General features: G+C 40.3%; 6 protein-coding genes across 13 annotated transcripts; 4 read left to right on the forward strand and 2 right to left on the reverse strand.

The window, feature by feature from the left end:
• Positions 1-114,008: 114,008 nt before the first annotated feature.
• Positions 114,009-134,504, forward strand: BOLL (boule homolog, RNA binding protein). 2 transcript variants are annotated; one of them, XM_032190402.1, is made up of 11 exons: positions 114,009-114,026; positions 116,085-116,225; positions 119,929-120,020; positions 121,505-121,559; positions 124,109-124,184; positions 126,153-126,280; positions 127,054-127,125; positions 128,155-128,202; positions 128,869-128,997; positions 130,249-130,347; positions 134,481-134,504. In XM_032190402.1, the coding sequence occupies exons 1-11, from the start codon at positions 114,009-114,011 to the stop codon at positions 134,502-134,504; spliced, it is 882 nt and encodes a 293-aa protein (XP_032046293.1). The 2 variants fall into 2 exon arrangements, with proteins under 2 accessions (XP_032046293.1, XP_032046294.1); XM_032190403.1 differs by lacking the exons at positions 114,009-114,026; positions 116,085-116,225; positions 121,505-121,559; positions 124,109-124,184 and having other exon boundaries at positions 119,996-120,020.
• Positions 134,505-144,958: 10,454 nt separating this feature from the next.
• RFTN2 (raftlin family member 2) lies at positions 144,959-177,667 on the forward strand. Of its 3 annotated transcripts, XM_032190541.1 has the most exons (11): positions 144,959-145,023; positions 145,465-145,660; positions 150,502-150,685; positions 152,598-152,709; positions 154,661-154,973; positions 157,727-157,927; positions 161,827-161,948; positions 162,893-162,996; positions 169,324-169,402; positions 173,503-173,776; positions 175,571-177,667. In XM_032190541.1, the coding sequence occupies exons 2-10, from the start codon at positions 145,522-145,524 to the stop codon at positions 173,770-173,772; spliced, it is 1,524 nt and encodes a 507-aa protein (XP_032046432.1). In that variant the 5' UTR covers positions 144,959-145,023; positions 145,465-145,521; the 3' UTR covers positions 173,773-173,776; positions 175,571-177,667. The 3 variants fall into 3 exon arrangements, with proteins under 3 accessions (XP_032046432.1, XP_032046433.1, XP_032046431.1); XM_032190542.1 differs by lacking the exon at positions 175,571-177,667 and having other exon boundaries at positions 173,506-174,155; XM_032190540.1 differs by lacking the exon at positions 175,571-177,667 and having other exon boundaries at positions 144,960-145,023; positions 173,503-174,155.
• Positions 177,668-179,332: 1,665 nt separating this feature from the next.
• LOC116490916 (MOB-like protein phocein) lies at positions 179,333-195,810 on the reverse strand. Of its 3 annotated transcripts, XM_032190545.1 has the most exons (9): positions 195,709-195,810; positions 193,965-194,129; positions 186,747-186,809; positions 186,129-186,229; positions 184,808-184,850; positions 184,480-184,566; positions 183,492-183,571; positions 182,538-182,649; positions 179,333-181,582 (listed from the first exon to the last, which is right to left on the reverse strand). In XM_032190545.1, the coding sequence occupies exons 1-9, from the start codon at positions 195,709-195,711 to the stop codon at positions 181,451-181,453; spliced, it is 786 nt and encodes a 261-aa protein (XP_032046436.1). In that variant the 5' UTR covers positions 195,712-195,810; the 3' UTR covers positions 179,333-181,450. The 3 variants fall into 3 exon arrangements, with proteins under 3 accessions (XP_032046436.1, XP_032046434.1, XP_032046435.1); XM_032190543.1 differs by lacking the exons at positions 193,965-194,129; positions 195,709-195,810 and adding an exon at positions 188,244-188,334; XM_032190544.1 differs by lacking the exons at positions 179,333-181,582; positions 182,538-182,649; positions 183,492-183,571; ... (2 more) ...; positions 186,129-186,229; positions 186,747-186,809 and adding exons at positions 191,826-192,188; positions 192,738-192,827.
• A 395-nt stretch (positions 195,811-196,205) lies between these two features.
• On the forward strand, positions 196,206-206,174 carry HSPD1 (heat shock protein family D (Hsp60) member 1). The gene is made up of 12 exons (XM_032189698.1): positions 196,206-196,230; positions 196,707-196,882; positions 200,029-200,281; positions 200,641-200,723; positions 201,514-201,609; positions 201,927-202,020; positions 202,421-202,589; positions 202,912-203,011; positions 203,934-204,179; positions 204,520-204,694; positions 205,314-205,492; positions 205,577-206,174. Exons 2-12 carry the CDS (start codon positions 196,709-196,711, stop codon positions 205,727-205,729), a joined length of 1,722 nt encoding a protein of 573 aa, XP_032045589.1. The 5' UTR covers positions 196,206-196,230; positions 196,707-196,708; the 3' UTR covers positions 205,730-206,174.
• Positions 205,908-218,107, reverse strand: COQ10B (coenzyme Q10B). Its single transcript, XM_032189699.1, has 5 exons — positions 218,076-218,107; positions 215,123-215,269; positions 213,696-213,888; positions 211,384-211,485; positions 205,908-208,435 (listed from the first exon to the last, which is right to left on the reverse strand). The coding sequence occupies exons 2-5, from the start codon at positions 215,242-215,244 to the stop codon at positions 208,268-208,270; spliced, it is 585 nt and encodes a 194-aa protein (XP_032045590.1). The 5' UTR covers positions 215,245-215,269; positions 218,076-218,107; the 3' UTR covers positions 205,908-208,267.
• Positions 218,108-221,076: 2,969 nt separating this feature from the next.
• SF3B1 (splicing factor 3b subunit 1) lies at positions 221,077-243,505 on the forward strand. 3 transcript variants are annotated; one of them, XM_032189762.1, is made up of 25 exons: positions 221,077-221,151; positions 226,016-226,182; positions 227,407-227,508; positions 228,161-228,275; positions 230,090-230,169; positions 231,654-231,821; positions 232,006-232,240; positions 233,008-233,220; positions 233,612-233,733; positions 234,421-234,618; positions 234,710-234,811; positions 235,561-235,740; positions 236,168-236,254; positions 236,401-236,671; positions 236,951-237,096; positions 237,184-237,330; positions 237,494-237,619; positions 238,195-238,416; positions 238,650-238,832; positions 238,925-239,036; positions 239,128-239,248; positions 239,735-239,866; positions 240,790-241,062; positions 241,548-241,764; positions 243,028-243,505. In XM_032189762.1, the coding sequence occupies exons 1-25, from the start codon at positions 221,124-221,126 to the stop codon at positions 243,184-243,186; spliced, it is 3,906 nt and encodes a 1,301-aa protein (XP_032045653.1). In that variant the 5' UTR covers positions 221,077-221,123; the 3' UTR covers positions 243,187-243,505. The 3 variants fall into 3 exon arrangements, with proteins under 3 accessions (XP_032045653.1, XP_032045655.1, XP_032045654.1); XM_032189763.1 differs by lacking the exons at positions 221,077-221,151; positions 226,016-226,182; positions 227,407-227,508; positions 228,161-228,275 and adding an exon at positions 228,289-229,773; XM_032189764.1 differs by lacking the exons at positions 230,090-230,169; positions 231,654-231,821; positions 232,006-232,240; ... (16 more) ...; positions 241,548-241,764; positions 243,028-243,505 and adding an exon at positions 228,466-229,772.
• Positions 243,506-243,793: the final 288 nt, after the last annotated feature.

Below are 243,793 nucleotides of genomic sequence, written 5' to 3' on the forward strand. Positions count from 1 at the left end.
TGGTAAATGGTTGCCGATTCAGCAGGTTGCTAAATCTACTGCCATGAATCCTTTATCTAATCCTTCTTAGCAAAGCATAAGCCAAGGCTTTTGCTTAGGAAAAAAAAAAAAAAAAAAGCCTATAATTGCAACAAGCTTGTCATCTCATTTCCTATTAGCGAAGTATAGAAACCAAGTAGGGACGTTTAGGATAAATTAAAGACTTTATTTATTCATGAACTCAATTACTTAATCTGCAGTTCAGTGTAAGTAATATTATTTTTTCTAAAGTAGCTTCAGAACTCATGAAGATGTACAGCAAGAACGGACAGTGTAAATGCATTTTTTTCTTTTTTTCCTACTACCACCACATGATGCTGTGCATAAAACTTTCTTTTGACATGTACGTACTTTTCCTTTGAGGTAACACGGCATGACTTCACATTATTGCTGCCAATAACCAATATTTTCCGTTTTTATTATCTCTGTATCCTTCAGAGACTTCCTTCTGCTTTATAATTCCATCGCCCATCCATTCTCAGCTCTCTCCAGCATTTGCAACGTGTTGTCAACCACAATTTTATTTACTTTGCTAGCAATGCCATTTCTTGCGCCCTTCAACCTTGTGCTTGAACATAAACTATATTGACAGCACAGGAGACTTGACTGGCAGCTCCCCATGTCTCCCTGCCGAGTTCAGCCTGTAAGTGTTGGGTGCAGTCTCATGAAGGCACAGGCAAGGAACTGGCATCACTGAGACACCTCCGTGGCAGGCAGCCTCACTGAGACCCTGCACATGATCCCACACACTCAGCTGCTCCCCGAGGCAACGTGAGTATTATTTGGTGAATGGTCCCCATATGAAGCATCGGAGAACAGGCAACAAACGTAAATAGCAGCAACAAGACATATCATGCAGATGCAGTGGGGGAAAATCATCCCAGCTGCCAAAGGAGGCCAAGCACTCAGACACCATGCCTGGGGACCGAAGCAGAGGCTGGGCCTTGCTGCTGCATGGCAGGATGCCCTGGGGCTGGCCAAGAAGGGATTTCTGGGGCAGTAAGGGTTCCTCTCCATCAGGAATGCCTCTGCAATAGGATCAGTGGCGATATCACTGGTGATGATATTTGAATGCACTGAAAGATCGTGATTTTCCAAAACAGAAACCCACACTTAGACAAGGAATTGTGTGGGGTTTTTTGTTTGTTTGTTTGTTTGTTTGTTGTTTTGTTTTTTGTTTTAATCTGGCCAGATTTTCAAGGTCAGTTCCCATTAGCCTTATTGACCCGAAGCTGAATGCTGCCAAGTCCTTGTTGCGCCGGCTGTCACCTACACGCTCAGATACTTCAGCAGCTCCCCGGCCGCAGCACACCTACACAGGTGTCTGCACAACGCCTGCCTGCATCATCTGCCCAACCCGGCCTTTATTGAGACCCGTGGGGTAAAAAATCTCATTCTGCATTAACAAATCATTACTTAAACTATTCTACAGGTGGTATCAGAAATTGACTTCAACTAATTCTTGGTTGTAATTCAATTTAAATTAAACTGGAAATGTAAGAACACAATACCTTTTCCCACCTATTCACCCTCTCTTCCATATCACAAGTATTAAAAAAAAAAAAAGTAGATCTCCATTCTAACCCAGACTTGCATCAATATATATTGCTAATACCTCTGTATCTGTAATATCCTTCATCCAGGTGTTCCAACAACATAAATTTTGCAGCCCACAGATATATCATGCAGGTATTACCTAGAACTGGGAAATGGAGAGTTTTAAAAGTATTTTCAGTTCTCCATTTAAACTTAGCATGTGGAAAATGATTTTTGTTTGTGCAATTAGCTACAACCTTAAGCATACTTTCCTACTGTATTCACCAGGCAACAGAGAGGGTTCAGTCAATACAGAATCAGAAACAAAGCAAGTTGAAACAAACCCATTTATGTCTAGTTCTGTTCCTTCGTCTTTTGTGAGCAGAAGGACCATATATGACAGACAGCTACCAGCCTCTTGAAATCAAATCAGTTCCTTTCAAAGAACATTTGTATTTTGTAAACCAATTAAACCACATGAATAGTACAAGCATGAATAGGCTTTTGTTTTATTCAAATTAAGATATTTGGGGTTTGTTAAGATGCAAATAGATACGACAAAAAAGGTAACAAGGGCACAATGGAAAATTATGGAGCAGGGAAAAATTTAATTACGTGCCTGTTTGATTGAAAGTTCAGGGTCCTTTTTTATTGCTTCAAATTTAAAAATTCACAGATTTCTATCCTCCGTATCCCAAATATGTTCGGGAAAATAAGCTGGTTGAACTGGTCCTTGCATGGCTTTTTATTTCAGTTGCACCCTCTTTGGATCCTTTTATTTTTAAGGAAATGTAAGAACTGTTCCAAGTAACCAGTCATGAACTAACACACTTCTTTTTAATAAAGATTAGATCCAAACCTGCACTATTTCCGTAACAGAAAAATCCTGCAGAGTTTAACAGTGCGTGATAACCCTTCTAAAAACCATTTAAAGAAATTCTAAGCCACCCAGCAGAGCTCTACCACATTGTGCTCAGTGGCTGAAAGAGTAATATTCAGCATGAGTTTCTGGAAGTTTTTTAAGCAGGTTTTTAGAACTCTGTGTCCCATCAGCCAAATCCATCCACTGGCTTTAAAACAAAACTATGATTCCGTGACTCTAAAACCTCCTGCCAACACAAGTAATGGCCTCTGCTCATCGCCCCACTGCAGCCTGGCCCCAGGGAGCTGACCACCTTCATCCCTAGCACTGCCTCGGGGCAATGCCCCTGCCTCTTTCAGCACCATCCACTACCTGCCCTTTTCAGTTCACTGGTAGATTTCATGAAATAAAAATAAAAATAAAAATAAAAATAAAAATAAAATAAAAAAGCACCTGAAGTGCCTGAGAGGCCGACATGGCAATAGCCTTCCTCATTTCAGAGATCACATTCAGGATGAGGAAAGCAGTCAGTCCAGATATGTAGAGTTCAGCTGTACAAGACTCGAGCAGACTTCAGTCTTCTCAGGCTGGTCACATTCCCATGAAAATCAACAGGAGTTTGTCAGTTTTACTGGGAGCTGCCCCATGGGCATGCTGCTGCTGTGGGACAAGACACCCATGGAAAAGAGGGCATTCTTCAGCTTCTGGGAGAGAACTCACCACAGTGAGAAGTACGTGGCCAGAGCTGAGCCTGACAGGGCAAAAGAGAATAAATTCTAGGAACGTGACTCTAAGTAATAATCTAGTGTGACAAAACACATAAAACTGTCCCTTTCTCTCAGCAAATAAAAACAGACCTTAGATTTTAGGATTACCTATTTTCATTCTGCAACCCTTTTGAATGCAATCCATTGGCCTTTATGGTTCCAGCTGCACAATCACCTAAAGGGATCCTCAGGAATGGCAGCTCTATCCCTGCAGTTAAGCAGGTAATGCTGTAAAAGGCACAAAAATAAAGGTCCCACCCAGCCCCTGATGGTTGCCCTATCTCCAGCCAGTTTCGGGACACGAGGAAAAGAAGCTAATGGCAGGAACTGCCAAGCATCTCCTCTAAAGTAACTCCCAGTGTTGTCAGTCCTAAAAAGGGGCATGGCAACACCTACTCCTGCTACTCAAAGGATACTCCCATAGGTATTGAGACATTTCCCCTCCTCACGTGAGGGAATTAAACTGTTTGGACAGACAATGACTTAATGCAAATAAAGACAGTGAGCCAATTGCAAGAACTATGCTGTACACAGCACAAAGCCCTAAGGACTGGCTCCAAGGCCCCATCTGGTTGTGCTCCAGCCGGCAGCACAGGGCCAAGCAGCCAGGACAAGAGGAGAGCCTCTCCTCCAAGCACGTTGCCCTCTGCACCAGGGTCAAGTGCTCACCAGAGCCAAACGCTGCCCTCTGACACCCTGCGTGTACAGGGCAGCACGACTCAGCCGATTCCTGTTACTGCTGAAACCAGCCAAGTCAGATGAAAATCATTAAAAAAAAAGGGGGGGGGGGGGGGGCGTAGAAAGGGAAAAAATGGTCTGATTTAGACCTCTGCAGCCTATTTGCACCGTGCTGGAATCCAGCTGGCAGCGAGGACACAGCCCTGGTGCGCTACCTCTGCATTTCTACAGGGACACTTTCCAGAGAGGTACTGCACTCGAAATAAACTAACCCAAAGGAAAAGTGAGAGCACTGGGAAACTATCTAGCTGGTTGGCCCGCATAATTCAGTAGGTTTATAGTAGCCCTTGCAGGGTAATAAACGCGCAGCAATTAATACCAGTGAAACTGGGAGTCTATTAAAGCACATTTGGAGGGAATTAAAGCCAGCAAGGTCCTTACACCGTAACGGTTCTGGTTTTAGACAACCACCCTTAAAGGTGACACAACAGCTAAGGTTTTGGTCCAGCAAACGTAAATAAAACTCAGCTGAATCCATCATCTTGGTCTTCAAAACAGATGTTTGTGGGATGGAACAATTGCAGCTTCTATTTTTCCTTTTGAATTTCCACTGGATAAAAAAGATCTAGCTCTTACAATGGGAAAAATTCAAGGCTGTCATGAGGTGTTGTGCCAGAAAAGCTGCAGCTGGCTGAGGAAACTATTCGGAAACTACTCAGCACACAGCTCTCTGTTACATGGCCCATGGACAGGAGCTGACTCGGCATGCAACCTCTTGTTCTGAGCACTGAAGCCAGAGACACCAAGGGTCCTTGGACAAGCTCCTTTGATTCCCCCAATCCTTCTGAGCTTGGCTTGCATTATCCCAGCCTTCCCTGACAGAAAATGTTTGCAAGGCAATGTGCAAGGCAGGAGGCAACCAGCAGTGCTCCTTGGGCAGCGTCCAGAGTCAAAGCCTCAGCCTAGACACGTTACACCAGGCCAAATAAAAATTATCGTTAAAAAAAATAAAAACAAATAAAAATTAAAGCATACCCTGCATAACAAACAGGAACCATTAAAAATGCAAGTTTCTCTATATGGTTTGATAGTTGTTTTTAAAGAAAAACACACCAACACACCTTAGGAAGATAGGTCACTGCGTAATGTGCTTGTCACCAGCCCAGCTCCTCTTCTACAGCCAGGCTACATAAGGCTGTTGGTCATCTTTCACCATGATGTTTTCCTATCCAAATAATAAATATTTGGAGAGGCACAAAAATCATTCTTTCACACTGCAGCTACTTGATTACTTGCCAACTCTGCAAAATCATGGATACATTAAGTAACATACATGTCAAATTTCAGGGATTACTTGGTTTCCTGCTTGCAGAAATGAAGGCCAACCTGAATTTAGCAATCGCATGGGAGTTATTTAAAATTCTATCTCGAAAGGGGGCAATGCTAACATAATTTGCCATTTCCTTATTCAGCCTTTGTGGTGGTAGGCTTGAACCACAACATGCCCAGCAACCCGTTTCAGCGGCATGCTCAGCACACGAGGCAGCAGCTGTGCAAACTTAGTGTCCTTTTCCAGGCATGCTCTGAAGACATGATGCACTCGCTACTTCTCATCAGTCTGCAAGAAGCTCCTGTGGAAAAGGAAGGTGCTGTAGGAAGCTTATACCAGCACCATGCACATCTGCCTCTCCACTGGAGAGCTGCTACAGGGCTGCAAGCTGAAAAGGAGTGAGAACCTGTTTGGTCTTTTACCAAGTCTGCATGACATGCAGCTCACCCAGAGCTAAAGCAGCTTGGTATTGTCCAGTACAGAGTTATTTGCACTATCTGGCACAAGGTAGGTCTTGCAGCATAAGACAGGAAATTCCAGCAGAAAACCCTCCACTACAGTTACATCTATTGGTAATGTCTTTTCTGCACAGAGAAAACATAGGAATTACAATCTTCCATGCACTGCAACTCCCTATTTGAAAGCACTGCTCCTTCCTTTCTTCCTTCCTCCGCTTCTCCACAGAACTTTCTAAGAGCTGCTCCAGCATCCTCAGGGGGAAACCTTGCCTTGGTAGCAATGTCAGTGGGAAACCTGCCATGACTCCGGTGGGATCGCTATTTCATTCTGTTTTGGGAGGGAACTTTGCCTGAGCGAGTGCTGCAGGCCGTGGTCCAAGACGAGCTCGCCATCTCAGCAGCAGCAGAACTCTTCTCCTTGCCTAATTTCCATAACAACTCGGAGACAGCACGGCTTTTTTCTAGTAATTCTAACCATGATAGATGTTCTGGGGAAGTGGAATATTGCCTCAGCAAAGGTGTCTCTGGAGTAATTGCTGAGTTTAATGGCCTTACATTCCCCAAACAGAGGAATGCACAGAGGCAGTGCTGCCTGCCCCATATTTGACAATATTTCTTTCGAGTCACTAGTATTACATTTCTGTGGCCAAAAATTCCGATTCTCTTCACTCTTCCCAGTGAAAACCTCTTCTTTGGATAAAGGAGCAGATAACCAAAAAGGGCAGCTCTAGTCAGTTTTATTAATAATGACAGCTCTAATAACACAGTCACCTCCATAATATTTCCATGTATAACTTCACATGCACCCAAACTTTCTTATAAAAGAAATCAAGAGGATTATCTCCTCTACTTCGTTTTGCATTTCATAAACTATGAAGCACCTATGAAATTAAGTGACTTGCCTCCAACAAGTAGAGTCTAGAACTCAAATATTCAAAAACTTCAGACACCAGTATTCTGACCTTTCAAAATTTTCTTCCTCCGATTGTTTCATTCTTCTCTTCCTTTTCTTCCTTTTTTTTTTTTCTTTGTGTGTGTGTGTGTGTGTGTGTGTGTGTGAGTGATCTCAGGCCCATTACAATGAGTTGTCACATAGGTAGCTGCTTTCCTTGTTAAAACCATTTTTTGATTTAGTTAAAAAAACAAACTTATCCAGGTAAAATATATTTCATGAACATCTACATTAAGGATTACCATAAGCACTGACAACAATTGTAAGAGATTTTACAATGCAATCACAGACTGGTATTTGCAACACTGTAAGGGATTCAGTCCTTCAAATGGTTTACTGGCTCACAGTTTGCCTGCTAAATTTATTAGGAAAATGTTAATCACTTTTGGTTGTTCAATTCAAACAATTTATGTCAGGTCTTCTACAGCTGTCCAGCTGACAGCCAAAACTTGCCATTTGCACAGAAGGATGGAAAATTATTACAACAAAGACCTTTCCAAGCTGAACATGACCTAAGTCATGCCGATACCTCTAGCATTTTAGAGCCATTCCCATTTTTAACAGATAAAACAAATGGACCTTCCAAAGCTTACTTAGAAGCTTTGCCTGCCCATTACTGTTTGCGAGATTAACGATAAGCAGAGATCAGTGCTTCTCTGCAATTAATGGGTAGGCTTTGCAGAAGGTGTTGCAGAAGCCCCATGTATTGTATGTGAACAAATCCATACATAACACCTCCCACCAGCCAAAGCTGAAGCCTCTTTGAGAAAGCTCCTGCTCATAACTATCTCACTCGCCCTTAGCTTAGCTGACCTGCACAAGCTGCTGCACCAAGAGCTGCTGTATATTTGCCATCGGTGCTTCAGGAGGTGGTACAGAACGGGGATGGGTCCTGTCAAGGCTCTGCAAGGCTGTCTCAAACCACAAAGTCCAGCATCCTGTTAGGAAAGAAGTTTTTCTGCCTTGTATTTAACCAAAAGCACATCAGGTCTGGTCCTTTATCTCCCATTAAATAAAAAATAATTAAAAAAAAAAAAAAAAAACATTTCTTGGTATCTTGATTGATATAAGATTTGCATTCAAGAGAGTAAATTCAAATGCTTCTTCAATGAACAGGCAAAATTATCTAACTTACCTCACTTCAGTCATGACGCAGTTTACATTACCAACACATAAACACATACAACCCTTTCCCTCTTCTGTTGCTCCCCTATAGACCAAACTGAAAATCAGAAATACACCTGGGCAGCAGCTGTCAGCACTAACCCACGCGCTCTGCGTGGACACACAAGCCTTCAGCTCTGAATCACAGAACCACAGAATTGAAGGGGTTGGAAGGGACCTCAAAAGATCATCGGGTCCAGCCCCCTGCCAAAGCAGGTTCCTTAGAGCAGGCTGCCCAGGTAGGCGTCCAGGCGGGCCTTGAATATCTCCAGAGAAGGAGACTCCACAACCTCCCTGGGCAGCCTCTCCCAGTGCTCCATCACCCTCACCATGAAGAAATTCTTTCCCATGTTGGTGTGGAACTGCCTGGGCTCTATCTTGTGGCCATTGCCCCTTGTCCTGTCCTTGCAAACCACTGAAAAGAGGTTGGCCAAATCCCTCTGTCTCCCACACCTCAGGTATTTATACACATTGATGAGATCCCCGCTCAGTCTTCTTTTCTCCAGCCCGAACAGCCCCAGGTCTCTCAGCCTTTCCTCATAGGGAAGATGCTCCAGGCCCCGGATCATCTTTGTGGCCCTCCGCTGGACTCTTTCCAGGAGATCCCCGTCTTTTTTGTACCAGGGAGCCCAGAACTGGACACAGGACTCCAGGTGAGGCCTGACCAGGGCAGAGTAGAGGGGGAGGATCACCTCCCTTGACCTGCTGGCCACGCTCCTTTTAATGCATGCCAGGATCCCACTGGCCCTCTTGGCCACCAGAGCACATTGCTGGCTCATGGTCAAAGCTGGAATTAATCAGAATTAATCAGAAAGTCTAAGGCTTCAAGTGCTTTGCGAAGATAATAAACTGTGATGATTTTTCTGCATTTCCAGCCAGCACCTGTATATCCCTTAACAATGAAGGTACCAAAAGGTTTGGCTCAAAGCCAGAGGAAAAACTGCCATCATCTTGTGAGTTTTCAGGTTCAGCCCACAGATATTGTGTATAAAATAAGGGCCAAGGGGGCTATGGAGACAAAGCCTCTCCTTTCCTGTGCTGTCTTATGGTGTAAGACAGGAATGCTGAAAAGGCCATTTGAAGTGTTTACATAATAAAGCAAGCCAAGGTCTTCAAAATTATGTTGCGTGGCAAGAAGAAAGCTGTCCTTCTAGCAGCCTCAAGGTGAGATGCGTGTTGTCCCCCCCTGCGGAGAAGTGACATGGGATGCACAGGCACGTGCACAGGCAGGCCACATTATGGCTTTGTTCAGATGCAGTTTCTAACCATCTGTGGTTTAGGAACACCACTTACTGAGCAATCCAAGGAAGAGTGCCTATTCCAGCAGAGCTCAACCCTGCAGCACAGACTTCCCAAAACAGGAAGAAGACTGCAGCTCCCAGCTCAAATCGATAAGGAATTTTTGAACCACTTGCAAAAACCTTACATATTTCTAGTACTTCAGTTCATGAGCTGCAAATCAACACAATTTTTTATTTTTATTTTTAAGGAAAACTGGAAAAGGGGACTATGTGGCACCAAAGGAGACTCTCTGAAGGACATAACAGGGCAAATCCAAGCTTTCTCCTCTGCTTTCTCCTCTGCTGAAACCCTCCAATGCAACAGGGATATTATCTTCTGGTTTGTAGATATAAGACAGTCGTGGCCTTCAAGCTAGATGTTGTTCACATGCTACCCACTGGAAATAAAACACCACATACTAACAAATATTGTAATTCCATAAAGCATAAGAAATTGTTCAATAACGCTATAAAAATCTGCTATACTAAAAAAACAAGGTAAGTAATACTTTCAGTACTAACCTAAAAGCACTCCATAGTATTGCACTTGTACAGATTCATGAAAGCTTCAAGATTTTTTAATGCTTTCATAAAAGCAAAACTAACAGATACTGCTGAAACAATAGTATTATTCAATCTTTATAATAATAACTAAAAAGCCTTATGAAGCACAGGAGCAAGCAGCAATGAGGCTGGGAACTAGAAAGCATTAGGCTTCCTATTATACAATTAAATTGTTAATCATGTCATGTACTCAGTATTTAATCTCTTTAAACCAACACTGTAGTATGATAAGTAATAAATTTGTTTTTATGAGAAAGCTTCTGATGTATCCTTGGTTGCCACGAACGAAAACTGTGTTTATGGAAAAAGTAATTTACAGCAACAGTTTATATGAAGCATAGAGCTTTAGGGATATCCAGCCATATGAACAGCAATCCCGAGCAAACAGCGAGAAACATAAATATCCTAAACTATAGAACATCAATACCTTTGCAAAATTATATGCAAGTCATTTGTCTTTGGCATCACCAGCATTTCTGTGACCAATCTGATTCCTGCAGGGTCCACAATTATATTGAACTGCTTATCCCTCTGATACTCCACAAGCCTTCACCATCCCTGACACAACTCTAAAATTTGTCTAGAATAAGAAAATTAATGCAAGCCGTTCATACATAAATGCAACATTCCTGGCTGCCAGTTTACAACTCTCTCACCCAAAACCATACCAAAAATAATCTGACATTGAATACAAGTGATTATTACCCAAAAACAAAGTCCCAGCCCACACCACAGCTCTGGGACACAGTCACTTTTACGACTACTTGTCCTTTTTTAACAAACCCTAACACTAACAAGGATGCTAATGTAATAAATGCCCAGATCACGAATTACAGCTAGCTCAACTAAAAAAGTTGAACACCACTCTTCTTCGCAGCCCAACCTGTATCCCAAACCTGAGGGCCATGAAAGATTTAGCAAGCAACACAAAGTGTCTCTTCCACTTTCAAAACTTAAGCATACTCAGCCGTAACTCCAGCCTTACGGCCCTTGATCAGCAGCAGGTGCACAAAACTAAGCTGGCACCTTCCCCCCTAGCATCAGCTCTCTCCCCAGAGTGCTTCCTCACCCATACAGAGGGATGGGGTCTGTGTCCTCTCCTCCCTTGCACCACCTCACTGCCAACACCTACTAAATAGCCTGTAGTCCCTCCTACCAAACTCAGCTCTCATCTCACCCTGATGGCCCCTGAATTCTTCCTAAGTTGACTGCCTTCTTGCCATGGGGCAGAGAAGGTGGCAGCTGTGGCACGCAGCATGGGCAACAAACAGGAGGAGCTGGAAGCCATCGTGCAGCAGGCAGGCTATGACTTGATTGCCATCACGGAAACATGGTGGGACCACTCTCATGACTGGAGTGCTGCAATGTCTGGCTATAGGCTCTTCAGAAGGGACAGGCAGCACAGCAGGGGTGGTGGTGTGGCTCTCAAGGGGTGGTGGTGTTTTGATATTGTGGAACTCGAGGTTGAGGTAGGGAATGATAAGGTTGAGTCCCTATGGGTTAGGATCAGCAGTGAGGGTAGGATAGCTGGTGAGGGGCCTGGAGAACAAGTCCTACGAGGAGCGGCTGAGGGAGCTGGGCTTGTTCAGTCTGGAGAAGAGGAGGCTCAGGGGCGACCTTATCGCTCTCTATGGGTACCTCAAGGGAGGCTGTAGTGAGGTGGGGGTTGGTCTGTTCTCCCACGTGCCTGGTGACAGGACGAGGGGGAATGGGCTACAGTTGTGCCAGGGGAGCTATAGGTTGGATAATCAGCTGCCCAGGGAAGTGGTGGAGTCACCATCCCTGGAGGTCTTTAAAAGACATTTAGATGTAGAGCTTAGGGATATGGTTTAGTGGAGGACTGGTTAGTGTTAAGTCAGAGGTTGGACTCGATGATCTTGGAGGTCTCTTCCAACCTAGAAATTCTGTGATTCTGTCATCACTTCAGACCTAAAGCATGGGGCAACTGTCAGAGCCTGCCGTGTTGACTGTTTGGAAGCTATGGTAATTCTCCGTGCATTTCCACACGCTCCCAGGCCTCAGGTAGTATGATTAATAGCCCTTTCTCACAGCTCTGTATGAATGGGCGGACAGCGACAGTGACAGATCGTTGTGGTTGGGGTTCTCTTCATAGCTACCAGGCTTTGAAAAGTTATAAATCCTGTGATTTCTTTAATGCTCAGGTAAGACGCGTCAGCATCTCTGCCTCTAATAAGAACCCACAGTGACAACTTCATGCAAGTAACTCATCTGAGCAAAGAGCCTTTAACAGCCTGGTCAAATACTGCGCAGGGTGAGAGCTAAAATAAGGGCAGTCTCCAGCTAAGTCATAAACATTTCGTTCTTTTAAAGGAATTTTTAAACCTAAGAGCATGTAGGCCAGAGCTGCCCATTCAGAAAGAACTTTGAGCCTGTCACATCCCCTTCTGATCCTAAAAAGCTCTGAACTCTACTAAATCTGAATTCCTAGAGGCCTCCTGATAGCTAATAAAGACAAGTCATTCATGCTATACTGTAGAAAATCAAGGTTTGCTTTCAGATATCTTCTCTCCTCTGAAATCCTTGGAAATTCAATTTCCATGTCTGATTAGCATCTCTGCCCTCATGCTGCACTGTTTACAGAAGCAGTCTTCATTACACAGTTATACCTCTGTGTTTTTTCTGCTTCCAAGTATACATTGTGCGTTTTGATTCCTCAGTCTCTCTTTTGCTGGTTTGGGTGAGAGGTGCATGAGCACTCTGAATAGTCAGCCTACCACCTTTGTATCCATTTTGCTCAACTATATTTATGACCCAACTCTTAAAATTCCTTTCCACAAAACATTTCCAAAATACCTGAAATCCACTAAATCTTCACTGGTGCAAGTGTGAGCAACCTCTGGTTCTTAGAAGTAGAAATGACCCTGAAAGATCATACAGGCTTGAAAGCATGTCGGTGGATATATTAATTGGCTACTTGTGTCGGTAATGGATCAGCAGAAGCTGTCTGGGAAACAAGTTTTAGTACAATCCCCATAGAACTCGGACGCTTTGCAGTGCTACTGATGAAACTGCACTAGAAAAGCTGGCACAGCAAAGTCATCTGAACAAGACTGGAAACTCAGAAGTAACCTATCCCTTTTATACTTTAAGCTTAATACCTAACAAGTTGATTTACCTTTTCTTCCTTTAATTACTCTTCGCATCTTCCCCAAACAACAGACTTGCACTTGGGCACATCTCAGTGCCCGGTCAGCATTGCCAGGGAACCTGCTGGGGAACTGAGAAACACACTTGTAAAGAAGCTCTTGGATGTTTTCCTCAAAGCAGGACTTGTTACTCAACATGTGTGCCTCCATGGGGGGTCAGAGGGCTGACTGTACTTCCTAGGCCTCAGGCTGCCTAGTTTTGTGATGAAACGCCATCTTCGGGCATTTCCAGACTGGGAGCAAGGCCAGGCCCAGAAGAGAGCTTCCTGCCTCACCAAGGCCTCTCTCTGACAGATACTCTACTTCATAGGTGCACCCTGGCTTGAAAACCCAGCATAACCAGACACATTTGTTGCTGTTATGTGTAAATAGTGAACTGGAGCTGCCTCCACTAATAGCCCATTATTTATTTTTACATGAATTGCATTTTAAAGTTTCTTGTTTGATGATTTGTTTTGATGGACTTGATCATTTTGATAGGCTTCAGCCCCTGATAGGAACTGACAGCATTCAAAATTGGCCATGGCAGGTTCTGTCTCTCATAGCACAGTTCCTGGGTGATAAAACCTTGGGAAAAAAAGTCTCGGTAAATTGTATTTAAAAAAAAAAAAAAAAAAGAATCCTCCATATTCCAGTAAGCTGCAAAATATTATCTATGCAGCAGAGTTCAAGGGATGCGTGTTGCTACTGCAAGGTTGAGCTCCATCAAAAGTGACCCAGCTTCTACATTTCTTGTGACCAAGCCAAAAAAGTCATGGATTTGGTTCAGTAAACAGTACATTACAACCAAAGCATGCACTGAATGCTACTTAAACACCCCAAGAGTGATGTTCCATGGACAACAGCAGTTTTGGGGGCAATTCTCTCATATAGGAAGGCCACGAGCTCTAATGGGGTTGCTCTGACCACGCAATACAGCACAAGGACAAAGCAATGGATCGGACCCAGCTTGCATCCAGCCCAGATAATGGATGGCGAGTAGCACCCAACTAGTTTTTTGTCATTGTTGTTTGTTGTTTAAAAAATAAGGAAAAAGAAAAAAGAAAAGAAACCCCAGGGGTTACAGACTCCCATGGAGACGGGAAAAAAATGCATCTTTGCAGAGACTTAAAGGTTTTGTATGCATGGCACTATTATTTATGCTCTCACTCCTCCAGTAGTCAACAAATTATGTTCCTCACAAGTAGCAGCACTTTATAGACAAATGAAAGGCATGACCCCTGCCCCAAGCAGTTTACAGTGGAATGAGAACACATTGTGAAAGGCAGAGAAGTAGAACAAGAGAATTGACACAGCACAGTGTCAGGAGGGCTGCTGCTTTCATGGCCCAAGCATCCCGCTATTTCCATCTTTTAAAACACTGGCACAAGCCTTCAGTACCACGCCTGCCCTATTGTCACTACCGTGTGGGTATGCCAATCCCAGCTCTTTCATGAATGATTTTCTCCTTTAAATCCCTCTTTTCCTTTACTTGCAACGCTATTGTTTCAGTAAGACCTCATTACATATTAATAACTGTTGACCCATGCATTCTGACTCCAGATAGGAAATACCAGCTACATTGGGGCTGACAAAATGAGATTTTATTCACAAGTTTTAACATTTCATTCGTATTTCCACTTTTGCCATATTTTTTGAAGCAAGTAGAAAAGAAAAAAACTGGCGCTCAGCCATGCTAGCAATCTAGGACTACAACCTAATTTTGTGCCTGCTTAGATTAACCAGGAGTTTGACTCTTCAATTGTCTCCTCATCACCCTGCCAACCACATTTTTCAGCCAGCTTTCCTTTCAGTTCTTTTTGTTTCCTCCCGTTTCAAGCAGGAGAGCTATTCACAACCAGTGCAGTGGGCTTAATCACGATGCAGCCTTCTGTGATTAACAGTCATGAAGCTCAAACAAGGATACAGATGATAAGCATATTAACTACCACGTGAGAATTTTAATTATTTCACAGTCTTCTGCTCTGGAGCTCTGCTTGGCATCTCTCACTAAAACAGAATGGACACATATACTGTAGCTGTACAGCCCTGTTCACTTCTACCACCTACAGCAAAGACAAAACATTTGTGGCTGCAACTCTACACAGCATCTTGTTCTTTCCACTTCTCCCTGTTACCACTCTGCATCATGACCCTGCTAGTCACTCAGGGAAAATGAGCAATATTTGGAGCTCAGACTTTTTTTTGCCTGAACCTTTTATTACCATCCCTTCCTTTCCAATTGTTCTCCATCCATCAATGTGCTGCAGGGTTTTTACTAGTTCTCTGTTAAGATGACCACAAAAGCCACCTTCATTTTCCCAGCTGCTGGACCCACAAAAGTCTTCCTTTCCAAAACCGAGCTGTTCACTCAGCTCCTGCATACTCCATCTTCCATACTGCTCGCTCCCCAGCTCTTAAAGGGTTGAACAACTTCTTTGACTTGATTCCACGGATTCTCATCCACTTACAAGCTTACAATTCCATTCTGTTTGGGAGTCACCAAACATTTAAAAACTTTCCCTTCTGGGTACAAAGCCCTTAAATAGCTTCCTGCTCACAACATACTACTGGTTTGTTGATTTTTCAGGAAGTCTTTTCATTTTTCCCCCTTCTCTCCGTGCCAAATCAGACTGCTTTTCTGCACCAAGAAGGCAAAAATCTCTCTGCTGTTGGTTCCAGTTTCCTCTGGGTATACCTGCATCTTTAAGTAAAAAAACACAATAGGATATTGCAGACACTACACAGAAAGCAAATTGTCTACATGCTCATACATGCAGAGAACAACTTGACAATAACCAGACACCTCTCTAGAGTATAATGATATTTGCAGTTCTAAAAAAATAAATCATATTTTCTATATTTAGACACCACTAAATCACACTCTTTTCATGGTTCAGTTCATGAAGATGCCCGTAAAGACAAGAACGTAATGTCTTCCTCAAGTTACTGACACATGATTCCAATTACAAAACCTTTCATTGTCAAGCATCAGTTTGCAATTAAACTATAAATATATCTCACACTGAAAAATACATAAACTGGACTACAAAGACAGGACACGTATTCACAAACTAGTTTCCCTTGAATGGAAACATTCCTTAAACATAAAAAGAAAAAAGGTAAAAAGAAAAAATACCTTTCTCAATTACCTGTGCCTGGGAAGCTTCCCTTACTAAGCTTGCATTCCTCCCCACTCCCCATGTCCCCCAAATTTAAACCTCCCTCCACAAAACAAAACAAAACAAACAACAACAACAAAAAGTGAATAATCTCAGTATGTAAAAGACAAGCGATTTCCAAATGTTAATGAATGCTGGGATTTTTCCAGAGACTGCTGGTATCTCTGGTACCTCCAGTACTGCTTGTTACGTTGCCAATAAAGCAGAATTGGGATGTCTACAGTTCAGATCCTGAGGTAATTCACTGACTATGAATTTCAAGAACATTGACCAGCCATTTATATGTACAAGCTGGGAGTCCCTCTCCACCATTTCATGTGCAAACACACTGTTTTCAGCTAACTTTTTAGCCAAGTTATCTTTACGTTAACAAGCATCTAATCAGCGACTGCATTTGTAACACAGCTGTACGTGGAGGTGAAGACACGTCCCTCCACCCAAACAACGGATGAGCAGTTGCCTTCAACGGAAAAGAAAAAGAAGTAAAAAATCAATGTGTAATAGCCTACGTCGATACATGAAATGAGTTCTTTAACCTCTTTCTGACCACTCCATTCTTCGTGACATTTAGCAGGCAGCCCCAGCTTACAGCAGAGAATGGGAAGAGAACAGCTTTTGGCGGGCACTGACGGCCACGGCTCTGGTATGCTCACTTCTACCACTTGCTCCCAGGCCAGGCAGGCAGGTCTAACATTGCCTTCACATTGTCTGTTCAAACACTTCTGCACTGAGAAAGAAATAGGTCGGGGCAATCAGTATCTGGCTATTCTCAACAACAGCTTCAAGATTTCTTTTTAAATATTATTTTCTACTCAGACGGCATATGCTATCCCCCCCTCCCCAGTATGTTATGCTTCTCAGAAAATCAAGGTCACCATTTACAAGCTTCTACTAAAAAAAAAAAATCCATTTTAAGACTAAAATCCACTTTATCTACTAAAAAAAAAATCCAGCTTTAGCAGTGTGTACCCAGTCTTCTGTATAGACGTGACCACTTAAAAAAACTGAAGCTATTTAATACTTAGATCCACTGGGACTTGTATACAAATAAATCCGTCAGAGAGCATCATCTTTATTCTCTTTCTTCCTTATGCTTGGCCATCTGTGCAACCCATTGCATAGCTAGAGAGAAAAACAGAATGGAGAGGGACTAATGTCAAAGGAAAACAGCTATTTGAGAGAAGAGCAGTTGCATTTTGCTGGCAGTAGCACCTTCAGCTAACACTTCTGAAATGAAGGAGAAAGCAATGCTTTATTTCAAAGGGGGTTTGCCTCTGTCTGCATGATGGAACAGCATACAGCTCTATCTCCAAAACATTTCCACTACAGATCTCAACCACACTGATTTTTAAACAACTGCCTTCTATAGAGAGGTTACTCCGTGGTTTTGCATGTCCATATGGATAGAAGAAGGTGGGAAATTCTTGGACTCAGTGTCAGCTTTTTTCCTCCTCATTACAATATTATCGAGTGGAAAAAAATAGGCTGATTTTAAGCCCTCCATTTTTATGTCATACTCTTAGCAGTAAAACTCAGGCACTTGCTGCTCACCTTAAAACACGATCAAAAACAAACAAACAAAACAACAACAACAAATTCCTATTCCAAATTCCAGTTTTGGAATCTGAACCATAGCCATGCATGGAGCGCCTTCTCGAACAATGGCCAGGTTGTGCAGCAGCAGCAGGTGTCCCCACAGTCCTCATGTGCCCATGGGCAGCAAGACCAACCTGAAAATGCCAGCAACGAGAGAGCAATCCAGCCTCAGCACTAGTTAAGATTTTGAAAGATTCACTGGGAATAGTCACAGCCTAAAACATTAGGGTTTTACTCACCAGGGTCAATTCAACTGTAACGTTAGTCTCATCTCTACTGAGACTGATGAGCATATTTGAACTGCTAATTTATTATTCTTTCTTCTCCTGTATGCTTCCCATTTCTCTTGTTTGAAAGATGCATCAACCTACCAAAAAGGCAGTATGCTTAAGAAAAATTTTCCACAAATCTTAGAGAAGTATGAAGTTAGGAAGCTTAATTGGACATTTACAAGTGTTTAAACCATATTTCTTACATTGTAATGCGTTTTGTTTTTTTTTTTCCCCTCAACTAGAACACCATTTGGTGCAGTTCAAGGGTTTTTATTTTCCCCACAAAATCAACTTCTTCATTTGAAACAGTTCATTTTTCACATATTTATACAGCATCTCAAGGACCACATCACAGCAGGGACAAAGACAGCAAGCTGTCTCCATCAACAAGTGCTCTCTCAAAGAAGCACTAGTCACACAGAGGGTTATCTTTTACAGAGCACAAGGTTTCTCTGCAGAATTCGCCCTTGGAAATCTGTTCCCCATTCCTCCTCAGCACAAATAAAATACAACAAACTGCAGAGACCATCTTTTCCCTCTCCTTTAAAACTATATCCAGCTGTCAAGAGACAGCACAGAGCATTAGGCTTTAAAATCGTGAGTCACTTTGGGTCCATCTTCCTCGAGTAAATTCTTTCTGGATAATTTTATTTTAGATGGAAACTAACATCCTCTAAAAGGCATGGAAGGAGCCCAAACTTCCCCCAAACTTGCCTGTTCTCCAGGGAGGGAATGGGCGCAGGACGATCAAGACCCATTCTCCCCATACCTCCTGCCTTGCCTGACAAAAGTGCTCCCCTCGAGGGGTCCTGAATCCCCAGAGACCACAGTGGTGCAGAACACAATCTTCAGCATTGCACAGATTAACCTCAAAATGTGCTATAAATCATTAAGATAAGAAATCAAGAGTCCCATGAGGAGCTTGCTACCCCCACAAAATGCAACTCCCAACACAGGTATCAATTCAGGAAGCTTTTAAAACACACACCTATTTGGTAGCTTCCTAAGGAAATAACAACATGTGGGGTGGGACAGAGAGGGCTTGTGGGCTTGTCTGGGGGGAGGGGAGAGAGGATTTGTTTTATTTTCACTTTAGGATGACAAGCCTGTAACAAAGTGATAAACGCAGCCTCAACAAAAGAAGTCATTAGGTTCCAAATTCTTAATGAAGTGCTTGTTAAATCTATATTGCGTCTAGATCACTACATGTGGTATTATAAATAAGTTAAATATAAGAGCAACACAGAGAAGATGGTCTGGCAATTAAGCCCCTGCTTCCGTTTGCAAGCTAAACTGTGAATCTTCATCCAGACAGTTATCTTGCTGGAATATAAATTGCCATTGCAGAAACAGCGAATATCTTTTCCATATAAAACAAACCAACCTTGTTACATACATGAAATATTCCAAGTTTCCACACTGTCTCACACTTGTGAAGGCTTCCAACAGATTGTCATTTCGGTATTTGAAGCCACAAAACAGGAATTTATCTAACAGTAATAAAAAAAATAGAAAAGATTGTTTCTTTACTCTGTAATTAAAGAGTAGTTTTCCACAATTGTTGTGGTATTAAGTTGCAGGTTTCACTGGGGTTAGCGTCAGCCTTATTAGCCCTATTTCAACTGCTTTAGGAACAATAAATACAGATATAATTTCCCCACAGCCCAGTCTAACAGATCCTAGATCTTGCCCTGCTGATACGAGATAATGGATGAACAAGCAAAAGCACATAGGAGAGGGGACATGAGGTAACAGGAAGACTGCTTGTCAATCTTTAAAATGGTTTCATTACCACTTTTTTTTTTTTTTTCCAAAGGAGACTCCTACAATAGAAGATGTGCTGACCTACGATCTAAAAACTGCCACAAGTTCTCCACACTCTGCTGTGGAAACAACCTTAGAAAAGTCAAATGTGTGTGCGGCCAACAGGGAAGTCACCTGCATCCATCCGCAGGCTGTGCTTGCTGACTCCTCAACCTTTGTTTGCCACAGTGCTTTGTTTTCACTCTCACGGTTTGCCAGCTCTGAAAGGCATTTCGAGTTCCACATCACATGCAGATTATGAGCAATTATTATGGCACCTGTAATCCAGACACATTTGATATGGCTTGCACTACCTACAGTAAGATGAATGCCTAAGGGATCACACAAGGTGACCTGACTGCAGCCCTCCTACTAACGTGATAAATGATGCCTGTAAATGAGGTCAGAATGGGAAAAGTTTGGGCTTGTAGGAAGCTCGGGCACTGTTGTATTCTTCCTATCTGCTACACTTACCTTTATTATTCAAAGATAAAAAAAAAATAAGAAAACAATTGTTAAGGGTTATGTGCCATATGTGTTGCAACAGAAATGTGTGAGATGGTTTCACATTTCAGCCCTAAATCCTGTCCCGGGCCTCAGGTGGCCGATGGCTTCTCCCAGGCTGCTGCCCCCAGCCACAGCTAAGTGCCCTCTCTGGTAGTAAAAGAACTCCTTGGGCTCACATGTGCTGCCTGTGCTCGTGGCTAGATGCAGATAGAAGTCTGCTGTCCCATGCATCTACTATTGAGTAAAGAATTCCCCAGAATCTGGAAAAGATGCTTTTTTGTTGACCCCTTGTTTGGCAGAGTTGCTCAGGTTTTCATGAATAAGGTTGTCCAGGCCTTGATGGCCAAACACCGAACATTCTTGCTCCTGGGTTACTGGAAACATGAAGCCTTCAACTTGTATCTCTTCTAAATAAAGCTGGGGAGGAGGGGTGTCCTGTATTTTGTCACAGACGAAAGCTATACTCAGGAACATACACTTAGGCAAAAGTTGTTTTTTTTCTAAAAATATTCACCCAAAGACCACCAACCATCTTCCCCCCTAAGCCCTGGGAATTTTGCAGCTCCTTGACTTTGTGGTGACAGTGATTTACCGTGTCAAAACCAGTAACTTGAAAGTTTTGTAAAATAATTTTTTTTACAGTATCATTGTGTCCTCTGCCTAACTGATGTTCTCATTTACTGTGCTCTATGACCCCAAATTCTTTCTGTAAATAGCCACTTGCCAAACCTACCAGCACTTCACTGGGAAGACATCAACGTTCGCTGACTACCCTATAATTATTCTCTCAAGCTGAATGTGTTTCTTGATAACGGTTCACCAGCCGTGATCAGCCTCCACAGAAACAGCCTGTTTCCAGTGTCTGGCTCACACTTCTCAGTACCAATCATGAAAAACAAATAAAATAAAATTGCAATGTATAAACATGCAACTTTTTGCACTTTTACTTCTAAATATAAATTAATTAAGGCATTCTGAAAACAAGGCATCTCCTCTGTAAAGTAGGAAGGAAAAAGGAAGGACTTTTTCCTCATTCTTTGGCCTGTATTATTTTCACACTGCTTTCCAAAACAAGCCAACCATATGTATGTAATCTATAAAAGCCTGAGTCATCTTGTCATACGCTATTCATCATGACCTAGCATTCCAAATGAAAATTGCTTTCAAACTAACATGAATTAGCTCTTTTGTTCCTAAAAGTGAGAGACAAGAAATTATTCACTCTTAAAATGACATTACCCAAACATCCTCTAGAAGCTAGCTATTCCCAAATCTCATCACTACCTAGTAATGCAAACCAATTAGGAAGTCATTTTAATTCAGATCTAAATGCTGCAGAAAGTAAAGAAAATCTATCTGAATAAAACACATAGATTGTGCAATAATTTCAGCAGTCACAGACTAAACACAGAACGAACACCTGTGTTTTCCTGGAGTCTGCCAAGCCAGGAAGACCAAAAGGCTCAAATAAGGCTACAGAATAATGTCAGCCTTGGAATGTGAATTCATATTGAATTCAGAGCAGATTCAGTGGGAAGCAGACTCAGGCCTGATTTCCAGGAATGCCATTCTTCACTTTAATTGGTGCTACGTTCAATTCCCTGCATCACCTGCGTCCTCGAGAGTGGCCACATTCCCATAAAGCAAGTGCCTACAAATCCCTCCCATTTGCTCCCTCTACAAACACCCAATTCAAAATGCCAGTACTTTAAAACATGAGCAGCTTATCAGACAGTGGCATCGGTGGGCTTAATATGCACCTGAAAGGTTTATGACCATAACCAGCTTCTGCAACCCTTCCACAGAATTTTGTTGTGTGCCTTTAGGATAGAAATATTGCATTACTCTGTCTGAACACTTATCCTCACTTAATTCTATTAGCGATGAAAAGGAAGAGGTCCATGCCAAGGAACAGTTAGTATGGGTTTCAAACACCAAAAAAGTCTCCTTTTCTGATCAAAGTAAACAACTCTGCGTGCCCTCATGTCAGCTGTACAACTGGCTAAAATATCTCAGTCCCAAGGTATCCAGAATGTAAAAATACAGTGTGAAAATGGTCTCCCTCTACATTAATACTAACAGTTGAATGAGGTCCAACAAACAGAAATATGGCACAGTTATAGCACAGCCTTTATCAGGAGATATCTGCGGCTCTGCAGTATTTTTGTACACTAGGAGCAAAATAATTATGATATGCCAGACTTTGCCATGAACTCTCTGCTGACATGGTAAACATGGCCTTTTCAAACAGTCTGAGGTTGTTCGGTCCATTTTACTACTAGTGCTGGATTGCTCTTGACAGGTTTTTTTTCCAGTACTTCATCCAATTTAGTTTCAGATGCCTCTAGATAGAAAGTGATTATTTTGCTTGGAAGATAATCCCCAAACTAAAGGCCTCTCAGTGTCCAAGAGGCAATTAAGCCCCACGAACCCTAAAAAAATTCAACCTGGCTTTCTGCTTTTCTAATTTCACCTGATCTGTCTTAATCAGAGTTCCTTTTTAAGTGTGAACTGATTGTAATCCGTGCTTTCACAATAAAGCTTGTAATCCATTAGGAAGTCATCTGTGACCATGCAACTCAGTTTATGTATGACCTTTCAAGCCATCCGATCAAAATTATTCCGAGTCATTTTGGTTAATGTCAGGTCTGACCTGCAGACTAAGGAAGCTCATTAAGTGACATACTTAACTAAATGCTGACATTTCTCTCTGAAGTGGGAGTATGTTCTCAGAGGGTCCTCTTCCATTCCCACATGAATCACACGTTGCACCGTATGTTTTATCGGCAGCTGTCATCTGCTTTCAAACCACAGCATCAGAAGAGACAGTCAAGGATACAGCCACGGGTGTGTTATAACATTCCCCTAAGCCAACCTGAGGGAAGATCCATCTCCCTCATGACAACTAGCACCTCGAGGCTTACTGTGAAAAGCAAAAATATAACGTGAGGGCAGGGTATTGCAAACTGTGTGTGGCATTAGGTACACAGACAGAATTCACTGGACCAGTTTATCATCTTCACTGTAAAATGATATGCTGCTTTACTTAAGCTCTCTATTTACGGAACTTTACATAAAATACATCAGACAGACAATTATCTAATAGAGTTTCCAAATTAGTCTCTTTGAAAGACCTAGCTGATTTTCTAAGAGCTGCAGCACGCAGTGTATTTATTTGTAGAGTACAAAGCAAGCTGCCTGCATTCAACCCACTTACATAACTGCCCAAAATGTCATTAGCAAGTTAAGTGTTTATGCAGGCCACAGGAATCATAATGCTAAATCAATCAGCTCTGAGAGTGGGTCACCCTATAGCCTAGAAGGAAAGAGTTACTGTCATTCTGCTTTGTTTGCTCAGAAGGACTCTTCTGCTTGGCTAAACCCTAAATGGGCTCAGTTTAACAGCCTGCGCAGTTTCTTATCTCATCCAGCCATGTCCAAAGGACTTCAGCCTCCCATAGCAAAAAAAAGGGCAGCCAATTAGCTATCGTGAAGGACACTGGAATATCATCCCAATCAAAGTAAGGATTACTAAATTCCCACGGGGAGGTTTTGCATCTGAAGAAACCCCTCAGTTGGGCTGGAAGCACAGAAGGGAGCCAGGACTCCCTGGAGCCTGGTTGTTCTCAGCAAGCCCAGATAAAAATAGAGAACACACAAGCCTCCACCAGGAAGCCCTGAACATGCTGTGATGAGAGAGGAACCTGTGGAGCTAACCCAAATAGACAGGCAGAGAGCAATTACTGTGCATAGTTTTTAATTTCTGTTTATCCTGCTCTTGTAACACTGTTACCCCCTTTAAACTTCATAAACAAGCATCTGCATTTCCTTCTAACTACTTTGATTTACAGCCGATTTCCACTTAATACCAAAGCCCAATGGACTCCCACGCTCTTCTCTAAAGCACTGCACCCCCAAACAGCTAAGCTGCAGTTGACAGCATGGGAAACACCAGCCCCTGGTCCGTATTGAAAAGGTCTTGGGTGCACCGTGGCATCTGGGTGAGCTCCTTGTTAATGGCACAGAAGCCAGCAGAGTGCTTGCATCCCAAGAAGCTGTGCAGTTTCTAACAGGTAAACTAAAGCAGGAAACTAACTGGCCTTGTAGATGGGGAATTTTCAACCTGTAAAGAAGGAGTGCAGGAGGAAAAGCTTGGGTTAAACACCACACAGTGCTTATAAGGAGACCTTGCCACAGCTTGAATGAAATACTGCAGTCACACGTAGCTGCTGATAAAGCCCACTTGACAGCTAAGAACACTGCAAAGTAATAACAAAACACAAAGCCAGCTGGCTAGAGTGGAATTTGCACGCTCCTGTTAAACACAAAAGGAGTTTGCACTGTCTTTACAGTTTTCAAGGAAGCGTGAGTGTTAATACACAAAGGAGCACTTATTGTAGCTTGCTGCTTAACAAAAGCATCTTAAATGTAAGCTATTCATATATTCCTGAGATAGGAATACAGCAGGGTTAAAGCTTGCCCCAGCATGTTGGGTGCCAATCTGGATAAAGCAGAGGAGGATGTTCTTGAGGCTCCGTCACGTTTGTGGCATCCCTTTCCAGCAGCCCTGCCAAAAGAGTCTTCCTGCCCTTTATAACTATCACTGCCTATCTACCGGGCCACTCAAAACACTGCCCTCAAAGCGAGATATCACCATGCCCTTCCCCTTCCCAGGCTCGCTCATCCTCAGCTCCTTCATCTCCAGGGATGACATTCCCATGGCTATCCTCAGGCCCATTGCCCTCCCTGAGCCCAGCAGAGCCAGCAGTGCATGGCAGCTCATCCTGCAGCTTTTCCTCCCTGTCTGCGTCCCACGCTGCTCCGTGCAGGGACCTCCTACCCACTCCGGCCATGCCAGAAGACAGCCTGGCTCAGAAGCCAAAGCCAGCCCTGGAGCATGCAGCTGAACCACCCCAAAACACAGCCTCTGCAACCCAAGCTGCAGCAAAGGGCACTTACTCATCTGTGCCCCCGGGGCTGCTGAGGCCACATCTCCATTTCTGGGAAAGGAAAGCCAGGAAGAAATCACTATTTCCAAGGGAGTATTGCTACACAGAGGTGCAGGTTAACAGTACCCAACTAACACCTAACAGAGCCCTCTAAAGTAGTAAGAGGAAGAGAGGAGAATGAGGACACGTAAAGGTCAGAAAGAGACAGGAAGAAGCTGGGAGGACAGAGAATAAGAGGTACGTTTGCTTAGCTGGGGAAACAAAAAAGAAGGGCAATAGGAAGTTTAATATCAGCCTTCTGAAACAGAAGGATGCTTCTCCAACCTGCCTGGTAAGCACTTCCCCTCTCCCTGCAGCATTTAAAGTACTCGTTTCTTTTCTCTAATTACCACCAACAGGCATCTGCTGCTGTTTGCGTCCTCTCTCTAATGAGCAAAAGCAGCAGCCAGATCTGGCCGGAGCTGGGGAGGAAGAACATAAGCAAGGAGATTTCCTGGAGCTTGGTCACCAGAAGCACATGCTCCTCAAGGAGACCAGAACTGTCCCACAGCCAGGGAAACACAACGGAGGGCAAAGAGATTACAGCAACAAGAGTTTTCAGAGAAGGCAGTGAGTACGGATGGGTACATCCAGAGCTAAATCCTAACCTCCACCACGCAGCTCGGAGGGAGCTGCTTTAGTAGGAAGCTGCTGGAGAAGCAAAAGCAACTGCTGCCTTTTTGACTGCCTAACGTAGGCAGGGGTAAATGCACACACCACTCAGTCTGAAGCTGGCATATCCAATAGGCATACCCTATTCCCAGGTGCAAACATGGGACTCTTAGAAGTGTCTCTAGTCTGTAATGTAAGTTTAAAATGACATTTCTGGTTTGCCAGCTTTAAGACAGACTCACAAGGCACAAGATGCCCAGCGAATTATCCATCTTGGCAGAGAAACAGAGAAAAGATTGTTAGAGTCACTCATTCAAAAAATTAGTTTTTAAGCTTCTTTGCAAAGACAGAACCAGAAAAGATATGTAAACCAGTCTTTGAAAAATGTAACAACTATCCCATAATATTCTTCAAAATGTACATTAGCATTAACGTCACACACCTGGCAGGGAAAACAGAGCCCTCTAACAAATAAACAATTAGGAAAAGCTATTACTGACCCTGACAAAAAAACACAGATGGCGAATTCAGTTCCAGCAAGTCTGATAAAATGCTGCAGAGTCCATACACGGAATTACTCTTTTTTCCATTTCACGTCATTTAGACCATCAGCCCTACACAACAGATGTAAAATATTTGCCTCAGAAGACAATCTCTTGTAATACATGCTAGTAGGAAAACACAGACTGAGGTTTTAGGATAAATGAGATGTTCAGGATTTCCTTTTACTTTATTAGATGCCTAAACCTGAATAACCTGAGATATTTCCTCCACTGTTTGAGAAGCTCCTGCCTTGCCCTAGCGGGAGTTTAATTCAAATCCTGCAGTCACCTGGGGTAGGATTATTCCTGTGCTTAGGAGAATTGTTAGTCTCCTCCTCATTGTTACTAACATTTACTGGGAAGTACCTACCAAGTCCATCATCGTTGAACTCTTTGCCCACAGAACTACAGAAGACCACATTACCTAACTGAAATGCTCTGCCTGCATTTGTCCCCTGCCAGTCACAGCAACCCCGTGGCACTCGGGCCTACTACCTGAGCCCAGGCACGGGTCCTGTTAGCAGCAGATAGATGCCAGAGACCTGAACCCTTGCGGGTATCAAACAGGAGGAGCTGCAGGTCATACTGGTATCAGGCTTCTGTCCTATCTCAAGTCACTTTTACCCAAATAGAAAGACTTCTGGTTATCGTCATTTCAAAAATATCCAGCTTGGTGTGTTGTATCTTGAATGTTTGCATAACGTTCCTCTAAGATGATCGCAAACTGCACGCACACTCAGGACAGTTCCATCTTGTTCCGACAGCTTTTACAAGTGACACTGAAAAAGTGCACGGAGATCATCTTGCTTGGGTTGAACCACTTTATTTCCAAAAGTAGACCAAGGTCAAGAGACAGATTCTTTTGTGTGGGAAAGCAACAAGAAAGAAACAAAATGCAATTATCTACCTCCCTCTTTTCCCGAATGAGCAATGTCTAGCAAGAGACACCTCTGTGACATTTTATACAGAACACCCCCATTTGCTCGTTTAAGGCCTCCACAACCCCAGCAGAAAGATGCTGTTGGATGTAAATATTTGGCTTTGGGTGGCTGAACAGAAGTCTTCATCACCACTAACTTCAAACCTGAAGTTAGTCACATAAGTATTTCGATCACATAAGTATTTGGGGAATGAAATCCATCACACTGTGAATCCTCCCCTTCTTCCCCCCAGAACATCAGAGTTGTCAGTGAAATAGAGGTATTTGTTGTTCTGCAATGACACAACATGCTCAGAAACTGACACGAGGGAGTGCTATAGCAGAACACTTGTCTGCACAGAGGAGAGTCAGTGCCAGACTCTGGCTCCTGCTCCAGGTGCCTGACACTTGGAAGCGCATACCCATGGGTTGATTAGCACCAGGCAGTAAAATTACTTACCTGGAGAGGTGATCATTAGAGGGCTTGGCTCACTGAAATAATCCTCTCCTGCACAGTGAATGCATTCTCTGCTTCTCAATGGCAACAGTTGTGATTGCTGAATATAAGAAACATTCACAATTACAGCTGGATTGCAGCCATGCCCTCTGGATATGTTCTCTATGAAGGACAAGGCTGCTAATTTGAATTGCTACAGCTCTAAAATAACAGTAGTCTTTCGAGCAGAAGCTTCTGATGTGTTTCACTACTTCATGCTTTTGTTTTAATGCCAGTTTCACACGAACCACACAGCATACCATTGGGATTCAAAACAGTTAGTATCTGCTGTTTGGTTTATTTAGCATAGCTGAGCACCTTTCCTCAAGGACAGACACGTGCTGCAGACCCAATGTTTCTCCAAAACAGATAAGATCTATTATAAAAAAAAATAAATATTTAGAAAAAACATATTATTCATTTTTACAAAATTTGTAATCCGTATCTGAACTGTAAAGACCTTACCCTCAAAGTTACTGGGTCATTCCAGCTTGTTGAAGTTTGACTGGCATGAACCAACCACAGTAGCAAAGTGTTACCTTAAGACCTGTACACTTCTAATTACCCCAATTAGCCCAGTGTTAGGGCTTCAGCTGACTCTTCTCTTCCTGAAGTTCTGATTCCACAGCCTAGAGGGCACCCTCGCTTTAAAAAAAAATAAATTAATTAACAGACGCAGTGGAGATGTTTCTACCAACACCCCTATGCATCAAAAACCTTTTTGAAAAATACAAAATCATGTGAGATTTCTGCTATGTTCATGAATTCTTCATAATTATTCTTGATTATGAAATGAATGTAAAATCAAGGACCATCTCAAAAATTTGTACTTTTAAATAACATAAAACAAAGATGGATTTGCTTTCCAAAACTGTCAAGCATTGCTTGATAATTCTCAGTTATCCCCGGTATTTAAATGCAACATATTAAAGTGCAAGAGGACTATCACCAGGGTGAATGCTTTACGTCAGAGATATGGTTAGACACGTCCAAGGTTTTGCTTCAGCAATATTTTCACTGTTTCTAATCCAAAGTTTTCCCTGCTTCAGTTTCATATCACTGCTGTTAGCTACTGTTGACAAACTCCTGCTCAAAGGAAGAGACGGCATGGGTAGGAGGTGAACCCAATTTTAAAGATAGTTCCTTGCTAACCTTCAGAAAAGTATCTGGATCACAGCAGGATTTGTAAGTACTCTGCCAGAAACGCTGGTTTGTCTTTCCTGTTGCACACCAAATTTCCTTCTCCTGAGCAGCTCTAGGTCCTTCTCAGCACTCCTGCTTTCCAAGCATCTTCCCCTTTCATGGAATATCTGTGTTTTGAATCATTTCCCACCAAATGAGTCGGCTTGTATTCTTCCACCCTGAATCTCATTTTATTTCTTGAGCATGTTTTTAAGCTCTCTAGAAACACAGTTTCTACTTCACATTATTCCTTTGGCTTGCCATGCAGCACGAGCATGTTAGTGCTGCTGCTGAACGAAACCAGCTCTGCTGTTCACCTCCTCTTTCCTACAGTGACAGCGTTGAACAGCACAGGGCATGTGGTGAAGCTGGTCCTGGGCAGGATGTGGCTCATGACACAGGCTGCTCAGCCTGGGAAGGAGGACTCGCAGTCTACATGGACATAATTGGGTATTTTTCCACATCCTACACATTGCTCTTCCCCACTCCTTCCCCTGAGCTGCCGTTTGGCCCCACTCACACCCCTGGAGGAGCCAAACTGAAGGCTACAGCCCAATGCTGCAGGCCTATCTCTTCATTGCAATGTTGTTCCACCTTGTCCTAGAGCCAGCACTTCATCCCCTACTCATGTAATTTGATCTGAAGTTTTGATCCAATGTGCCTGGCAGAATCTGTCCTTTCTAAACCAATGCTGTTTATTGCTGCTTGATCTTCTCCAGACTTCCTTTCTCCCAGCTCTGAGCCAAGAAACTGCCTCACCGCTGCAGAGGTGTAAGCATTTCATGACTGCTGGTTTTGTTCCAAGCCCCTTCTCTCTCAGCACCTTCTCTTTCTTTTCACCCAATTCTCCCCTGGCTCCGTGCAGTAATTATTTATGGTTTAACATTAAGCATTTCCGAGAAGCAGCCGCACAGGGTAATTTGCTTTGCAGGTTTAGGACAGGCGGGATGCTCCAGGCCGTTAACATCCTTGGGCTACGGGGCAGTCAGAGGCCTGGTACCAGCAGGAGCACAGGTTGAACTAGCTCTTCCCACTTGCGCCACCTCCACAGACTCATCGCAGAGCCACAGGAGGACCCTGAGCCTGGGGAACCTTCCCTGAGGGGAGGCCAAGCCCAGGAGGAGGCCTTGCCACCGCTCTGCTTGCCCAGCACATCCCCAGCCCAACAGACAGCTGCCACCGGGCGCCCTCGGGACTCGCTACGGCTGCTAGAGGTACGTCTCCGTGGGATGGCCAAATCCTCATAGAGCCCCTGCTGAAAAAACCCAGAGCCTCCTTCCCCAGTAAATCTGATTGTTTGGAAACTGGGGCAGATGATGTGGGCAAAAGCCAGTCTTTTTTCCACGAGGGGCTTTTCAGATACCCATAAAGTTTTTCCTGGACTTTTTCTCTGAGATCACTTCATGGTAATAACTACATCTGGAAACAGTAATGACAGCTTTTACTACTTCTCATTGCACTGAAGTGTTTGTTTTGTTTTGTTTTTTCAGTTGGTTAAAATTGAGGTTGGGCAGGTAAAGGGGGGGGGGGACTAAAATGTAAACTTTTAAACCATACAGTCTGTTCTCACTGTGCACATAAATGCTCCTGATGACAATCAGGGTTATTGTTCATATGTTTAAAGGGAAAATGACCTTGCTTAGAGGAATAAAAGTGCTCTTGAAAAAAATAAGAAGTTAACAGCCACTAGAAATACTGCAACCAGTGCAAAGAATGATTCCAGGAGTGATGGCACAACAAATTCACACAGCTTCGGCAAAAATGAAGTGTCTCATTCTGAGTCTCAGGTTAGTATGATATTTGACACATTTTTATTCTTCCTGATTAACAGGGTAATGAAAGACTGCTGAAGGCCAGTGCCAGTCTGTGTTAACCACGGGGAGCACCCCTCAGTTCTCTGCTGGCCATGGCTCTGCTGAACACAAGAACCATTTGCATGCATCTGAGCTCAGCCCAGAACGCCTCCTCTTGCCAAGACTCATTTATCAGTTAGAGTAAACAATAATGTAATTTCAAACAAAATAGTCTTTTGACCTAGTAGCTGAAGTATTTCACCTAATAGCTGGACTATTTTCCACGATTATCTGGCAGCACCTTTTAAGACCAAGTTTAGTAGAGAACACGCATTTTCTTCACAAAATAGTCATCTTTAGGCAGTTCTATTTTGTTTCTAAGAAGAGTGTTGGCCAAGTATTCAAGTGCAGACAACTGGCACATCCCCAGTAAAAATCAATGGAGCTCTGCAGCTTTACTCCAACTAAAATCCCCACAGATGTAATTTACAGCCAGATTATACATTGTATTGGTTAGTGTGCATTGCTTTGCATTAACCACAGCAAAACAGGATGAAGAATTGCATTATCACTGCTGAGAATAACTGCATCCTATACATCTCCCCAGTCCTCTTGCTCTCACGTATCTTAAACATACAGCTTTCCCAAAGTTAACTCACATCTGCTATGTTCATTTTCTTCTAAAAATACGTGGTAACCACATTTGTTGGCCTATGCTATAGAATAAAGTGGATTGCATAAAATGTTGCCATTTCCATGTAAATACAACTGTTCCATCTCCCCTGAAATATTAACTTCTAATCCACGTTTATCCGAATCACAAGACTCAGTCCAATAATTTATGCCAGCTCATAGCAGTTACTTGGAAGGGAATTATTCCAGCAAAGCCAGTATAATTACTAATGATCTTATGACTAGTTACTCTCTTCAGATGCTCAGTAAGCCATCCATAAATTCATCCCACCTACTATCTGTTAATTTTGCCAGGCAGATTACTGACAGGGAGTACAAATGGCTTGAAAAGGAAGGAACCAAACCAAAACACACATGCCTTTGCCCCTGAAGGATAAATGCAACTTTTGAGGAAGCCCTGAAAACTCTTTGAATCCAATGGTAGTTGTAAATGCCCGTGCCATGAAATACCGCTCCAAGCAAGCGTGCAGCCACATGCAACATCAAGAAGCAAAGTAACTTAACTCAGTGTTTCGGCTCTGGTTTTGTTTTCCTGCATGCATACCTCCTTCCTCACTCTTCTGCCCCGAGCCACTCCTTGCCCTGTGCGACCTCCTTTTCCTGTTCCTTGCCCCAGAAGAGCTGGCAGCAGGGCGGCTCCTCCAGCACGGGGAACCTGAAGCCAGCTGCAATTAAGAGCTGCAAGCGCAGATGCTCCCCAGCTCCAACCAGACAGAGCAGAGTGGGTGAAGCCCATTAAGGACAATGTGCTCTCTCCTGATCCATTTCACCATTTGGCACGCTTCTTCAGGCTTTCCCACACCTCTGCTAGAGGACAAACCCAATTTGACAAATTCAGGCCTGAGGCACCGTTTGTCTGTCCACAAAGCAAGCTTAAAAACTGCAAAACCCATTCTTCTCCAGCCATCACTTGCTTATATCTTCTGTCCTTCTCTTCTGTCCCAGAATCACTCTGTGCCACTGCTTTCCCGGGCTCTCATCTTCCTGACGTAGCCGCACTCTGGTGAGGAGCAGAGGCTCTTGAACAAGTTCAGTGCTTTGTCTGCAGGTGAGCTGGTTGAAGATGAGGACGATACAATCTCTCCCGCATATAATACCACTCCCATGGCAATCACTTTTGTTTTTAGGAAATAGGAGATTTAATTGTATATACTCTTCTCAGTGGAGCTACGACCACCACTTTTCCAACTACTCCATCCTCCTGCAGGTTGCGTGAGTTCTGCAGCTATCAAAGCACCTGGATCTTTTAGTTGTTTAGATTCTAGATTACTCTGTTTATTTTTTAATAATTCAAAGCCAAGTTCTGTGGTGTGCTTTTTGTTTGTTTTTGCTTTTTTTGTTTGTTTGTTTGTTTCTTGTTTTGTTTCTTAAATGACCAGTGCTCTTTCTCCAAGAGTTAGTCACAATGGACTGCTCTTTTTCTGGCATGCCTTCCAAGTATTTTACAGCACATTCTCAATGGCATTATGCAACCATTTCATTAGTCTCAACTGTTTCACTTGGCAGTGAGATGCAGCATTAAATGATGTCATCGACTGGAAAAACATAAAAGCTGGAGGAGATGACTGACAGTTTCTGGGGTACACAACCCCCAAAATCTCAACCACTTGGAACTCAGAAGCCTCCATGCAGTACCTGTTACCTCTGTTTTTCAGCAGTATGCCACATCATCACAGCAGTTATCAAACACATACATCACTGCTCCCTACCACTCTTTTCCCCCAGGAGAACATTTTGGACCCATTTCTGGAAGAGCTTTCGGACCACCAGCAGTGAGCTCACAGCCAGATCAGCACACACGGCAAAGCAGTGACATGCAGCATGCCCCTCCGTGCTGCTCACTGCTGCAGGATGCTGTGACACGCGTTGCGTGAGCCGCCACAAGATGACAAAGCAGAGCTTGGCGTCACCTGGCTACCTGACAGCTCTACAGAGTCTTCTTTACTCTAGAAACGAGAAGTTACTTAGATGATTAGCTTCCACACACCAGAATGCAGGTAGTCTTTTGCACAAGGCACACGCAGAGCTCTTCCCTTAAGTCACTCAGTGGCTCCTTGAAAGCCAAATGTTTCCACAGCAAACACAATTTATTATGGAAACCGTGCTGACAGGAAGAGAGCTGCTTCTTGAGCAGGGGGTCTCCTCCTCCTCTATCTCACACCACACTGCATGCCAGATGGGATCCTCTCTTCAGGAGCTTGAGAAAAGTGGCAAACCTTTTTAATTACAACATTTGCAGTTCTGATTTCCCAGGCTGCCTTCATTTTCCTGGCAAGCCTGCTTTCTGAGAGGTCACTTAGCCAAAATAGCTAGTACACTGAACAGCAGCTTATAAAGAAACTTAATTTTTCCCTCTGGTTTCAGTACGGCCTCAAACAAGTCAGTTGTCTTTATTTCACTCAACTTCCTCTCTATAAAAAAGAAAGCAACATCCCCAACTGTAAAATGCTTTAAAGAAAGAACGGAGATAGTATTTCTTAATAAAGGTAGCAGGATATAAACCGAACTACCTAGCCAAGTGGTAACTAACCAGTCAATATATTGACAAAAGGAAAATCAAACCAAATTCTACCAGTAAGTGATAAGAGCAGAAAATGGTTATGTGTAACCTTCCTTTTCCAATTTTCTCAACTAATAGGGTCACTTGAAATTTACCCTCCAATAAGATGCTACACAAACCAGGAGCGGGAAATTTCAGATGATGCAAGCAATCTCAATGAACATGGCCCCCTCATTTTCAACTAATTCTTGGGTCCTTTTTAATTGATTTCTGAACCCCTAATCACAGTTGTCACCTACAAATGAACACCACATCCCCTTACGGCCTGACATCCCCTTACTTCAGACGCTGTTGTTTCAGGTGTCCAAATGCAGGCTCCATACGTTCATGTGAGGAACTAGAGAAAAGCTTCCATCACATACAGCCCTTGAAACCATCCGATACTACCACTGCAGTTGCAAAACAGGCTGCTCTGAGCAGCTGGATCTGCTCCCAACTCCAAGCAGCTGGCACCGCAGCCTGGGAATCACACTGCCCCTGTCAGCGTCAGAGCTCATCATCAGCACACCAAACCCCAGAAAGGCAAGACAAGAGAGCATGTATTTTTTATAAGCAAAGAGCAATTAGGAACAGAATGACACCCAATACTCCCTGGAACAAAGAATTGCTGACAAAAGCTATTTCACCTATACATGCCAATATTTTCAGACAAATATCTACATATACCTCTGCAAATCCATCTGTCAGAATGAAATATGCCATACACAAGAACTCACGTTTTTAAAGAATGTCACTGAAGTAAAATAACATGCATCATGTTGATAAATAACTATTCAGGGAGTCTACAAGTAAAATTTGCAGGGTAAAGGCAAAGAAAACAGAAATTAATGGTTCACTTTTGTAGCTGGAAGAAACTTTTGTTCTTTTTCAATAGCTGCATTCCATTTGTGTAAGTCTGAAAGTCTTTAAAAGTAAAATTGAACTGCTATTTGTACTTTTCCTCTAAGCTCTGCGAGCACTAACAAGTATTTAATTGCAGTTGCACATATAAATCAAAGTCAGCAGGAGCACGCAGAGAAGAGACCCACAGATAAGGACCATGAATCAGAAAGTAACAAAACATACAGAGGCTCAGTTCCAAATGCACCTTTAAGTACTGTCAATATGAACACAAAATTCAAAGACAGATTATGTGAAAAGCCAGGAAAGACACAGAAGTTATTCACAGCACTCCAACATCATTTTTCCTTTTTTCCTCCTGTTAAATACAAGTGAAGATGCACAGGATGCAGAATCTGCACTCGGTGCCTACTGTACCACAACAGTCACTGCCAGAACCTGTGCAGCAAGTGCGTTGGAGGCCTGAGTACCTACCTGGATTTCCTGCTCCACAATCTTTCCTCACCGTTCTGCCTTTAGAGCATTTACATTCAAACCTTGTTCATAAAGCTACTAATCAGGTAAGCATCCTTTCCCTGTGTTTTATATAATTAATGCTCAGAGAAGAGTAAAGTGAGCTCTTGAGCAGGTATAGCTAAGCAGTTACTTTAACATGCTTGGAGACCCACATCAAAAACCATGCCCTTGGGCTGATGGGAAGAATGCCAGTGATGCCTGTTGCATTAACCCATACTTGGCTGCTCTAGAGGCACTCACAGAGCAAGTCTACAGGGGACAGAGCTGCAATGCCAAAACAAAGCCAGGAAGTCCACACGGCGTGTTGCTAAATTGATGTCACCACTTTAGGCAGGTTATCACGGTACCCAGTGCCTCTCAGAAAGGCCATGAACAGCGAGGATGCTGTCAGAGCCCTCTCCTTGGAGGAAGCACAGACTACTGGCAGAAGTGGGAAGGGGAAGATAATCTGGGTTAGGACAGAAATAAGAGATGGCAATGACTCTAGAATATTTCTGAGACCTGTTGCTCTAGGGCTTCCTGTTCTAGGATTCATCTAGATGGAGCCAGCAGACACTTCCCTGCGCCCACAACTTTGATAAGCTCTTACAGTCTGGTAGCTTCAATAAAGCAGAGAAACAAAGAACGAGCTGTGCCTTTATTATAGCACTATGCAGCATGCCATAAATAACTACTTGGGAAGCATAACTAGATAAACACTTCAAACAGCATTTGTCAAATAAACTCAGTAGAGTACATCTTGTGATCGCATCAGCTTGGCTGTTATATGCATTAATTTGCTTTTTAATCCAGCAAGCAACGGCATGAACAGCAGACCTCAGTCGCTAATGAAGCCTAATTGTGCTTTTCATTCCCTGTCTCCCCAGAGGGGCCACTGCAAAGAAGGGGGCATTACCAGGAGCTTGTGGTCCAAGCCTGGCATGGCGAGGATGTGGTGCTGCCCACGGGCGCTGGGCGAGCTCCTCTGCAGCCGCAGGGAGGCAGCCTGGGACGTGCCACTGCCCCACAGCCTCCTCGGCCCCATGACCACAACCACAGAAGCAGGGGAATCCGTTCACAGCTTACAACACAGCCAGATCCACCTGCAACAAGCCTTTATGGTTTTCCACAAGCGTAACTACTTGGATGTAGCTGTACAGATGTTTGAGGTTATCTGAAGACACATGGAAATGCACTGTCCAATAATCAGATTGTGTGGCTGGGCATTTATGAGGAAAGACTCTAAGAGTAAGACAGTTATAAATACATCTAAAGCTTGAATGAGCTGTTTGCACTACAGGCAGCCTCAACGTATCTCTGCGTTTTACTACGACCTCACTCAGTGTACAACTGCTTTGAATATTCTCGGCTTTCTGAAAATCGTGCTTACAGTGTGAGTAATTCTAGAACAAGCTCAGTAAAGCTAAACACAAGTACCCCCACCTTCTTGCAGAAACTCTCATGTACCTACTATCCCTCCTTTGCTGGGCTGCCCTGTTTTGGAAAAAATAACATTTTCCTAAAATCTGATCCAGAAACCTCCATTTTGAAGAGGAAGCATACCCTTGGAAATGTGAAGGACAGCTACTAATAAGATAACATCCCACCTTTTGCCCAAACATCCTTAAAAATTTCTCCTTTCACAAGGAAAGAGTTACACTACTTCACCTATTAACCTGTTTGCCTGAAGACTCACCTCTGATGGACTTCAGTACATCTCTCTTCTTTCGGCAGATGTCTGCTTCTCTCTCATTTGCATCTTCAAATGAAACCAGCATCACAGATTGCTGGTTGCCACCCTGTGACATTATTTCTCATTAATACTCCCTGTTCACAAGTCACTTGAAAAGCAGCAGTCAGCTCCTCCCAGCATCTTCCAGTAAGGTAATACTACTGGGGTGGTGCAGATCCCTAAACACAAAAAGGTCTAAAAGTAATCAGACAAGTTCATGACAAAGGACCTATCAAAGGCTACTGACCGTGATGGGAAGATACAATTTTCAGCTTACAGAACTGCAGAGCTACAAGAGGCCAGAAATCTGGTCAATAGAACCGTGCCAGCAGCAAAATGCATCGTCAAGTACCATTTGTAAGCTACGTGACAAATGTGCTGCATCTATCTAGGATTTGCTACAATAGACTCAAGAGCAGTATTAAACAAGAGGGTGAAAGGAGGCTTCTTCTTTGACACCACTTTTTATGTTAAAGTAAACACAGATTTGAGTGAATGATTTAAATGTGGAAGTTGCAACCTCATTTAAAGCCTCGTTGTTAATTATTTCTATTGGCATACCCTAACACTTTGAAATGTGCCAGAGCAAATTGCAATGGAAATTGTCAAACACTTTTTCAAACCTATACAGTTAAGAAAAAATAGTTTGCTTACACTCAGTGATGCTAATCTTGGGGGGTGAAAACTGGCTAGCACATTATCTTTTAGGCTGAGACCAATTCAGATCCTCAGTCAGCTTTACCTCAGCTAGATTTTCCCTACCTAAGATGATACTTTAGAAGACCTGTTCTCTTACAGCTTTAATACTTTACAAATTTCTGTAGATCCTTCAATCTTCTTAGCTGAGTATTTTAACAACACTACCACATTTACTTGCCTCACCACTGTTCTTTTTTCCATGTCTCCTCCAAAAAGTCTATTGGCAATTTTTGAGCAACAGCTTCAGCATTTTGCTTTCAGCTTTCAAGTTCTCACTGCTTTTCCAGGGCTTTTTTGCTCTGGACATTGCTGGTAATCTTATCCACAGACATCTCCACAATACATTTAAGGAGCTTCCTATAAAGCTGATATTTTCTTTATTTTTCAGCCTTCCATTTCTCATATATCCAGAGCTTACTCTCCCTCACACAAAGCAGCTGACATTTTCAAACTCTGCTCTTTCTGGGGGCCTGATTTAAGCCATTTTCATACTTTATGTAAAAAGATCCACATGCCTTACCATTTCGGTTATTTGTTCTTTCTTTCCTTCCTTGGTGGTTTTTCCCATTTTTCATCTTGTTTTTCCTTATAGCCTAATTGTTCATTGCAATAGGAAGAGTACATTCCCATGCTCCTGCGCACTCATATTTCATTCTGAAGTAATTTTACATTTCATAGCCATCTTACAGAAGGAGCTATCTGACCATCTTCTCAGCTCCAATGCTGGAAACAGCTTTACTACCCACTGCATGGCCTTTCCCACACCTAGGACAAGTGTGCTTCTGTAAACCATCCCAGAAACTTCAATTTTAGTCACTAAAATCTTTTTTTACAGGCTCAACATTGGTAATGAGCATCTTACATTTTCCAGCAGTAAGCTCCTAAAACAATGGCTTGCAGTTAACTAATTATGTGTTCACCTAGGAAGTAATTCTTTTAATAACGCATCACTATTAATTTCCCAGCAGACAGATAATATCTTGAATATTACACTAAAAAATAATACGCATCTGTAATAAAAGAACTGTCTGCATATAGCACTCTGGTGACCTCTCTCTTTTGAAGTGACTCAAAGGAAGCCATGAGTACCCCTGTAAATTCCTATAAGAACTAGAAAATGTTATTCTTTGAGAAAGAGGGGAAAAAAAATCAGCGGAAAAAAAAAAATCACTCATGAAGTTGAAAGCCATCATTTTTACTTGACATTTTTAAGACAACAGCTAACAAATGAGGTATCTGTACCTCCTTCAGGCCACTGAGCTCTGACTTGATACTACTACTTAAAACAAATCTACATCGTAAGAAATATCTCAGCAACAAGGAGCTGTAGTGTAACTATTCAAATCCAAAAAGTGAATAAATTTCCTTTAATGAAGTATAATAATAAGTGCTAAGAAATTATCTTTCCCAACTTACCACTGCAAACAAGAGAACTGCTGTGATTTTTAATACTAATAGCCTCAGCTAGACGATGGGGAGGGCTACCACAGAGCAACCCTGGGCACTGCTCTGCTCGCCTCCAGCAGCTCCAGAGCACTTAGTGGCGTTGACCCACAGTGAGCAGCCTGGACAGCACGCCATGTACGTGTGTGTACGTGGATCTAGCAAACGCCATGGTAAACTTGCTCCTATTAGAGACTTTTCCTCAGACCTCAGGGGGTTTCATACCCTCTTATGAAAGGATTTGGACTGTGGTTCCCCCTGCGTTAGTTCCATATACAGGGCAGTGGGTGGGCTGAGCTCCACCTGGCCCCATTCAAAACCCGATGTGTTTGCACAAGTCCCCCATCCAGCAGGTTCCCCCAGCATACATATAAGTTTAAGACACTCCACGAGTGTTTTTAAACTATCCACATGCTTGGTTTATTGAATCAAGGCGTGAGTATCTATGCCTATGTCTCTACACAGATGGAATATTTTCAGTGGGACTTGCTTTGGGCAAAATTCCTAACCTTGAACATTGAAGCTTTTTACCTGCACTACCCAGTACCAGTAAAAGCAACTGTAAAAGAGAGCACAAACCATTTCTTCCTCCTTCCCCTGAGTCACCTTGCACATCCAAAAAAGGCCTGAATGCAGTCTGTTCCATAAGGCACACTTTTTTTTTCATTGCAAATATTTGTTTAGGCAGCCAATCCAGCTTTGGTATAATTCTGATGTGATACAATCCTGTTCACTTTTGGTCTCTGCCAGCGTTATCTTCTTTTGCTATTTTGCTTCCACAGGAGAAAGTATTTAGATAAAAAGCATGCTAATCTTCTTAGGCTCTGGAATACACAAATCTGTTATAAATACCTAACCTTTCTGGAACAGTGCTCTTCTCCAAACACACATCACACACTCCAGCATCCCTAGATTTTCGCTTGGCGATATGCAGCAAACTAAATTGAACAAAGCTGATTCTAACATGGGAAGTTATAGTAAACAAAAATGTTCAAGATCTTGAGCTTATTTTCAGCAGTTTCATCAGCTTGAACTCTTTACACCCACTAAACAAGTCAGATCTTGCCAAATAGCAACACACATTTGGAAGTTTCTGCAGAGTCTGTCAGGGTGAGAGAACATCCCGAGGTCATGTAACTGCTCCATTTTTGAGGAATGTGAAGAAAACACGAACAAACAGCAGGAGTACCTCCTGTACAGCATGCACATGCTACTTCTCTTAAAACAAAAACAGTGGGGGAAAGAAGGAAAAGCCAATGGTAATCAACAAGACGAACTCTTTTAACCTAAAACACCAATGTTCCAATGTCATGTCATTTATCAACATGAATGAAATGCAGTTCTGAAAGTTGCTGAATCTCTGCATACACAGTTCAGATGACAGAAAAGTGAAGAAATGTCAGCTTTAGAGGCAGGCAAAAGCAGCTTCTCTCAGAAAAGCAAGCTGAGTACTTCTCTATTGCAGAAAGGACAAGTAACCGTCCAGTGAACTCTGGACTACTGGATCCACATAGTGTTTCAGCCATGAGTTACGCTGGTTTATAAGCCATGAGGACTAATCCAACCTGATTTAGAACTGCTGGCTCTCCCATCAATCACTAGGTGTTGACAATGAATACCACACTTGTGCTTGAGGTGCTGTGTCCCCATGTCCTCAGGTCGTCCCCTTCCTTTTTCCCCTGCCACTCACTGTTCTCATCAGAAACATGCAAAGGAATCCCACGAGCTACCAGGTTTCCCACCAAGCACAGCCTGGACCCTCACAATGCACAAGCTTCTCTAAAGGCTGACAGCATTTTAGAGCACAGTGTCCTCAGGGCAGCCCCATTTTCACGACGTGACCAGGAGGCACTTTAGGTTGTGATATTCACCGGGAAGCCTTTCCAGGAGGGTGAGCGTTAAGGGAACATCAGGTTTAAAGATGCTGTTCACACTCAGGCCAGACTAAACCTGACAAAGCTGTTACTCTAGACATATTTTTAGCAGTAATGTTGCTTCAGTTTGTGTAGGTTAGGTTCCCACGTGGCTAGAACAGCCAGCATCTCTCTCACAGCCTCAGCAAAAGGACGGATGATGGATCAGAGTCAGCAGCTTGGCTCCTTCCTTGCACCCAGTCACATACGAGGAAGGCCAGGTAGCAGTGGATGAATCATAGAATCATAGAATCAATTCTATGATTCTATGATTCTATGAAACGTTTCTTGTTTTTCTTCTGTTTAGCTTCGTTCTTTATTGATGCCAACAGAGCAGGGCCGGCAGCAGATGCTGTTTGTTGCAGGTTGCTCTAAAAGTGGGCAAGCTTTGACTTATCTTCTCTCATGTGGCAGCTCAGCCTGGGGTCAGTGCCTTTGGTAGGACAAAAGCCACTTCCACCCAACCTGGTTCTAGCCTTAGGGCACAGCTCTCCTAAAATAGGTTTTTCATCCCACGAGCTGCTCTGCTCGTTGCCTCAACTTTGGCTGCAGGTGACAAGCCAGCTCTCCACGGTTAGAATATCCTTCCTGGGAACAGTGTACGGACCACAGAGTCTCCAGGTGAGGCAGCATTACTCCAGCCCTGTACCGGACCAAAAATTATTGAACTGGTTTTGTTTCCCCTTACAACCAGCTAACAAACAAGAACAGGGCAGTGCCAACTGCACATGCAGTAGAACAGCACAGGTTAGCTGATGATGGCAGAGGGGATCTTGCTTTCTCTTCTTCCTGCTGAAGCAGTGGAGCTGGGAGTGCCAGGAGCGACCAACCCCAGCACCACGTGGCTGTGGCCCAAACACAGCACAGAGTCCCTGCCTTGAACCCACAGAGGTATTCACATGATCCACACTCAGCTCTGGGGCTGGTAGAAAAGCATGTTAGCTCCAGAGTGGGAGTTTTTCTTTCTTTGTTTTGGTAGGAAGGCATGTTTAAACCTCACCAGTGGCGGGCGTTATGCAGAACAGGAAGCTTTGTGCACTGCCTCAAGACCCAGAGCATCAACAGCAGAACAGAGCTTTAACATCAAGATTACTTACCCTGTTAATTTCAGATCCAGATTCACTGCACAGTACGAGTTTTTAAAAGGAGATTTAAATCACTGTGCTATTTTATCAAGATTGCTGCTTTCCTTAATCACTTTCCTAAGGAAAAGCCCATTCACACTACAGGAACGCAGCTCGTTTGGTAAGAAATTGCAGTGCTGTGCATTCAGTCTAGCTCTGTCCACTTTCCAGCTTGTAAAAAACAAACAAAATCAAAACCCAAGTAATACTACACCCACCCCCTCCCCCCCCTCTACCCCCCCAGGATTCTTCTCAGTATTTGGTATTTTATCAGGCTTGCTCTAGCTTAATTCTAAACTATTTTTAAGCTCAGGAATTATTCCTATCTCACTCTCTAGCACCTGGTCTTCCCCTTAACTTTGCATCTTGGTAGCCTTTATGGTGGTCTGTGCTCTCACGAGGAGGAAACCCCACACCTGCAGCCTGGTTTGTTTAAGCAGAGCCCAGCAGATGCAGGCCCACGCAGACCCTCATGCCCAAAGTCCAGCAGAATCTCCTCACACAAATCCATCTGCAATGCTGTCCTCCCTGCCTTGCTGTTACTCCCTAAGGGGTACAGATTTATATCTTCCCAGAGCCCACACTTTGCCAAACTTAATGGGTACTTGTCTCTTTCATCAGAGCTCCCCTCCAGCATTTTAATTATTTATTGCTCTCTTATCTAAACTCCTTCCAGTTTGTCTATGTCATTCTGACACTGAAAAAGCACAGAAATAAATAAAAGTGTTTAGATGCAGGCACCACAGCTTTACAAAGCAGGTCTATAACCTATAGGCAGACTAATTTAATTTTCACCTACATCACCTCTGCCGTCGCTGCTTGCCATGTGTCTTGTCCCAGTTAAACATCTACTTTGGTTTACTTCTACCCAGTACGTCTGCTTACGTATGAGGTCAAACTTCATTAATCCTCATTCACGTTCCTCATGTTTCAAGGTGCCTTGTGTTGCTATTTTGCCATCTTTAAATGCATCTGCAGTTGCTGTCAGCATACCATGCAGGTAGTCGCTTCTGAGGCACTCAGAATGCTTCTCAGCTTCACGCACTGCTCTCCCGGGCCCCACCTCCGCTCCAGGATGAAGGACTTTTGCAGAAATCCTGTACAGTAATAATGCCACAGCAATGTCTCTGATATAACCTGATCAACAGCAGTATTGAAACCAATTATACTCCTCTGTATTACTCACTGTATTACTACGGCAAGCTCTGCCCAAGCAGATGAATTCTCCACAACCCTATTACCCAGAAAACATGAGATTCCCCCTAGTCTTTCGGCTGTGCTTTTCTAGGCCTCCTCATCTACCGCTGTTTAACATCCTGGCCCACGCCAGCAGCACCCACCACTCGCTGTGGCTCCACCTGGAGCAGTGCCCATCTCTGCTCCCCACCTCTGCAGGATGCAGCAGCCTCCACAGCCTCTCTTCAGCACCTCTGACCCAATGTCACCGCTGCTGTTCTTTGTGTGTTTTAGCAGAGACAGAAAAACCAGGCAGACTGTCCTGCTGTGAGCCAGCACACCTCCCCACCGGCCACAGACGGGTACAGAAATGGGGGAGCCTGGTTCAGCCCAGGACCACACGCACCTGAGAATTCAGCTGAAGCAGGGTGCTGTCAGCAGCCCTTCTGTATCACATCCATCAGTGCTTGGAAATCCATGCACCACACAAGAAAGAGTGTATTACTTCTCCCTCCTCTTTCATACAGTCACTCCTCACTACAACAGCTGCAGATCTGCTTGTAAAAATCAATACTAGGAGTCCCCGATGCATTTGCAGAAGCCTCTGATACTGCTTTTGGGGGGAATAATTACCCACCAAGGCAAGATACAAAGCATTTATGTTTTAATAATCGCAGTTTGTCATATCTTGGCTACATTTTGTGTATTCATTTTTTGCCTTTTATCTCCACAAGGTGTTTTCTTAATAAACTTAATGGCAATGCTACAATTTTAATTTCAGTTGGAATATATCCAAGCTACTCTGGAGACCTACAGATTTATGCACCTCTTTTATTAAGTTCTTGCTGTTGGTTTTATTAAAGCATCTCTGGGTGCTACTGCAGTGGAGCTATTTGCAAATGAACAATGAGGTAGATGTCCCAAGAAAAAAAAAAAAAGTAATCTAGAGGGCTGGGGAAGATGCACACAAAAAAAGAAAAGCTTCACATACATCACTGCATATGGTTTGGTGAAATGCCAAATTGCTACATACGGTGTTTAATCTAGACTCAAACAGCTCTTAAGAAGTGTGGTATTTTGATTGCTTCCACAGACAGATCTGGACAAACCTGTATCAGATGCATTATTCAGAAGATATACAGCAGAATTAGAATATGGTAATATTTTAAGTCCTTAAGATATTTTAAAAGGTTAATACAGCTTGTGAAGTGAAGTCAGTAATATCAGGAAAGGAGACAGACCTCCAAAACCCAAAAGTTTGTATACTAATAAGAGAGTTTCCTCAGGTAGTGAGTTTATGTAAAGAATCAAACAGGTGCTGGCTACGCTCTATTTACAGCTTCTCTAACAACAGCTCTGAGGAGACTATTCAACTGACCTCTCAAAATTAGCTCCTTCCCATCCTAGCATCCTCTTCAAACCATAAGGAGAAAATAGAGGAAATAAATTAAGGAAAAAAAAATAAGAAAAAACAGGCCATGGACTGATTATGCCTATTGTGTACTGCAGGGCTTTTGTGTTTGCTTTCTTTTTGTCATGATTAATTAGCCTGCAGACACAGAGTTGCATATTATGGTACAATGGGGATTTTAGAACGGAAGACAAACTGTTGTCATAACCAAGTAAAACCAGAATAGGATCACTCTAGTTTATTTTATTGTCTATCTGTAAAATCTATGCAACCAAAGACCAAATAGGCAAAAAGACGAAGAAGTTAGACAAAGAAGCAGGGGCAAGCTGTACTATTGACTAACCGCCTGAATTAATTTTTATCCTTCTCTCAAAAGGATATGCTTCCCTCAAAAATAAAAAAGACAGAGAGAAAAACTGCCAGTCACCTATAGATGCCTTTGACTGTCCTGTTACTATTCAGAAAAGGTAGTGAAGGAAATTCAGTATCCCCCCTGGACTCAATAAGACTATTTAGGGACAAGAAAGGCTATTGTGAAAATCTAAGGCAGGATCCCGGACAAGCCACCCGTTTCAGAGGAACACTGCACACCTCAGAGCTCCCAGCCAGGTGTTTTCCACCTGCCAGTGCGACGAGCTGCGCCAGGATGTGTCGAGGGGCCCAGGGCAGAGCTGTGAATGTAGCCACGGTCTGATGTCAGTTTATCTGGTGCAAATGAAGGTAGTTTGTAAGAAGTTATGGGAAGGCGTGGGGGGAGGAAGGTGGAAAGAGCAAGAGCATCATTAGAAACAGAAGCGCTGAGTCAGATGGATCTTTCCTTCTAGTGAAGCAAACCCTGATTGCATCCTGGCACGTGCCACACTCAGCCCCTTGGCAAGAGGAACAGATTTATTCAGACAAGTAGCAGGGAGCATGCAGAAATGGCATATCCACAGACACATGCCTAATTTGAAGCATAAAAGGGAACTGGAGGCTGATAAGAAAGAACCAGGCAAGACAGCTTTGTATAAATAGCAGTTTTCAAACTTTTTTCAACTTCTAGACTCCTACTCATTCTCCAGTGACAGTGTGAACAGCATTAAGTGCACTGTAGTGTATTTTAGTCCTCTGAGTAGAAAACTTGCTTTACCATTCACAGATGCCTGTCCAAGCACCCAGGTTTCTGGTCCACAGGTGTTGTGGTTCTGCTTGAGTGGGCAGCCGAGCTCCACCACAGCCGCTCTCTCACTCCCCCTCCTCAAAGAGGAATGGGGAGAAAATATGTGAAAAGGGCTCAAGGGTTGAGATAAGGACGAGAAAATCACGCAATAATTATTGTAACGGGCAAAACAGACTCAGCATAAGGAGATAGTAAGATTTATTGCTCATTACTAACAAGCTAGAGAAATGAGAAACAAAGGAAAGAAACCAAAAGCACCTTCCCCCCCCCCATCCACCTTCTTCCACCTCCTCCCCTGAGCAGCGCAGGGGAATGGGAGAATGGGGGTTATGGTCAGTCTACAGCGCTTCTTCTCTGCCGCTCCTTCTTGGTCACTCTCGTCCCCTGTGCTGTGGGGTCCCACCCACGGGATGCAGTCCTTGATGAAGTGATCCGGCGTGGGCTTCCCACAGGCAGCAGCTCTTCCAGAACTGCTCCAGATATGGGTCCGTACCACGGGGTCCATCCCTCAGGAGAAAACTGCTCCAACCTGGCTCCCCTACGGGCAGCAGCTCCTGCCAGATCACCTGCTCCTGCGTGGTCTCCTCTCCACGGGCTACAGGTCCGGCCCGGAATCTGCTCCGGCAGGGGTCTTCCACAGGCGGCAGCCTCCGTCGGTGCAGGGCCACCTGCTCCACCGTGGTACTCCATGGGCTGCAGGGGGACATCCTGCTTCACCATGCTCCTCACCACAGGCCGCAGGGGACTTCTGCTCCGGCGCCTGGAGCACCTCTCCCCCTCCCTCTACACTGACCTTGGCGCCTGCAAGGCTGTTCTCTCACTCCCTTCACTCTCCCAGCTGCTGTGTGGCACAGCGTTATTTTTCCCTGTCTTAAACATGCTCTCACAGAGGCACAAAACAACATCACTTATTGGCCCAGCTCTGGTCAGCAGTGGGGCCCTTACCAAACATGGGGCAGCTTCTAGATCCTTCTCACAGAAACCACCCCTATGGCCCCCTGCTACCAAAACCTTGCCACGTAAACCCACTACAACAGGCTACCCTGGTTGCAATCTGGCCTTCAGTCAAAGCAGAGGTCCCCCATTCACCCAGAGCAGCAAAGAGGAAAAGGAAGCACCAAGAGAAGGGTCCTTCCTTGCCCCTCAGTTTGCTTCAGTCTCCTGGGAAGGCAAAAGGTGTCTCCTGCCTGCCTCTCTCCTGCTGCCTGCCCCAGCTCTGCTCTTCCCACTGCCTGTCCCTCAGGTCCCGTAAGTAAGTTTACAGTTTTTGAAGAGCCACAAGCCCAACAAGCACTCACCAGCCTCAGCAGTTTCAGCCCGTTTGCTCCTGATTTCCACCAGCCCCTGCTCTAGCCCTTGCCACAGCAGGCAGGACAACCATTGCTTAGAGAAAAACAAGCTACCACAGCCCAATGACTCAAAAGAGAAGTTCCAAAAGGTCAGTTTCCATCTCTGTATAATCCGTATGTACTGTACTCACCCCGGGGCAGCATTCAGAAGCCTGTTTGATACAGTTCCCATGAGCTGCATGACGCTGGGAGTCCTGCATCACAGCCTAAACCCATCTGGACCCCTCCAAGTTCACACTGCCTCACCACGTGCACATGCTGACCGTAGTAACCCATTTTCTTATTTACATGAATAACGTCAGTGGATGCAGAGCATTACAGAAAAGACTTTCAATTTCATTATGGCTCTCATAGAAAGCCTTTGTACAACTGTTGCCTGTTAATCTCTCTAATCTTTGATTTCCATTTAATAGAAGACTGACTGCTTCGTGGTTACTGGCAGGGGCAGAAGGAGGAGGAACAGGAAAGCAGAGTAACACAGAATCAAACTGGAGAAGGGATGGACAACCAAATTTTACTTTTTCCTACCAGCATTGCAATAGTATTTAAACCACAACAGAGCTTCCCTTACAGAGATGGCAAATAATTTTATAAACTTACATGAAAATAAGGTGAAAATAGGTAACAAGATTGCTCACTTAAGAAAGACTTCAGGGAAGAAAATGGTTTTTATCTCCCTCCAACCTCACTGCTATGAGATAAAGCCAGATGAAGCCAAGGGAAGCCTTCCTTGAATGCAAATAAAATATTGTTCCCTTCTTGCAGGCAGAGATACTCCAACTCTATATATTCATTTAGTGCTAGAGCTGGTCCTTATCATGCACAGGGAGCAAGAGACTGAGCAGCTCTGCAGAAGTATGATCTCTGCACAGGACTCCTTGTCGATCTATCTTACCATCAGCAGCATTTCTTAGAACTCAAACTTCTGGCTGGTTGCTATCACCAAAACCAAGCGGCACCTCCTCAGAACACTTGCTGGGTCCCAGGTCTGTAACTGTTGCAGATGCATATATATGGGATGGTGTTTAGTATTAACATTTAATATCCCCAGTATTAAAATTAACATCCTCTCGCTGCAAGAAGGACACTGAGGTGCTCGAGAGAGTCCAGAGAAGGGTGACGAAGCTGGTGAGGGGCCTGGAGAACAAGTCCTACGAGGAGCGGCTGAGGGAGCTGGGCTTGTTCAGTCTGGAGAAGAGGAGGCTCAGGGGCGACCTTATCGCTCTCTACAGGTACCTCAAGGGAGGCTGTAGTGAGGTGGGGGTTGGTCTGTTCTCCCACGTGCCTGGTGACAGGATGAGGGGGAATGGGCTACAGTTGTGCCAGGGGAGCTATAGGTTGGATAATCAGCTGCCCAGGGAAGTGGTGGAGTCACCATCCCTGGAGGTCTTTAAAAGACATTTAGATGTAGAGCTTAGGGATATGGTTTAGTGGAGGACTGGTTAGTGTTAGGTCAGAGGTTGGACTCGGTGATCTTGGAGGTCTCTTCCAACCTAGATGATTCTGTGATTTATTTCAAATCCCAGATTAAGCTAAATTTACATTTGAACAATCACAAAATAACAAAAGTGTATTACAGAGAACAAAAGTTATCTGCAAACATTTAGAATATCACATAATCCAAGCACAGGCCATGCTGTGTTCAGTGATAATAGTTAAAATGCAAAAGGTTCATCAGACAGGCCATCTGAAGTCTGTGCAGTATCACATAACCCCCAAACACCAGTTTCTATCTGAAGAAAAAGTTTGGCAATAACATGTTAAATGTTTCCAACTCTTCAGCACACAATATTGGTTACATGAAGTCCCTAGAAAGCAAAGATGCATTAACAGTATAGCCAGACAGAAACAGCTTCTTCTTTACTGCAAACTCAGGTCAGAACACTCTTGGAAACAAACTTTCAAGTTTTTGGTTTGTTTGCTTCCTCCCTGCTCTCAAATAGAGCAAGTTCTGACAGCAACAACATACAACGTTCAGGGGACTGAATCTTTCTTTTTACTAAGTCATTCAGCTCCAGGCACTGAGTTGAATTTGGGCACGCACTTTTTGAAAGTGAAATGATTCATTTCTAAACAAGAAGATGAATGTAACCTGGCTATACAAGACACGCCAAAGATGTAAAGCAGAGCGAGACATGGATTTCTCTTTCCTCTCTCAGACTGGATGGATACTAGATTCCAGGCCCACATTTGTAAGTAAATTCATACCCCTCCCAAGGTCCTGAGAAAGACTCAAGATGCACAGGACCTCACAGCCTGTACGTAAAGCAGTAAAAGAGAAAACGACCCTTATACTTTGATTTATGGCCAAGAAGAGTCAGATCTTTCTTACTTCATCTGACTTTTATATATCAAGCTCCAAGCAGCAACTACGCTAATCAACAACTTTATTACTATTATTTAAATGAAGTACAAAAGCTACATTTATTTTGAAGTGCTTCACTAAGTGCCAATTTGTTTTCGTTACATTATCCTGACTTTAAGCCGACTGCCAAGTCTAGAACACAGATACAGAGGCAATGTTCCAGCCGGGTACTCCTGAAAACCAGACCCCATTTCCTCTATTGCTCCTAAGACAAGAGCCCCAAAAGGCTCTCACACCCCATGGGAAGCCTGGCCTGACAAGCAGGGGTCGGTATAACCATCGTGCAGTGCCTGAGGTTATAAACACACTGTGCTACTGCTACTCACACAGCTTCAGACGCACAGGACACTGACCATTATCAGTGTGCTTTATTTTCCCCATATACCATCTGTAAAGCGAGATAAAACAGTACCAGGCAAAAAGAGGTGTGATGACTTCAAGGTCAGGTTAAATCAAACTGTGCCATGAAAACATAGTTTTCACAAATGTGTTTTTAGTATAAGCCCAAGGATGTAATTTTATCTTGCTCCCACACAGTGCTTTCTTATCAAGTCCTACAGTCTGTGTTATAATGCAGGGCGAACAGCCCCAACTGCTGCATTCTGCTGTCTCAAAGAAAAGCCACGGCTCCTTACTGGCTTTTAAGCATTGCACACAAAACGAACCGCATTCCTTGCGAGAAAAGAATTGCTGAAAACATTCATAGACTATTTCATTTTTACTGCAAATAGGAGAGAAATCAGTTTAAAGAATTAAAATTGAAGGTAGGAGGACCAAGTCTATGTGTGGCTCTAAGTGATGTGATAAAACTAAGACTTTTTTTTTTTAGTTAAGTCATAAAAATGATGTTGTAGCCCTTAAGGTGGAAAATTTGAAAATGTGGTCTATGCATAATCCCCATAGCAGCATTTGCCCGGGTCCACAGCCAGGCCAAAGCAGTTCCCAGTGGAGTCAAGGGCACTGCATTTGTGTCTGTCTTTACTTCGACTCAGCAGGCCGGGTGACAGTGGGTGAGGCTCACAAAGCATGACGCCTCCTGATGGTTTTACTGGGTTGGGTGGCAGCTCCATTTCCTTATCTGCAACAGGCAGATTTCTACAAAACACACTTAGTGTTTGGATTGAAACAATTATACTTCACTTCAGCGGTCTGGTTTCTAGAACTGTTTACAGAAGTGGGTCTGCATGCTAAACTGTTTGTCTAAACCCTTATACTTTGCAAACATTTAAGAATGATGCCGCAAGCACGGCTTATGGCAGCCCATGAAACACATTGCTGTAACTGGGAGCATCAGTAACGACCCACCTTTTAACCACCCTTAAGGACCTGAGTATTTTGATAGCCCTCCTCTCACTATTGGAAATCGATTGCCATAGACACAATGAATATACCTCGTAACATTTTACAAATTAGGTACTGTAATTAAGGTTGGAACGTTTGAGATGGAACAGGATGACCACAGTGTACTACTCACTGCTACAAGTAGCAGCTAAAGGGCCACAATTCTCAGGGGGGGGGAGAAGGGGGGGGAAAGAGAGAGGAAAAAAACCACCTCATCTTATTCCTGAGTAAACTCTTAATTCCAGAACAACCCCCTGGTATCATGACACTTTTACTGTTAGTTACTGGTGATCCCCCTTAAAACATTAAATATATGGGCAATGAATAACTGCATGCATGGGAATAAAACTGACTGGTGCATCTGGAGATCAAAGAAGAAGGCAACAGCAATGCAACTGTGAAGCATTTTCTAACTGCTCCAGCTTTTTCAAGGACATTTCCTTTCTTTTCTAAGCCCTGATTAAATATGTGTCAAATCACCCAGCAGGAACTCCCCCAAACATGGAAAAATCATTTGATGCAGGTCTTGGTATACACAAGTGAGTGTGCAGACACTTCTGAGAAACTTTTTGGTTTTATCTTCTCCCAGAAGCCAGCAGGCCAGTCCCAAATGAGACAAACTTGCAGATCAAAATGCAGCGTTTCTGTTCTGAAACCTTCCTCCAGATGTGGTTTAAACTAGGCTCCAAGTATGGGGCCAGCTTCAGTATGGCTTAGAGGTGGCTGCCATGGCTGCAGAAGAAGCGTGCTGCCCTGCAAAGGAGGTTCGACTGCCTCCATCTTCACTTACTTCCTTTTAAACGGGTAAAGGCAGATCTCAGAAACAATACCTTCCTATTGAGATTTTTTTCTAAGAAATACTCACATATGGGATGCTGATAAGTTATCATCCCTAAAGTTATCATCCTAAATAAAACAGAAGTACTGGTAATCTACTGGTATTGAGAAATGCAAAAATATTAACAGATCAAAAGCATCTAGGCGCTTACTGATCTTGCTAAGATCTTTCTCCTTCTCCACAGCAGAGCTAGCTTCCACCTTCAGTGCTCAAACCTTGACAAAGTCCAATGTATTATTTCTTTCCTTCATTTTCTCCAGAACGTGGCAGGCTTGTGCAGCTGTATACACCCCACGTTCACTCTATAAGCCTATACACACGAGGACAAATGCCAATCCCTTTGCTGAGTCTGGTTTTTCACTGCCAACCCAAGCATGGTCCCAGAGGAACCAGCCCTTCCTAGAGCCAGCCACCAGCTCCTGCAGCCCAGGCTGTGCAGGGGGAAGCCCCTTCAGCTCCTCAGCGTGGCAATGTGTTAAGCAACAAGCAAATATTTATTTCATCTCTGGGAAGAGCCAACAAACCTTCCACTGCTAAACCAGCGGTGGGTGAACTCCGTTTATTGCAACACTGCCATTTTTCAGCCCACAATAAGAGGCCTCTCGATCTGCGGAAATCCCTGCTTTCTTGGCTCTGAGTGAGTGTTCAAGCCCATTTTCTCACCTATATCTCAGAAAAGCAGAATAACACTTCCTATTATCATCTGGAATTTCAATTTTTAAAGTTTCATCTACAGACAACTGTAATACTGTGTATTTTTTTTATTATATTCTTCATTTTTAAGGAAGTTCTACTTCTAATATTGTATGTGTTTTGTGTGTGTGTTTTTTTTAATCGGGTCTGATAGAATTCGCAATGATGTGAATTCAATATATATATAGCATCACATTCTTAATGTGAAACGCAAACACGTGCTTTATTGACTATAAAACCTAAAGAATCGAATGAATCCATCCACTACAATTTACACTGATTAGTGAAGTGGCACAAGGTATTATTTGACTAGTACCCCAGCATTATTGTAACTAGATTTCATTTCTAAGGAGCTAAATTTGCAACTGAAAGGGAAAAATAAGGAGACCTAACCTTATATTCACAAACACACTGCCAAAATGTTGACAGCTCTCTTTCACAAACACCTAGAGATTAAAACCCAGCAGATGGTGAATCAGCCAGAGGAATAACAAGGCCCTGACTTGATGAGTGGATAAGGTCTGAATGCTGTAGTCTTCTCTACTACTTGATACTGCTGAAAGTTTTATCTAGCCATAATTGGAAGAAAAATAAGCATTTATTTTAATTGCCTCTCCTTGTTATTTTAATTAGTAAGCAGAAGCTTAATTTTAAACAATCACTTTCTGCCACCTCTCAGTATACTCCTTCCCTCCACAAAGATTGATATAAAACTAGTGGAAATAAAGCATGAATGTGATCACCACTCACACAGACACACACAGACACACCGTATATCAGAAAAACATAAAAGCATCATCCATTGACACAGCGCTTATCTAATTTCTCTGAAGGGGGAGACCCTTAAAATGAGGCATAATATTCAGACTTCACTTGAAAGTAATCCAGAGGCTAGAAAGTAGAGTTGTACAAGTAGGAAGGCAAAAACCACTCTCAGCTATAGTATAAGATACTGTGCTGTTACTTTGTCAAGACAAAGACTGGGTGAATATGATTACAGTTCGAGCCTGCTGTTCTCCAGCTGCAAGACACTGACTGGACTGATACCAGGACACACTGCTACAGCACTGCAGAACAAAATACTGCCCCAGCCTCATTTTCAAGGCAATGCATCTGAATTAGAAAGAGAAACCAACTGTGCAGTGCCCCGGCTATCCTCAGCTCTCTCTTGGATACCCAGGAACCCTGCTGGAAATCTAAGCTTTAGCAGTATGGGAGCATTAACTATCCAGTATACCATATGCTAAAAACAGCCTTACAAATTGGGTTGAATTTGAACTTTCAACCTAGAGATAAAAGGCCCACTTCTGAGCCACACTGTCCCACGGGTTTTCCACTTGTAAATAATTCAGTCATGCTTATCCTAGGCAGATCATGAAAAAGACTAAGTATGAATGCCACTTAACAGAGAATTTAAACCGTAAGAACACACAGTTATGGCTATTTTTATACCTTTCTGAGTAAACCCAAACAATTACCTACCTGTTGCCACCTGTGCGTGACCCAGCAAAATGGAAGAAAGCTATCAGCTACATTAGCTGCTTTCAGAAAATCTGTGAGGGATATGAGAATGGTGTTTCACTCCAATTCACACTATCACATTAACATTTGAATAGCAATGCTACGAAAAGAATGAGTAGTTGACAACTCTTATTTTTCAAGGGCATATGATCAAACTTATCAGTACAGTTTATCCACATTTACCTCTAAGTAGCTTCTACCTCAACGTTCAGATGATGCTCTGGCAGAAAAGTTATCTAAAATGAGGTATCTGAATCCAGACTTCAGTGGAGATAGGAGAGGGAGCAAAGAGAAAACAACCCAATACCCTAACAGTTAAAGCCCAAGCTATGTATGGCTGGGACTTCTGGTCCTGCAGTAACTGTTGCTCTGCAGTGTTTTCAAAGATCATTAGCACCAGCATGAAGGATAGGCATAGGGCTTGCCTTTCATTGCAATTCCACAGTAAATTCCCTATCATCACATTCCTTACCTTGCTAGAGGAACAGTCCCCAGTGCTCTGAAAAAAACAAACAAACAAAGAAAAAATATTCCCAGCTGTAATACTTCAGCAACCAAAAGGAGTTATAAATTCAGAAGCTAAAATGGGACTCTATTTGTAGAATACCCCTCCAGGCATTCCCAACCTACTAGAAATGTCCTGGGATAGCTAGGATACCTAGAAGGATCTTTCACATGGAGCCACCTGCAGCTGTTACCTCTCTTGTATATTCTCACAAGATCAAGTTATTTTAGTTGGGACTTTCCAAAAAATTAAAAATAATCTTTTGTTAAAGATCTTGGGACTCAGGTATGAGCCCAGCAAGAAAAAAAAAATGGAGGATCAGAGGGGTTAAAGTCTAGAAAAACTCCATACAAATTAAGCATAACCTGAAAGTAGCAAATTTTCAGGCAAAATTACCTGCTGGTAGAGCCAGCTTTGTCTGCCCTGTACAGTGCACAGATTGCTCACATGAAAACAATTATTTTCAACCACTGTATCTATAACAACAGGAGCAACTGCTCCCTGCACTAGTAGTACATTAGATGATAAGGCAGCAAGGGCAGTTTTCAGTATCTGTGTGCAGTTGAAATGACCCTGGTTCATCAGCCAGCTGTGTCTTGATCCATTTTGATAAACTGGCCCCTCTCTGAAACAACCATGCTCTCTGAAACCTCATTTAAAGAGCTGTTAGAACACCAAAAAGCTTTCAAAATGTGAGCGAAAAGGTTACTGCTGCAGAGAACTGGGCTCCTGCCCCACATCACTCTGTGTCCTCCTCTGTCCCACCAGAGTACAGAGCTCCAGGGACTGCATTACCTCCTGCTGATCCGAAGCTCCTCGCTGTGAGAGCACAGCTCAGCTGCAGGGATGCACACAGCAAATGCCTCTGCCTTCCTCTCCACTGCCAATACACCTGCTTACCTCAGGCACCTGCTCTGGCTTTTCTCTTTGGCTTCAAGCTCCCTGCACTAAAGACAACTCTCTACTATATATAGATACCTAGTTCCAAGTGGTGTGGAGGCTTCTGGGCTACGATTAAAATGTCAAATTAAAATCCTTACCAAGGAATGCTGCAGGACCTTTGGGGGGCATTTTGTTTGTTTGGGTTGGTTTGGTTTTTGTTGGGGAGGGAGAGGTGCTTTTCTGTTTAAAAAAAAAATAATAATAATCTATATGCCTTAAAATGGACGCATAGCTTTCAAGCAGACAAGTAAAAAACAGCTCAAGCAGTCTTAAACTCTACTAATCTAAAACCTGGTTAAAAACCCTACATAAGCATAAGTCTGTTTTTTGTTAGAGACCTCTCATCTGTACAAGTTTCCTGCCAAGAAGATCTGCCTATGATATTGCATATCAACAACTTGATCTTTCTCTCTTCCTGCTGTCAAAAAAAATTAATTCATTTTATTATTTTACAAAGATTAGAATCATCTCCATGACAACAAACCTATGACCTGCAGAATGCCATAAAATAACATGGCAAGTAAAAGCAACAAAAGGAAGCAGAACAATTCTGGAAGCCTTCTTCCTCTCTTGTAATATTCCTTTTTCAGGAAACTCAGTTCAGGAAACCCTTAGACTCCCTAACAAGGGGACAAGACGAATTGCTGACTGCATTAGAATTTACAGAGATTCTAAATGCAAACCAAAATTTCATCCTAAACCAGGTCTGAGAACTTCTCAACAGGACAAACAAAACCCCTTAAGGAGAACCTCTGATTCAGCTGGAATACTGAAATCTTTTCAGGGTGCAAGCTGCGCACACAGATATGTCAGCAAGTAGAGTCCTCATACAAACAGACGGCCTCAGTAAATACAGTACATCCAAGGGATCTGCCCAACGTAGCTTGTCTTGAAAAGAGAATCAAAGAAAGGAAAATCTAATTCATCGATAGGGGAGGCATGCGATGAGACTAGCAGTAAGAGGGCAGCTGAAGCTCCTAATAAAAGAGCAACAGCAGGAAAAAGAGAAAACAACATCTTGTTTGCCTTTCAGTTCCCACCTATTCTTCTGTCAGGGTGGGCAATGCAGCAAGGCACTTGCCAATTTCTGTATGGGAACTGTAAGGCTAGCACCATCCTCACCCTCCACCCACGACCAGCAGAAGGCTCCTCGGCACATCAGCCGCAGAGGACCCAGGGAAGTGCCATGAGGGCTCAGCATCGCCCTCTCTGCCTGCTCTCAGAGTGGAGATGTTGCCATAAGGGAAAGGCTTAACCAGGCCAGTAGATGAATGGAGCTTCTCCAGACATCCATCCTTTCTAGCAGGAAAGGATGTGCAACCTACATTTACTTGTGATGAAGTTTCTTTGTTTTGCTGCTCAGAACAAGGGAATGATCAGGGAGAACAGAACAGATGTGTCTCCCTCCTTTAAAACAGGCAGAACATTACTTACATCTATCCCCTGTAAGCTTATGAGGATCAGGATTTCTGGAATACTCTGAGTATTGGAAATATAATAAGATTGTTAAACGCTATTATTCTGTCTTTGATGTTGTTCCTTGTTTTTATCTTTTCCCATGGCATAAGATGTTTATGCTTGCACAGCTCACTTACTGGGACTACTTTGCACACAAGAACGATTATAGACACAAAAGTAACTCAGCTTAAGGTTGCTTAAATACTCTCAAGTCTTCTTTCAGCAGCCCAGTAGTGCTAGCAACCATCCAATGCACCCTCCAGTAGGCAGTAAAATAGAATCACTTATTATGTAGCCTACCCTGCAACAGGAACAACACAAATAACCACCAGCTTTGACTCTGTACTGCAGCATCCAGAATAATGCAAAAGCAACAGGCTAGAAAATAACTTGCAAAAATAACTTGCTCTTAAAGCAGGCAACGAATGGAAAGATCACCTCTGAGTCACTCCAGTCCCCCAGTTAAGACATTTTGTGTGTGTGCTACAGAAAACAAAGCCTGTACTTGGCACACAGATATTTACTAAATTGGGGCAACAATGCCTTCAGATATTTCACAAATTTACACAGAATTGAGGTTGCATTCTCTTTCGTTTCGATCAGGCTTTGAATTCGTTTATTTAAGTGTAGAGAAGATTTAGACTCTATTGTATACACTCTAAATCTGAATTAAACTCCTGTTCAACCCTCTCACTCTTTACAATTTAAAACCTTTTCGTATCTCCCCCTAACAATCTTTATTAAAAAAAAAAAAAAAAAGTGACAGATACTTCCCAAGTACTCCCCAAGGCCTTCTGGATGTAATCAAGCTTATTTTTTATCATCCTGAGCTACTCCACTTATTAAACGCTAAGCCCATGTCAAATTAGCATCTATGAAAGAAGTGAATTTCCATGAGTATTTTACAGCCAACATCATAAATGTCATGCCCAGACCACATTTCTAACTCTCCAGTTCCAGCTACCGTGTGTGACTGTTGATCAGCTCACTACTGTTAGCGTTCAGTGAGAACTGTGCCATGTTTCCTACAACCATAAAAATGCAATGTAGATTAGAAGTATTTTATACAATTGGAAAGTTTTATGCTAACAAATGGTCTTACTATTTGTAGCTCATGTAACCACTGAATTAATTTCTAAAACATGTAGCAGGTAGTGAATACAGCTAGCATTTACCTGTGAGATGAGAACTAGACTTGATATCTTTCAGCTTTTGTTTTAGACAATTCATTTTGTCAAGATCAGTACTTCACGGTAACCAAAGCAATAGGTATATTCAGGTGAATTTTGACAAACATTTCAGTTACCACAAGACAGAAGATATTTTCCAACTGTTGGACTTACTCGGTTCAGGTTCAGCAAAACATTGGGATGAAAAAAAAAAAAAAAAAAACACCTCTTAACAGTTTCTTCCAGCAGTTCCAGAACAAGCTATACCAACACCTCTACAAGACAAAATTTCAACCTCTGATAGAGAACACCCGCCCACCCTGAAATTCATGTCAGATTTGCAAACCACTGCTCCCAACAACCCAGGCAGCCCCAGGCCACAGAGAAACAGCGCTGTTCCACGCACGCTGCTGTTGTCTCCCATGGATGAAATCCTGAGGATCCCACTTCCTCACTCTGAACCAGCTGAAGGATCGAACAGATTCTGGTCTCTCATTTAACAGGCTCTTAACTTAATATTGCAGATCTGCAGCCACCTGAAGAATTTAAAGCCACCAGTTTCCATCTGCCAGCACTGGGACATGCCCTCCACCAGCTACGTATTGACAGGATGAGTTTTTAGATGCTACCAGAAGCAAGGTAAGTCACAATAGCATGTGACTTGCCTTGTGCCAGAATCTGTCTGCAAGGCCCACGTCCAGCTCAGCAGTGCCTGCTGGGAGGCAGGTTGTTTGGGCCCTAAGGGCTGGTTTGCAGCCCCTCCACCAGGAACAAAATCTTTGCACAGCACCCTCATATGCAAGCCAGTCCAGCCCTTGTGCAAAGGGGAACGCGGCTCCTGGCCCTGTGTAGAGAACTTGACTTTTCCGAGGGAAACCAACACATTTTACAAATGCCAACACAATTAGCCTCAGAAGCATTAAAATAAACTATTCTGACATACCAGAAACACTGCATTTGGCACAGAAAGAATAAATCAGTTTTCCTTCATTTCAGTGAGAAAACATCTCTAAATATTATTCAGGTCAGCCCAACCTGTTGTTTTTGTTGTGTTTTTTTTCCTTCTTCTTCCCACATCTCCACAGTTTGGTCAACTGGAAGTACCAGGTGTTCACACAAAACAGATGCTTTCTGATGCAAAACAAACAGAAAAGCCCAATGAGAGAAGGACTAGTAGTTAAAAAAGTAATAAAGAAAAAATGCTAGCCTGCTTCACAATGTTCTGAAAGAAAAAAAAAAGAAAAATATCCTCTTTATCATTTGTGTTAAGATAATACTTTGATGACCGATCTCCAGATCTCCAACGAGCTTTCCATTGTGCTCAGCAACAGATACCACCCCAACTAAACCAACAATAAGGACAAAGAGCAGGAGAGGAAACAAAAGCATGAAGAAATTAAGCAGGTTACCCAAGGTCACCTGAGACAAATAAACCTGACAGGCTGTTGCTGCCCATGCACCAGCTCATGCTAAGCCTACACACCTCCTAGGAAGCTGTTCCTGAGGAAATATGTGAGATGAGAAGACTACACCTAAGAAATTTCAGAGAAAAATGCCAACTGTCCCCTTCCACAGGCCCTGCTACAATGCAACATCCGGCTTCCAGCAACAGGGAGCGATGCAGAGGACAACTGCCTGGCTGCCTTACACAGCTGAGGAGAATAATTACAATAATTACCATCAACTAAGGGCATTCTCTGTACCTACGGAAGCATACTGGGCAGTCTCAAACACAGCACTCACATCCTAGGTCCTTACATCTTGCTTAAGCTGTTAAACCTAAATAACAAAAAGGTGGTCTATCTGTCAGAGTGGCTGTAATACAAACCCCATCCTTCTAAGCTAGGCAGGCTTGTATGGAGCCACTGCTTCTGTCTGGGATAGTGAGTGTGTATTGAAGAGCTAAAGAATGACACAAACACAGTATGTCATCACCATGACACCTCCTTCTCTTGCAGAGTAGCATTTCCTAGGTGTTTTCATTTAAACAAAGCCTCTGGATCCCTTGGACAGCAATCCAGTTTTGATTATTGAAATGACAGCTTTGGAAAATTAATTCAAAACATGTATAAATCCCTTTCATTTTGTGTAACACTATCAAGGAGTAATGTTTATGTGAATAAAATAAAGAATCAAACCGCAGCTCTGCTGCTTTCAAAGCTACAAGAAAGAAACCAATATTTTTTGCAGCATTTTGAATAACAAGTACAGGAAATTATGTGCAATCCTATGGGCAGAGAAAGCACAGATGACAGTGTTTGACTTTCTTCACTACAGATCAACACAGCACTTGGGAGTGTTTGACTTAAAATCAACTTTCCTTCTTACACATCTTCTTAATGCTCTCTTTCATGGAGATGAGAAAACATTAGCACAAAACTAAGTTCACTTGTAGATATTGGGAGAGACAACAATGCAAAAAAATCAGGTTCTCTTTCAGCTCAGTATATCCAGTCCGTTTTTGTGGAATGTATTTAGAGCAATTTCTCAAAGTTATGTTGATTTTACAAGTAAACAATGCTGCCTACTTACAATTATATCTCTGACTAAAGCAGCATTAACTTGATACTTACCAGGAAGCAACCAATTTTCTCCTGAGCCAGTAAATTGTTCTACAGCCATTAACTTCTTTTATAAATATACATTGATGTTGCTATTAATCATTAAATACAGCTACTAACACAATCAAACATTAATCACTAATGACATTAATTGCTTGTTGGTCACAGCCTTAGTAGTCTCTTAAGTGAGCAAAAGCCTTATTTATTCCTGGATGAAAAACACATCATTTTCTGATTACACTAGTAAGAGAATTACCAAGGCCTTCGCTGACAGCCGTCTTCTCTGAAGACTGTACACCAAATGCATCTTGCATTTTTCCTCTTAAAAAAAAAAATACTTGTTTAGATAGTGTGATGTGCATTCATTCATGCTCTTCCTCATAACAATTGGCCGCTGGGTTTCCATCTCACAAGACTTGCAGAACTTCAGAGGGGCATGAGGTACAAGTTAGTGAATCATTACGTTTTTTGTGTTTTGTGTGTGCATGGTTTTTTTTGGTGGTGCTTCTCTTCTTCCCTTACTTATCAAATCTCCAAGAGTCCTCTCTCCTGCAGGTCTACTTCCCTTGGCAGTTCCATCTCTGCAGACTATCCTTCCTTCCACACATCTTCTCTTACATCCCTTCATTGTCTGAGTCTCTTCTTTTCTAGCTGCAGCTAGAATTATTCTCCAGGATATTTGCCTTTCCCCCTTATTACCGCTTCCTCTCCAAAGCTCATCCATCACATTGGCTCCATACCACAAGCAGCTTTCTCCTTCCAGCACCCAGCTGGGTACCTCCTTATTTCAGATGGCAGGACGCCTACAGTGAGGCACTAAGATCTCCACCCTCCCTTTCCAAAGGCTGTGTGCCACTTTGATTGTCTGCATCAAAGAAAACACTTGGTTAGTCTGCCTCTATTTCCCTGCTTCTCCAATGCCCTTTTACCCTTTTCCCCTCTTTTTCCTGACCCTTCTTCTGAATAATAAAGAAAAGATGAAAAAAAAAGAAACATACAGGTGCTTAAAGCCTATGAGGACAGTTTTTGTCCACCCACACAGTATGCCCGGGTGACAGAAGGGGAGCAAAACACCGTATCCTCACTGCTCTCCCAGACTGGAAAAACTAAACACAGCACAGGACTCTCAGAAACTCCAGGGTTCTGCACCGTGATGTACAATCTTTTGTCACGCAGGTATTTGATTCTAAAATAAGAAAGGAAGCAGTGCAAAAATAGGCAGTAAAGTCATTACAGCCAGCTACTTACATTAATCAACACACAGGCAACTGCACTGCAATCACTAACCTGCATGGAGCATCTTCAAACCTCAGCAGCAACAACTGGTAACAAACAGCGTGGGCACACGCTATTGGTTCACTTGAGTACACAACATTGTAAGAAACTTTGAGGCATGTTATTTCTTAACAACAGCAAATACTGAACAGAACAGTCTGCATATCTATACTGCATAAGCAGTGACTCAGGAAGAGAAATTTATCAAAAATGCTTTTCAAAAAACAGGAGAGATGGAAGGACCAGAGAGCATTTGTACAAGACCAGTTGTTAACCCTCCTAATTGACTCGCCGTTATCTGGGAGCCAGTTAGTACAACAGGACAACATCTGACCCATTTACCCATGGATGGGACTTCAAGAACGACAACAACAACAACAATTCTGCTGTTCAAACTGAAAGCACAACGGGAATCAAGGGTCTCCACTCAGTTCCCAAGGGACACTACACAAAATCAGAAATCCAGTGCCAAGAGCGAGCTAGTGACTTGAGTGCTACCAGAGCATGGGGGTGGAGAGGAGGCTGGAGACACAGCATCTGCACAGAAGGGCCCAGGAGCCCAGTGGGGTCGGGGCCAGGGCATGCGAGGGGCAGCAGAGGGGCCAAGCACCCAGTGCCCTATGCCCAAGTCTGCCCAGTGGGCCCCTTGCATGCCTGGGCATTTTGGGGGAAATTTTCAGGAAAAAGTCTAAGCATGTTCATTGGCATGCGTTCTGTTTTACTGTATTGACCTCTGCCTGTCCTGTACCTCCAAGTACTTCTATCATCATAAGCAACACTACGTTAAAACTGGGAGATGGAGAAAAGAGCCTTCTTGTTAAAGGTTACTTTTTCCTCCTTATAGAAAAAAATACAGCTCTATCAGAGGAGTTCTAAAGAAGTACTTCTTCCCCATACGGTCATCCAATCAGGTTTACATTTAAAAAGCATCCATATTCAGAAAAGAAAAGAACATGCTAAAGTTCAAACAGGGGATTAAGTCCCATTCTCATGCGGTTTAACACTAAGCAAATGTCAAAAGGCCTGTCTTGAATAACAATATCCTTAGGACCAATATTTAAATCCTTTCCTCAGCCGGGGCAATGAAGGAACTAGAACCCTGAGGACTCGGGGAAGAAGAAGGGGGGTTAACGAAAAACAACTGTAAATTACTTTTAAGATCAGAGTATTAGTGTATTTCATTCTGTTTGGATACTTATATTTGCAATCTACGTATCTTTTGTTATTAGCACCAGGAGCTGTATTTGATTTGTTCAAGCAAACAAGTGGCTTCACTCAGTGAGAAGTTTTAATTCTTCCTGCTAGAGACACACTGTGCAGTGAGCAACCTGAGCAGCACCAAGAAGAAAGGCATCAAGGTGGTCCTCCCAAATGCTTCGCAGCAAGATGCCCATCACCACTCTTACAAAGTAAGTTCCATAAAACTGCAGTGATTCAGTGAGGGGTCTCCCAGGGCAGAAGAGTGCCTCACCTTCTCAGACAGCTCCTCTCATTTCACCTCTCCCATGAGCATCCTTAGAAAGGCTGGGGAAATGCAAGCCCCTGGCTTAGTGGCAGCTTTCCAGCTTGCAGGTCACCAGGAGACAGAAGCAAACAGACTTAGGGCAGAAGCAATTCAACAGACCTGGTGATTTCTCCCATTTTCCTCAAAAAATAGGTCTCAGTGCTCAAGAACCGCTTTTGCAACCACCTTCAGCTGACCTGCTTCTTTCATAAACGGAGCTGCACAGAACTTAAATGGAATTTTGTAGTGATGGTTCATCAATACTAAACACAGAGCAGCACCCGAATCTTATGCAGACATCCTTCTAATAAGGATTTCTGGAAAGGGAAGGGAAGGGAAGGGAAGGGAAGGGAAGGGAAGGGAAGGGAAGGGAAGGGAAGGGAAGGGAAGGGAAGGGAAGGGAAGGGAAGGGAAGGGAAGGGAAGGGAAGGGAAGGGAAGGGAAGGGAAGGGAAGGGAAGGGAAGGGAAGGGAAGGGAAGGGAAGGGAAGGGAAGGGAAGGGAAGGGAAGGGAAGGGAAACTTAAGTCCCACTGGCACTGCACAGCTGACTCATTCATGATCTCATAAAATCCCTGGACTGTTAACCAACATACCTGCCAGGCCAGAGAGTATCTATTTTGTATTCACAAATTTTATTTTTCTTTCCTTGGGCTTCCTTGTCAAAGTCAGAGTGCCTTTTGCAACTCTAAATAAAAATGTTACTTAGCACAAAATGCTTTGAGGGAACAAAAGACAAAGTCATACTTCAACATATTCATATCTCAACTTGTTACAGCTGGGAATTTTGGAAATAAATTCTTGTGTTAACAAAATAGCATGCAATTGCAGCAAATAGCACATTTTGCTAGCTTAAAAAACTCCAGGCAGTTCACGTCTTCCCTGCTTTTTGCCACATAAAATAGGGATTGTGTCTGAATTAAATTAATTTTCCTCTAAACACCAATTTTAGTAATCCCAAAAAACATGCAGAAAAAAGAAAAAAAAAAAAAGCCTGGGGCACGCACACATCAGTGACTGAACCAAATACTGAAAAGATAATTATAGGTAAACAGAATCCTCCTTGTGTGCTGGATAAATCAAGAGTCTTAAAAAAAACATTGTATGTGACCAAACATGACCAGTAAACCATAACATGACTACCTGGGCAATCTTCAGACTGCTGTTTCCTCAGCTTCTGAGAGCTGATTTCACCACTTTAATGATGGTCCTCTAATACAGGGAGAGCTGCACATTTATGGGAGATGAAGAAAAAGAAAAGCCCGGTGCTGTGTCCCCCCAGCCAGGCCAAGGGGCAGAGCTGCCCTTGGGGTGATGAAGCAGCATCTCTGCTCTCCTGGCTCTTGCAAAGCAGAGAAAAATTAAATGGAAACAGCAAGGTGAGAAATACCCATCATGTTCTTCCAACTCACAAGGGAGGAAGAAGAGCCAGAGAGAGTGCACTGTGTGGACACCTGCAAAGAAAGACGCAAAACAGCTCTGGCACCGGCTTCCAGTGCTGCCAGACAGCACTCCCCGCACAGCTCCAGGGAAGCAGAGAAGTGCCTCAATGCTAAGAAAGGACACGGGGGCACAGCACTAGACAGTTCCACTACACAGCTCAACCTCTGCTTGTCTGCAATTAGTACAACAGGACTGATGGAATATAATCAACAATCCAAACCTGTTCTGCAGGACTTAACGGCACACAATGCAGAATAGTAATTTTTTAGTGGATTAACCCCTCACCTCTAAAGAGGGGGTTAGACAAAGCTTAGGCAATAAATGGAATTAATTTGAGCATCTGGTAATCCTGATCAGGAAAAAGCACGCCCTAAGCAGCAACATTAACTTTACTTTCAGCTTCCCTGAATCATTGCTTTTAATCCTTCTTTTTAAAAGGTTCATAGAAAGTTATTTTAAATGAGTAAATGCAAAGAAAATGATCCTTGTTTACCTGTTCTTTCCTGAGGATCAAAATTACTTAATCACAGCTTTTTATAGCTTATATTCATTAGTGGTTACAATACCTGAGTGTCTGTTTTCACCTCAACCATTAACAAAAAAAAAAAATCACTATACAAACATGTATGAAACACATGAGGAAAAGCGATCCATACCTTGTAATAGAAGTTGAAGGTAAAGCACGCTGGAAGAAGGAATTCATTCAAAATCTGGCCCAAATTAATTACAATAGGATTTTCCCAATTGACTCCAATGGACTATGGATCAAGTATTCATTAGCTGTGCTCTCAACGACCAGTGGTGAAAACTCAATAACAAATGTGTTTTGATTTATAACGCCCTCATTTTCAGTGTACCACTCAGCTCCACTGCACTGCTCCCTCACTGGTACTTCCAACCAATTTTACACTTGCACTCGCCAGCAATCAGTGGTTTCCCTGGAGGATTTCATACCCAAGTCTTTAAATTAAGTATTTTAAATTCCAGGGAGGGTGGGAGTAGAAGTCGTCAGGAAGCACGTCACATTCCAAAACAGGCCCTCCAATTTCAAGAAGCAAGCAAAGGCACAACAAAAGGATTCTCAGTTTCCCATTCATCTCACCACCCAAAACAGTCTCTCATCTCTGTTGACTTCCTCCACAGCAATTTACAAGCAAGAGAGACCTGACTGCTGTCCTTTCAGCACACAGGATGCAGGGAGACCACAAAGGTGGCAATACAACGCCATTTCTCTCTTATCAGTATCATTCAATAAAACCAGTATGTTAAAGGTTGGGCTAAATGATCTTAGAGAGCTTTTCCAACCCGAACAATACTCTGATTCTATTCCATTTTCCCAAGATGGGAAGGGAGCAAAAAGCTTTATTTCTCCTTCACTGTTCATGTTAAATTGGAAAAACTGGATGTGATAAGGTGTACAGTGATTACTTCGTGTGCGACAGCTACAGATGCTTCTAAAGAAGACGACATTTTATCTTAAGAGCTCCTTTAAAAGATGTTCTTAGTACACAACTTGACTATAGCCATAAGGGTTTTTACAGTAGCCATATCAATACCACACTGTGGGATCTTCATTTGGCAGCACTTCTTCCATCAGCCCAGATAGGCAATTTCCATCCAAAAGTTAATCTTTGTGCTAGAGCCAGTAATTAGCCTTGGGCACACAGTCAGGGAGACAAAACACAAATGAAGCTGGGATTTCATGACTATCTAGCTTCCCATGCTCTAGCGGCTTGATGCTACTGCCACGAATATCAACTGTTGGGTCAACATGCATTTGCTGCCAAATATGCTATGAAGAGAGCCTGAGAGAAGGACTGCTCATCACTCACCTTGTGCTATGCTTGTTGCCCTCATGGAACAAACAAAACTACACCTGAAAGGGAATAGAACAGATTTAAGAGAGTTGAAAATGCTTCCTATGGATTTTTGACTGGGTTTGGACACACTCTTACCTCAAATATCCTAAACACAGCCATAAAAAAATACATGTAGTATGGAGAGTTATTGCACTAGGGTTTGGAGCCAGTCCTAAACCACCATGTTTTAGTGTATGTGCTCTCTCTGCCAGGCTGCAAAAAAAAAGCCAACATTTGAGCCTCCACAGCAGAGAAGAATCCAAAAAAATCAAACCACAGCAGGTGTGCTGCTCTGCCCTGAGGCTCCTACAAGGTCCAGGAACCAGGCTGAGCTGGCACCCTGTAAAGAAGCACATTTTTATGGAGCTCTCGTGGCCTGCCCACAACTCTGCACAGCTGTGAGGAGGAAGCAAAGACGCCTCCCTTTGGCATGAAGAATTCCCTTTCCACCCTGGAAAGAGAAAACAGAAAGAAAAAGTCAGATAGCTAAGTCAGATAGGAAGAGTTGGACTCTGCTGTTCAGAGGGGAGAACAGCCCCACATCCCCACTAAATTCTCCCAGGCCTTGCTGCATGCTGTAACATCCAGCGTCGGGGCTGGGGAGTTTGGACACAAACACAGCACTGGTAGGAGGCAATGCTGTTTCTGCTTTAAAACTCCTGCCCCTTTCTGGAAAGCTCTCATTGCTGTTATCACAAGTTTTCTTCCAATGTGACCAAAGAACAATTAACCACGTAGAAGTCTTAAATTTTGTTTGTTTACAATGTAAACAGTTTGATCATAGCAAGAACTACTCCCCTAATGAGTATCCATCAATTTTCTTTGCTGTATATGGATTTTTCCCCACAGATAGCAGGAATAAAAAAAAAAAAAAAAAAATTTAAAATGAGATAATGTGACTGCAAGAAAACCCACAAAAATCAGAGTGACTTGAGCATTTTACCACTTTTTTTTGCACCTAGAATAAGAAAAGAAACCCCCTACAATACATTGTTTTTCACCTTTTTTTTTTCCTATCCCTGAACTTTTAAAGGATAACAAACTAGCAAGAAAGGCCAAGACTAATAAAAGCAAGTAAGTTTCTTGAATGCTTTTTTCTTCCCATCATAGACGTTCAGAAAGAACTTGACCAAAATAGCTCTCTTGCCCTGTGCATACAATACAAATAACTCAAGACAAGTGAATGTCACCAAACCCCAGGCTTTATGCCACATTAGCACTTAATCCACCATAATAAATTTCTATTTAAATTCCACCGTGGCTGCAATGCATTTCAGAACAAATTAAATCCTGTAATAGATCACCTGATATCTGCACCAAAGCACCTAGCTACCTTTCCTCCACACAAGGAAATCAAGTTTTCTGCATTGACATTTTTGGGATAGCTTTGCTCACTCCACCACCATGCAGCTCTCTCTCCTCCTTAGTGTCTGCACTCAAAGTGTGTGCAGGAATTCAAAGCTTCCTGTCACTGAAAACACGTTCTTTAGACAAGCGTACGGGTGTATAAGTATGTGTAAAAATAGTTGATCTAACCTCACCTTGTTGCTTAAATTCAGACCTTGGTGACTGCCCAAGATCCAGATAACAAGGCCCAGACCAGGGAACACCCACCTCTGATTATCCTTGTCCTGCTGGCCTGAAGCAAGACCTAAAGCTCCTGGTATTTCGGCGTTGCTTCTTTGAGACACCGCAGCACAACTGCCATACCCTGCAAAGCACTGAAGTCCCCAAGGTATCCTTAAGTTTGTATGCATGGCTTATCTAAGATCTCCTCAAGCAATTTTACACTCCAGGACAGTTTTGTCTTCTACATTAGCAGTCTACTAACAATTTAATTAGCTGCATTAAGACAAAGAGAGCAAGCAAGTCTATTAATAAACATAGTTTTAAAAACAGAATTTAGCATAAGTCAGGCTCCTTAAAAAAAAAAAAAAAAAAAAAAAAAAAACTTCTACATAAAATAGGAAGGAACAGCTACATCACACTCAAATGAGTAATTATGAAACATGAGCTGTTCAGCAGCCCTCTGGCAAAATTACCTCAGATTTTTGTTAACAGTAATAAGCAAGACTTACTTTTTTTTTTTAATACTGGTGATTATTACAAAGTGCACATACTGAAAAATAAAAATAGCTTCTTGCACATCGTTTTGCATACATCAAAGCACCATCACAAACATCATTTGGAGACTTTGCTTTATGTCTTTTACTGTACTAGCCTTAGCTCTGCCCATCTTGAAAACCCCTTCTGACACTAACACAAGCTGTACATGCATCAATAAAGCAGCGTGGGCTGGCAGTTAGGGGCTGGTAGATAGAAGCAGCTAGTGCCAAGCCCCTGCCCATTGCATGGCACCACACGGGCATGGGGGCACCCCCTTGCTGGCACCCTGACTTCCCCAGCCCCCCAGGCGCCCTCCCCAGGCCACCCTGCAGCTGAGGTGAGTAGCAGGGGGGCAGCCAGGAGGTGCAGCCCAGAAGCACGCCTGCTCCTGCTCTCCGCTGAATCACTGCGAGATGCACCCAGAGGAAGCTGCACGTTGCTTGCTCCAAGGGCAGACTAAGTGCAGTATTCATCTCCATGAAGAAATATTGACTTTTAAATGTTTTCTCTCTTTTTTTTTTTTTTAAAAAAAAGGGCTTTAAGAAGTGATAATGAAAGCATTTTTCCTTATTTTTTAATCTGATTGCTCAAAATCTGTTTAAAAAGCATCAGTGCAGCATAAGCCGCATTGTCCCTATGTTCAAAGTTATCTTTATTCCAGATTCCAAGAATTCTCTAAGAATTTTACAATAACCCTATTTTAACCTAAGTGATATGTGCTTCTGAAAACACACTAGCCTTCAGGTACGCTGAGTGGGTACAGTATAGAAGTCTTATTTTTGCTCCCGAACCATTCAAAAGAAACCACGCTAGCCTTAGAAGACAGCTCCTTTTACAGGTTGCAGTTCTCTGCTGAACAGAAAACTAAGCTGTGCCTGTGCAACATCTTGAGTCCCTCTACACCACCAGCAGAGCCACCCAATTTATGTCAGTGACGAGCTTTGAGGGCCCATGGTCATTAGACATGGTAAACCAATGTTTGTGGGCAACAGAGATGAGGTTCCCAGACAAAGCCTGCAAGCAAATGACTTCACAAACTCAGCAGCATATTTTCTTTGTGTTCATCACACTGAAAAGTTTTCCCCAGTTTACTGCCTATAAAACAGGAAGCAAATAGGCAAGTCATGTGTGCATATGAGCAAAGTTAGTACCTTGCTTATCCCTAAAACTTCAGCAGAAGACAGAATTCTTCAGAGACAATAGCACTGAGGGGAGCCACAAATGTTCTCCTAATGCTGAGATGATGGAGGGGCCCTTTGCAGTTGATTTAGATGCCTCTTATTCCATACTTTTTTTTAGTATGTAAAAGCTTTATAATCTCATAGCAAATACATTGCTCATGAAAGCAAGAATACAAGGGTATCAGCCTGACCTGCACAGCCTGGGAGTGAACTGAAACAGAAAACAAACGGATGCTTGAGACCATCATTGAGATCTTTTCAGCAGATTAGTCTGCTGTTAGGTAAATGCTGACTAAATATAGAGTGCTGAAGGAATGTTTTTAGCTCTTTGAACTGTATGTTCAGAAGGCCAAGCTGATAAAACCATCTATTGCTAATTTTACTCATTAGCAAGAGCTTGCCTTTTTTTTTTTTTTTTTTCAGTTGCTATACACTTGCCAAATTTCAACTCTTTTAGCTGAAATTTTCCATATCAGGTGCCTGCACTTAAAGAATTAAAAAAAAATTAAGACGTATCAGAATAATTCAGCAGTTTGAAGAGCAGAGCTGGGAAAAAGTAAGTTGCTTTGCTAACATGTAAGCGTTCTCCTGACCTCTCTTCAAAAAACATAATTGCACGTGAGGGCCTACACTTTGAGTGCCTGACTTGGCAGGCCTTGACCTTACCCAAGCACATTTGAGTGTCCAGCATTTTCATATGGGAAGAGATGTATCACTCAAGCTCACCTCAACTCAGTTTAAATGTGAGCAGTGTGCGCTGTTCTTGCGAGTTGCCTTTTCTCAGAGTAGACGGGGAGCAGCCAGTTGCAGAAAGCTTCTAAGAACCAGGCCCCAGAACACCTGTCTTTTCTCTCCCAAAATTATTTCTATTGAACAAAAAGTATTACACATATAGTCATGAGACAAATTCCCTACTGATGTTAAACAGCTGCCCATGACCAGAAAGCCCAAAGGAGAGAATCTCTGGTACCCTTCCTTCCCTGCAGACTTCTAAGTCCAGAGACATGTAACAATATTCTTGCCAAAGATGAACAGTAACACAAGGGACTAGGAAGAGAAAGATCAGCTCTCCTAATCTTTGTGCTGTAGCAAGCCCAGCAGAAGCTGAGTGTGTCAAGAAACAGAGTGAGTAAGCAGTAAGTGGGTGGTTCAATATGTTCATTTTCCTCCACTATTTCCATTTCAAGTGTCAGCTTCCCAAAATGTATTTAATTTGTACTATCAATTTTGATTCCAAAAGTCTTGCCATGCTGTTCAACAAAACAGTCTGCACATACACATGTAAGAGGAAATATTGCACAAAACCCTAATGACAGCAAGGGCCTTTGTATGAAATCTGTTGCAGCTCCATTTGCTTCCAGATCTGAAATCAAGTGGTAAAGTTTTTGGCTGGGTGGATCTAATGGCAAGTGAGAAGCAATCTCCCTACCCAGTCTGTACCAACCTTCATCCAGCAACAGCAGCAGATCGCTTACAATGTTGACAAAGAATTTTCTGTGGGCTCTTAATCACTGATGGAGCCTTTATCATAATAATATCCTTCTGAGTCCTCAGTGCAGCCCAGTGCAGTTATGTTACTCCAACATACCACTGTGTTTATTTTACCATTTGCATATCCAGATACAACTGGGTTGATGGAAATATGGAAATGCATTTCTGGAAATTGCCTTCAGCGTAACTTGCAACACTCAAGGAAGGGCTCCTTGTTGCGAGTCTTATGACAGCCATCCCCCGTGTCCCCAAAAGAACTGAGACCACCTGTAAAAGCTCTCTCCCTGCTACTAGGGCAGCATCTCACCAGCCCCAGCTATCTCGGCAATGGCCATGAATGACCGAGGGAAAAGAATTTAAGTGAGGGAAAGGGTCTGCACCCTGCGGAGCAAAAGAAAAGCCCAGAGGAGAGCAGAAGGAAGCATACCACACCCAGTAAAGGAACTCAGTTGGAGATGCTGCTAAATGGTACCCCACACACGTCATGTCCAACTCAGTACACCTTCCTCGAAGCCAGACAGCAATGCAGACATTTCCCTTTGCAGCCCAGGGCGCCTGCTACAGGCTGGTCCTACATCTGCAAGCCACAGATATCTACTTATGGAAGCAGACGGGCCCAAGTGGGATCTCTGCAGAAGTCCCAGTGTGTTAGGCCTTTTCTTCAACCAAAGCTTCAAGAGGTTCAGGTTGGCACACCAGGCACCAAACTCTTCCCTTCATCTAGCAGGAGATAAAGCTACCACTGCCAACCAGTTCCCAACGAAGCACTGTGAAGACTTCCCACTGCTGTACAACAACCCCCTTTCCAGTAGGGATTTTGTAACACTACAGGAAGAGGCCATGACTTCTGTAATTCACGCCATTGAAAAAGAAAAATAAGAACTAAGAATTGTAACCAAGAGTAAAGCAACATTTAGCAGAAGGCAGGAAACTTACTGGTCCAGGCTCAGAACGCATGCCTACTGTGATAGTAAAGAAAATAAATCCCTAATGATATATTATGCACCCATCAAAACCCATTACTCACTCAAGCCGAGTAGGAGAGCATAATCTTGCCAGCTTGTCACTGCGCAGAATTTACTGTACCAGTTCTAATTTTGTCACTTTATTCTGGGAATGTGATAAAAATCACAATAAATATTAAATAATGAATTGTAGACTTAAACGTGCAATAGTTGCAAAAACTGTTAAATGCATTGTCTTCCTTTGAGCCCACCCAAATATTGCTGCAGAATTGAATTACTTGCAAATGTGCACAGAGCAGGCAGGTAAAGTCAGGCCTGGAATTATTATTTATTATCAGTACTACGCTCAGCCCTTCAGGTCTTATTCCAGATCAAGTACGTACAGTGCCAGAATGGCTGAATGCAGAACAGCCCCCTGCATTAGGGAGCTGCACACTCACCTCCTGAAAACACAGGTCCTGCAAAGAGATGGGCTGAGGGAAGAAGTGGCACAGAAACAGAAGGCAGTGCAGACCAAGACCTCTCTGACTCAGACACGGCTCTTGGATCTGAAGATCTGCTCAACCAACCCTTTTCTTCTGGAGCATTACGAAGCAAGGTGGTGAATGACAAAGTAAAGCCACCAATTTTCTCACCAGGACACAGGACAGTATGTTCTCCTCCCAGACCAGCAGGGGACAGGGAGGATCTGCTTCCCTGCCAGTGATGCTGGAATGCTGCCCAAGGAGCAGAGCGCTGTTAGGATTAACTGCTGTCCCATAATAAAGGTTTCATTAGCATCCCCCTTTACCTTTATAACACACAACCTCAAGCTGTTCCTAAGGACACTGAAGGTTTCTAAAAGATCTTCGCTGCTAGCACTGCACTAAGTTTTCTACTGAACCTTGAGTCTTTTATATCAACCAGTTTCTGTTTTACAGTGCCCACAAATGGAGAAATCTACAGGGTCTGCATGGTGGCAGCTGCTGTTTAACTGTAGTCAGCAATTATCCCATTACTATACCTTAATCATTAATGTTGGTAAAAGTTTTTTCTCCCAGCGTTTAAAAGATCCTTATCAGCAAGGCATCTGTTAAGGTGGTTTACAGTACAGGTTTTGACATCTCTGCTAGTCAGAGACCTCAGCTCTTTGCAGGCCAGCTGTCTGCTGAAGTATACGCTCAGATACAACTTCCTTACATGATGAACCCCTGGCCTGAGGCTGAAAAAGTTCATCTTGGTGAAAATACTACCAGCTGCTCAGAACTCCATTTTCTGATAAGCTGCAAAACAGCTCCTCTTGACCCTTTTTATCCTGTTTGCATGAAAATTGGACAAAGACATATAATGGCAATCGGTACAGAGATGAGCCAAATAATTCAGTCCTCAAAGAGATTTTGCTATAATTCAGATCATTTCCTATTGCTCATTTCCAAAATATATGCCACTTCACAAAATCAAGTTATTGTCTACAGGGCCACAAGTGTCACATTCCTTAACCACGACTGACCCTGAATTTTTCAAATGCACTAAATTGTGAGTTTAGAAGCCGTCTGCAGACCCCGGGTGTGCACTGAAACAAAGCAGGAAATTTGTTCCTCTTAGAAATAAGAGCAAAGTAACTTTTAGGAAGCCTGAATTTCCTGTTCCGTGCCTAAAACCCTCATACTCATTGAAAAATAGCTTAGGTTGGTACAAGCATTCTAGTTGTTGTATTTTCAGTTAAGTCCCTTGCCTACTGCAAAGGCTCACAAAAAGCTTAGGGATACCCCGCTCTTGTGGTGATGCTACACTAAACTATACCAAATGCCTTCTGCATCTCTTCTTTCCGTTTAGGAGCGGGAGGGCTGGGTACGCCTTGGAAGCTGGGCCAAAGTGCCTCATGCAGTCCATGTATGCAAATTGTCATTATTTGCGTGGTGTCTGCACTCTTCACATTCATTCATGCACAGGCTCCTCCGAAACCACCCGGCTTTGGACGTGCAAAGAATCGTGAACAGAACCTGCTGCACGTGGGCTCGCAAGGCTCCAAGCCAAGCCCTGACCCAAGTGATGCAAACCACGCTTTCGGATTGTGCAACATTTCACATTTCTATTTTCTGTTCAATCACTTGTTTCTGTTAATATCAGAGAAGGGCTAGGCAAATGCAGCTGCTTGTTTTTAAATCTAAATGCATTCATTTTTAAATGAATGTTTGTGTACAGATCAATTTTGCACCCTTTCTTCATTTACTGCACATCTCAAGTCATCGTACACAGAAAACAGCTTCCCTGGCTACATATAGCACACATTCAGCAAATTCACACAGTGTTTTGTTTGTTTTTCCCCCCTGCAAGTATTAACTCACTCAAATCAATTCAGTTTTCACTAGAGCATATAATATACTTCTTACCCTCAGAATAACCGACTTCTTGCAAATACATGCAAGATCAAGACTATGAAATTGCATATATATATATTCACATATATATTTATAATCTTAATGACATAAAATTTGTATATCTTCTGTTGTGTCTGTTTACATCCTTAAGGTCACTTTTCTGGCCAATCAAGAAAAATACCAACCCAAAAATGAGTTTCACAAAGACAAATCTAAATGATATATTGGGATTACAATGCAACTACTCACGCTCCTTTTATAAAATTACCTTTCCCCCTATGACAAATACGAAGTGAGTTATCCCATCTCTGTTACTTGCCCTTTCTGGAAGGGACTGCATACAATGGGGGGTTCTTTGTATTTGAAATGTATATACACAAACTCTTTAAGTCACAGGGAGCACTCCTATGGGTCAGCAACAACACAGCTTTACTGAACACAAGGAGTTTTTGCTGCTGATGGCATACATCAGAGCTGTCTTTACTATTTCCAGCAAAAGTAAATTATACATCACCTTTTAAAATCTTTTAACATGCAATTTTTGCTCATATTAACAGAAGATGCAGCACAAAAGGCTAAGATCTGCATTCAGTGTTAAGAGTGTAGAAACACAGTTTTTATGTTCTTGAAACATTCACCAGGGAGCAGAGAAGTCTTTGCTTGTAACATGACGCATCATGACATTAGAGCCACATACGTAGCGAAACACTCCAACACGATAGTTGCACAGAATTTGGCTCAGTACATATCTAAAACAAATTTAGATTTAGCAACCCAATGATGATGCATCCATTTGGACAAGCGATGTTTTGCTCCCTGTAATTGAAAAAGCTGCCTTCATTAACATTTTCAAAGCCTCATCCACAAGTTTGCAGCAAATACAGGAAGACATTATCTGGTGCAGTTAATTTTATTTTGCTGTGATTTACAACACAAATTCAATGGGAGGTCAGCTGGCTGACAGTGAGTGCAAAGAACGGCACCACGTGTACAAGTGATGCTTTAAAAGTCCATTTCCGTGATTATAACGAATAATCCAAGGGAAAAGCTTCTCATTTCTCAAAGCAATCTAGTCTATGTCGTGTACTCTGTACTAGAATATACTAAGCTTCTGTCTACATTATATGAATTGCTTGGATATTTATAAAAGCACTGAAGTTATTTTTGTATTTACAGATTAGCTCCTTTATGTGTCAAAGAGCGTTTTCTTCTTTGCATATCCCTGACGCACAGCTGCAACAAGCTTTGGATCTGTATGGTACCAGCATATCAAAAGAGAAGTGTTATTTGGGAGATCTGTACTGCTTCCATCTTATAACACAGCCACCTCTCAGAAAAGTTTACCTACTCCAGATTTATCCACTAAATCAACTGTTTATAGAAACTTAAGTAGTAGCAATGGAAGTTAATATTCCAGGTGTAGCTTTCTTCCAAGGCCCACACAGCAAATTCTCCTTGCTCAGCACTACTAAAACCTCTGCTGTCACAGAGGAGCCAGGCACCCAAAACAGGGGCATGGAGAGACCTAGCATCAGTCCCAAAAACATGGCACAGTGGGAAGCCCTAAGGAAGCCATGTCCAAAGTCTCTGAACTCATTATTCCTTAAAAATAAAGCACATTATTGAGAGTGATGAGGAGACAACATCACTTCAGTGAGTGGATCCAGCAGTTTCTTCCACAGTTAGTTACCCTGAGGTTGCTTCAGCACAGTATCAGTTATCCTTCACTGATGCCAGAAAAAAAATAATCCCTTAAATCCAATGTCTAATTCATCTTGATCAAAATACATGATGTTAAAGCACTCTAACAAAGCCCATCTAATCATTTAAACACCTTCCTTGGATTAACAGTCCCAAAGGCAAACTTTTGCTAAATAAAAGTATTTTAACACTGACAACATCCATAAAAAGCCCGAAGGAGTTCATTTATAAAACAAGCCTGCAATTATCTCTACTTCCCATTTGCACAGGAAAATTGACAAAATGAAGACAGGAAGAAGAAATAGTAATCAATCCACCAGCTTTGAGACCTTTCTAAACTTCAGAAGAATCGTTGAGATGGCATTTAGGGGAAGGTCCTACCCTGCACATGGCCTGGTCAATCCCTCTAAAAAACAGAACTAAAGAAAAGGGAGCAATGGGTTTCCACTGGTATTGACAGGAAAAACTGAGAGAAAAAAAAGGAAGTTCCTTGTGTTTTCAATTAATTGGCTTTTTCATAATATTTTAACATGGTTTGATTAGCTAAAACACATCTTAACCTAATTGCAACTGTGTAAGACAACTACTGCCTGCATCTAAACTTACTGTACCCAAATCATTTCCATCTGGTAGGGAAAGAATTATCAGTAAACTAACCCAAGGGAGAGAGCTTGCTCTAAACCATCACATTCTGTTAAATTAACGGTCATGCTAGTCAGGAAAGCATTACAATGAAAAGCAATATTTAAAGTATTTACAATACTGCTTTATAAATAAACACTGTTTTACAGTAGGAAGTAAATTTTGCCTCCAAAATGTTGTAGATTACAGGGAAAAAAAGAAAGCTTCCTTAATTTGGAACCAGAAGACTGTCACAAAACATTCTGCAGTAATATGTTGCCTAACAAAGATGTAATAAAAATATTTACAGATGCAGCTAATAATACAAGGCTAGGATCATCAGAGAACAGATATGCTAAAACAAAGCAGCTGGAGGGGCAGTGAACGAAAGGACACTTCATCACAAACTCTGCAGAGAGGCCCAACATCGTAACCCTGCAGGGAGAAGAACATGAGGGCAATTGGGATGGTCACTGTAAGACAGCAAAAAATAAATTAACATTAGGAAGATAAGAAATGACACTTCTGCATAAACATCCTCTGAAAATTAGAGGTGGAAGTCACATAAGTAACTCTGTTCAAGGCTTTGAGGAATGAACACATTGTCCCCTACCATTACCTGCAGCTCCACAAAACACCCCCAACCTCCCTGTCCTTCTTAGCTTACAGCCACAAGCCCCCACCCCTGAGATGCAGGAGCTGCTCCTCAAATACCCTCTACTCCCCACCAGGTCCCCTCACACCCAGCCACAGCACAAGGCCACCAGCAGGACCTGAGCACCAGCCACAGACACCCAGCTCTTCCCCCACCTCCCCACCCAAACGTGGAGCTGCCGGGGCTCCTTGAAGAGTTACCAGCGCTGTACCAGCAATCCCTGTGTGAGCCAACAAGTTTGAAAGGATGGGGACTGTCACAAAGAGCATTCCTAAGTGGGCCTTGCTTCTTCACACACCCTGGTAAAAAAAAAAAAAAAAAAGAAAAAAAAAAGCACAGAACATTATGTAATAATGCGACGAAGCTGGTGAGGGGCCTGGAGAACAAGTCCTACGAGGAGCGGCTGAGGGAGCTGGGCTTGTTCAGCCTGGAGAAGAGGAGGCTCAGGGGTGACCTTATCGCTCTTTTTAGGTACCTCAAGGGAGGCTGTAGCGAGGTGGGGGTTGATCTGTTCTCCCACGTGCCTGGTGACAGGACGAGGGGGAATGGGTTTAAGTTGAGCCAGGGGAGTTTTAGGTTAGGTGTTAGGAAGAACTTCTTTACTGAAAGGGTTGTGAGGCATTGGAACAGGCTGCCCAGGGAAGTGGTGGAGTCACCATCCCTGGAAGTCTTCAAAAGACGTTTAGATGTAGAGCTTAGGGATATGGTTTAGTGGAGGGCTGTTAGCGTTAGGTTGGAGGTTGGACTCGATGACCTTGAGGTCTCTTCCAACCTAGAAAATTCTGTGATTCTGTGATTCTGTGATTCTGTAATATGCATCCTGCAGAGCTTCTTACATCACCCAAGTATGGTAATTTGGTACTTACAGGTGAGAAAACTGTTTCCAAAAATTAAACACAACTCAGTTTACTCCAAAAATTTGCAACTAGAAATTGCAGATTGGATTTCATAATTTCTTTTTGGCCTTAAATAATGTGCTGTTCTATTGAAAAAAAAAAAATCAGTAATAGGAAGTTACTTATGCATAAATGGACAAAAACAAAATGAGAGCTTGTACATGCAAAAACACTCAGAAATGAGTTACAGGAAGAAATTAAATCAGGCTGAATTGCAGAATTTTCAGTTCTCACTGCTATGTTAAACTGCAACCTCCAGAGCTCAGTTTTGATTTTCTTAAAAGAGATGTTGCAAGTGTGCAAGTGTGTGTGGGCTCACATGTCTCTGCATGCTGACCTACTGTGAACATATAAACCTCATCTGTGACTCTTCACTCCCCCTTTCATACATCCCAGTGGCTCCAGGCAGTGTAGCCAGACAGTACACTTCCTAGCCCTGTCCTAGGGCTTTTCACATACCCTTACAACTTTTAATGAGATGATTTTTCAATGAGATGTTGCTTAGACGGGACAACCCGCTAAAATAAAGGTTTTTGAGGAGACCAGATTCTCTTATAAACTAAAGAATCCTTGAAGAATAAAATGTGTTACAATTCATACAGTCAAATCCAGCAACAAACAGGTTTCTGTCCAGGTAGCCAATAAATAACATGCAGGAATAACACCTGTTTGGTGGCTGACACCAAGCACTTCTCTTGGTGGTCCCCTCCTGTGGGAGGCGGAGGTTTGGCTGTTCTGAAAGTCTCCTGAGTTTCACAGGATGGGAAAGGAATCCACCTTTTCTCTAGAAACACACACGTAAAAGTATTTTGCAGAAGCAGCAGGAATAGCTGTTCCACAGACAGCAGACTTGCTTTCCCATGAATGTAACATTATAATAACATATATACTATTTGAAACATTAAAGAGCTACAAAGATTGTGAGTAGAATAATAACTTGCTGAATTTTGGTAACAATAGCCTCAAAGAAGTAATATTTTTGTTTGGCTGCAGAAATGATCATTCCAAAATCCCTTTCAATTTGTATCCAAAGTACACTTATGAAAGTTTATTTCCCCCCATAAAAACTGCAGGTTGAGGTTTTTCATCACTTGTCAAACATTCAAATAACTCATTACATTGTTCAATCAGTCCAGGTCTTGCCATTGTTTTACAGAAAACAGGTTAACATAAAACTACTTCCATCTTTCAGTTACTTTCCTCATCTACTTAAGTATGGATAACTGAAATCTCATCTGCAGGCCTTGTATTTTTCTTTACAGTCAGAAATTATTATTTATAGGTCCTATAAAATACAACATTATTTGGAGTATTTTTTTCCCAAAATAAATGAAGTTCAAAAGGAATGTGGAAAGACAACTAAAATCATCCTTCATACAACTCTGCAGGGACAGAGGGAAAAAAAAATGAACTGATGGGCAACACTGATTCCCTACACTGCAGCAGGAGGTCTTGATTTCAGGAACCAGTAATCAAGAAAATGTCTGTGAAATGTCTTCTCTCTCTCATTTCCATCCTTCACTCAGGCAGTTTTCCACATACCTGCAGAAGCTCTCTTCCTCACAGAGGGAAGGATTTTACACTGGCATCGAAGTTTGTTTAAAAAAAGAGGGGGAAAGAAAGGCTTTCTTTAAAAGCAAACTGAGTAATCAAAATTTGAGAAATAGAATTGAAACCAAAGGACAGCAAAACAATTGGTTCTCCAAGTTAAGGATTTTCGAAAGGCCAAGAAATTAAGTTTCCAGCAAGGCCTTTGCCAACAGTTTCTTAGGGCCTGTCTGGATCGTCACACTGCCACACTATACACTGCAGGTCCAGAAGAGGGGGAAGCCCAGAGGGAAGGTATCCAGCGTGGGGAGAACATACAAATTCCAGCAGAGCTGACCAAATCCCGAAGTGAAATTGTTTCAGCCTTGCCAGAAAACAAAATAAATTATATATATATAGAGAGAGATATAAAAGTTATTTCCAGTAACTCACTCCAGTGAAGTTGTAGAAAACAATGAAACTAGGGGAAAAAAAATCATTATTCCCCTGAAAAGGGAAAAATTTAGGGAACAAATGATTCCACCAGTCTGGAAAAATAAGAAACTTAAATAGCTTTAGGACACAGTCCAGCAAAATGTGAAAAACTGAATACATACCAGGATCAGCATCCAAGGCTTTGCAGCTTTTCATGTTAGTTGAGAAAGTAATGAATACACTCTTCATCCTTACATGCAAATAGGATGGATCATTTGCAGAAAGATAACAGGACATACATTCTAAGATTTTAAACCAGCTGTTGCTATAAGAGTAGCCAGCAATTCGACGCACAAGCAATATTTATCGTATTTATGAGGAGGTGTTAGCATTTACATCAACATAATTGAAGTTACTGTGAAGGGAGCGAAGCTTCCCCCCAGTCACGCAGGGTGGACAGCCAGGGCCAGCAGAGACACATCCTAGCCAGGCTGGGGCTGTGCCCACAAAGCCTGGCACGACAGACACAGCGTGCTCTCTTACCTCACTGTTAACAGGCACAACAGAGAAATCTGACATCCTCAAAGTTGGATGGAGTCAAAAAATTCATTTAGTCTCTAACACAGTGGTTTAAAAGTCTCATCCTTCCAGAGAGGGATACTCCATCTCAAATACTCCCTTCTCGTTCAAGGAAATAATCTTTGCTGTCTTCTTCTGTGTTATCTCGTTTCCTTCTCCAACCTTCATTTTTAAAATCAGTGCTGCAGCTATTCTGCTTCTTGGGAAGCAGATCTCTGTCACACACACACACACCCCACAACTTTTACTGCATGATGTTCCTGTAGATGTTATGATTAGAGAGTCTCTCTGTCTTCCTATCTGATCATCAAAGTTAAATGCCCACAAACTATTTTATCTTCTTTATCCAGTGCCTTGGTTTTTTCATCCCCAAAAACACGAAGCATAAGGAGAAAAAAAAAAAAAAAAAAACTCTGAAATTGTTACACAAGCCAAAAACTCACCACAAAGTTATTGTGGCAACAAAAAAAAAAAAAAAAAACACAGCTTTAAACACTATGAAGGTAAACAAAGTAAATCAACTTCTTCATGATCCCAAGTTAGTTTTCATGCAGAAACAGTCACTCCACGTTTTGAAGTCTTGGGACACCAGTAGAGTCTACTAAGGAAACAGAAATCATAGCTCTGTACTTCGTCAAATACAACACAAGCTTAAAGAAATATGAAAATACGATTTAAAAGATGAACATTAATGCTAAAGCCTGTTGACAACAGGCTATTGTCATTCTTACCAGCTCAGTGATGACAAAGTAGAGAAGCCTGCAACAGTCTTTAAGCCAAAGTGAACCACCCCTGTATGCTTTGACAAGCCCTGATCCCCTAACTATGGCACAAGGTGGTCTCAGGCAGAACCCCAAAAGCACCAGAGTACCTGAATTAACACCGAGCTTTGAACTATGCCAGGATAGTGCAGAAATAAGACTTATTAACTAAATGCATTAAACCAAAACGTGTTACCAAGAGCTGAACCATCACCAGCAAGGAGTCAAAATGACCGTGGACTAAAATCACTATTTTTTCCTGAAAGTTTTCAAAAGGGATTTAATCTGGACTTTTACGTGTTGTTTTTACATCTTTAGCTAATTGTCCTCCCATTTGCCAAGAATCCCCCACCGAAGGCAAAGCCAAAAATCAAAAGCAACGGGCAGATTCTGAGTTGACAGTAACAAGGCTGTGGTGAGTATCGAATCAGGGGGACCAGTGTTGATCCACACAGGGATCAAACACAGTGTTGATCAAACAGATATCAGTTGATCAACGCCGCAGTGCCTTGACCAGCGCAGTCATTTGGAGAGCAGTCAGCGTACTTGCTGTGGTCTCAAAGTATCATAGATGGCATTCCAGCATACAAGGTAAAAAAACATTACCACACAGACAAAAGTTTGCTGATGTATGATTTTGTTTGACAACATAATTAATGATCTTCATCATTTACTGATGACCATTTTCCTTCCAATAAAATGAAGTGTCCTATTTTTAGGCAGTAAGATAAGACTAAAAATAGAAAAGAGCAGCAGTATTTGCTGTAAAAATGAGATAAAGCACACATTTAAAAACAGCTGACAAATTCCAGAAAACGTCCGAAATATTTAGCCAAGGCCTTATTAAATCACGCTGTCAGCTTTCTCCCACTGCGCCTGGGTTGTCCGCACCCAGCCTGTTTCCCCAACCCAGCAGATACATCCAGTGATGCCAACCCCCTCTGTTCTGACTTCACACAACAGAAAGCATGACAAACACAAACTTACACACAGATGATCCTTTCTTATGGCGGGGGGGGGTAAGGGGGAGAACCTGCAGGAGAAATACTAATCAAGAAATTGAACAGGATTTGTGACATACTTCCCCCTTCCCTATGCCCCCGTCCAACAGCAGTATTTTATAGGGCCATCACAACCTTTGTAATCTGTATTAACAGATACTTTTCTATCAAACGGGCCTCCACCTGCCTCAGAACTGCTAGCAGGCACCTACTGCTCTACCCCCCTCATTTGCCCGTCCTTCAAGGGAAAACACACTTCTCCAGAAGATGACATTACTGTTCTGCACCTCTGTGTGTTTCACCAACACAGTGTTGAAAACCTCCTCTCCTTTAGCTCCAAGCAGACACTATAGAAATAAGCACAAGCTGCATCTTCTCCAGCAGAACATTTACATGGGACTGCGGCAAAGGTCCTTGCAGTTAACAACTCTCTGCAGGCTCTGATTTCTGGCCAAATAGTCCCTCCCCTAGAAGCCCACTATCGCACTGTGCACAATCTAAAGAGCAGATCAGAATGATGCCCCAGGCTGTTCTCCTCCAACTCCTTGAATGCTTCCAGATAGGACTAGAGGCAGGCCAATTTCTCTTCTTGCTTTTCACACCTCCCAGAACAAAGTACAGCAGTGTCTTCAGGAAGAAGGCACTCAGACACGTCTGCAAAACCAGCTATGAATCCATCATCATAATGAATCATTTTAGTAGCAGCTAGGCATGGCTGGAAGGGACCTGCTGGGAGAGACAGCAGTAAACTTTTCATATAGTCCACAAACCCTACAGAGGAAGAAAACAGGAGTACGGAGCAGTCAACAGCAAAGGAAGCATTAATCATTGTTATCACTGGAAACACCAAGAAGCTTATCTTTAGAGTTAAACAACCATTTGAGACGAGTAGCAATACACTCTACTGTATTGCCTGGATTCTTTTACCGCTATTGATCACTAAATCATCACAGAAAGCGAGAAAAGCTTGGCATCTGTTGGTTGTTAGGGACTCATCTGACATCATTAGAAGCTCATTTAAAAGCTCTGTAATATGTGCAGCCATCTCAGGTCCTTCCAGAAGGATGTTTAATGCATCCCTGATGTGTGGAGTCTTAAATGCTGCTGAAGCTAGCTTCTCCAGCCTTTTCTAGAAGAGATTTAAAATCATAATAGCAGTGGAACTGCCACTATCAATACAGCAATGTGACAAACACCCTGAATACTTTGTCAACGTAGAAAATTCTTTTATACAGCAACCAATATACAGTGGCAAAGCCCTGAAAACAAAACAAAACAAAAAAAGCATTTTCATAAACTTGGAAGAGGGAGGAAATCAGTTGCCTACTATCTGGAAGCAGGGTAAAATCTGTTGTAAAGATAAATGAGTAGCCGAGATTCCTAATTGAGAAGTAACTGGTGATATCAAGCTATACAAACACACAGCAAATGTACACCTTTTCTACAATATTTTTCTCTTTCCTACCATTTATCCCCATATTTACATTCATCCATTAATTACTGCATAGGAGCATAATAAGCCGAAAGGGCTATGTAACGTTATACCCAAACATAGCCCACAGATTCAGCTATGAACCTGTAACTGGAAATAAAGCTAGTTCCTGAAGAGAAAATGCGCTATTAACAACCACTAAAAATACAGAAAGGAATCACGATCAACTCCTAAAAATATGAGTTCATGTACTGTTGTATTAATTCAACAGTGTACTTAACACTCTTTACACACAGTCAAGAAGATTCAAGAGTAATTTCCACTGTCCAAACCACAAATTAGTGTTATTTCCTATAGGGTCATTCATTGTTCCTATCCTAAAAGATGGCATTCCTTTACAACCGCCAATATTCAGCACTTGTGCAGATCAGCATTTGCTTCTGATGCCAGCAGTTTTGCCAAAAACTTCTGAAGTAGTCTTTTGTATCTAAATGCACTACAGATGAAATCCTCCTCTGATGCAACAGGCCTAAGGAAAAATAAATAAAGTCTCAGGACTACAACACCTCCAGGCAAGCAATTCTGCTGGCATGAGAGTGCTCAGGATTGCAGTTTGTCACAGCAGCACGATACAGCCAGCATCGCTTCCTACTCAGAGCAATGTGCACAGCAGCTTTCTGCAGAAAGTGCCAGCTCAGACTGGAAGTAAGCACAGCAGTTTTCAAGCAAACCCACTGTGCTATGGGAGCGACATCTGTGCTTTTGCATTCTCTGGCTCTTCTGGCGCTCATTTCAGAGGCACTTCTCCACCTTGCAAGAAAAGGTCCCTTGGTATTTGTCCACACAAGCTTACTTTCAATAAGGACTAAAGCAAATGGCTGTGTAGATAACCTGGTACCACCTTGAATTTTAGCTAACTCCTGATGAATATCTCATTTTAAAATTGAGAGTGGTTCATACACTTTCTTTTTTTTTTTTCCAAAATCCTTCTTGAATAAACCATTGTAACTTGTATTTACAGGAGGCCAAAAAGTAGCAGATAACTCCTAACAAGCACTTGCAATATGGGAAAGTTATTTGGCAGTGAAAATCACATTTTGCACTCTTACAAATACACCTCTGCTGCAATATTCAAATTATGCTCTTTTTTTTTTTTTCTCCTTTGAAGAGAACATGCATTTCACAATAACTACAAAGTTTAGCTCCTGGGTTCACTAGAGCAAGCAACATAACCATCTCCCACTGCTATGCCTGTGTAACACTGCAAGATCTAGCCTAAAAATTCAACATAACAATCTGTGAATTACTGTAGGCATGCAAAGTATGCACAATACATAGGTAGATGGACAGAAAGATAATAAACTGAGCAAGTGGAGCTATGTTCTTTTGAATATTCAGCCTATCTAGACCTGTAAATACTTCATTGTTTTCCTTGAATGATATTTGGAGAACTGTGTAATATATGCTCCTGGCTGCCATACACCACAATCCAAGTTAAAGGCATTCTGCAGTCCCTGAGTAGGTGTACAGATAGCTAAACAGGGCAAATGACATTGCAAATGAAATAAAGAGTTTGGGGTTACACCGCTGCTAAACCACATAAATGGTCTGTCTTTGCAGGGTCATGTCTTTTGTCTTACAATGACTCAAACAAGAAAGGAAATGCTGCAACCTTTTACGTGAGAAAGCTCATCTTTCCTCTCCTCTCCCTGTGAATGGAACACTGTGCCCACACTGTTCCTTTCAAATCCTCAAATTTCTGAAAGTGATGCCAAATGCACTTGCAGTGGGATAGAGCTCAGTTTATTCAAGCTGAGAGCCGAGTATCTTTGGGGAAGTTAAAAGCTGGTCTGAAGGAAATGTGCAGTTCTCTTTCTACAGAGAAGGGATACTTGGAAGACAGCAGCTACATGTCAAATTTCTAAAGCTAAGAAAATGTATGGTCCTTTCCTATTTGGATGCATTACCAGCTACTGGTACTGGATCAGAATGTAGTCCTAAAGCCGTGCATGTTACCTCACAGACCTCACATCCTGTGATCTGAAAAGCTGCAGCAAAATCTCTCCCTTCTTTAGACATCTTCAGCACTGTGCACATCCCTGCCAACAAGGTGCAGCTTTCTGGCACCTCCTTTACTTTGCCTTGCTCTGCCATTTCACTGCCTTTTGTGCTCCTCTTCATTCCTCCCTGAGCTCATCTCTTTCTGAGAAATGTGGCCATCTTCCCAACACCAGTTCCCATCTAAATGGAAGTCAAGGCATTCGCCCTCAAAACAGCAAACTCTTTAGACAAAGGGACAGTCCCCTCAATGCCACTCCAACAGTCACAGAGCTCTGCATTTCACATCGCATGAGACATAGCTATGGTGAAAGATGCTGCATCTGCTGGAAGCCAACAATTTTTGGACTGGACTATGCTCAGGAGCAGAATATAACATAGTGTAAGTAATATATAATGGCTTGGGAAAGAAAGAAAAAAAAAAAAAAAAAAGCAAGTCTTCAAAGTCAGGAGGCATTGCTGCCAAGAACACTCCTACTTCTGGTGACCAAGGACACTGGGAAAACATTCAGCAGTCAGTTAACAGGCTTTAATTTGATCTCAGTGAGATCTGGCTCAGTCCCTTGAAATGAACTACTTGCCCATAAAGATGTTGAAAAAAAAAGTACGGAATGCAAATAGATTTGTTACCAGGCATTCTACGTGCATACCCCACAACAACACTGCCAAGAAAGTAACTTCAGGCAAGTGCATTTGTTTACTAAGTCGCTTCTACCTTTTTTCCCTCTACTCTAAATTATTTATTGTGTTTCTAATAGAAGCAACCATTATCTGGAAACAATCCCCTAAAATCCATTCTTCATCAGTTTAAACTGACGCAGTTTTGCCAGAAAACTTAGGCCAGCTCCAAGTAGGATCACCATAACAAAAAGTAACTACATTTTAAGTTTTTATGAACTAGAGGAAGAACATTCAAAGCCAAGTAACTGGGTACAGTGATTGGATAGTAATATTGCAAAAGCTCAGCCAATCCATTCTAGATCTATGACAGTGTGAAAACTGCCTCCGATTTCATAGACTGCAAAATCACGTGTGTACTCAAAATCTGCATCGCTTTAGGGAGCAAATGCCACAGCAAATCATAACACTGGGAAGGAAATCACAAGCTATATATATGGTATGACTTGCATTTTCAGATTATACACAAGCACAACCCATTTCACACGAGATTAGAAGGCTACATCCACATTTCCCAGAGCCCCTTTGCATTTAGCACAGCATCAAGGTTTGGACGTTACACGCAGAGTGAGGCCAACCCCAGCACAGCTCCCGCTGAAGGCTGCACAGCTTCCAGGCAGGCTCTGGGACAGGGCTCTGTCGACTGCAAAACACAACACGTACAAAAAGTGGTGTTCGTCTGTTTAATTAATTCCAGTGTCTATGTTTTAGCCAGTGCTCACAGGATTTTTTGTTATTTATATCAAGTAGCCTGGAGGTGTGTCATACTCCAATGGAATATAATCCTTTTATTAAGCTAGTACATTTATTAAATTAATTTCATAAAGCTCCTAAATAACCTCATTGAGAAAAAGATGAGAGATCTTACAGTAATTCATTCATAGTACTGTCCCCTGATAGCTCTGACTTCCAGAGATCAGCAGTCACTCCAGCCAAACAAAATGCAACTTCTAATCAGATATTTATGAAAATTGTTATAAAATTAAATTATATGAACAAAGCAGATAAAATCATACAGCTCTTCCAAATAAAAGTACAGCTTGTAAAAAAATGTAATGCAAGTACCCAGAAATCATCCACAGTTGAGTTGCCTATACTGCATTTTACAAGCTTCTTACAAGAAAACAACATTAAGTAAAACACAATGCTTTTTATATTTCTGTTCAAATAGCAACAGTAGGATAAGACTGTCAGAATCCAAGAAGAATATTCTCTTCTCACACTTCATTGAATCAACTCCCTTTTTTGGTTGTTTTTTTTTTGTTTGTTTTGTTTTGTTTTTTGTTTTGTGTTTGTTTGTTTGTTTTGTTTTTTTTCCCAATGCTATCTGAAAGAGCCAAAGAAGATATACCTTTTTTTAATTTATAGTTAAAACAGATCCACAATTCATCAGAACTGCCTAATGAATTAAAAACATGCTACGCCTGCAGCTAAAATACACTATTGTTATAAATGGCTAATTACATCTTCCACTGCAGGATCACTGCTCAACATGACTTGACACTTTGGGTCCAAAAACTCATAAACCATGAGCACTGCACTTCGTCTGATCCTCGACTTACCTGAAAGGTATGTAACTGAGAAGGCAGATCCATGCTGAATAGATATCAGACATTCACAAGTTGTATCCAATCTACCAAAACAAACTTTCAGTGAACAAAAAGGATTTGGGAAACCTAATTGTCTAACATCCTAATTATCTACCATCTGTAGTTGTTCACAGGTATGCAAATCAATACACGACAACTATGCAGTACTCAAACTAATTTCCCCTCTCTATGAATCCTCAAACAAGGTACTGGGCAGAAAAAACTTGCTCCCTCCACCCCTTGAAGAAGTACCAAAGCAGCATGATATAGGTCAATCAGGAGAGATAAGACCTAACAAGACCTAAAGAGAACCTCCTAGGAATAATCAGTATGAATGCAATTAATGCTTGCTCTGAGTTATATAAGCTCAGGATCCTCTCTTTTCCTATCTCCTTAGAGCTGTTTTTGCCAGGATTATCAAAGATGCAACATGAATGTTACTACTCCCTGAAGCATGCAACTCAGAAAGAGAATCACACCTTCACAGTATATGTTCACAGCTAGAATTTATTCACGTATTTATTTAAGCCTTCTCAGTGCACTAGCAAGGTAGTGATACATGTACTTTGATGTCAGTTAGCTTCCAGACTTTGATCTACCTTCAGACAGGCATGTCACAATAAAATCATCTGACACATACTGCCCCAAATAATCCCCAAACTAATTTTCTTGGTTTAAGTGGCTCTGGAACAGGAATAGTGTATCTCACTGTACCTCCAGTAAGTTATTTAAATAAGCCTGTACATACCCTTAATGGTCAGAGATTTCCAGCTTAATAAAAACCTGAGTTAACAATGTGCTGAGACTTAAGGAAGACACTACTGTAATCTCAATTTAAATGTGTTTCGGGGACTCAGTAACTATTACAACAAATTTCTTAAATGAAAATTCCCCCAGAGACAGTATTGTGCATAAGCAGGCTTCAAAACCGAAAGTGTTTACGATACAGAAAGAACTAAAAGCAATGCTTCAATGGTACATACTCTCATACACCAACATGTTATACACCAACATGTCTCATACAAATACATGTTTTCAGAACATTTTAATATCCAATTAACATATTTAGCCTTTTGCAGAAGTTAAAATTCATCACACACACACAAAAAAAAAAGAAGTTTCTTAACTTTAATGCATGACAAAACCTCCAGGTCATATTGGCTAAAGGGAAAAAAGTAAAATACAAGTGTATAAATATTTCTATTAATCATCATTCTCCATTCTTTAATAAAATCATCAAGGTATACCAAAAAAACTACACCTACCAGCTGCTTCCTGGAAAGAAAAACAGACTAATTAGGTTTGCAAGCATGATCAGTTCGATGTTTCACCACAGAGGATGCATTATTGGTTCTACAATAATTACTTGCATTTTCACATTTTCTCTCTCCTTCCCTGCAGCAAATGGACTACTATTAACTCAAATAAAACATTTTCTTACAGGTGTAGTTGATCTCATTGGAACTACAAAAAAAAAAAAATCAATAAAAGAGTATTATAAGGATTATAGGATTTGCATCTCAGCATATATATGACAACGTGGTTCTGTTAACTAAGCTGCTGAACATATTTGCAAAACCGTAGAAAACATTCCTCTGCTGCTGCCCTACCACCAGTGCCATCACTCTAAGAGAACATTATTCCTAAACAATTACAAAATTCTACATAATAGTCTTTGTGCACACAACATACTTCAAAGGCAAACCAAACCTTATCACCATCCTCATCTCTCCTTCCTGACAATAACAGCTGCTATCTCTTCCCCAGGAAATCTAGCAAATAACTTCCCCAAAAGACCTGCCAGAACTTGCGACTTGCGTGTGCAGCTCACCGGGCCAGCTGAGTTGTAGTTGCTGGCATCCTTCTGAAAGGACATTGTCCCACCAATCTGACAAATGTCACCTTTAGAGACTTTTAGTGGAAAGCATTTAAATAATCTTGACTATTATGATACTGTATGGAAAGGCACAACAAACACTGTGCTACTATTCATTTCTCTCCATGTTTAATGAGACTGTGCATTACATTAGGTACCACATCAAACTAACTGACAAGCAAATCACTGGACAGTTTACAGTCAACTTCAGAGAAATTCACTACAAGTTTTCATACAAGCAGTTTGCCCTGGATGCTTGTGTTGTTTGTTTATTTTAAAAGCACTAACTAAAGTCCACTCGTGGATAACTAAAGGCTCTCATGGATTTTTAAGGGACTTTTAGCCAGGCCTCAGGCTCTCCTCCAGTGGAAATTGATCTAAAGAGCAATTTACTTGTGTGTAGAGATGGCTGAAAATCACATTTATTGTATTCCAAAAAAAATAAAAACAAAAAACTGTCAAAGTCTAAATGAAACATGGAAGACTGCACGAAATAGAAAGCAAAGAAACCTTCACCTACTAATCATAGACTGACTGGGGTACAAGGTTCTTACGAAAATGCTCAGCAGCAAGTATAAGCAACTCTGGGCATGCACAACAGAAATCACACAGAATCACAGAATCACAGAATTTCTTGGTTGGAAGAGACCTCAAATATATCTGTACGAAACTTTTCTGATAAAACGTAAATCCTGAAAAGCCAGCGGCGCATAAGAAGGTAGCAGAGCCCCCAAGACAGCTTCATGGGGCTCCTGCACCTAAAATCCTGCCTGAATCCCATTTTATACACTTAAATCTTTGTTAAATTCTTTGTATACATTGTTACAGAAAGTCATTATTGCTAATTTGACTCTAAGAACTCCACAGGACCTAAATCCTGCTCACTACAACGTTGTTATCTTAGTCACAGTGATACTTGACCTACCAAGATTGTCTGGCTTTGAAGGAAGGGGCAGGGGTCAAGCCCAGTCTGAAATGCCCATGGGCCTCCACCAGAAGGCGTCACAGCAAGAAATGCAACAGTCCCATGGCATCGCTAGAGATGGAGTAGCTTTTTCTAACTTCTAGATGTAATTCATTTGGCAAAAGCAGGTCTACAACCAGTATAGTTTCTGATTTAAGTGTATGTTTATGAAAAAGCAGCGGTGCATGGAATCCAGGTGCAGTGTTACGAAAATATTACAAGGATTACAGCCAGCTATATCTTTGCAATCCAAAAAATTCTAAACTATTAATTAACAAAAGATTCTTTTTAATAAATTATTCCGCTAGCAATAGCAGAAAACATTCTTTTGTGTGTCTTAGCAGTGCATCTAAATTTCTCCTTACCAGGTTAGGTAAAGGTCAATCCCTACGGGTATCCCAGCTACAGGAGAATATGCACGCATAGGCACACAAGAAACGAAGTACAAAGCAATCAATCCTCTGCTGCAGCTTCCCAAAGCTCAACAGCTTGTAGTTTAGGGACTTTGTAAGCCAGATGCTTTTGGTGCTTTGTGAAGCTCTCCTTCATCAATTTATCATTTTGAATCTGCTTGAACCCGTTTACATTTCTGACTGCCACAGCTTTCTGTGGCTGTTAAGTGCACGATTTAATTACATGCTGTGTCAGAAAATACTTTCTTTTACTTCAAACCTACTGCTATGTAGCTATTGCTAGCTTTTCCCTACTTCATTTTCTGTGAAGAAGGAATAACAGCTCCATGTTACTCTTTCCACAATGTTTGGGAATTTGCACAGATCTTAAATACCACCCACCAGGTGCCTGTTTCCAGACTGATTTAACGTGTCTCTTGTTCGGTAGCAGTCTTTCCACAAATAGGCTAGGCATATCATTCTTCCATCTAGTTGCAAGCTTACACAGCAAAACACTACCTAAGCTACTGCAGAATCATCACAGACCTGAACAACTCCACTGTCTTCCAAAAAAACAACGTTATATAGCCATGGTGCACAGACAGATGTATCATGTATTTTAAACATTTAAATTTTGTCAGCATGCTTTCAAGCACAAGCTGGAAGAAATTAAGCCTTGCATTCTTTTTGATAAGAATGATATGATAAGTTTTTTTAAAGCTAAAAAATGTCATTAGGATAAATAAAACTTCTTCAAAGAAGAGAGCTAGTTATCTTGACACTCTTCCACTGATCAATTTAATTGCAAAATCCCAGTCCTTGCAGCTCTTAGACTAGCAGCATATGACGCACAAGGGTAACTCAAACGGCCTTTAAAAAAAAAGTACCTGCACATGAAAAAGAAGCACATAGCCTTTGGAAGAAATTAATTAAAAGTACGAGGTCTCATAGGTCTGCTGTGACTACAATTCAAGTCTGATTCCACAGACTTGACTCCTACTTGTAGTTCACCTTATGGACACAGTCTAGCATTACTGACAAAGCACAGAGCTATGTTATCTGCTATATTGTCTTCATATAGAGATCCAGGAAGAAAAAACACATGGTCACAGAAGTACGTATTGCATGCATACAAAGCAGAGAGAGAAGTCTGATAAGCACTGATCAGAAATATCTTGGTGAAAGTTATAAAATATTTCAGTAGGCATTACATAATGAATTACACAGCCTTCCTAACTGCTTATTAAAATGCCTGTACATGGCGATGTCCAAAGGAACATGCTAGAGGGAAAACATCATTCAACACTGTTTAGAAGTTGAAGCAGAAAAGGTTGCAAAACATTCCGTGTAAAGAAAGAATCATAGAATCATAGAATCATAGAATATCCTGAGTTGGAAGGGACCCTTAAGGATCATCAAGTCCAACTCTTGACACCGCACAGGTCTACCCAAAAGTTCAGACCCTGTGACTAAGTGCACAGTCCAATCTCTTCTTAAATTCAGACAGGCTCGGTGCAGTGACCACTTCCCTGGGGAGCCTGTTCCAGTGTGCAACCACCCTCTCTGTGAAGAACCCCCTCTAAAAGGAGTATTTTGACCTCTGTTTTCCATTCTCCTGCCCTCAAAGTGGTCATAATTAACATTTTATTTGCAAACAATTGGCCCTGGATTATTCACAAGAAAAAAATACAGAAATACTTGGAAAGTAGCTTAGCCAATGCATGTGCTCCATGTTTAGGCTTATTTGAAAACATGCAAGTCCTAAGCTGTATTGCCTGTCCTCTATTTCTGTCTTCCTAGCATTATACACTGCTTATTTCAAGCTCCTCATGAAAAAAAAAAAAATCTTTTCTTGCTCCAGTTCTGTGGTAAGACTACTTACCTCTTCCTTGCATTTAAGACAAAAATAATAATAATAATGCACGTGTATTACGAATATTTCCGAAGTACATGAACAGCTACAATAATTTCTGATAGACGTTGTTTCAAATTTACCTCAATCTGGAAAGCTGTGAACATTAGCAAAACAAAATGGGAACAAAAATATTCTAGCTACGTTTTGTTCTTTTTGTATAAATGAGTTCTCTTGTTTCTGAGGCCAAATATAGAGCACTTGAATGCACTGAAGATTACCTAGAAGGGCTCATATTTTACTCGCTTTAAAAAACTTCCCTGCAGCAAATTATGTTTGGCATATACTGTAGGTCTCTGTTCAGTCCTTTACACTTAATTATCCTGTGGACACCAAAGCCCTTCAATGTAAGCAACTCTGGTTTCCACTGAAACTGTGGCCTCCGACACTAACCTTGAAACTTGCAGAGTTCTAGAAGACTGCTGGAAAAAAAGGGTGTTAGAAGTACATTTTGATCACCTTCATCTACAGAATTTAGGCTTTATGTTTACTTCAGTGAGACTGCTAGTGCTTAAAGTATACTTTTAAAGAACTGGGAAATAAATTGGAGAATAGGGCAAGTGTTCAACTCCTGCGGAATTAAAACTCACCGTTACCGTACAGCTTGCACTGCTTTCTTAAACTCTCTTTTCCACCTGACAAGATGAGTATAAAGAAAGTGATGGAATGCTACTTTGCCTATGGACTTACCTGAACATAAAGAAATTTTAGATTAAGATGAATACACTGTAAGATTCCTTCCACTACAAAATGTGCAATGCTTAACCAGAACTCCTGCTATCAAAGTCCTTCAGCTGAAAACTGAAAAAATGAAATATGCTTTACTTTCTAAACCTTAATTCCATTTGCACTCTGCACCTGATGAATATTTTCTAGGGCACCTGAAATCCCCCAAAGATGCAGACAAATCATTCGATTCTTCTGAAATAAGAGTATTTTCCAAGTTAATTACTGGTATAATGACAAAGGAAAACTATGCTTCAAAACATATACCACTGACACATCCTTGTGGAAAACCAAACCATGCTTTATGTGGAGTCCCAACAGCATAATGCCTTAGAGACATACAGCCTGCAAATGCTCAGGTTCAGATGCCTGCTTTCAAACTCAACCACGCCATCTTATTTAATTCATCACCTTAACAATTACTGTTTAGATGAAATATGCTCATTTTTGTTCTTAGTATTTCTAATATGAGACCACTCAGTGATGGTCTCGTGACCATTCAGATCATACAGCGATGGTCTGCAATAGTTTTCTAGTTTCCAGACCAGGTTTACATACAGGCATCTTTTGTTCTAACGCTTCCTATAAACTGCATTGTCGCCCTGTAACATAACACTCAAGATCAGCCGCATCCCCCTTTGCTATTATTTCACCAGGCTAAGCAAGCCATGCTCACACAGCATTCAACCCATTGACCTTAGAAACCCATGCTAGTTATCCCTCTTACCACCTGTTTCAGTCTGAATGCATCATTTCTAAACACATGAAACCGATTTTACCCAGTATTTCACATGCAGCCTTACCAGTTCCTTACTTAACATTAATACTTTCTCATCTGTCAGAAATATCTCTGTCAATTAACACCATCCCAGGATGCATCTCAAGAAATTTTCTCCAGCTGGAAGATACATCTCTATCCTCAATAATATTTCTAAATGTCAACCTATAGTGAAAATGCCACACATTTAACAACCATTAAAGTGTATCTGCCATTCCTGACAGTTCGTAGAGCCAGTGTAGTCTGCAGAAGCAACGCGTGCTTGCATTTGCATCCAAGACTGTGCATTTCCAACAACTCCCAAAACCTTCACACAGTTCCAGGAGGGAACTGGGTTTCTGCCCCAGAACACTTCCAGAACTTTGGTCCTGATTTAGCAAAGCATCTGTGTGTTTGGGTAACTTCAGACTGGAAGCGTTCCCATCGTGTTCACTGGATGCTTCTAGAGACCAAAAGCCACTCTTCGACGCTTTGTTGGGCTCGATGCTCAACACCCCGAGGTGGAACTTCCCGAGGACCCTCACACTTAACTAGCCGGGTCTCCTCTAACTGTCAAAGCGTTAAAATGAAGAAGAAAAAAAAAAAAAAAAAAAGCAGGCGTTTTGTTTATCCACCCCCTGGCACGGCTGTTCCCAGTTCGCAGCGCTCAGCCCGCGGTCTTTGCCTCAGGCACGGAGCCGGGGCTGAGCCCGGGGCTCTGCCACCCTCACCCCGCCGCCGGCTGCGGGCAGCCCCCTCGCCCCGCTGGCGAAGCAGCCCCGCAGCGAGGCGGCCCCGCCCGGCAAAGGGAGCCCCGCACGGCCCCGGCAGCGCTCGGCCGGGGGCCGCCGCCGCCTCCCCACGGCCCGTCAGCAAGACAAAGGCGCCCGGGCCCCCTCCCGCCTGCGCTGAGGCGGCCGCGGCCGGGCCGGGCACCCGCGGGGCCGCCGTCGGGGCCCGCGTCCCGCCCTTACCTTGATGATGCTGCTGCGCCGCGGGGCGGCCCGGGCCGCCTCCAGGAGGCCGGCGTCGGGCTCCGGGGCTGCCGCCGGCCCCGGGCTGCCGCCGGGGAAGCGCTCGGCGGCCCCGACGGCCGGCACGCCGCTGCGGCGCTCCCGCCTCCTGCCCGCCGCCGCCTCGTGAGGGGCCGCCTCGGGCTCCTCGTCGGCGCGGGGAGCGGCGTCGGGGGGCGCCGGCTGCTCCCGGCCGCCCGCGGCTGCTGCCATCGCTCCGCCGGGCGGCGGCGCCTCGCCGGGGGCGCCCGGGGCACGGGACGCGACGGGACGGGACGGGACGGGGCTGGACGGGGCCGGGCTCGGGGACTCGGGCTGAGCGGCCGGCGGCGCTGCCCTCAGCGAGCGGCTCCTGCCCGCCGCGGGGCCATCCCCGAGGGCGGCCCCGGGGCCGGCGGCGGGAGCGGGGCTGCAGGAAGCGCGGCGGCGGCGGCGGCCCCGCGCCGCTCTGACAGGAGCCCGGGCGTGTTGTGACAGGCGGCGCTGACGGACGGCGCGCCCGGCCACTCAGCGCCGCGGAAACCGCCCCGAGGGCGCCGCCGCGGCCAATGGGCGTGGCGAGGGGGCGTGCCCAAGGGCCGGGCGGGCGGGCGGCGCGCGGGGGAGAGCGGCCGCGGGGCAGGTGAGCGCTGCGCCGGCCGAGCCCGCGGGGCGGCTGCGGGGCGCTCGCTGCAGCCGGCGGCGCGGGAAGGCGGCGCGGGCAGCGCGCGCTGAGGGGCCGGGCGGGAGGGGCCGGGAGGGGGGAGCCCCCTCGGCAGCGGCCGAGCCTCCGCCGCGTCCCGCCCGCCTCACGCCGAGCCCGCAGCGGCCCCTGGCGGCCGGCCGGGCCCCGAGCGCCGCCGTGAGGGCGCTGGGGAGGCTCCACCTGCCGCGGGGCTGCCCGGTTGCCCGCTTCCCCGGGTGGGCGCCTGCCGGCAGCCCGTGGTCAGGCGGGGGGGGCGTGAGGCAGCTCCTGTGGGTCATATCGGTAACCCCGCGGTGAAAAAGAGCAGGGTTTCTGTCAAGGCTGCTGCAGCATTTACCACACTCAACGCAAGGAAATGCCAAGTGAGGGGCAGGTGAAAACCCCACCAGACTTTTTTTTTCTCATGCCCTTCAGCTTTGTTTTGTTTTCCATCGGGAAAGGCCACAAAATGCGTAAGCCTGGAAGAAAATAAAAAAATACACCGAAGAAATGTTGATCATTAAATACAGGAGAGAACAAAGTAGTACGGGAGTGGAAGACTCGGTTGCAGTGCGGTCAATTTATTACCCAAGCGCCTTATGGGGGGGGGAAAAAAGCATTAACAAAAGCTTATGGTTGTATAGCTCCGTACTGTCACACAAACAAACCTAAGGAAACTAATTTAAAGATGATGGAAAAGGTAATTACAATGCAGTATGCTATCAGGAAGAGTTATTATTGGAAACAACACAGCTTTTTCATGCATTTTGTGCAAGCATTTGAAGTTTAATCACCAGATTAATTATTTGGAAACAGCAAAGTGCTGTCATAGCTGCAGCCAACTTCATCCTTTCGAGGGTATTTCTTAACATTTCAAATTAGAGATTTATCTGTCTTCTCCAGATACGTCTGCGGAAAGAATGAAAAAATGCACTTGTCTTCTGAGATCAGAAGTTCAAAGTCATGTTATTGTCACCTTAAATGATAACCTTTGATATCTGACATCTTTAATGGAAAAGGGTCTGCAAGCATCCTGAAGTTTGTAAGTTTCATAAACATCAAACCTATGGGGAACACATGACAAATTGTATCTGTTTTGTCCCCAGGATGCAGAGGTTGTGTAGTACAGCTAACAGAGGGTTCAGTAAAACTTCTCTCCAGAAGATAATGAAACATTAATTATTTTTAGTGCTATATTTCTGACTGCACAGCTCTGGATGCCTTTAACATGTCTGTATCTATTGCTGTTCCCAAATACGAAGAACCAGGAATTTGAGAGGAAAGAGCAACTGGTTTTGATACTTTTCAGTATCTTGTTTAAAAAATAAAAATAAAATAAAAAGTTAATAAAAGGAAGCTTTACCCTAAAAGCCTGTGTATAGGAAGTAAGTAACAATGAAGAGATTGCTTGGTGCTGAGTGTATTTATCAGATATCTGTAGTAGGCTGGTCTGATGCAGTCCAGTGTTCAGCAATTGCTTGTTTGTGATTTGCCATTTGTATATGCTTTGCAAACAACAACAGTGGCTGAAATCATGCTTAATTTTTAGAGTAGAAACCAGTAAATTGTAACAGATTGACTTCATCCACACTCTTTTATATTAAAAGGCAGTAAGCATGCCGTTGGCTTGTATGTGTCAGCGTGCTGCAGGGGCTGGGGTCTGCACTGGAGCAGGCAGGGCAGGGACTCACAGCACCCCTGCCAGGGAGCACAAGACATCAGGCATCTCCATGGGGACGGGCTGAGGACAGACCACGACATCAGTCCGCAAGTGGGATTAGAATCAGGCCTGGCAAGGTGAGCCAGGGCCAGACACAGCCCTGGACAGCCCAGCAGGGCCGTGCCCTCACAGCAGTATGGTGTGGAGGTTCAGACTTTACCCAAAAGGAAAGATCGAGAACATAATTGCAAGAATGCTTTATGCAACTTTGAAGTGATTAAATTCTTGTTTATTATATTATAGTTCACAATTTCTGTATTGAATCTTACAGGACATGGGGCAACATATTCAGGACAACACTCAAAAGGATCATTTTTTTTGCGGAACAATGGAAATGACAAGACAGAGGCATTCTCTCTTTGGCATTATGTTGGACATCCTGGAATGCTTTCTTATGCAGGTATGTGGTTTAGATGGTGTAGGCAGAGAAGATCTTCTGTACGTTCTTACATAGTGTTTCCTGTAGTCTGTGTGTAACTGCTGCTCAGACTTTCTGCTTCATATTGAAGCAACTCATCTAAAACAACTCTCTGTATCTCAATACTGCATGAAATCTGCAGCACAGATATATCCTAAAATGGGTAGAAAGGAAGAGGTAGGGGCAGTTTTTCAAAAACAGTCAAGGAATTCACTCAGACTAAGCAAGGCAAGATGATAGATAAAAAAATCCATTTGTGTTCATCTGAGCGCGTGAGTCAGCAAGTGTCTGCAGTGTCTCTTTTAATGTTTTTTGGTATACTCAACTTACTCTGTCCTCGAAGCATGCAATTATTCCTCAGTGGGTGTATTTTGTACCATGAGAGAGCTGAAAATACAGTCTCTTCAGAGCTGTGCTGGAATACAGCTTACATAAGCCACTAGTGCCCTTAGATAGTGCATTTTGGGAAGCTCTTAAAATTAAGTGTTCTGCTGGGAGCATAAAAGTGGTGCTCCTGCAGCAATTGACCATGACTGATGAAGTGTGAAAACTGACACCTTTTCCTATGTCAGGAACATTTCATTTGCAAGACTGGAAAAGAGCAATAGAGAACAAGCTGTAATTTCTTCAAGTATGCATCCTCAATGATAGTAAGTCATAATTCATTTTGGAATTGATGAGACTCACGCAAATCTATTGATGAGAAAATGTACTGCTAGATAATTCTTAAAGTAGTGATTTCTTTAGTCTTAGTGGTTGTTGTGCGTGTTTTGCTATGTTGTTATATCCTGAATACGCAATTATAGAACAAAAAAGCACAGTAATATTCTAATTCATTTATACAAAGATGTACTTGTTGCTAAGCTTCACTCAGGTTTTTGCAAAACACCTCCAACTCCTATTTTGCCTATATAACTACTACTGTATAGTTGAAGCAACTATTAACTATAACTATTACTACGTTTCTAAGCTAGATTAAAAAAAAAAAGCAAATTTGCAAATTTGAGTCAGTATTCGGCAAATACAGTCAAGAGGTCATAATCTTTAAATTAAAACATACTATGTATGTTTTCAAAAAAAATTTTTTTAAACATATTTGTATTACTTCATTCAGTGCCACCCTTTGGATGGCTCTTAATTTGCCTCCTATTTTGTGTAAAAAAAAAAAAGTCTCACTGTGCTTATATATATTTTTACTTTATTTTCTAGGTAGTATAAATGTTGTGTCTTCTCTGAGTTAGCAAGAAGTAGCTTTTTGATGTGTCTCTATCTTAATGATTTTCTTGTTCCAGCTGAAGTCACTGGTGAATTATTTTCACTGTCTGGCGGCACTGTCAGGCTCATCCAATGTTTTTAATAATTAGAATACTCCAGTTTTGGAAGAGGCCACTAATTCTTAACTCATGATCAAATACTCAGGTCCTGATCTTACCCTAGTTTACAACCACTGTTTACTATATAGACAAAGGGTCAAGCTTGTAGTGGAATTTATTGATTTCTGTGTGGAGGTACATATGAGTGCATATGAGAAGACCATGAGCACTGCAAAGAGCCACCCAAAAGTTACCCAACAGCAGAATTAAGGTTAATTTCATGCAGTGTAATATCCTTTGATGTGCACACTGCAATCACTTACAATGCTATAGGACTCTGGCTCCTCTGGATATTGGATAATCCCTGGGAATGAGACTGTTCTCTCTGCTTTCCTCACCATGAGATCTGGCCCAGTTCTCACCTTTGTCCAGGTGCCACATTTCACTGTCACCCAGCTCTTTCTCCAATGAGCTTTAACAAGGCATTCTAGTACTCATTACCTCTTGTTCTTCCTTTCCCTTACCTGGATCCTCCTAGTAACTGCTACCATCTTTTGCTTACCACCTGCCATGGACCACTCAGCCCAGGGACAACAACTGGACGCCCGTGACAGAACAGTTGTGGCATGTTTTTTACCACCACTGGGGGTACTTCTTTTGTTTCTCATGCTATAGGCTCGCCTTACCCATTTGCTCCCTCCTGCAGACTCAGCTCTTGCCACTGTACATTCAACCTCCAGCCCCAGCCTGGGCATAGTGATGGGTCATTGTGGGCAGACAGAGAACATCGCTGCTGGTTGGCTTTGGGTGTGATATGGCACAATTGCTCCACAGCTGCAGAGAAGAATGATTGGAGCCTGGTTTAGGTAATGTCTGGTGTGAACAGGGGAATAAGATCTGTGATACAGAGATTCCTTAAACAAATTTTTCAGAGGCATAGCAGGCAGCAACATTTGAACTCTTTTTTGTACTGACAGGAAAGAGAACATCCCTGCTTCCTCTACCAAATCTGACATCAGCGATGTTTGAACTCTTCAAAGGTAGGATGGAAAAATGTCATATGCTGGTTTGGTGTTGTAAACAATTTATGAACATTTTTTCCTATTCCGATTTTCAAAGATAGATGTTTCACAAGAGTTCCTTTCCCTTTACGTAAACGACAAATCACGACATGAGGCATACACCCATCTTCAAATTTTGTCAGAAGTGATTGAAGCTCAGGTAGTTAACAAGTAATTGACATCAAGGTCTTCAAAAGGACAACATCAGATAATCCCATAAGCAGTGCTACAACTTTGGCAAAACCTTTCTATATGCATTGATAGACTTTATTCTTTGGTGTAACTTGTGAAGCTTTGTCAATTTTCCTATGTTTAGTTGCTAGTTGCTTAAGTTTGTGCAAGGAAAGAAAAGGCAGGTTGTATATGTTATAACAGAAATTGTCTGACGGCTTTGGAGGAGTTGCAAACATCAATTCATTTTCAAGTCTAATGATACTTAATAATAATGGCTCTTCTTTAAAGTAGGTGGTAATTCCATTTAATGAGAACAGTTACCAATGACTGTCTTTTTCACTGAGCTCCTGAGATCAGTGCTTTTATTATGTCTTTGGCTGTGACGCATGCATAGAAACCTAACTGTAGTTGTTGCTACCTTTCAGGCTATGTGAACTTGGTTGTTAACTGCTATGAACGATATCCCTTATCATTCCCTTTCTTTGGTAATTCACCTACCAACAGATCCAATTTCATGCCAACGTACTATGTCGCAGCCCTTGGCACTCTTGCCAACTCAATGGATATATTCAGTGTTAGGAATATATGTGGTACCGTGATTCCCGTGCACTTATGCCATTTTCTGGGAACATTTGGATTATCATGAACTGTGCAGCTGCCAGGGAAGCAGCATTAGTATTATTTAGCATTAGTGATATTTTTAGTCAGGAATTTTTACTGAGGATAAAATGCTTTCTGATAATCCCAATTAAAAAGCTACTATCAGCATCCATAATTTTGCCACCTCAGAGGAAAATTGCTAGCAATGTCAACAGTAGCCACATTGATAGTTGTTTTGCAGTTAAAGAGTTTGGAGGCAAGTTGTGAGTATTGCAGGCATGGAATCTAGGCTGTTCTTCTGCCTGCTAATCAGACACACAACTTTCTTCTTCATGTGATTTCTCTGAAAGATTTTGTATTACTTAACTAGGTATGGTCGTAAGCAAGTTAAGTTTGGTCGTGAACAAGGGGGTATGCAGTAGCCCAGACCTCAGAAGAAAAGACCACTCATCATTAGGGATTCTGTTGGGGGGCTCCTGACAATGATCTCATGAAAAGTATCAAATAATATAACAGGACTGGATGGTCTGACATCCATACCACAGGCATTTTGGGTCAGGGTTACCTGGGAAAATCCCTAATGCAGTCCCATGAATAGAATAGCTGTACAGGAGTGTGTGGTAGCTGAGCTCTTGGGGCCCAAATTCTACTTTAGTTTCAACGAGAATAAGGTGGTTTGCACACTCAGAAACTGCTCTGTGATGTGAACCAAGCAGGTAAGTTAGGATGATCAGGAGACTTGCTTCAAAATTGCACCTTTCATCCAAACAAAAACACTAAACCAGATGCAGCCAAAGCATGTCAGTGCTGGAAGAACATTGCTACTTTTAGATCTCCCATGCATGACTGGCTACCCAGGGAAGAGTGTAAAGAACCATACCTCATCTGCCTCATTTCAAAAAAAAGCTGATTTCTTAACATTTGAAAAACGTCAAGACAGTTTCTCCCAGTGTTTCTAACAGTTCCTACACTGGCTTAAGATGGCAGTATATGTGATGGGAAAAAGAGGTAGGAACCTTGTAAAGTCCGCATTCTTATGCTGGAGCTGAAGTTAGGCAATCTTTGGCCCAGTCCTTGATACCACGTCCAAATACAAGCTTCCATGTATCTGGATAGATGGATCTAAAGACTTGCTAAAAGTATGCATGTCTTGTTTCTCATGCATGCAAATTTGGCCTCACTTAATTCATTAGAGAAAGTCATCCCCAAGAAAATATAAAAGATTTGTTGATGAAAATGTAATCACCAAATAACTTACATTCCCTGATGTTAACTGAACAGGATTTTAAGAAGATTAAAAATACATTCCATCAGGGATGAAGTATACTTAATCTTTTATTGCAAAATCTCTTGTTGCTAAATGGCAGGTTAGAAGCTATTCTAGGGACATGGAATAGAAAGGGTAATGACTAATCTATGTAAGCTTATTTTCCTGAAATTTGCCACTGTGGGAGTGCTAATGTGCTTAAGTTGAAAGTGTTGTTAACCACTGTTTATCTTTTCTGAGTCGGGTTAAATAAGCTGGTAGTTAAAATCTGTACAGTCTATACTAACTCCCACAGTTGCTTATAGCAGCATTAGCAAAAGTGAAGCATTTTGCACATAAAAGGCTATAGAGTTTTACTCCCAAATGCAGCAATTTACATTCAAATCCCCAGGAAAAGTGAAAATGATACCTGTGCTGAGCAAATTTAGAAGACACCTATTCAGGCTGTGGCTCGGAAGAATCCTTTAACTATCCCATTCTAGTCTAATTTTACTTTCTCTTCATCTTATCTCAGGTGTGCTGTCAGACTCAGTGGCAAGATTTAGGGAGAATAAAAACTAAAGTGTATTAACTTTTCAGGCTATGCTGCTGCCAGAAGACGGCAGGACTTGGCCTGTAAATGCCCTGCAAGTGAGATGTCCAAGGATTCCGATAAATGTGCTTATCTGTAGGTATTATACATGGTGAGGCTCAGTTAGCTATACCTGAACAGACCATTTCTCAAGGGTTTGTGATTTGGGGCAAGATAGGGAAAAGGAATGAAAGAGTCATAGAATCATTAAGATTGGAAAAGATCTCCAAGATTATCTGGTCCATCTGAATGGTAGCACTTGTTTTGTAAATCCCTACGTCCATAACATAGGCCCAAATTTACACTGAATTATTTCCCATGAGCCACTACCAATAAATCAAATCGAATTTAAATTACATATCAGGCCAGATACTTTGAAAGCCTTAATTTGAGTGAAAGTCAAAAGGTAAAACTGTTACAAAGCTCACACATCAGAGAAAGTAACTGCATTCTGCAAAATGCAGAATTACAAATTTAGCAAAATTAAAAATAAAGAAAAAAATCCCCTAGTCACTCACACAGACAACGAAAGTGATATGGAAAAATTCCTTCACATTACTTAAAAATAACTCAAGTTCAGTGTTGAGTAGGGGAAGATAAGGAATCCATTTTAAAAATCAATGCTTTGAGTTCTTGTTCTTCCTATTTAACTAAAAATAAGTAAAGCCATAGTAGAAAATTTCAGAGGAAGGGACCTTTTTCATAGTTATTTGAGATCTCCAGGTAAAATACTTTGTCACTACACAAATAGATTATGATTAAGTGATGCCCATTAAAGTTTGCTAAGCTTATTTGTCTAAAATTGAATAATAAATGTCAGAAACCAAGTATTTAAAAGAGGTCATCAGTCTTGCATTGTAAAATGTATTGCTTTCATCTCTGCAATTGCTACTTTACAGTTGCAATTCTGCTTTTCAGCATTAAATTCCCTACTTGTTTCAGTCAATTGCCATGGAAAGTAATTTAAACCATAATGTACAGAATGAAACCAAGCACAAGCTTTTCTTCCTGTACTCAGCAGCCTTCATCCCATTGCAATTCTCTTTTGACTCCTTCTACATACTTAACTCACGTAAAGATGGAAGGAAAACACTGGAAAAGACATTACTTCTTGATATGTTTCATATCTTTACCACTATGTTGAATTGAAGCTGTTCAGGGCTGCAGCTACAGAAATTCTTCATTCACAAGAGAAAAGTGTATGGTAGGTTGACAAGTGCTCCATTATATGGAGTGTGTACCATATACACTCGATTCACAGCTCTATCTAGTACTTTTTTGTGGGAAAGACAAGACAAAATCAAGGGTGACTACTTTACTTCTATGTTCAGCTATTCAGAATAGTGATTCTAAGTAATAGCAATTATGTTCTGTTATACTTTTCTTCCACTTTTTCATGCATAAGTTTTGAGAAGTAGAATAAAACCAACAGAAACGTGCAGGAATATATGCAAATTTTCCCCCCTAAATGTGGTACCTGCTAAAACAGAAGCAGCTGTTTTATCTGAATCTGAAAAACTGCATGTAAGAGGTAAATTACCACATGCACAAAACATAAAATAAAATAAAATAAAATAAAATAAAATAAAATAAAATAAAATAAAATAAAATAAAATAAAATAAAATAAAATAAAATAAAATAAAATAAAATAAAATAAAAGTATGTAATGGACAACAATAACATAGCTTGGCCCTTATTTATGTAATTTATGTACAGCATCTTAAATCACTAAGTCAGTAGAGAGAAAAGCTCCTGGCTTTTCTGGTAGTTGGAGTACTGGTTCCAAAACAAGATAAAGAACATTAAGACTCTTTAAAATTTTGTGTATGAAACACATTAGCAACATCCTGTTTTTACAGTGAAATTCTTCTTTCTTTTTTTTTTTTTTTAATTTGGCATCACATAAGTTCCTAGAAATGTAATGAAAGTCAAAGAATCAAGTTGTAAAAGGTGGGATTAGAACATAGAGTCATTTGCCTGATGGTGATCAAATGAACACATTTACCTTATAAGAAAACCTCTTTAGCATTATGATGATGTATAGGTGCTATTAGATTACATTTACATTCATGAAGCTTTACACTCCCAGAGCAAGCAAAGCCTGATACTTTCTCTTGCAAGTATTTTTCCCATTTGTTTAATAATATACATCAATTGTTTATAATCTTTTCTACTCAGGTATTTTTGTCTGCAGAATTTTACATTTAGTTCAGTGAAACATGTAAAATATTATGACAATGGTAAAAAAATAGTCAAAAACCTGAAATTTATCAAAGTCAGGATGAACATTAAATTTTTATTTGACTAATGGAAGCACAGTAGGGAAAAAATGAGAGGAAAAGCCAATCAAGGCTGTCAGGCTAAGTTAAAGTAAATGAGGAGGAGTTTGATAATTTTCTCTTCACCCACCTAGTTGGAGATCTATTAATATTCCATGTAACATATATTCATGTGACATTTCCGTATGACACAGCAAATCAGATCTGAGCAGCTCAGCTGGAGAGAGTCATAGGAAACAGGGTGGGAACCCCACTCAGCCACCCCTGTGTCCTGCCCTTGGATCTCCCAGTGTCCAGCAGAGCCCCCAGGTACCATGCAGCATTCTCGAAAGCCCCCCTCCAAACTACTCAATACCTCTCCTGTAATCTCAGTGTCCCCAGAGCTACCAAAAGCCCTCCCAGTGCCCCTCAGTACTTCTCAGAGCCCCTCCAGTATTATCCTGGAGTCCTGCAGTATTCCCAGAGCCCCCAGTACCCACCCTATGATGACTGCAGGGGCTAAAGATGTAGAACATACCAGTTCAGCTATTATAAGAAACGGGGACAGAGGCGAGAGGGAGTGAGCTAAAATACAGTTAGAGCAATCAGAAACAAAGTAGGAGGTAGAGACACAGGGCAGAGAGAAGGGTAGAAGTTGAGATGGGCTGAGGAATCATGGCTCGTCCACAAGAGAAATGTGTACAACTAACCTAAGCAAGGGGAACAGTGGGGGAAAAGAGCCTGTGATGGAAACGTAGCAGAGAAATACACATACACATTTGAATAAATGGAAAAGTTCCCAGAAACAAGTCATTTCCTTCTGCATTTTTCACATGGCACTCCGTAGGTGACCACCATAATACGCTGATAAGCACTGTAACTCCTGCAGAAGTCTTCCTCACATTCCTTGAATACGTAAGAGCTCTTGGTTTTTTGATTGCTCTGGTTCAGGTTCAAGGTGTGATGAATCCATTCACAAGCTCGTAAGAGAAATCACCATGTACATCTTCATAAATTACTTTTATTTTAAATACAAATGCATTCTATGCAATAGAGACAGAAGTCAGTCTTCTAGTTCCATCCTGTGTGACATTTTTATGAAATTGAGAGCAGGAAGTAAGTAATCTTTTATCAGGTCAAGTTAACAACTGCAATATATTAATGCTTGGATTTCCACTGAAGGATCTTAAGGTAGGTAATCTGCCATTATTATCTGCAGATAAGTAATACTAGCAAAAGAGGTACTGTGTCTTTTGAAGGTCATGCAATCAATCGTTCAAAGAGTAGTCCGTTGCCAGGCCCAGGTATTACTCATAAAATTACACTTGCCTTTTTGAGCCTGGAAAATCATTTTCCTCCTTTATCCTCCCAAATCATTTTTTCTCCCTCTTTTTCTCTCTCTCTTTTTTCATTTTATCTTTTCTTACTTAACCTCTGTGTCGTGGTTTAACCCGGCTGGCAGCTAAACACCACGCAGCCGTTCGCTCACCCTCCCCCCTCCCTCTCTGGGACGGGGGAGAGAAATGGAAAGTGAAGCCCGTGAGTTGAGATAAAGACAGTTTAATAAGACAGGAAAATAATAATAACAATAATAATAATAATGATGATACAATGGTGATAATACGAAAGTAATAATAGTATGTACAAACAAGTGATGCACAATGCAATTGCTCACCACCCGCTGACCGATGCCCAGCCTAACCCCGAGCAGTCCGGCCCCCTCCCCCCGGCTAGCCACCCCTATATATTGTTTAGCATGACGTCAGATGGTATGGAATACCCCTTTGGCTAGTTTGGGTCACCTGTCCTGGGTCTGTCCCCTCCCAGCTCTTACTGCACCCCCCAGCCTGCCCGTTGGCAGGACAGAGCAAAAGGCTGAGATGTCCTTGGCTTAGTATAAGCACTGCTCTGCAACAATTAAAGCATCGGGGTGTTATCAGCACTCTTCTCATTCTAAGCCAAAACACAGCATTCCACCAGCTACTAGGAAGAAAATTAATTCTGTGCTAACTGAAACCAGGACATCTATCCACCCCTTATTCCATACCATTTATGTCATGCTCAGGTTACACTCTTTTCCATACATTCTAATTAGTCACCTATAGTAATCATGGTAGTGATAATATACAGTATAATATACTATTTAACATGGTGCAATTCAGTTCATGGGCTATTCTCACCCAGTATTAAATCTCCTTGAGGTACACACCGGACCTCTCCGTTCTTTTGCATTACCCACCAAGTATATCCAGGTCCCTGAGCGAAAACAATTCCACGAATAGGTTTGCCTTTTCCTGAGGCAGGAGTAGCCCAGACTGTTTTACCCAGCATATTTTTTACATGCACTACAGGAACTTTATCCCCATCTACAGTACGTAACAGGTTTGATTGGGCAGGTCCAGCTCGGTTGGTAGATCCCCTAGTATTGACTAACCAGGTGGCCTTTGCCAAATGCGTATCCCAGTTTTTGAACGTCCCAGCGCCCATTGCTTTCAAGGTAGTCTTTAACAGGCCATTGTATCGTTCAACTTTCCCGGAGGCTGGTGCATGATAGGGGATGTGATACACCCATTCAATACCATGTTCTTTGGCCCAAGTGTCTATAAGGTTGTTTCGGAAGTGAGTCCCATTGTCTGATTCTATTCTTTCTGGGGTGCCATGTCGCCATAGGACTTGCTTTTCAAGGCCCAGGATGGTGTTCCGGGCGGTAGCATGAGGCACAGGATATGTTTCCAGCCATCCGGTGGTTGCTTCCACCATTGTAAGTACGTGGCGCTTGCCATTGCGAGTTTGAGGGAGTGTGATGTAATCAATCTGCCAGGCCTCTCCATATTTATATTTCAGCCATCGTCCTCCATACCAAAGAGGCTTTGACCGTTTGGCTTGCTTGATTGCAGCACATGTTTCACAGTCATGAATAACCTGTGCTATAGCGTCCATGGTCAAGTCCACCCCTCGATCACGAGCCCATCTGTATGTTGCATCTCTACCTTGATGGCCTGAGGTGTCATGGGCCCATCGGGCTATAAATAATTCACCTTTATGCTGCCAATCCAGGTCCACCTGAGCTACTTCAATCTTAGCAGCCTGATCCACCTGCTGGTTGTTTTGATGTTCTTCAGTAGCCCGATTCTTGGGCACATGAGCATCTACGTGGCGTACTTTCACAGCCAGGTTCTCTACCCGAGCAGCAATATCTTGCCACAATGCAGCAGCCCAGATAGGTTTGCCCCTACGCTGCCAGTTGTTTTGCTTCCATTGCTGTAACCATCCCCACAGGGCATTTGCTACCATCCATGAATCGGTGTAGAGATAGAGAACTGGCCATTTTTCTCGTTCAGCAATGTCTAAAGCCAGCTGAATGGCTTTCACTTCTGCAAACTGACTTGATTCACCTTCTCCCTCAGCAGCTTCTGCAACTCGTCGCGTAGGACTCCATACAGCAGCCTTCCATCTCCGATGCTTCCCCACAATACGACAGGACCCATCAGTGAACAGGGCATATTTCTTTTCATTCTCTGGCAACTGGTTGTACAGTGGGGCTTCTTCAGCACGACCCACCTCCTCCTCTGATGATATCCCAAAGTATTTGCCTTCTGGCCAGTCCATGATCACTTCCAATATTCCTGGGCGACTGGGGTTTCCTATTCGAGCCCGCTGAGTAATCAGTGCAACCCACTTGCTCCATGTAGCATCAGTTGCATGATGCGTAGAGGGGACCCTTCCCTTGAACATCCAGCCTAGTACCGGTAATCGGGGTGCTAGGAGGAGCTGCGCTTCAGTACCGACCACCTCCGAAGCAGATCGAACTCCTTCATATGCTGCCAATATCTCCTTTTCAGTTGGAGTATAGCGGGCCTCAGATCCTCTGTATCCCCGACTCCAAAACCCCAGAGGCCGACCTCGAGTTTCCCCAGGTTCTTTCTGCCAGAGGCTCCAGGTGGGGCCGTTCTCCCCGGCTGCAGTGTAGAGCACATTCTTTACATCTGGTCCTGTTCGAACTGGCCCAAGGGCTACTGCATGGACTATTTCCTGCTTGATTTGTTCAAAGGCTTGTCGTTGTTCAGGGCCCCATTCAAACTCATTCTTCTTACGAGTTACTTGGTAGAGTGGGTTTACGATCAGACTGTAATTTGGGATGTGCATTCTCCAAAACCCCACAACACCTAGGAAAGTCTGTGTTTCTTTTTTGTTAGTTGGTGGAGACATAGCTGTTATTTTGTTGATCACATCCATTGGGATTTGACGACGTCCATCTTGCCATTTTATTCCTAAAAACTGGATCTCCCGTGCAGGTCCTTTGACTTTATTTTGTTTTATGGCAAAACCGGCTTTCAGAAGGATTTGGACTATTTTCTTCCCTTTCTCGAAAACTTCCTCTGCTGTGTCACCCCACACAATAATGTCATCGATGTACTGCAGGTGTTCAGGAGCTTCCCCCTGCTCTAGTGCAGACTGGATCAGCCCATGGCAAATGGTAGGGCTGTGTTTCCACCCCTGGGGCAGCCTATTCCAGGTATATTGGACTCCCCTCCAAGTGAAGGCAAATTGTGGCCTGCACTCTGCTGCTAGAGGGATGGAGAAAAATGCATTAGCGATATCAATTGTGGCGTACCACTTGGCTGCCTTCGATTCAAGTTCATACTGAAGTTCCAGCATGTCCGGCACTGCAGCACTCAGTGGTGGCGTGACTTCGTTCAGGCCGCGATAGTCCACTGTTAGTCTCCACTCGCCATTAGACTTTCGCACTGGCCATATGGGACTATTGAAAGGTGAATGAGTCTTGCTGATCACTCCTTGGCTCTCCAATTGACGAATTAGCTTATGGATGGGAATCAGGGAGTCTCGGTTGGTGCGATATTGCCGCCGGTGCACAGTTGTGGTAGCAATTGGCACTTGCTGTTCTTCGACCCTCAGCAACCCCACAACAGAAGGGTCCTCTGAGAGACCAGGCAAGGTAGATAATTGTTTAATGCCCTCTGTCTCTAAGGCAGCAATACCAAAAGCCCACCGGAACCCTTTTGGGTCCTTGCAGTATCCTCTTCTAAGATAGTCTATGCCAAGGATACATGGAGCATCCGGACCAGTCACAATGCGGTGCTTTTCCCACTCATTCCCAGTCAGACTCACTTCTCTGATCCTGTAAAAAGGAGAAAAGGCAAGAGTCGACAGGAACCAGCACAGTCAGACTTGTCTTTGTCCAGCACTGCCTTTTAATTTGTGGGAGAGAACCATAGGAGAGGTCACTTCATGCTGTGTATATTGCTGACATGCAGAGATGGGAAAAACAGACATACTCCTGATTTCCTGTGAGAATGACTTGCTAGAGCAAGATGCTATTCCATTAATGAAGCAGCCACACGATTCTAGGGCAGCCCAGCAACTTTTGGTGTAATATTTAAATCCTGCGTGCATGGCAACGTTTTTTGTCAGCTCTGCTAGTAATCTTATTAAATTTATAGATGTGTTGGATCTTCAGGTTTTCAGTTTTTAAGTTACCAAAATAAAAAATAGATCAATCGTTCTCACTTATTTGTGAACGTCCTATTTTTGTCACAATTGCCTTATTTTAAATGTAAATGTCCTAGATTTTGTTTTCTAACCTGAGAAAGAGGTGTAACACAGAATATCCAACAATTAAAACTGTGCAAAATACACTTTAATGTTTCTGTACTCCTTCAGCTGTTGCAACTTTGAATTCCCCAAATCAACATATGAAGCACATGAAAGGTTTGGTCTATTCTGCTTTACAGATCATTAAAATGCACTGCTGTTCCTAGGATAAGCTGTATTGCTGCTTGATAAATATTCATAAAAGTATGTGAATAAATGCAGTTCAACAGGGTTCTGTCATGAAATACCAACTATTTCTAAAAATCTCATCAGCTCTGCTAAAATTGCCTTTATGTTTATGGTTTACTCAAAGAGCTTAAAAAAATCACTACTAACGGTTAAGCATTAGACACAGAATTCATAGAAGGTCTTATTTATTATTATATTTTAATTCCCTGTTGGAACAATAATGTTGCAGAAACTGGTAAATGCTGAAGCAAGAACAGAAAGGTCAAAAGCAGCATAGGGTATCCACAAGGAGTGCGGATCTGTGCCCTGCCTATGCTCATTGAGAAGTAAATGATGCAATACTTGGAAAGCACTGTTGGTTTTAGATTGGGTTCATATTGTTTGCATAAAACAAATTTAAGCAAGATGGAAGGATTAAAATATAATTTCTTATATTCTAAGGACTAAAATATAATTTGTTGTAGATAAGATAATCTTCATTGAAGATTTTATTTCAAAGCACCCAAAACAAGTACAGCAGGAGAGTAGGCAATGATAAATTGACCCTGCAGTAATCCTGACATTGTATTTCGGTATTGAGCTGCTTTGATTTAGCCTGTGAATGTTGGTTGTTTAATCAGTTTGAAAAGCAGTTTTGTACTGGGATGGTTCTCCCAGAATACATTTGTAGGGATTTTAGCTCTTGCTGTCATCAAACCAGGCATTTCTGCAAGGCTGTACCTGGCAACTCCGCTGGTTATGATCTAGATGCTTGAATCTTTTTTTTTTTTTTTTTTTTTTTTTTCCCCAGACCTGTTTAAGCAGCACAGCTACTTTCAGGGCAATTTGCGTCTGCAGCCAGCATGAAATGATGAAAGTGCAAACAGGTTGCGGTTCTGTTCATTAAACACCACATACACCTAACAGAAGGGTTGCTATCAACCCGTCTCCTCTGGTTCTGTAAGAGCTGAAAAAAGCTGCAACTTTTTGAGAATTGGTCATGAAAATGATTGGTGTTTTCCAGTCCTCTCTGCTAGAGGCCCCTAAATTTCATCTCTAAGGTTATCCCTGGCCTTGTGTTGCACAGTGGTCAGGGCAGCCTGCCTCTGAGTCTCTCTGGGAACAGTAGCGGTCTCAGAGTTGTGCTAAGCACTTCGGCTTCTCCAGTTATAAAATCTGATGAGTAGAAAGCCTGAACTATGTTTCTGCCTCCCTCAGACACGGCCCGGAGAGCCACCCGTAGGGAACAACTTCGCTTTGGTGGAGGGGAGTGGGTTCTTCCTGCCGTTGGGGCCGGAGAACAGGCGAGGCGCACGACACAGGACAGGACTGGACAGGACGGGACAGGACGGGACAGGACGGGACAGGACGGGACAGGACAGGAGGGCAGCGGCCGCCTTTCGCCTGCCCAGGGCGGAGGGGACGGCCGGGCTGCGCTCCCCTGGCCGCAGCTCCCGGGGTGCGGGTGCCCGCCCGGGGTCCCCTTCCCGCAGCCCTCCCCGCCCAGCGCCGGCCGGTCCCTGAGGGGCGGGCGGGGAGTGACGGCGCCAGCGGGCGGGAAGCGACGAGGGAGCCGCGGGGCTCTCGAACGGGAGCACCGGGAAGGAGGGCGGCGGGGCCCGGGGCGCTGGGGTGAGGAAGGGCTGTGGTGTGCCTGCCCTGCACCCCCAGCCTTGCCCCCGCTTCTCTTCTCCCCGGAGCTCGTCGGCGGGGCCGAGGACGCGACGCGTGCCGGGAACGTGCCGGAGCTGAGGCGGCGGCGGCTGACAGATGGAGCCCGACGGCGCGGTGAGGAGCGAGGCGGGCTCGGGCGGCCGCCCAGGCTGGGGGAGCCGCTCCGCCGAGGAGCAGGCAGCGGGGCCGGGAGCCGAGGGCCCGGCTCTGCGCCCCGGGGCCTCGCCCGCAGGGATGGGGCTGCTCCCGCCCGGCTGCCGGCAGCCCCTTCCCGCCACAGCGCCGGTTGCGGCCTGCCGCCATTTTGCGCGCTGAGGTGGCTGCGGGCTGGTGGGGCAGCGCCCTGCCATCGCGTCTACACATAAACACTTGGAAAACCCGGCCCGCCCTGGATACTTCACCTTCTGTAGAGTTCTCTTTTACGCCACAGGACGTGGCGGTCTAGGCAGTTCAGCCCTTCGGCTTTTCTCCTCAGCAGAAGGGTCAGAGCTGCCGGTCATCCCACTCGTTTTCTCTGTTGAACAAATCCCCGGCGTTGCATTAAAACTCAGCCCCCTCGGGTGTCCCAATGCAGTTAAGGATGACCGTGTTTTGAAGGCCTGTAGAGCCTTGATGTCCAATTTCTGATGTTACAGGATAGGAGTGGTGAAAAGAGGCGGGTCGGAGTTGGAAGGTGGGATTAATCACCAGGCCCATGTAGTATTTGGTTTTCTGACCATGGAGGTAGTCAACATAAAAGTGAAAAACTTGATACTGGCAAAGGAGCAATTGTCAAACACTGAAGACATAAAAGTACTGACAAATTTACACATGTACACTGTTCTAAACAAATCACATGATAAAAGTAGTTTAGAAACACAAATAATCACATTAAGTTAGCACGCAAATCCTTTTTGATCCTGTTTTCTTACTGCTACAATGGCATTCAAGTGAGGAGAAATCGTTTGAGATGACTATCGGAACAAAGATTTTAAGATTTTCAAAGGTTAGGATTTTCTTTACCCTCTTGGGAGTTCACAATTGGTGTGTTTTAATGCCTCATTTCTTCCATTTGGGTTCTTTGTATGTTTTTTTTTTCTTTGTATAAGACTTAAAACTTGAAATTTGTGTCGGAAAGTAAAATTTAGGAAGAAAAGGTAGGACTTCTGGATTTGGAGTCAAATGTTACGTATTATTTTGTATTTAAATAGTTAAATTCTGATATTTTGGTTCTGCACCTAACTATGAAACAGAATGTTGTATTTCATGTAAGAGGTGAAAAAATAAACCTGTTCATACTTCAGAAGTTGTTCTTGACAGAAAATCTTCTTCCATCTAAAAGCCTTTGGGTGTACGGGAATTATAATTGTTTCTGACATGTGAGTATTATGACCAGTACAGCTAAAACAAAATACAGAAAGAGTTTAGGGGAGCTTGCTCTGAGTCGTTGTACTAAAAACAGTTTGTGAAGAGAGAGAGTTGTTGACAGGCAGAAAGTGGTGTTATCCATGCTACTATTGTTTACCAGAGACAGATGAGCTTAGTATGTAATTGATGACTAATTTTCAGTACATTATTAATTTTGTTTTAATGTCCCATCAGGGAAGACTAGTCTCAAATCATACCGTGTGAGGCAGACTGTGCTCCATAACAAAGGGCTAAGGGTATTAAAGGGGATGTTTGTGTCCATGCAGTACAGGTGGTGATCCAGAGACTCTGAGGAAGAGTCATGTGCGTGTCAGAGAAAGAGTGCAGTTTGAAGCTGTTGACTTAAAAGGTTGTTGCTATAAAAGGCATAAATTAAGGGGCTTCTAATTAATATAAATTCATCTCCAAAATAGAATAAATAACTTGGGATTCATACAGCAGAGTGCTCTGCACGTGCACACACACACAAACAAAAGGATTTGTAGATTAGATCCTAAATGCCAATTTCTGTAAGGTATTTAAGTGTAAGTGAAATGTCAGATTGTAGTTTATTTAGGATGCTATGGAATTGCTTACAACTAAGCTTATATTTAAATACTTCATAGGGTTGGATTCAGAATAAAAATAAATATGCTTAATGTTCAGCTGTTCAGCATTTGCTGTGCCTACCAAAAATTCTGTATTTTCTGTTTAGAATTTATTCTCTTAGTAGCTTGTACTATGTAAGCTGTTGTAAATTTTTGATTTTTTTTTTTCAATCAACAGGCTGCAAATCAGACACAAACAGAATCTTCACCTTCAACTCCCAACACTGTGTCACCAGTGCCATTAAATAATTCAACCGGTGCTCCAAGGTTTGGAACAGTTACTCCAAATCGCATCTTTGTAGGTGGAATTGATTTTAAGGTATATTTTTTTCCTAATTTTGCTACTAAATGATATTTTATAGCCTATAAAAAGCAATAAGAGAAGTATGTGTGTTTATTCAGGGGGTAAATGCCTTTCGCTATAAAGTTCAAATGAACAGCAGAGAATAAAGTTTTAAACCTTGATGTACCTACCTGTGCTACAAAGTTGCATAAACTTCTGTACCCAGCTGCTAGAAGCTTTTGCCATGCTGGTTCTTCAGATATTTTTTTTCAAAGGTAGCTTTTGTAATAAGCAGATACTATATAGTATGTAAATTTTAAATTAGTGTAATTAGTGTAACATTTAGTGTAATTTATTAAACTGTAAGCTCAGTGTTATAGCTTGCACACAGCAGTCGTCAGTATCTTTAGTTCCTCTAGCACTTTGAGATCATACAAAAGAAGGAGCTATGGCAACAGTATTCTTCATCTATTGCAGTCATTTTCTTAAAAGCAAGTATTTGTTTTAAAATATACGTTAAAGCGTCCCTGGGCAATTTCCAGTATTGCTTTGAAGCCTTAAAATGCTTGTGCCTGTGCATATGCCATAAAAAAACTTCAAATATCAGAGAGTATCAGGCCATTCTTACATTTTTCAGCCATTTTGAACATTCACAGCAAGATATGCACCACACCTTTACAGCTACTGTCTTATTTCTTTCTTACCACTTTAGACAATGAGTTTGTCATTGACTTATGGGAAGCAGTTTTGGTCTACTTAGATGTTGTTTCCACCAACTTAAATGTTGTTTCCACCAACACTATCTTCTATGCCTCGCTCCTCTTAGGCTGAGGACCTTTTAAGCATTGACTCAGATGAAGAGGAGGAAGAATGACAATGTATTCAGACTATCTTGGATAATAATACAAGAACTTCCAGGATCTCCTGACTCATTTGTCCAAGACAATTCGGGTAGAGGTGCTCATAGTTCAAGAGAAGCTGTACAAGGCCTTCGGTGTATTTGGGCTTTAGCAAAAAGGCACAGTAACTATTTAGAGGCATTAATAGTAAGCAAATTACTAGGGCTGTAAAAAGATCTCAGTCTGTTCTGTCTTCACTGCAATTTAAAAGGTTAAAATATTTTTCCATATAACTTATCCGTATTCTTGTCAGTTGTCATTTATTGTACATTTTGAAAGGTTACGTGACTTTGGTTCAGTAACTGATTGGTCTGTTATGAATATTATTTAGCCTCAGTGGCAGAGGAATACAATGTGTTTGTATCTGGAAAGCAGAAGAAGATAGATTTTGTTTGGAAAGGAACGGGAGAGAATGAAACCTCTGTAGACTTTTCAGCTACCTTTCCATTCATTGTGACTCAGATACTAAGTAGAGTCTTAAATTTATTTTGAAATCATAGGATATTTATGTGTTAGTCTCAGATTGCTCTTTGCTATGATTTCAGTAAAAACAAGGTTTGTTTTTTCAAGTTTGCTGGAAAAAAATATAAAGCTCTTTATTTAGCTATTTTTGTAAAAAAATGGATGCTTGCACACACAGATAATTTGCTTTCCAGCAAGCTCTTTTATCATTTTATTGGACACTTCATTTGGTCTGTTGCCATAGCAGTGATTCCTATTTGTAAGAGGAAACATCTGGCTTCTTAAACTTGGACAAACAGTTGAATAATTGAAGTTACAGCTGTGTATCTTTTTGTCCAGTCTGAAGGGGTCTCTCTTCAATGGTGTCATCTTTGACATCCTGTAGGCTTACATTACCCTTTCGTCAGAATCTGTCAAGTGCCTTGGTCCTGTGAGGAGCATGGAAACATGAGTCCTGAAGGTGTCTCTAGCAAACTTACAGATACCGTGTTTATCCAGGTACTTGTAAACGGTACCGTGAATCTTAGAACAGGGTTTCTTTTTTGTTCTTTTTCAGTACACTACTCCACAGATAAATCTTTTATGTTAAATCTTTTATCTTTCATTAATCTTTTAGCTTTTGAAGCTTGCAGTGTTGTGTATACATCATTCACATCTTTTAGGTATTCAGTATAACTTTCTGCGCTGATCACAGTCTTAGGACTCTTAAACTGTTTTAATGTATTTTAGCCTTCAGCTACTTTATCATAGGTTCTTTTTCTTAATTTTGTGAAGCAGCTGAGCTGCACATAACGTGGAACTTAAAAGAAACAGTCTGCTAGAAATTGAAATGTTCTCCTAGAAATGTGAAGCTTTATCTGTACAGCTTCAGTTTCTAAGCAGCTAAGTTCTGGTGTTCATTGGAGAAAGTTTTAAGGGAAAGGCACATCTTAAAATCAGTCTTTTTTTTTTTTTTTCTCTTTGGGTTTTTCATCATTTAAGAATGTGAGAACACTTCAGCTTATATAAAATGGTTCTACAGCATATGCTATCAGTTGTTTGAATGGGTTTATTTTCTGACATGAACAGACTTTCATATTTCTACCTAAGTGCAAAACATGATCATCTATTCAAGAGAATGGCTCTGGATGCCACTCAGTAATTTATTAACCTTTCAGTGCTGCATAGTTGCTCAGGAACTGATGTGTTAATGGCAGAATGCTTGGAATAGTGAGGGAGGTAAGTCTTGTACCATCAATGCTCTCTGGTCTTAAAGGTTGCTGCAAACTACACTATTTCTTTTTGTAAAATACATCTTCAGGGTAGAGTTATTCAAAAAGTGTGAGCTTCATATTCTTGCTAGTTATGAAAGTTATTAAATTACAGCTTTTGTTTCTTTGTTTTAAAATCTTTTTCCTTCTCAAACTCAGTTAAGCCTCTGATACATAGGAGGAGATTTTTGCTAAATTGCATGCGTACTCTTAAAAGCAACAGAAGTTATTTACTTAGAGGTAAAATAGCACTTCTTGTGTACATCCTTAAAAATAATCATAACTATAGATGAATACAGAAATTACCTGAAGTGGATAAAAATCCATGTATATAAGCATGCTTCTTGACAGCATTAGGTATTGTATTAACAAAGGACTGTGCAGAATAAAACTTTCAATTCTGAAATGTGGTGTTTAGGACACCATATTTATTTATGTTAACACTGTTAAGAAAAACTAATTCATAGAAGGGAGACAAGTGTTCATATAGCTTAAGCGTGTGCATTTGCTAGGAATTTGTTTCCTCCATGTGTACTTGGATTAGAAGGGAACAGTACTTAGAGCATTTTTTATCAAAAGTTTCTTGCTTAGTTCATGCTGGGGAGTACCCACAGTGTATCTGTATATGTGTGTGTATGTATGTGTGTACATATACACACATATATCCATATATATGTTATGAAAGCCAACACAGTCTGCTGTTGATGTTGAGAGAGTGATTTGTTTCATATTGTAAACAGTACTCTAATGCATAATGTGTGTGTGTGTGTGTGTGTATAATCCCATATTGTTAACTGTCTTCAGTGACCATACCTGTAAAGGGATTGTTCTGTAAATCCAATAAAACTTTTCAATATTTTAGTGGTTTTCTAGTGTTATTGCTGAATATGAAAAGGCAGTTATTAAATAGGGATGCTGTTCTCTTGCTTTGAGCCACATGTGCCTGCTTATTCTTTTGTCATTTAATCCAGCGTTATAATTAGTTGGTGGCAAACTTTGTTCAAAGTATATCCTTTAAAAGTCTTATGGAAATATTCCTTAAATGACTACACAAATCAGCTCTTCTTTCTTTCTTTCTCTCTTTCTTTCTTTCTTCTTTTTTTTCTTCCTCTTAATTTATTTTACTAGACTAATGAAAATGACCTGAGGAAGTTTTTTGCTCAGTATGGCTGTGTGAGAGAGGTGAAGATAGTAAATGACAGAGCTGGAATATCAAAGGGGTTGGTATAGTAGAGTAAGCATGCTCTGTGAATTGAAAATATAACAGAAAGTTGCCTGACTACAGTGGATTTTATTAAAATTTTCATAGCTCAGAACCTTATTAATACATGTAATTGGTGGCCCCAAATGTTCCATGTGTCCACAAATCTGCTTGTGTTCTCTAATATCAGCATATAAATGGCTTTGTGACTTGCATAACTCTAAAACCATGTGGTCATTTTATTATAAGATGAAGCTGTGTATAACAAGACAGAAAAATCATGATCCTTTCTGTTGTTTTTTAGTAATAATTTAATTAAAGTACCCTTTTTTGGATTATCTGTTAAAAATACATAATTTCTATTGCTGAGTGCCAGTGTGGAAAGGAACCTGAGGATAGAGGAAGAGGTGAGATGTACCTCATTATGCTGGAGTACAGCACAAGAACCACGATTATTTTGTGAAGATTTTTCAAACAAGAACACGGGACAAATCTGAGAATGAATCATGACTGCAGAAAAGGGAACTAAGACTAGAAGTCAGTAAAGAGAAAAATGCTGAAGAATAAATACAGAGAAAGATTCAGATTGGGCAGTAAAGTACTTGTTTAAACATTTTGGTCTTTGGTTTTAAAAATGTTTCCAAATTTGGTTAGAGAAAGCAATCTAGCAAAAGCTCATTGGTTTTACAGTATGGCTGGTCAGAACCTCTATACTCACATAAGCATAGAAATGCTCAGAAAGTTTGGTATTTTTTATTGGAAGTTCTAATATGCTGGCTGGAATAACAGAGGCCTTCTCAGTATTTTCTGAAGTCTGAACTTGGGAAATGTTAGTAGGAGTTCTTTATAGAAAGCCTGTTTCATTTGTTGCAGCAGTTAAGAGATGTGGTGAAAGAGATATTATGTCGTGAAATGTGAGAATACTTCATCCTCAAGTGCACCACAAAACTGTTGTTTAATGTTAGTCATGTCAAGACTGACAGAATAATTCACAGGTAAACACCATCTGTGCATTGCTGATTTATCTGAGAACTCTATTTAATGTACTGGGCAGTGACTATGGAAGTGTGGAGCATTCACAGTTGTCACTGACATTGATGGGAACTATGCTATGAAATACTGTATAAAAATAAAAAAAAAAATCCAAAATGTCTCATCTTGGGTACTCATAACAAGTGAGAGCTTCAAATCAAAATCTCGTTGTTAGAAAAAGAAGGAACTAAAGACATGCACTGTTTTAGGTTTTGCCTAGCTGTTTAGGTGAGCTCATTCACTGCATGTAAACAATAACATATGACCATCTACTTAAACATATTAGAAAGACTAGAACAAGGATTATTATATTAACAAATGAAGATTATGGTTGGTACTACAGTCTCATTTCTACATGGCTGATTTTTTTCTAGTAATTTACTTCCTAATGGTATTTCTACTGGATGTAAATTATTGATGTGGAATGTATGAAAATACGAACTTCAGAGACATAGCTCTCTTTTTGTTTAGGTATGGCTTCATTACTTTTGAAACTCAGGAAGATGCACAGAAGATACTACAAGAGGTAAGTAATACTTCCCATTATGATTCTCTCTTAAATAATTAGTTTCACATTAGTCTTTTCAGTTGGCTACTGTGGATTTGTAGATCTGTTAAGATTGGTCACTATGTCTTTATACCAATATCTTGTGGAACCAGGGAAAGGAGCTGCCACTTCCTAGTAGAATGTTTTACTTTGACATAGTGTTTACTTATTCTACATTTGCTCCGTAAGGACTGTTTTTCAAACGCATTCTGATTACTCTTTCTCCTTCACAATTGCTTTATCTTGCTTTACTGGAAAATCCGTTGCTGTCAAAATCTTGTGGAGAGTTAGGAAAGACAACTGCTTTCTTTTATTCTGGCATATTTGATTTTCAGAGCTGATGTAACTCTTTTCAGAAATAATTAAATTCACTTGAAGTCTGGTAGGTTTATTTTATGTCACATAATGGTTGCTTCTCTATTTAGCTGCATTACTATTTTGATATTCCCTCTAGAACCTCCCTTGAGACTGGGTTAACTGTTCAGCTGGATATTAGCTCTTCACTTCTTACTTCTTAAACATGTGTTCCATTTTTTGGATGGAATATATTGGGTAGGTCAGTTGGTTGGTATCCATACCTGTGAACGTACTGAGAGATACGAAGCCTTGGATACTATTTTCTTTTCTTCCTCTCCCTGCATAATGTCCTCTACCAAATGCAAAAATTAAAATATTAAAATACTTGGGCTTTGTTGAAAATTAATGTGCTCAAATTCAAAATAAAAGTTGGGACATTTTAAAAGAAATCTTTTGGGGTATTTTCAAAAAACACGGTCATGTGAAGACAAAAGAGTACACAGAGAGGAGCACCTTTTTTTTTCCCCAGTTTTTATTGTTTTCTTTCTCTGAACTAGAACTCCAAGGGTACTTACTACCATCGTGAAAACGGTTTAGGATTTTTGCCTGTAACCGAAAAGCTATTCCAGTGAAGTCTTAGTGGTGTTTCACTGAATGAGACTAATAGCTTTTTGTCTGCAGGAAAAACTTTAATGTAGATATCCTAAAATATCCTACAATAACATCACCAACATCACCTTTTTCACTTCTGCATCCCACTGTTATTAATCTTAAGATCAATTAGGATACCTCTTTTTTTTTTTTTTTTTTTGACATCTTTAGTGGAGTTTCCAAACTTTAAAAATATATTACGATTTAAATGAACGATCTTTTATTTTATACTATTGGATTTCTTTGCATTTATATGGTGCTCTGATAGTCGTTTGCATTTATTTTTGCATCCTACTTCAGAAATTTCTTTTTCTGTTTTGCAGTCTTTGAGTGTATTAAATTGAATTAGTCTGAAAAACAGACCGTGAGGAGTTTCACTGGAATCCTTTTTCCAGTCATATTTTATGGCATCTAATACTACCTCTTCCCATCTTTCTGTATTCATTTTTTCGTCATCACATCTTTTCCTGTTAATTTAATTTTCTTTAGCATTGCATGTAACTTTTCATGTATTAAACACTCTGAAGATATTTGCACAGATTAGGTATTTCTCTTAACTGAGGAAGTCATACATAAAAAACCAGCCTAAATTGTGACAGATCACATCGATGGGATTGCATTGGGAAGGTTCATCTTCTGTTGTGTGTGGTAGATTGCAGTTTGACTGAAACTTGCATCAATTTTCAAGGAGTTGCTCAATGGTTAATAGGCTAGGTAGGTATGTTTGCAATAGGTAATACTTTTTTATGAACACCAAAATTAAGAAAAAAAAAGTTTTGCCTTTTCCTAACTTTTAAGCCTTTATGTGGGACTTTGTATTATGCATAGGTGTTCAGTTATTTCACTAAGTAGGGCTCAAATTAAGAAAATATATTCATTAATTAACTGTTGTCCATCTGTTGGATGTAATTTCTATTTCTGCCTATAATCTTTAAGAAGTAAACTATTACCTCTTTACTGGAAAAATTACAGCTTTGACACTGAAAAATTTGCGCTGTCATGTGGTGGTTTAGGAATTGTATAGCTATTGGGAAAAAAACAGCTTTATTTGTCTGTACCTAGCACTTTTTTTTAGTTCTTCTGCTATACTTTAGCCTTACTAGGGTATCAGTTTTGATGTGCTTTTATGTTCTGTTGCCCAGGATATAAGGAAGTTTTAAGACAGCCTCATATAAAATAAAAGCATGTTTTATGTTCTGGGCTTATTACCTAGAATTAATTACTGCTGTGATCTTTTGTAAAATACATCATGATCACGAAAAAAATGAAATTGAATATCTGTATTTGCATATATATATGCATATATATTGTATGAGGAGAGGGTATCTGTTACTCGAGAGGCTCCATGAGGAGTAAGTAATATTAGAAATTACTGATAATTGCTTTTGTGTATGTGAAGTATAATGATAAGATAAAAAAGGATCTAGTGTAGTTCTTGTTTTATAGAGAGGCACTGTAAATAAAAAGCAGTGGAGGGTGAAACCCTAAGTAGCTTGCCTGCCTCTTATTTTTGATTCTTGGGTCCTTAGATTTATGTAGAAAATAAAAATACTGAATGCCTTTTTTTTTTTTAATTCTAGGCTAAAAAGCTTAGTTATAAGGATAAGAAGTTGAATATTGGTCCAGCAATAAGAAAACAACAAATACGGATTCCTCGTATGTATTTTCACTTGCCTTTCTCTGTTATGTGTGTGTCACTAGTCGTTTTAGTTTCTAACCAAGATGTGCCTGGTCATGCATTGCATTAATGCTGTGGACAGAACAGACTCAGAGTAGTTAGCACTGGAAGTAAATAGATGCTAGTGGAAATGTCCAGATTTGGAGCGTCTAGGATTGATAATCTTGAATTATTTTATCTCTTAATGTATTACTGGCTTGGAAAAGATTATCTATGTAGGGACAAGCTGAATGGAAATTTTTATCTCAATTCCCAGACACAACCTCAGGTCTAAACACTTAAAAGAAGGAATCTGTCCTCACAGATTCTACAGCACAAAGCAGGTTTTGCTGGCTCACTGATTGGGTTGTCACTAATCATTTATTTATATTAGCAAAATCCATCAGAACCATTGCACTTTGCTTTCTTCAGCAGACACCATATAGAGTGGGTGGTTTCAGTCTCCACTCAGTTATGACATTTCTCTGCTGTGAAATAAAGACATAGATGCTAGAGTTTCCTACTCTGACAAAGAACTATCTAGGCCAAACACTTGCATAAGAGGACTGTTGATGAGCCACCTTTGTCAGATAACTAGTCTTTATCTTGGGCAAGCATGCTGTTAAGATGTTCTTCTGTACCTTTCCATTGTACTGACTTCCTTCTAGAGAAGATGCCCTCCCCTTCTGCCAAGGACAGTTTTATTTCCATAATACATTGAAAAAGATTAAATCATACCATTTAAGATGAGATCTGATTTTTTTTTCGTATAGCCAGACATGCTATTTTGTTATTCCTCAGTAAAGGCTGTGTATCAGAGATGTAAAATACTTTACTTTAGGAATGCAGCAGCAAATTAAGTATACTTTTCTTCCATTTGAGGACAATAGTCAGAAGAATTTCAGTTGAATTCTAAAGTTTTCTTTATTTTTTATTGTCATTTTATTGATGAGAAACAGTTCATATGTGCATTAGCACTGTTGTTGCATGCATACTTTCACTCAAGACAGGAAATTTCTTCTCCCTCCATATGCATAGGTATGCCCTTCTCCCTTTTAAATTTGTAGGGTAGCATTTGCCCAGGGGAAATGGAATTCTTTATTCCAACTGCATAGTTTCTTTGCTTCAGAAATTATTCTGCATGGTCTTTGCTCAGCCATTGTTGAGGGTTTACATTTGTTTATATTTTTTTATTGTTGGTGGAGGGGTTTTTGTTTGTTTTTGTTGTGCTTTGTTTTCCTTTTCATCTTTGACTTGGACTTCATCAGTTGCACTGCCAGACTTCTGTTGCTTCCTTCTCCTGACTCTTGTGCTCAATGTATCTAGATTCAAAGTGTGGTACAAGATCATATTGTCATCTGGATATATATCCTGGTATTCTATTTCAGTTTTTCTGCTCTCATGTTCAGCCCACTAACCTTAGTCGTTAGGATAGTTTGCTCATTTGGAGGCTTGTGCAAGTCTAAACTTCCAGTCACTGAAGGGCTGCAGCTGTATTGTATTCAGCAGAATTGAAGACATCATTCCTTTGGTAGTCTCATTTATCATTTTCTTTTCCAGCCCAACTAATCCAGTGTTAGGGATCTCTTAAACTACAATTTAAGGCAGTAGGAATAAAAGAAAAGCAATCTTCTTTCTTATGTATATATCTTAGGTATATATATATTTACTGTCTCTTCCAGAAGTGGGTAAAAATCAGGGTTCAAAATTCAAGTACTGCTGTACATCACATTCTAGTTGTGTTGAGTAACTGATACGCATGTATCTGTATTCTGCAGCCCTTCCAAATTACCTCTGGCATCATCCTGTGATTCTCTTAGAGGGAGCAGAGGTGACACTAGGCACACACTGTCCCATGTTCGTTCTTTTGGGTGTTTTGATTCTTTGAAGATCAGAAATGATCTTCCTTCCTTTTTTATGACCTTCACACTAAACAAAAAAAAAAATTACTGTTAACTCACTTTCAGGTTCTACTGTAATACCAGAATCTGGTACGATGTACTTGACTACTTCAAGTGGATATCCTTATATTTACCATAATGGAGTGGCTTATTTTCACACTCCTGAAGTTGCTTCTGTTCCACAGCCATGGCCAGTAAGTAACAGATTTTTGTATACATGCTTTTCTATGGACAAGGATGAGTGCAGCATTTCTAATTCCCTCCTGCTTCTGGTTTCTCCAGCTATGCCTTATGTTTGATATTTAAATGTTTTTTGTTTGTTTGTTTGTTTGTTTGTTTACTAATACTGAGGAGCTCTTGGTGCTTACGACCCTTGATTGGCTTCATTTATTATTCTGCTGTGGGTGAGGTGCTTATGGCTGCAATAGCTGCTATGTTGAGGGTGAAAGGAGAACTTATTGATAGATGAACAAAGTAATTATATTGTCAGTACTATGGTAGGAGTACTGCTTCTTACAGGAGGAAGAATGTGGTAGATTGATTGTTTGACTTTAGTGGGTTTGGTGCGGTTGGCCCCCTTTATTTTGCTGGTGTTTCCCTGATCCTCGACTGGTTCCCCACAATAAACAGATTTCCAGCTGGTTTAGTTCCTTGAACTGTCTCACTGCCAAATCATACAAGTGCTGGGGCTGGCGCAAGGAAGGGAATTGGAAAAGGGAAGGTAACGTCTGGGGCTGTGGAGAGGATAGGAATACATCAGTGAGAACTTAGATTGGCTGTATTGCTTCATTTATTGTGTAGACCCTCAGGAAGCAGCGGTCTTGAAGAACCTAAATGCAAGTTAAAACCTGGTAAATGCATTTTCAAAAGGGAGGGGAGGTGGTTCAGCATATAGTATTTAAGATAAATTAAAGGAGGGACAATTTATGAAATTGCTGCATTGACTTGTAACTTTTTTGTCTTTAAGTCACGCTCTGTTTCCAGCTCACCTATGATGGTAGCTCAACCAGTTTATCAGCCTCCTACTTATCATTATCAGGTATCTGTTTGAAAATTACTTTCAGAGCGTTGGTACTCCCTCCAGACATGCAATTTTTGTTTGCAATGCTGTCCCAGTTGTGTTTATTCTTAAAAAATAGAAAGACTGTTCAAAATAGCTGTTTAAAACGGATTTTAACTTCATTGAAGATTTTTCACTAGTGATTTTTTCATAGTGATTTTTCACTAGGATACGATTTCTACCTACCTGTCTAATTATATGGAAATGGAATAAATTCTTTTTTTTTTTTGTTGCTAGACAGCTGTCTTAGTACCATTCTTTTTTTTTTTTTTTTTTTTTTTTAATCATTCTAAGCCAAACTTCTGCTCAGGGCAGTGTTGGTTAGGTCAGGTGTCTCAGGAACTTGTCCAGCTGAATTTTTAAAATCTCCAGTGGAGATTCTACAACCTCTCTGGACAGATTCTTCCAATACTTGATCCTTCTCCTAGTAAAAGATTTTTTTTTTTTGATTTTGTTTTTATTTATTTTCCTCCTTGTGTCTGAGTAGAATGTTCAAGTTCAGCGTTTGTCCGTTAACTCTTGTGCTCTGAACACCTCTGATGAGTCTGGCTTGGTCATATTAATGCCCTCCCACTAGGTAGTTGCAGCCCGTGATAGCTATACCCTCCCACCTTCATCCTTCTTGAAGCTGAAGAAACCCACTTCTGTCAGTATCCTGGTATGTCTGTTCTCCAGTTCCCTAACTGTCTTGGAGGCCCACTGCTGAACTTCTGCAGCATGCTTCATGTGTATTGGAAAGTTAACTGCATTTTGTACATTTTCTTACTTAGCCACATTTTAGAGATGCTTTGTTATTTTAGAAGCAATGAAATGCCCAGCTCAGAGGCTGAATGGAAGTAGACAAAATTATGTTCTTGAATTATTTGGGGGTTTATGAAAATAATTAGTTCTTAATTAAGATTTGAATGAGGATTTGGGATGGTTTTGAATCTAGTATGTTGGGAAGGTGTATCTCTGTGCGTATGTTCTTGATTATATAAGTAATATCTTCTGCCTGTTTGAGTTTAGGCACCAACACAGTGTCTTCCAGGTCAGTGGCAGTGGTCTGTTCCACAGGTAAATACAGTTCACAGTTGAAGCATTTTACCATTAGCTTGCATCTAGTTTAAAGAAAGGATGTGGTCGTCCTTTTTTTTCAGTAGTTTTTTTCTTCAAATCAAATGCTAAAATGAAATTTCCCACTATTTACAATGTTGGTGAAATAAATAGCTATATTTTATTAATGCATCTGCAACGTTTCTGGTACAATAGAAGGCATAAAATAGCATTTACTGAAACATGAAGAAAAAACTTCTTGTAAAGAGATCATGTTCTGCTTCCCCTCTTCTTCCGAAGAGGTTTGTGTTAAATTATCAACAAGGTTTTTTTGTATAACATTTTTGCAAATTATAACTGTACAATGTGTGATTTTGGGAGTGTCAGTTTTAGAAAGTTCTGGAATTCTCTAACAATGATCTCTAAAATGTCAATGAAATTTGAAAAATCTTTTAAAGGGATTTAAGGACGTCTTTGTTTTATCCTGCTATCTGACTTGCCTAACGGCTTCCCCCGTCAGATTGTTTCTTTAGGTTTCTTAGATTCTTTCTTAGTGAAGATGAATTTGGCACTTTGATTCAAAGCTTTAACTTTGTTTATATGTAGCAAAGATGACTGTAAAATAAGCTTTGCTATTTATAGCATATAAATCATGTCGATTTATGGAAGTAATATGCTTTATTTCAGTCTCCTGCTTCTTCACCTTCGTTCTTTTATGTGCACCCTTCTGAAGTCATTTATCAGCCAGTAGGGATTGCCCAGGAAGGTGGTTGCGTACCTCCTCCTTTCCTTCTAGTGGAAGCTGCAGTTCCAGAGGTATTTTCATAATCACTTTTATTCTCAATCGAAGCATTCATCTGCAATTGAAAAACACATTTAGTTTAAGCACAGGTAGTTCCGTGCACTTACGTCAACAGTTTGATGTACTTTCCCCCAAATCCATGCTGTTGCAGAGTTAATTCATTTTTAGTTGTCTTCAGATTAGAATATCTCTTCCAATTTTCTAGGAGGATACTGAGATTCAGAAATATTTTAGAGGATCACAGGTGTCTGACAGCAGTATAAAGGCTCATCAAAGTGTTTTATTTGAAGATAATATTTAAATAAAATAGGAGTCAAGATCTTCAGAATGCTGAATTAATCTATCCAAACTATGAGTTTCTCTAAGTAGTTCTTTTTCTGTGTAAGTAGAAGCTAGTTTCTGGATGTTCAGAAGAGCAGAATGAATTGAGAGTAGTTTCTGCTATGCTTCGCATACAATTTTTTTTTTTGCTTCTGTATCAGTAGCAATTCTAATTTTTGAGAGATTTTTAATGTACAATAAGGCTATTTCTTTATGATTGGGTATGAAAAATGACAGTAATAGACTAAAAAAAAACTATTAAAATTTGAAAAAGTGTTATGATTAATTGGTACTCTTCCTCTTTGTTAATTCATCTTAACAGAGATGTCAGAATAAATGGTAAATTAGCTCAGTAATAATTAGCTCAGTAATATTTTTACAAAAGTTGGAGATAATTGTATTGCTACAAGAGATGATTACCAAAACTGATACTCCAAACATCTTTAGTGAGAAATCCTGACACACGTAAATAATACCACTACAGCCTTCTTCTTGAATAATACAAAACATGTGTTGCTGTTTTCTTTCTCCTTTTATAAAACACATAAATCTCAGTATTTATTGTATAATATTTAAACACTGTTCCAGTTAGAGCTGAGTGAAGCTTTGTACTACAAAAGTGTGCTACTTCAGTAAAAGAAAGTGCTTTCTGGCACTAATCTAAATAAGGTAGATTAAAGATATGATAGTGATCTAAACAAACTAAATTAGCCAAACTTTGATATACTAGGAATAACATATTTAAATAGTGATATTTCTGTTTGTAAAAAGTTTAGTAGATGTTTTTATATATAAATAGTATATATTACTCAACAGTTTGAAGTTACAAGGAATTTAAAATCACGTGAAAGGTTTGTTAGCAATAATAATAATAATAATGAAAAAATGAAATAAGCTTTTCTGCTCACTTTTTTTTTTTTTTAATTTTTATTTTTTTATATTAGCCATATTCTGATCATGGAGTTCAAGCGCCCCATCACCAGCCTTACGCCCAGAGTGCCATAGCCATGCCTGCACCTGTGAGTCAAACTAAGCCAGTTAAAGTAAGCACAGTAGTCTTACTGTCCCCTCTTCTGAAGGGGGACAGGAAGAGAAGAGGGGCAAAGGTGAACGTCTTTTAATAATGAATTAATAAATAAGGGAAACAGAGATGTTGCAGACAAAGTGAGGTTTTTCTCCACTTTAGGTTTGGTTACAGAGAGGGCATAGAGATTACTGATTTTAAAACTATTTTTGGAAAAAAAAATACATAACTTGTTATTATGAAATTGAGAATCAGAGAAGTGCAAATTAACAATGTGTTTTGAGAGAAAATGATGGTACAAATCCTTGTCTTTGTCTTTGGATCTTGAGAAGTTGAATTCATTGCTTGCAGCCTCAAATAAGCACCCTATGTTGTGTCAAGGTGGAGTTCTGGAACACTGTATGAAAAACCATCTGGGTCAGTTGCTTGCAGGTGTTTTTCTGCACAGTTCTGGTATTGAATGGCCATTCTAAAAACTGTGGTTCTTCCATATCACCTGATACAAGGTTTTTCTTGAGTCTCAGTTTAAGAACCCTTCGCTTAAATTTCTAAGGATGTTAACACAACTTTTGAAATTAGGTTTTGCTTAGACTTTGCTTGATAACAAAAGACTGAAGGTGTCGGTAGGTTTACTTGATACTACAGCACTTCTTCTGTAAAGATGATTGCTAAACTACAAATAACAGTAAGTAAGAATGACTCAAAGATTTGTTACAGGCTCTCATATATTTCCTTAATTTATTTTAGATTTATTTTGAGAAGAATCTTTTCCAGAGTATTGTGTAACAGTATCTCCTAAAATATCCAGCAGAGGGGGCTGTAACATTAAGTGTTGTCTGGAAATAAAATGCAATTACTCCAATAAAAAAAAGAAAATAGAAACTGAATATGAGTTTAAGAATAGTAGTCCTGGGAGATTCATCTCTTAAAAGAGAGCTGGTATGACAGAGTGATCATATTATCCAGTTTACATTCCATTTTCTCACACACATAAGCAAAAAAATACACAATAGTCTTGGAATCAAAAGCAAATGCATTCTGTATCAAATACAGAAGCAAGCTTTTTACTTTGAAACTTTTATTATCTATCCTAGGACCAAAGAGAGCAAGATAGTGTGCAGTAACTTACAAGGTAGATCTAAAGCATGTTAGCTTTTCCTCTTCCACCTTAATGACCACAGTATCATGCATTTTCTTAGAGCAAAGTAGTTTACCATGTGGTAAGTGATAATGTATTAATTTGGTGTAGAATGTGTATGCATGGTAAAGCCATGTTTGAAAAGTTATGCGGCATAGGAAATGAGCTGCACATTCATACTCATTTACCTCATGATACAATATTTAGTATGTAAGCTTTATACCAGCTTAATCTGGTATAACCCAGGAGCTCATTCCTTTTCCATACCAACCATTTCCTGTGCTCATACAGGTTTTTGTGTGGCAATATGGTAAAACAGGTCAGGGGACTGATGTAGGTAAAGGGGAATCCCCGCTCCCAGTACACATAAAGCACTAAAACTTGCATCAGTTCCTCAAACCACTTTGTCAAGCAATAGCGCAAACTCTTAAATTAGAAGTTTGGTATATAACGGAGGAGCTAAGACTCGTGTTAGCAGTGCTCATTTAAGCATAGAACTGCTAATCCTATGTATTCCTTCACTGTATTTTTTTCTTTCTTACCTATTTTCTCAGAAGTCTTCTTTGAGTCTATAACTAAAACTAAGCTCTGTTCAGGTCTCAAATAGATTCCCAAATACATTTAGACTCTTACAAAGACTAGAGGAATTCTGATAATTGTATTCATTATAAATTAATGCCAAGTAATTTCTGACAGTTAATTTTATTTATTTGTAGTTTTGTTTAGCAGTTAATAGTTCTGGAACATAATTCTCCATTCATCTTACCTTTTTATGTACCCTCTTACAGTTTTGAGTATGTTATAATGCCTTTGATCAGCATATATTGTCTGTCACTATGGTTGGGCACTAGAGAGTGACTGGAAATAAAAGAGCAAATGTTGAGAACAGGCTTGTATTTATTAAGCAACTGTTTGTCTCATTACCACCTGCTCCCCAGCTGCAGGAAAATATTACCTGCTGGCTGCTTTCTTGTTAAAATATCCCAAAAAACATGTATCTGCTGCTTGAAAATTATGAGTAATGGCCATGTAAGAGGGAACAGATTTAAAAATGAAGACGTTGTATTGATGGTCATTTGTTGTCCCCAGTGCACTAGGAGTTGCAACAAATGCTTTAATATTATTACTACTAGGAGCTGTTAGTCACGTGATGAGAGCAGGATGGATGACAGCCAGTATCCAGATATAATACAGATATGCACAAATATAGTAGAAAGTTACAGACTATAGTGTATAAGTTAAGATTTGAATTCATGTTGTCTGGTTTCAGACCTGGAAGTATTACTTCAGAGTTAAATTTTTGTTTTGATAGATGGCTGTCTTGAATTAGGAAGTACTGGCATGGTCAGTGTTTACTGGATATTGTCTGGGAGGCCTGGGGAGTTGTGCGTTCTGCAGTCTAAAAAACTGAGCAAAGGTATAAAAGGTTGTGCCAAGTGGAGGTGGGCAGGTGAGGGTGATTTGTTGTTTTGTTTTATGCTTTTTGTTTTTCTTCTTGGTCATCTTTTCCGACTGGGGTGTACCCAAGAGGGGTGTACCCAAGAGGGGTAACTTTGCTGTTCCCATGATCTGAATCCAATGGAATGGTTTGGCCAGTGTGAGAAGTATGAGATGATAACACTGTCTTTTCCTGCACAAGACTTCTTAGGAGGCATTCTTTTTTATTTGAGCTTGGACATTTAGTCTAAGGGGAAGGAAATCAATCTACTCTACTTAGATTCTTTATGCCTGTCCTCACAGTAGAGTAGTTTTAGCTGACAGTCCGATGATCCTCATAATCCAGTTCTTGAAAACTAAAAGTGCTATATACGAGATTGGATTTATTTTAAGCTTAACCTGTAGAAAATGTTCTAGAAAGTCACAGAAGAGTACAAAGGTAGTAAGGTTGTTTTTTTTGGTTTTGTGTGTATGTCTTTGTTGTATTTGTTTTGTTTGGTTTGGTTTTTGTTTTGTTGTTTGTTTGTTTGCTTATTTGTTTTTTGTTTGTTTTTCCTGAAAACCTCACTGGCTGGGCTCTAAAGCAACAACCAATCAATGATAGAAATATAACTCGGCTTTCAGATTTGTTTGCTTGTTTTTTGCCACCACTTTGTTCTCTGTTCTCCACAATCTTTTCAATAGCTTTAAAATGGAATTTTGTACTTCCCATAAGAAAAGGCTTTCAGAGAGGTCAAAGATTCTTCACTTAAATACTTCCAGTCTACAGTCCGTTGGCAGTAACTGCATTGCCTCCAACTGAAAATGCAAAGGAAGATCTGCCCATGTCAAAAGAGAATTTAGAGTATTCATTTGAAATGTAGCATTACTAGTACTCATGTATGCTTACATTCTGGTTATAATGGCATATGGTGATAACACCTTGGTCTTTTTGTAGTGGCCATTCTGTAAATTTAACTGAACTTAAAGTGATCCATTTTTCTCTGCAAATAGGAGCAATAAGGTAAAATTTGTGGTTTATGTGCATTTATAATATGCATAAATACACCTATGTTTATGTCTGTAGATATGTATATACATACAAATGTATGTATGTCTAAATTGTGCTTTTTAAAGGAAAGTCTTGGTGTAAGTGTTTTTGGAAAAGCATAGTAATTTTATACTAGAACTATGTACTTACAACATGGTATGTGGAACAAAAAGAATCAAGTTTAATTTTCAGTATAGGTAAGTATTTTTTTCTTCATTTATACATGTAATGAAATAAGGAAGAATAAAACTTCTGTTTTAAATTACCTAAAATCTTGTCCTCATTTATGATTAACAGGAAGCTTGTCACAAGCTGTAGCATGGTCTATTGCTCTTTACAGGGTATTTTAAACTCCACCAAAACCATACTCGTTAATTCTATGTTAACATAGAAAGGAGCAGAATGGCATGCTTTGTCTGGCATTGATTCCTTCTGTGTTCTCTTTACAAGCTCCTCTTTTTCTGTCCTGATAGTACGTTCTCATTCCAGTTTGGTGGTTTCTTTTGCTTTCTCTGATCGGTATGTTTTCCCTCTCTTTACTTTACAGACACTATGGAGCATTCACTATTAAGCCATTTGGGCAGCTTTAGCCTACCTGTTCTGATTTTCTTGTCCAGTCCTTCCCATGTGGCTGAGATCCATCATCAACATACCAGCTAGCAGCTGCCTGTTGTGAAACTTAGGGTCAGTTTTTTTGTTGCAATGCTTGATAGTTATGAACTGGTAAATAATAAAACGCTAATATGGAATTTAGTATAATCTGCAAAATTACTTAGTTGCTTCATGCATGTTTGTAAATTTCCTGTTATTTATAGACAACAAAGTTTATGTAGCTCTTATAATCCATTCCCAAGACAGTTGTGTATATATTCATTCCATCATTATTTTTCTTTCATATTGAAGTTTCCAAGTTCTGTGCATGTTGGGATTATTTTTCCTTCAACAACAAGGGAAAATTTTAGCTTTTCAATGTATGATTTTTGTTTCTGTTATTAGCAACTAGCTTCCTCCCCTTTTCACCTGATTTTTGGTGATTTACAGTGATTTGTGTTCATGGAATTAAACTCTATGGCAAGTGCTTAACAGTTCTTTTTATTGTGAAAAAGGTGCTGCTTTTAGTTGCTTATTTTTCTTTTAAAATTTAGTATTTTAGTGAGATGAAGTTAGGGAAGAATATCCTTTGCACATGCTATTATTTGTGTCCATTTATTATTTCTTAGCCTTTTAACAGCCCAGCAATTTGTAGCAGGGGCTTGCTGGTTGGTTAGGGTGTGACTTCTTATCTGTGTACGCATCTGTACAATAAATCTCTGGATGTGGCTTTAAAAAAATATGCTAGTGTGAAGCTTTAGTTCTTCATTGTCCTGCTGGGACCAGGCATTACAAAGGAGGAAATGTGTTGTGTCTTCCATATCCAAGTGCAAGTCAAAGCTAAAGAAGGAGTTAGAGAAAGAGATTGGAACTCCAAGGCTGATGTAACAGTGGCTAGAGTAGGTACTGGATGAAGGCTGGTACTAGATCGCCCACGAGCCTAGAAGTTTGGGAAGGAAGTGTACAAGATTTGGAGCAAGTAGATGATGAAAAGAAACTGAAATCTTAATTAAGATTTCATTGAGTTGGGTTGAATATTCTGATAGGAATGCAAGAACTACAGCTGGTAGTACTATGAAACTGGCAGAGCTAGAAGGGAGGGGAAAAGACAAATAAGTTTAATAACAGAAGAAAGAGTAGCAGAGAGCTAAGGTTAGAAAACAAATACGGTTTTGAGTCTATCCTTCAGAATGGTTAAGTAAAGAAAACAAAATATCTGGGAGTTCCACAAGTGGAATACAGAGCAGCTGAGATGCAAAGAGAGATTGTAGGAGAAGAACCTGATCTTAGGAGGACCAAACAGAATAATACAAGCTTTCCAGAAACAGTTCTTGCTAGCACCTAAAACAGTAGTCCTGTTTTCTGGATCTTGTCATCTTTTTGTCAGCAGCAAGTGTCATACACTGACAAGTTAATCAGTCAGTTGCGTATTTGTTAGTTTACAAACAGGACAGCTGTCAGTTGTTCAACTCACATTTTATATATCTGTGAGCTTTGGCTACTGAAAATTATATAAGCATGATTACAATTTCAAATAGTTATTTCAAAACTATTATTAAAAATACTGGAAACTACATACAAATCAAAAGAAATTTAAGGCTGACCCATCAGTTTGAGTCAGAGTTAAGGCTGTTTATACAGTATGGAGCTATATATGGTTTTAAAGCTATCTAGAATATTTTCCCAGCTAAGTTGAAATGCTCAGGTATCGGGTTATATACTTAGGAAACTTGTGAAATAAACTAAAACAGTTACTATGAACATCTAGTGCTAAGCTGAGTTTGAGGTTTTTTAATCTATTGTTCTAATCTGTTGCAGAGAATGCAAAAGGTGTTGTTGTTGTTTGTTTTTTTTAATATAAAAAAAAAGTATATGTTGGTTAAATAGTTTCACACAGTATATTATAAAAATGACTGTTCCCTGATCATTTTGAAAGAGGATAGCTATTACTTTACTGACTTGATACACTTATGTAAAGCTATATGGTAAGTGAACAAGACCTGTTCTTGCTAAATTAAACTTGAACTCATTTGAAAGCTCCATTCTTGCAAAGAAAGTTATTTCTTGCCACTGTCAACTTCACCTATAGTATGTAATAGATACTGACTTTCTTTTTAAATCAAGTCCGTTGAGCAGATGGAATATTAGAATAGATTCTATCTTTTCATTGAAGCATAATTAATGTAATAAATCAGACACACTTGGAGGAAACAACATAGCATTTTTCCCTCTCTTTAGGAATCAAGATTGCATTCTGTGAGAAGAAATTTTTTACATCATCCGTCTGTGAGTCTCAAACCTCAATATACATGAAGTCCCCATTTTCGTCCTAGAAAACAGGACAGAATGGAAGATGAAATATACTGTCTTCTTCTACAGATTCTCTAAAGTGTCTTTTTAGGTATTCAGTTTGCTAACGCACCTCTGACGTGGAGGATACATAGTTCCTAACTTCTACCATTTGCCTGAGCGTGCCTAAATTTAAATGCCATAGTGTTTTGTAAATAAATAAAATCAAATTTTGTAGTTTTGACAGGTAAATACATGAAAATGTGATTTTATCCTGCATTTCCTTTTCTTAATAAAAACACTTTCACGGGACAAAACTGTAACTTCTGGTATACAGCCTAATGTATAAACATCGGTTACTAACATAGATTGAAAAATGGCATACAAGTTATTAAACAGAAAATTTCACATTTAATTTCTGTACTATATAAATTTAAAAGGTCCTTTAATTACAGTGGAAAAGCCATTTTCCCACATATACACTAGCAGCATCTGTGTGTTACAGATTTTTTTTTTAATCTATGTGCATTTTGTTTCAATTCCAAGAACTTTTGTGCGTTTCTGGTGTTTTTTGTTTTGTTTTGTTTTGTTTTTCAATCGGAATTCCCTGTTTTTAATAAGTTGTCTTTACATGTGTGTCATTTTAGTGCTTGGGTAGAGTAACTTCTTAAAATTTGGACCACTAGTTGAATAATTGCTTATTATTGCTGATGGTGACATTTTTCTTATATGGTAAGCAGTATATTTGGCTTTATGAAAACTTGAAAACATTTGAGAATTTCACTTGTCTGCTTTGAATTTTTCTGTTGTCTGAGCAAGACTTAGGAACTCCTTTACAATGTAATGAGATTGAATACTTATTTCTCCTCAATTGCAAGAAAATATTTTTCTTCTTTTTATCCTTGCTTCTCCTTTCATCCCGCTAGGATACCTTATATATTTTGTTTAACTTGGGTTCCTAAAAGGTTAAAATATAACCTTTGTATTTAATAGGAAAACAAGCTATGTGTTATTGCTTATAGTAGCATTGACATCTTTATATATGTAAAATATGCTGGTTTATTTTTGTTTGGTTGTGTTTTTGTTTTTTTTTTTTTGTTTTGATTCTTAATCACTTAGGGATCTTACACAGTGGGCATTATTGTCAGTCAATGTAAGTGTAATATGTAAATATCTTAAAAGATGATTCTAGCAGTCAATAGTAGTAGTATTGTGCAGGAAAAGAGGTGGAAACTGGTGCTGTTCTTACAGTTGTTTGAAATTGTTCTGGAAGGAGATGCCATGGACTTAGTTGCATGTTTACTCAAGTTACTTTATACCTTTACTAGGTAGAAAAAAAAATCTACATGATTTAAACATGATTTGTTTTTAAAAAAATGTGTTGCTGTGGAAGCTGTTGAGATCGTTTTGCCCAACGAGTATCAGATATTTGCAAGTTACTGTGTCCACAGGGATATCAGCATATTTCTGAGGGGCTAAATAGCTGCTGCTCTAGTTTGTCATGTCTTTGAGCCAGTCTGTACCACAAAAAATATCTGTCCAGTTATTCTTCTGTTTTATTTAGATTTTAGAATTCATCGTTATAAATACTACAGAAATTTTGGCACAGCCTCACAATAACTTATTTCCATGAGAGAATTTTTATGTAGTAAATCTTTCTGTAAATGCTATGCTGTCTCTGAAGCTGCCAAAAGAAAGTTGTGTGTTCTGTTAGAGGCTTTTTTCTTGGATCATGAAGCAAATACACATTTGACCCACAATGTGGAAGAGTTAGTCCTAAATCTTTATTTTGGGGATTAGCAGTTTCAGTTTACTAAATATAACTTCCCTGTTCCTAGAGTGGTTTAGGGATAGAAGAGGTAAATTTCCTAACAAGTTCTATATTGAAAATGTGCTCACGGGGAAGACTTTTAAACTAATAGCTTGAAAATGTGTAAATATTGTGCAGTCATTTACACATCTATCAGCTTAAGTTGCATCTAATGCAAATACAAAATGTCCTTTATTTCTGTTTATTGGAACAGATGTTAGATTGTTGCTAATGAGTTGATTCCATGACCTTTGCTTCAAAGAATATTTACTTCGTTTTTACTTCCATATGAACTTGATCATTTGGAAGGATATTCAGCATTAAAAACAGAAGTCTACCCACAGTGTTCTGCTGCAAGGTCTATAACTTCAGTCTGGAGGTATCAGTTGTTAGGATTATATCACCAGGTCTTAACAATGCTTCATTTTGTTCTGACACCTAGAAAACACCAAGATGAATCACTGGTAGGTGGTTTTCCTTCAGGAACCACAGATTGCTGTTGAAACATTGATGGTTCTCCATTCATATTGTAGTTTACCTTTCTTTAAGATGTCTGCCAACAATGAAGGCATAACATGAATTACTAGTAGCTAAACCTTTAAGCTCTCAGTAGTTGAAATCCTATCTTAGTAATTCAGGTACCTCAATTGTGTCTGACTTCTGTAATTTATTACAGGAATACACTAATTTACACTAAGAAGACTACACGATTTTCTCACAGGTGGTGTCTAAAATTGCATTATTTTGATACTGTAGCTTCCAAGATTTTTAAAATCTCATAGGCTACACAGTATTACCTTCCTACTGCTTAAAATTTTCATAAAAATTTTCATTAAAATTTTTCAAAATTTTCATAATTCATATACTTCTATACAGAATTAATCTAGTTAAGTGCAGATATTTAGATTCCTCCCTGTGATTTTGGGTTTGGAGAAGGGTTAACATCTCCTTTGGACCTCTGTAGTTTCCCTTTGGTAGCTGTAGGAGGGTTCAGATTAGGAATAGGGTCCTTGGACACTCGGTAGCTGATGGCAAATAATCATCTTTGTCTTTGTGCACTGCTTGTCACATAGTAGCAAACCAAATTAATTTTCTGATTTCCACTTCCTGAGAATTTAGTGACCCTTGCTAGTATTGTTTATTTTCTACTGAACTAGCTGTTACAGTGTTTTTAGCAACTGTTGTTTGTTTAGTGATATATTTACATGGTCAAGTGCTAATTCTAACATTCTGTTAAGTAATGCTGGCTAACAACCTGTAGATTTACAGAATTTATCTCTCCCTTGTGTTTTTATGTATTTGATCAAGGATTGGTTCTTGCATTAAGTAGAATTTTCTGGTTCCCTAATGTTTCGAGTTCCTGCTACTTCTAATCTTAAGCACCAGAAGTCCATTCATCATCCCTGTAAAACAGTTTACATATTTCATATTAAAGTGATTATTTGTATTCTGAAATGTGTTTTTCAAATAGTTCAGTCAATGAGGAAACTACATTCTGCAAAACCTCGCAGAATACATGGCAGAATACATAGTTTTTAACAGTTTGTAAATGTAAGAAGTTATAAGGGTGTGAAATAGTGGGTGTTCAGTTGTTTTTTACTGTAAAAATTACAGTAAAATAGATTTCTAGCTTTGTAATGTTGAGCTGTTACAGTAGTTTAAATTCACCTGGTATAAAATTTCCTTCGGTTCTGTTTCCTATTTAAAAGATACACATAGTAAATCAATACATTAAAGGTCTAAAATATAATGTTAGTGTCTCAATACGCATATACAATCCTGTACATGGTAGGCAAATCCTTAAAGCTTTTATTCAGAAAATCTAAATAGAAATACAGAAAGCAAAACAGTAATATGTGGCTCTAATTTTAACAATGTTTAGTAATGAAGCTAATATGTAATGGAGAAGTACGTGTCTTGTTAGACACATACTTGTCACTGTAGACTTCTTGAGCCACAAATAATTAGAAAATATTGAAATTAAGTTTGAGGGCTTCCTATGGTCATTTTACATCTCTGTCCATCGGTGGAGCTCTAGTCTACGTAAGTGTGTATATTAAATGTAAGCAAAATGCTGTTCATAAAATTTCTAATTGTTTTTTAATCAGATTAGTAAACGAGGACATCCAGTTTGATTTGAAAATGCATGACTTTATTTAACTGCATAGTTTCATTCAATACTGTATTGCAGGTTCAGAGGATCTAGTCAATTGTAGCCTTGTTAAATGAGATACAGTGGATGTATATAGATAAATGTGTAATAAATTTGTAGGTCTTATGTTAGAGAACTGTTCATGGCTTCGTAAATCCAAAGCTCCTTCTGTTGAAGCTGTTTGTGATGCAGCAGTAAGCAAGAAACAAACAAAGTTTCTGTGGTTTGTAACTTCTAGTAAAGTTCTGCTTTAGTAGCTGAAAGTTTAATGCAAATACATTGGTCCCTGTATACTGTTTGAATTGTAATTTGTTTATTTAATTGTAGCATACATTAATAGTTGAAACAGTTCTAGAAAAATGTGAAAAATTGAATTGATGAGCTTTTATCATTAAACTAAGCTTCTGCAGTCATCAAAACAAACTATTGTCATCTAATTCTACTTTTTAGAATATTTAAGTTAAATATTAATACAGAAAACCTGGCATTTCTGCTCGAAGCTAACATGTTTAACAAGACTGTTGTTCCTGTTGCATTCACAAAATTGTTCCTTTTAGGGGAAGAAAAAAAAAAAGATAAAAAGACCTGTGTGAGACAAGATAAAAGGGGTGGGTCAAAGTGGTTGTAGTGAAATGATTCTACAGAAAATTAACTAAATGACAGTGCTTTGTTTTAGTTTCTCTTAAAAATAATAGTTTTAATAGTTCTTGAAGGTAGAGATGTGAAAATTATTTGGCTATTGAATTGCAGTATTTTTCATATTTTTCTAATGGAAATTTTTCTTTTTTTTTTTTAAAGTGTTTTTTTCTCATTGTCCTTTGCCAAGCAAAACCTTTACTTTTTCCTGGAGTCATAAAAATTAAAAAAAAAAAAAACATAAAAAGAAATACAGAGAGGGACTATGAAGTGCAAAATTGTTGCAATTTGTGAATAATATTACTTAGTTAATGCACTGTCTCTGATTCCTGTAGTTGCTCAGTTAGCCTCAGGTTTTGGAGCTATTTGACTAATTTAGCTCTGGTTTCTAATTCATCCTCTTGAGTCTTAGTATTTCTGTCCTCTGCTAAAAACATTGTGTCAGGGATGACTACACTGTAGCAGATGATCATGCTTATTTTTCTCAGTATTGCTCAAATACACCTTTGTAAGCTGCAATCACAGCTGCTAAGAAAAGCTGCTACTGGGAAATTTTCTTGGTCCAAATGTTATTTTACATCTTGGCTTTGGCAGGGGAGCTAAGAGTAAACTGTTTTGTTTCTTGCTAGTTGAGTCACTTTGGGGCCTAGTGAAATCTTTATAAACAGAAGTGCCTTATTCTGTAGGTAACTGGTACATTTTTAAGGTATTTGTATTTCCGATGATTGCAACTCTTTAACCTACACAATAGAAATGGTTCTATTTTTCTATAGAAAAGGCTGTGCAGCTTGTAATACCTGAATTTATTCCAGGTAAGCTCATCGGCTCAAGTGTTAGAGTGAGTAATCTCACAGAAGTGCTCTTGGTGATGGAGACTCCAGCTGGTTCTAAATCACTTGGCTGAGGAGGAGTTAGTTCCCACGACTGTGATACCACTTACAGATTTCATAGGCCTTCTTAGGAGTCATAGAATCATAGAATCATAGAATATCCTGAGTTGGAAGGGACCCTTAAGGATCATCAAGTCCAACTCTTGACACCGCACAGGTCTACCCAAAAGTTCAGACCATGTGCCTAAGTTCACAGTCCAATCTCTTCTTAAATTCAGACAGGCTCGGTGCAGTGACCACTTCCCTGGGGAGCCTGCTCCAGTGTGCAACCACCCTCTCTGTGAAGAACCCCCTCCCGACGTCCAGCCTAAATTTCCCCTGCCTCAGCTTAACCCCGTTCCCGCGGGTCCTGTCACTAGTGTTAATGGAGAAAGCTGGAGTCCAGCTTCAGTTTCCCATTTCATCAGAATGAAAACTGTTACGGGATCCTGGAAGCTTTTCACAGAGGCAGAGTCACTTTGGGTTAATTGCCCCATGGTTTGGTCAGGCCGTGGCCTATCTCTGCCTTTTCAGAAGTCTAAAACTGATGCTGAGCTTGGATGAGTGAGTCTCATGTGCTCTTCCCGTGGGAGCTGCTGTGAGTGACACACCTCAGTGAATCCCAGCGTAGGGTGGGGACTTCTTCCTTCCCTGGTACCACTTCCCAGAACCTTTGCATTTTGAGTCACCGCAGCGGGCAGTTTTGCTGCAGAACCTTGTTGCAAAATGGATCTAAAAACAAAACCCTTCTTGAAGCACCTCTTGAAGCCAGAAATGTTATAAACTTGTTTCTCTCCAAACAGGTCCAGGTGTCTTGGTGCAGATTTGAACTCCTGTGAGGAATACTGCTCATTTTGGTTTGGTTTTGTTTCCTTTGTTCTGCTGTGTGCTCAGTCATTGCATTGGTTCAGTCCAGTGACTTCTGAGTCAAGTCTTTAATAGTAGCTATTGACAGATTTCCAGTTTGGAAGCTTGTAACTACTTGACTAATCTGGGGTTACCTAAAATAAGGATCATCATTTTTATCCGTAAGTGTTTCTGCATTGGTGTCAAAAAGGGCTTGTTTATACTATGAAAAATCCTGTCTTGGAGAGAGGGTTGGAATCTGATTTAAGCCTTGCTACAAAGAGTTCAAATTACAGCATTCTGGCCTCATTTAAAAACAAAGCTATCTTCAGTTAAATTAAAAAAAAAAAAAAAAAAAAGCAAACAGCTGGCAACTAGACTAGTGTTGCAAAAAGGTTTCTTCACTTGCTGCTATTTCCACTTCTGTCATGACTTTATACAAGATCTTAAGACCCTTGTGGAATCAGACAGCAGGATTCTCCAAGTTGACCGGACCATTACGTGGATGTTTGGGATAGCAGCAGTTCATGGATGACCTTTTGTGGAGAAAAAAAAAAAAAAAAAAAAAAAAGTATTTGGAAACAATTTTTGTGTAAGCAGATATTCAGGAAGCTGGAGAACTTAATTGTTTAATTGATATGTTCTCCTTTGTTTTAATCAAGAAGACAACACAGGAATTTCCTCTTTGTTTCAGTACCTGGGATTTATTTTTTTTTAAGACTGTAAGATTGAATTGGTGATGTTGCATAGGCTCTGCACTCAGTGATTATTCAATTATTCCAAAATTAAGTAACTTTAAACTATAATGTGGATTTCAAAGGTAAATCATTCCTGGTAAGCTACTTAAAGTTACATCACTTTGCTTATAGGAGAACAGGAAGAAAACCCCAAGTGGTTAATGTCTAAATCACATTGACTGATTATAGAAAATGTGGGCAATTCTGATAAGACTAATAGCATACAGTGAATAAAAATATATAAAGCTTTTAAAATCCAAATACATGGATTATCCAAAATGGATTAATTTGAATCTCTGGTTTCCTCTGGATGATTCTGAATTTTTCTAGATGCAGTCTAAAAGCAAAAAACTTGTATTATCAAACTGCCCATCCCTGCAGTAACAGTACCTCAAAAAATCACTCACTGTTCCTTTTTTCCACGTGTGTTGTTGTGGTCTGCATCAGGGCTCATACAGTTGCAAGTTATTTGCAGTAGTTAATGTGAGAGTACTGAGTGCTTATGTTAGGTAGTGGTAAGCTTTCTTTATTATTATTTTTAATGAATTAAAGGAACATATACCGGGCCCTTAAAATTACACTAAATTTTCAGGACTTGAAGAAAAAGATACATAGGGAGCAGAGCGGAACATCTGCTGTTGCAGCTGAGGTCAGCCTGATGGAGGAGAGGACTTGTTCCATACCCGTGAAAAAGGGGGCAGAAGGTCTTGTAACTATGTTCATATTAGCTTGAAAAGGACTTTGTGATTTGAACGTCAGTGTTAGTTGTTAGTGTTGATCAAAACCAATTACATAAGCTGATTTTAGTGATGTAGATGCATATTGTAATCACATGATTTTCTTGAGAAGAAGCTCCTTTACTACATGGTTTTACATTATTACAGTATATTACATTATGTTCATGTTTTTCTTTGGAAGAAAGTTCCTGCGGAAAGGAAATGGGAACTAAACTTTGAAATCTAAAATAAGGACTAAACTGCTTTTCATTTACTTTTCTGCCCTTTGAGATGCCAGAAGTAATTTCCTCTTGAAGCTGACTTCCTTTCTGGAAATGATTTTCGTCTCCAACCATGTTGAGGCTCTTTTCTCATTCTTTCATACTGACTAACTTGCTTTTTTTTCCTCTGACTTGCTGCTGCATTTGAGTAGTACTTCTGGAGGTAAGTAATTACTTACAAACAGGTTTCTCTATAACTTTCTTTTTCAGTTCTTGTCTTCCCCCCACCCACCCACCCACCGCCCCTCCTTCCTGCCCAGTCAGTCTAGAAGGACAAACAAAGCACTATTGGTGTCCTCTGCAAGGGAGCACTGATAGGGGGCTGGCTGTAAATTGACGTGGCATGGAAAATCTCTGCTAGTTTCTAGCAGCTCTAACATCGCTGCAAAATCAAGCCTACTCATACTAAGTTTGTAGCTTGAAAACATTACAGGCTTACTGTTTATATATACATACAAGAAAATGAATGGAAAGTACCCTCATCTTTTGATTTGGGAAGCAGACTTTTTCTGTATTTGGATTTACAGCTAATAGAAAACAAAATCAAAGGGAATTGATTACTTTTTTTTTTTTTTTTTTTTTTTTTTTTTTTTTTTGTGAGCAGCAGATCTTGTTGCTTCCCCCTCCTTTTCCTGCGATTTAATCATTTGCAGATCTTGCCATGGGGTGCGGACTGAGAAAGCTGGAAGACCCAGATGATAGCAGCCCTGGAAAAATTTTTTCTACGTTGAAGAGACCACAAGTTGAAACAAAGACAGAATCTGCTTATGAATATGTATTGCTGGATTTTACATTAGAAGGTAATTTCTGTTATATCTGTTGTTATTCTGAAAACGTAAGGAATAGGATTTAACTTTGTTCTGTTTTGTCTGAGTTGTAGTAAAACTTACATACTTTTATCCAAGCTAGCCCAAATGTAAGACTTTTATTTTGAAACACAAATCATGACGAAGGTCTTCACTTAGATAAAATTACAATGGAAACTGCTGAAGTATTTTTAACAACAAAACCGTCCAAATTACACAACTGTCCTTGTTAAGGAAGCTGGCTAAAAACTGTTAGAGATTTTCCTAGTTTCCTATGAGTCAGATACTGCTATCCTTACTCACTTCGAATAGCAATTGTCTGAATTTAGTGTGACTGTTCAGAAAATACACTGTGCCTGAGCAAGGGTAACAGAATGCTGAATAACTGAATAACAGTTTCTTAAAATGCGTTCAACTTCGGAAAACAGGCTGTCATTGTCCTCGTGACTTTGTGCAGAAGCAAGTCTATTTCTTAGCTGTGTAAGTAATAGTCTTCTCTCTTATGCCCACCCCAGCCTTTTGGTGGATGTTTTAGTAAGAGTATTATAGTTGTTTTTTTTTTTTTTTTTTTTTTTTTTTTTTTTTTTTTTGCAAACGCTCTATTTATAGTTGCTGAATAGGCTTTTGAAATTGTGACCGAAGTGAGACAAAATTTGTATGCGTAGCTGGAGGCAGACAGTGCTCTGTGGGATACTTCCTTCCCGAGGGTGTCCCGTCTCTAACAGAGCTACTCCCTGTTCCAGAAAGTTGAAAACATAAACAAGCCCAGATGGCTGCCCTCGGAGAACAGACAGCTCAGTTTTGCAGTCACTTCGTGGTAACTTGGCATTTTACAAGAACTGAATCTACTGGAAATTCTTGATAGCGAGGATTTAAAGTGCATGTGATAGCTAGAGGCTATAAAATAAAGGGAGAAAGTGTAAATGCATGTCTTGTTATGTGTTCAGGAACTTCTTTACAAACAAAACCTGGCCTCTGTTTAGTTTTCTTTTCAAATTAAAGGAATGCAGTTATATTTTTATTTAAATGTATTTGGCTGTTCACTGAAGAACTATAAGAACTAACAGAAACAGCATTTTACAGAGTTACACTACTTGACAGCAAATATGGCTCTTTATTTACACATAGTGACATGAGTTTCTCATTGGTTTATTCTTTTTGGAGAGACAAAACTTTGGGCAGGTAGTAGTGGTAACGTACGGGAAATAAAGCTGGACCCCCTAATGTATATGTGAATTACCTATTAATCTACTAATAATAGAAAAAATAATAAAACTTACCTTTTGTGACTAAAGTGTGTTTGGTGTTCTTAAATAGTCTGTGTTCTAGAGAGTTTTGCTCTATTTTGAAGTAACGAGCTTCTGGAAATACTTCGTAAAGGGTCTGTTTTAAAGAAGGTTGTGGCTTTAAGAAAAATCATATTAAACAGTGTCAATAAAGGTCTATTTTTGCATTATGTTAATAACCTATTGTTACAGCAGTAAAGATTCATTTCATAAGTGCTTAGCTTCAGTGACGTACTGTGGAGTTATGAATGCTAAATAACATTGGCAGAGAGAAATTTTGAATGATTGCCTGACTGCTTTTAGGCACTAACTGTAAGCAGTTAGATTTAGTACATATCATTCTGTTGGATGGTTTTAGCTGCATGCGCATAATTAACTTTTTTTTTCATTTGAGGTCTCTGAAGAGGTAAGATCATGAATGAATACAGGCAAAAATGCTGTACACTGTCTTTCTTGGAGGCATTTCTGAATGTTGTTTGCTTGTGAAACATGGGGATTGGCTGAGATACTGTAGAAAATCTGTTGAACTACTTTTTTTTTTTTTCTAACCCATTCAACTCATTCACATAGTTGCTTCTATTCAAGTATTCTTGGGCTAAATGAAGCTTAAGGAAGAGCCTATTATCATGTCAGACCAGTTAGTTTTCAGTATGCTGTGAAGTTTTATGTTATATCTTCATGGCACTCTGTTGACTTCCAGAGCAAGATCTTCCCCAGCATCTGAGATTGTTGTTCTGTTGAGTGACATATTGAATCTGGAACCAAGTAAAACAGAAAATCTTATCTGAATATATTTAAGATCCTAGAGTAAGCTATAGCCTGCATTCAGATAAAAGTACAGCAAGCATAAATGCATTATATTTCAGTTTAATATTCTGTATTCTCTGCTTCATCAGATTTATGATATATGGAGTTGAAATGGTCCTGCTAGGGAGACTTTCAGGAGTTCCTGATCTTTTTTCAAGTTGTGGTGCAGATAAGGTCAACCATGCTCTTGTCTAAATCTGCTTGTTGGAGTCCACGAGCATCTTAACTAGTTATTAACAGTATGTTTTACCTTGATTTGTCTCTTCTTGTTTACCCAAATATTCCCATCCCTACTGCGTAAATGAGTTCTGAGTTCCATGGAGGTACTTGTGCGAAAGAAGAATCACGGCCAAGAAGAATACAGCCAGGCTTGCATTTGCAGGGGTTCAGTGGACTCTGAAATGTAATTTTAAATGCTTGTCAAAGATAGGAAATACAATGGTTTCAGTCACGAGGCATATCTCACTTACAAAAACTTATTTTTGGAGATGAGTTTAAACATAAAGTAGGGATAGCATAAATATTCCTACTTAAGGAAAAAGCTTACAGCTTTTCCAGAACTCTCCTACTAGGGAGAGAAGGAATATTGATGCAAGCGTATTGCATTTCAGCCCACTAAAATGACACGCTGCAAAGTTTTTGTCACTCTGAATAACAGTATGAATATGTATGGAGTAGCTGTTTTGTCATCATCTCCAAAGCTTACTATACAATTAGCCAGCTAGCTGTAGTGGGAATTTTCAGTTAAGGCAATTGGAAAATCACTGAAGTGATGATCGTGTTGCATCCATACCTGATTTTTTGGCTTGTGTGTGCTGTAGAGCAGTTATTTCTTCAATAAATATTTAATGTCTCTGGGATTTATTCTGGGTAGAATTATGGGATAGAGGTGTTGTAGGGCAAAATATCATCCGTCTGTTGAAGAGAGGTCTGTAATGCAGTGTGCTTAAAAAAACAAGTGTAAATATTCCTATTGTAGTGAAGTTCCAACCGTGAGTTGTAAGGTAGCTCCAGAAAGTGAAACAACCCAGTGCTATGACTGAGAGTGGTAGAGTTTATGTTAATAGGTTGTTGGATAGCTATCAGCAATAAACTATCAATATATATGCTGATGTTGCTTTTTGATGGTGTGCAGTTCACTCTGTACACGATATTTTGGTTCTTGATAGCTTTTTTTGAGCTGGTAAAGGCTTTACAGTAAGAGTCAAAGTAGCAGTTTTATTTTTTTCCATTCCTTTTTCACTTTAATAAAAGCTTTTATGCAAAAGCATACATTTGAATACTATAAATGTTTTGTTGTTTTTTTTTTGATGTTTTTGTTTTTTTTTGTTGATGTTTTGTGTGTTTTTTTTTAATGTCGATTTTTTTTTTTTAAAGAATGCGAGGTTCTCTGTAATGAGTATATATATCAGTATTATCCCCACTTTATACTTGGAAAACAGTACAGTGATTTAAGCTTCACAGAAAACATATCACTCAACCAGCAAAAATCTAATTCTGTTTATTAGAATAAAAGTGTTGGCAAAATAAATATTCATATATAGTAGGTTTATGATACTTTAAACCAGTAGGGTAAGAAGATTTTGTGACTTGCTGTGTCTTTGGTAAACTCCTTAAATTTCTTGCTATTGTGCATGTATAGGATTGGCATGTAGATAAAGGAGGAGATAAGAACATTAAGGAATACATTTACGAAGTGGTGAGTTTTGCAGAGAGAGGGACCTGTCAGAATATGAAAAGGGTGTGCATCACTTGCAGCAGAGGTAACTGACAGAGACCATCAAATTCCAGATCAAGCTGCCTTGTTGTGAGAGGCCACATCTGTGAAGGATGAAATTGTTGATGTTGGCAAATACATGTGTATGCTAGCAAAATTACTCTTAAGTTACTGTCTGTAACTTAATATTATTATTAATGTAAATTAATATTAACTAGTTGCTTAGTGGAGGCTCTGAGAGCATCTATAATTACAGTTGGAGTTGAGAGGAACAGGAAATGCTGATAGTCAGGCTCACTGTGGCAAAGCATGTAAACTACTACCAGTGCACAGTCTTCCCTTTTCTCTGTGCAAAAACTGTGGACCAGACCACAGACCACCCCCTGGTTTTTGCCAACTACTGTGTGGTACCTGGCTGTTACCTGTTGGTCAGAAATGCTTGCATACACCCAGAGGTATTCAGCTTAGAATTTAGTGATACCATTTAGCTTACTGTGATATGGATTTAAGTCTACTTGGGGACATAATTGTGTATATTTTAAAATTTCAACCTACAATCCACAGATGACTTCTAAGGGATCCAAAAAATGTGTTTGAGGAAAACAAACCTGTTCTTCTAGAATTAAATTAATTTTGTGTAAGTTTACCTCTCAGGTAGGGTTAAAGTATACTGCTGCAGTATGCTTAAGTCTTTGACTAGACAAAATAGTTGCTTAATATCCAGACCAATTGCGTGTTTAGATGTTGATGCAGTTCTTAAATTAGCTTGACAAAGCTAGGTCCAACGAAGTATTGCCAAATAGATTACAAATAGATCATATTGTCTCCTAAAAAATACGTGTTTCACCTAGTTGTATACTTCATAATCACAGTGAGTCTCTTTTTTCTTGTGCAAAGAGGACTTTACCTTGTTAATAAATGCCTTGGCATAGGTTTTGTGTGGTTTACATCAAAGGAACTCACTTCAAAGTGTCTGTACATACACAGTATAATGTGCTTCTCTTCTGTTTTTTCAATGCTTTTAGCTTCCTCAAGTCCTGAAGTTATCAAAATCAGTTCTGTGTTGGATATAACATCTAAGGTGGAAGAATATTACAACAAAGGATATGTCGTAGGAGCTATTCATCCTATTCTACTGCCAATTGGACATAGAAGGAATTTCCCTGCAAGTCATATGTATCGGGTGGTACTTTCAAGATTAAAATTAAGGTAACAGTGAAATAATTTAATTATATGGGCCCATTACTTAAGTTATTTTTAAGAGGGTTGTTCATCATGCGTAGTTTATTAACTTACGATAAATACCTCCAAGAATCAAGTAACTGTTCCTTATCTAGAAAGGTGACCAACTTAATAATGTTCTTTTAATTAACCCCAAGTACAAGATGAAACAAAACACTAGGAGACTAATAAGCTGCATTTAATTCCCTCACATCTATCTTGTCTTGTTTTCAACATTTTTCTTTTCACTTTTTCCATAAGAGCACTACTCAGTAAAAGGTACCTGTAAAGTGTAAAATGCTCACAGTTCCTCAGAGAGAATCATTTAACCTTGTTATGAAGGAAGTACTCTGTGACTGGGGAGGCTGTACAAAAGCTTGTTTTTTTTCAGTGAGGAGAGAGTCAAGAGTTTGTTTTCATTCCAACTTCCATAATCTTGCTTGTTACTTCTGGTTTTGCTGCATTGTAATCACCATGTGATCATAAGGAAAACGTACAAAGAAATATTACAGTTAGCTCCTTTAACTGCAACGAAAACAACCTTTTTGTTCTTGAGTAACTAGAAAAGTGGATTTCATGTTGCACTGAGAGGTGTGATGGTTCCCCTTCCATCTCAAGTCCTGGTGTGATGCACAGAGGTTTGTTCAGCTTCTCTGGGAAATCTCCAAGGATGTACCTCTGAAGGTGCTCCCTGCCACTCCTGCAGTTCTATAAAATGTAGTTCATTTGAGGGAGATTCTCCATCAAATGTTTTGACTAAACAAGCATTGCCCATGGTATGGCATTTGCTTCTCATACATCTTACTTTCATAAATTCACGTGAAGGCAAGGTGAATGTTGTCCATATGGACAGATGCTTAAAGAAAAAGGCAGAATACTTGCTTTCTGGAGCTGAGCTTTCTGAGAGCTGACACTGCCAGTGCTCAGCTCCCTCGACACACCTAATCTCTGTAGACGTGGGATCCTTATGAAGTTGTCAGTTTAACTGGTAGGCCCTTGAACAGGTGAAGGACAAGAACCAGCAGCCTCCTTCTGAAACTGCTGGCTGTAAGTACCTGACTGCATTTGCAGATGCCATATGTACATACCTCTGTTGGGTTTCCTGCAGGTGGATGCACCTTCTCCAGCAACTATCTTGAAAGTAACCTTTTTATATTCGAACATACTTAATTGATGTTTCACTCCAAAGCTTGAGTGAAAGAAACAGCAAAGAAATCCATACTACATTGATGATGTACAACAAATGTTATACGATCAACAACAGAACTTACTTTCAATAAAAAATGATGAATGTTATTCTTTAAAATAGAAATTAAAGCTTGTAGGATTCTGAAATATAGGAGTGAAATAAACACTGTGTAACCCAAAGGGATTTGTAGTGCACTGTGTTTCTGGCATGTGCCTGCACTGTTTTTACATACAGTAGCTGTAACTCCGCTTTAATTGCTAAAAATAAGCAGCGGTATATTAACAGTGTAAAAGTACCATTTCGTTTCGTAGCATAGTGCTTTTCTTGCAAAACTGATACTTTGTTTTGTGCTTGCTGCATTTAAAGCTCTTATCTGTACTTTTTGCATTTGGAAGTACGTTTTGGACACATTTGCTAGGAAGACTGTTGTTTTTTCAGTAAAGCTGAGTTTCAGAAGATGTTTGTAAACCATCTTGAAATGACATTTCTGTTAAATACTAACATTCTTATCCTGACATTTTAATACACAGCACACTCTACTTTATATAAAACATAATGAAGCACCAAAAAATGTTGAGTTTTAAATGGGGAAAAGCATTGCCAGGATTTAATTCATAACCTTTACACTAAAAGAAAAGAACTATATATGCCAGCATTTGCCCAAGTTAGCAGCAAACTACTGACAAAGACTGCTTTCTTTCTGTGTTCTAGCCAGAAGCATGCAGCACCCAGAGGACAAAGGCACCCCAGGCTGGTGATTGAGGAATGTCCTTTAACGCATGAAACACTGACAAATGAGGTAGTGAAAGAACTTTTAGAAAAGGTAATGGAATTTTGTGGTTGTTTGTTGTTGTTTGTTTGTTTTGATTTGGTTTCTTTTTAAACATCTCTTCAGATATTTCTTTCTCCCATACATGTAGGTAGTTGTCAATGATTGGAGGCTTATGGTTCTGTTTAGGTTTTTAACTTGGCTTTTGTTTTATAGAAGCTACCAAGTGCTTTCTGTGTGCAAAAAGAGTTCATTTTCTTCACTAATTGCTTTTTGGAATTTAGAATTTATTACTGAACCATGGAAGGTTTCGGGAGACTGATCACTTACAGCACTGGAAACAGAAGCAGGCCCAAATTTTCACTCAGTCTTCATAAAATGCTTGCTTGATAGCTTCTTCTGGAATTAGTGTTACAAAAAAAAAATTATGATGTTCTGTGTTACGTTCAGTAAGAATAACATACATTAACATATTGATTTTCTAAGTACATTTTTTTTCTTCTTCAAATTTAGTATATACAGTAATCGGTAATGGTATTAAAATATTTCCTTGGCACAACTTCTGAAAATATTGTAAAGTTAAAGAAAAGTAAACTTCCACTGAAATACAAGCCCTAGTTCCAGTTTTTTTGTTTCACTTCCTCTACAAAATTGAAGACTTGCTGAAACAGGAAATTATTGTTATTGTAAGAGTTTGAGTGTTATCTTTTACATGAGTTGCAAAAGAAAAAAGCAGACGAAAAAGCATACTGGCAATTCTTAATGATCACTGAAATTACCAGAGTTGTTTAAAGTTTCTAAAGATTTTTTTGAATTTTTCAGGTGTTCAAAATTTAAAATTGTGTTCCATTTATACCATGTGTGTATTGCCATGTTTGTTGTATACGAAACACTTAAAAGTATAAAACAAAGCAACAGCAAAAAAAAAAAAAAAAAAAAAAACCAACACAAATTAAGCAATTAAGCAGTGATTCTGTCTTGCGAGAAAATCTGGAAAAGCTACATGAAATGGATCTGATTTTAAAATATTCCTATTAAAATGTAAATTTACATTTTTATTAAGAAAATACATGTATATTTTCTTGAACCCTTAAGAATTTGTGGCACTGGGGGGTTGTCAGTTATAGGACGTCTTTTTGCAGCTTCATATAATCATAATGATGGCTGAATTTTGATACATGGTAAAGTTACTGTTGTGCATGTGTAATGGTGATAAACAGTATCACTTCAGTCAGATGTGATGCTAAAAAAGCATTGTAGCACCATCAGTTATTTGAGTTAATCACTCTAAATAGTTTACATGGGTTAACTAGGTAGATAGAGATCCTGCCTTCTCTGCCCTTGCTAACTGAGTATTTCCCGGGTGATTTCTGTGCTCTGGGCTGGGCTTTTTGTGTGTTCCTGGGAAGACTTTGTTGCAGTGGGATCACCTTCAAAGGTGGAAGTGCTTCTTATCCCAAGCAAAAATTTCCTTCCAAGAACATTCCACCGATTGCATATTCTCTGCAGTTGTATTTTAAGATTCCAGAAGAGGGGAAAAAGAAACACCACTGGCTAAATGTAAGAGTTAGTAATCATAGTGGAACTGGAATCACACTTTTAGAGGAATGGTATTCCTCTAACCATCCTCTAACCAATCTACCGTGAAATTTCTGGAAACATTCCTCCACCAGTATACTGTCTGTCACTGTGATGTAGTAAGTGAAATACTTTGGGTTTGTCCTAGTTGAAGGAATTTATGTACACTGAAGTCATTAACAGTGTTGGCCACCCTTCTTGGCCTGAGCCCAAAGACATGCTGGAAGGCTTCTGTTTACTTTAAAAACACAGCCATACAGCCAACATATATAGACAAGCTACGCTTCCATAGTACTGTGTCCTTGGATGTCCTTGAAAATCAGCAAATTAGTAAACAGAACATGCATTTTAGACGTTTTGGGGAAAAAAAAAAAGTTGCACACTATCTTAAAACCACTTTACAGATCAATTTGTGTTTTACATGCAGGTTAATGAAGCAGCTAAACGAGGAAAGAAGTTTGTGGGCTTTGTAACACAACATTTTCCTCAACCTAAAGCCTGTAATGGAACAAGCACAGATGGAAATGCAGAGCTGGAATCAACACTGGGCAGAAGACACAGGGAACCCAGAAGAAGAATTTCTGATGAAGACTACAAAAACTGGAATGAAAGGTCACTGTGTGGTCACTCATCTGAGAGTGGGAATGAAGAGGAAATGCAAGCAGAGAGTGGACTGTTACAGGATGCAGATTTCCAGTTTGGAAAAGAAGTCAGTTCTGTTAAGCCACAAGAAGGAGACGGTAATGAATTCTGTTTGTTTATTGCAGAAATAAGATATGTTCTTGAGTTGTTTTAAGAAGCAGTAGGAAAAAAATAACAGAACAGCATATTCTGTCATCAAGTACCGGTTTTGGAAGATGCATCTTCCTTAAGTGCATGTGTACTTCCAAAAAAGTCACCATTGAGGAACCAGAAGAATTATGTACCTTCTGCTTTATATATCTGAACTATGATGATGATGATGATGATGATGATGATGATGATGATGATGATGATGATAATAATAATAAAGGTGTTCTTCTGGTTTTAAATGTGGTGCAAACAGGTAACTTTTTGCTTGATATGTGTTGTAAGCATATAGCAAGAAAAATGTGATGCAGTTATTCTAAAATGTTTCCCAAAGACATTGGTTTTTACCTACTCCTAATATTGAACCATAAATTTGTAAGGGATATCCAAGCATATGCTGTAATGAAACCAGTTGTCCTGTGTGTTTTAAATCTGACAACAAAGGGATCCCCTTCTGTTTAGAAACATAATTTTGTGTGCTTCTAGCCAACTCACATCACATACAGCAAACAAATCCATTAATAATGGATTCTTTCTGGTTAACATGCCTTCAAGAAATATTCTGAAAGAGATCACTAAACTAATGCATTGACCATGTAATCAAAGAGGATAATTGTTCCAAAATGAATTTACACTAGAGAAAATGAAGCATTGGAAAGTTGCTTACTTAGGAAGGGAAAGTGTAATTGAAAGATGTTGGTGCTGTGGTAGAAGACTTAATTGTACAGGAATCTGTAAGATAAATCGTGTGGTCTTCACAAGTTACTGCCTGAAACAATGATTCCTGATACTGAGGCACTAAGCCCTTCACATTTACTAGGAAGAAAAGGTGAAAAGGAAGAAGTAACCTAATGCATGAGAACTAATGCATTATAGGAACTAAAGCATTACAGTATAGAAAGCAAGGCAGCATGAAATTTTCCTTTAAGATTGAATTTTGATACAATAGGGTCTTCTGTGATGTTCCAGACATGTTTTAATTGCTTTCAAAAGCAACCTCTTCACTTTCTTGTTAAAGAGTTAAGCACCTCTCTAGTTGGTAGACTGTCAGGATAATGACTCTATGCACTGAGATAATCAATGTCCCTCTTATTTTTAACACTTGAATTAAAGCAGTTCTTTTACAACATGCTGGGCTGTTAGAGCACGATCTGTTAAACCTTAACTCTTTCCTTGCAGCTTGAGACAGTGGGCTTGCTATACATAGTAGAACATAGATCCTGTAAGGAAAAAGGAGAAAACTCACAGTTGAGTTTTGGTTCGTGCATGCAAGTGTAACCAGGTGGATTACCAACCACTGCAGCCCCTAGATGCAGAGTTCTCAGGAAATTCTAAACTTCTAAAAGTTTGGCAGGAATATACCTATCCTCTCTACTACTAGTCAGTAAAGTTATTGGAAGTTTTAAGACAAATTTTCTGAAAATGTAAACACCTTTCCTTGTAAATGTTGTGGTTAACCATCCTTTTAAAAAATACTGATAGGAATTTTCAAAAATTTTTCTTAATAGGAAAATCAAGCTTTACCAAGATAAACACATTAATGGTAGCACCTCCACCTGTAGAGGTGACAAAATACAACTGTATAGGAAGAAAAGTCATCTCATAGTGATGGAGTTCAGTAATTTGTCCTGAATTTACTCTCTTATTTCAGATGCCTTATGTGTTATTACCCACTCCAAAAGGTTTCTCGTAGAAATTGATTAAAACTACTTAAAGTCCAAATAATGCTTTGAAAATCTTTCTCTATTTCTGGAGCTTAGAGAGACTAGTGTCTTAACTGGGATCATCTAAACCAGGTTCGTCTGGTTTGGCAATGTGAATACTTCTGCTTTCTAGAGGTTTGTGTTGATTTAGGCTGCTCAGAAGTTGTAGTAGTAGACATAATCACAGGGAATTTTTTTGCAATTGCTTTGTTTTTTCCCTGCAACAGTGACCCAGACATGACTGTACTTGTGTCATGTTCTTCCTTTTTAAAATACATTTATTTAGCTAAGACTTCCTAACTCATCACCAGTGAATACCTAAAATACTATGGATTTCTGAATTTACTTTTTTTGAATATTTGACTTTTTGTAACATCACTGTATTAATGGCTGGATGTGAGAAGCATCTGTGAATACGCAGATCTTGTTTGTTTTGCATACACTCATACTCTCATCAGTTACTGTGTGGTAAACCCCAGTATGGAGCTGATTATACTGGTACTTAAATCATCTGCAAAAAAGAATGAGTAAAAAGGCTATACAAGGCATTCATCATATTTAAAAATTTAGAAAAATGTTTTTAATTTCAGTTAGTCATTTTGAATATTTGTAGTCAAAAGTTTCATGAGTGACAGAAATATAGCCTATTTTCACTGGGTTTTCTCTTGAATCTACTATATTTTCCCCTATGCAAAACCCACCTACCTAGAAGGTGGTCCAGCAACAACCCAACTACAGTATGTTCAAAGCTCTGTTGTGTACTATAGCTTACCCTCCTCACAGCTCATCCTGTTGTTTGTTTTTTTTGTTTGTTTTGTTTTGTTTTGTTTTTTCTGGTGTTGAGGGCTCTAGGTGAATAAAGTTGCATAAGGAAGCAATTTGTAAAACTGATACTTAAAAATACAAAAGCAGGCTGAAATAAGAAGATAATATTTTTGAGAGCTCTGTCTTCCAGAGGCTCATTTTTCTTCTTTTTTTTTTCTTTTCTTTTCTTTTCTCAGACAAGCTGTATACAGTCTTCAATGTTTTTGATGATGACTCTACCTGCTGGACCTATCATGAGGGCATCTTGTCCATGAAAGTAACAAGAAAGGGACCAGTTATTAGTACACTGGAAGCAGACTGGCTAGAACTAACTACATTTTATTATAAACAAGGATTATCCTTAACAGATTCTTTTGTACACTGGGAAACTTCTAAAGGTGAGCACTATCCCGCAATATCTGGAAGCTTTTACTTATTCATGTGGATCTATTTATTTTGCAAAAAGTAGATGCATGTTGGTGTGAAGGGCAATTTGTAAATGTGTTCAGATAGTCTTTGTAAATTTGTAGAATTTCCTTCCCTGAAAAGGAAATACTGTTGTTTTTTGTGCAGTTGCAGCTCTGAATAATTGCAATTTCTGCTTTTTTAATCAAATTTGGGATTTTCAAAGCATGAAAGGAGTGTAGCATTATAATGAAATAAACCTGTTGTGCTAGTTCTGTTTTCTTTTTCTCTTTTTAAAGGGAAAAGATAATAGAAAAATTATTAGATGCATTTCAGTTGTGTTCTGCTGCTTCTCACTCTAGACACTGTGCTGTGCTTGGAATATTTCTAATGAGACAAAAAAGCGCCTTCTGTTCTTCTTGTGCTTACTGTACCATTAAGATTTAAGCAAAGTAAGACTTTCCACACTTCCTCCTTTCTTCAGTTCTGTGCTAGGCTTAAAATTCTTACCAAAACCCTGAGTTGAATTAATTTGATTGTTTATCCTGAAGCTTCAGATCCATCATCTTTCTATAGGTGGTTCTGGTTGGATTTGGACACATGCACTAAGTAGAGAAATCTGCTTTTGCTCTTACCCTTAACTGTAGGCAGATTCTCCAGCATTTTTTCATGAAGGTGGGAGAGGGAAGTGTTCCCTGGTCCCTCCTGCTTCTTGCTCTCTTCTGCAGGAGCCTACAAGCTCAGTTAGCACGCTAAAATTGTTAGAACCATAGAGCTTCAGGCTACAGGATTTCTCCTCAGATTCCTAAATTGTCTTGTTCCTTCTGCCAGTTTCAATTTGATCACAGTTTTTCCCTGAAGGGAACCTCCTAGCTCTTTCAGAACTCCTATGTGATCAAGAGATTCATGCTTCCTTTTTCTGATGTTCTGATTAAAAATAATAATGCAATCAGCATTCACTTTGCAAGGCTTGGGTTAGTGAAGGGCTGAATTTAAAAAAAAAAAAAAAAAAAAGTTTAACTTCTAAAGATTTTATGTTTAAATATGTGTTCTTCAAAAATCGAACCCTGACAAAATAAGAGCTTGATTTTATATATATGTGTGTGTGTGTGTGTGTGTATTTTTTTTTTCTTCTTGGTAACTTAGCCTTGAATGTTAATTATATTTCTATAGCTCAGCAACAAAGTAAATTTAGTAATTTGCCAGAATCTGTGAAGGAACACAAGTGCATCGACATCATTATATTTCTATCAAGTTGAATTTGTCAGCTATTCTCTCTCAAATTGCATATTTTTTTGCATATAAACCGTTGAATGGCACAGTTTGTATTGGCCATCCATTTTTCTTGAACTATAATTCCTATCTATTGAAGTCAGTGGAAGAACAAAGATTCCTTTGGGGGAGGAGAGGTGAGAAATCTGACTGCTGGTTTTCAATAGTTTTTTTTAGAGCTGGAAAATAACTCTTTGGAGATACATTACAATTCACCAAGGGTTTTTTCAGCAGCTGTTGAAATGAATCTTTGCAGCTGTTGTCCAAAAACAGTTTTTGCAATCTTTCCGTTCCCCTGTTGCTGTCTGCTTTTTTTCTGTGTGCATAACTGTCCCAGCTTTAATACCCAGGTTATGACTGACTTAGGGATTTCATGCGGCCTCTTTGCAGCAGTTGCTGCTTGCTTCTTCAGCCCCACGTGGCTGGGATGTATTTCAGTGACACACATGGGTGTGACGCTGCTGAATTCTGCTGGAAGTATTCAAAGGCACAACCCTCTACATGGTTGGCATTCTGTAGCTGATCAAGTGTCTGTAACCGCAGTATAAGATTACTTTAGCTGCTGAGTTCATAAGCTAAAGTATTTTTTCATGAGATGAACATTGAAGAGTTTTATAACCAGATAAAAACTGGGCTTTTTAGGGGAAAAAAAGTGTTTAAACTTTTGCACTCATCACCAGAATTGCACTTCTTGTATGTTTGCATGTGCATTCAATTGTCATCTTTATCTTAGTTTTTAAGTTTGCTTTTAGTTTGCAAGGTATCTACAGCAGCAGTTGTCCTTCTATATTGATGTAGTGAAATGAGCAAGTTTTAGATAATGTTTTAATATAACTGAAAACAATGGATGCAGGTAAAGCAGCTGCAGAAATTTTCATTTTGCTTGGATGTTGTATGGAGTAAACAGAATTCTGTTGCTAACATGATCAAAATGCAATTCCCAATTCAAGGCAGGTACAAATTCGAAAGAATTAAGTCATTTTAAATTCTCAATGACAACCAAAACAGAAGGGAGTCATACAAGTAATCCAGGTAAGTTCTTTTTTAGCTCCATTTGGGTCAAGGTAGTGTTGCTTCTGTTTGTTGCTACCTTGCAGGTTCTCATAATCATAGAAGTACTTAAGATTGATAGGAGTGCTGTGATGACACTTTCGCTTTTTCTGTTTAGCTTTATCTGCCAGGCAGTGTCTTTTTTTTTTTTTTTTTAATAATATTAGCAAGGATAAACCAGATGTTATTTTGACATAAGTTTCGACTTAACCATTTGTCTCAAAAGCCACTTAGTGGAGGTGCCTTGCTTCAATAATGCATTAAAATTCAGAGTTATATTATCATGATTAAAAAAAAAAAATCTAGCATGTTAAACGTGTTACTGGTTGATGATTATAAGTATCTGCCTAAACACTGAAGACAGGTTCAAATTCATTAATTAATGAGATTGAGAATTTATGAACTGTTAGGAACTCTGCAGGTGTTCATGTTTGTGCCTGAAGCCATATATTCAGTATCTGCACTGTATTTGCATATATTCTAGAAATAAAATAACATGTTCGGTAGCTTTATAAAAGCATAGGATACAGATACGTAAGTATCTAAATAATCATAGCTCAATGTAAGTAAGTTTCTTATATGCAATATAGGAAAAACAAAGATAATATGAATAAATGCTCAATGTCTTACAGTACATTAACAAGCATATTGGTAAAACAAGTAAAACAACAACAACAAAACAGGACTTCCTGTTTGGCTTGGAAAACTTCCATGCTGGTCTGGTCCAATTTTAAAGCCAGAGCAGTTGTATTACATAGCTTTGCTTTGCTAGACACCTTTTAAGCTTATTTCTGCCACTGAAGCTGTGGCAAATAGTCATCTCTTTACATATTTGTGCAATATTGGAGAGGATTTAAACCTGATATTTTGAGGAATGCATAATTTTTCAGTTTAAATTTAGTTTAATTGTTTAGGATAGCTAGTTGGCAAGGTAGAACTGCACAAAAGGCTTCCTTATTGCACTTAGGAGAAGAGACAGAAAATGAATTAATATTTCATGCACAGCTTTGGTTTGGGCTAACTGGATACTGTTAGACTTCCACAAGTAAGTCAGGGAGGTATTCTCTGAAATGTCCTTCACATCAGGAATCTTCCTACAATCACTTCTCTTTCAAGCTTTTCCTTTGGCCATTTATGTATTTATTTAAGTAACTGTAGCAAGACTTTACACTTCATGCTTCATTTATCTTTACAGTCTCTCCCACCACACCAAAAGCCACATTTATTGTTAGGCATACAGTATTGGAGTTGAATAAAGAGGTTTTGTGCCTGTTTGCTGCAGGGGATATGTTGAATATGGGAATCGTGAACTCAGAGTTTCTTTAGAGAAAATGAAACAGTTCATAGCTCAATTTGTATTGAAAAGGGGGTTTTGAATAATAAATTGACTTGGATGCTTTGTGAAATTGTAATTTGATGCAGAAAGAACTTGGAGTTATTTGCTGTCTTAGTTCCATTTCATCTGAAGGACTGTTCAGTGGGAAAATATAAGCCCACGTGTAAGCCCATATCTCAGTAAGATACTGAGCTAAAAACTTATATTTTAGCTTATGTTTGTCTTTGTTTGCAGGTGATTATTTGCCCAAATCTTTAGAAGGAATATTTATCTACGAAGAAGAAGGTGCTGGGGTTCCAGGTTCTAACAGGAAAGGAAATGATGCAATAGTAGTTGAACAATGGACAGTTATTGAGGTAAATTGGTAATTATTTAGCAACACAATTTCCTACTTCTAGCTTGCTTTGTTTGTTTCTGTAGAATGACTGTACCAGTATTTGATAAACATTTCAGGATGATTTCTTTAAGCCACCTGAATAAACTAAACTAGCCTTGAATCATAAAAATGAGGTCAGGCCTGTGCCCATTAGTCATATGCATAAAAGAAATGCACTGCAGAAGTACTGGCTTGACGCTCGTAAATGTTCATATTCAGACCAAAACAGACCTAATTTCAGCAAGTGCAGCTCCACTGACAATGTACTGACAATGTATTCTTAAATAAAGGGGAAGTCAAACTTGGAATTAGAACAGAAAACTGATACTGTATGAGTTAAGTAGAGTTTTCAGATGTATGTTCTTAGTAAAAATTTTACTTTTAAATATCAAAAGACTTATTTTTCTTAGTAAAGTTACATATGAATTAGTGGAGGATGCTACGGACTTACTTTTAAAATTCTCAGCAATAAATACATTTACTTATGTGAACAGACCTGGCACAAGACTAAAGCCTAAAAATAAATAAATAAAAGTACAAGTAGGCCTATAGCTAGGTGAGATGCTTGTTACTCAGATTGGAAGTAAAAACCTAAATATATCAATTGAGAAATCATTTCTGCTGTTTTAAAAACTTGTGTTTTAGGAGCTGATTTAGCAACATGACAAATTTAACAAGATAGATGTGCTTTGAGTGTCATACTGAATCAGGACTCATATCTAAAGTTAATATTCCTCTGTTTATCTAATCTGTTGTCTTGAACTTTTCAAATTGCTTTCAGTTTGAAATAGGGAATCCCTTTTCACACCAAATACAAATTATCATGTTATAACTAAGAAAGAAGAGGGGTTGTAATTTATGTGTAAAAATGCAAATAAACCCTGTACAGAGTGTCTTTACTACTTTTTATAATTATTAATGTAGGGGTGTGAAATTAAAACAGATTATGGACCTTTATTGCACACACTGGCTGAGTTTGGATGGCTCCTGACCTGTGTCCTGCCTACACCTATTGTACGACATGACAGGTATGCAAACAGCAGGATGCAGCATTTTGCTGTGTCTTCACAGTTGCACATCTTAGTGAATTATCAAGTGATTTTGTCACAAAACAGTCATGCACTGTTTATTGCAAATTAACGAGGAGAATGTGCTAATCCAGCAAGTTATGATCTAATCCAGCTGTTTCTCTTCTTTAATGTAGATACTGTTTCAGTTTACATATAGTAATGAACTACTGGATTTCAGTTCTCACATTTTCTTGCTTTAATATTTCGTTGGATGTCTTGGGGAAAATACCTGTATATGTAAGAAGAGCTAAATAGTAAACCTAGATCCCATATAATGTTTCAGAATTTCTTTTTAATGGAAAACGTACCGTGCTTTTATGCAGAGTACCTGCCATAAAAAATGGCAAATGTATCACTGAATTAAGCTTACACAGTTTTGTTTTGTTTTGTTTTCAATTCTGCTTCCATCAGATTAAGATTGCTGAAGTTCAGGGAAAAAATGTACTGAGGCATAGCTTAGAGCTCATGAAAATGATGGAAAAGCTGGGTGACTTTAGTAATCTTTGGATCTAGACCTCACTGTATTAAATCAAGACAGCATAAAAAGGACATGAATGCAAGTTTCTAAGAGAACTGCTACAAGAAAACAGAATTTTGTTCAAGTGATTTGACATAATTAAATTAACTCACCCATGTAAGAAGGAGGTTTTTCTGGTCAGAAAATAGCTGTCCTCTTTATCTGTGTTTTGTTGTTCTTGTTTTTTGGTTTTGTGTTTTTTTTTTGTTTTGTTTTGTTTTTAATCAACTGTTTACAAGCTAAGACAGTAGAAATTGAGGTAAAACATCTAGCATGTTTTCCTATTTTTAATGATTTCTCTGTTTTGTTTTCTTCTGAAAGTTACGAAATTCTGAATTTACTGTGCAAAGCTCCTGCTCCATCAAGAAGTATTTCTCAGAACACGAAACAAAACGTCTATCCTTCAATTCTTTTTTTTAAATTCTTAATCTACATGTGTTATCTTTGAACTTGGTGACTTCTTAGGGTATGTGAACTGCTGAGCCTGGTTTTCATAAACAGATGAAACTTTTGGCCAGATCTTAAAGATTGAGAAGTAGCCTTTCAGAATCAGATCAACTTTTTGGAAGGGCGTGAGTGAACAGTCGGATAGGAAGGTTCTAGTACTCCTGGTGTGCTGAAGGTCATAGGATGAGAGAGGTTTAAACCCCTAACCTTTGCTATCACACAAGCAGTGTACCTGTACCCATCCCCGAGGGGTTGGACAGAAGGGGTAAAACTGTCCTGAGCAGCCATGTTAGCTCAGTCTGGGCTTGCTGCAGGCAGCAGATGCTATTTTGCACCTGGTAGATTGCAGAGCAAAAGCAGGGCTGCTTAGAAGAAGCTAAGTGCTATTAAAAAAAAATAATAGTAGAAAAAAATGCAGTATGAAGTGATAATGGATTCAATAGACAGCGTCTGTTTCTTGAGTTACTGAGAAGGTGACGTACCAGCAAGACATTGAGGTTATGCTAGGTGTCTGAAATAGCTTTGGTTTCCAGATGTGAGACAACCAGCCCACTGCTAGACGCAAAACGGGATTGTATTCTGGCCAAACATGAAGTTGGATTCACTTCATATTGACATTGGAATGACTGATGAATACAAAGCATTTGTTTTCTGATTTAAATAGTTGTGTAGGTGTGTGCATGAATTGTCTGATAGTTGTTGTCTGGAAGGTATCTCACAGTCCACATTAGAAGAAATATGGTAAATCACGTTTTGAGCGTGCATGTAGTATGTCTAATATACAGTTATTGAGATTTCTTTTTAGAAGTAAATAAACAAAAGTTCATTAACAGAATTCCTAGCTGGGAATTAAGAATTCTTAAAAGACTCTAAAGAAGTGTTTCTGTCCTGACAGCCTGCATAGTGATCGATAAATACTATTATTAGACATCAATATTGGCATTTGAAAAAGAGAAAGAAATTCCTACATGGTTACTGTGTGTCTGATAGGAAAGATGCTAGTACTGTGGTGGTAGATGATCTTAGGAATTCAAGTTAAATGCTGGATAAAGATACTTCATGCTGCCCACCAGCAGTCCTTTTCCCAGACGGGGAACTCTGACCTCAGAACTCAGCCTGAATTTAACAGGTTTCAGAAATACTGAACAAATAAACAATTTGGCAAATTCATGTTTTCATGTTTGTTTGTTTGTTTGTTTGTTTTTTAAATGCAAAATATATAATGAAAATTCTATTTAAGAATAAAAAATGTTAGCAAGGCAGCCTGCTCCCCATTTTTATTTACCTCCATTTTATGTCTTATTCTCTGCCTTAGTCTATTCCTAATTTTTTGCAAAACTTTCCTCATCTCAGATCTTCTACAATTTGTTCCTGGCCATTAAGCCTACTGTTCATCTGTAGACAAAAGGTGTGACCACAAGCTAATAAGGTCTGGAGTGTGACAGGATTGTCACACACAGAGTGTTCCTCTATCTCCCTTCTTTTTTTTTTCTTTTTTAAATATAGGTTGGATTTGAAACAGAATGTAGAAATGGCAGCCTGTAAAGCCTGCTCCTGTGTGGTTTTGATGTTGCTGTTCTTTGAAGTTGGTATTATTTTTACAGATGTTCCTCTCCATAAAATAATGTCGTGTTGCACAGAGTGTCATGCCACATGCTAGCTGAATGTCATGGATGCCCATTTCAGGCACGGGCAGCAGCCTGTAGGCCTGTTTTGTCCTTTAGCTCCTACCTTAAGGGCTAAATCATGCAGGATACAGGAAGCATTTCCTCAAGAAATGTGATCTTTGTTGTTACAAGTAGAGCAATAGTAGAGAACACGCAGAGTTGCATTTTGTGCAGTGTTGTTTGAAAGATAAGGACCTTTTTGGGGTGTTTTTTTTTGTTAACAAAGTAGAAAACCCACAGAAGTTCCTAGTCTTCCGTCAGTGATTGTTTTTCCAGGCATACAGGAGAACAGAGCATGAAAAAAATGGATGTGATGCAATGTTTGTATCCATCTCTTGGATATCATCCCTATCTTGGATATTTAAATACGGTTAGCAGTCACTAAAGTATTTTTTGACCAAGAAAGAATGTAAGGAAGAGCCACAATAGTACTAGTGACCTCATTCACTAGAGCCTCCTGCATTATATACAGCTGTAACATACAGTTAAATGTTTTCATGACAGGAATTTGACAATAATTATGCCAAGTTCAGAAGCTGTATATCACGGATAAGATGAATAGCCCTTTTAGAAGTTAAATTTAGTGATTAGGGGGAAAAAAAAACATGTTAGAAATTATTTTGTTGGTAATTTAGTGCTACTGGAGTTATCAAAATAATGTTATTGTGAATTTCTGGAATTCCGTACATGTTTGTGGTCTAAAGTTAGAATTCTTTACTGGTTTTGTTTTGGATGGAACAGTTGTGTCAAGTCCTGTGGGAGCCTTACTGTCCCACATTGGTACATGTCTCAGAGCTGAAAGTCTAAATGCAATGCAACTGCAAAGGAGTGCGAAACTTCATTTTGGGGAAATGCAAATAAACCAAATAGATTAAAAGAACTTATTATAACTTTTCTTCATTTGTTCAAGAAACACTGTCTAACCTTAGTTGATTCGTACATAGAAAGTGTATGCACGAAAAAAATAAAAACAGATGTAAAAATCATAGCAGGCCTGAGTAGCTTCCATTTGGATGATTGTTCTTAGAGATTTATTTAATGTATGCATACACTAAGAGGACGGACTTATTGCCAATTCAGCATAAGCAGACAAGCAAATAGCTGGTGTTTTAACAAAAGAGTCTCTGTTGCTCCTCATCCCTCTTACAAGAAGAGACAGGAAAAAGGCTCCAGCAGCCGTACTTCGCAGTGACCTTTATTTCCCCTCACTGATTGCTGTAGTCCCTGAAAATCGGCAGGACGGACTGTCTGCAAGCACCGGAAAGCAAGCAGGCAAATACAGTGCAAAAACATTGACTTTGTGGTTATTAGTTTATCATCACAAACAACTTCATCTACGTTTGCAAAATGCCCTGGCTTACAAGGCAAAGTGGAAGTGTGGAAATGAGAGGGAAGCTATGGAGTGGCTTACTCTAAGTGTTTTTTTCTCATTTAAATTCTGTGGAAATCCCACTGTCATTGAGTTCTTTGTGAATTAAGCTCATAGCTGCTTTGTCGTGTGCAGCATTTTAATAAGGTGAGACTTAGAAAATTGTTAATTTACTGATTGTCTACTCACCAGTGTGTCCTTTCTCCATTCTAGTAGAATTTATACAAGCTGAAGCTTAATGTTTGTTTCTTTTTTCTTTTTTTTTTTTTTTTTTTTTTTGCTGCAGGAATGCAGACACAGTTACAAAATAGAGCATAGGCAATTCCCCATGACAGGCATTCTGCGCAACCTTCTCACTTGAAAGAGAGATTTCCCAGTTGATATTACCAAAATAGGCATAAATGAGGCAGGGGAAGATAACTGGCAATGTGGAGTAAGTTTGCAGGATTGCTGATTTCCTTTTCATAATGTAAAAGTGTAACATATGTGTTATTTTTTTTCAATTAATAGAAATAAGGAAGGTAGGGACTCACAGAGGAGAAAACATGTTAAGTTAAAGAAAATAACCTCCTCATTTCCCTGTCTTCCCCAAAGGCTGCAGTTTAGGATAGTTCTCTTCTCTCATCCAAGGACGGTATGCAAAGACATGCCTTGACCTTAGTTCAGCAGGGTTGAGAGGAAGGTTGTGATGGGCCAAGCACCATCACAAAGTCATCATAATTGACTATTGATCAGATACAGCTGGGAATAGTGCTGTTCTGTGTATGTTCTCAGAGCTTACTTTGAGGCACTCTACTAGGGTAGGCTGTTAACAAATTCTTTCTGATCCCCTAGCAATGGTTTTAGTCCCTGATTTTTGTTGGAGTGAGTCCCTAATATTAAAAAAACAAATTCATACTATCAGTCCTAGCCCTGGCATGAAATATGTATCAGTTATGTCAACCTTATGTGTGTGGTTGCTGAGATTGTGACTTACCGTACTGAAGTACGATCAGACATTATTTTACTACTTCCTTCCAGAGTGTTAAGCATAAAAATACAGTTTTATTATTGGTAGGGGAATAGGTGGAATCATGACTTCTTGAAGTGGGCTCACTGTGTGGTAATCACTACAAGTCTGTTTTAAGTCATTAAAGTTTTGTGGTGCTGTTTTTTTATCTTACTCGTGTATTTGTAGTTGCTTTCGTGCTAAAGTGTTTCAGTGTATTTCCTTTATGCATGTTAAGAGCTCGTTGAATACTGCACAGAAGTAGAGTAGGGAGGGAAGAAGTTACCAAAACGTAGTTCTGATATGTGGAAGAGCACAGAATTTTTTTTTAAACCCTCCCATCCCAGAGCTCTGATCTCACAATTCTTGCATGCATTTAGTCCTTACAGAGTCTTGCTTTGTAAGTCACATGCAGTCAATTTGGTGGCCTGTATTTTTGATGGAAAGGTATTGAAAACAAATATCTAAAATCTTCAAGAGGTTGTAAAGGACAATTCCTTTTTTTATTAACCAGTAGTAAAAGAATGCAACATTTTTGAGACATGAATACCTGAGTTGTTTTTGATGAACTTTTTCAACAGAAAACCCACAACTGAAGTTCTTTTTTTGCTCTCTTACTTCTTTCTTCTCTTGTCCCTCCCATGTACAAAACCACCTGTGTCACTTACCTCATTGTGGATGTACTGGTTAAACTGAGCTGAGACCTTTTGTCCAGAGGTAGTGAAAAGGCAAGCTTATCCCACTGTCTCAGATGTTACGTTAAAACCAGAAAACAATTTTACTGCTAACTAAGAGTCTTACTTCACAAATTTCCTGTCTCACAGATACTGAGATACTTGTTGAAGCTGTTTATCTTCTGAAATTGAGGCTGTTTGCTGTGGTGTTACTAGATAGTTGCATGTTGTTGTATATCTATCAGTGCAAATAGATGAAAAAAATACTCTTTAATGTTTAATTTCAGATGTTGCAAAGGTATGGTCTTTCATTAAAAGTAGGAGCTTTGGTACTTAAGCTTTCAAGCACAGTCCTGTCAAGTTACTCCAATCATACTAATAAAAATGTTTTGTTCTGTATTTGTTTACATGTGCAACACCTTAACCAAGCTGTGTGCTTCTGTTTGTTTTATTATTATTATTATTATTACAAACCAGTTTATGAATTAAAACACCAGCAAATGCTTGATAACCTATCCTCTTCTGACTCATACACACACAATTTACAGTTGACTATGAAAGGCGTGAATGTTACAGGAATGTTATTGCCTTGAAATATTCAAAGGATTTTCCTTAAATTTTAGTGAAGGAAACCTGGCCACAAAGCAAGTTGTTTTTCTTCAGAGACCTGTTATTTGGAATTCTGCTGTCCAGACGCCAGAGGTGAGTAATGTGTTGATTAAAAAAAAAAAAAAAAAAAAGTATTTCACACTATAGTTACATACAGAAACAGATTTCAAAATTAATGGGAAAAGAGTGGCAGAAACAGGTTTTGCTTGAAAAAATCTGTTTAAGTTTGTGTCACGTTTTTGCAGATACATTTGCAAGTTGGATTTATTTTTTTTTTAACTCAGCTATATGGCTCTTAGACTAAGCTGTAGAGAACGAAAGTGTAGGTATGCTAAAAGCCTGTTACTTTAAGAATCCTGTTCTAAGAAACAACTGTTTCTCAGGTGGATGAAGTTGGCTATGCTGCAAGCATTTGTTTAGAAGCCTTCAGGAAGTCCTAAGTGAGCTGACTCAACTCCTGCACATGAAAAAGATGACATTTTTTTGACCTCTGAAATGTCTGTTTTCATGCCTGTAGCAGAATACAAGTGTCAAGCTGTGCAAGGGGCTCTGTAATCTGGGGGTTACCAGGGTGAAGGAGTGTTAGCCATTGCTGTGTGAGTAAAAGTATGGGACAGAAATAGAGGACTTAAAATTCCTACAGCTGAACTTCAACAGTTACCTGTCCCCTTTAAGTGAGATTCCCGTAACAGTGGTTGTATAAAAGTACTTTGAGGATTAAATAATCAAAGTAGTCATCACATCCTGCTCAGAGCCAAGGTCACAACAGCAGTGGCACCTGTACAGTGCTATAGCAAAGTCTGCTGTGGCCAGGGGAGGATAACCAATGGGTTTTTCCTTACCAAGGTTTTCTACACCCTGTGGTGGGTTTTCCCTTTTATTTGTTCTTCAGTGGCTATTCTTTCTTCAGCTAATGAGCTTTCTTCTCCTGTGGTAGCCTTTTTAGGAGCTATGGAAGCTGTAGGCATTTTGAATCAGGCCCAGCACTGGAGTAGTAACTTCAGAAATTCTGTCCATCATGATACTATTACTTTTATGAAGCAGTGGTATCTATCCTCTTCTTTGTCCACCTGTATAAATGTTTCATGAGACTCTAAATAGCTGGGATTCATATTTGATCTTTCCAGCTTATATCCAGACTGCTGTCATCATCTGTATTTTCCTGTGATTAGTGTTTCTAAAATACACTCTTCCTTTTTTGTTCTTCTCCAGACTTCTGCTTGTCTCCAGCCTAATTTCCTTCTCACTGTGTCCCCTGATAATTAATTCTTCCATGCCTGGAAGAATGGCATTCAACATGAAAAATGGAAATTTAATTGCACATCTCCATCACAGTCTCAGTTCCTAGCTAGGTGTTGTATGCTGTCTTTAATTTATTTTCCTTGTTTACAAAATTTGGGCTCCTATCTTATTTTCCACATCAGTATTCTGTGCAGTCTCCCTTGCCAATGTTTCAGTCATCCATTCATGTCCTTTTCCAAATTCTGCCAGTTCTTCTTGCAGTTTTCTTTCAGTTTCCCGTGTGTACCATTTATCTTTGGCTTTTTGCTTTCAAAGCTTACAGTCCCTGCTCTCTTGTCATTGTCATCTCTTCTTTTTTTTGGAACATAGTTTTGTTGGTATCAGTGTTGTAAGTGTATAAAGCCATGCTATTTTATGTCGGTCGCAATCAAATAAAGTCAAAATTCTCCTGATGTTTCCCAACTTTTTATTGCTATGTATAATAAGTTCATGGACTCCTGATGTGAATACTCTTTCCTTGGACAGAGATACTTTAAAGGACACTGTAACTATGTGACTCAAGGTAGAAGGATTAATACTGGATTCTGCCAGGAGACCCTGTAATACAAAGCACTCCTGTAAAAACATTCATTGTCAAAAATTGATGAATCTTTGAGATGTGTTTTAAATTAAAATTAGAGGAATCCTTGTGTTTGCTGTTTAAATTCTGTTGCCTAATTGTGAGGTGATTAGTACTGGAATGACCTTTATATTCTTTATTTTTACAAGTATGACAGTACCTGTGTTCTGTGGTCATTGTTTCACTTGATTGTAATGCAAAACCTTTGAGTTAAGCGTTAAGACAGTGGAAGTAAACAAACAGCTGATTTGTAGCCATGTACACGAGGATTATTGTATTTAAAATCTGAAGAGACACAGTATCTAAGTGTGCCCCTTAAGTACCAGTGAATATCTTACTTCTGCAACAGGAAATCTCAGTAGGATGAGGTCATGTTAGCATGGGATAAATAGGTAGCTCGGGCTAAAGCTAAAACATGTACTAAAGTAGCATTTACCCTCTGTTTTTCCAATCATGTAGGTTTTCCCCTGAATCTTAATCTCTACATTTACGTATTTATATATTACCAAAATGTCTGAATTGGCAAAACAGCATATTACCTTTATTCATAGATGAGGTAATCTGTCGATTTGTTACCAGTGCCTAACTGGTATAGCACGTCATGCTAGCTTTGCATGGAATAGCTAGATTTCAGGTATGAAACAAGCTACTGAAACCTGAAGGCATTCAGTATTAACTTTTAATATTAACTATTAACTTTTGCTCTAGAAATTGTAATAAATATGTTTATTTAAAATGATACATGGACAGGGGGAACAGAGTTGTGGAATTTTATCAAACAAACCTTTGAAAACATTTTAGTAAAAAAGTTTAACTCCTGTGATTCTACATTGTTGGTCGTGACACTTCACTTGCATTTACACTGACTGCATTTCTTGTTGTTTTACAAAATAAGATCATCATGTTCATAATTCAGGATGCTTTTGAAACACAAAGCTGCTGCAGATATCTAAAATATTTTAATTTCCAAACTAAATAAAATGCATCAGTTTGTCTATTTATGAGTATCCGTAACGTGCTGGTAACTCGGATATCTGGAGAAGAATACTAACTTTAAGAGAGCCAACCTACAAAACCAACAAGGCTTTTTCATTAAAGGAACCTAATTAAGAAAGCCTAATTAAGTTCAGTGTTAGAGGATGCCTACATGAGAGTCTCAGACCCTCAGAGCCTGATCACGTTGCAGCTGTGTGGCAGGGTCCGGCTGTGGCACAGCTTTGTCCCCCAGGCATGTCCAGCTCCTGGACCCCTGTGACTTGCCTTCTGGGGGCTGGCAGTACAGGGTACCAGCTGCTTTGTGTACTCAAGGTCGGTTTTGTTGTAGTGTTTTGTTGTTTGTTTTTTTTTTCCTTGTGAAGTTGAAGTTGCCAGTTCTAAAGGAACTTTTAATTCAGTAAGAATTGAGGGAACTCCTCTGTTACCTGGCCTGATATTCCCACAGGGTCTCTTTTCAGAAGACTGTGTGTTTCAAGTCCTCACAGATCCTATCTCTGCCTTCTTGTATATTTGTTGGTTAGTGCATTGTGATCTGGCTTGCAATTTATGTAATGGTTCAAAGGCCTCTTGGATTTAGAAGGGTTATATTGTCTCAGTGAGTTCTTTATCACACACCATTTGCTTCTCTAAGAAAACAGTTCAGAGGAGACCTGAGACTGAACTGCACACATGAGGGATTTCTCTTTTTTATTTCCTTTAGGCACACTTCTCCATCCTCTTACTGTGGCATCTAGGCAAAGCTTATTTCCTTCTGTTTCTCCTGAGGCAACACTATTTCCCCTTAGTCTAATTTCCCGATGTCTCCTGTAACAGCTTCCCTTAAATACATTTCCTTTAGCCACAAGGGCCATTGTTTTTACTGTTTCAAAAGAGTTTGGGAAAAATGTTACAGATGTATAGAAGGGGGCAAAGAACTGGCACAAACAGTTGCAGTTTTGGTTTGATCAGAGTCAGACATGTAGGTTAGGTGCAAAAATAAAGCTTTCTTCAAACAGCTGATTTTTAGCATGGGTTAAGACTTGTAAATCATTCTGTGTCTGCCAAGTAAAGCATAGGAATTGGGCATTGTCAAAATAATTGCTTCTTCTAAGCATTTGCTTACTCTTTTTTAAATCTTGACTGTGGTGTATCTTTTGCATCTCTCCTTAAATATCTTTATAGAGAACAAAAATGTATCCATTAGGATATTTCTCGAGAGGAGTTCATAGTTTAAGCCAGTGTTAAATGCTGCCTTATGTTAAAATGCAGCTCACATTAAATTCATACATGACTCATTGTGAAGTGTTTGGCTTTTTTTCTATATAAGCTAACATTAAAACACCTCCTTTTATTTCAGAAGAAATCCTTAAGGCAAGTTACTGGGGAGGAAAAAAGCAGAGTTGGTAGCAGAAGTGTTGGATTAGACACAGCTACTTCTCGCCCTGTAGAAATTGGACAACCACCTGATGAGTTTCATCTGTCTCCTTCTAAACAATGTTGGATCAAAGAGGCCTCCTCCCAGTATGGAGGCTTTCCCAGATTCAGTAGCAGTGATGGAGTATTAAGAGAACTGGATGATGGACAATTTGACCAGGAAGATGGAGTCACTCAGGTCACATGTATGTGATGAAGTAAGTAACTGCAACAGATGGACATGTACATAATTCACACAAATGTAAAACAAACCAAGTCCATGCTACTTTGAATGCATTGATATAATCCTATGACTTTTCCCAGACTCATTTTGTATTTTTGACTGTAGTAAGCCTACTGTAGTAATAATACTACTGCAAAATGCTTTGGCTTCCTGTCTGTCTTTGATAGAATAACTACCTGACTGGGTGCTCTGCTAACTTTTGTTCATCTTTTTTGACAAACAAGGAAGCAAATGCTGCAAAACAATGACAGTTTGTCTTCTGTAAGAAAGAAAGGAATGTGGATGTTTGGTGTTTTCCAGAAGCTGAAAGTGTGTTTTGTTGTTGTTGTTTGTGTTTTGTTCTGTTTGTTTTTTTCCACAAGGATATTGTAAATACTGGGGGGGGGGAAGGACAAGAAAAATTAAATATCTCCATATTGTTAAGTTTTAATGAGATTTTCACTTTACTTGCTTTGTCTAAGCTCAGAAACCTAGAGAAATACAAGTCATATGCTAGACAGTTAATTTAAGCTGCATTCAGACCTGGTATGTACAGAAAACCTCTGGAGGCAGACAGTTGCTCCTGTAATACTATCTCAGCTCTACGGCATTTACCAGGGTTCCATGTACACGTAAGCTATCCCAGCATTCAGCTTTGTGTATATATATACAAAAACTTACTCGTGAGGAAATGAAGAGCCTCTCGCCTTCCAAAAGGTAACTTGCATTCTATGAAAAAGTACTTTGAGAAACTGTAAGAAGCACCAACAGCCAGGTGCACAATGATACTAATAATATACAGGAGGGAGAAGTAGATAAAATGTAATATTAGATGAGAGACTTTTTACAAATATGCCGATGTATATGCAAAATAAAATTTCTGCTAATTGTATATCACACTAGATGAATGATATCCAATTGCATCAAATAGCAGAAGCACTGTTCACAGGAAAGACTGAAGCTCTTTGGCTTCTGTCCTCACTGTGGGGAGGAGTTAAGACTGGCTTCTGGGAGAAGATGCACATACAGGAATTACTTTTATGGTGCTGTCTTGAAATTACATCTGGCAATAAATAGTTCAGCTTCCATCTAAGCTGATCTACTGCAGTAGCTGGGAAACAAAAGCCACAGGAAAAGAAATTCTGCTTTTTTTTCTTTTTTCAGATCGTTGGTATTTCACATAAAATACTGTAACTTAGTTACTGTCTGTAAGAAGCTTTTACTAAGGGAAATTTCAAGTTTTAATTAAAAATGTAAATGAGAAGCTGAAGAAAATTGCATGATAAAGGTGATTGTAAATAAAAATGTATTTTTGAAGAAGTTCTAGAAGCAAAAACTTCTAAGTGCTTGTCACTCTCAAGCTAAGAAAATAACCTGATTCAGATGAAAAATCAAGACAGAACTGAGCAAATGTATTCCCAGCCTTTCTCTCAAGGTTTGTGGTACAGCATGCAGTCAGACAGGTATCAAAATCACCTGCCTCTGGTGGCAGTGTTCCACCAGATGCTGTAGAAGTCTCTTTGCCCACACTGGGATGACGGTGCCAGCACAGTGGGCACAGGAATGCAGTGACAGCAACACCAGCAACTGACTCAGAGCACCTGCAGGATGAACAGAATGGGGCAATTCAGCCTGCGATCTCCAGGGCAGGGAGCTACGCAGAATGGACTCTGGCAGGAGCTGCTTCTTGCAATGAGCAAGAAATAGTTCTTAAAAAAAAAAAGTTGCACGTGCTGTGATAAGCAGAAGTAGCACGAAGCTTTACTACTATTTCAATTTATTTTTACAGGGCCTTATCCACTTGTATGAGGTTTGATTGTTGTACTAGGGGCTTGAAAGGATGATGGCTTTGGAGTTGCTTCCCAGTTTCGTGGTAAAAACTGTTGCAGGTTTGTTATTATTTTTTTCCTTTGGAAGAGCAATTCCTAACAACTGTTTGCAGCAGACTTTATCCCTCTCCTGTTCAGCTTCACCAAACCCTGGTTCTGGAGACAACCTTTAAATTTATCTAATTTTCCTGTTGCACCTTGTTGGAAAGTGCAGCTTCTCTCTTCTCACATTAATTTCTTAAGAAAAATACCAGCAGTCTGGCAAAGTATTCCCTGCTCAATGGGAGGGTGCTAGCCAGGCGCTCCTCCCAGAGCCTGACCCAACTCCTGTCTTCTCACACAGCCCACTGAGTAGCAGTCATTCGACAGCAGGCATCTCCCCATGGTACTACAGATGGGGAAGAACTGATGAAAAGACACATCTGTCCCTGGCAGAAAGATAAGTAATTTCAGCATATTAAAAAAGAGACAGCAGCTGGTCTTGTAAAACTTGGAATATAATGCTGTACTTCTAAAAATATTTGTCAGAAGTAATCAAAAGAAAAAAAAAAAAAAAACGCTCTCACATGTGCAATTAATGGTGGTTCTCCATACAAGTCAAAGTTGTAAAAAGCAGCAAAAATTGGTCAAAAAACTAGGAACTCTGAATATTCCAAGTTAAAGCTTTTAATGTGTATAAGAGAAATTACCTTTTATAAAGTAGTATCACTGTTTAAGATAGTTAACAGCAGTAAATTGTAAAACAAAACCTACCTGCAAATATTTATATAACACATTATAATGTATAAAGTACTAAACTAAATGCAGTTACTCTTTCTAGAATGCATTTATTGGATACAAAGGAATCATTTCACTTTTGAAATCTTTTCCAGGTAGCGAATTTTTCCAGGTAGCGAAAATGCAGAAAACTCAAAACTAGCATCCAGGTGTTTTTTTAAAAAAGCTCTTCCCATATGATTAATGAAGTATAAACAAAGAAGATTCAATTTTTGCAACAAAGGTAGTCTGGATGTCCACAGGTACATTTTAGAATATTCCCACTTGAAGCTTTAAGAAATTTCTTTAAGAATTTTCTTAAATTGTAGGCCACGGAAAGGAATGTGGCTTTATTTCAGAGTTTCAACTGTACTTTAGTCCTTGCTCTTGAATCTCAGTAGGTTTTGATTGTGTTGAAGCTTCTGTAAATTTATTTCTAGTCTTTTTAATTCGGTGTAAATATGCTAAATTGCTTCCTTTAAACCCCTTTAGAAATGCCTGTTGAGGTAAGGACAGCTGGTTATTTTTTTAATGCCATTTGTTTTGCATATAGTACATAAAGTTGTCCCTGCTGTACAAACACTAGAGTGTTTTCCTAGTTCTCTGTTGTCTTTCACCTCGCAGGGCTACATTTGGGCTCTGTACTGCACACAAACAAAATTTAATTCTTCACCTTGAAAAAAAAAATGACAACCTGGCAGGAGACAAGATAGAAATGTGTAAAGGGAGTGGCACGGAGAAGGTAGCAAAGGAATAAATTCTTCAGTATTCTAATTCAAGGGAATCATGGAAATGGTAAGTAGCAGGTTTGAACCAAATGAAGGTACTTATTTGGCTGGCTGTTAACTGCTTGCTGCAGGATGTTGTATGTAAAACTACATGGATTTAAAAGGTGACTGAAAAAAATCCTGAAAGGGAAAAAAAAAAGCTCTCTGAAAGTCACTGAACCAGACTGAAGCTGTTGGAGACTATAAACAGTGGTTTGACTGACTTGTGTGCTCATCCTGTTCCTTCTATTTCTTGTAAGGACCAGTTCTTCATCCTTGAGTTAGCTAGATTGAGCAGGACCATTGTGGGAGTGTAACTGAGAATGGTTTCTTGCTGCAAAACTTCTTTTAAAAAATCTGGGAGTAAACTGCTTGCTCAGTCTGTGTGAAGACTGTACACAAACCATTTGACTTCATGCACTAGTTGAAGAGCACAGATTAAACAACCTGTCTTCCTAGGGCATGGATGCTGAAACAAATAGTTGAAAATGCTTTTAAAAGAAGTGATGCAAAATCTTCTCTTTCTTTGCCATGAAAAATTCTGAAAACCAACTCATCTTATGTGGGAAAGAAAGAAGGGGAGGGTACATTTTGTGTTGAGGGGATTCTAATTAAAGCTATGTGTTTCAGTATGTTCTTAAACCGAAGCATTAAGTTATGACTCTACTAATCATAAATTACTAGCAGCTCCTTGTTAGCGAGCTTTTTTATATGCTCTTATTGCACACACACTCCTCATTTTACTCAAATGTATTTTACATACTTCATTATCTCAAGCCTTTATATTGAATTGTGGCTCAAACTTTAAGCCTGGATGCGTACTCTGACCCCCCCCCCAAAAAAAGTACACTAATATTATGGCTTCATCTGCGAGTCTGAACTTCAATAGACGAGTCCCTCACCTGTATGTGACAACAAAAATACGACTATTAAAAAAGATGGAAAGACATTAATGCTGTTCCCAAACCTCTCCAAAAGACTGAATACTTCATCTTAAAGTGTTAGGACAGGAAATACTTTTAAGTGTTTGCAAGCAGGAAGAAATAATCCACTATAAAAAAATCTTTGCCCTGCTCACACTTGTCACAGTTCATTTACATACCTGATCAGCTGTAATAAACTGCTGCTTAACCTCTGGCTTTGATCTATAAAGCACTATTTTCTTTTTGTAAAGCTAAGGTCTATATTTCTGATGGGAAGCTTCTCATCATTAAAAACACTTCTTAAATCAGTTATCAATGTCCTTATTGTGTTTGTCTCATGCTGGCATTAAATTCTTTAGCTCAATGTATACTTTCCTTCAATTATATTTTTGCAAGTCTTGTCTGTACATACATACATCACACAAGGCAAAGCTTGTTAGACTTTTAATCATCTATTAAAAGCTGATTAGTTTACTTTTATGTTACATATTAACGTTCTGTAAGTAATAAAAAAACAGGTCACTGTTCTGACAATTGGCTATGGTTTAATTTATAGAATACAAGTGTTAGGATAGAGAATTTTTAAAGCCAATTTCCTGTGTCAAAATTTAGATGAATGGTATGAATTTAAGTGGTGAACATTCTTTGGGTAATCGTAACTTGAGACAAAGTGGTTTAGAGAAACGGGGCTGATGACATGGTTGATGTTTTAAGCAGAAGCTTTGACAACATTAAGAGAATAAAAATCTCAGCAGCAAAATCACTGGGGCTGACTTGCAGCAAGATACACTAAAGCAAGCATCAGGGCAAAAATAATGAGTTTTTTGACAATGAGCCTTTGCTTATGACATGCCATTCTACGTGACACATTGCCCATAACATGCTTGGAGTATTTGAAAGGCCCTCTTGTAGATCTCACTAACTCTCTAATTGTAAAACCAGCATTTTCTTAGTTGAGACGTGTATGAATTTGAGGTCTGACCTTAAGGTGCTAAGGAATATTGCATTTCTCTGCTTTTGAAGGAAGAAATAGAACCTCAGCACACCTTGTAGATGGGAGAGCACCGCATTTTGTCTTGGAACCATTCAGCTGCCTGTGTTTTTGGACGACTTGAAAAATGAGAATCACTTACCAAAATATAGCGGTCTGGATAAAGAAACAGTTTAATTTTAATTTTTTTTTCCTTTTTTACAATATATTTCAAAGACAGTTGCCTTCCCTATTGAGTAGATTGTAAGTTAAATCTGTTCATGTATTTACTAGACAAATCAATGGTTTGCTTAGGCAAAAGGAAGTTTTATGGTACCACTCAGGCACATGTGTGTACGCCGTACTCATGTAAACAACAGCAAGGGAAAATACAAGCAGTGTTTCACTTGGGCCTTATATAAAATCAATAGTAGAGCAAGTCAATTTTACAGTGCAAATCTGAATGAGAATAAACAGGATTAAAACTTCCAGAGTTTTGTTTTGAAGTGAAACTCCTAAAGCATAAGAAGAAGAAAAGAGGTTTAAAATTTTAATGCAGTCCTGAGCACCACATATTCTTCAATTTTGTAGAGGAGATGTAATTCGCAACACCAGTTACATGTTTTTGCCTGTCTCAGTCACTATGACCAGTATAAGCATGCAGCATGACTGTACTAAAGAATACACCATGAATGGTCCTACAGCAGACTGTAACAGAACTAAATAAATTGACTACTTCCAAAATAGTCTCTCTCCTACCTGCAGTACAAGCTTCAAGATACCTATCAAAATCAAGTAATCTGGTCCATACAAGGCAAGTTATAGCTAACTGTATAGACAATAACTAAAGCTATGCTCACTCAGACATCTCATGCAATTACCCTGCTGACAGTTAAATACAATGATAAACATGAGACACAAGAGCTGCTGAAGAACACAGCTGCTGAAGTACTTCAGAAGTTTAGTCTCTTTATTTTCTCATTGTTTTAAATTCCCTTTACATCCAGGTGGTACAGTTGCTTGAGGTGTGCTTGATTTGTATAAAGAAAAATAGAATTTAAGGCATGTTTAGTATATTATGAAAAAAGACTTAAAAATAGGTGAACTCCCTTCTGTCCAGGTAAGCATAACTTAACAAAGGGTAGTTTACAGAAACGACCTTGCTTGGCCTGTTCTGACCTGCTTAAAGAAATAGAAGAGGCCCCCGGCAACTTCCAAGAGAAACAACCAGCTACCTTTTTAAACAGATAAGCAAAATTAATTTAACATAAGAACTCTGCTAGTGCTTTTAGACCCTGCATTCATGCACACTTAGCAGTATGTCTCTGCTATATTAACACTAAAACATTTAATTCTATCATTCTAGACATAACAATTAAGCAGCACTCATGGAAATTGTCAGTTATTGCAAATCTGCAAAGAAAACTTGAAATAAACATCTAAAAGGGAGCAGAAGTAGTGTGAATCCAAATCTTTCTGTCAAAGAATATAATGGAGGTGAATTAAGAAAAACAACTTATGTTGAAAATATGATTAACTCCTGCATGGAGTCAGGTACTTAATGTTTTTACTAAAAATATAAGCAAATACTATGCTAGCGGGTTATGTAGTGTAATGTGAATATTTATGTGAGGTATAATTTGTAAGCCATTGCCATAAATATGTACAGGTATAAGCCATTGAGTTTTCTGCCACAGTTAGGCTGTAGAGAAGTCGTGGACTGGAGAACAGCAGAGGTCTGTTGTAGCAGGACAGAAACCACCCTCTGCTGTACACAAGCCTCCACTGGTAACAAAACAAAAAGTCCAGAAAGTATGTTAGACATATATCAAGAATATATACGTTCAACAGCATAGTAAAATTATCCTTTAGGTATTACTAATACTATAGATGCTATTATTGTTTGGATATACACATACAGGAATATGCACATCCAAAAGTAAATCTTCAAAGCTATCTTAAAAAAATAAAAGCTAAATTAGGGATAAGCTACACTGCAAAGAGCTTCCTGCAGAATTATATATTTAAGGTGATAATCTTTGAACTAGCATAGCTACTGCATTAAAAAATGGCTTGCTGTGTAATGTTAATCTTGCTTTTTTTCCCACCCAATCTGACACATCTTCAGGATTGTGATTCAATGATTGTTTAGCAGCAATTTTAAAGAACTGTAAATTCTTTTATTAACAAGCATTATAAACAGATACTACTACTTTTATTTAAAAACCATGAGTGCCACATTGATGAATATACAGCTCATGAATAACTTAAAGTATTTCCCATATTAAAAGGCAATGCACACAGCATACAAAAAGTATACTAAAAGCTATGAGGATACGTGATTGAAGTGTCTAAAATGATATATACAGTACATAATTAATGTTTTGTTTGTATTCGGTATAGACTTCTGTACTACCATCCCCATCATGCCTCACTCTCCCCTGCCACTGAGTTTTGCACTTCTTCTTCCAAAATGGGTACAATCAGGTTATCCTTGGACATCAGATTATACTTCATCACAAACTTAGTGAACCGATGACACAAGAAAGTTTCATTCTGGAGATGAAAAAAGGGGAGAAAATATATACAGAAGGAATATTGTAAGCAATTGAGGACAACATACCAAGATAAACTGCTTATATGTAATTGCCCCACTGGATTTAAAAGTCTTAAAAACAACAGTAGTAATGCTTAAATGATAAATTTGTTACTTCTTTTAAAACTTTTCCTTTACTACTTGATTAACATACAATGAATCAAAACCCAAAGCTTAAGTCACAGCTCAATTTAACAGTACTTACACAAGAATATATTAAAATATCAGTGTTGTCCTGATCTACTCTAGAAGAGAACTTGAAGGTATTGTGAAACACCTTCAGCATATACTATTCCCAACAGAACAGGGCACAACCATTCCACAGCTGTTACAGCAACCTGAAGTGACACTTGACAAGTGTTTCCTTTTACATCCAGTTACATCCCTAATCTCCTTTCTAGTTATCAATTTCTGCTTTTCAGTAAAAATAACTAACCCTGGATGTTACTGGAGGTGCACAAAGTACCACCAGTTTATTTGCTTCTTTGCAGTTTTACAATTACAATCCTTTAACTGGCGTGTAACACATACCATCAGGACACACATACATGTAAGCTGTAATACCTATACAAAGTGCTTGAATACATTCAGGATTTTTTTCTTAATGTGTTGCCTGTATAAAAACTCCTAAATTCTATCCCTTCCAAGTAAGAGAAAGGATAATCAACTGAATAAATTCACTATATAAATTAATTTTAATTTATATATATGCATACACAAATACACCTTTCAAGTTAAGACTAAGTTACAGCATGGAATTTCAGTTCTTAAAAGCGTCATCCACTACAATCAATACTTTACTTGGGTGCAGATTTTCAGCTAGCAATAAACAAAGTGTATAATACAATTATATCACAGCTGTAACTTCAGTAAATGCCTTCACTCGAGAAGTAATTGAACTATTAAACTACTTACTTCATATTCATCAAATATCTGCCGATGATGAAAATAAGCATGTGAAAATATTCTGTAAATCCTTCGGCACACTGATCCTAATTTGGCTACAGAAGATTCCTTTATGCTAACCCTGTAAGCACCAGGAAAGAGGTTACCAGGAGAGATCTATTAAAATGACTAACTAAATACACATTGACAGGAATTCTGATTGCTAAACTGTACTGTCAAATTACATATGACATTAAGACTGAAGTTTTGCAGGCATCTGTCTGCAACTGCTTGTTTTTGCAAGAATAACACAAATGTTGCTGCATTCTGTACATTTTAAAATTGCCCCAGCTACAATAAAAAAGAAATAACTTTTCCTGTAATATACAAATATCATCAGTTATTCTGGTGAGGGCTGGATTTCTGGTTTATGGCACTGATGAGCAAAGGGAAAGACTTCCAGCTGCACCTCCTCACCAATACAGGATTCACCATTTTGACTTCCCTTTTTAGGTTTCTATCATCCCACACATGGGCTGTGTCTTGAATACACTCAGTCTGTCTTCTGTGCTTACTGATGTCCTGCATTAGGGTGAGGTTAGTTTCTGGAGATTTTCAGTGGAGCAATGTTCAAGCCCTTTGAGTCACTGCATCCCTCCAAAGGCCATCCTGTTACTTAGATTGGCACTACTCTAATGGAAGCGCCACAGTAACACTGACAGATAATAGGAAAAGAAACATTTCCCACCTAAAAAGCACCCATCAGCTCCGGTAAGAGGCAGACTATTTCAACAGGCAGGAATTCTTCCTTGGCTTACCAGTGACAGTAGCTGCACTAGCACCACTGACACATTCTGTAGGATTTCTGATCGTTTCAGTAGTAGTCCATGAAGAACATGTAACACATTTCTATGTGGTTGCTAAGCAAGACTTTAGGTACCATCTGCTCCCCCCACCTCTCCTTCCAAAAGAAAGCACTTTTACCTGCTGGGGAAATATTTATTGCTATTCAGAAGACATGCAGCTCCATCAAGTGTGTGTCTGGTATAATCGATAGCAGGACACTACAAAACACAGAGTGAACATGCACATGCATGAGTGCGTGCATAATATTATCATGTAACACGCTTAAAGAAAAATTTTTTAATTCAGTTTCCTGATCACTAGCCATTTTTACTTCAGAAGTTTCATGTAGCTTCTCTGAAGGTCCAACTACATTTCCTCCTATTGCTTCTCTGTTTTATAACCCATGTCAATTATTTCAAGAGAAAAGTTACTATGGAAATTTGATCACGTACACGAATAGTGAATTTTACGCATCTCCTTAAGTAATACCGTATAATAAGAATACATATTGGAAGTACACTAGCATTATGTCACAGGTCACTTGCTTTCCACATTGTCAAGTTGCCAGAGTGTTTCTTTTACAGCTTAAACTAATACCCTAAAAAAATATAATTAAAAAAAAAATGACCCTAAGTATACCTTGTTAAAAGAAAGTCAAGATGAACTAGGACAGGCAGAAACCGATCAGGAATGTCTGCTAGTTTTGTTGTCCCCTAGTTGCAGGAAAATGACTTCTCGGTTGTACATTTTTGTCAGCAGTCTCTCAGAGTTGCATCACCCACTGTCTGACCATGGGGTGATCGCTATTATCAATGTGGAAAACTGCAGACGAAGGATGTGTTCAGAGATAAACCAGTATTACCTCCTCTTCTCACTGACTGGGAACCAGAGCTGGATGAAACGCAGTCTGTGCTGCTGTAAAAAGCAGCTCTTTCCTACCTCATCCCATACTTCTGTAAACACACTAACAAATAGGAAAGAAGGAAACATCAAGTGATTATTCCTAACGCAGACATAAGCTCTCAGTTTGACTAAAAGGCCAACTCTAATGGTCTCCCCAGAAACACAGGAGCTGCGGAAGAAAATCTTATGCCAGTCGGGGCACTTTTACAAAATACATCCATACCTCTTTGGGAGTTTTATGAGCTGCACAAAGAAAAATCCATTGTTCAGTTGCTGTCATCTGAGTACATGTGTCTGGATGACATTCACTCTGTTAAAACAATTGTTTGGTTATGAAATCACCCAACAGCAACAATCTGATGGTTTTCTGAAATCACTTGTCTACCACCAAAGAGTTATTTGCCAGAAGCCTTTAAAACACTAAAAAACTTACCTGAAACCACTGCTTAAGATTTTAATTTAATAGAAGTAAAGCTCTACAAACTCTGCAGCTTATGTAGAAGAAGAGTCTCTTCCCTGACACAATATAAAAATATCAAGAAAATAATTACCTGAAGCTTGACAGCTAGTCCATTGAGCTCAAGGCAGAATTGTCTAAAAAAAAAGAATTTGAACACAGCAGCATCAAAATCAAGCAATTTGATTTCGCGCTGGAAACACTGGATACAAGACAAAATGAAACATTCTGGTCTTCTTCACAGATCTCTAAAGATGTTTTGTAATTATTGCTTTTAAACTGGAAAAAATAACATGAAAAAAATCATACCTAAAGAATATCATCACATAATTTCAGCTAGTAGGACACCTGAAAAGGCAGATGTGCCTTTTAATTAACACACTATAAAAGGACTACTCATTGAAAGATAGAGAATGCATAGCTTTTTACTTAACAAAACAATTATATTTAAATTCTTATCTGATAGTAGAGGCTAAGCTTAACAAATAATTTAGTGGAGGCATTTAAGCTTTGTTAGGTAAGAAATGCTATTTCACAAACAAAGATCCAAAAAAAAAAAATATTAACACTTCAAGAAAATCCATTTCTTAAGAGTGTGAATTTTAAATTCATATAGATTAATCACTCCATCCTTCTAAGATACACTTCCTCCAAATCAAAGTACCTAAAGTCCCACCAAAGAACAGGACTTCCAGATACACTGTTTCCACTAGAATGTACCTGGAAGTATATTTTTTAACTTAGGGAATTTAGTAACACCACCAAACTACAAGAGATAACTGAATAAACTTTACAGAAGTGCTAAGAATTTAGAGAACTCACTTCTATGAATCTACTGTGATTTTCAATGTACATGAGACAACAAAGGAAATTCTTAAAATGTGTCTTTTGCCATTGTACATGTACACTTTTATCCTTTTTTGAGGAAATATCTATTGGAAATATTATCAGAGAAGACAAAAAAAAAAAAAAAGAAAATGAGAGGCAGAAGATCATGACCTATACATCTAGGATGAGAACTATTTCTGAAAATACATTTGATAAAGTTAGAAGATAAGCTTAATAAGAAAAATAATCAGTGGAGATGAAGAACTGATGATTCTAGGAGAAAGTCATGTGGAAATTCATGACTCTATTTTCATATTCCAAGTATGCCAGAATAATTTTTGAAGTGAAGTACAATCATTTTATTAAAAAAAATCCTGCATCAGAGAGCATTATACATCTTTAGAAAAAAACAAGGAATTCAGAAAACAATACAACAAAAAATTATCAAAATATTTTGTAGTAGAAATATCACATTTCATTTAAGTTACTTTTAACCTGTCATATTCCAAAAAAAAAAAAAATCAGTACCACTATCAATATACAAAACTTGTTATCAGAACACTACATTGATGAAGATAGATTCTTACCTTAAATGTTCATACTTCCACACACCTTCATCCTGGCCTTCAGGAGGTTCAAGGATCTTATCAATGTTGGAACAGTCTGCCCTTATGTTTTGCTGAATATACTGGGGGGGGGGGGATGGACAATAAGATCTTCTTGTAATTATAGTATGTATTTAGGCCTTCACTGCATCTTTAAGAGACTTTTTCCCAGAGATGAAAAAGTCATTTTCCTTTTTATTTAAAAAGTGATTGATAGTCTAAAAAGTTAAGAAGTTCATGGGTGGAGTAAGGCAACTGGTATAAAAAAAAAGAATACTAGATCTGAAAAAAATCTTATTCTGAATTAAAAAAGGTAAAATAATGGGTAAACTGCATAGCTTTTTTACAAAATCCTTCTCAAACAAAAGAACCCCTTAGGAAATCCCACCATTTCCTTATATCTGATCTGTTTAAATCATACATGAGAATTCTAGCTATTTCTTCATATCCAATTAATAATTACAGTTATTTATGTAAGTTGCTTATGAAACTCACTCTTGTGCAGCAACACTAAGCAGACAAATAGCATGCCACATTCCCTGTTGTTTTTAACCAGTAAAATACAAAATTTGGGAACCTGAACTTAAAAAACAAGAGTACCTGCTGAACAGCTAATGTACTATCCATTTCTTCAAAGGATTCATCAGGCCAATTGTAGAAATCCTGTTAACAGAAGTTTAAACCAAGTTAACAAAAATACAGGGAGAGAAATAAAAGCACACAACTAACAGTACGCTTAAGTACGCAGGAAAATAGATGTAGAATTAGTTTATACAATTCCAGGAAGCAGCATCTTAGCAGAAGCAGCACACAAACTTGGCAAGAACAGGGTGAAATGGCACTTATGCTCCTCAAGTGGCAATATGAGAACATCTTGAAATCAAATTCCTACTTGATCTGGCATACCATAAACTTCCTCTCTTCCACACATCTTGTTCTAACAGCTATGCAGCCTGTCTTTCTTAGACGAAATATTTGCATATGGTGCTGACCCAATCATGTAAGAATGGGGAAGATAAGAGGTCTTTAGAGAGAACCATTATACAATCAACAGTGAATTAAAACCCTGGTGATAATATTCTTGTAATAATACACCATTGGAAACGCCCTCTCTAACCTGAGGAAACACAACACAGCGCTGCCCAGCACAGCACTACCTTCTGCCGGCACGGTCAGAGCGCTGTGTCACTAGACAGGTATGGGCTCTGCTAGCCCCCAGTGTCTGCTCCTAACAAAGAGAAAAGCCACCTCAAGTTTTGCACCAGATCCAGCAATTCACATCTGGTGGAAATACAGTAATCCCAGATATATAAAGAAATGCGAAGTTAGAAAATGTGTATCTAAAATTCAGTGCTACTCCCTCTTTTTGCCCAGAAACATTACATGTCAGTCTCCCGCAGCCCTCCTCACAGGTCAAAGTAAAGCCTGCGAGCTGCTCCTGAGCGAGCACCGCCAGCTGCAGCGGGGCAGTGAACAGCCAGTGCCTCGGCGTCCGGTACTTCCACGGACATGCAGAGCAGCTCCTTGGTCCTATCAGCCACAACGACGAGTTAAACACGGCCACAGAACAAGGTGATCGCATCCATTTCTTCCTCTTTTCAACAGATTTCTCCAACCAACGCAGGCTTCTGTCACCGAACCACCGCCAGCTCCGTGCCGTGAGCGCCCCGGGACGCCCCAGGGCCCTGCCCGCGGCCCCTGCCCCTGCCCCCGGCGGCCTCCCCCTGCCCGGCCCGGGGCTGTGCCCCCCCCCCGCCCCTGTGCGCTACGGGGCGGGGAGCGGCGTTTGCTCACGCAGCGCTCCTGACACGGGGCCTCCGCGGCCGCGACCCGAGCGGAACGGGACCCCCGCCCCGCAGGGCCTCGCCCCCGCCCGGGGCACCACCGCGCACCCCCGGGCCCGCCCTTCGGGGACGCCGCAAGGCCCAGGGGAGCGGCGGCGGCCTCCTGCCGACGGCCTGGGCCCGGCCGCGGGGCGCGGGGCGGCCCCGCCGCGCCAGGCCAGGCCCCGCCGGCCGCCCGGGCCCCGCGCCTCGGCGGCGGCGCTGCCGGCCCCGGCCCCGGCCCCGGCCCCGGCCCCGGCCCCCCGCGGCTCACCTGGGCCTTGGTGCCCGGCCTGTTCCGCCTCAGCACGGCCGTGCCCTCCGCCATGACCATAGTGACAGCGCCGCCAGGACCCGGATGCGGCAGCGCCGGGCGGGGCGGAGCGGGGCGGCGACGGCGCAGGGGAAGGGAGGGAGGGAGGGAGGCAGGGAGCGACCGCGGGCCTCGCGAGAGGCGGCGGAGCGACGGCGGGGACGGGGACGGGGACGGGGCCGGGGACGGGCGGCCCTCGGCCGGCGCCGCGAGATGGCGGCTCGGAGCCTCAGCGCCCCCTCAGCGCCGCCGGGCCTCGCCCGCTGCCCGGCCCGTCACCCGCTGGCGGAGGGCGAGGCCTCCAGGCTTCCTGAGCCGGGCCTCAGCGTGTGCTGGGGAAGAAAACGGCGTTCATGTGGCACTGGCAGCTCGCAGCAGGCCGGGGGAGAGGTTCCTGTTGCAAGCACCCGGGGGGACTGCATGGAGCTCGCATTGCTGGAGGATAAGAGAGAAAATAAAAGCGGAAAGATGGCCTGTTCTGGAGAATAAGCGGTAGGGAGGAACGGGGAATAGGCCAGGAAGGGTGAATCGCTGCACAGCGATGAGAAACAGGGAATTGCCAATCCCTGTCTGAGCGTTTGTACCGAGCAGAGCGGCGGCTCCCCCCGTGCTGCACCCTCGTGCAGGGGGCACCCTTCGCTGTGGGCCCCTGGGGGCAGATGGCGCCTGTTACTCGTTTACCTGCAGAGCTGCAGGTCAGCATTCCTGCCCCCGGGATGCTGGACGGGCCGGTCACATGGGAGAACTCAGCGCTTCCAAGGTTAATAAACCACGAAAAGGTTAACAACATTGGGAGAAACTGGTGCACCAGGATGAAGGATGTAAATGTCATGTTACCACATTGGATCTGCTGTAATCCAACATTAACTTTTTAATGAGATTGATTTATAATTAGACAGTCCAGAAATAAAGGCAATGCTAGTGGTTTCAGTCCCTTATAATACAGCGTTGTGTTGGTTTTTAACCAGCTCCAAGGTTAAACTGGTATCTAAAGCACAGAGGAGTGGGGAGATTTGACATTTTCATTTGTCCCTGACTTTTATTTCATGGACATCTTGCTTCTGAAACACAAACAAATCTGGCTGAGAATGTTGGTGTGTTGGCTCAGTCTGAAACTCACTCAGTTTTACAGAAAAAGGAAGGAAATCTGCAGTGCTTCTTGGGCAGTTGGTAGCTGTAGGTCTTTTGTTGCCCCTCAGTAATTACCTTGTTATTTCTGGAAGATGCTTCTTATGTATTGGATTTCAAGTGGGTTTTAAATAAAATCTGATAGTCATCAGTAATTTCACTTTTTTTTTTTTTTTCCCCATTTTTTTACCAGGTCCACATTGTCTTATCCCCTTCATGAGTAAGAAGTGGAATATTTGGCCAAGATCATCTAATTCCTGTGCTGTTAGGGACCTGACTTTCCTTTCTAGGCTTTCTACCAGCATGTGTGAGTTCCATCCTTTTCTTACCGTGGCAGGGTAACATGACGAGGACAGTAAAGGCTTTCTGAAAATTCTATTGCTGCTGCTAGTGGAACCTTTCCCCGGAAGGGAACTACGAAAAGTAGGTGGAGCCCGCTTTGTTCTTATGCTTCAGACAGCTGGGAAGAACTGGATTCCCACCAAAAAGCAAATACGGCAGCATGTAACATTTTTGCCACAAATTAGAGCTTGGAAATAATCTAGAAAACAGTGGAATAAAGTCTAAATTCTCACAGGGAAAATGCAGTAGTGAAAGAGCATTTGTGATTCATACTGTCCTCCCCTCTAAAGCTCAGGGACATAGGGATATAAAATCTGGTACGCAGCCAGGAACTTAAAAGGCAGTGATGGCAGAGGATCACCTTGGCAATGTTCTAAGTTCCCCTGTCCTTGCTTGTAATGATAGCCTTATGGTGCAAGAATAAAATGTTCTGTGTCTGCTGACCCATCAGACGCTCAGGCACATCCTCCACTTAACTAGGCAGAGGAGCGCTTTTTTTTTCTTCCATCCACATATTTCTTAGTCCTATGAAATGTCTCAAGAAAATGTGACATTGTTTTTAAACAGATTAAAAAACAGCTCCTCATAAACAAGAACTGTAAACCTCCCAATGCTGCTTGCTGTGAGTGGGAATCTGACATAGTGTCTTTAAAAGACAGCATTTAAATTAAGCAGAAGCGTTAGGCTTAAACTTTTGCCTGTTGGATGTTGCTTCCTAGTGCACCATTTTCTCATCAAGATGTTACCTGGTTTCCATAAGCTAAGTAAGCTGTAAACATATTACACACCTTCCCCACCTCGCTGTGCCTACAGCAGAACACCTACCTTATCAGGGAAGGTAAACACACGCTTGCTGTAGTGGAAGATAATTCTTTTCAATGAGTTTGTTTCATTATGCAATGAATTGTCTGTTAACAGAGGGGAACAAGACAACAGCCCAGAGCATCAAACATAGCTCCATGCTGGGTGGTAACTGGCATCTACAGCAGCAACAGATCAGCTCTATGAAGTTTATCTGGGGAAGAAAGAAGGGAGCCCTAACTGCCCCAGCAGAAAATAATTGCTTTAGAATACATCAGAATCAAGTCATTGTCCCCCTGCAACTACCTGCAGTTCTGAGAAGTATTTTTTATTTCAGGCATTCCTGGTTATCTCCAGAAGAAAACAACGCAGCTCACAGTTTATCTAGCAACGTTGATTTCATAATGGCTTGAATTTAACGTGAAAGAACTGACTCTACTACTATTAGTTTCAGTAGCTGAAAGTCCTATAGGGATTTATTTCACGTAAGATTACACAAAAGCCTTTTAGGACAGCACATGTTCTCAAATGGTGCTAGATCAACATAGACTGACTCTGAAGGCATCGTTAGGAGCAGTATAAAGTTCAGATCTGTTCAGTCACGTGCAAATAATCCTTTCCCAAGGCAAAACAGGGTGGTTAAAAGTATATAAATGTGATTGCTTCAGCATTACTTGAGTAAATACCTTACTCTTTAAGAAGGCTGCACTAAGGATAAATGAAGTGTAACTTGTCAAATACACTGTCAGCGCTCTGTAAGTTGTGGGACAGGTGGAAAGATCTGGTTTGAGATAAAGCAAATTGCTTCACGAATTGCTACATTAAGATCAGCACCAGCTCCAATTCCATCAATTAACTTATATAGGAAAGTTACTCTCTTTCTACCTGTAAAGTGTTAGAATTCCTACTACAGGCACCACCTGTAACAAGCTCTGTGCAGTGTTTTGCAGCAGGCTGTTTGTGGCAGGGTTGTTTGCTTTATCTTGCTATGTACCAAACACCCTGTCATCTACTGCTAGACGATGATGGAAGTGAAGATGAAGTTAAAAACCGTCTGTTACTTGAGATAAAGCTCAATGTGTCCCAAAGCTAGCTGAAACAGTTTCCATCACTTTATCTGCAATAACACTTCCAAAGTAGTCCCACAACTTTAGGCAAGCTTATTGAAAGTAATGTATTACAACAACTGAAATGTTTCAGAAAGTAGTTCAAGACATTACACAGCTGAGGCTCAGTTTCACAGAGCAGTAGCAGAAACTGAGACAGAAGCAGAACAGTTTCAAGAAATTTATTGTAAAGGCCTTTACAGTCTCAGTACACAGGTAAGGATATAAAAATGTTGTCGTTTGGAATAATTAAGGCTGGTTGGCGGTCACCTGCATTTCACTGTTCAATGGAACTCAAGAAAGAGCAACCGACTTCTGACTGCACACACTTTTATTTGTGTTCCATCATTACAGTGAGATCACAAGTTATTTCAGAGAGTCAATGCCTGCATATTATAAAATAAAGGACATTATTTACATGATGAAAGAAAGGATTTCAGTATTTTAGTGGAATGGATGACTGATACTGCAACCAACTTCAGTCCAGGTACTTCCCAAGGATGTCACCATCTCTAAACAAGTAGTAGTCCTGCAAGTAGAAGAAACATTATTTGTCATGTGGGTTGTTTTATCACTTGTTTTGCAGATAACCATCAGGGCTACTGTATATCATGAAGTACAAAATCAAAGTGACCTAAGACTTCTTCTACCTGTTGACTTCAGGGAAAGATTTTTGTTCATAGGACACAGTTTGGGCAGGCCATCAAGTTACTGTTTTTAGTAGGAGGAAGTACAAGCACGGTCACAGGACAATTCTGTAAGCTTTCCCTGTCAAAAGCAAGGATACCCCCAGTAATTTCAAGTCACTTTTGGCTTCTCACTGATATGTGCTCAGCATATGAAGTCACCTCACCCACCCAACGAAGATAAGGCCAGATGTTTCTTTGCTTACTTTCTTTTAAACGGGACGGAAGTACCAAGTACTACAGGTACAAGAATGTAACTTGATTCAACCACTTTAATACCAACAGCATCTGCCGAATGCAGCTAATCCCATCAAATAACTACAGTATTTATTACTGACAATGTGACACTTGGGAACCAGCTTAATGTGCATTCACGACATTGGGAAACCTACCTTATCTTCTAGTACAATCTTTGTACCACCATATTCTGGTAACAAAACCTTTTCACCAACTTTAACGCTCACTGGATGTATCTCACCATCCTGAAACAAACAAAAAAAGTTATCCATATTGCAATGATCTACCCACAAAAAGCATTCAAGATACCACACTAACTCTACATTTTATTTGTAGAGTGAAACTAGAACACAATTTTGTCCGTAGAGTTTCTTTCTTTCTAAAAGGGACAGAGAAAGTCCATTTTCATATTCTAAAACCATGGCCAACTTTTCAAAGTGCCAGTTACAAGTACTTTACCATGTTGAGCGCTGAAAAGTTACTCAAAGTAACACTGGCAAATCTATATCCTTTTTAGAACCATGTGGTAAAGTTAAGCATCAACACATTAGTCAAATATTAGCATCATTTCACAATATGAATTTTTGAGAAGAGAGACAAAAAAAAGCACGGTATCTATAGAGGACTCACAATTAAGGAAGCCCGAGTCAACATGCCCAAGTTAAATTTTAACCTGTTTTCTACCATTGGTACTAAATAAACACTGCTTTGGCGGGGAAAAAAATTTCCAGTGCTGAAGCCTGTTGCCACAGGCATTTCAAGACTGTGAAATGAAATTAAGACTGCCTTTTTTTTTTTTTTTTTTTTTTTTTTTTTTAAGATCCCAGATGAGCAATCAACATGGCAAGTTTATGAAAGCTGATTTACCATTTCAATTCATTCCTGATTTTTTTTTTCTCTCTAGTGACCACAGCCTTTAGAGACCATGATTGTTTGCACAGCAAAAGCCAGTGAACACCACGTTCTGCAAATCCACCCTGCTCATGAGCCATGTAACTTTAGGCATGTAATCATTTGAACAAAAGAAGACTACCCCAGGCAAAGCATTGAAGGATTGAAGCAATAAAGAGAAGACACCCCCAAAACACTCAATATTAGAAGTCACTATTGCTTAAGGATGCTTGTAAATGTCAACAAATAATATTAATTTTCCAAAGGCAAGTATTTTCCATTTTATAAATGATGAAAGAAAGTCTGGAATTCAAGGTCAGAGCCAGCAGGGGAACTTGGGATTTCCACCTCCTCTTTGAATTTGCACTTCGAACTTCAGCCATTAACCTCATCCATTTTTGTCAGATATCTTAAAACTTGCGCTGCAACCATCCCTTTCCCACTACATTTTTCCAGCTGCTGCGAACACCCAGATGTTTCAAGATATTTACCTTTCCTCTGGCTCCCGATCCAACTGCCACTACTGTTGCTTGTAGCACTTTCCCTTGAGCTTTTTCTGGAATCATGATTCCTCCTTTGGTTACAGTTTCAGCTGCACATCGTTCTACCAGAACACGATCAAACAGGGGAAGGAATTTCCTAAATGCTTTTCCTGCCTGTGGAAATAATTGTACATTAGAAAAGTAAAAACATTCCAGCAAAATCGCAATTAAAAGGTTTTTAAAACCACAGCTTTCTCTTTTGAGAGAGACCACAAGTTTAGAAATCTGATGAGCATTTAGTTTTAAGTGGCAAACACACACCACCTTTGATTGCATCAGACATCGATGGAGAAATGAGGAAGGCTGTTAGAGCTGTCCCACATCGCAAGGCAAAAGCAGCAGCCTCTTGAGCAGCCTTCAGGGGCACATATTGGGCAACGTTTGCACTTGAGCCATACAAAGCTCCTGGTCCAGGTGAGGGAACAAACCACCACCAGGTGGAGCAGCCACCTCACGTGGCTGCAAGCACCACGCGCTTTTAATCCTATGAACAGTTAGTTACTACAGTTTGTGAGCACAGTTAGAAAACCTATTTTTAAATTCACACACAGATTTAATGAAGATTAAGGACTTCTTAGGACAGTTGCATTCTTGTTCGTTGTAGTGGAGTCTTCTACAATAAAGAAGTTAAAGTCTGGCCAGGCTCCTCACGTTAGTCTTTTTCAGGTAACTTCAAGACTTAACATCTCACACGATGTGATACAACTTCTTTCGTCTGAAGTCTGAAGCAAGAGCGCTGTTATTTGGATTGATTTCTACGAATAAACTGTAACTTCACAAAAACATTTAGATTTATACCCCTAGGAACAGGGAAACAGGCACATTCCTACCTTGACCGCTTTTCCTTCACGTAGGAGAATAGTCATTATCTGCCTCTACTTCAGGGTTAACTGGCTTTTTAAAGCAGTTTGCTGCGACTGGTTGCACAAACACAAGGACAGAATCCCATTGAGCAGGGGTCAGGGAGAAGGAACTTGCTTTGATTTGGGTGGAAAGCTATGGAGCCGTGCCAGGTCACGTGGAGACAGTGCTCCGTGAGACAGGGACCCTGGGCACACAGGGAGCACGCTGATGGAAGCCGCTAGAAGCGAGGGCCTGGCGTCCACGTGCCCCTCTGCGACACTCACCAGTGCGTGCACAGGAGCTTTAAGAATAGGTTTAAAGGCAAGAAAAGAGCATGAAAGCTGCCTCCCTCGAGAAGATGGCTGATACCAGCAAAAAGATAAAAAAGAAAAGATGTTAAGAGCTGCCAATTACGATCGGTTTTGTTCTATAAGGTTAATATTGCGGATTTGTTTTTAAAGGGGCGTTCAGCGTTCAGCTGAAACGAGCAATTCGATGCAAGACCACTGGCGTTTGACGCTAAGCCCTACGGAACGGCACCTCCGTGCTCCCGGAGTCACCAGGATGAGGCGTGAGCGCGGAGCAGGGACAGCGCTGCCCTGCCCCGGCTCTCCTTCCAGAGGGGGCCCAGGCAGGAGGCGCTCGCACGAGGCCGCGGACGAGTGACCGGGCGCGGCACCAGGGCCCCCGCAGCTCCCCCGCAAGGACTCCGTGACCTTGCGGCCCCCCCGCCCGCAGCGCCCGGCACGCGGGGGGCCGCGGGCAGCGCCAGCACCGCCGGGGCCCCGCGGGCGGCTCCCCCCAACCCGCGCCCCCCCCCCCCCCCCAGCCGCCCCCGCCCCGCTCTCACCATGCTGCTGCTGCCGCCCCGAGCGCCCCGTGCCCGCCGCAGGAAGGGCAGCGTCTGCGCATGCGCCGCCGGCCGCCCAGCCCCGGGGCGGGGCCCGGCCCCGCCGCCGCCGCCGCCGCCTCCGCCGCTGCCGCGCTCCCCGCCCCGCCCCTCCCCCGCGCCCCGCTCGCTGGCGGCCGCCCCGGGGGCCCCGCGGTGCCCGGCGGCGAGGCGGAGCCGCCCCCTGACCCCGGGGCGGGCGCGAGCGTTCCAGAACGTTCTGGAAGCGCCGGGCCCCGCAACCTGCACTCGCCGCGCCGGGCGGGTGCCGCGCATGCGCGGGGCGCCGCGGGGCCCCTGAGGCAGCGGCGCGCGCGGGGCCGGGGCGGGCCCATGCAGGTTCCCGGGCCCGGCCGCGCGGGGCCCGCCTGGCGAGGGGCGGGGCCGAGGCAGCGGGAGCCCAGCGCCGCCCGCCCCGCGCCGCGCGCACACCGCCCGCACGCCGCACGCCTGCCCCGGCCCCGGCCCCGCACGGCCCCGCCGGTGAGGGCCGGGACGCGGCCCGCGGGGCTGGGGGGGGCCGGGGGCTGCGCACGGCCCCGGCTGCTCTCGGGGCGACCGTTAACGGCCTGAGGGGGCGCGCGCCGGGCGGCCGTTATGGGGCGGGAGGGGGTGGGGGAGCGGGGAGCAGCCGCGTGTGTGCGGCCTGGCGGCGGCTCCGGGACGGGGCTGGGGGTAGGGCCGGGGGGGTGTGGGGCTGTCGGCGGGGCCGTGCTGCTGCCCACGGGGCTCCCGGGGCTCCCGGCCCCGCGGCCGTGCAGCGCGGCCCGGCCGGCGGCAGGGGGCGAGCGGCGCTTGACCTTGCGGCGCGTGTCCTGCCGGGCGGCGGGGCCCTGAGCGCCGGGTGGGCTCCTGCTCTGCTTCCCGGCTGGCAGCTGGCTGTGCTAAACCTGACGCCCATCGCCTTTTTTAGTTTAATTTAACTTAACTTTACTTCACTTTATTTTTCCGTTTTCCAGCCATGCTCCGTTTACCCGCAGTGCTCCGTCAGATGAGGCCAGTGTCCAGAGCGCTCGCCCCCCACCTAACGCGAGCGTACGCCAAGGATGTGAAGTTCGGGGCAGACGCCAGAGCCCTCATGCTCCAGGGAGTGGACCTCCTAGCAGACGCTGTAGCAGTCACCATGGGGCCAAAGGTAAGCGAAGATTTATTTTGCGTTAACGCTTTGGTCTGGTTGAAAACAGAAGGATAGAGAGCAGTTTTTCCTAGGTGGAGCTGTGTTATTCCCATCCGTGTGCCTGTAACGGAGCTGCAGGGGCATGGGCAGGCAGCTGCAGGCAGCCATATTCTCATTCAGTCACCTCCCCGCGGGCGCAAAGCAAGATGGATCTGAGCACTGTGGAAGGCGCTGTGCGTGTCTGGGAACGGTTTGAAATAAAACAGGGCAAGGGGGCATGCAGGATTGGTTACTCTGGCTCATTTGGAAGCCTGTAGCAATGTAGTAGATAATTAACCCAACTCACCCTGTAAGTAGTTAAATTAGTTCTATTTCTTTGAAATAGGAAATGTTTTTTGTATCATTTTGCCTTCTAGAAGTAACAAAGTAAAAATACTAAAAGCATAATGTTGAGTTTTCAGTTGACTGGTAAACGTTACCAGCTTAAGTGAAAATTCATGGTAGTGGCCTTCATTTTACCTTGCCTGTAGGGCAAATTGTAGTCTGATTCCCTGCAAGTTTTTGCTGATTTGAAAGCTAGCTGTTACATTTTGCATAGTCATACAGCATGCAGTAAGGCTTGAAACAAGGCTCCTTTTTAGGGAAGAGAGATTGATTTTCTTCAAGCTCGTAGGAATATCTGTTTCAAGTAGCGTGTCTGTAATGGTTTCTTTGGAATTTTGGGCCTGGTCACTAGGTGGTAGTGACTGGGTGTTAGTGGGGTGGGTGGGAGAGTGGTGAAGTACCTGCAAGTTGCAGTTCTGCAGCTTTTGAGGCTTTTTGATAAGTTACATTGAATCACTTGAACTTCTTGATGGGATTAACATAGTGACTGTTTTGTCCCACCTCTAAAGTAGGCTCACTATATCTCAGAAGACTTGTGGAAGCTATTAACAAAGGCATGGTTTAGCTCTTAGAAGCTTCTAGTTTGCCAACTTTAAGTACAACTTTGCAATGATAAAGATAGATTTGAAATAAAGCAGATGAAATGAAATGAAGGTAGGAGGTTCAGCACGTACGATAACGGCGTGTGCATGGTAGATCTTGTCAAGGCTGCTTGGCCTCTCTGAAATTATTCTTTGCACATTTTTGGAGCCTAACCAGCTTTACTCAAAGACAGAAATGCTATAAGCTGAGCAAGGTGAAGGTTAAGGAACAGTCACGTCAGCAAACTACATCTGCTTCCCATAAGCACAGTTCTGCAGAAGGGAACAAAGTTGCAGTGCACTCAACTGATTTAATTTGTTTTTGTCTCAGGCTATGTTGTGAACGTCTAAGCATGATTTTAACGTACTGGTTAAACGAAAGTTCCTGATGCAACTTTATGCAATCTTATGGGTTTCTTGTTCCAGCATTGCCACTTTTATTCGCTGTTCCCTGTGTGTTTACAGAGATTTAGTGGTTGTTCTGTAACACGTGGTTCAGCCTCCAGCAAGAACTGCTACCACACATGTGAGGAAACTTTCCTTTTGAACTGTTCTGTATTTAAAGAAACTGGTTTACAGTCTTACACAATCTTCTGATACTGCTGCCAATTGGCCAGTTGCTTTGTCATTGTGGTTCTTGATATGCAGGACCATTCAAAATGCGGCCGTATTTACAGCTGGCATTCGTTGGTTCAGAAACACAAAGCATCTCTTGGAGTGTAGGCTGGTTAATGTGATGGGATAGAAGCAGATGTTGTTCTGCCACGCACCTCGTACCTACCTTTGGAATAAGAACAAGACAAAGCATAGAAGAAAAATTAAGCAAAATGAGGAGGGACTATATGAAGAAGAGCTTATCAGTATCAGTGTCCACCAAAGTTCTCTTGTTCTTGAACCACTTTTAGATTTTGAATAGTGCAGGTCAAATGAAGTAGCAGTAAGAAATCATGGTAAGTAATAATTTGCCATGATTGTTTTATAGGACAAAACGAGCAATATGCAAACTCTCATGAGTTCAAAGTTAGTAACTAAAGCTCAACATTTCTTTTTTCTGTAGCTTCTAGGGCTAGCTGTACTATAGTCTCTTCCATGGCAGCAGTCCAAGGTTGGTTAAATCATTGAGGCAGATGTGAGTAGGCACTGTGCAAGCGAGAACACAGTGCACCATAGTGGCAGCATGCAATGTCCAAATCCTTAGATAGCTTGGCTTGCCATTCAGGCTCTGCTCTGAGCCAGAGCCACACTGGCATGTGGTCAGCTACAGCGGTGCCTCTGCAGGAGCCAGCGTGCACAGCTCTGAGTTGGGCCTGACAGGCCAAGTGAGGGATCAGCTGGGAGTGACTGGGGTGAGCTGGGGCCTTGGATCTCCCTGTCCTTTTTCCAACTGCTCCAGCTGGCAGAATAGCTTTAGGAAGAACTTGAGGGCAGCAGTGTGTGAGAAGTGGCTGCTTCCATTTCTGCTCTTTCCTGCTAAAACTCAAGAGCATGATTGACTGGGGCAGCTACTGAATTCATCTAGGGAACTTTGTGAGAGGGTGCGTCTACCCTGTGTTCCCTGCACAGACCATAATGTTCCGCATCAACTTTGTATATTGTTTAGGAAATTCCAGCTTTCTAGATGAATGCAAGGGCAGGGTATTTCTGAGAAGTTAATGCAACACATTTGAATACATTTATATGTTGTTTTCAGTTCCATTTGCTAACCACTGATAAGGTTTGCAAGAGAACTCTTTTCCAGACCATGCAAAAAATCAAACTTTCTATTGCTGTTTCTCAATCATGCTTTTTATTGTGATTTGAAGGAAGTTTTGCAGAATTTTATGTTAATGTATTTTTGTTAATTTTAGGGGAAAATATGTTAAAGTGAATCTCGGCAAATTTTTTTTGAATTTATTTATTGTAAGGCCAGTCTTATCATAGACTCAAAGTCTGAAATTAAAATGTTAACCATCATGGCTGGGGGATTCACTAAAAGCTTCCTTCTGTAAAAATATAAAACCATCCAACCATTTTTCCAGTTTTGCCAAACTTGGGAAGTGTATGTACATGTGAAAAATCCTAATTGAAAGATGTATGCAAAGTGATATTTTTGTTCATCTGTGGTTGCTCAAGAGGATTTTCATTTGCAGTCAAAGCGTTGCAGTAATGTGCTGTGTAGTTGCATGGCTTTCGTTTAAAATTTGTTCTTTATCTCCCTAGGGAAGGACAGTTATCATTGAACAAAGCTGGGGAAGTCCCAAAGTGACAAAAGATGGTGTGACAGTAGCAAAGGCAATTGACTTGAAAGACAAATACAAAAATATCGGAGCCAGGTTAGTTCAAGATGTTGCCAACAACACAAATGAAGAAGCAGGAGATGGCACCACTACTGCAACGGTACTTGCACGTGCTATTGCCAAGGAAGGCTTCGAGAAGATCAGCAAAGGAGCTAATCCAGTGGAAATCAGGAGAGGTAATGTTTTAATTGCTTTTAAAGTTTAATCACTGGCTTTTTTTCTAAATATTTTTTCGTGCATTGCCTAACAAATAAAAAAATGTCATTTGTCACAGGCAAGCTATTTAAATCCATTTTTGCATTTAATTAATTTCTGCTTAGTGTACGAATTTACTGGTGCTGTGTAAATAACTTTTGATCATGACTCAAAGCATGTCACACTAAAAGATTATTGCTAAGTATACATGAGCTATCAGTCACTTGGTTTTGAACATATGAATTTAATGGATTTTTGCAATGTGGGCTTCTTGGATTGGAAACTTTTTCTGTGCTGTATAAATTTTTCGGTCACTGACAAGTATCCTGTTCATCTTCAGGGGTGATGCTTGCAGTTGATGCTATCATAGCTGAACTGAAGAAGCTGTCTAAACCAGTTACAACTCCAGAAGAAATTGCACAGGTAAAAAACAACAACAACAACAAAACCCTCAAGTTCTGTGAAGTCAGGTTCAGTTGAGCTGGGTTGGGGAGTATATTTTGTGGATGCCTTATCCCTGGAAGGTGTTCAAGATGAGGTTGGGTGAGGCCCTGAGCAACCTGATCTAGTGGCTGGCGTGCCTGCCCATAGCAGGGGGTTGGAACCAGGTAGTGTTTAAGGTCCCTTCCAACCTTAGCCATTCTGTGGTGTGACAATGGAGTATTTGTCTTTACATGTGAAGATCTGGAATATGTTTCACTGAACAACCTTCATGGTAACACCTTCATTTTTTTGAGTTACTTAAATCACCCAGTATTCTACGTTTAGCTTGTTGTTAGTTCGGCAGTAGGCAGTTTTCCTCATTCAGTTTGATCCCAAAATGGGGTCATAAAACATACATTTGCTTACTTGGAAAAAATTGAAGAGACCAAAGATGTATTTGTGGATAGGAGGTGATGGCAGATTTCCAGAGGTCTTTTGGATCTGCTGTGGGAGGCTCACATTGATGTGGGTGCATAGGCTTTCAGGGCTTGTTTCTTCGTGGGGCTGCAGATGCAGATGACCTGTCTGTGCTCAGCATGTGGGATACAGCCCTGTGCTTGAGCTGTTCAAAAGCTGTTTGCTGTTGTAACGTAGTTCTGGTGTTGATGTGCTGGTCAGCTGCCATATCTTGTCAAGTAGTATGAGAACAGAAAATGTTTTTTGTTGTCCTTTTAGTAAGGAAACCAATCACTTTTATTGTGAAATGAATTTAAGTGGTTTACTGTTCTAGGTTGCCACAATATCAGCAAATGGAGATCAGGAAATCGGTAATATAATCTCTGACGCGATGAAAAAGGTTGGACGAAAAGGTGTAATAACTGTCAAGGTAAGAGTTACCCAGCTCACGCATTAAATGCAAAATGACTGTCCCTTTTCCAGCTAGGGCTGGCTTTTGTTGCACATGTTATAGCTCCTGCTGCTCTTGTACAATGCTACCTCTAATTCCTTCGGTCTCTTAGTTCAGGGTGGTATCGCTGTTCCCAGTGTTCTTAAAATCTTTTTTCTTTTGAGGGAGGAGAGCATGTGAATCAGATGCCTCATGTAGAGGCTTTCATTCTGTTGTGCATAGCGTGCTAAAAATATACTTGATCTTTTGGTAGTAAATAAGGGGTTTTTAATGTTGGGTTTCTTGCATCTAAACAGGATGGAAAAACTCTAAATGATGAATTAGAAATCATTGAAGGTATGAAATTCGACAGAGGCTACATCTCTCCTTATTTTATTAATACAGCCAAAGGTGAGTTGACAAAAATGCATGTGAAGTACCTTACAATGGATCTCTAGAAGTTGAAAATAATGGTGCCTATTATAAAGGCTTTGTTATGCTACGCACCGTAGTAACAGGACAGTGGGATCCTTCCCCATCAGAAACTTAAACCTCCTGGTAAAAACTTGGAGTCTTTTTAACTGCATGCCCCACCAACACCCCTTTTCTGTTTAGCATGAACGGTGTCTGTGCTATCATCAAGCTGGTGCTGCTGTGCTTCAGACAGTGGAGTCTTGAAGAAAATCTTTCTTTTTTAATGCACTCAGTACAACATAGCTCCAAAGTTGCTGCCTAAATTTTAGAGAATGCATGGTGTATTTTTTTTTTTTATTAAATCAGATTGTTCATATACTGCATATGGTTTCTGCAGGGCAGAAATGTGAATTCCAGGATGCTTATGTTTTAATCAGTGAAAAGAAAATTTCTAGTGTACAGTCTATAGTCCCAGCTCTTGAAATTGCCAATAGTCACCGCAAGCCTTTGGTTATTATTGCTGAAGATGTTGATGGAGAAGCCCTCAGCACTCTAGTCTTGAACAGGTAAGGTTTAAAATTCATACTTCTAGACTTAAAATAACAAATACCGTTTTTTCCCATGTTTTCATCCTTTTAAAGGAATGCATATAAATGTATGTGTTTGAATCTTACCACTACTAAAGAAACAACAACTCCTGTAGCCATGCTTCACGTTGGTTGGGACAGAATTTTAGTGGTTTTCTAGCTACTTGTTTTAGCAACTAGAGCTCAGTTCATGAAAGTCCCTGTTTGCTTGACTGGTAGAATTGTACCAAAATGTCTTCTAATAACTAAACGTTTTCTCTGAAAGCATTTGACATGTTACTCATTGAATTCTTTTGTTCAGATTGAAGGTTGGTCTTCAGGTTGTTGCTGTCAAAGCGCCAGGTTTTGGTGACAACAGGAAAAACCAGCTTAAGGATATGGCAATTGCTACAGGTGGTGCTGTAAGTAATGATGTTCTAATTGGCTTTTTCCTCTAAGGAATGCTAATGCTGTAAAGAACTTAATTTTAGGTCCATAGCTAGTATTGGCTGTATTGTGGGCTGTTTCTTGAGAAATATAACAGTAACTCTAGTGGTTGGACTTAGCAATTATCATTAGACATGGTTGTGTAATAATACAGCTCTAACCAACCATGAGTAATAGTTGTTTTCACTGACTCAAGTCACATGCAGAATATCCCTGCAGCGTTCTATTTTGTTAAGAAGGAACATGAAGGAAACTCTTTGAGAGAAATAGCAAAGCTTACTGGCCTTCTTACAAAACTGGTGGTCTCATAAGTGCTCAGACCTGAGTCAACAAATACAATTCTATTAAATGTTTGGAATAGACTGGACGATGTCGTCTTACTTCATGCTAATGTTGAGTTTTAGTCCCTCAGATTCAGAATAGCTGATATACTTCATAGTGTTCATTTGTACAGCTTTTTTCATGTGTGCTTCAAAATCATAGCATAATACTGGGATCCAAAGCTGGTTGTTGAAATTGATATCTCGTGCTTCATTTAGCATAAACAGTACTAACAAAACCAGCAAACCCATTTAAAGTTAACTTTTTTTTTTTTTTGCCAGTATCTTTAACTTCCTGAAATGCAAGGATGAAGCTGTAACACAACCATCCAGCCATGTTAAATCAATGAGTTACATTAGTCACGAATTAAAAGCTTGCAATTCTCTCACGGTGAGGGCCAGTTTTTGAGGCACCTGCTTGCCTGGCCTGTGTTAGGAGAAGGGAGGAGCTTCTTTCCGCTTAGCTGCAGTAGTATGGTGTCTTTGTACTGTCACGCTGCTGTATGTGTTCATCTGTCATAAATAGTGATTTCATGTATGGTGAAGCTGTCAATTCTAACTTTCCATTTCGTTTCAGGTGTTTGGAGAAGAAGGTTTGAACCTAAATGTAGAAGATATTCAGCCCCACGACTTTGGTAAAGTTGGAGAGGTCATTGTGACAAAAGATGATACCATGCTCCTAAAGGGGAAGGGTGAAAAGGCTCAAATTGAAAAACGTATTCAAGAAATCATTGAACAGCTAGAAGTTACTACCAGTGAATATGAAAAAGAGAAGCTGAATGAACGGTTGGCCAAACTCTCTGATGGCGTAGCAGTATTGAAGGTGAGAACTGAAACTTCTTAGGAGTAAAACATACTAATTTATTAAAGAGTTGTTTTTTTTTTCAAATCTGTCTTCCACTAATGCCTTCTCTAGTCACTTGTGAGACAGGAAGTGATACGTAAGTGATAATGGACTTCCTTTATCGGTCCTTTATTGCTGGTCTAAGTTACTACTGTTTACTTCTCTCATAATCTTACCAACTGATTCAGATAAGGAATTTGGCTTATTGCAGTGCTACACTTAGGCCTTAAGAGCTATTCCATTTTGTGGCAGTAATTCTGTAGCAGTGCTCTCCTAGCCAGGCTCCTCACGCAGACCTTGACATGTGGCTTGCTTGCAGGTTGGTGGGACGAGTGATGTTGAAGTAAATGAGAAGAAAGACAGAGTTACCGATGCCCTAAATGCGACCCGCGCTGCTGTAGAGGAGGGCATTGTTCCAGGTGGTGGCTGTGCACTGCTTCGCTGCATTCCAGCATTAGATGCTTTAACTCCGGCCAACGAAGATCAGAAAATTGGTAGGTAAATTTCCAATGTTTGTGTGGAAGTATTATGAATAGACGTTATCTGTCCTTTATAGGATTAAATATAGGCTGTTTTCAGTGAGTTTAGTTACTTGATCTTATGAACCTCACATCCCTTCAGTATGGCAGTGTCTGCTTTACAGTAGGAAGGAGCTTTCATTGCATCCCTAACTTGGATGTGAAAGAGCCAATAAAAACAAAGCAGCAGTATCCCCTGCCAACAACTGAGAAGCCATGAAGGGAAGAACTGAGTTGACTGTTACAACCATAACTTAAATTTTAAAAATGCTGAAGACATTGTGGCAAATAAAATGGAAGATGGCTTTATGCATGTTCAAAATAATAATATAAATTAATAAAATAGTACTACTTGTAAAACTTCCGTGAATACCTCACAGTGATCTCATTTGTTGACAAAGGTCAAACAGTCAGGAACTTTATTTCCCTGGTAGTAATTTAAAAAAAAAAAAAAAAAAAAAAAAAAAAGCTCATGTTCTTCCTCAGACGGTTTGATCTTCTTTGATCTTCCTGTGTTAATCTCCAGCACATAAATCTGTGCCTTGGCAACAGGAGTGTATGTGGTATGTGATGCTAAATATCTTTTTCCTTACAGGCATTGAAATAATAAAGAGAACATTGAAAATTCCAGCAATGACTATCGCAAAGAATGCGGGTGTTGAAGGATCATTAATAGTTGAAAAAATACTGCAGAGTCCATCAGAAGTTGGCTATGATGCAATGCTTGGGGATTTTGTAAATATGGTAGAAAAAGGAATCATAGACCCAACAAAGGTAACCTGGAATAGTCTTAGCTTTCCTTCTTCCCTCATCACAGGATAGAAAACAGGTACTAAGTTATTTCTTTCTTATCTTCAGGTCGTGAGAACAGCTCTGATGGATGCTGCAGGTGTTGCTTCTCTCTTATCAACAGCAGAAGCAGTAGTGACTGAAGTTCCTAAAGAAGAAAAGGAGCCGGCAATGGGAGGAATGGGTGGGATGGGTGGAGGAATGGGCGGTGGCATGTTCTAATTCCTGGGATACTGATGCATCATGAACTCTGCTGTTTCAGACTGACAGTTCTGACTTAAAAACTTCAGATGTCAGTGCAAGAGGATGGATAGTGACTGAAGTGAGGCTGGTGTTTAAAAGAATCACTGTAACCATCAGTTACTGGATTTCATTTAACACACGTAATTGTTTACAGTCATTGTCCATGCCTACAGATAATTTATTTTGTATTTTTTGAATAAAGACATTTGTACATTCCTGATAACTGGGTGCAAGATCCATCTACCAAGGTCCTGATTTAAACTTAATTAAGGCACTTGATATTCTGTTTCAGAATTTATTGGTGCTTGCCAGTACTAGGAAGAACTTGGAAGCCACTGTGCGTGAGACTAGACAATTGTGTACAAAGTAGACAAATATACACTTATGTGACCTTTATGTAATAAAACAATCTGCTCAAAAAGTATGAAATGTATCACCTTATTCATCTGTACACCAAGCCACAGTTCTGGGAGAAGCTTGATAGCCCGCTTCTAAGATTTAATAGAAATCTGACTCTTATGCTTGGAAAAACTGGAGGACATTACTCTCCAAGAAACATTCCTCTGTCAAAAATGTTAATCGGAAATACGAGTGACTTAAATTTTGGTAAGAAGTATCTAAGCTGAGCTGCCACAACAGTTCTTTGCAATATTAAACAATGCTGTGAAAACAAGGCACGCGCAGTGACTTTATTTTGCCCTTTTCATATTGCTCGTTGCACATGCTGGAACAGGCTGACTGACTCTTTCACAGTACTGTGGGAGGGCAAGTGCCCTGAGGGTATGAAACAGGTAAGTTGTCTTAGCTAAGAAACGCTTCTGAGCTTCTTAAATACTATTTTTGCTTGGGTATATTATGTAGTTATCTCTGTGGTTTGAGCCTTACAGTCTTCCAGCCTTCCGAATTATGTTTAAATTGTCAGCAGTAGATGTGGTTTCATACTTAAAGAGAGCTTTGAATGCCACCTACTGTTTCCTGACTTGACACGGCTAATAACACTAACATCTTTTCTCTCTGCTTCCCAACTCCATTTTGCAAACACTTCCAAGTAATGGTGTTCCTAAACTCACGTATGTTTTTCTTTCATTGTTTCAGTACATAAAATTGTTTCGCAACTTCCTAGGTGCTTTAAAATTGACCACTTAATCTAGCTGTCTACAACTATGAACCATCTTTCACACATCCTGCATGAATTTTTAATTGCTTTTTCTGGGACAGTGTGTAAATGCTCTGAAACTGCTGCAGGGCAGTCTATATCCTGAAACTTAGTACATTATGTAGTATGTTGCCACCTATTCTGTAGTAACCACACGAATTCAGATGCTTTGGAAGAGCAGACTGGCTTCAGCTATGAAATGCACCTGAAGCTTCACCTAATTCCATCATGACCTTCTGTAATATAAGAAGGTGCATAGGGAGGAGACTAAATTTATTCCAACCTTATTCACTTAGGTTTCTTTGGAGACAGGAAAGAGTAATAATCTAAGGAACAGAACTACTGAAAATCAGCTCAAGATAGCTGATACCATCTCGCTGCACTGATACATAAATGGAAGCTAAGTACTGAAAGGAGACAACTAAGATCTAGCTCTATATTGCGCGTTACTGAATGACCAGTGGCCTTGGATGTATTTATGCTGTGCTAAGTGGAGGACAGATCATTCCCTCCTTCCACAGCAATGTGGTACAGAAGATGATGCCTTAGTGCTGTCATGCTCGCTGAGCTGACATTTACTGTGTTTTGAACTGGTAACTATGTTTGCACTAGCTGAGATTTATGTAGCATAACCTCAATACAATGCCTAACAGTGAAACAGGGGCAGGTGGGCAAATTCAGCCTTCCAAATGTACTGTAAATACAACACTGGAGCCCAGACAGCTAAGAACCACTGGATATAGCTGAAAGTGCTGTACTTGGCACTATAGGTACCTATTATGAAAACTCAGTGTTAAGGCTGCTTTTTTTTTTTTTTCTATAACAGTTGCTGGTCAGAATTCAACAGCTGTTGGCGACTCCTGAGTTAATCCTTGTCATCAATGTGGATCAAAAGCACCTGCTAGTTGATGTTGGACACACTACTCTACTCCGTAAGGCTAAAATGTCAGAATCTCCCTTCACTTGGCCTGAGCTGACTGAGGTGATGCTGGTAAATTACATTCATGCTACTAATAACTTAAACTTGAGTTAATATATTACAACACTGAAAAGAACGTTAGCTTGTTTTGTAAGGCAGAGCTTACACTGTGATTACAGAAACTGGCAGGTTAATAAACGGCAGCCTGAGTTATCTTGTGTAACAGTAGATGCCAATTGTCTGTTACTGATAACACTTTGAATTGCACTTGATAGCAGCTTGAATAGACTACATTGATCTAGCTGAACATGTGCGTGATTTGTACAGTATAAAATTACATATAAAGCTCAGATATGAAATAGATGCCCCAAAAAGGAGCATGCCACCTCTTGTACAGAGTGTACAAACAAGTTTATAATGGAGGTTGTTGAAATTTTCCCCATTACGTTTGATGAACTTCATGAAGCATTAACTCCCGAGGTATGCTTGTTTCTGGGCCATGGAGTTTGGATGCTCTTCTTTCAAAGGCAGTGACCATCTGCTTGACTACTTCATCAAAAAACAGCGTAGCAAGTTGTGAGTGTAGAAGTGAACGAAATTCAAAAGAAATCTGTTAAAACAGAGAAGATTTTGTCTTGTATTTACTATTGTAATAAAATGCTGTTAGAGATAACTTCATTAAAGAATCTCCAGTTAAGCTGCAAGTAGGTTGCAGAAGAAAGAACAGATAAAACAATAGATGAGCTTGTATGTAAAGAAAAGCCTTATTCTTCGGTCAGAGGACTGTTTTCTTATTCTCTTCAATTAGAAGAATGTTTTTGTTCAATTCTCTTATGTAATCAGTCCCATTTATCTAAACCAACTGTATGTTACTTAAATGACATGTCACAAAACATACCTAAAAGATTTAGGGTAGTGAAAAACTACAAACCAACAATGGTAACTAAGTTGCTCTGCACATAAAATTCCCTTGAAGGGCAAAATTTTGAAGAAAATCCTGCATAGCAAGACAGCAGATTTACAGGTAACATGAAGCAAACCCAAGAGTGGTTTAAAGGAAGCTTGAAATAGTTGCTTATTAGGTAACAACATTTTATATTAGTTTTTCCATCTAGGTAGATGTAGTTAACAATATGTTCAAACAATGCTAATTTACAGACTGAAGCTTATAATTTGCCTTTGCTCTTTCTCCTTCCTAGACATCTCCTGCCCTCTACCTTTGCTGTCCTGACATGGGCAGTCAGTTTTAGAATACAACCATCTCAGATAAGTCCTCTGTACCAAGTCCTTGTGCCTCCTACTGCAGTGCTCAAACTGATTTGCACATTCCCTTTCAGTTACTGGATCCTTCAGTTTAATAATTACACTGAAGCTACTGTAGTAGTTAACAGTTAGGGCAGGAGCACAGGGAGTTTGCTTTCTCTTTCCACCACCTAAAAGAAAAATTGATGACAACAGCAAGGTCACTTTTATGTCAAATAGCCTTCAAATATACTTTGTGCTGTACTGGCCTTTGGTCTAGTTTAAGAACATTACCCTAAGGCTATGGTATTGGATTTAGTTTTGCCTTCTGCAAGTTCCAGAAATGATTACAAAGCTGTCAGGAAAAGAAACAGCTTGCATTTCTTCTGCCCTTCTATCGTTCCTGTTACTGCATGTCTTTTGGATTGAGATTTAAGTACTTACATCATACCTGAAAAATCAGCAGATGAAATGCCAAATGAAACAAATGTGTATTATCTCAAATTGTTTAAGAGTATTGCATGTTAATTGCTGGAATAGTAGTATAGAATTAATGTGAAATGTAAGCCAGCTGTAGCTTCATTTGCACGTGATCTCAAGCATCAGTAAAAATTAATGTGCCTTTTCAACGTCTGAGATGACATTTATAGCATGTTGAGCTCTGCAAAGCAGGGATCGTAAATGTTACATCATGTTCAGTAACTATGTGAGAACCTGAGATGTTTTTATGAAGCTTGCAGATAGCAATATGTTGTGCTTAAATCTATGTGTTAAATCACTTAAGAGCTGAAATGCAACTGAAACTAAATGTCTTATTAAAGTTCAGCGTATATATAATGTACCACCAGGCTGGCAGATCAGTAATGCAGTAGGCTGAGGAAACCAGCATCATCTAAAATTCAACTAACACTTTCTAAAGCAAACTACCATTATTGAAATCAGTCCTATCTCTCACAAGTACTTAGTTGTGCAGTGAGAAGTTGGTTTTGAAATGTTTATCATTACTAACTGTGAAGGCCCAGAGGCTAAGTCACACAGCAAGCTGAAATTGAGCAAGGGTTAGAATCCCTGAGTATGTACTGTTGTGAGCCAGCCCCCTGCTCAGCTGGCTATATTTGCTTCTGCTACCTCAAAATGTTGTAAATGATATCAAGTATTAATAGTATTTCCTAAGAATGTCCTTTTAAAGTCTAGTTTTGACTCTCTTTAACTGAAATTCTCAACCTGAAGTGTCAAAACATGGCTTTGGTAAGGAAAAAATATATATATATATATTTTCCTCATAAACTTGCTATTTAGCTAATAGGGCTTAAGCAGTTGCTTAATTTGAGTTTTCTCAGCTGATTTATGGCTTGGCTAAAAAGCCGTCTTACCAGTCAGTAGCAGGAACTGTCGTGATTTGCCTAGAGAAATTCAAATATCATCAGCAAATAACATGTAAGCATAGTCAGTAAATCCCATCAGAAATGTATTTTCAAGTACCTATAGATTCATTTTTATTGTTGAGCTGTATGAAGTGCAATACAGCAATAACTTGAGTTATTAACCCAAGGAAGTCGTGCCAGTTTACAAATGTTCCAAAAGCTCTTTTTTGGAAAAATGACTTCAAAAGCACAGTATCCCAGAAGACAACAGGATCAACCTATTTCTGTGTACTTTTGTAACCTGTTCTGAACCCCAGATTAGTTTAGTGCTGAATGCAACACCCTTAACACAATACAATGTAAGAAAAAATAAGTGATGGAAGAAAAAAATGAAAAACAAGAACTCACAGTAAGAAAAGCAACTTGTCTAGGAATGACGGACTAAACCAGATACTGGGTTTAAAATGCAGTATTTTGGAACTGCAGTGATATCCCATCATAGAGTAGAGACAGCATTTCTCCTAAAAGCTGTTACAGTGGTATTATAGAAGATGTAAAATACATTAAATAGTAAATCTAGAAGTCAGGAAATTAAACTACAGGCCAAACAGGATGGATGGGAAAACACCTACTTTCTGATAACAAAAGCACGTGGATTGTAAGGTAATTAAAGAAAATAGCAAAGTCCACAAATATGTTGAGTATTTCTCTCTCTGTATTTGCTTATCTTAGTATGTAGAGAATTGTATGGTGAGAGATACCAGTCCCTAGACTGTTTGGCTATATGTGGACACTTCACAGAAGACTTGTCTCTCAAGGACTATGTAGCAGTTTTCATGTTGTAAAACTGACTGCAAAAACGTAGTGACTAAAACTAACTATTTTGTAGTGTTTATGTGTGTGTGTATACACCCTATTTGTAGCATGTGGTGGTTTTAATTGGAATACTTACAGAAAAATCCAATGTACATGTCCTTGGATAGCCAGGGATACCTGGGCTGAAACGCCACACTGTTTCCAAGTGATTAAATAGCCTTCCGTCTGTGCAGGATGCCTAAAAGAGAGTTTAAAAAGTCAAGCTACAGGGGGGCTTACATGAGACAAATCAGTATTACTGAAGCATGCGCATTTTGTTAGACAGTGAAGGTCACAGCATAGTTAAAATTAATTCTTTATAGTGCAGCCAGCAAAAGATCCCATTTGCACACTGTCACAGCAAAGTAGCTGAATCCCTATCAAGTTATGGGAAGGATCTTTGGTTTTAGCCATAAAACAGATCTCTTGTATGATGCATAGAATACCATAATAATGTTAAAGATATCTACACCGTAATTGAGAATAGGGTCCTTACTTTCATTCATTTTGCTTTTGGTACATACAGCTATTTTTGTGTGGCTATATTTTAAATAGAAAAAGACCGAAAGACATAGAGTTGAAAAATCACGCAAATGCATCATCTTGATTGGCTTGGAGTTACTAAAGAGAATTGCTGTAACTATTTTTAAACTTTCTTTACAGTTCTTAGTGTCAACACAAGCATACATAGCTTTTGCTTGTGGTTTGAAAGCACAGATAAGCTAAGCCACGTCAAAGACAAATCAGCACAAAAATACCACCACTTCTTTGCCCAGTGCAGGGATGCAGTACCTCCCAACTTCTGTAACTGCAAGGGGAGGAGTAGAGGGAAGAGCAGACAAGCCTGAAGAGCTGGGCTTGCTTTTCTCATTCTTGCCAAAAGGGCAGGAAGAATGGGAAAGGTGCCAGTGTGTCCCCCTTGCTCCCAACCTTATAAGTAACAAAACTCACTCGACATTTCTCAGCAGCAAGAGCTGCTGCTACCAGCCTGATATTCTAGGGCTCACGCGCTGCTGCTGTAAGCAACAAAAACATGCTCATTTTGTCACCACCGACAGCCCACTATACAAAACCACTATGCAAGCTCCCTTTGCCCAGAGTTATTTCTGAAGACAGTGAAATAGCCCGAACACATGGTCGTTTCATTTCCTTGTGGTAATGTTCCTCCAGTTATGTGAAGATGATATAAATGTTTAGGAAAAAAAATCCTAACAGAGAAAATGCTGATAAATCTAGGAAGAGGAAACTTAAAGTGTTCTCCACACCACTTTCATGGTCTTTTCAGAGACCAGAATTCTTCTTTTGAGAGAATTAAAGTGAATAAGAATCAGTAAGCCAAACTGATAGCTATGCAAAATAAGAAGTCTTGTCAGGGAAGAGTAGAAAGGGAGAGCAGCATGTAAAATGCAGATTTTTACATTGTAACTGTTGAGCTTTCTTAATAATGGAAGACATTTTTTTTTTCTTTCCAAAATGAATAACTACCTTGAAAAAAAGCACTTTGCATATTGCCCTTCCAATTCATACCTCCCCTGTACTTAAGAAACCCATTTCTGTTTTATGCAGTGTCTTGTTAGTGGAAGCCTAGGAAAGAATAGTGAAATAGGATACCCAAACAATTATCTTGACCAGTAATCAACTGTTGTAATTTCACTAGTTGTTCCAAAAGATAGTCAAAATTGCATGAAGGGGGAGAGGCAGTTTTTATGAGTCTGTTCTGAGCTGTTCCTAACAAACAGATGTGAACCTCTAATGTAAACAAGCAGCTGGAAGATCCAGACCTCATTTAAAATTTCTCCCTTTATTACCCTTGAAAAAAAATGAAAGTAGAAATACAATTGCTGTACAAATTAATTCTAAGAAATGGACTTGAAATCTACCATTCTATCATGGCATCAATATACTGAATAACAGGCTCTTCAGCAGATCCTCTGCCTAAACTTCTTAAATAAACTGGTTAGAATTGTCAGAAGAAAAAATAATGACATCATTTTGCTAAGGCACCAGAAGCTACAAAGAGATAACCTTTAAGTCTCTATTATTTTTGCATTTAGAGAGGCTTGGACAAAATTAATACAAACAAAAAAAACCACAACAAATAGATATCTTCATTAATGGCTACTTTTTTAATATTTTTTCCATCAAAAGCCAATTAAAAGGCAATTTTTCCCCCTATTCGGCAGCTTATGTTTTAAAAACACATTGAAATTTACACCACGTAACCTATAGTCTTTAAACAAAAGCAACACGAGTTTTGAGCCACAGGAAGCAATTCCAGCATTAATTTTGTTTTTAAAAGAGCTTCATGGAATATTTAAATTTCTACACACAAGTTATGGAAAGCTACAAAAAAATAATATATTAATATAATATAATAATACAGCTACAAAAATAATAATAATAAATTACCTTAACTAAATGTGGCCTCACAAGGGTGACAACTGATGTATACCTTTCTAAAACAGGAGGAAATCCTATTTCTAGCTGTGCTTTGCAGTACCCAGAGCGCTTTGATAATATATCTGACTTCTTACACCATGGCACAAATAGTTTGTAATCTTCCACAACAGCAACAACTGCATACATTTCCTGCATAGAATATCTGGAAGCAGAAATGTAAATGTTACAGTTACAAGGTGTTTTAACTAGGAATTCAGTATTATAAGGTTCTAAGATACTGTAAGTGTCACAGGCAGTTTTGATGGTGAACATGCAGTCACCTGAAAACACTACCACTATTTTTGGAAGTTAAAAATGCAACTCTATTAAGATAAAAAAAAAAAAAAAAAAAAGTACTGAACTGGTAAAAGTCTTTGCACAAGAAAAGCAAAACACTACAAACACTACACAGCATATAGCGGTAAAGTTAGGGAACGCTGAACCAGATGTATGCTACTTTCTGCAATATTAGGTAAGCATGCTTAGATTTCAAATGGAAAAGTAGTTTTTCCATTGCAGCTGTGTCTTGATTTAGGTATATTTTAGATATTTCATAGAACAAATTAATCCATACCTTACAGCTACCAAGAAAAGGTGTAACAAAACTAGGGGTCTGTTTTCAAAGGCTTAAAAAGAACGCTACTTAGACCTCCGCGCCCCCCCCCCCCCAAAAAAAAAAAAAAAAAAAATACTTTCAGGAGAAAAACAGTGAGTATTATTGGACAAAGGCTCCTTTTAAATGAAATCTGTTGCAGTTAAGAACTATCACATAAACGAATATTAACCATCATGAAAAAAATACTAACCCTAATGAACAAATCATACTATTGTGGACTAGAGGCTGAGAGCAGATCCCAAACTCATTAAATTAATGGGAAATTTTCCACTGGTTTTAAGGCAAACTGGGTTTCAAAGAGCTTTTGTATGCACACACTTCACCACACAACTAATTATTTTCCTTCTTTTAAAGAAAGAAGTAAATCTCAAATGAGAAGTACAACATAATGCAAGTGTAACATTGTCATGTCTTTTTGCAAAATGGGAGAAAATTGAGTTTTCACGCCTTTTGGTTTATCCCCATTTCACCAGACAAATAATGCATGCTTCCCTTTCAGGGTTGTTTTTGTTTCGTCATGGAATAAAAAGGTTATTTCTGCTATTTCCTTCCAAGGAGCAGGTGTATGGGGTTCCTAAATTTTTGATACCCAATTTCAGGTTTGACAGCCTGATCTCTAAAAATTTTGAAAGGTAAAACTCATTTCTACTCTCCACCTGGGCACAGTCTCAGGGACATGTGCCTTGAGGGATACTCAGTCTTTGAATGTTTAGTGCTGAAAATGTTTAGTGTGTTGAAAATCGTAAATGCATAAGGTATCATTCCACTTTTCTATACAAACCCTATAATTCTTCTTTCAGAATATTCTTTTCTTTTATTTACTAGTGGTGCAGCAATGTTGAAGAAACTTCTTGAAAAGGCATGGCTCATTACAGGTACTTGCAACGAAGAAATTCTGGTCATCAGAATACCACAGGAAGCCAAGTGCCTGCAACATTGAAAATGCCTTTTAGACTCCTTTCTTATCAGCAAAATAGATCACAACACATTAAGGTGAGATGCAGTCTGTTGTACAGCATTCCAGAAAACATCCAATTTAGATGGAAAAACAAAGGCTCATAAGCGTTTGCAAACTTTAAAAAAAAAAAAAAAAAAGTCTTTTTTTTTCCCCTTTAAGAGAAACTAAAAATAGCTCCCAGTCATGAGACAAGTAACTGGCAGAGTAAAATACAAAGGCCCCCATTAAACACTGGCTTCATGGCAGCCTGAGTTCACGTACAGGACTCATGCACTTAGTGTGCAGATTTAATTTTGCTTTCTTACCAGAAAAATCGAGGCATACCCTACAATACTTTACCCTTTTGGAACATGCAAAAAAGTAGAAAATTTCCCATTGCGGCTATGAAGTAGAATTCTGCAGTAATCCCTCTGCTGCCTTCCTTCTCTTATAAGGAAAGTTTCATTCTGAAAGTCCTTTTAGAAACTGCATTGCATCCCCATTTCTTTCTTTTGAAAATATCACACACAACCGTGGATGCAGTGTTTTCATAAATAAAACTTAACAGTTTAGCTTTATGAAATGCTCATAGTTCTAAGATTCCATCTCAGTTCTCTGTTTCTGAACCTATACTAAAATCTAAAAAAAAATATTCATTGTGGTTAATAGGACTCATGCTGAATTACTGATTTTGCCTAAAATGCTGCTTCAAAAGTTCTGATTTCTGGCACCGGGGAGTTAAAAATTTCACTATTTGCTGTCAGCGTTTCTACATATGTAAGCTAAAAAGCAACCTAGGCCGTCTTCTGTCAGTAATTAAACGATCAGGACTGCACTTCTGGATTTACACAGTCAAAAATGGAACCAACCTTCCCACTTGGTGTAAGGCTTGCTTGTTATCATTTTATTTTAACACAGCTAACAGATAGATGCTGCTTCTTCCTAGCCACCAAACTAGCACAGCAAATTCTGGTAAGTCTTTCTACAGCAAGCTCTGCAAGGATTTGGAGTTGTATCTCAAGGGATACGGACAGAGTCTGTTTTTTTTCCACTTGGACCGGACAGGACTGTTAAGGAAAAGCATGGCTTTGATAGGAACATTGGATGCCTGCCAGTAACCTTGTAGCTGCCTCAACCTGATTCATAGAGAGTTCAGAACTTTGGACCAGACCTCGTTCTGGAGAGCTAAATTATTTTCTCCATCTGTGGTATAGTGCACTGTCCTAACTAGTTGTCGGGACGCTTCTGTTGGTTTGTTCTTACTGTAATGCTCTGCCAGCACACTGCTTCAGGCACTTTTATGTATACACATTTAAGTGCAGGGCTGAAAAACAATCCCCACAAGTACTTTGTTATTGCTCTAAGATCAAGTCCTTTTCGCAGTTACACCACCGTTCAAGGAAGGGAAGGTTAAGAGAGGTTATAGTGTTAACAAAGCTGGTGGGACTTGGTCTCTCTCTAGATTTTATTTGAAGAGAAACAGACACTACAAGAATGTGCTGGTCCTGGTCCCAGTTCAGGAAAGCATACCTCTCCAGAAACCACAAAAGCAGAGACTTCGGTGGACTGTCTTGCATGTTTTGGTGAACCTGGTGAAGGCCTCAGGAGAAAAGCCAAGTCTGTACCTAAATGCAGATGTGCCTAGCACTCCTTTATTATCCTCTGAGGGTAACAGAGTCAGTGCCACTCATACTGCTCTCACTGGCATCATCCAATTCCTGTCCCTTGCTGCTTTCTCTCTAAACATTTAGGCACTGATCACAGTAGCACCTGACTTACACGACCCGAAAAGGAAGCATTTGCTGTCATGTGGTATACGTGATCTCTACGTGGTGATTATTTTTAATAGTTACATTTCCAAAGACTAAAATATTTTGAAAAAAAAAAAGGAATCTCCAACTCCTAATTATAAAAAGACTGAAACCAGCGGTCAGAGCACACCCGTGTGGCTGGGCTTACTGCTACCCCAACTGTTCCTCTCACGAAGCTGGTGTCATCGGATGGCTGGTTAACGGTCAGTGAGATGAGAGCTGATCTCATTCGCATTCTTTGTGGACAGCTGTTCGAGTCCCAAAAAATGAGCTTTGCCAGCAAGTGTCCTTGTGAGCATCTCAGCCTGAACAAGCACAGGAGACCAACTTACCGGCTCGCTCCTTGACGCCTGCTGCTCAGCGCAGTGAGGGCCCCGCCGGGGTGACAGCAGGTAGACACTGTGTGCTGGTGGCAGCGCCAATGTGAAGGCACAGCGTGCTGAGGGCTACCAGCGGCCACCAGGACTCTTGCACCTCGCCCTGGATGCATTCTCAAGGCCAGCTCGCAGCCTGCTGTCAGGAAGTTTCTCTACCCTGGCTGCTGCTGCTGATGGGTTTTGCCCTGAGTTCGGAACCGCATCGTCTCTAACAAAGCACTTTTAAACCAGGGGTTCTGGCTCACAGGACTGAGCTGTTTCAGCGCTGCAATTACATCCCAAAGGCTTAATTTAAACGCGAGGGATGCGCATTCAGAAGCACAGCCCGAGCGAGACGACCGAGCACAGCGCTGCGGAGCGAGCATTACGCCGGATGCCTGCTCGCATTTCGGCAATTTTGGGGCATTTTCCCCGATTCCGAGGCCGGCGGTAGACCCCTGGCGCCCCGCAGCCGCGGGGGCAGGGACCGGGGGGTGCCGGTGCCGGTGCCGCCCGCTGCGGCCCCTCCCGCCCTCGGCCCGGCTCCTCTCCTCACGGGCGGCACCAACGCCCCTCCCGCTTCGCTCGGAGGGCCCCGGCCCCCCCGCCCCGCCCCTCCCCGCCCCGTACCTGCCGGCGGCGCCGAGCCCCGCGGCCACCGCCCGCCCGCTGCGCGCCATCGCCGGGCCCCGCCGGCACCGCCCGGCCCGGAGCCGCCTGGGGGCCGCGGGGGGGCGGGGGCGGGGGCGGGCACGTGAGAGGGAGGTGCCCGGGCTCATTGGCCCGGCCGCGCGCGGCGCCCGTAACGGCCCCCAACGGCCCCCAACGGTCCCCAGCGGTTGTGCTCCGCAGCCCTCAGCGCCCCGTTATGAGTTCCTGCGGCTCCGCTGGGGGTTACCGGAGGGCTGCTGTAGGCTGGGGGGCACGCACTGCGTGAGGGCAGCCCCGCTCCGTGATATTCAGGTAGCGGTACCTCGGACGGGTGACAGCTAGGCGGCAAACAGCCCGACTGGTGGTAACGAACTCTCCGAGCTGCCCCCTGAACTCAAATGCAACCCTAGTTTGATATTTGGTGGAAATTCAGACAGTTCAAGGAGATGAATGCACTGAAAGGAAATTATTTCTAGAAAATGAGTAAGTCCAGTTCTATGTTCTCTTCAGAAATGTTTTCCTTATCTCGGTGTCTCGTCATTAGTTAAAAACATTAATTATTAAACGGAACCCCAGCAATATGAATAATGAAAACTAATTTGAGCAGCGCTTTATCCCGTCGGGGCATGGTGATTTTCAGATAAGCTGTCCTGTAGTGTGCTTTTCATTCTGAGCTTAATGAAAACCAGAAACATTTAAAAACCTGGGTTCTGCAGCATGGGGGAAAACCAGCCCCATCAGAAACGTGAAACAGCCTCAGCCTATGCCCCCACGTCAAATTCCTGTTACTAGCTTCATCTGCATGTTTCATAACTTCCACCAGAGCTGCTCTTTCTTGCTGGTTCCTGCTTGCCGTGGGAGTGTGCCCATCTATGTAGCTGTTCCAGCTTGTTTCTCTGGATCAGGAAGTACCTCTCTGAGAGTTGATGCCTTCTGGCGTTTAGAGGAACTGAAGGATAAAGCACTGATGTACAAGATGATACTTGAGGGCACTCTGTTTTGTTTTGTTTTGTTATCCAATTAGTCTGTCTCAGAAATAGTCCTTACAACCTGCTGCTTGATGTCTGCTGTTTGCAGAGATCTGATGGGAAGAGTGGCTCTAATTAGTATTTTCACTAGAGGGATGTAAAACACTTCTGATACCTCAAAAAGAGACACTGCATATGACCACAACGAAATTTCTGTCTAAAACAGCTAGATGCCACCCTCAGCTGGCCACCAGCTGGCACAGCCTTCCCAGACACCCTCTCCCTGCTGGCCCTGGAGTGCTGTGCTGACATTCAGCACATTTGACGTCAAAGGCAAAACTAGATCTGGAAGAGATTTAAATTAATTTTCCTCACTCATACTACATGAGAAACCTTAATTCAGTTTCTCAAACATACCTGCTTATGTTAAATGTTTCTACTCTTTTGCTCTTTTCAGAGAATTACTCTTTTCAGAGAATTTTTGCCCTAATCTTTAATAGATACATAAATGTCAGGAAACAGTCCACAGCACTTGAAGCTGAGTACAGATCTGGGGACAATCAAAAGACTGAGTTTAGACTAGTTTTGCAGCTTTTTGCAAAATGTCAGTTCACTGTGCAATTCTTTATAGCATTCCACATGGGAGAAATAATACTTTCTTTTTGGAAGATCAGCAGAAGGGAGCAGCTAGAGGCATGGATGCCTTGAGTGAACAAGTGCCAGAAACTTCTACTGGCACAATAGAGTGGGTAAAGGAAGGACGGGCCACGTGGCTGGATACTTCTTTTGGCAACACTGATAGCTTGGGCTGGCTGTGAAGTTGGACCTGAATCTGTTACATAAAGCAGGACTGCACAGGCCTGTACCTTGGTTACGAGCCTAAGTCTGAAAAGCATCTGGGCTCTTAAATCCAATCCTGTTCCAATCTGCATAGTAATCTCCGTGAAGACGTGCATGTGGGGAAAGAGGAGCGGAACTCCAATGGGCAAAATCGGAATGGTAAACCACGAAGTTACCCTGATCAAGTCTTGTGGAAGCCACGTAATGGAGATACTGTTCCGGAAGCAAATGTATATTGGGATTCAGGGAATTTGAGAGGCAGACACGAATTAAAGAACCCAGGGCAGAATTTGTTAGGGAAAATAAAAAAAAATAAATAAATCAGCAGTTTTCTCATTTCACTTTACAGTGTTTCATCACAACCCAATTCCTGTTCGCTCTTGTAACACAGAGCTCCCTTTTGTGTGGGAAATGGTAGACACAAAATTAATATTTTAAAGTGCACCCCTGTATTGCAAACCCCGAGTTCGGTTCCGTTTAAAAGCAGCGAGATGCAGTCCTGCTGCCCATGGCTTACGCTGGCACTCAGGCTGAAGCACCAGGAGCAAGCTGCTGCGAGCTGATCTTCATGGCCAACCCGAGCATGTGACGGTCACTTAAAATAGCTCCGTGCATTAGATCCTGGCAGCAGGCCTCACGCTCACACGTCTCCGGGCTGCCCCTGTTGCGGCCCACGGGCGCACCGCCCCAGGGATGCAGCCCGGCAGCGGGAGGGGAGGCCCCCAGACCCCCTGCCCCGCCACACGCAGGTGCCGGTCACATTGGCATGGCCGTAGCGGGGCACAGCATTACAGACGCTGAATCGTTCTGCTGGCCAAACGCTGCAGAGCGAAGGCAGGCGTAAGGCCAACGGCTCTTCGCACCGTGCGGTTACCGAGCAGAGCCTCCGGAGCGCAGCGCGGAGCAGCGCCCGTCCCGCTCCCTGGGCGCGGCGCTCTGCGGCCACCGCGCACCCGCGACCCGCCGCCACCACCTCCCGCCGCGCCCTCATTGGCCGGCGGGGCCGTCCGTCACGGGAAGGGCGGGACTCAGGCCCCGCCCAACCGCCGGGCTGGCGGCTCCGCGCCGCCGCCACCGCGCACGCGCAAGGCACCAGCGCCCCGCGGGCCGCGGCCCGGCCGGCTGCCGCGCCTGCGCACTGCTTCTCCCTCCCCCCTCCCCGGAGCGGAAGCGGCGAGGCCGGCCCAGTTCCGCCTCGGCGTCGTTGGCGCTGCACAAAATGGCGAAGATCGCCAAGACCCACGAAGGTAAAAAGCCCCCGGGGGGCGCTGCCGCGGCGCCTCTCTCCTCGTCCCCGCCTCAGGAGCGCGCTTCTCCTCGCCGCTGAGCCGGGGCCGGCGCCGCTCCGGGGCCGGGCAGCGGCCGGGCGGGCTCCCCCCGCGGCGCCGGGCCCTGCGCGTAATGGCGGCGCCTCCCGCTCCCCGGGGCAGCCTGCGCGGCGCCGAGCGGCCCTGAGGGGAGCGGGCGGCCGGGGGGCTGCGGGCAGCTCCCGACGGGGATCGGCGCCTTGTGGGGCAGCGCGCGGGGCCTGCGCTTGGGTACCTTACAGCGAGCAGAAGCAGCTCCCTTAACGGCCCTGCTGCTCTGCCTCTGCTGCTCTGCCTTTCTTTTTTCGTCATGTTTCTGTGTACGTTGGGTCACGTGATGTGTTCTCTGTGACTCCGCGGCCTTAATTCCCTAACCAAAACCCGCCTTTGGTGGCACTGAGTTCGACTTCCATAACGGAGAGGTATCATCTCCTGTGGAAGCCGGGTTAATACAGTCTTTAGCACTGCACACCTGATAGGAGTTCATGGATAAAGAAATACTTAAGTAGGTGCCTTCACATTTTTAAGGTTAAGCAAAGTTGTTTCTTTCTAGCATTCCAGGATATTTTTTTAGAATTTCTAGTCTTTTGTTTATATGCTATAACATGTATGAGGTTACTATAAAATACTAACCAAATATTTCCCATCACAGTGTTCTGTCTCTCCTATTAAAGAGCTTTTAATAATAAAATAATTTATTTTTTGAAATTACTTGTAGAACAAAGCAAACTATGGTCAATTGAACCAAATGAAAATATTTACACACTTCCAGTTGCACATGCTAACGTGTTAGTGTTGCATTAGAACACATTTTAAGCATTTTTGTTATATGCAGTTTAAAAAAAAAAAGGAGGAGATCTGTCAACAATCGTATAGTGATACCTTTTCCCAATGCAGAAATATCTGAACAGCTTGGTTATTTTTACTTCTGAGTTCTGACCTCTTTTTCAGTTCCAGACTGATCTTCCAGACGAAGAGCTGCATGTTACTAAATTGTTTTAGCAGATTTTTCACATCTTTGTGCTCCTTGTTAAATACTTGTTGATTGATTTAAGACAGCTTTAAAAAGATCTCAAACAGTTTCAGATTGTTTCAGCTGCATAGCTTAAAGCAGACTCCTTGTTTTGTTACGCTGAAAACTAGTTTTAATTGGCTACTTAGAAAGTCTTAGTAAGCACTTGAGTTTTGAATGCTGTCAACAGTAGGTTTTCATTTGCATCTCTTTTTTTTTTTTTCTTGCTTGCAGAAAAAAACAAACAAACAAACAACAACCTCCAAACATCTCATAGGGTCCTAACGGGTAGGAAAATTTTAAGGTAGCTAGAAATAAGACTGCATAGGACAAGTTAAATGTGCAAAAATATGATAAGGCATGAAAAGAGAAACTATGTACACTGTAAAATACTACTTTGGCACAGTGTCTTCTTTCTTTTTTCATGCTGAGTAGTGTCTTGCACTCTGAACATGTTTTAAGTGGACCAAATTTGTATGGGAATGGAATACATGTTTTGAGAGAGGCTCTTGTGATTTGGCTGTGAGCAAGGTATTTAGTGACTTCTAATTCAAATATGTTGTTTTGAGGCATTTTCAACGTTTATGATACTTTTGAAATCAACATCGCATGTTAAAGTTGCTTCTTTTAAAATACCAAAATATATTAATATGAAAATAATGAAATACAGAAAAGGAGCAATCAGTAGGTTATTATCTTTTTTGTAATCCTACTCTTTATTGTTTCTCTGTCTTTTGACCAAAGTGATGTTTCTGTTTTGGTCCTGGTTGATTAATTCATCAAACAAGTATTTAGCTTTATACAGTGTTACTTTCAGCTTTTTCATTATTCTTTCTTTTTCTTTGTATTTATATGCTTTGGTAAATAGGGTGTGAGGTTTCCCAAGAAAATAACGGTTAGATCAAAGAATCTAAATAGACTTTTTTTCCAGCCAAACACTTGATGCTTTCCAAACTTGCTATTAGGCTACTACCATTTGCAGACCTCTAGACACCTGGTTAAGGGGAGCTTGGGGCCCACTGAATGGGTGCTGTCTTCAAGGAGAGAGTAGCATTTATAGGCTTCACTGAGTTAATTGAAAACAATGGTGGCTCCAAGTGTGTAGGGAGTGCTAATCCTGCAGGCCCTATGCAGACTTTTTTATGGTACACATAACCCAGCAGGTTTTGATGTAAGAAAAAAAAAGAAGGTTCCTTGGGTGTAAACAGTTGTAGTTATTGTAATTTAAAGGGAGCCAATAAAAAATCAGATCTGTACCCTCTTCAGTAAATAATAGCTACTTATTATATTGTTACTCATAATAGTAATACAATTATTATAAGAGCACATGGCATTAGGCTGTTCTAACAGCCTCTGCAGATGTCTGGAGCCCTGAGACAGGCAAATCTCCGTGGCCCACCTTGCGCAGCAGGGTATTTATTGGCACTTCAGGTGGCTGAGCTATATGCTCAGGCTGGTTCAGTGGATGGACAAGGAAGTGGATTTTAGGCAAGAAGTCGTGTTACAGCTATGGCTGTGCAATCAGGCCTTCGTGCACTGCTGAAGAGGCAGCATGTTGTTCCAGTAACTGCTTTTTAGAAGTAAGAATGCCGTGGTAGCCTAAGAGTGTTTGGTGCTAGCAGTGTCGTTCAGGTAGTCCCTTCCACCCCAGTGCTGCATTGCAGCAGGCTGCAGACAGAACCAGGAATTTGATCTGTCCTTTGGAAGAAACAACCAGCCAGGAACACCTCACAAACCTGTGAGAAAAGTATTCCTTCGAGTTGTTTCAGTTCCATGATCATCTAATAAGACAACTTCACAAAAATATAATGCTTAGGTGACGGTTAACAGAACGTGTGTGGTATGCCTCTGAGGGTGAGGAGAGACATCTGTTAGCAAGCCTGGGATCCCTAATTCAGCATTAGTAGTTTCTTCTGGTATTCTCCAGAAATGTAATACTTGGGAGCAACATGTCTCCGTCCTGGACTACCAGGAATCCCCTATGGTATGTGAGATTTTATGAGGAGTTGAATGTAAGTATGGGCAGGATTCAGCAGGTGGTCCTGGCCAGCAGTGTAGGGCTTTTGTCAGGCTCCAGCCTCTCAGGAGTTGTGGGCTTGGCAGGTACTGTGGGTTTCTGTAACACAGGTGACTGTTGAGGTTACTGTGTGCTGTGTGTCTGCAGAACTTTGCTGGGAGCCTGTAAGTGGCTGGAGCGAGGTTCTCCCTGCCAGCTGCTGTCATATTCCACTCTACGTATCTTCTGTGCATGGCACTTTGGACTTTAGAAAAATACTTCTGCTTATTTCTTTTCCTGTTAGATCACTGCAGGAATTTCAGGTTTTCTGCCAACTTCACTGTTGTGAACTCAGTGTTTCTATCTGCCAGTCCTGCAGGCTCTTAATCCTTGTATTCTTACTCATAGTTAAAGACTTTTTTCAAGCAAAGCTGTGCATTCGGTTACATCTGTACCAAGCAGGCATTTATATTGTATGCCCAATTTGCCCTTGAGTGCTGTTTGTGAGAAGAAAAGAACCCAGCCTTTAAATCATGTCTTGAGGTTTACAGAGTTGGCAGTTTACTTGTAAAATAAGCAATTCTGCACTGCCATCTTTCAATAAGTAAAAAAAATAATAAAAAAAAAAATAAAAAATTCCCTCAATTATGTTTACTGGTCTGAGGTTTAATATTTTGGGTTAGGAATGATATTATATTTATTTCATTTTTAAAATTGTTCTTATCTTAATTTTTCCCAGGTTTGTTAGCAGATGTTTTAGTATAGCACCTTTTGCAAGATATCTTAATGGAAAAACCTTACGAAATTTATTAATACTGAAAAAGGGAAATGAGCAACAATAGTAAATAACTTAGGGAAATTTGCCAATATACAAAAATAATTTAAGAGGCAATGCTACTTCAGATAGGGAAAGAGTGAATAACAGAAACATTGAGGTTGGAAGGGATTTTTTTTTTTTTTTTTTGAGATAATCTACTCCAGTCCTCCTGCTCAAGCATGATTCTTGTTACTATTATTTATTTATTTTTTTTTACCAAAGAAGCGCAACTCTTTTGGCAGAGAAAATAATTGTTTGGTCTACATAAATTAATATTTTATAGATAATTGTCTTCATAAATCTATTGAATCAAGTACAAATGGAAACAGTAATTGTTTTATGGGGTTGCGTGTTCCCTAATAAACCTATGTCCAGATTACAATTGTTGAAGACAGTTGAAGTACCGTAACTTATTTTCTTGTTGCCTTACAACAGGTAGGAGGAAAGCATGGTTAAATTTGCTTCCTTGTTTTTTGGGGTTACCAGGGTAATGTTGTTTCTGAAAGTACCAAATTTCTATGGTCAAAGACTGCCACTAGAGTTGATTAGTGTCAGTGTACATTAAGAGTGGCAGAGCTCTTATTTGTACTGTTTGAAAAAGCGTTTTTAATTAGAGAATTAGGTTAATTGAGAAAGCATTTTGTTGATGTAGTGTTGAGAAATATTACTGCTGTAAATTACCTTCTCTGCTATCTCTTTTGGAAGATGGGATGTTAATAATCCTTGCGGGTTTGAACGGTTTGCTTCAGGCTGTACAGCAGATACAGTCAGTGCTGGATAATGTTACAACTTGAGGAAAATCTGCTTTACATACATTGTGATTTTATAGCTTTGTATGATAGATGTTTTCTTATTTATTTAGAGATGGTCTTCAGAATTGGGTGGATAAACTCCGTTTGGTGTATGTAGTGACATGAGTATTGCATTTGGTATATCTGTGTGTAAAAAGACCTAAGACTTTTGGTGTTTTTAATCCTAGATATTGAAGCACAAATTCGAGAAATTCAAGGAAAAAAGCCTGCTCTTGATGAAGCACAAGGAGTAGGCCTTGATTCCACAGGATATTATGACCAAGAAATCTATGGTGGCAGTGACAGCAGGTTTGCTGGATATGTAACTTCTATTGCAGCAACAGAATTGGAAGATGTAAGTGATTTTACTTATTTAAGGAATGGATGTTAAGTATTCTGGTGTTTATTTGGGGTAATTTTTAATAGCAGTTACTGAAGCAAAAGCAGGTATTTTTGTTAAAGCCGTACTGGGCAAAACATCTCTTAGCCTGGAACTTCATCAGGTCTAAGTCTGGCTTGTACTTAATGAAATGTGCTTTGGATGTCATGTAGCTCCAAGCAGAAGCCAAAAAGTTGTGGTCTGGTACTTAATTAGTATTTTAGCAGTTACTAGAATAGTTAACTTTGTTCTGTCATTGCTGCCAAGATGAAAAAATCTAATAAAACTTGGCTCAAAAAGTTTAAGTGACTATTTTGAAATGCGATAGAAATATTAATTTTCAGCACTTTTTGAATTGTCTTTTTCCATTGTTTTGTTTTTCTAATGTATCCCAGCAATAACATTATGTTTATTTTTAATGTTAAACACATGACCTCAGTTTCAGGAGCAAACTATGATTATGACATTAAATACATACAAGCACCTATGTATTACACTGATTAAATTACATTTTTAAGGGGATGAAAGAACATTCTTGTTGTGTAGTGTTTGCCATTTGAAGACTTCTAGGAATTCTTTAATTAAATTTCCACTGCAGCATTTCACTGAAACCATAGTTTTAAGAGCAATTTTTCTTTTGGATTGCTGTAAATTAAAGCACAGAAATTGGCTATTGGTATGACAAAATAGCAGAAGGATCTTGCACATTCTGAATACTTTTAACTTTCTCAACCACAATGGCAATAACTAAATTAACAGTACTATAATATATTTCTGACTCTCTTCCTGATTCTGAAGTGGTTTTTTTAGGGCTATTAACTGAAATTTTGTTTTATATTTGTCTGGATTTTAAGAAAAAAATGGTGTGCACTATTTTTTCCATAACAATAGAAAATTACATCAATAGTGCTGATCTGAAATACTTTTTGTAAAACTAGTGAAGATAGCATTTTTGAGTAAATGTAGCATGTTTACTGAGTCTTGTAGGGAAGAAGATAAACATATCCAAATCCCTAAAATGTCATCTGGCTAAGCAGTTGTTTTGAGGGAATTACACAATAAGCTGTATGAAAAGGATTGCTAAGATTTGGAGTATTCTACTTGTCCGTTTTCATCTCATCTGTAACTGCAGTATATTAATTTGACATTATCTTAATCCAGTATCAATGTGATAAATTTGCCACATCTTTCTGCTGACAGGATGATGATGACTACCCTTCTACAAGCTTGCTTGGCCAGAAGAAGCCAGGATACCATGCTCCAGTGGCATTGCTTAATGACATCCCACAGTCAACTGAACAGGTACATCTTAAGGCACAATAAAATACTGTTTTAGGTCTTAAGAGAAGTATTAGTGTTTTGACACCAGGTCTTGTCTTCTGGAAGTACAGGATGTCTATGAAGCATTATGCTATTTTAATTTTGCTATAAGCTTGCCTCGGCTTTACACACAGGATGGTAAAAATTGGTATTTCTGCACTTAAAGATGGTATGCATATACACTAAACCATTAAAAAAGTGTAGATTAGACAATTTAAAAATGAAAATAACAGGAATATCTTAATGTCTGTTACACTTCTATTTTTGTGAAGAAAATGTAATGACTTAGGTTTTATATTCCTAAGTTATTTTTCCTTGAAACTTAAAAACATATGAACTTGTGTTAGGTCTTCCACAAAAAGCAGAGGAAAGGCTTACAGCATGAAATGCTTTGGAAGCAAATGAATATGCTGCTTAAAGTAAATTTGTTTCAGAAGTTAGTTGATCACAAATCTTGTGTTTAAAAAAAGAGAAAATTACGGTTACAGAAGTAAAATTTATAGTTGTCTAATATTTTGACATTCCTACTTAGTTGTGATTTAAAATAAATTAGTAATACTGAGTACAGGCTAATGGTAACCAGACATCTTTCATGTTCTTCCTGTGTGACTAACCAGCTTTTTTCTGGTTTTAGTATGATCCTTTTGCAGAACACCGTCCGCAAAAGATTGCAGATCGGGAAGATGAGTACAAAAAGCACAGGCGGATGATGATAATTTCCCCTGAGCGTCTTGATCCTTTTGCAGATGGTAATTTGTTTTGACTTTTCTATACCCTCGATGATATTTGTTGTCTTAAACTGTCTTTAGCCCTTTGATTTCTTTTGGCATGCTTATAAGCCTACCTAGTTTTGTTTTTAAACATCCCCTTTTTGTAGAGATTGGGTTGAAAACCTAGATACCATATTCTTCATCTTTATAATACAAGTTTTCTTTCCAGGTAGAAGGACAAGAAAATAATGAGCCATTGCCATAGAAACACAAAGGGTTAAAGGTTTATCTTTTCATTTCGTTTTGGGTTATGCATTATACTTGAACAACTTGTGTAATGAGTGCTCAAAGTCTTTCGGTACCTTGAAAGTTTTCATTCCAAGTCATAGATTTACAGGGTTATGCTTTTGAAATACTAGTTCTCATAATAGAGCACCTAATTCTTACCATCTTATGTAAACTTAGGTGGTACAGCTAAAAGAAACAAAAGCATATTATAAGACTTGGATACTATTAATAGTTCAAGTCTGTTCTGATAATTTTAGAATGCAAGTCAGGAAAAGGGGTTTAGTGGGTCTCAGGTGAGTGAGTTTCACGTGTGGAAATAAGGTGCCTGTTGGCTTAAAATTAGCAGCTGTTTTGCAGGTTTTACAAATTAGAGTTTCAGCCTGCATGAATTAGTAGGGATATTAATTATTTTACTTGCTTAATTGTAATTGATATAAACATGTATTGTCAGAATTCACAGGCCCATACTAACTGTCCTTAATTTCTTTCCTACAGCAGTACTGCTATATGCCAGTCCTGTCTGCATTCTTAAGGGTGCAGTTCAACACATCCTGTGTAGATTATGGTGAAAAAGTATTCCAAAGGAAAGTCCTATCAAAGCTAGTGTCAGAATGACACAGCCAATTGGGCAATGATCTTCAGCATAGAAATGTTTAAGAATTTTATTTTTTTCCTAAATTGTAATGCTATACCACTTGTATAGCAAATCTGCACATTCTTCTTAAAGAATAGTGTTTTTCTTGACAAGTCTTAATTTTTACAAAGCTGGGCTTCTTGTAAAGTGTTTAAAAGATATCTTAACTCAAGATATACAGCATAAAACAACATATGGTATACAATCCCATTACCTGTGAGTATCATTGTGGTGGTATATGTACTGTATTACATTCCGATCCCAATCGCAATTGTACTTTGAGAAGAGAAGAGGGGGAAAGTGACATCAAAGAGTTTTTTGGGATCTTTTTTGAAATGAAGCCCTTTTACAATATGACATTGGAAGATCTGGGAGGTGTGTCCAGATTTGTCAAACTTATAAATGGGTCTTTGTGATAAAACATTTTAAACATTATTGAGGTATGCAATAGTTATTTATAGTCAGATAACAACTAGGATTTAACAGCTTACACAAGGTAATGTTTTGAATATAAATATATTTCCAAAGTGTTACTAATGGTAAAGAGATAATTTTCTAGGCTTCTATTCTGCTGCTTGAAGTCAGAACTGCTGATGGAGACAAAGGCACGAAAGTGTACGTATTCCGGATTAGCAACCCAGGAACCCATCACTTCTGAAGACTCTTAACTGTGTTGTCATTTTATCATATATATCTGCTTTAAAATATTTGTTTGAAACTGCAGTAGATATGTTTGTGTTCAAACAGGTTAAATTGATCAGCAAACTGAATAAACGTAAGATACAAGTAATTTTTAAAAATTTCAATCAAAAAGTAAAATTAAATGATCATGGAATAATATAAAATTAGAGCAGGACAGTAGAAAAATTCATTAGTTTCTGCTTATCCTGTACTCATTGTGCTCCATTCCTGTTGCTGTTCTCTTCTGCAGGAGGGAAGACACCAGATCCTAAAATGAATGCCAGAACATACATGGATGTCATGCGTGAACAGCATTTAACAAAAGAAGAGGTGTGTGTGGAGAGGGATTTGCATTTGGACTTGGTTTCATTTTATGGCCTTTGAAATGACAAAACGAACAGTGGGAACGTTCTGTTGCCTTTTTCTTGACTTAAGTCTTTTTTTTTTTCAGAGAATCCTGTCTTTCACATTTTGGAAGTCCAGTTGACCTTAAAGACTGGAAAATATGTGTTCTGTATAATACCTAGAGAGTAGAGGGAGAAATAGTCTCAGTATAATTTTTTTATACCACTTGGACTTGTTTATTTCCTCGCACGGGAGGAGACACAAAAACTGATAGTCGTTGAGGGTGTTCAGTGTCAGATTTCTTCTTGTGAGCTGTATGTAAAGAGAATCGAGGGAGGTTTTAAAAGTCTTTCCTTATTATGACAGATGTTGCAGTACCAAGAACTGCTGTGAGGTTAACGTTTAGTTTTAACAAAGGGAAATATCATAGAATCATAGAATATCCTGAGTTGGAAGGGACCCTTAAGGATCATCAAGTCCAACTCTTGACACCGCACAGGTCTACCCAAAAGTTCAGACCATGTGCCTAAGTTCACAGTCCAATCTTTTCTTAAATTCAGACAGGCTCGGTGCAGTGACCACTTCCCTGGGGAGCCTGTTCCAGTGTGCGACCACCCTCTCTGTGAAGAACCCCCTCCTGACGTCCAGCCTAAATTTCCCCTGCCTCAGCTTAACCCCGTTCCCGCGGGTCCTGTCACTAGTGTTAAAACTAAAAAACTAAATACTTAGTTTTATCAAAGGGAAAATAAGTAAAATGCATGCTTGATTCATGGCTTTTAGAAATTCATTTTAATATTTAAAAATAAGGTTGTAATACAATAAAAATCCATGTATAATACCTACAGCACCATTATTATTAACTGGAGCAAGATCTTACAGTTCCAGTGAAGTCTGTAGTTGTATATTAATTTAACCTAGTTGATAGACATTAAATGAGGAAATAGTATATCATTTTGATAATGTTTCTCTGTTTTCTCACTGATAAGTGAAAACTAGTCTGTGTCAGAGTGCTGTTTTAACAATGTTATTTCAGAATTTTAAATGAGAATTTGATGTTTTTTTAATGTCACAGGGTATAACAAATTAACATTTTCCAATTCATTTCTCTTTAATAATTTATTAACAAGGAACTCATTTGAAACAGACCAGTAATGATTTTACGTCATGCATATGAGAGACAGAAATTGGTAGCACCTTAAAAAAAAATTCTCAATGCATTTTTTCCTGCTATAATATGGGATTTTATAATAAATTAATTTTAAAACAGCCCTTCCAAACACACAACAACGTCAGCATAGAATAATCTGAAAAGATACTAAAATTAAATCAAAGTGGCTGATTGCACGTTGTTTGGGCAAAACTTCAAAAATACCATGAAAAGATACCCGATGCAACTGAAAGATCTTTTCTTAATGTCTGGTCCGTAGAATCCTTAAGAAACCTGTTTGTCTTTTTGTGTCCTTGAATAGAGGGAAATTAGGCAGCAGCTAGCTGAAAAAGCTAAAGCTGGAGAGCTTAAAGTCGTCAATGGAGCCTCATCTCAGCCACCTTCAAAACGCAAGCGGCGTTGGGATCAGACAGCTGATCAGACCCCTGGTGCTACACCAAAAAAATTATCCAGTTGGGATCAAGCAGAGGTAATAATCCACGTGTTCATCAGTTTATCTATAGAAGACCTTATTAATGCTAGTGCTCTTGAATTTATAAGTTTCTTACTCTGCCAACAAATATATGCATGCATGTGCACACAGAAAAGAAAAAAGTTAGTCTCTGACTGTATACAGAATGAGAGAGAAATACTTTTGCTTTTGTCTTGTGTAGACTCCTGGACATACACCATCTCTGCGCTGGGATGAAACCCCAGGCCGTGCAAAGGGTAGCGAAACTCCTGGTGCCACCCCGGGCTCAAAAATATGGGATCCTACTCCCAGTCATACACCAGCAGGGGCTGCAACACCTGGACGGGACACACCTGGTCATGCAACACCAGGCCATGGAGGTGCCACTTCCAGCGCACGTAAAAATCGATGGGATGAAACACCTAAAACAGAAAGAGGTATTTATGGCAAAGCAGTCTTAAGAAGTTTTGAATGACTAATGGTACTGGAATTTTCCAGCCTACACAAACAGTAGAAACAAAAGGCAGGCAAGAAATAAATACATTCTGACATCTTGTGGCTGATGTGAAGAGATGTTTTTGTTTGAATTTGTAGCATTGGATTCTGTCTAACACCTTAGCACAAATCTGTGAAAGTAGCTCTGTTCAAAAAATCTATCACAATTTTTTGGTAGTGACTGCTGCAAGTTGAGATTTTAGTGAGTCCTTAGGACATAATAAAGTAGCTTACATGGAATTGTTTTTGTGATACAATTTTGTGTGTGGTTTCTGAACTGTTGAATTTTTGTTGAAATCTTTAACATTGAAGTGAGATTTGGAAGCATTTTTCTCCTCTGCCTTAATTTAAATGATGCTCACATGCCAGAGAACAGTGAAACACCACTTAAATGGTTTATCAAGTGTGTGTGTAGAGTACTTTTATTATCTAGAACATCTTGAGTTTTTTGTCTTCTTTTAGTATTTTATTTTTGCTAAGATTCAATGAGAACATGAGATACTTTTTCATAAAATGAAATCCTTTTTTTTTTTGTAATGACTTCTCAGTATTCACTGAAAAAAATCTGAACTTTTCTACTGTTTTTGTTTATTTCATAATTGTTGATTCATGTAGATATACGGACATTATCAATATCCAATTCTATTTTCACTATAGTTGGAACATATGCTGTCCAGCTTTCTTCAAAAAACATTTTGTTTTATTTTAGATACTCCGGGACATGGCAGTGGATGGGCTGAGACTCCTCGTACAGATAGAGGTGGTGATTCCATTGGTGAGACACCAACCCCAGGAGCAAGTAAAAGAAAGTCACGATGGGATGAAACACCTGCTAGCCAGATGGGTGGCAGCACTCCTGTTCTGACACCTGGCAAAACACCCATTGGTACACCAGCTATGAACATGGCAACTCCGACACCAGGTGAGCCCAGTTCATTCCCTAAGACTTCACTTCTTTACATGAAAATGAAGCATTTACCTTTATGTCGTGTTTTGAAACAGTCTTTTGCCTAACATGCTCTTCTGCTGGTGTAAAAGCAGTCAGCATATGCTCAGTTTACCAGTTTACTTTTTTAAAAGCCCACAGCTAATTGTTTCTGTAGGGTAATCAAGGCTCAAGTTATGGGTGTGTTCGTGTTCAATCTAATTGGTGAAGACACTGATAAAAGTCTATAAAAGTTTAATGTCTTAACTGGCTACAGTCTTGAAGTTCTGCAGGAGCTTTGGCTCAAGAGAACACCTAAAAGGTTAAGTAAACATATCTTCTGCATACGCAAGTTTTCTTAAATCCTCCTTTTCTAATTTGACTATAGGTCATATCATGAGCATGACTCCTGAACAGCTGCAGGCTTGGCGTTGGGAGAGGGAAATTGATGAGAGAAACAGACCACTTTCTGATGAGGAATTGGACGCTATGTTCCCAGAAGGATATAAGGTAATTCATCTAAAGTAAAATACAGCAGACCATAGTGTTTTTTATTCTGCCAGAGGATGTGTTTTTTTTTTCTTTTTAAACAAGTTGTCCAATACATAGAATATTTCACACTAAGTAGTGATTACTTCATGTAGACATTTGATGGGTTCAGTAGCTTGTTTACTATAAATCTATTAGAAAGGGAGAAACTTTTTGGTTTGAAAGGCCAGTTCGTATTCTGCTTCTCAATGGTAGGAGTGCTTGTTAAAGTCAGAAATGAAGCCCAGATATGGTAAGACAAAGGAGAGTTATGAATTCTAAGCTGGCAAATAAATTATGTTGATATAAATACTGAAGTGCTTTTTTAAAAATACTTCTGTGAAGAGAGTTTGGGTTTATTATCCAGGCTCTCCTTAATGCAATGTGTTTTCTTCTGAAATAATTGTCAACACACAATAAGCACAAATAGGAACTATCATTCTCAATTTGTTTATATTGCTGGATATTAAATCTGACATATGCAACAACACACAGATCTACAAATGACTAAACCCGTATGTTCTGTTTTTATGTGCTTTGCACTTGATTCGTTCCTCCCCTTGTATCTGCTGTGGTACAAAAAATTCTCAGCCTTGCAGGCTGTGGAGATTCTCCTTTAGGTTTGTGTTGTGATGCGTTTTTTAACGTATTTCATTCCTCCTTTGGTAGGTTCTTCCCCCACCAGCTGGTTATGTACCCATTCGCACTCCAGCCCGTAAGCTTACAGCAACTCCAACGCCTTTGGGTGGTATGACTGGATTCCACATGCAGACCGAAGACCGCACTATGAAGAGCGTCAATGACCAGCCATCTGGCAATCTTCCTTTCCTAAAACCAGATGATATCCAATACTTTGATAAACTTCTGGTAAATGTGATTTCTTTTATGCTGATTAAAGTTGCCTGATCTTTTTTGAACTTGTAGCAATGCCTATTAATTTGTCTGGATTTATTTGTAGGTTGATGTTGATGAGTCAACTCTGAGTCCTGAAGAACAGAAGGAGAGGAAGATAATGAAATTACTTCTGAAAATAAAGAATGGCACACCTCCCATGAGAAAGGTAAGATTAATTATCAGATGTATTCTTACCACTCCAATTTTTCAAAAATATGCATTTATTTTCACACTCAGTTTCAGACTACTGTTGTTACTTCTGCAGTCCATGGGATTCTCTTAAAAAACATCTTGTAAATTTGGAGAGCTTTTTAGTGCTTTCTCCCTCTATGCAAGTACAGATTTTTTTGTCCTTCTATGTACTTGTTTTTTGTATGCTCTTTGTATGGTAATGTCTGTAACTAAATATCGTATGATGGCTTATAGAATATTTTGGAATTACAAGAAGCCAGTTTTAAAGTGCTTTTTCATTACAGGCCTGTGTAATTTTCTGGATTTTGCTTGTTAAATTGGCAGTGTAGCTCTTACTCAAGTTTCTGGCCTGCGCAGCATGTAATAAATTAGCTGTATTTTCTGCACAGTTGTAATCTAAATGACCTACGCACCAAGCTGCATGTGTGCAAGGAAGTGCTGTGTAAAAGAATTTTCAGGTGGTACTATTTTTGTATCTTATTAGACCAGGATCATGCTTTTCATAAAAACTGCACATCAGAGAGAAAATCTGGATGTTTTTCTTGACCCATTTATGTAAAAACAGATGCAACATAAAATCATTTGAAAAAGTTTAGCAGTGGTAGGAAGAAGTATTTTGCAACCTGTGGTTACAATAGATTACATTTTAACTTGCTAATGTCTACTTGCTTTGTTAGTATAGTTTAACTGACAGGCTGCTTGAATTTTTTTTTTATTTTTTAGGCTGCTTTGCGACAAATAACTGATAAAGCTCGGGAATTTGGAGCAGGACCGTTGTTTAACCAGATTCTGCCTCTGCTGATGTCACCAACACTTGAAGATCAGGAGCGTCACTTGCTTGTCAAAGTCATAGACAGAATTCTCTACAAACTGGATGACTTGGTCCGACCATATGTACACAAGGTCTGTGGAAGTTTGCTATTTCATCTTTGATTAGTTCTTTTTGATCACTGCTGGGAGAAATGTAGGGTCTGTTTGCATAGCAGAAAACTGTCTTTTATAAACCTACATATTTCTTCAGATGAATTTCAAAATCTCATGTAATGTCATCCCAGTGTGGGCTTTGCATTACTAAGGACGCAAAATGTTAAAATGATAAATGCACAGCTGGGGAGGGAGGGGGAGGATTTTACATGATCTAGGTTGCATCTGTAGGCCAGGTTCTTCAAGAGACAGCTGTGAAGTGTAACTTTTTTTTTCTGGTCCTCATAGAGCTTAAAGGTTGGATCCATGGAATTATCTCAGTTTCATGGAATCTTCATTTTCGTATTAGGACCAGAAATTCTCCTTAATGCATTCATAAATGGTAATGTTTTTTTTATTTTTTCAGATCCTTGTTGTCATTGAACCACTGCTGATTGATGAAGACTATTATGCCAGAGTGGAAGGCAGAGAAATTATTTCAAACTTGGCAAAGGTAATAAAGTTGCTTTCTTCAGTGAGATTGTGAGTTGGGGAGTTAGCTTATATACACTTAGATAGAGCTTATATAGAGTCATGGCAGAAAAATTAACTGTGCTGCTAATAAATACAATCCATGTGTCCTGTATGTTTTTCTTTCAGGCTGCTGGTTTGGCAACGATGATCTCTACGATGCGTCCTGATATTGATAATATGGATGAATACGTCCGAAACACAACAGCTCGAGCCTTTGCTGTTGTTGCCTCTGCTTTGGGCATTCCTTCTCTGTTACCGTTCTTGAAAGCTGTCTGTAAAAGCAAAAAGTCCTGGCAGGCTAGGCATACTGGCATCAAGATTGTGCAGCAAATTGCTATTCTTATGGGTTGTGCTATCTTGCCTCATCTCAGAAGCTTGGTTGAAATTATTGAACATGGTAAGTTCTGCCTTCCCTGGCTAAGTTTTTTTTTATTTTTTTTTTTTTTTTTTTTTTTTTTGGTCTTTGGAATTTGTCTTTTGTGTTATGGTGAGGCAAAAGGATATTAAGGGCCTTGTTTTGTATGTTCTTTTGACACTGGTAAATAATTCAGGTGCCTCTGAAAGAGGAATAGTGGTTTAGTTTTCCTAAAAATAAGTTTCTTTTTTACTGTTTATGTATTTGTATCATTCTGAGTTTAAGGCACGAGAAGTGGTCCTCAACACTACTGTTTTACAGGTCTTGTGGATGAGCAGCAGAAAGTTCGTACCATCAGTGCTTTGGCTATCGCTGCCTTGGCTGAGGCAGCTACTCCCTATGGTATTGAGTCATTTGATTCTGTTCTGAAGCCTTTATGGAAGGGTATACGTCAGCACAGAGGAAAGGTATGTCTAAAATACTTCCTTTTAGTTTGAATTGAAATGAGTGCGTGTCTTTTGTAACTCATTGGAGATATTTCTTCTCTTAAATAGGGTTTGGCTGCCTTTTTGAAGGCTATTGGTTATCTGATCCCACTTATGGATGCTGAGTACGCGAACTATTACACCAGAGAAGTCATGCTAATTCTTATCAGAGAGTTCCAGTCTCCTGATGAAGAGATGAAAAAAATTGTATTGAAGGTACATCAGAATTAATTGTTCATACACAGACAGTGCAAGATGATCAACTCTGAATGCTTAGCATTGACACGGAATATGTATATTCATTCTTTTCTTTAAAATAAAACCAAAACACCACAAACCCTACACAGAATTAAAATTGTTGTGTTTTATTTCCTGCCAGGTGGTCAAGCAGTGTTGTGGTACGGATGGTGTTGAAGCAAACTACATTAAAACAGAGATCCTGCCACCATTTTTCAAACACTTTTGGCAGCACAGAATGGCATTGGACAGGAGAAATTACAGACAGGTATTTTATTTGGAAAATTACAGTAAAACAGAGCTCATGTTAGGGTGTTCATTCAGTGTAAATGCTTTCTTCTATGTCTTGTATGTCCTGTGATGGAAATGTGTTTGGAATAGTGGTTTAGAAGGTGCACAGCTTGAAGGTTCATAGACTGTTAAGAGACTACCAGGCATTTCTCTTCTGTGAATATGAATCTACATCAGTTCTAAATTCACCTTTTTTGTTGTTGGATGATTTCAGAAGGTGAAAACAGTTGTTTATAGTGAGCTTAAAGAAAACATTGTCAGTCTTAGGGTGAGCTTAGGATTCCTCTTTTTTCAATAATGGTAGCAAGGCTACAGTAGCTATACAGGTGCATCATTTTTTTGTGTGTGTACTGATGCATTTTTACTGTTTTCCTAGATGGAACCTATTTCGAATTTACCACTCGTAACTTCTTACTGAAAAAGATTTCTACTGAAATGAAATCGGAAATCAGCATAGTGCTGTTTCTCCTCTTCAGACAAGGGAAATTTATTGTCAATATTTAGAAAATAGATTTTAACAATGTTTCCTCACTTACCCTTGGTGTATTTCAGTTGGTTGATACAACAGTGGAGCTGGCAAATAAAGTTGGAGCAGCTGAAATTATTTCTAGAATTGTGGATGATCTGAAAGATGAGGCTGAGCAGTACAGAAAAATGGTCATGGAAACAATTGAGAAGATAATGGGAAATCTGGGTGCAGCAGACATTGATCATAAACTGGAAGAACAACTTATTGATGGTATCTTGTATGCCTTTCAAGAACAGACCACAGAGGTAAGGGGTATTTAGTATTTGCTTGACTTTATTGGAAGGTAGCTTACTGTTAGTTACAGGGAAATGTATGTTTGTAAGCTATTTTTTAACCCTTGTATAGTGCTCTAATTGATGGAATCCAGATATTAGATCTAGAATGTTAGCATTTTAATAATAATTTTAGATGAAGGCAGATGTAATGAAAATACAATAGTGGCTTTGACCTAATTTTCCTTTGTTGTTTTAAAACCCAGGATTCTGTGATGCTGAATGGTTTTGGCACAGTGGTTAATGCTCTAGGCAAAAGAGTTAAGCCCTACTTGCCACAGATCTGTGGTACTGTTTTGTGGCGTTTGAACAACAAATCGGCTAAAGTTCGGCAGCAGGCTGCTGACCTGATCTCTCGTACTGCAGTTGTCATGAAGACTTGTCAAGAGGTATTGTACTGACTTGTATCAAATTTGCTATAGGATGTCATACTAATGAGAAGGATAGAAACAATCTCTTAAATCTCTTTACTTGGTTGTAGGAAAAACTGATGGGACATTTGGGAGTTGTGTTGTATGAGTACCTGGGTGAAGAATATCCTGAAGTATTGGGCAGCATACTTGGAGCACTTAAAGCTATTGTGAATGTTATAGGTATGTTTGTGTATTTATTGATTATGTGCCTATTCAAGAGTGAAATGTAAAGGCAGTGCAAAATTTAATATGTTTCTTTGGATTTGGATAGGTATGCACAAGATGACACCACCTATCAAAGATCTGCTGCCACGGCTTACGCCTATTTTGAAGAACAGACATGAGAAAGTACAGGAGAATTGTATTGATCTTGTTGGGCGAATTGCAGATCGGTAAGCTGGCTACTAATAAAATTGATCTTCTGTGGAAGCAATTACTGTAGCAAAAGCTAAACTTGAATATCAGGCCTGGCATCTATTTTTTTTGTTTGCTTGTTTTGTTTTTTTTTCATCTCTTGATATTTATTAAATTTTATTTTGAAAGCTGTGCATAATGCTTAAGATAAAATATTTTGCATATGATCTATTGAATGTATTGTAATTGCATGTAATCATATTATCTATAAACATTTTGTAAGGAGTGTATTGTCTGTGTCTTCAAATTTAAAACTTACTGTGTTGCGTGCATTCTGTGTGAGCTGTTAATCAGTGAAGGTGTGGTACAGTACAGAAGGTCTGATGTTAAGGGGTTCTTTCTTTAAGTAAATTCTTTAAATAGTGTCCCTGTGTTGATAGTGAATGAATAGGTGCTGCAGTTTGAGATTTTATTTTAAAACTTCTAACATCACAGAAGAGGTAACTCGCTTTACTCTCTTTCAGAGGTGCAGAATATGTTTCTGCAAGAGAATGGATGAGGATCTGCTTTGAACTGCTTGAATTATTAAAAGCTCACAAGAAAGCTATTCGAAGAGCCACAGTAAACACCTTTGGTTATATTGCGAAAGCTATTGGGTGAGTTAGTCTAATGCTTTATCCAATTCTACACAAAATTGCCTAACATAGCTATGATTGAATTTTACTGGTAAGAAATACTTGAACTTCTTTTCTTCTAACATGTTAAATGTGTACACTTCAGTTTTAGTCATTTAGTAGGAGAATGTAAACATATTCTTTATTAGCACATGGTCCTGTATTTTTGAACTTACTGTAGTTTTTGTAGGCTAGCAAGGTTAGAGTATAATTTGGTACTAAGAGCCCTTTGTCTCCTCAAGTTTTGATGGTGTGATACTCATTCAGACCCTCTGTATGCTTTCATAAACTCTCCTTTAAACACCCTTATTTCTCTTAAGTTGACGATTCCTTGATTTACAAAGGATCTTTTGACGCTAAGGTGGTATAACAAGTCAGCAAATTGTAGAAGGAAGTGCAATTCCCATTTTTATGCATAGTCTCAAATGAATGAGCAATTGCTGATTTAAACAGAGCAAGTTTACCAAGTAATGATATAACTGGGCTTTTCTACACCCAATTGCCTATCTCTGTCGAAGTCTTATTTGGAATTAACATGTGTTAATTCCAAATGTGTTAATAATTGTGTACATGTTTGTAATTGCCTGTTCGATCAGAGTAATAGTGGGGAGGCTAATCATATCTCCCTGTTTGTTTGCAAACTAACCAGAGGCAGAACAAAAGCTAAGACTAGGGAAAGTTGTTTAAAAAAAAAAAAAAAAAAAAAAGTTGGCTATGAAAAACACAAGGTCTTGCATTCAGTTGAGCTGTTTCAAAGTTTCATGGCTTATGGTGTTTCCCAGTTATTTTAATTCTTTGAAGAAAGGCTAAGCCATGTTCTTCCACAGTATTCTGTTTCAACCTCAGCTAACTTCCCAAGTCCTCAGTGAATTTATTGACACGGACATGCGTATTATCTCTTCCAGACCTCATGATGTATTGGCTACACTGCTAAATAACTTGAAAGTACAGGAAAGACAGAACAGAGTATGTACTACAGTAGCAATTGCTATTGTAGCTGAAACATGCTCCCCTTTCACAGTGCTGCCTGCACTCATGAATGAATACAGAGTTCCAGAACTGAATGTCCAGAATGGTGTGTTAAAATCTCTTTCTTTCCTGTTTGAATACATTGGAGAGATGGGGAAAGATTACATTTATGCTGTTACACCATTGCTTGAAGATGCTTTAATGGACAGGTGAGTACGCTTCTTTCTGTCTGTGGTACAGTTAGCCGTAGTCATGTGTTCAGCATATAGCTGGGTCTTAACAAACACAAATATGCACATTGTCCTTGTTAGCTTTTTTGATCAAAGTGACCAGCATAATTTGGGACCCATTGTCTGCAAAGAATTCAGATTATATACTTCTATTTTTCTAATGCTTTTGAAGATTAAAATGATATAAGCATCTTAAGTGGGACAGAACTTGCTATATTCAAACAGCTTCTGATCATTTCTATTTTTAGTACCTCCGTGGGATTATAACATAATATTTTGTCAGAAAATTGTCTTTATTAAATTAACTGATTTTTGGTTACTGTGCCTCTTACTGCCAATAGATGTGGGTTAAAAGCATATATTACTGCTTTCAAAGTAGAGTTAGTGAAAAGAAACATGATGCTTGTGTCCAATTGCATTGTTTCTAAGTATAATTTATTAAAAGACCATTATTTTCTTTCCAGGGATCTTGTACACAGGCAAACAGCCAGTGCCGTGGTGCAGCACATGTCTCTCGGTGTCTATGGGTTTGGCTGCGAAGATTCTCTTAATCATTTGCTAAATTACGTATGGCCTAATGTGTTTGAAACCTCCCCACACGTCATTCAGGCGGTTATGGGAGCTCTGGAGGGCCTCAGAGTTGCTATCGGTCCGTGCAGAATGTTGCAGTATTGTTTACAGGTATGTCCTAATGTATGTTGGGATAGCAAAGACAGCAGTTGTCAGACAGCCTTCATTTCAGAAGACAAAAAGTCAGCTCAGGGAGACTTCCAGCAAAGGAAAACAGTCTAGCTTCTCATCTCTTTAAAGTATCTAAATACAGCATCCTGTACCAACGACTTTGATAATGGCAACATGAAGTAGACACTGACTTTTGTGTAGTGAGATAACTGATTATATTGAAGAACTTGCATAGAAATAAGTAACAGAATATAAATTGACTAAAAAACTTGTAAAAGTGGAAGCATGCAAGCTTGAGGACGCTATATAATGAATGGGGAATAAATACGTAGTCTGAAAAGTTAGGAAAACACAAGTGAGATTAGTAACAGAGGATAGGATTGATATTAAATCAACATTATTTCCTGCTAGCCAAGTAAAATAGTAAGTAATTTAAAACCGCAGACACACAAAGCACTAGGAAACAGTGCTTGGAACAGAATTTATACCATTACAACAGTGCTAGTTAGCCCAGCTTCTGTAAGTGAATATGTGGAAGTAAAATCTGAAGGATCCTTTTCAATGTGTTTGTGCGTAACAGTTCTTGCTGCGTTGGGTGTAGAATTTAAATGCACGACAGATAAGAAGCAAGGATGAACGTAGTGCAGATCAGCGTAGAGATGGTGTGACTGCATTTTATTAATTGGTAGATACAGGATTTAACTCTGCTTTTTCAAGCAGGTTCCTCAGTACAAACATACTGACATCAGTAGGAAGGTGAAAGTTCCATAAGAAGTCTCTTGTGTGGTGCAGTTTTTGCTCTTTTTGTTTGTATTTTCTTAGTTTGTAAAAACACTAGAAGGAAGTTCTACATTCTGCTCATTTTGTTATGTTTAAGAATCATTTATCCCCTGTATTTCTATGTAATGCTCTCTACAGAATCATATCACAGGTAATGGAGCTAAAGATAAGATTAAATTCCAAATGAATACACTGCAGCTGACTTTTAATTCCTTTTTTAATGGAGAAGTAGAGGTAGATCTAGTGGAATTTTCTCCCTGCAGGAGGAAAAAACACTTCCAGATATAAGAAAATAATTTCTTACTACTTGCTGGTTTATATAGTCACAACATTGGGAATGAAACGCTTATTGCACCTTCTTTATTATAAATGATGTTAATTGTTATCAGTGTTTTTCAAATGCTTATTGTATAAAACTTGGTTAAATTTAATAACATACATTTAGAACTTAAGCTTTTAATAAAACTTTGTTTTGTTTTGTAGGGTTTGTTTCACCCTGCCCGGAAAGTCAGAGATGTCTATTGGAAGATTTATAATTCCATCTATATTGGATCACAGGATGCTCTGATAGCACATTATCCAAGAATCTATAATGATGAAAAGAACACCTATATTCGTTATGAGCTTGACTACATCTTATAATCTTCTTGTTCTGTTGTTTGTGTTTAATGCACAGCTGTTCTTCACTTAAATGCTTCAGATTTGATGATGTACAATTTTAAAATATTGGAGATCAGTATAGAGCTGGTCAGAGGCAGAGCTAGGAATCCAGTAGCATGATTTTTTAAATATGTCCTTGTTTTTGATGTTAAACAGTTAAAGCCAGTAGTGACCAAGAAAACAGTGATTACAATGTACTGGAGGGATTTCATTTTGGATTCATCTTTATGAAGATTTAGATTCCATTCCTTGTGTTTAAAGGGGTTGTTTATTTGAGAAATAAACATTTGTGTATAAAAAATAATTCTGGTGTGGTTTTTGGACAGAGGGACTTGTAAAACGAGTCTGTGATGGATTTAAGTATTCATTCATGTAATAAATAGGTGGCATAACACATTTTAACTTTTTTTTTTGTCATCCCCTAGCTTTTGAATAAATAAGAAAATTACACAAACTGTAGTAAATGTGTGTATCTTTGTCATGCAATAATGAAGCTGTACTCTGGCAGACAGTTGCAGTAGTGGTAGTTTGTTTTCATGGAAAAAGCAGTGTTTGTTTGCTTGTTATTGTTTCATCTGCAGTATCCTGG

Source organism: Aythya fuligula, chromosome 6, assembly GCF_009819795.1.
Source record: "Aythya fuligula isolate bAytFul2 chromosome 6, bAytFul2.pri, whole genome shotgun sequence".
Taxonomy (NCBI): domain Eukaryota; kingdom Metazoa; phylum Chordata; class Aves; order Anseriformes; family Anatidae; genus Aythya; species Aythya fuligula.

Excerpts from the sequence above, each read along its gene's own strand:
- LOC116490916 (XM_032190545.1), bottom strand. Across the intron at positions 186,810-193,964 it reads GATCGGGAGCCAGAGGAAAG|GATTTCTACAATTGGCCTGA; the intron begins GTAAATATCTTG and ends TTCTGTTAACAG. Across the intron at positions 183,572-184,479 it reads CTCATAAAACTCCCAAAGAG|TGTCCTGCTATCGATTATAC; the intron begins GTATGGATGTAT and ends TGTGTTTTGTAG.
- BOLL (XM_032190402.1), top strand. Across the intron at positions 124,185-126,152 it reads ACAACAAATACGGATTCCTC|GTTCTACTGTAATACCAGAA; the intron begins GTATGTATTTTC and ends ACTCACTTTCAG. Across the intron at positions 130,348-134,480 it reads GTCAAACTAAGCCAGTTAAA|ACACTATGGAGCATTCACTA; the intron begins GTAAGCACAGTA and ends TTTACTTTACAG.
- RFTN2 (XM_032190541.1), top strand. The coding sequence starts at position 145,522 with ATGGGGTGCGGACTGAGAAAGCTGGAAGACCCAGATGATAGCAGCCCT. Across the intron at positions 154,974-157,726 it reads TAAGCCACAAGAAGGAGACG|ACAAGCTGTATACAGTCTTC; the intron begins GTAATGAATTCT and ends TTCTTTTCTCAG. Across the intron at positions 162,997-169,323 it reads CCTATTGTACGACATGACAG|TGAAGGAAACCTGGCCACAA; the intron begins GTATGCAAACAG and ends CTTAAATTTTAG.
- SF3B1 (XM_032189762.1), top strand. The coding sequence starts at position 221,124 with ATGGCGAAGATCGCCAAGACCCACGAAG. Across the intron at positions 234,812-235,560 it reads GCACACCTCCCATGAGAAAG|GCTGCTTTGCGACAAATAAC; the intron begins GTAAGATTAATT and ends TTTATTTTTTAG. Across the intron at positions 238,417-238,649 it reads TTCAAGAACAGACCACAGAG|GATTCTGTGATGCTGAATGG; the intron begins GTAAGGGGTATT and ends TTTAAAACCCAG.
- HSPD1 (XM_032189698.1), top strand. The coding sequence starts at position 196,709 with ATGCTCCGTTTACCCGCAGTGCTCCGTCAGATGAGGCCAGTGTCCAGA. Across the intron at positions 201,610-201,926 it reads AAGGTGTAATAACTGTCAAG|GATGGAAAAACTCTAAATGA; the intron begins GTAAGAGTTACC and ends GCATCTAAACAG. Across the intron at positions 204,695-205,313 it reads CAACGAAGATCAGAAAATTG|GCATTGAAATAATAAAGAGA; the intron begins GTAGGTAAATTT and ends TTTTCCTTACAG.
- COQ10B (XM_032189699.1), bottom strand. The coding sequence starts at position 215,244 with ATGACCAGAATTTCTTCGTTGCAAGTACCTGTAATGAGCCATGCCTTT. Across the intron at positions 211,486-213,695 it reads TGAGGCCACATTTAGTTAAG|GCATCCTGCACAGACGGAAG; the intron begins GTAATTTATTAT and ends ACTCTCTTTTAG. Across the intron at positions 208,436-211,383 it reads CATGTACATTGGATTTTTCT|ATTTCTTTTGAATTTCGTTC; the intron begins GTAAGTATTCCA and ends CTGTTTTAACAG.